General features: G+C 37.5%; 13 protein-coding genes and 3 pseudogenes across 27 annotated transcripts; 10 read left to right on the top strand and 6 right to left on the bottom strand.

The window, feature by feature from the left end:
- The window catches only part of LOC127420713 (tyrosine-protein kinase JAK2-like), a 40,523-nt pseudogene extending 15,136 nt beyond the window's left edge, over nt 1–25,387 (top strand).
- Nucleotides 25,388–28,723: 3,336 nt separating this feature from the next.
- LOC127424139 (monocarboxylate transporter 13-like) lies at nt 28,724–39,984 on the top strand. 2 transcript variants are annotated; one of them, XM_051669080.1, is made up of 6 exons: nt 28,730–28,796; nt 29,708–29,763; nt 30,141–30,370; nt 30,594–30,737; nt 34,257–35,039; nt 37,004–39,984. In XM_051669080.1, the coding sequence occupies exons 3-6, from the start codon at nt 30,169–30,171 to the stop codon at nt 37,198–37,200; spliced, it is 1,326 nt and encodes a 441-aa protein (XP_051525040.1). In that variant the 5' UTR covers nt 28,730–28,796; nt 29,708–29,763; nt 30,141–30,168; the 3' UTR covers nt 37,201–39,984. The 2 variants fall into 2 exon arrangements, with proteins under 2 accessions (XP_051525030.1, XP_051525040.1); XM_051669070.1 differs by lacking the exon at nt 29,708–29,763 and having other exon boundaries at nt 28,724–28,796.
- A 5,796-nt stretch (nt 39,985–45,780) lies between these two features.
- LOC127424104 (glycine dehydrogenase (decarboxylating), mitochondrial-like) lies at nt 45,781–80,734 on the top strand. Its single transcript, XM_051668949.1, has 25 exons — nt 45,781–48,525; nt 48,704–48,782; nt 53,087–53,222; nt 54,773–54,937; nt 55,376–55,453; nt 55,615–55,762; nt 55,962–56,158; nt 56,475–56,571; nt 56,666–56,771; nt 56,878–57,017; nt 68,864–68,944; nt 69,051–69,148; nt 70,458–70,542; nt 70,659–70,700; nt 70,798–70,940; nt 71,396–71,471; nt 75,673–75,798; nt 76,120–76,269; nt 76,420–76,532; nt 76,946–77,087; nt 77,200–77,311; nt 78,424–78,519; nt 78,603–78,775; nt 80,013–80,093; nt 80,188–80,734. Exons 1-25 carry the CDS (start codon nt 48,247–48,249, stop codon nt 80,323–80,325), a joined length of 3,081 nt encoding a protein of 1,026 aa, XP_051524909.1. The 5' UTR covers nt 45,781–48,246; the 3' UTR covers nt 80,326–80,734.
- Nucleotides 80,700–89,904, bottom strand: coq2 (coenzyme Q2 4-hydroxybenzoate polyprenyltransferase). The gene is made up of 8 exons (XM_051668992.1): nt 89,839–89,904; nt 89,071–89,479; nt 86,587–86,753; nt 83,270–83,391; nt 82,906–82,991; nt 82,589–82,722; nt 82,321–82,509; nt 80,700–80,950 (listed from the first exon to the last, which is right to left on the bottom strand). Exons 2-8 carry the CDS (start codon nt 89,357–89,359, stop codon nt 80,789–80,791), a joined length of 1,149 nt encoding a protein of 382 aa, XP_051524952.1. The 5' UTR covers nt 89,360–89,479; nt 89,839–89,904; the 3' UTR covers nt 80,700–80,788.
- Nucleotides 89,905–91,091: 1,187 nt separating this feature from the next.
- mfsd10 (major facilitator superfamily domain containing 10) lies at nt 91,092–98,665 on the top strand. Of its 2 annotated transcripts, none has more exons than XM_051668976.1 (13): nt 91,092–91,200; nt 91,999–92,157; nt 92,867–92,963; nt 93,083–93,186; nt 93,410–93,568; nt 93,699–93,878; nt 95,378–95,486; nt 95,642–95,753; nt 96,399–96,507; nt 96,710–96,800; nt 96,959–97,006; nt 97,638–97,727; nt 98,298–98,665. In XM_051668976.1, exons 2-13 carry the CDS (start codon nt 92,008–92,010, stop codon nt 98,399–98,401), a joined length of 1,353 nt encoding a protein of 450 aa, XP_051524936.1. In that variant the 5' UTR covers nt 91,092–91,200; nt 91,999–92,007; the 3' UTR covers nt 98,402–98,665. The 2 variants fall into 2 exon arrangements, with proteins under 2 accessions (XP_051524936.1, XP_051524925.1); XM_051668965.1 differs by having other exon boundaries at nt 91,094–91,200; nt 91,909–92,157.
- Nucleotides 98,666–99,915: 1,250 nt separating this feature from the next.
- Nucleotides 99,916–112,147, top strand: LOC127424166 (selenocysteine insertion sequence-binding protein 2-like). Of its 5 annotated transcripts, none has more exons than XM_051669137.1 (18): nt 99,916–100,047; nt 100,709–100,802; nt 101,087–101,273; nt 101,373–101,436; nt 102,965–103,182; nt 103,313–103,394; nt 104,378–104,493; nt 104,602–104,745; nt 105,002–105,037; nt 105,167–105,271; nt 105,468–105,588; nt 105,704–105,867; nt 106,178–106,334; nt 106,436–106,607; nt 106,689–106,909; nt 108,799–108,953; nt 109,116–109,269; nt 110,993–112,147. In XM_051669137.1, the coding sequence occupies exons 2-18, from the start codon at nt 100,783–100,785 to the stop codon at nt 111,112–111,114; spliced, it is 2,238 nt and encodes a 745-aa protein (XP_051525097.1). In that variant the 5' UTR covers nt 99,916–100,047; nt 100,709–100,782; the 3' UTR covers nt 111,115–112,147. The 5 variants fall into 5 exon arrangements, with proteins under 5 accessions (XP_051525097.1, XP_051525082.1, XP_051525115.1 ...); XM_051669122.1 differs by having other exon boundaries at nt 105,465–105,588; XM_051669130.1 differs by lacking the exon at nt 99,916–100,047 and adding an exon at nt 100,150–100,627 and having other exon boundaries at nt 105,465–105,588.
- Nucleotides 112,148–112,283: 136 nt separating this feature from the next.
- LOC127424191 (prolactin receptor-like) lies at nt 112,284–134,791 on the bottom strand. Its single transcript, XM_051669166.1, has 9 exons — nt 134,614–134,791; nt 131,314–131,385; nt 130,701–130,833; nt 127,848–128,017; nt 125,260–125,441; nt 122,257–122,398; nt 121,804–121,903; nt 116,142–116,211; nt 112,284–115,928 (listed from the first exon to the last, which is right to left on the bottom strand). The coding sequence occupies exons 2-9, from the start codon at nt 131,378–131,380 to the stop codon at nt 115,218–115,220; spliced, it is 1,575 nt and encodes a 524-aa protein (XP_051525126.1). The 5' UTR covers nt 131,381–131,385; nt 134,614–134,791; the 3' UTR covers nt 112,284–115,217.
- An 8,936-nt stretch (nt 134,792–143,727) lies between these two features.
- Nucleotides 143,728–164,286, top strand: LOC127419984 (mucosa-associated lymphoid tissue lymphoma translocation protein 1-like; annotated as a pseudogene).
- cplx4b (complexin 4b) lies at nt 157,280–161,699 on the bottom strand. Its single transcript, XM_051661912.1, has 3 exons — nt 161,539–161,699; nt 160,823–160,910; nt 157,280–158,805 (listed from the first exon to the last, which is right to left on the bottom strand). The coding sequence occupies exons 1-3, from the start codon at nt 161,601–161,603 to the stop codon at nt 158,578–158,580; spliced, it is 381 nt and encodes a 126-aa protein (XP_051517872.1). The 5' UTR covers nt 161,604–161,699; the 3' UTR covers nt 157,280–158,577.
- A 14,750-nt stretch (nt 164,287–179,036) lies between the features above and the next one.
- mrps30 (mitochondrial ribosomal protein S30) lies at nt 179,037–183,729 on the bottom strand. The gene is made up of 5 exons (XM_051661859.1): nt 183,147–183,729; nt 182,873–183,018; nt 180,818–180,923; nt 180,478–180,654; nt 179,037–179,368 (listed from the first exon to the last, which is right to left on the bottom strand). Exons 1-5 carry the CDS (start codon nt 183,706–183,708, stop codon nt 179,103–179,105), a joined length of 1,257 nt encoding a protein of 418 aa, XP_051517819.1. The 5' UTR covers nt 183,709–183,729; the 3' UTR covers nt 179,037–179,102.
- An 897-nt stretch (nt 183,730–184,626) lies between these two features.
- hint2 (histidine triad nucleotide binding protein 2) lies at nt 184,627–189,939 on the top strand. 3 transcript variants are annotated; one of them, XM_051661882.1, is made up of 5 exons: nt 184,627–184,862; nt 184,995–185,132; nt 186,943–187,047; nt 187,147–187,219; nt 187,382–189,939. In XM_051661882.1, the coding sequence occupies exons 1-5, from the start codon at nt 184,749–184,751 to the stop codon at nt 187,471–187,473; spliced, it is 522 nt and encodes a 173-aa protein (XP_051517842.1). In that variant the 5' UTR covers nt 184,627–184,748; the 3' UTR covers nt 187,474–189,939. The 3 variants fall into 3 exon arrangements, with proteins under 3 accessions (XP_051517842.1, XP_051517851.1, XP_051517860.1); XM_051661891.1 differs by having other exon boundaries at nt 184,630–184,826; XM_051661900.1 differs by having other exon boundaries at nt 184,712–184,882.
- Nucleotides 189,718–212,135, top strand: LOC127419968 (long-chain-fatty-acid--CoA ligase ACSBG2-like). 2 transcript variants are annotated; one of them, XM_051661844.1, is made up of 15 exons: nt 189,718–189,848; nt 191,244–191,321; nt 191,478–191,605; nt 193,700–193,953; nt 194,430–194,518; nt 194,664–194,784; nt 195,924–196,004; nt 196,916–197,065; nt 202,433–202,600; nt 204,513–204,694; nt 204,776–205,009; nt 205,504–205,721; nt 207,517–207,656; nt 209,255–209,498; nt 210,888–212,135. In XM_051661844.1, the coding sequence occupies exons 2-15, from the start codon at nt 191,254–191,256 to the stop codon at nt 210,962–210,964; spliced, it is 2,154 nt and encodes a 717-aa protein (XP_051517804.1). In that variant the 5' UTR covers nt 189,718–189,848; nt 191,244–191,253; the 3' UTR covers nt 210,965–212,135. The 2 variants fall into 2 exon arrangements, with proteins under 2 accessions (XP_051517804.1, XP_051517796.1); XM_051661836.1 differs by lacking the exon at nt 189,718–189,848 and adding an exon at nt 191,067–191,123.
- Nucleotides 212,136–226,009: 13,874 nt separating this feature from the next.
- Nucleotides 226,010–230,244, bottom strand: LOC127428434 (flavin reductase (NADPH)-like). 5 transcript variants are annotated; one of them, XM_051676804.1, is made up of 5 exons: nt 230,142–230,244; nt 229,480–229,644; nt 227,080–227,281; nt 226,799–226,963; nt 226,010–226,609 (listed from the first exon to the last, which is right to left on the bottom strand). In XM_051676804.1, the coding sequence occupies exons 2-5, from the start codon at nt 229,612–229,614 to the stop codon at nt 226,452–226,454; spliced, it is 660 nt and encodes a 219-aa protein (XP_051532764.1). In that variant the 5' UTR covers nt 229,615–229,644; nt 230,142–230,244; the 3' UTR covers nt 226,010–226,451. The 5 variants fall into 5 exon arrangements, with proteins under 5 accessions (XP_051532764.1, XP_051532772.1, XP_051532791.1 ...); XM_051676812.1 differs by having other exon boundaries at nt 229,480–229,641; nt 230,142–230,240; XM_051676831.1 differs by having other exon boundaries at nt 229,480–229,641; nt 230,115–230,225.
- Nucleotides 230,245–232,934: 2,690 nt separating this feature from the next.
- On the top strand, nt 232,935–244,150 carry LOC127431010 (N-acylethanolamine-hydrolyzing acid amidase-like). 2 transcript variants are annotated; one of them, XM_051681190.1, is made up of 11 exons: nt 232,935–233,183; nt 233,301–233,465; nt 233,575–233,698; nt 233,802–233,892; nt 233,962–234,038; nt 234,730–234,902; nt 240,762–240,824; nt 240,933–240,999; nt 241,210–241,238; nt 241,775–241,841; nt 243,870–244,150. In XM_051681190.1, the coding sequence occupies exons 1-11, from the start codon at nt 233,005–233,007 to the stop codon at nt 243,885–243,887; spliced, it is 1,053 nt and encodes a 350-aa protein (XP_051537150.1). In that variant the 5' UTR covers nt 232,935–233,004; the 3' UTR covers nt 243,888–244,150. The 2 variants fall into 2 exon arrangements, with proteins under 2 accessions (XP_051537150.1, XP_051537158.1); XM_051681198.1 differs by lacking the exons at nt 240,762–240,824; nt 240,933–240,999; nt 241,210–241,238; nt 241,775–241,841; nt 243,870–244,150 and adding an exon at nt 235,181–235,987.
- A 3,584-nt stretch (nt 244,151–247,734) lies between these two features.
- Nucleotides 247,735–256,562, top strand: LOC127420707 (serine/threonine-protein phosphatase with EF-hands 2-like; annotated as a pseudogene).
- Nucleotides 256,563–265,587: 9,025 nt separating this feature from the next.
- Nucleotides 265,588–282,983, bottom strand: LOC127430977 (lysosome membrane protein 2-like). Its single transcript, XM_051681122.1, has 13 exons — nt 282,492–282,983; nt 277,927–278,087; nt 277,376–277,523; nt 277,023–277,217; nt 276,159–276,250; nt 275,668–275,787; nt 274,222–274,400; nt 272,841–272,959; nt 271,702–271,775; nt 271,532–271,583; nt 271,263–271,415; nt 269,527–269,574; nt 265,588–269,179 (listed from the first exon to the last, which is right to left on the bottom strand). The coding sequence occupies exons 1-13, from the start codon at nt 282,612–282,614 to the stop codon at nt 269,048–269,050; spliced, it is 1,596 nt and encodes a 531-aa protein (XP_051537082.1). The 5' UTR covers nt 282,615–282,983; the 3' UTR covers nt 265,588–269,047.
- Between the last annotated feature and the right edge of the window lie 5,375 nt (nt 282,984–288,358).

Raw genomic sequence — 288,358 nt, 5'->3', positions numbered from 1 at the left:
GGCGGTACAAACAAATGGATATATTTCAGATTATTTTACTCTGGATAGGGGTACCCGGCAGGGTTGCCCTCTTTCCCCATTATTGTTCTGTCTTGCCCTGGAACCATTAGCAGCCGCAATAAGAAAGGAGGATGATTTTCCAGGGTGGTGGCGAGAGGTATGGCGCATAAACTCTTGCTTTACGCAGATGATATTTTATTATTTGTCTCTGACCCCAGTAGATCTATGCCTTGCCTCCACAGAATTATTAATTCCTTTTCTAAATTTTCAGGATATAGAGTCAATTGGTCTAAATCCGAAGCTTTGGCTCTGACAGCATACTGCCCAGAAACGGCTTTCCAGCTGGGCGCTTTCCAGTGGCCCAAACAGAGCATTAAGTATTTGGGTATTTTATTTCCAGCAAATTTGTGTGATTTCGTTAGAGTTAATTTTGACCCCTTAATAAAACGGTTTTCGAGCGATGTGGGCAGGTGGGCTTCATTACATTTATCTATGATTGGGAAGGTTAATGTTATTAAAATGAATTGTATTCCAAAATTCAATTATTTGCTGCAATTATTTGTCTCTCCCTGTAGATGTCCCCCTTTCTTATTTCAAGCAATTTGATAGCATAGCGAAGTCCTTCATTTGAAATGGTAAGCGTCCCAAATTACATTTCAATAAATTACACTGGATTGTCAGAGTGGATTGGGAGGGGGGTTACTACACTCGGTGACCTATATGAGAATGGAGTGTTGAGATCCTTTCAAAATTTGGTTCAGCTTTTTGGGATTCCTAGATCTCAGTTCTAGAAGTATTTACAGCTGCACCACCTGCTCTGTACTGTTTTTGGGAGTGGTTTACACCCCCCTAAAGTAGCAGATACTCTGGAAGTGGTGATTACTGCTTTTGGAAAAGGTCATGAGGCATCGGTGTATTACTCCCTACTAATTCAGAGTCTGGGGGATGGAACTTCAACTTCTCTTAAGAGATTATGGGAGAAAGATCTAAATTTGGTATTGGAGGAGGGAGAGTGGGCTGGGATTCTAAAAAACGTCAAATCTGCATCTAGAGATGCAAGGGTTCACCTCGTGCAATTTAATATTTTACATAGAGTCTATTGGACCCCCTCTAGATTGCATAGGCTTGGTCTTAAAGACACACCCATCTCCTTGATTTGTTCGAGAGGACCGTAGAGATCTGGGGCTGGCCGTGCGACTAGTGGGTGGCCAGGCTCCTCCCCCTACTGTCCGGGGAAGCCCAGCTCGCGGCCCAGCAGTTGCCAGCGGCTAATCTCCTGGCCTTTGACGACCTCAAAAAATCCATCTCACAGCAGGTGGGTCGTAGCCCGGAACAGTTGGCGATACTGTTCTGGGCTATGATCCACCCGCTGCAAGATGGATTTTTTGAGCTGGGGAAGACCGACCACCCATTTGCCTTTTCCCAGCGGCTCCGAGACGCGTGCTGGAAATGGCTGCTGGCAGGGAATCGTGATGTCGGGGGAGTGATCGACCAGGTGGTACTGGAACAGCTGATTCATCGACTGCCGGCAATCAAACTGATTCACCTGTGCCACCGCCCGGCGTCGCTGGTGGAAGCCGTCCATTTTGCGGAGGACCACTTGGTGGCATACCCGAGGGCAGAAGAGCCCTCCTCTATCTCTCCCTCTCTTCCCCCTCCCCCTGTGTGTACCCCCATCCCTCTCACTCTGCTCTCTCCCCAGAGCCCATTCCTGCCCAGCGGCAGCGGGAAGCTCTGCCACCAAGGCCAGTTCCTCACCTGAGAAGGTGGACACCACAGGCTGTAATCAAACCATGGTCCACCAATGCTTGGTTCAACGTGAGGCATTGGGCACCGCTAAAACGGTGAGGGTGAGGTGTGTGCATGGGGATATTCACAAATACCCTATGGTGACCCTGAAGATTAAATTTCGGGGAACAAAACATAGAGTGGAGGCCGCGGTTAGTTCCCACCTCACCCATCCGCTGATTTTGGGGACTAATTGGCCTAAATTTGGAAACGTATTAAAGAGAATATGTGCGGATGGGTCCTGCACGAAAGTGTGGAGATGTGAAGTGTGCGATGCTCAGAGCCAGGGCTCGACCCCCTGTTAATTGCAGTACGAGAGGTCCCGCAAGCCTCCACTGGCTTTTCCCAGTTCGAGCTGCTGTATGGGCGGTGCCCACGCGGGGTGCTTGACGTCATCCGCGAAGCTTGGGAGGAGGGACCTTCAGATAGCAAGAATGAAATTCAGTACATTCTTGATCTTAGAGCAAAACTCCACACCTTGGGACAACTAACACAGGAGAATTTGCTCCAAGCTCAAGAACGACAGAGCCGACTATATAACAGGGGTGCTCGGCTGCGGGAATTCACACCAGGACATAAGGTACTTGTATTACTACCCACATCGAGCTCCAAATTACTCGCCAAGTGGCAAGGACCCTTTGAGGTCACACGACGAGTGGGGGATCTCAATTATGAGGTAAAACGAACCGATAGAGGGGGCGCACATCAAATATATCACCTCAACCTCCTGAAATTGTGGAGGGAGGCGGTCCCTGTGACATTGGCTACGGTAGTTCTGGAGAGGGCAGAGCTCGGGCCGGAGGTGAATATAAAACCTAATCATAGCACCCCGGTCACTTGCAGAGACCACCTCTCACCGTATCAGCTCGCAGGGGTTGCCAAGTTGCAACAATGTGAAACAGGAGATGTTAAACAGGTGAGGTAATTGTGTCATAGTACAGTTGTGGTCAAAAGTTTGCATACCCTGGCAGAAATTGTGAAATTTTGGCATTGATTTTGAAAATGACTAAAAAACTGTCTTTTATTTAAGGATAGTGATTATATGAAGCCATTTATCGTCACATAGTTGTTTGGCTCCTTTTGAAATCATAATGATAACAGAAATCACCCAAATGGCCCTATTCAAAAGTTTACATACCCTTGAATGTTTGGCATTGTTACAGACACACAAGGTGACACACACAGGTTTAAATGGCAATTAAAGATTAATTTCCCACACCTGTGGCTTTTTAAATTGCAATTAGTGCCTGTGTATAAATAGTCAATGAATTTGTTAGCTCTCACATGGATGCACTGAGCAGGCTAGATACTGAGCCATGGGGAGCAGAAAAGAACTGTCAAAAGACCTGCGTAACAAGGTAATGGAACTTTATAAAGATGGAAAAGGATATAAAAAGATATCCAAAGCCTTGAAAATGCCAGTCAGTACTGTACAATCACTTATTAAGAAGTGGAAAATTCGGGGATCTCTTGATACCAAGCCAAGTTCAGATAGACCAAGAAAGAATTTCAGCCACAACTGCCAGAAGAATTGTTCGAGATACAAAAAAACCCACAGGTAACCTCAGGAGAAATACAGCCTGCTCTGGAAAAAGACAGTGTGGTTGTTTCAAGGAGCACAATACGACGATACTTGAACAAAAATGAACTGCATGGTCGAGTTGCCAGAAAGAAGCCTTTACTGTGCCAATGCCACAAAAAAGCCCGGTAGAAATAACACCTTGACATGCCTCACGGCTTCTGGCACACTGTAATTTGGAGTGACGAGACCAAAATAGAGCTTTATGGTCACAACCATAAGCGCTATGTTTGGAGAGGGGTCAACAAGGCCTATAGTGAAAAGAATACCATCCCCACTGTGAAGCATGTTGGTGGCTCACTGATGTTTTGGGGTGGGTGTGCGCTTTAAAGGCAAGGGGAATCTTGTGAAAATTGATGGCAAGATGAATGCAGCATGTTATCAGAAAATACTGGCAAACAATTTGCATTCTTCTGCACAAAAGCTGCGCATGGGACGCTCTTGGACTTTTCAGCACGACAATGACCCTAAGCACAAGGCCAAGTTGACCCTCCAGTGGTTACAGCAGAAAAAGGTGAAGGTTCTGGAGTGGACATCACAGTCTCCTGACCTTAATATCATCAAGCCACTCTGGGGAGATCTCAAACGTGCGGTTTATGCAAGACGACCAAAGACTTTGCATGACCTGGAGGCATTTTGCCAAGATGAATGTCAGCTATACCACCTGCAAGAATTTGGGGCCTCAAAGACAACTATTACAAAAGACTGCATGCTGTCATTGATGCTAAAGGTGGCAATACACAGTATTAAGAGCTAAGGGTATGCAGACTTTTGAACAGGGGTCATTTCATTTTTTTCATTGTTGCCATGTTTTGTTTTATGATTGTGCCATTCTGTTATAACCTACAGTTGAATATGAATCCCATAAGAAATAAAAGAAATGTGTTTTGCCTGCACACTCATGTTTTCTTTAAAATGGTACATATATTACCAATTCTCCAAGGGAATGCAAACTTTTGAGCACAACTGTATATAAGAAGCCTCCAAAAACAGCCTAGTCCTTCAAGAGCAAGTATCGTTCAAGATTTGTCAATTTGCCAACAAATGCTTCTGCAAATAATCCAGCACTTTGAGAACAATGTTCCCCAAAGACAAATTGGAAGGATTTTGGGCATTTCACCCTCTACAGTGCACAATATAGTTAAAAGATTCAAGGAATCTGGTCAAATCTCAGTGTGTAAGGGGCAAGACGAAAACCATTTCTGAATGCGTGTGATCTCTGATCCCTCAGATGACACTGTCTTAAAAAACATCAATTATCTGTAATGGATATCATGAACATGGGCTTGGGATTACTTGGGTAAACCTTGAAAGTTGAGACTTTACTATGCAAAGCAGAAGCCCTACATCAACACTGCCGACTTCTCTGGTCTCAGTCTCATCTTAGATGGAAAGTAGAACAGTGTAACTGTGTTTTTTGGTCTGGAAAGTCCACATTTCAAAATGTTTTTGAAAAACACAGCCATCATGTTATCCGGGCCAAAGAGTTAAAGGACCATCCAAGCTGTTATTAGCGTCAGGTCCAAAAGCCAGTGTCTGCATGGGCCAGGGGTGTGCCAGTGCCCATGGCATGGGTAACTCGCACATCTGTGAGAACACCATGAATGCAGACTGGTATGTACAAATTTTTGTGCAACATATACTGCCATCCAGAACCGTCTTTTCCAGGGACGTCCCTGCATATTCCAGCAGGTCAACTTCAAACCACATACTGCCCAGATTACAACTGCATGGCTGTGTGAGCAAAAAGTGTGGGTGCTAGATTGGCCTGCCTGCAGTCCTGACCATCTCCAATTGAGAATGTGTGGTGCATTATGAAGCACACCATACGGCAACGAAGATCCCGAACAATTGTGCAGCTGAAGACCTACATAATGGATGAATGGGTCAAAATTCCACATTGTAAACTTAACAAACCTGTGTATTCAGTGCCCAAATGCTTAATAAGTGTTATTAGAAGAAATGGTGATGTTTCACAGTGGAAAACACTCAACTATCCCAACTTTTTTGGAGCATGTTGCAATCATCTGATTTGAAATTTCTGTACATAAAACAAATAAAAATATGAAATTCACAAGGTAAAACATCATATAATGTTTAGTTGTGGTGCTTTCAATATAGCAAAGGGTGATTATAATTTACAAATCACTCATTTTTGTTTTTATTAGCATTTTTCATACTGTACCAACTTTTTCGGAATTGGGGTTGTATAACATCTTATTGCACAAATCTATCAAAGTAAGAAAAGTAAAAAATAAGAAAGGCTCCAAAACCGACTGGAATGTGCATCCTGAACGAAGTGCTTCAATGTAACCAGAGTGCTTCAAGGCGATCATTGCTGCACATTCAAAAGCGCAGAACTGCAAGATTGCAACGAAAAAAAAAAAGAAGCTCTCTGAGAAGTGGTGTCTCTCAATTAATTTGAGAATTGTTTCTCCCGTTAAAACCATCACCACTAAAAATATTAATGTTAGTAGTCGACCCTACTAATTGACTAGTCAGTCGTTGGAGGATTAGTCGATTTGTCGACCACCCTGACACATCCCTAGTCAACAGCTGACATACACTATGTGGCCAAAAGTTTGTGGACACCATATGTGCTTGATGAACATTTCACCCTTTGCTGCAATAACAGCTTCCCCTCTTCTGGGAAAGCTTTCTACTATACTTTATGTAAGAACATGGCTGCAGGGATTTGCTCCCATTCAGACACAAGAGCATTAGTGAGGTCATACACTGATTTTGGGCGATTGGGCCTGGCTCAGCTGGCTCAGCTGGCATTCCAATTCACCCCAAAGATGTTCAGTGGGGTTCAGGTCTGGGCTTTGTACAGGTCAAGTTCTACATTACGCAGTAAAACATTTCTTTATAGACCTTGCTTTGTACACAGGGGCACTGTCATGCTGGAACACAAAAAGGACCCTCCTTTAACTGTTGCCACAAAGTTGCAACCAAACTTGTTAATTAATGAGGTTGTCCTCATACTTTTGGCCATGTTGTGTAAGTTGATGTGTATAATAAAACATTTTCTCAAAATATATTTAATGTACTTTTAATGTGTTTCTTACACAGCTATATTATTGTTTTTCCTCCAAGTCTTTCTTTGAAGCTGCCAGTATGATGAGCCAGCTCACACACAATCACACACATCTGGTGTAGATGTATGGCACCTGTGTGTGTGGAGAAGAGAGTGAGTGTACATCACATCGGTTGCACATGACCAAAATTACATAACTTTCTGATTTACTGATAGGTTATGCTACAAAATACCTGAGCTTGCTATTTATTTTGTATTTATTTATTTTTTATCTTAGACATCATGGTACAGGAATATGTGAAATTTGGATCTTTAGACACATACCTGAAGAAAAACAAGAACCCAATATCTTGTGGAAGCTGGAGGTGGCCAAACAGCTTGCTTGGGCTATGCTCTTCTTGTTAAGAAACCATAACAGTTCAAGAATGACTTGAAAGAACAATGTTTTTGGGGGCGAGGGGTGGGGGGCTGACGTTTTTTTTTTCTTTTCCCCACACACAGGAGGAGAAGACTCTGGCTCATGGGAATGTTCGTGCAAAAAAACATCCTTTTGATAAGGGAGGAGGACAGAACATTAGGAAACCCTCCATTTATCAAACTGAGTGACCCTGGCATCAGCATCATAGTGCTGCCCAGAGAGAGTGAGTAAACGGTGTGAATGCTGTTAGGAGCTTGTGTGAATCTCTGGCTGTTTTATTTTTACTACCATGTAAACTATTTGACCAGTCATGTTCAGATATAAGAACAAGGTTTTGTGATAAATAAAGTGTTTGTTTGTTTGTTTGTTTGTTTGTGTTTTTTAATGAAAAGAATACATAAGGATTCATTATTTTTTTAGTAAAAAATAGTCAAACTATAGAACTTTCAGTTTTATTAATGTCAACTATATTGTTGGATGCCCACAAAATAGTCCTAAGAGGGGAAATGACTGCTATATTGTAAACCTGAGGACAAAATATCTCAATATGCTTTAAATAAAATTTGGAGAAATTTTATTTGGAGAGGAAGCCATATAAAACCACCATAATATGTTTTCAGAGATACTATAAAGTAGAAAGTAAATCTATGGAATTACTAGCTAGAATTATTTTGGCAAATTTTTCTCTAAATTCACCATTTTCACTTGTTGTACCTGTGCACTTGACCAGCAGAGGGCAGTATTTTCCATTAAAACAACTTGGTCGCTATGGTACAAATGTGGTCTCATTTGAGAATTGGATTTTCTAATATTATTAAAATGATGGGTGATTGAATATAAACTTCAAGTAGTACCAGTATGTCTTTTGGCACCAAACCGTAAATGTTCTCCTAGTTCTTGTGGAGCGAATCCCCTGGGTGCCTCCTGAAAGCATCCCAGACCCCCAAAACCTCAGTCTTGCCACAGACTGGTAAAACTTTATGGGAGATATGCAATTCCAAGGTACGACGATACCTAGTATTGTCAATGTACATCTGAATGTACTGATACATTTAAATAAATGTCAACAAAACCTGAAGTTAAAAATTGCATTAATTAATGAAACATAGTGTCACATTATAATGTAAATGAACTAAGTATTTAATCCCATCTATAGTCTTGCAAGTTCATTTTTGTTTTTCATTTGGAAAGACTTAAAATCTACAGTCTTTGCTACTGAACAGCAATTTTTGTGTTCCTCTTTTCAGAAACATTTATTTTATGAAAACCGTCATCAACTTCCAGCTCCCAAGTGGACTGGGCTCACTAACCTGATCAACAGTTGCATGGACTATGAGCCAACATTCAGACCTTCATTCAGAGCTGTTATATGAGACTTTAACAGTCTTTTCTATCCAGGTTATTAACACACACACATAGCAGCCACAGGGGACGTGGGGGACATGTCCCCCGCAATCTGTAAAAAGGTGATTTGGTCCCCCGCACTTTTTCAAGCTAAACCCATACTGAGTATAAATGGTGGATTTGTATACAGTATTCGTTGCATTTTTTTTTACTTTGGGCTGATTGAGCAACCATCCATCCAGTCACAGGTGAGTTTCATGAGCCGAAACATCCCTTATGACGTAATAGGCCATCAGTCAGACAGTCTAATCAATGCGGCTCCGTTCATTTACGTTGCTTTCATTTATCCATGTTTTTTATCGCCACTGATGTTGATCTAAATTAAGAATATAGAGATGAGGAACACACAAATGAAAATTATTTATCGGCATATCATTCTTGATTGGCAGCATTACGTGAAATGTACTGTAGAAAAAAACAAAACAAAGGACAATCCTTTTTTTAAGCACAAATTGTAAGTGTAAGAGTTTATGTCAGTGCCTGTGTCTTCATCAAGTTATTCTTTTTGCCAGTTTAAGCAGATGACTAGATCTGTGTTAAATATGTAAAGCTATTTTTAATATCAGCTCCTGTTTTTTTACCTCTATGTTGGTGTGCAGTCGACAGACTGTCAGAAAAAAGATAGATCTGCTGTATTCTTAGAACACTTATGCATTTTACTGAACTCAATAGATATGCAGACACGCTTTTATATACATTACACACACTTTTAAAATGACTGCTACACCCCTGGTTATACACACTGGCCTTTTGTCCTGTCACACCTTGCTTTACACTTTTTAACTCATTATTGGTTAAATGTGTTGTCAGATTATGAGATTGTAAAGGAGAGTGACATACTGCCCAGCAGAGCAGGAGCATCTGGATTCAGTACTGGAGCATTTGAGAATGAGAAGCCAGTGCAGTTTGAGGAAAGACATCTAATTTCCTGCAGCAGCTAGGCAAGGTAGCCAAGAATAGTTTTTGAATTACTGCCCTGTAGTACGGATGAGCATTTGGTTATTTTGATAAAGCAGCAGTGTCCTTAAAAAGTCTTAAAAAGTCTTAAAGAATTATATTCACTTTTTAATATTGAAGGTCATAAAAAGTCTTAAATATCTTAAATATAAGAAGACTTAAATATTGTTTCCGGAGGTCTTACATTTTAAGGGTGTGAATATAGGAGACGCAGCAAACGTGTTTTGACTGGTTGGTGATAACTATGGTAACTGATGCTGGTACAGGATGTGCTGAGGTGGATTATGAAGTGAAGTAATCAAATACTAAACAATGGGGAAATGTAAGTTTAACAACAAGTGGCTCGAAAATAACGAGTTCTCGGACTCGTTAAAACCAGTTAACATTAGATAATCAGGGCCTGAAATTGGGCACAGGATTGCCGGTATTGTGCACAATTTTAATCACTCCCACATGTTCCACATTTATAATGCAGGTAATTCCTGCACACTTTTATCCATTTAACATGTAGCTGGGAATTGGTAAACCAGTCCATACAGATTAACTAATAAAATCTCTTTCTCTCGTGCAGTAAGGTTTGAACGCTTGAGTTTTGTGTGGGCGCGTGCAGCGAGGAAGCGTGATGTTGTCACTTATTTACTGAACTTAAGAACATTGCCTTTTACATTGTGGCACTCCCTCACAATACAGCACCTTTGACAAGAAAGGCAGAAACATGATTGCATTACATCTTCTAGGGAAACAAGTGACTGAAGACAAAAGGTCATACTTGCACAAATATTTTCTGAATCTGAAATTTGAAAGGAAAAGAAAAACATTTCAGGTAAAAATTTAGAAAAGTAGCCCCCCATGAGATTCAGGTGAGATTGTTGTAACATTTCTGTTATAGTATTAAACATTTTGTTCCCCCCTCTCAAAGTGTTTAAATACCCCCCATAAGATCCAGGTCAGGGGGGAATTCTCCCCCATTTTTAGATTGATAATGCATTCATAATGAATTATTTAGAGTTTTAATGTTAATTTCTTCATATACTAATGCATCTAGACAGTAAAAGTTGTATATGTTAACATGCATGAATTATAACCATTCAGTGCACAAGTAGTTCCAGTTTAATCACCGTTCTATAGTTTATATTAATGTGCCTAGCCACCTATGCCTGTGTTCAAATGATCTCCAGATGCGAATATAGTGTAGAGAGTCTCAGAGCTGGGATTAACCATCACATCACAAAACACAACATCATCAAGTCACGCAATGCAGTCTTTAAATCAACTGTGAAGCACTACAGGAGGGAAAAACAGAAAAGACAGCCATGTTCATCAGCCCTGTATTACTGAGTCTGACCTGGAGATACAGTGCATCCAGAAAGTATTCACAGCGCTTCACTTTTTCCACATTTTGTTATGTTACAGCCTTATTCCAAAATGGATTATATTCATTATTTTCCTCAAAATTCTACAAACAATACCCCACAATGACAATGTGAAAGAAGTTTGTTTGAAATCTTTGCAAATTTATTAAAAATAAAAAAATGAAAAAAATCACATGTACATAAGTATTCACAGCCTTTGCCATGACACTCAAAACTGAGCTCAGGTGCATCCTGTTTCCACTGATCATCCTTGAGATGTTTCTACAACTTGATTGGAGTCCACCTGTGGTAAATTCAATTGATTGGACATGATTTGGAAAGGCACACATCTGTCTATATAAGGTCCCACAGTTAACAGTGCATGTCAGAGCACAAACCAAGCCATGAAGTCCAAGGAATTGTCTGTAGACCTCCGAGACAGGATTGTATCGAGGCACAGATCTGGGGAAGGGTACAGAAAAATGTCTGCAGCATTGAAGGTCCCAATGAGCACAGTGGCCTCCATCATCCGTAAATGGAAGAAGTTTGGAACCACCAGGACTCTTCCTAGAGCTGGCCGCCTGGCCAAACTGAGTGATCGGGGGAGAAGGGTCTTAGTCAGGGAGGTGACCAAGAACCCGATGGTCACTCTGACAGAGCTCCAGCATTTCTCTGTGGAGAGAGGAGAACCTTCCAGAAGAACAGCCATCTCTGCAGCACTCCACCAATCAGGCCTGTATGGTAGAGTGGCCAGACGGAAGCCACTCCTCAGTAAAAGGCACATGACAGCCCGCCTGGAGTTTGCCAAAAGGCACCTGAAGTACTCTCAGACCATGAGAAACAAAGACTGAACTCTTTGGCCTGAATGGCAAGCGTCATGTCTGGAGGAAACCAGGCACCGCTCATCACCTGGCCAATATCATCCCTACAGTGAAGCATGGTGGTGGCAGCATCATGCTGTGGGGATGTTTTTCAGCGGCAGGAACTGGGAGACTAGTCAGGATCGAGGGAAAGATGAATGCAGCAATGTACAGAGACATTCTTGATGAAAACCTGCTCCAGAGCGCTCTGGATCTCAGACTGGGGCGAAGGTTCATCTTCCAACAGGACAACGACCTAAAGCACACAGCCAAGATAACAAAGGAGTGGCTCCGGGACAATTCTGTGAATGTCCTTGAGTGGCCCAGCCAGAGCCCAGACTTGAACCTGATTGAACATCTCTGGAGAGATCTGAAAATGGCTGTGCACCGACGCTCCCCATCCAACCTGATGGAGATTGAGAGGTCCTGCAAAGAAGAATGGGAGAAACTACCCAAAAATAGGTGTGCCAAGCTTGTAGCATCATACTCAAAAAGACTTGAGGCTGTAATTGGTGCCAAAGGTGCTTCAACAAAGTACTGAGCAAAGGCTGTATATACTTATGTACATGTGTTTTTTTTTGTTTTTTTTTTTATAAATTTGCAAAGATTTCAAACTTCTTTCATGTTGTCATTATGGGGTATTGTTTGTAGAATTGAGGAAAATAATTAATTTAATCCATTTTGGAATAAGGCTGTAACATAACAAAATGTGGAAAAAGTGAAGCGCTGTGAATATTTTCCGGATGCACTGTATAAGGGCGTGAGCTATGGTTGTTTTTTTTTTATCATTACACCTTTTATATTTTTAACCTGGTTTTCCACCATGAAAATATTTGTGGAAGTTGGTATGGTCTTGACTCACAAACATGTACTCTGCTCCATGTGTTTACAATGAGAAATGCATTCAGCTATAATTGGCAAATTTTATGTCAACAATAATGGTTCAGTTATACAAGTTAGGATTGTTTGCTTTCATACCAAATAAACCGAAGTCTGACTCTTCTGAATTTCATAGATTTTCCACAATCAGTGCAAACTGCTGCATTTTTTTTTTTTTTTTTCTACAATATTTCTTCAACCAAAAATTGCTCTTTTGGGGCCGGATGCACCTGCTATACTAAACTTAGAACTTATCCTAGTTGTGGGGTAAATGGGCACTAAGTCACAATTTACACACTACTAAATTTGAGCATCGCACCACTAAACTTAAGTAGAATGTAATCCTACGTATAAGCTAAATATTTATGGAAGCCTCCTACCAGGAGTAACAGTTGGAATAAAAAAAGCAGACTGACTTAATGACATCAATGAACTCATGTTTTGAGTGCCAAATTTAAACCCTTTTGACAAACTCAGCAAAAAAATGTTCTCACTTTCAACTGCTTTTATTTTCAGCAAACTTAACATGTAAATATTTGTATGAACATAAAAAGATTCAACAACTAAGACATAAACTGAACAAGTTTCACAGACATGTGACTAACAGAAATGGAATAATGTGTCCCTGAACAAAGGGGGGGGGGGGGTTCAAAATCAAAAGTAACAGTCAGTATCTGGTGTGGCCACCAGCTGCATTAAGTACTGCAGTGCATCTCCTCCTCATGGACTGCACCAGATTTGCCCATTCTTGCTGTGAGATGGTACCCCACCCTTCCACCAAGGCACTTACAAGTTCCCGGACATTTCTGGGGGGAATGGCCCTAGCCCTCACCCTCCGATCCAACAGGTCCCAGACGTGCTCAATGGGATTGAGATCCGGGCTCTTCTCTGGCCATGGCAGAACACTGACATTCCTGTCTTGCAGGAAATTACGCACAGAACGAGCAGTATGGCTGGTGGCATTGTCATGCTGGAGGGTCATGTCAGGATGAGCCTGCAGGAAGGGTACTACATGGAGGAGGATGTCTTCCCTGTAACACACAGCGTAGAGATTGGCTGCAATGACAACAAGCTCAGTCCGATGATGCTGTGACACACTGCCCCAGACCATGACGGACCCTCCATCTTCAAATCGATCACACTCCGGAGTACAGGCCTCGGTGTAATGCTTATTCCTTCGACGATAAATGCTAGTCCGACCATCACCCCTGGTAAGACAAAACTGCGACTTGTCAGTGAAGAGCACTTTTTGCCAGTCCTGTCTGGTCCAGCAACGGTGGGTTTGTGCCATAGGCGACGTTGTTGCCAGTGATGTCTGGTAAGGACCTGCCTTACAACAGGCCTACAAGCCCTCAGTCCAGCCTCTCTCAGCCTATTGTGGACAGTCTGAGCACTGATGGAGGGATTGTGCATTCCTGGTGTAACTCGGGCAGTTGTTGTTGCCATCCTGTACCATCCTGTTGGTGTCTCACAGTACAGACATTGCAATTTATTGCCCTGGCCACATCTGCAGTCCTCATGCCTCCATGCAAGCATGCCTAAAGCACGTTCACGCAGATGAGCAGGGACCCTGGGCATTTCTTTTGGTGTTTTTCAGAGACAGTAGAAAGGTCTCTTTAGTGTCCTAAGTTTTTATAACTGTGACCTTAATTGCCTACTCGTCTGTAAGCTGTTAGTGTCTTAATGACCGTTCCACAGGTGCATGTTCATTAATTGTTTATGGTTCATTGAACAAGCATGGAAAACATTGTTTAAACCCTTTACAATAAAGATCTGTAAAGTTATTTGGATTTTTACAAAATTATCTTTAAAATACAGTGTCCTGAAACAACATTGATTTTGATGCATTATTATTTTTTGTGCAGTGTCAGATTTAAGAAAAAAAACACTCACGACCTTAGAGGACAAAAATGTCCACATCAAAAAACTGCCATAAAAATATTATATATTAATATTATTTTCCACTTTCACTGACTTAGATTTTTTTAACCAGCATCAGTCCTGATCATAACTACCAAATATTCATTCATTTTCAGGATTTTAACCCTTTAAATGCCAGTTCGTTTACATAATGCCACTGTTGTTGTTTTTACACACACATACTTTTTTCAATACACACATACAAAACACACTCTGACATCCATACCAACACACACACACAATTTTAGCTGCATCATTTATTCAATTGGCCTGCAGTGCTCTATAATACAGCAAACACAAAATAGGAAAAAAGCATGTATTTGCTCTATAGGCTAAACATGAGAATAATGGCGCCATCTGGTGGAAAATATTAAAAAGAAATAATACTTTTCGAAGCCGGGGCTCCAGAATGAAAGCATAATACATAGAATTCATGATTTTATGCTATAATGGCACTGGGATCAATTATTGCATTTTTAATGGATTTCAATGGGGACATTTTTGTCCTTAAGGTCCTGAGTGTAACTATTTTGTGTAAACAATGTATTATAGATGTATTATAGGAACTGAGGTTGATATATCAAAATTCCCCCAAAAATACACACCTTTGGCAAAATTTATGCCGTTGGCATTAACACAGCCAAAATGATCGAAAAACAAAAATGAAAAAGACAAAAATGTCCCTAAAGTCGCACAAGGAATAATCTTTTGGCTGGTCAAAAGGGGTGGAATTCTTATGCTTGTATTCTTATTCCCTTAGGAAGGAGAAACCTTTGGCTGATTATGGAGTACCTTCTATACGGCAATCTACGAGACTATCTTAACAAGAACAGAGACAGGATTGACCACATGAAACTTGTGCATTATGCCTCTCAAATATGCAAGGTATGAGGACCATTCCTCTTGTAGAGTAATGTTAGTCTGAGGCAGTCAGCTCTATTAATTTTGACCTGTAAGTCTCTTCTTTCTCTTAACTGTTTCTATTTGATCCAAAAATGCATGCTTTGTCACGTTATCAACATTTCAGTAATCAATACCAGTACCAATTCACGGTTCCAATTGAGAAACCACAGCAAAAACTAAAATGCTAAAAGCACACTTCTTTTATTTAAAAAGTTAAAGGTGATATGCATAATTTTTATGTTAAAATACTTTCTCATAGCTACGTAGGTTGATTTCCTCAAATAATGTAAACACTGTGGCGCAGTCAAAACATCCCGACCAACCCAACACAGCAAGATTTATTTAACCAATATCGTGAGTTTAGGGTGGTGCTGCCTATTTGAGTGTGCAGGTGATCATCAGTCTACAGTTAGGGCTATTGAAAAGCTTAAAGATGTAATTTTTCTGTGGTAGTACTTTACTGTCTTTCTGGTTTTCCTGGAGATCACTGTAATTTTCATAATAGGTGCACACCAATATTTTCGTAGCGGCTGGCTTTATTATAGTAGCAGTACCAAACTGAGTCGGTATTACATTAATATACATATACATTTTTAATTTAGTATTGATTTGGTACCAAACCACTTTATATTACTAATTATCTCTCTAAAATTAAAATCAGATTACACACTTCATTACTTCACTGAAAAAGTAATCACATTAGTAGTAACTTTAATTTTAAGTTACTTTCTAAAACAATGGGCATGGTCAAGCGCCTGTCTGGGGAGAAAGCGGTGAGGACATCCACCTGAGATGAATCGTGACTAATTACCAACAGTATTTCCACCTCATCCATTGACGGTACGCAAGTCATAAACTCCCTTATTATGACTCGTTATGGAGTGCATTCATGTTTTAAAAGTGTTCCAGGGTAACAATATTATTTTAGTACTATGTATTAACCCAAAATTATGTAGATGTAACAACTGAATGTCAGTAACTGTAATCTGATTACAAGTTTAAAGTAATTTGATTACAGTAACTATTTACTTACTCGCATTACACCCAACACTGGTATCAAAGTACCTCTATTAAGTACCTCATTAGATTTCTATGTTATCCTGATATCCGGAAATGTTCTCTTGTGTCTCTACAGGGCATTGGATACCTCGCAACAAAGTGGTACATTCACAGAGACCTGGCCACACGAAACATCCTAGTGGACAATGAGTTCCGGGTGAAGATCGGTGACTTTGGCCTGACTAAGGTCTTGCCTCAGGACAAAGAATACTACAAGGTTAAAGAACCTGGAGAGAGTCCCTGTAATTAATATGCCTATTCCATTTTTAAAGCTCAACGACAAGCGCTCTCCGTTTAAAATTGGGCTCCTCCGTTTATAGTATTTGACTAACATCCTAAAATAGTAGCCTATCACTAAAAATAAATTTGGCCTTTGTACATGTTAATAATGTTTATTTTATTTTATTTTTGTATTTATTTTTATAGAAAACACTTACATGAAAGTAATGTATTTCTCTTTATATTACAGTTTTTAAAAGTGCTGCAGTTTTTCTTCACGGTCCTCATTTTCTCTCTATCTTCTGTCATGAATACGTGTTCACTGGTGTTTTGGAATCACAATGATGGGAATCAATTATAATGCACTCGAATGCAATTTTTTTTTTACTAAATATTTGACGAAATTCTCCTGCTTTTAATGGAAACATGACAGAAGACATGCACAGAATGGCATTGATCTTACTTGATCTTTCCCCCGCAGCCACTTCAGTCATGTAGCTTCTGTGTTACCTTACACAACTCACCAATAGTTTAACCTGATACATGTCTGCAGCTGAATGCATCTCCAACTCATGCTGAAGGTGTCTTTGTTTCATGTCAATTTATGTTCGGGTGCAGTTTGGGTGCAAGTTGTTAAAATATGGGGCAAACCATGTAATTGGTGTTGTCAATTAAAAGTAACTTCTTCTGTAAGTGTGCGTACACATGCGTATGACTCCAGTGGTTAAATCCATGTCTTCAGAAACGATATGATAGATGTGGGTGAGAAACAGATCAATATTTAAGTCCTTTTTTTACTATCAATCTCCACTTTCGCTTACACTTTCACATTCTTCTTTTTTAGTTTTTGCTGAGTCTCATTCTTTGTGTATATCACCACCTACTGGGCAGGGAGGAGAATTTATAGTAAAAAGGACTTAAATATTGATCTGTTTCTCACCCACACCTATAATATCACTTCTGAAGACATATATCAAACCACAAATGTTGCATTTATGTGCTTTTTTTGAGCTTCAATGTTTTGGTCACCATGCACTTGCATTGTATTGACCTACAGAGCTGAAATATTCTTCTAAAAATCTTTTTGTTTTCAGCAGAAGAAAGAAAGTCATACACATCTGGGATGGCATGAGAGTGAGTAAATGATGAGAGAATTGTCATTTTTGGATGAACTATCCTTTTAAGGTGGTATATGAGAAAGTATTTTAACATCGACAAAGTTACACAGTTACACAGTTTTGTTTGGTTTTGGTTTGTAGACAAGTATGACCAGATCAATGTGTATAAAGTACAGCTCAAATTCTTAAACTATAAATTTCTATGCAGATTTCCAGAGAGTAATAGGATTTGTATTCCTGCACAACATTGAGCACGTGTACATGCATGTACTTTCACCAATATGCTTAATAACGCCAACAACGTGTGTCACATTAAACAGCTTTCCTTTATCAGTGTAAGGTCAGAAACAGCATAAGAATAAACCGAATGACACAGGTAGATATTTTGCCCATTAATCAGATTCCGCATTGCATGTAAAAAAGCTTTACCAGCGTTTTTACTGGCTTATCCAATGTGCGCAAGTGTTGTGTGAATTCCTCTTCACTGATTGTTGTCAAAAGCAGACAATAACGCAATTATTTCAAATCTCATGTAAACGTGGTTTTATTACTTGTCAGATTTTTTAAATGAGCTGATTTTGGGGGGGTTATCTGTGAATTATTGTGCAAGTAAACGGGCTCATTGAGTCAATACATAAGAAGTTAGATGAAATAGAGAAATAGATGCGTGACAAGCAGTTGAATTGTTCTACATTTTGACAGGTCCCGTACTAAGAGCAAGTTCTCGGTAGCATCAGACTTCTGGAGTTTTGGAGTGGTTCTGTATGAGTACTTCACATACAGCGACAAGCTCTGTAGCCCACCAACAGTATGTATTACAACTTGCTTCATTGTCATTTCCTTTTTTTCCTGGATGTTTGACTTTCTTGCACCTGTAAACCTGTAAATGTGAACCTGACAACCTTTTACAGTTGCTTTAAGAATGTATTTGAGGGTCACGTGATGCCATGCGAGGAGCGGACGTGTAAACAATGAGCTCTCTGCACTTTGCTAGTTTTTAATTATTTTTGTGTTATAATCCGGTGAGATTTGATACACCCTGCTTCATATTTGTTCTTTGAAGTCAATATGGCAAAGAATTCAACATTTTAAAAAAAATATGCTGATGAAGGTTGTTGCAGACTTGGAGGATCTCGCTGTAATACGACGATCAATTACGGCGATGGAAACAAAATTCTCTTGAGTTGGTTACAAGATTGTCGGACGTCATGAAACGGATCGATTATCTGGAGTCATCGGAGAGGGAATTAGCTGCTAATACGCTAGCGACCAAGGGAGATTTGGAACGTGTTTTTGAAAAATTGGAAGACCTTGAGAACCACAGCCAGAAAAATAATGTCCGAATTGTTGGAATTACTGAGGATGAAGAAGGCCGAGATATGGTGAATTCCTAGGTGAGCTCATCCCGAGTCTACTCAACATAACAGGTCATAAGCTGGAAATCGAGCGAGCTCACAAAGTCCCGGCTCTCAGATCCACTGAGGGAGACAGGCCCCGATCAATTCTGGACATAATTTCTGAGATCATCCGATAATGATCTTGTGTTGCGCGAGGCGAGGATTAAAGGAAGGCTTTCTTGGAAGAATCACAACATTTTGTTGTTCCCAGACTTTGCGAATTCGACAAGAGATATGTGATCGATTCAAAGAATGCAAGAAACTCTTACATCAATGGAAGCTCGCTTTTGCAATGATGTTTCTGGCCAAACTGAGAATAGAGACTAAGGATGGCCACAAAGTATTTACATGTCCCAAGCAAGCACTGTCCTTCATAGAAACATTGGAGTGAGTAAGCCTTTTGGTGTTTTTCATGTGGTCCCAGAGTGATTAACTTGCTGTACTTACTCTTGGCTGTCTGAGGAAGCTGGGCGCTATTTTTGTTTCTTTTTGTGCTGGTTCCGCCTAACGGCTGGAGTTTGTTTTATGGAATAACTCTCCTTCAAGAAATTTTGCATTGACGGAAGATCGCTTTTACACTGAAGTTCCCAGCCAGATTGAGAGTGGATTCTAAGGATTAAATATCTATATGTCCACAACAATCAATGTCTTTTATGAAGTTGAAGGACTGAGGAAGTCACGGTGTGTTTTTTTATGTGGCCTCCAAGTGAATTTGACTCGCTCAATACACTCTTGACCATCCGAGGAACCGAGTCACCTGTTTTGTTTTTGTGCTGGTTCCGCCTAGCAGCTGGAGTTTGTCTTGTGGAATAACACTCCTTCGGGTCAGTTGTGGATGAATCTGCTTGTTCTTTGTGCTTATGCCTCCTATTGGCTGGAGTTTGTTTTGTAGAGTATTTTTGCAGGACATTGGGAGGATTAAGTCATCTGCTGCACTCATGAACAGCTGGCTCACTGAACACTCATTTGACTGTCCGAGGAAACTGAACGGCTTTATATTTAAAAAAATAAAAATAAATAAATAAATATTATATATTTTTATTATTATTATTTTATTTTTATTTTTTTGTGCTGGTACCGCTAGCAGCTGGAATTTTTTTTGTGGATGAACACACCATCGAGACAGTTCTGTGAATGAATCTACATGTTATTTGTGTTTATTCTGCCTATTGGCTGGGGTTTGTTTTACAAAGTATTTTCTGTTATGTCATTTTACCTTACAAAATTTGTGCAGAAGCACCGGACTTGAGCAATCTGATGGCAAAGTTGTCGTGGGGGCTCTCATAGGCATACATGGACCTTTTGAGTTTAGAGGGATTGACGCCGGTTGGCACTGTCGTGCGTGGTGTTAATGCGCACTTTATAATTTTTTATTTTTTATGTTTTTTTGGTTGGGGGGGGTGAATTTTGGGTTTGATTGTTGCACTAATGTTGGAATGTGGTCTTTATAATCTTGTTTTTGACACACAATTTTAATCAATCATATCAAAATGTCAAATGTTAATATGAGTGGGTTATCTTTCTCCATGTGGAATGTGAATGGTTTGGGGCACCCCATAAAAAGAAGGAAGGTTATTTCTTAAGCGTGAGAAATATAAAATAGTTTTTCTTCGAGAAACTCATCTTTCCTTGCAGGAAGCTGAAAAATTTGGAAACGGTTAGGGGGTGGACATGTTTTCTTTAGTGCTGGCCCAAGTAAGAGCAGGAGAGTCATTACATCGATAAGTAAACATCTACAATTCAAATGTTTCAAACAGATTAAAGATAAATTAGGAAGAGTCATTATTGTTTTAGCAGAAATTCAGGGGCAAAGGTTGATTTTGGCTAATATTTACACACCTAACGCTGATGATCAGGGCTTTTTTATAGATCTGGAAGTGATGTTGAAAGCCGCTGGCACCCCTCATGATATAATATTGGGAGGAGACTTTAATCTTTTGATGGACTCAGTCCTTGATCACAGTGAAGCAAAAGTGTGTAAGCCCCCTAGAGCAACATTTCACAGGATGTGTAAAAATCTTGGTCTTGCAGATATTTGGTGACTTTTGAACCCATCTGGTAGGGACTATACATTCTTTTCATCAGTCCATAAGATTTATTCTAGAATATATTTTTTATTAACTTTTTTTATATATCCAAGTCCCTCATTTCATCTGTTGTGGATTGCTCAATTGGAAACATCTTAGTCTCAGATCACACCCTGGTGAGTTTAGAGGTGTTGCCACATACGGAGAAAAAGAAATCATACAGCTGGTGCTTTAATGTATCCCTTTTGCAAAATCCTGATTTCCAACAAATGTTAAAGACTGAAATTAATGTCTGTATCAAGTTGTGACATCTCTTATACATATAGATCAGGTGGGGTTTATTTGGGGCCGCAGCTCATACGATAACATTAGGCGTTTCATCAATATCATGTGGTCAGTGGTGAATGATCAGACTCCGGTTGCTGCCATCTCACTTGACACCGAAAAGGTGCTTGATATGGTAGAATGTGATTATCTTTTTACGATTTTGGAAATGTATGGGCTCGGGAGTACGTTTATTGTTTGGATTAAGTTACTGTATAGACACCCTGTAGCAGTGGTGCAAACAAATGGATTAATTTCAGATTATTTTACTCTGGATAGGGGCACCCGGCAGGGTTGCCCTCTTTCCCCATTATTGTTCTGTCTTGCCCTGGAACCATTAGCAGCCTCGATAAGAAATGAGGATGATTTTCCAGGGGTGATGGCGGGAGGTGTGGCGCATAAGCTTCTGCTTTACGCAGATTATATTTTATTATTCGTCTCTGACCCTACTAGATCTGTGCCTTGCCTCCACAGAATTATTAATTCCTTTTCCAAGTTCTCAGGATACAAAGTCAGTTGTTATAAATCCGAAGCTTTGGCTCTGACCACGTACTGTCCAGTAACGGCCTTCCAGCCGGGTGCCTTCCAGTGGCCCAAACAGGACATCAAGTATTTGGGTATTTTATTCCCAGCAAATGTGTCTGATTTAGTTATAGTTAATTTTGACCCTTTAATAAAAAGGTTTTCGAGCGATGTGGACAGGTGGGCTTCATTACATTTATCTATGATTGGGAAGGTTAATGTTATTAAAATGAACTGTATTCCAAAATTCAGCTACCTGCTACAGTCACTCCCTATAGATGTCCCCCTCTCTTATTTCAAGCAATTTGACAGCATAGTGAAGTCCTTCATTTGGAATGGTAAGCACTCCAGATTACATTTTAGTAAGCTGCATAGGCCAACTGACAAAGGTGGGCTAGGCCTACCCAAGATTTTGTTTTATTATTATGCATTCGGTCTCAGACATTTGGCTCATTGGTCCCTTCCACCTGAAAAAGCCCCTCCCAGGAAGTTCTTGCCCCTATTTTGCCATTGCAAAGCCTTTCTATCAAATTAACCAGAGAAGCTAAATCACACCTCATTATTTCGCATTTGCACTCGGTATGGACAAAAGTGTCCAGATTGTTTAATTCGGACATTTATCTAAATGTTGCCTCGAGCTTATGGCTAAACCCCAAACTATGCATTAAAAAGTCCCCTTTCTGCTGGTCAGAGTGGATTGTAAGGGGGGTTAATACACTCGGTGACCTATATGAGAGCAGTGTATTGAGATCCTTTGAAAATTTAGTGCAACATTTTGGGATTCCCAGATCTCAGTTTTTTAGATATCTACAGCTGCGCCACTTGCTCTGTACTATTTTTGGGAATAGCATACACCCTCCTAAAGCAGCAGATATTATGGGAGTAATGATTACTGCTTTTGGAAAAGGTCATGAGGCATCAGTGTATTACTCCTTGTTAATTCAGAGTCTGGGGGACGGAGCCTCAACCACTTTCAAGAGATTATGGGAGAAAGATTTAAACTTGGAAATGGAGGAGGGAGAGTAGGCTAGGGTTCTAAAAAACATCAAAACTGCATCTAGAGACGCAAGGGTGCGCCTTATACAATTCAAGATTTTACATTGGTTCTACTGGACCCCCTCTAAATTGTATAGGCTTGGTCTTAAAGACACACCCACCTGCTGGCGATGCCAATCAGAGGACAGAGATATAACCCATGTCTTTGGGGGGGGGGGGGTTGAGATACAGAAGTTTTAGTTAAAGGTTCAGAGTCTGGTGTGCAATGTATTAGGCACTTGGGTATCATTTTGGCCCAGACTCTGTATCTTGGGCGATGGGGCAGTCATCGACATTGAAAGTAGACACATAAAGAGTTGGGTCTTAACCAGTGTCATGATCGCCAGGCAGATCATTTTAAGGGGCTGGAGGTCAGCTGGAGTACCCTCTTTTCAGGAGTGATGCTCGGAGATGGGAAGGGTGGCAGCCTTTGAGGAAGGGGCATTTAGAAGAATGGGGAGGTACAACATGTTAATAGTGGGGGTTAAGATTGATTTTGTGTATATATGTTTTGTTTTATGGTGTTCATTTATGTGAATCAATAAAAAAATGTAATCCGAAAAAATAATGTATTTGAATTGCTTTGCTTGTGTAAATCATAAGGCCCACAAAACTTGTCAACGGCACTTCTTAAAATTGCTTCAGTTGCCCTGACACAATCCTTGCTGATGAGTGCATAACATTACCCACCCATTCTTTTGTTCTGCTCAGGTGTTCTTGAGTGTGATGGGAGGTGATAAGCAGGGACAGACGATAGTCTATCATCTCATCGAGCAGTTGAAAAGAGGAAACCATTTACCTCAACCTGTGGGCTGTCTCTCTGAGGTACCAAATATCAGAACACATACAACACAGATCCCCTCAAAGTCATTCAAGAATGAATGTAACCATGAAAGGACTGGCTGTGCAGAGCTGATTAATCTCTAATCTTATTAGTTTCGCTTCTGTACAGAATAATGTTTTGCAAAATTGGTGAGAAAAATGCATGAAAACAATACACTGACATAGAGCAGTACAAGTCAAGGTCTTAGGTAAGCTTTCAACAAAAATTAAGCATACTACAAGCAGTGCAGAAATTCAACTGCCATTTGTCTAAATAATGTGAACGACAGCAATATTCTTGAACTTTTAAAGCTACAATTGGTCAAATATGCCAAAACTAATTATTTATATTTAGTATTAATTTCCACACACACCCTGCCCATAATATTAGGCAAGAGTAGTTTCCGTTTTAACAAAGCTGATTTACTATGGATGCATTGTACCTACTTTTAGATGTTTTTTATGTTTTTGATGTTTTAATATGTTACAATTTTAGACATTTATAATCTCAAATTTCCAATCTGAAACATTGTTTCATATTAGGCAAAAAAAAAACTAAATAATGTATTATTTTTATTTAGTTAGTTTTTTCTTAACACACATAGATTTTGTTAATGATTGCTTGGCATGTTTTGGTGATACAGATACAGATTACTTAATTAATTTTCAGTATGTAGATGACTAAAGACTTAAGACTTAAGACAGCTGAACCAGTATGACCTAAATAATTTACTTAAAGGTCTCCTGGATATTTTAAGTAATGTTAGCCATTATTTTTATACATATTATTTTATTTTATTCACCACTGGCTTTTAAATCAAAGATCGCACTACAAAATTATCATATCATTATATGTCACATTTGACAATGTTGTAAAATTTACAACAAAAACAACATGGTGTATTTTTATCCATCATTTTTGTTTTCATTTCCCTGATAATTTATAAACGCATGTTGTTTCATTTATTCGTGAAGGCTATGTACACTTGATATCTTGATATGATATAGCCAAGATTTACAATTTCAATAATAAAAATCAATGTCTCATAGAAGTAACAAAGCTAGGGGCGTAGCAACCATTTTAACCTGGGGTGGGCGACATGTCCCCCTTCTAGAAATATAAAAATAAAATAAAACATTATATTTTAGGAAATTATACCTTATATTTAGAGTTTTGGCCATCGTGCAAGGAAATAGTTGCTGGCCGCAATAAACGACAGCTTTCAAACCCAGCAGAAATCTTTTCCAACTGGTCGGTTCGACAAGCGGTAAACAGGAATCTACAACAGCCAGAACCCACTGCATTATCAGGACTAAAGTGCGAACAATGTCTGGTTGATGACTCAGATGTTACTTTTAAAACATGATTGCAATGCTGATAATGAAAGTAACTGTTATATCCTAACTTTGTATGGAGAGTAGTGTGTAATTTGCTTTGTTCATTAAAAATTGCTGTTTTCTCACCGTCGCTGCAAAATCTTGCTGTAATTTATTATGCCACAAATACAAGCACTTTGCATTTAATGTAATAAAAGATGGAGTGAAAATGTATTATATACTGATTCAAAAATAATTTCTCATCAATTCCTGACAATTGTGCATCAGAGTTTTAAAAAATAACAACTCTTTTAGATGTGCAAGATCATGCAGGAATGCTGGGACAACGATCCTAGTCTTCGGCCAACCTTCAAGGGGCTTGCCCTCCGTGTGGACTTGATTCGGAATGGCAGCGATTCTGACAGATATACCCAAGTGCCTGCGTTTTAAGAGAGAAGCTTCACTCTGATGTAAGCTGCCACGTGGATAGCCAGCCCTGGTCCCGGGCCCTGTCCTCCATCTTAAAATGTTTCACTGTGCCATTGCGGCAGATCTAACCTTTAAGACTTAAGCACCTCATCTTCTGTCAGAACAATTGAGGCCATTACAGTATATCAAGAATGTTTTGATTTTTTGTTGTTGGCTATGCTAGCAGAGCTGGCGTGCACCCCTCTACCAACAATGGTAAGAAAGTACAGTGCATTTTTACATCCACATGTTAGTATGTATATATATAAAGATGATTTTATCATTTTATAAAAATGAAACATGAATGCACTTCTCGCTATATATTAACTGTTTGAAAGCAGTGCAATATAAATGAAGGCTTGAAAAAATATAATTTTTTTAAGGTTGTTTGTTGTAACGCGGGTGGTGTCTGATTGAAAAGATATAAAAGATCTTGCTATTGTGAGACAAAGTCTTTCTATTTTCTTTTAATATATAATGGAGCCCACTAATGCATTTAAAATTCCTCCCTGAAAGCCCAAAATAAGTAGCCATTTCCCACTGCTATTTTTAAACTTATCCTCTACCAACGGACATACAATTCATGAGCTAACTTACTGCTCTTTAGTGCTGTGTATTCTGTCAGACTGGAATGCATATATTTAGGCCATACATTATGCTTACATGAAACTTCAGGTTATTCTACGGTAGGAATGTTGCATTAAATTTCCTTTGGCCTCAATCAAACATTCTTTGTATTTACTGGATAGAAAGTATTACTGGTTTTGTATTGGGTAAAAAGGGACTTGTATGCTCTGATAAAGCAACATGCCGTGTGTGTATTCTAAAATGTCAACCCCTCTGAGCTGTGGAATGGCAACAGTGGGGTATGTGAAACACAGATGTGACATTATCCTCTTACAACTGGCTGGCAACAGTTTCCACCTCACCAACTGTCCCACTAAACTCTGGCACCATGTTCTTGCACCATATTTAATCATTGAGTTTCCAAAATGAAACTGATCTGGGTATACTATTCAGATTCTCTAGGAAGAATTACTCATTTGACACTTTAATATTGCTAAAGTGCTTAGTCATAAGCCAAACATACAGCTTTGCTTTGTCCCATTGTTTACTGAAATGAAAACAAACGTAGCCTTTTTTTCCACAATGCATCAAAGTGGTGCTGGCTTTTGAGTTGTTTCATTGCTGTTGTTTATGGCAGCATTCACATACCTTTTGTAACAACTTCAAAACAGATGATTGGGTGAATTATGTGTGCATGTATTTGCACCTATTTTAGACGATTAGATTATATTTTTTAAGCAAGCAACTTATTACAGTCTATCAAAAATGAAAAAAAAAAAAAAGAAAAACAAAAAAACAAAAAAAACAATCTGAAACATTTTGGATCTTTGCTTAAAAGCACAAGAGATACCAATTATTTTCCAGACCCTGACCATCCCAACCAAGTTTTGAGCATGGAACCTGTTTTAGCTAAGATTAGGCCATCACTATCTACACACAGTTGTTTATAATTGGACTGCTGACTGTTACTTCCAGGGATGCAAACTTATGAGAGGGGAAAAAGGTGAGAAAGTCATAGCAGGTGTTCCAGATGTATATTTTCAGTTTATTTTTTTGTTGCATTTGAAGATTTTTTAAGCTTAAAAGGATAGTTCACCCTAAAATGAAAATTCTCTCATCATTTACCCAGATGTGTATGACATTCATTATTCTGTAGGACACACAAAAAAGGTTTTTAGAAGAATATTTCAGCTCTGTAGGTCCATACAATGCAAGTGAATGATGACCAGTAATCTGAAGGTCCAAAAAGGAAAAAAAAAAAGAAGAAAAAAGCACTTAAATATTGATCTGTTTCTCACCCACACCTATCATATATCTTCAGAAAACATGGATTTAACCACTGGAGTTTTATGGATGACTTTTATGCTGCCTTTATGTGCTTTATGGATATTTAAAGTTCTGGTCACCATTTAGTTGCATTGTGAAGACCTACAGAGCTGAAATATTCTTCTGAAAATCTTAATTTGTGTTCTGCAGAAGAAAGAAAGTCATACACATCTGGGATGGCATGAGAGTGAGTAAATGATGAGAGAATTTTCACTTTTGGGTGAACTATCCCTTTAAAGGAACCATTTAAAGTGATTTTAACGGAAAAACTTCAAGGAAAAGTTGACAGTCAAATACTTTACAGTTTTGTTTTATCGAACATAAGCAATCTAAGCATCATGTTCCTTAGAGTTCTTGCTCATCCCATTTAGAATAAATGAGCATGAGAATAAATAGTTTAGAACAGTGCATTCGCCTTAATGTACTCAATGTACTGTCATTCGTTTGTTCTTAAACATTGTACATTGCGTGATCCCTTTTTATCGTAGAAAATGTTGATAAGTCAAATTAGCAGATAATTCGCATTGCATGAATGTTCCAGGAAAGAGGTTGACTCACAGTCTGGAGTAACATCTTTTATGTAACTAGCTCAGAAATTGCAGAACAGTTTATTTTAAAGGTATAATTAAGAGTAGCCTAGTAAAATCTAAGAAGTTAAGACCACCATTTTCTGTTATTTTCATAACTACAGATTTCTTTATATAATGAGTCTTATTTTTCCATAAATAATTAGAGAGCATTTTATCAATTATCTCTCATGTAACGTTATTGACCGCAGTGAAAGAGCTGCGTCGTGAGCCTAGAGATGCCCTCTGCCTTTGTCATCAAGTCTCTGAGTAACCGCTGATTGATTTATTTTTGTCTTATTAAAAATTGGCGAAAAATGTATGTAATAGGCTACGTGACGACTTCTTTTACGGGGATACCACAAACTGATGAAAGGTTAAAATGTTTAAGGGCCAATAATTCACATTTATTGATATTTAGGCAAAGTCCTGAGGCTTTAGAGAATGTATGGACGATATTTAATAAGACCCCCAGGAAAAAGGTGGATACGTGAAGGAACGGAAGAAAGCGTTTGCGTGACCCCGATCCATTATCCCGCGTACCAAACGGGATAAATCTGCCTCTGAGGGGCACTTCGGAATGTAAACAATCATGATAGTCAATCATGCTGTAAGATCGCTTCAAAAAGAATTTCCAAGAAAAATGACTTAAAAGGTGAGTTCCGAATAAACTTTATTTCTGAGCTCCACACCTTTCAGCCTTCCAAAGCTCTCACAGTGGGTGTTAAAGTCTTTGAAGTGCATATGGCACAGGGATGATCACTTGTGAATGGAACGCACCCATAGTCTGGTTTTAAGGGGCGTGGCCAGAGCTGTCGCGTGTTTATAAATACAGCTCCGCTCTCATAGCGCAGTGGCAGTGGCAGTGACTGTAACGCGAGGAGGACCTGACCGAGGACAGCAGAGGAGACGAGCATGTTCGTTTCCACACGGTAGATGTAGATCTGTATTTTATTTTCTAAACGCTGAAGGACGTTGTCAGAGGTTGCGCTCACATCCTATATTGTACTTTATGACGGGAAGTTATTTGCAAAACAGCAGCGAAAGTATACATTACGTTGTCCATAATATGCACATAGTATAAACATGCAGACAATTTACAAATTATTATATTTTTTATAATACGTTTCTCTACATGGCGCGATTTGCAAGTTTACCTAATGTCCGGTAATGTAATTTGATCAGATATTTTCTGTGATTTTCGAGCAATTAATTTAATTCGTTTAAAAGTGCATTTACAAAATCTATATTTTACTTGATTTAGCTGAAAAGTAGGCTATCATTTTCTTGCATGCGGATAATTGAAGTTTAATACCTACTTTATTTTTAATAAATAATTATTAAAATAATTATTATAATTTGATTTAAATAATATCAATTTCATTTTAATCATTTTAAAAGTATTCTAATAAATGTGATTATTATTTGATTATATATAATTAAATATCAAAATTTAATTCAAATCATTTTTAAATTATACAAATAAATACGATTTATTATTATTATTATTATTTTATATAAAGGATAACAAATGTAATTTAATTTGAAAAAAAAAAATGTTCCTATGTTGCATCATTCTGTTTCATAAAATTGGAGTTAAATATATAGAAAGAGTTCATTTTGACGGCTCTAATAATAATAGAAATAGCTTTAATAGTACACGGCAGTATAACGTAGTATAACATATTTATAAAATATTATAAAATATACAGGCATCAAAATTACATCCCATAAAGCATGAAACATGGTCACCATATTTTTTACAGTAAATTTCAGGCAACCACAGCTGTACCATAAATGATTTGTTTTTTATTATTATTATAATTTTTTTTTTTTTTTTCAGGAAAAGACTTAAGCAAAATCTCCATTTGGTCTCTGTTTAACGTTATTGCTGTCTAAGTAAATAATATACACACACACACACACACACACACACACACAGGGATGTCTTAATGAAATCTGTTTTGAGATCTTTTTCTCATTTGAGGTAATTCAGATGTTCACTAAATAAAAGTGATCAATTACTTCCAATGCCATTTTATAAAAACTTTGTACATTTTGCACATACAGTAGGTTTTTTTTCAATATGTAAATACACTGTCAGAAATTTTTTTTTGCAGATTTAACGTTTAAGTGTATACTCACTGTACCCTTTACATGTCAATGCCTCAGTGAAAAGCTATACCTCCAAAGACACTTTTTTTTTTTGCACATTTATTCTGACTGTATATAGGCCTAAATACTTTCCAATATCAATTTGTGACATTATTTTTCAGAGGGTGAGAACAGCCTGACGGGTCAAAAATGGAGAATTACTCAACAGACCCACCAGATGGTGGTTACAGCTGGGTCGTGCTCACCTCGGCCTTCTTCATCATGGGCCTCACTGCTGCTGTTCTTAAGAACTTTGGCCTGTTCTTCCTTGAAATCCAAAGATACTACAGTGTCCTTGCCAGTACTACCTCATGGGTGACCTCAACCACTATTGCTGTGTTTCATTTGGGAGGTGAGAGAAACCCATTCAAGTACTGTTTTTAAATCTTAAAGTGATGTTTACCTTATTGTTATCAAGAGGAATTTGATGAATTCTCCCAGTGCCATTGTAACAAGTTGTCTTGAAATTGGCATTTCATGATCAAGACTTCCTGCCTCCTCTAGATTCTAGAGTCAGGATGCCACAGACTTGTTTGGTTCTGCTTGTTAATGGGTTGTTTTGCTTTTCTGTTTAGCTCCTCTTGCCAGTGCTCTCAGTATACACCTGTCACAGCGTGCTGTTATCATGATCGGAGGGCTTCTGGCTGCCTCAGGAATGGTCTTTGCCTCTTTAGGCCTCAGTCTGCCTTGGATGTATCTGTCTATGGGTGTGCTGCAAGGTAAATGCAAAGGCTTCTTTGTTTACTCTGGAAACTAGCATAAAGCTCTTTTTCACTTATTTAAGACCTTTTCAAATGCATGGACAAAAACATGGTTTGGATGTCTTGATTCAAGATACTTGAGCTGTGTTTAAAATAACATGCTGCCATTCTACTTTTTGATGATATTCAATATACAGTTTGTGGATAAAACACACTTTATGATATCCAGATGTCATAGCAAAGTTCAGTAAAGTTTGCTTAACTAGAAAGTTCTGTCATCATTTACTCGCCCTCATGTTGTTCCAAACCCCCTGACTTTATTTTATTTATTGTTTTCTTCCAGTGCAACACAGCCTCAGTCACAATTACCTTTCATTGTACAGAAAAGATGTAATGACAGTGAATGGAGACTGAGGGTGGATTAATTTTAAAATTGGATTAAATTAAGGTTTACCTGATAATTCTTTGTTTAAAAATATCCAATGTTTTTAAACAAAGGTAAAATTTCAAGGTAAATCTAGATTAATTTTAAGCCTGTTAAAATTTACAGTTAGGGATTAACTTTAAACTTGCAGCTGAGTTGGTTTAAAGGGGTCATGACATGTCTTTATATATATATATATATATATATATATATATATATATATATATATATATAATTTTACTTGAGGTTTATGTTATAATCAGGGTTCCCACGCATCCTGGAAAACCTGGAATTTTGCAATGCATTTTTCCAGACATGGAAATTAATTATTTGTCCTGGAAAATATTTATAAAACTGTTTGACTTTGTGGCAAACATGGTTTTTGTTAAATGTAAAAAACATGGTAATGATCGGGGCTCAGGATAGGTGTCAAATACACATATTTGTATAGTTTTGTCACTGCCACTGGATGTACATTGTGAAACGTCAACTACTGACCGTCATGAAGCCCTGCACTGTACATTTTCTCCTCATCTGCTGTCATCCTCTGCTTTGCTCCGATTAAATAGTTTGTTAGGATTGACATAGTGGAAAAATATGATTTTTTTTGTTCTAACATTGCTGTTGTGTTAAGGTCAGACTGCTGCTGACTTTTTTGAAAATGAGTTCACAACATGAGGTGGTAGCGTTGTGTTGCGGCCTTTACACCTTGGGATGTTAATTAATTTTCAATAATAAATGATCGATCCAAGTCCGCTTATTCCACAGTTACCACATCTAGGGCCCTATGATTTTGGTGATGTGGAATCATTAAATCCAGTCATAAAAATGGCATTAGCTGCTTGTAAAAAAAAACACGGAATGTCTCGGAATTGTACATATTTGGGACAAAAAAAAAAGAATGTTTAAATGCACAAATAATAAAATTTAAATTGTGTGGTTTTTAAACTGCAAAAGCTGCGATATAATTAAATATAGAATCTCCATGTGCTGCGTGCTTTAAAATGAAAGTGTGTAATGAATTCAGAAAAAATAACCATAATATACATCATGACCTTTCTTGTGTTCTTGCTTAAACATTACACCCGTTAATAAAAATGTCCTGGAAAATTGTGCCTTGAAAAGAGTGGGAACCCTGATAATGTTAAAGTGTTTTTTATTTATTTATTTATTTATTTTTAGCAAAAAACAGTCATATACTGTATTTGTAAAACATGATCATGTTTCACCCTCATTCTGAACCTCTGTCAGAAACTCTCAGTTTTGGTGCTGCTTCTCCTTTAAGACTTAACAGTACAGACCCACTGTTATGATTGACTCTCTGCTCTTGACTGGCCTGCTCTCTCCACTGGCAGACTAACGAAGTGATTAAAGGTAAAGTAGGCGTTGATGTGTTTGAGGCGGTCAGATAAAAATGTCTTCTACAGTGTGACATCATAATGTGGAGGACGTAGAGAACTAGTCATTTTGGCAGCTTGGTTTCAACAAATGCTCTTTTTGCAGTGAGGAGGAAGTTTTGAAACTTACAGAATGCTTTTATAGTAAAATAACCTCTTATGTCAAAAGATAAATGAAAATTAGATTCTTCATGGCATGACCCACTTAAATAATAAATAAAACAGACCTACAATTTTACATGAATGACTAGGTAAGTGAACAGTTGATCAGCCATCTGAGAGACGTTTATCATATTTATGTTCTTTATGGCCCGAAACCTCTGGCCATCAAATCTGGGGTGCGAGCATGATGGCTTATCTCAGTGACTTCGATTACCCGCTTCCTTGTACATGCAGGGACATGGGACCGAGACGGATCGCTCGAAGCGAGAGGATAGCGTTAATTCGGCATTTAACGAGAGTGGTTACATTTGACAGGTATTTCGTTATTACACCTTTCCTCTCACATGCTCGCTTCAGACGTCAGCTTGGGCTCTTCATTTCTGGCCACATTAGTGGCGTGACGTGAGGGAAGGCGGTTGATCCGGGACCTGTGCCACTAGTGTCTTGCTTCATAAATTTTCTCCACCTGCCCTGTTTACTAACGATCTACAGATAGATTCAGAATCCATCATGGCGAACAAAATTAATCGCAGGTGAAGGTTTTAATAACTGGTTAAAATGTTTATCTCTAAATTGTTAAACAATTTAAAATTAATTAGTGCAACACAACTTTAAAATACAATTTGGAACAACAAAACAGTATTTGATGTATACTAATGTACAGAGTTGGGTAAGTTACTTAAAAATAGTAATCCACTACAAATGGATTATCTAAAATTATAATAAGATTACTTTTATAATAACTTCATTGAAAAGTAATCACATTACTTTCAAGTAACTTTCTAAAACAAATTTCCACTTAAATTGAAAAAATATGTTTCTTGTTTATTGTTACACAAGTCATACGCTCAGCACCTCACATTTCTCCTTCACAATGACTTAAGTGGCCATAATTCATGTATTCTACATAAATAATACATTAGAAATAAGCATAACCCTATAATGTACTTAAAAGTAATTAAATGAAAGTCATTAACTGTAATGATTACAAGAATTAAAAATGTAATGCATTGCACTACTTTTTTATTTAAAAGTAATTAGATTACAGTAACTAATTACTTTGCAGTTGGATTACACCCAACACTGCAAATGTAATAGGCTAGTATGTTATTTCAAACACAGCATCTCTTAACCTCACCAATGGGGGACAACAGTGAGGGTCTGTTTGGAGACCGAAATCTGATATGTGGTCATATATGAACATGCACAGTATATATAAAATTATAGTTCATGTATTTGAGCATATACAGTGTGTGTACACTTTCAAATTCCACTACTATTTGGTAAAATATATGAAAACTGACCTTTTTGTTGGATTTGACTTTTTATATGAATAAAAAACCATAAACAAACATTTTTTACAGATATTGCCATATATCAGATTACTGTACACAAGCTATGATGTATATACTTTACAAATTTAAGCATCTAGGTAAATCATCTTAGCCATAGCCAAGTCTACTGTATTTAGTAGGTTACTACTGTTTTTTTTTTGTTTTTTTTAGTGATAATTTAACATGAAGTTGTGACATGTTCTTCCATGTTGTGATTTAGGGCTTGGAATCTCGTTATCTTGGATTCCAGCAAACAGCATGGTTAACCATTATTTCAAACGCTGGCGTCCAATCGCCTATGCTATCGCCAGCTCAGGAGAGTGTGTCTTTGCCATGGTATTCAGCCCATTTTTTCAGTGGCTTATTGAGAGCTATTCTTGGCAGGGGTCTCTACTCATCATCGGAGGTCTTCAGCTGAATCTGTGTGTATGTGGGGCTTTGATGAGACCACTCCAAGCAAAACCACCTTCACAAACCTCTTTCAAAGGCAAACTGGTGCTGGACTCTAAAGAGCAAAGCAGGACGTCAAGAGTCACTTTCCAATGGTCTCTGATCCAGAGGCCCGAGCTGCTGCTATATATCATGTTTGCCATCTTGGCTGCTGCGGGTTTCTTCATCCCACCTTTATTTCTGGTGCCCTATGCCAACAGCCTGGGCATGGAGCAGTACTGGGCAGCCTCCATTCTGTCAGTGCTGGCACTGGCAGATCTATTGGGCAGACTTGCATGTGGATGGCTTGCTAATCTGCGGCTGGTGAGGAACCTGCAGTTGTTGTCCATGGTGGTCACAGTGTTGGGGGTGGTGCTACTTCTGCTTCCCATTGCACAGAACTACTGGGCCATCCTGGTCTTCACTGTATTCTATGGCTTCCTGTTTGGCTGTGTGGTGGCCATCCATGTGACGAGTATTGTGGATATTGTTGGACTGGAGGGGTTTAATAGCGCTCTGGGGCTCTTCATGCTGTTTCGGAGCTCTGGAGGATTTGTGGGTCCACCTGCTGCAGGTCAGTGTTTGTTTGTTTTTTCTTTAACATTTGAGTGATTGATAGCTCCACTTCATGAGCATACAATACACTCACAGTTTGCAGGCATATGCCCATAGATAGCGCAAGCACTCTCGCCCATGCCCACTTATATCTAAAAAACTGGATAAGACTCAGCACAGAGCCACAGACCATACATCAGTCACAAAAGATCTCATTGAGTTTTATGCACTAAAGTAAAAAGGAAAGTCTCAGCTTTCTAGTGAAATAATTGTTTCTGCTCCAAACCAGTGTCGAGATAATCATTTGAAGGGATATTTCAACCAAAAATGGAAATTCTCTCATAATTTACTCACCCTCATGATATCCCAGATGTGTATGACTTTCTGGCCCCACTTTCACTTACAAGTTTTTGTTTTGTTTTTTGGCAATTTGCATTCTTCATACATATTGCCACCTACTGGGCAGGGAGGAGAATGGTAAAAAAGGACTTAAATATTGATCTGTTTCTCACTCACACCTATCATATTGCTTCTGAAGACATGGATTTAACCACTAGAGTCGTATGGATTACTTTTATGCTGCCTTTATGTCCTTTTTGGAGCTTCAAATTTCTGTCCACCATTCACTTGCATTGTATGGACCTACAGAGCTGAAATATTCTTTTGCAGAACACAAATAAAGAATTTTAGAAGAAAGTCATACACATCTGGGATGGCATGAGGGTGAGTAAATGATGAGAGAATTTTCATTTTTGGGTGAACTATCCCTTTAAATGTTTTCCTTTTTATTTTAGTGCATGAGACTAAAATATTCTTGGTCAAAGTGAATGATGGAGCAGGTCTCATTTCTTAGCCAAAATGCAAGTGTTGTGTTCCACTATGTTAGAGGTTGTCAGTCTAGTAGTTCAGTTTGTGTGTTAGCATATTATTTTTGAAAATAATTAATTGTAACAAAATTATCTATTTAAATGAACTGAACCAAGACTAAATTTCATAAAGCATCATATAATTGAGCAAAGAACTGTAATTTTAGTATGAAAGCAAATATTTACACACCTATTATCTATGTGTTTCAGATTTGTAAAATTACTTTAGTCAAAAATTAACACTTTTAAGATGGAAGTTAAATAATATATTTATATTGTTTATTATTATTATTATTATTATTATGAATTCTTCACATGGCATTATATGCAGATATGTTTTTTTGACATTAAAAAAAAAAGTGTAGTTGAATGCCTTAGTCTATCTGCACATTCCACACAGATTTGCATTTTGAAGAGCTACATAGTATAAATAACTCTAGCAAAGTAGATTGTGCACAAATAAGAATTGTAAATGCTCTGCTAATTTACACAAGCACTGTGCACCCTAATTATATTTAAATGTTGTCCAAAAATTATTCAGAGTTCATCATCAATATACTTATACATTTTTATTGTTTTTAAACTTTTATTTATTTCCCTGAGGTCCACTTATAATGTCAGTACAGCCTTTTAGGTCAGCACCAAAAACAGTCGTAATTTAGTTTGACAATATTGCACCCTCTTTCTGAACCCCCAGAATAAACAAGCAATTTCAACGCTTTGTTCCCAAACACTTTCTGTTATAATTTAACCTCTCTGCATTATATTGTATATTGTTTGCCAAAATGTGCCAGACAAAAACACCACACTTTCCCTGATCCATGCAGAGACACCGCCAGAACAGCACAACATTTGTTGTTGTTAATGCAGCCTAGTTTCAGTACATAGTATTTTTGGTCTGGAGAAGAAGATTTGAGTTCTGAAACTTACAGTACATTTTCATACTTCATTAATTAAGGAAAATATGATTCCTCATTGCAAAGCTGAAGACAGTTGGCATGACAGGGTGTTTGAGTTGGAATGACGCGGTTAACAGCAGGTTTTACAGGCTTTGGTTTTGGTCTCTGTGCCACAGGCTGGCTGTTGTACCTGTCTCTTATGTTTATCTGTGTTACAGGCTGGCTGGTGGACTGGGCCAACAACTTCAGTGCTGGTTTCTACTTGTCTGGTCTCTGCCTTGTCCTATCTAGTGTTTTCGTGGTGCTTGTGGACCAGCTGGTGGAGAAGAAAAAACTCCCTGTCAGACAACCAGATTCCTGTACTGACACCACTACAGATCATCTGATAAATAAAGCCAACCACACAGATGTTTAAAAGTCACCTGTCACTGAAGATAACTTGGCTATGTTTAATAATTATATGAACTTTGGTCTGTTCAGAGCCTTACTATATTCATGTTTTTACTTTGTCCGCGATGCGCTGTTGTTGATTTTTTTCAGTTTCTGTACAGTTTCACTCTCTAACAGCAGCACGGTGGTGTGTGCGTGTGTGTGTCTGCGGTTATTGGCATTTTCTCAAAAATGGCTAAGTATATATTTGTTATTATTATTATTGCAGAACAAAAACATTTACATACAAATACAAACAAAGAGAATTACAATGTGCTCTCACTATTACAACAGTACCAAAGTAAAACAATAAAATAATAATAATAAAAAAAATACATATAAATACATTGTCGGGGGAATAAAAGTTTAAAAGAATTATTTAGAGAAATGGCTTCAAATACTCTATACAATACTTTTGCTTTTAGAGTCTTAATATATTGCAACAACTCAGTTTTATATGGCAGATGTTAGGTTTACTATTTGCCCATTTCTGTTTGTGAATATGGTATTTTCCATATATGATAAATAAATTGATTACAAAATTTAGTTCAAAACTCTTGTTCTTATAATATAAAAAAAATATCTTCACCTGTTAGCCGAATCTTCAATTTTGTTAGTTTAAATATTAAATGTTCTATGTCAATCCAAAATAATTTGGTTTACATACATTCAAAAAATAAATGATTTATGGTCTCTATCTCTATGTTACAGAAAACACATGTGATCTCCATGTCTTTGAAGAATCTTGAGATTAATTGTTTCATTGGGTTAATTAAATGTATAAGTAATTTCTTTAACATTATTGGTGAGACAGTATTTACTAGGTAATCTCCAAACATTCTTCCATTCAATTTTAAAATACTTTGAAATCCAATATGCTTTGCATCTAGGTAACGAAGTATTTCTGCAGGTTGTTCTGATAAAAAATAGTTAAATTTATTTTCTAAAAAGTTGACTCCATTCACTCTTATTTGTGTATCATATGATGAAAGATTCATACCTCCAGAAGACATGTCACCTGATATTAGTTGAATAAGGCCATCTGGAATGGCATCAAATACTATTGCAAATTCATTTGCAGTTATAGGAATCTGATAAGGAATAAGGAATTCATAGTAATTAAAAAGTAGTCCATCTTAAATACAGTTGTGCTCAAAAGTTTGCATACCCTTGGAGAATTGGTAATATTTGTACCATTTTTAAAGAAAACATGAGTGAGCAGGCAAAATACATTTATTTTATTTCTTATGGGATTCATATTCAACTGTAGGTTATGTCTGCATAACTGTGTATTGCCCCCTTTAGCATCAATGACAGCGTGCAGTCTTTTGTAATAGTTGTCTATGAGGCCCCAAATTCTTGCAGGTGGTATAGCTGCCCATTCGACTTGGCAAAATGCCTCCAGGTCATGCAAAATCTTTGGTCGTCTTGCATGAACCGCACATTTGAGATCTCCCCAGAGTGGCTCGATGATATTAAGGTCAGGAGACTGTGATGGCCACTCCAGAACCTTCACCTTTTTCTGCTGTAACCACTGGAGGGTCAACTTGGCCTTGTGCTTAGGGTCATTGTCATGCTGGAAAGTCCAAGAGTGTCCCATGCGCAGCTTTCGTGCAGAAGAATACAAATTGTCTGCCAGTATTTTCTGATAACATGCTGCATTCATCTTGCCATCAATTTTCACGAGATTCCCATGCCTTTAGAGCTCACACACCCCCAAAACATCAGTGAGCCACCACCATGCTTCACACTGGGGATGGTATTCTTTTCACTATAGACCTTTCTGACCCCTCTCCAAACATAGCACTTATGGTTGTGACCATAAAGCTCTATTTTGGTCTCGTCACTCCAAATTACAGTGTGCCAGAAGCTGTGAAGCGTGTCAAAGTGTTGTCGGGCATCTTGTAACCGGCTTTTTTGTGGCATTGGTGCAGTAAAAGCTTCTTTCTGGCAACTCGACCATGCAGCTCATTTTTGTTCAATTATCGTCATATTGTGCTCCTTGAAACAACCACACTGTCTTTTTCCAGAGCAGCCTGTATTTCTCCTGAGGTTACCTGTGGGTTTTTCTTTGTATCCCAAACAATTCTTCTGGCAGTTGTGGCTGAAATCTTTCTTGGTCTACCTGACCTTGGCTTGGTATCAAGAGATCCCAGAATTTTCCACTTCTTAATAAGTGATTGAACAGTACTGACTGGCATTTTCAAGGCTTTGGATATCTTTTTATATCCTTTTCCATCTTTATAAAGTTCCATTACCTTGTTACGCAGGTCTTTTGACAGTTCTTTTCTGCTCCCCATGGCTCAGTATCTAGCCTGCTCAGTGCATTCACATGAGAGCTAACAAACTCATTGACTATTTATACACAGGCACTAATTGCAATTTAAAAGCCACAGGTGTGAGAAATTAACCTTTAATTGCCATTTAAACCTGTGTGTGTCACCTTGTGTGTCTGTAACAAGGCCAAACATTCAAGGGTATGTAAACTTTTGATCAGGGCCATTTGGGTGATTTCTGTTATCATTATGATTTAAAAAGGAGCCAAACAACTATGTGATAATAAATGGCTTCATATGATCACTATCCTTAAATAAAAGACATCAAGACAAGAAATCAATGCCAAAATTTCACAATTTCTGCCAGGGTATGCAAACCTTTGAGCACAACTGTAACTGTCTCACCAGTAAAATACCGTTATCATACCAGTTTCTGAAAAATAAAGACTTGTTCTTAAACTGAATATTCTTTTTATTCCAAATAACAGATTTGTGTGGAGAGAAGTTGTGTTTGTACATGATTATCCAAGTTAATAAAACCTGTTTATGGAAATCAGATAACTTCACAGGAACCATGTTTACACCAAAATTACATCTTAAGAAAAACTCCAAACCACCCATCTTATCAAAAATCTAATTTCCATATTTTGTCTTCTCAAAGAAAATAATTTTTTATCCATTTATTTTTAAAGACAATTCGAAGTATTAAAATCAAGCACGTTTAAACCACCTTCTTCTATTGGATTGCATAAAATATTAGTTTTTAATAAAGTGAGGTCTGTTCTTCCAAATTAAGTTAAATAATAGGATATCTACTTCTTATATAGTGGATTGTGGAACCTCAAATGCAAGTGCTGTATACACCAAGTTTGATAACCCTTCCGTTTTGGACAGCAATTCTCTACCCTTCAATGATAGATCTCTCATTAACAATGCATTAAATTTTCACTTAATTCTTCCTTTAATTGGAGCAAAGTTCAAATTATTCCTCTCCTTTTGGTCTTTACAGATCTTGATTCCTCAATAATCGACCACCACTTCCCGGGGACTTTAAAGGTGCTATATGTAAGATTGGCAATAAGCGTTTGAAATGGGTACTGCAGTCCAAATTCTAAATATTGGAGAGTTGTCTGCTCCGCCCCAGATTCGAAGCTCATGTGGGTTGCTAGAATGTTGACACGCAAATCAGCCAACTCAGCATCCGTTTTGAAGGATTTCTGGGCTTTAAGCTGTCTCCATCTACCAAAAGCAGTTTGTTTGCTGGCTTCCATGGGTGCAGGACGCATGTTTCCTTATTCTCTAATGACATATTATGGTCATTTTATGATTTAGTACAGTAAAAATATTACATATAGCACCTTCGCTAAGTTGAAATACTGGCTTCTCCGATAACAATGCTACTGCCAATATATTCTACTTTGAAGTTTCCATTCCGGGCCGGAATTTCTGTTCATGTTTTGGCCTGTGTGATCCCGCCCACTGCCCACTCCCCACCGACACCGCCGGGTTGCCAGATTTGAACAAGTTTGCAGGTAAACAACACTGCATGCTGCAGCCATGGAAGACAGCAAAAGAACTGGATCAGAGATAACAGATTCCACATGACCTAAAAAGCCTCACCATCCGTCTAAAAACCACCATGACCTTGAGGCGTAGTAAAACAAGGATAAATATTGGAGATGTCTTTGGAAGATGGAGACAGCTTAAAGCCCAAAAATCTTTTGAAACAGATGCTGAGTTGGTTGATTTTGCGTGTCAACATTCTGGCAACCCACATGAGCTTCGAATCTGGGTTTGGGCAGAAAACTCTCCAATATTTTGAATTTGACAAACGATCAAACGCTTGTCAATCTTACATATAGCACCTTTAATGTCTTTTATGTTTGTTTTCATTTAATCTGAATCAGAAAGAGATTTATTGCCAAGTGTGCTCACATACACAAGGAATTTTTTTTTGGTGATACAGGAGGAGAAACAAGCAAGTGAACACAGAACATTACAGTGAGACACAGAATATAAAACAAGGTAAGAGTATAAATAGACATACAAAAAATAGGACATATAACATAGAATTGCGTATGTACATGTGCAAGATTAAAATATGTGCAATGTAGGGGTATGTACAGTTATTGAATTAAATATGAGGGAATTTACATACAGTTGAAGTCAGAAGTTTACATATACTTAGGTTGAAGTCATTAAAACTCTTTTTTTTTTTTTTAACCATTCCACAGATTTAATATTAGCAAACTATAGTTTTGGCAAGTCGTTTAGGACTACTACTTTGTGCATGACACAAGTAATTTTTCCAACAATTGTTTACAGACAGATTGTTTCACTTTTAATTGACTATATCATAATTCCAGTGGGTCAGAAGTTTACATACATTAATGTTAACTGTGCCTTAAAGCAGCTTGGAAAATTCCAGAAAATGATGTAAAGCTTTTAGACAATTAGACAATTAGCTTCTGATAGGAGGTGTACTGAATGGAGGTGTACCTGTGGATGTATTTTAAGGCCTATCTTCAAACTCAGTGCCTCTTTGCTTGACATCATGGGAAAATCAAAAGAAATCAGCAAAGACCTCAGAAAAAAACTGTGGACCTCCACAAGTCTGGTTCATCATTGGGAGCAATTTCCAAATGCCTGAAGGTACCACGTTCATCTGTACAAAAAAAGTACGCAAGGATAAACACCATGGGACCACGCAGCCATCATACCGCTCAGGAAGGAGACGCATTCTGTCTCCTAGAGATGAACATAGTTTGGTGCGAAAAGTGCAAATCAATCCCAGAACAACAGCAAAGGAACTTGTGAAGATGCTGGAGGAAACAGGTAGACAAGTATCTACATCCACAGTAAAACAAGTCCTATATCGATATAACCTGAAAGGCTGCTCAGCAAGGAAGAAGTCACTGCTCCAAAACCGCCATAAAAAAGCCAGAATACAGTTTGCAAGTGCACATGGGGACAAAGATCTTCCTTTTTGGAGAAATGTCCTCTGGTTTAATGAAACAAAAATGTTTGGCCATAATGACCATCATTATGTTTGGAGGAAAAAGGGTGAAAAGGGTGAAAAAGGTTCTTGCAAGCCGAAGAACACCATCCCAACCTTGAAGCATGGGGGTGGCAGCATCATGTTGTGGGAGTGCTTTGCTGCAGGAGGGACTGGTGCACTTCGCAAAATAGATGGGATCATGAGAAAGGAAAATTATCTGGATATATTGAAGCAAGACATCTCAAGACATCAGCCAGAAAGTTAAAGCTCGGTCACAAATGGGTCTTCCAAATGGACAGTGACCCCAAGCATACCTCCAAAGTTGTGGCAAAATGGCTTTAGGACAACAGAGTCAAGGTACTGGAGTGTTATAACAAAGCCCTGACCTCAATCCGATAGAACATTTGTGGGCAGAATTGAAAAAGCGTGTGCGAGCAAGAAGGCCTACAAACTTGACTCAGTTACACCAGTTCTGTCTGGAGGAATGGGCCAAAATTCCAGCAACTTATTGTGAGAAGCTTGTGGAAGGCTACCCAAAACGTTTGACCCAAGTTAAACAATTTAAAGGCAATGCTACCAAATACTAACCAAGTGTATGTAAACTTCTGACCCACTGGGAATGTGATGAAAGAAATAAAAGCTGAAATAAATAATTCTCTTTACTATTATTCTGACATTTCACATTCTTAAAATAAAGTAGTGATCCTAACTGACCTAAGACAGGGAATGTTTTCTATGATTAAATGTGAGGAATTGTGAAAATCTGAGGTTAAATGTATTTGGCTAAGGTGTATGTAAACTTTGGACTTCAACTGTATGTACATGAGATATTTATTTACATTATTTCACTATGGGGAGTCCTGAAGGCAGTTTAATTGTTCATGTGGTAAATGGCCTGAGGGTAAAAACTGTTCTTGTGCCTGATTGTCCTAGCGCTGAGTGCTCTGTAGCACCGGCCAGATGGCAACAGTTCAAAAAGAGAGTGGGCAGGGTGTGTGGGGTCCAGAGTGATTCTACCTGCATGTTTCCTCACTCTTGGAGGGTCTTGGAGGGTGGGCACCAGTAATCCTCTCAGCAGTCCTGACTGTCCGTTGTAGTTTCATTCTGTCTGATTTGGTGGCTGAACCAAACCAGACAGTTATAGATGTACACAGGACAGACTCAATGACGGCTAAGTCAGCAGCTCCAGTGGCAGGTTGAACTTCCTCAGCTGGCTAAGGAAGTACAACCTCTGCTGAGCCTTCTTCACAATGGAGTCTATCTGGGTGTCCCACTTCAGGTCCTGAGAGATGGTAGAGCCCAGGAACCAGAATGACTCCACTGCTGCCACAGTGCTGTTCAGGATGGTGACTGTTTTGAGCATGTTCAGCTCAAGGTTGTTGTGACCGCACCAGACAGCCAGCTGTTCAATCTACCGTCTGTATGCAGACTCGTCGCGGATGAGGCCAATGACCGTGGTGTCATCTGCAAACTTCAGGAGCTTGACAGTGGGGTTCTTTGAAGTGCAGTCATTCGTGTACAGGGAGAAGAGCAGTGGAGAGAGAATGCCTCCCTGAGGAGCACCAGTGCTAATAGTGAGGGTCCCAGATATGATTTTCCCCAGTCTCACTAGCTGCTTCCTATCTGTCAGAAAGCTTTTGATCTACTGACAGATTGTGGTTGGCATGGAGAGCTGGGTCAGTTTGGTTGAGAGAAGATCAGGCATGGTGGTATTGAAGGCTGAACTGGATCCTTGCATAAGTCCCAGGTCTGTCGAGGTGTTGCAGGATATAATGCAGTCCCATGTTGACAGCATCATCCACAGATCTGTTTGATTGGTAAGCAAACTGAAGGGAGTCTAGCAGGGGTCCAGTGATGTCCTTCAGGTGGGCCAAAACCAGTCTCTCAAATGACTTCATGACCAAAGACATGAGAGCGACAGGTCTGTAGTCATTAAGTCCTGTGATTTGGGTTTTTTTGGGGACCGGAATGATGGTGGAGCGTTTGAAGCAGCAGGGAACTTCCCACTGCTCTAGTGATCTATTGAAGCTCTGTGTGAAGATGGGGGCCAGTTGATCAGTGCAGACTTTCAGACAGGCAGGTGAGACACCATCTGGGCTTGAAGCTTTCCTAGTCTTTTGTTTCCGAAAGACCCGGCACACATCCTCGCAGACTGTAAGTGCAGGTTGAGTAGCAGGAGGGGGAGGAGGGGGGTTCCAGGATGTGTTGGTGTGTGTGTGAAGTGAAGATCAGAAGGGAGATGGGTGTGAGACTGGGCTTTTCAAACCTGCAGTAAAACACATTCAGTTCATCAGCCATTTGTTGATTCTCTACATAGCGAGGGGGAGGTGTCTTATACTTGGTGATGCTTTTCAGGCCTTTCCACACAGATGCAGGATCGTTGGCTGAATACAGTTTTTTCAGCTTTTCAGTGCAGCTTCTTTTAGCCACTCTGATTTCTTTAGTCAGTGTGTTTCTGGCCTGGTTGTACAATATTTTATCCCCATTTCTGTAAGCATCCTCTTTGGCATGACGAAGCTGTCTGAGTTTTCCTGTAAACCATGGTTTATTGTTATTGAATGATAAAAATGTCCTAGTAGGGATGCACATATCCTCAAAGAAATTGATATATGATGTCACAGTGACAGTATCTGTGAGCACATCCAGGTCTGTTGCTGCAGCTTCAAAAACACTCCAATCAGTGCAGACAAAGCAGGCTTATAGTTCCAGCTCTGCTTCATTAGTCCATCTCTTTACAGTCCTTACTACAGGCTTAGCTGATTTTAGTTTCTGCTTGTAGGTCGAGAGAAGATGAACCAGACAGTGAGCCCTAAAGCTGCATGTGGGACAGAGCGACATGCATCCTTTACAGTGTCCGGATGTTGTTGCTCCGTGTCTGTGATGTGATCAGCCAGCTGTTGCAATGCTGTACACACTCACCAGGATAAATGAGGAAAACTCCCACAGTGAGTAGAAAGGATTACTGTTGATGAAATTCGCTTCTAAATTAGGACAGCACATCGTCAATACTGTTACATCGGTACACCAACTTTTGTTGATGTAAAAGCACGTTCCACCGCCTCTCGTTTTCCCCGATGATTCCGCAATGCGATCCGCCCTGAACAGCCGAAAGTCTATAGAAGCCCGGCAGATATAGCGCGCTGTCTGGGATGGCTTCATTCAGCCAGGTTTCCGTGAAACAGAGCAGCGGAGTTAGAAAAGTCCTTATTTGTACAATATGTTAAATCTTCACCCCATATAGTGTATGATATCACTGTGGCCCTATTCAGGTTCATGATATATTGAGCAGAAGGAAACTACAACAGACAGCCAGGACTGCTGAGAGGATAACTGGTGCCCACCTTCCAAGACCTGTGTGTCTCCAGAGTGAGGAAACGTGCAGGTAGAGCATTACCATACTATACTGCACTGATAAATGCTACCTATATTTAGTAAACCATTTTCAGTAGGCCTATTTTGGTTTTTCAGTTTTAGAAACAGTTAAAATTCTTGAAAAAATAATGAAACTAAAAGATCTCTCATTAGTTCAAAATGTTGCTCTTTCCTTGAAGTTTCCCAACTTATCTTTTAGCATATTTTTTTAAATCACTTTTCTCATTTGTTCTTTCCATAAATATACAGTATATATGGTGACATGACAAAAAATTTGCAGTTTCCTAAGGACTTCAACAAGGATTTGGCTTACATAATGCAAAAACATAAATAGATTCCAATGATAATCATTTACAAAAATTGTACGACTATAAGCCATTAGCATTAGCTTGTTTTTCTACAGATGTCCAAGTGATGAATGTTAGGGGATGTATTCATCAAGCTATCATCTAACCAGTAGGTGACAGTATAACTCCAGCAAAACGGTATCAGTGTGTAAGACCTTCAAAACGGTATCATAACTTCAGCAGTATAAAATCTTTTAAGATTTTTAAAAGAGTGTGTGTGTGTGTGTGTGTGTGTATATATATATTATTTATTTTTTTTAAGAAAATGTGGCTCTCACTAAAGTGTGCAAAGCGTTTGAAGTGTTAAATAGATAGTATAAATAGATAGTAATTAGAAAAGCTTCATATTGTACAAAATAATTTATCCATAATGTGAAATCTTGACATTGATCTCACCTAAACACACTCATAGGGGCATTTCCCAAATGGCATTTATGTACCGTTGAAGGGCACTTCGGTAAGGTGACGCAACTCGAAAGTAAGAAAGTTAATTATTTCACAATGGGCCTTTCACAAGACTTTTAGTGAAGGCTACATTTAAACTGTGATGCCATGCTCCCTTCAGAGTGCCCACGTCAAGGGGGGTCTCTTTAGATTTTCCATGTAAACCCCCCCCCCACACCAATGCTGAAACATGATCAAGGGGGACAAAGCGAAATAAAAATGATCAAGGAGGAGTCCCAGTCCGACAAAGAGATAAAAACAGTAGTTGCCCATTCTGAAGATCAAAATGCCCCCCCAAAGGTCACATCCAAGTACCGCCCCTGATGACTAGACCTGGTGTGCTTGAAAAGGTGGTTTGGTTTGCTTGAAAAGGTGGTCTGGGGTATGGTTCATTTGAACTCTGGTATGGTTTGTTGCTGATATGGACACAATCGTACCAAATCGTGGAAATGTACCATTTGTGATGATGTATAATTTGCGTCTTTGCAGGCTCGCGATCACAATTATTTTGGTACAATGCATTTCTCATACCTGCTTGTGTCAAATACACCACCTTCAGAGAGCAGCTCACATTCTTCACATCTCAACCAACACATCTGCAGGCTCACGGCAGACAAACGCTAATATTCATCACATCATTGCACATTCAGTGCATCTGCGGGAGACAAACACAAGTGTTGTTCTATGCATGGCAAGTTTTCATAGTAAATCCAAAAAGACAAACTTTAATACTTCACTTAACACAGTGACACCTTCTCGAGTTGTTACCTAGTTACAGTAGTAAACAGCTGCCGCCTGTACTCATGTTAATGATGTATTCGGGCCGTGGTTCGGACACAAATAACGTGATTATGTGAACACAGACCAGCACAGGCAGCAGGAGGGGCAAGGACAAGCATCGAACCAAGTGTGAAAGCACCCTAAATCGTAATTTTTACAGTCGTTTTAGGGTTTGTTGACATTACGTCGCCATAGAAACAAAGTTGTAAAATTGGCTATAACTTTACACAGAAAATGTTATTAACCGATTTTATCACACTAAATCGTGTTAACACACATATTGTTTATTTCTTGTGGCTATAATTTTAAAACTGTGAGTATTTTAATGTTTACCGATTGGCCCCCATTCACTTCCATTGTAAGTGGCTCACTGGAACTGATTTTTGCTCTTTTTTTTTTTTTTTTTTTTAAAGAAAAATAGGGGCAAGTCAAAATTATTTTTTTGTGGTAATCAACATTATGCAACAAATGTTATTGACTGAGCTTAACTTGTACTGAACCTGAAATATTACTTTAAGAACGCCTCTATAAAACATGTAAAGGCAGGATTTAACGAGCAGATACAGAGTGCACGAGTTATTCGCGCTTCCTACAAACAACAGCACATGAGAAAGAGTTCAGGACCTGAGAGAGAGAGAGAGAGACTGGGGCTTGTCCCTGCGTCAGAGAGATTTCCCTTATCGATTGGCTGCTCAACGAGGAGGCGTATAAAATAGACACTTTTAAGAAATTTTAGAGACATTTAGAGGGTTGCACACGGCGTGGAGGGTGGCTGAGAGACTCTTCTATCCAACACATCATTTAAAGAGAAGAACATGCAGAGCTGCGTTAAATCGTGGGGTGCTATAGTCAGCAGGTCGATGAACGCCCGCATGCCGTATTGTAGGCATATTTGCAGCAAAGGTGATGTTTTGAAGAAACTTCAAGGTGTAACTGCAGATTTATCTGCAAATGCTCGCGCTCTGAGCACTTCACAAGTGTTGTGGTCCAGAAAGATTGAAAGAATCCTGCCGAGACACGATGATTTCTCTGAGAGACACATTGGACCGGGTGACAAAGAGAAGCGAGAGATGCTCAATACTATTGGACTTGAGGTAAGACAACTATTTACTAAGATTATACAGTCTAAATTAAGTAATATACCATTTAAACGCTTAATTTCAGCATTCTCCTAGATTAAAATGTTATTAAACTATCGCGTGATCATCAGTTTTCACTCTTCATAAGTGGTTAAATAAAACAATAATGGATCATATTTTCCCTCGATTTCAGTCTGTTTCCCAGCTTATAGAAAACACAATCCCTGCATCCATTCGTCTGGGAAGAAGTTTGAAAATGGACGATCCTGTGTGTAAGTTTCACCTCATACTCTTCACTCGCAGCATACAGACCGAGAGGAAACACGTGTCGTTTGTTGACGTGAATTCATCGTATGTTTGCATTGACCGTCTGTGAGTCAAATCGGTTATCATGAGGTTATATTTAAGTTAAAGAACATTTCAAAAGTGTGTCTGCTTACAGATGCTCTCCTGGGTCGGTTTTTATGGCAGCACAATAATTAATAAAGCCGTAAAGCATTTCCACCATCACATATTTAGTTTGAACTCTCGAAAGCTGAATTAGGAGTTCCTAACAAAGGCGACCATCTCGGGGTTGAATGTAGGTTACACGCTCTTTGTGTGCCAATAGACCTTACAGGAGTGTTTTCCCCCCGTTAAGTCTTCCTTTGAACATATTTGGAGTTGTTTTTGCGGAGCCGGGCGAGCAGCACCAATCTCCTGCCGCCTCAGCCGATGCCAATAGGATGATAATTAGAGTGTAAAGTTCAGCGTCACACGGCCAGTTTGATCTGGTTAGCAGTCACATTACATCACGCCAGCACTGCTCAACACACAACTTTGTGTAATAAATGAACATTTTAATGGCATAAATATGGAACATTGAGTCTTTATTGCAATTCTAACGCATTTGAAGTACCTTTGAGCTAATAAACAGAGAAAAACTTAAACATTGTTTGTGATATCACTGGAGTGTGGTTATTTTAATGTCTGCACAGCCCAGACGACTATTAACACACCAATATAAGCTATTAGTGTTTTAAAATGTATTTAGTATTTATGTAAAAGTGGTATCTCTTAATAATATGGGCGATTCTCACCAAAAAAAAAAAAACCTTTCAAGAAAATGTCCTGGTCATGGATAACTCTATCAATTTAAAAATATATATTTGAAATTAGATTTTGCATAATGAAAATGAAATCTACTGTATATTTAGGGCAATTAAAATAGTTTAGATTGTGACATTATTTTTAAGTAATTTTCATTAGCGTAACTACATTTTGCCTCATTACCATAACAGTAATTTTTTCTACTTTATTACAGTAAAAGATGCTGAATAATTTTTTTTTTAAATTAAGAACGAAAGGCAGAACCAAAGAAGCACTGCTATGATGTATGAATACTAGTGCTGTCAGTCTATTAAAATATTTAATTGCAATTAATTGCGTGTTTTTATTTATTTATTTTTTTTTTTTCTTAGTCGTGATTAATGGCAAATTTTGAAAGTCCTGAAATTTCACTCCATAAATACTACTATTATTGTCAAAATTAATTTCCATTTTAGGAAAGAAAACAAACACACTAATTATTTTTTATTTTCTTTTGTCCCATTTTCTCCCAATTTGGAATGCCCAATTCCCACTACTTAGTAGGTCCTCATGGTGGTGCGGTTACTCGCCTCAATCCGGGTGGCGGAGGACAAGTGTCAGTTGCCTCCGCTTCTGAAACAGTCAGTCCGTGCATCTTATCATGTGGCTTGTTGAACGCATTACCGCAGAGACCTAGCGCACGTGTAGGCTTCACGTTATTCTCCGCGGCATCCGCGCACAACTCACCACAGGCCCCACAGAGAGCGAGAACCACATTATACCAACCACGAGGAGGTTACCCCATGTGACTACCCTCCCTAGCAGCCAGGCCAATTTGGTTGCTTGGGAGACCTGGCTGGAGTCACTCAGCACGCCCTGGATTCGAACTCGCGACTCCATGGGTCGGCATCTTTACTCGCTACCCAGGCCCCCGTCAAAGCAGCTTTACAGAAAAAGCTGTAATATAGTAATAAAAATGTACGTGTTGAACATGATAAATTAATCACATGCATTAACACTGCTCTAATGAATACTTCACAATTTAAATATAGAATTTTTTTCAGGTTGTGGTAAGGAGAATTATTATAAAGGGGGCGTGTACATCAGTGGTTCTCAATCTTTTTTTGATGAACGCCCCCCCAATTATGTGACATAAATTGAAAGCGGAGACTTTGTTCTACCAAAAAATAAAATTAAAAAACATAAAACACTATTTGCTTAATTTGCTCAGTGCAACTTTGATGCATTGCATGATTTTAATTTTTATTTATTTATTTATTTTTATAAATTCAGCAGGCTCATGCATCATGAATGTGAGACCAAACCTTGCATTTCTTAAATTTAAGCAGATGGAGGGCTATATCTGGGGCCTATAAAATGAAAATGTGAAGACAGAAATTAATAATAAAAGTGATATTGTTCATATTTTACATTTTGCCTTTTTGAAAAATTAAATTTCTTCATTAATTATTTGTTTATAGTTTTAACTGTGGTATTTGTAACAAGACCATAGTAAGCACATGGAAGCATAGATCTTCACTATCGTGGTTAGATGTAACATGATTTCTGTAAAACACACTATGGCATTTTTGTAATTATAAACAGTAGACTTACTCTAAACACACGTAAAAACAAAAAATAAACACAAAATATAAATATAAGTTGTAACAAATGTATTCTCTCACTCCCCTAATGTAGCCTATGACAAATTTAATAGAGCTGAAGTAGTGATATAATAATATTTATTATCAATCTATTTCTGCCTAAAGTACAGTTATTGTTACTATAATAAATGTAGAGTTCTGTGCTGAAGTGCCTTGTTTCTCAATAATTCTCGCAAAGCTGTGAGTTTAAGAGCTCAAGCTTTAAGAGCTTTGCGCTCACGCTGCTCTGTCCATTGAGCCGTATCCATCTACAGAGCCATACAGGTGCATTAGCGGAGGTTGTGCCTCCACCTGTGTAAAAACCAGCTGATTTGAAAAAAAATCGACTTGAAAACAACTTTTATAATGTTAGCAATGACATGCTCATTGACCATCTTTACACATTGCGGTAAAATGTGTAAAACTGTCATGGAGATAATGGCACAATGTAAACAATTGTAATGACCCCAAAATACACTTCATTTTCTGTATGCAAAATGCAATTTCATGGTTTCTTTTGATTTTTGGGGAAATTGTACCAGGACATTTTTCTTGAATGGTTTCACGAGAATCACCCATATATGGTCTTTTTTTGAAGTGCTGAAGGTTGCTGAACAACCCTTTCTCATTTGACTGACCAAACTGTTATTTCCCCCAAACAATGGGAAATTGAATGACAAAAAATGGATTTCAAAGCTATATAGTTTTTTTTTTAAATGCTGCTATAGGTACTATTGGGTTTAACATATGGCAAGGGTGAGTCAGCGTTAGCCTCTGCTTGTGTCTGTCTGTAATGAAGCAAGCCATGCTGAAGCTGATGGGTGTGCGAAGAGATACTGGATTCTGCTGGTTCAGCTGAACTGACCTTGGTCTGCAGATCCTGCGAGTAATTCACTACTCATCAGTAATAGGCTGCTTTGTAACTTTCCCTTTTTCCTTTTACATTTTAGTTTTTTATATTTTATATATAATTTTGGTATGTCTTTTAATCATAGTTGTAAAAAAATAAATAAAAAAAAAAACATGGCACTTGGTTATTTCCAAAAATGCAATGTAAATATTGACATGGAATATCCCATAGAGATGTTAGTCTGTCTGTGGTAGCCAGCAATGTGTATTTCTTCCCCCCTCTGTATCTGTATTTACTACAGCATTATCTTTGCCCCGTTCTGTTGCTGTGTCGCTAAGCTGCAGCACAATGCCTCGGGAATTCCTGTTTTGCGGTATGTGCTGGCTCCAGTGGCCTAAAGCAACGGCGATTAAACTACTTGCCTAGCCATCAGGAAATGTCCCATATGTGCCCTTCATTTACTTTTGTTCTAGTAAATTATAAATTACAAACACACTGTAATAATCAATAAACCCAAGCCTTGTATTATTCATCATAGTATTGTAGGTCATTTGTAGGAAAATGTTAAATCAATGAAAACATGCAAAGTGTGTGTTTGGTATTGTATGACTGTGTGTGTTTAGATATTTGTTAAAAACAAGGAATATTTTTCATTACATTTAGATAGAATTGTGTAATACTCCTCAATTATGAGTCTCGTGAGAAACTTCCTAACAAATTTGTGCTACATACAGTGGTAGTAACTTGTTAAATAGAAGAGAAGCTTCTTTCAATTTAAGTCTGCACAACTCCAGTGTTTTGTCCTTGCAAGGAAGTCAAATCTGAAAAAACTAGCCAAACCAGTTTTTATGACTTTGTATTTAAAAAGCATGATAAAAATAAAATTGCTCAGTGACCAAAGCATGCGTGCACAGTCCCATTAAGATACGACAGATAGTGTATTTACACACTGTTTACTTTGATAAATAAACTCAGAAATCCAAATTGTTCTTATTTATGTGCTTAATTACTACAGGTGAGAACGAAATTCTTGAGTCACTCCAAAAGATCGCCTCAAGGAACAAGATATGGAGGTCCTACATCGGAATGGGCTATTATAACTGCTCTGTTCCACAAGTCATACAAAGAAACCTACTAGAGAACTCTGGATGGTATGGGCTTTTTTAGGCATTTATTATATATTACTTTTGGGGGGTGCAAAATTGACCAAAAAACACAAATCAACCCTTTGTTTCAGTCATGAGAATGAAAGTTTGCATCCACAACCTGGAACATATTGTTCAAAACAGTTGTTATATTAAGGATTAGCATGCACAACTTCAGATAAGTCTTCCCATTGCTTACTAGGTCCTCGTAGTTGCGTGGTTACCTCAATCAGGGTGGTGGAGGACAAGTCTCAGTTGCCTCCGCTTCTGAAACAGTCAGTCTGCGCTTCTTATCACGTGGCTCGCTGTGCACAACACCGCAGAGACTCGCAGCATGTGGAGGATCATGCTATTCCACGCACAACTTACCACGTGCCCCATTGAGAGCGAGAACCACTAATCGTGATCACGAAGAGGTTACCCCCATGTGACTCTACCCTCCCTAGCAACCGGGCCAATTTGGTTGCTTAGGAGACCTGGCTGGAGTCACTCAGCACACCCTGGATTCAAACTTGCGATTCCAGGGGTAGTAGTCAGCATCAATACTCGCTGAGCTACCCAGGCCCCCAGACTACATCCACATTAATCCGGATAAATGTGAAAATTTCCAAAAGTTGCTTGTCCACTCTAAAACTCCTGAAAACACTTAAATCCCCTTACTGTGTGTGCAAAAAAAAAAAGAAAACGGAAGTGTGGCCCTGCGTCATTTCCTGTGCGGTATGAAACGCAATTGTCCTCGTGTTCTGACACCGGACATCAGTTCCAAGTAAACTTCCCATCGTCTTTGAAGGAATGCAGTGTGAAGGTTGTAGAAAGTAACATTTATCTTGAACAGTGCTTTCAAAGTAAATGGCAGGCACAACAATGCTTCTACAACATGGGCTACCATCTTGATTGTTTTGGTTTGAATGGATCTGATAACTGCATCACATGACAGCAAATCTTCATAGTTTTCCGTTTTCCCTGTCCACACTAATGCGAAGTCGCTGTTTTCAAATTTATCCACTTGGGAGAGCATTTTCAAAAAGCTCGGTTTTCCTTGGACAACACAGCATTTCAGTGTGGATGGAAGGGCCAAAACATAGCAATTTATGCATTAACAAATGAAAACGTATTGGTGTGGACGTGGCCTAAGCCATTCGCAGTTCGATTTCTCCAAAATGTGTAAATACTGTGGCTCAGTGGCGCTATCAAAACATTATTCTGTTTGAGCATTCGACACAGCAACATTGGCTTAACCAATGGCGTGAGTTTGGGGCGGGACTATCTGTTTGTGCGACCAATGAAAGATGGGAAGAGTGTTTGGGGAAACCTGTCTGAAAATGATCATTGCAATTCCATTTGATGCTAGTAGCTCAGAAATGACACACTTCAGCTTTAAATGTGTTGAGATTGAATGGTAAGTCTGAAATTATAGTAATTATGTTTGTAAATGCACATACACACCTGATTCTGCCACTATCATGTAGTTGTTTTTTTTTATTTTTTATGTTTGGGTTGTTTCTTTTGCATTGAAATTTAAGTCAATGCATAATTTCTGTCTGTATTCTTTATAGGTTGACACAGTACACACCCTACCAGCCTGAGGTTTCTCAGGGGCGTCTAGAGAGCTTGCTCAATTATCAGACGATGGTCTGTGACATCACTGGAATGGAAGTAGCCAATGCGTCGTTGCTTGATGAAGGCACTGCAGCAGCAGAGGCCATGCAACTCTGCCACAGGTTAGTGGACTAACTACTAGGGGGATAAAAGTGGCAGGACTTTATTTCATTTATCCTAGGGGTGTGCAGTAAAGGTCTTGGAGCTCTGCAGTGCTTGATCCTGCTCTTACACCTGAACCAGGCCTCATTCTGGTCTTTTGCATGCAGCTTGGCATATCTCTTGGGGTGGGAGTGAGCACTTATGATTTAGCATGACAATTAATGTCAATATGAAGAGGCAATCTCAAGCAATTTTTTTTCGTATGTAATCTGATGTATTTTACATACTGTAATAAGACGTTATCAGTATTTTGTCCCACCTTTGACTCGATCAGCTTTTCTTAGGTTCATTGTCTTAGTGATTAATTAATTAGATGAGTGATCTCCAATAGTAAGTTTTTTTTTTTGTTTTGTTTTTTTTTTACATTGACTTTAATGCTCATCTGTTCCTTTTTAAAGGCAAAACAAAAGAAGAACTTTCTACATTGACCCACGCTGTCATCCACAGACTATTGCAGTTGTGCAAACCAGAGCCAAGTAAGGAATTTGAATTTATTTATTTATTTTTTCTTGTCTAGTTCCCTAATTTATGCTGCAAACAATGTTTTGTGCTTTTTCAGCGACATAAGAGACAAGCTACTTGTATACACACAGGGGAGAAATATTAACCTACTCGTTTAAAAAAAATTGTTTTTTAGTTACATTGGTGTGAAGACCATTCTCAAGCTTTCTCATGAGATGGACTTCAGTGGAAAGGATGTTAGCGGTGTCCTCTTCCAGTACCCCGATACTGAGGGCAGGGTGGAAGATTTCACGGCACTTGTTGATCGGGCTCACAAGGGTGGAGTATGTACATCCTACCTTCCAATGTCATTATTAAAGCTAGATTTAATAATTTTTGGCAAATGCTGGGTTAAAGAGAGGTTTCTTTTTCCAAATTAATTGTGAATTGTTGTGCACAACAAATAACATGGGTTTTAATGTATGCAAACCAAAGGACCAGATTGTGATCCTGTCCCATTATTATAATTATTTTGTTTTTAAGGCACTAGCTTGCTGTGCCACAGATTTGCTGGCACTCTGCGTGTTGCGTCCTCCAAGTGAGTTTGGAGTAGACATCGCTTTGGGCAGCTCTCAGCGCTTTGGAGTGCCTGTCTTTTATGGTGGACCTCATGCAGCATTCTTTGCAGTCAAAGACAGTCTGGTCAGAATGATGCCAGGAAGGATGGTTGGAGTGACCAGGTCTGTTTACCTCTGATACCTTGTCTGGAATCTTTATAATGCCCTTATGTAATAGTAGCCTGTGCCTCTTCAAGACTTTGCTGTTCTCAATTGGGAAAAAAAAATATTCATAAATGAAGCAAATAATTTAATTGTTTTTTATTCCAAAATTGCAAATCTTTTTCTATAAGAGGTAGGGTTTGGGTTAACCTGTAATAATTATAATTTGCTTTATATTAAAACAATAGAATTCAATGAGTGACCTCATTTAAATGGCTAAGTAAATGTTTATGTCTAGGTGTATACAGACAATCTAAAGTTTCTTGCATCTTTACAGAGATGCAGCTGGGAAAGAGGTTTATCGTCTGGCGCTCCAAACCAGAGAACAGCACATCCGCAGAGACAAAGCCACTAGCAATATCTGCACAGCCCAGGTTGAGCTTCACAATAAAAATAAATAATAAAAAAAAAAGACTGATTGTGGAGTTTAATGTTATCTGTGCTAAATTTTATAGTCTTCAATTTCAGGCTCTTCTTGCAAACATGGCTGCCATGTTTGCGTTGTACCATGGACCTCAAGGTTTGAGGCACATTGCAGAGAGAACCCACAATGCAACCTTGATTTTAGCTGAAGGCATGTAGTTCAGCTGAGTCTTATGTTTACTTTTGTGCCTATAGAGCTATTTTTCTTTTTCTTTTTTTTTTGGCTATCCTGATTTTCTTCCATTATGTTCTAAAAGGGCTGAAAAGAGCTGGACACAAACTCCAGCATGAGAACTTCTTTGATACACTCAAGATTAACTGTGGTGTGGCTGTCAAGGACATCTTAGAAAAAGCCATGCAGCGGGAGATCAACCTGCGGGTCTACAGTGATGGAGTGGTGAGTCCTGTAGAAATGTTTGAACTTAAAGGGATAGTTAAAGATGCCAATTCTGTTATTATTTGCTGTCTTTCTGTGGAACACAAAAAGAGATGTTAAGCAGAATCTTGGCCTCAGCCACCATTCACTTTCATTGCGTGTTTTTTTTTTTTCATACAATGAATCTGAATGGTGACTGAGGCTAACATTCTGCCTAACATCTCCTTTTGTGTTCCACCAAAGAAAGCAAGTCATATGGGTTTGAATCAACATGAGGTTGAGTGAATAGAGTACAACAGAAGCTGGTTTCCATCCATATATTTTTATGCGCATTTTGGGATATCACAGAAAAACTGCTTGAAGGAAACATCAAGATGTGAATAAAATCTCCAAAATGCACATCAAAAACGTATACGCTTGCGTGAGATGGATACATTTTTAATTCAATAATAAGAAATGCGCATAAACTGTGATGGAAACACATTTACCGACTAAACTCCTATTGAATTTATTAGGAATATAAGATGCGCATGAAAAAATTCATGAGACTGAATATTTAATTTATAACTGGACTAACATCACACCAATCCTCGCATCTGAAATGTTGCTCTGGTCATTCTTAAATACAGGTGTCCTGAAGATCCAAAGCCTGTATAGAGTTTGCAGACAAAAAAATAAGTCTAATACAAGCTTGAACTGTGCCTGCAGAGCAGGTTTATTGACACTTTTGAAAAAAATAATATTGAGCCACATGGTAAAGTCATAAGGACAGAGAAACGCACACACACTGCACTACCAAAACTGACGTGCTGTTACTCCCAGACATGAGACAAAGTTCTTTATAGTGTTTTGTCTGCGTGTTATAAAACGTATTTTATAAAAATAAAAAAAAAAGTACAATTTTCCTGGATGTGACTGTTTTGTTCTTTTGAATACATGGGATGGAAACGCGGCGTTATTCATACTTTGTTCTTGCGATATTCTGATATTTCGCAACTTGGATGGAAACATAGCTAGTCTGGTTCCAGAAGTAAAAATCCCATTCATTTTCTCCATAAACAAATTGATTTTAAATGACAACTTATAAACCTTAAAGGGTCATGAAACACTAAACTTAATTTTCTTAGATGTTACCAGATATGTTTGTGTTACACATGATAGAAGACAAAGTATCCAGTATTTTTAAATGAAAGTAGTTAATTTAGGGATTTTTATTTTTTGTGCTATTTTCGTCTTCCAGGTTTAAAATCAACATAGTCGTCACACGATGTGACGTGTCCCTGTACTATAGTGCATCATCGCATCATCAGTGTCTCATAAATATTAATGAGACTGCGTGGCCTTACCCTATGAGAATGGGCTGTCTCATGATTATTCATTAAACCAGGTGACCAGCTCTTCAAACTCTCAAGAGCCTCTGTGTCAGTTGACAGAGTTGATTGTTCCGACGCAACAATAACTGTTATTCTGTGTACTGTATTGTGAGCTTACAAAACAATATACTTTGTGCATTCTGTTATGAGCAATTGTGAGAATCTTTGATGCTGTTAACTGCATTAGTGAAATAATGCTGAGTGACTAGATCAGACAGTTGTTCCTCCTCCCCTCACTCTGATGGCTGTATCCTTTGAAAATGTCTAACTCAACTGTGCTGAAACAGGTGGTGTTGTGATACTTAAAGGGAAAAAACGGACGGCGTCCAACATATTTAGTTAGACTTTAACTTTGCCAGCTATACAAATCTTACAATTTGTCATACTTTTATCCTGATATTCAGATTAACTATTTTGATTCACATATGAACACCGTAAAACAAAACATATTCACAGAATCAATCTTAACCCCCAATATAACCCCTTCTCCCCTGACCCCAACAACATCACAGTGGTCTCAAATGATATAGACGCACACACGCACAAAATAAATAAATAAATTTAAAAAATATAGTAGTAATCACATATCCATAAATTACAAATACCCACCCCATTTCTCCACGAACATGTTGTACCTCCCCATTCTTCTAAATGCCCCTTCCTCAAAGGCCGCCACCCTTCCCATCTCCGAGCACCACACCTGAAAAGAGGGTGCTCCAGCCAACCTCCAGCCCCTTAAAATGATCTGCCTGGCGACCATGACACTGGTTAAGACCCAACTCTTTGTGTCTAGTTTCAGTGCTGATGATCGCACAAGATACAGACTCTGAACCTTTAACCAAAACTTCTGTATCTCAACACACCCCCAAAAGACATGGGTTATATCTCCGTCCTCTGATTGGCATCGCCAGCAGGTGGGTGTGTCTTAAGACCAAGCCTATACAATTTATAGGGGGTCCAATAGAACCGATGTAAAATCTTGAATTGTATAAGGCGCACCCTTGCATCTCTAGATGTTTTTTAGAATCCTAGCCCATTCTTCCTCCTCCAATTCCAAGCTTAAATCTTTCTCCCATAATCTCTTGAGAGTGGTTGAGGCTCTGTCCCCCAGACTCTGAATTAGCAAGGAGTAATACACTGATGCCTCATGACCTTTTCCAAAAGCAGTAATCACCTCTCCTAGAGTATCTGCTGCTTTAGGGGGGTGTATGCTATTCCCAAATATAGTACGGAGCAAGTGGCACAGCTGTAGATGCCTAAAAAACTGAGATCTGGGGATCCCAAAATGTTGAACCAAATTTTCAAAGAATCTCAACACACTACTCTCATATGTCACCGAGTGTATTAACCCCCCTCGCAATCCACTCTGACCAACAGAAAAGGGATTTATGCATTGTTTGGGGTTTAGCCATAAGCTCGAGGCAACATTTAGATAAATATCTGAATTAAATACTCTGGACGCTTTTGTCCATACCGAGTGCAAATGTGAAATAACGGGGTGAGATTAAACTTCTCTGGTTAGATTGATAGGCTTTGCAATGGCAAAATAGGAGCAAGAACTTCCTGTTCAATACAGAACCTGGGTTTGTTCTTTTAGGTGGAAACGACCAATGAACCAAATGTCTGAGACTGAATGCATAATAATAAAACAAAATCATGGGTAGGCCTAGCCCACTTTTGTCAATCGGCCTATGCAGCTTACTAAAATGTAATCTGGGGTGCTTACCATTCTAAATGAAGGACGTCGCTATGCTCTCAAATTGCTTGAAATAAGAGAGGGGGACATCTACCGGGAGAGACTGTAGCAGGTAGTTAAATTTTGGAATGCAGTTCATTTTAATAACATTAACCTTCCCAACCATTGATAAATGTAATCGATAAAAAATCACTCAAACCTTTTTATTAAAGGGTCAAAATTAACTAACTAAATCAGACAGATTTGTTGGGAATAAAATACCCAAATACTTAATGCCCTGTTTGGGCCACTGGAAGGCGCCTGGCTGAAAAGCCGTTATTGGGCAGTATGCTGTCAGAGCCAAAGCTTCAGATATAGACCAGTTGACTTTGTAACCTGAGAACTTGGAAAAGGAATTAATCATTCTGTGGAGGCAAGACATAGATCTAGTAGTGTCAGAGATGAATAATAAAATATCATCTGCATAAAGCAGAAGCTTATGCGGCACACCTCCCACAACCACCCCTGGAAAATCATCCTCCTTTGTTATCGTGGCTACTAATGGTTCCAGGGCAAGACCGAACAATAATGGGGAAAGAGGGCAACCCTGCCGGTTGCCCTTATCCAGAGTAAAATAATCTGAAATTAATCCATTTGTTTGTACCGCTGCTACAGAGTGTCTATAAAGTAACTTGATCCAACCAATAAACCTATTCCCAAAACCCATACATTTCCAAAATCTTAAAGATAATCCCATTCTACCATATCAAATGCCTTTTCGGCGTCAAGTGAGATGGCAGCGATCGGAGTCTGATCATTCGCCACTGACCACATGATATTGATGAAACGCCAAATGTTATCGGAAGAGCTATGACCCCGAATAAACCCCAGTTGAGCTATATGACACCTCTTATACATAACTTAAATTCCTTATTTAAAGCAAAAATAAATTTGACAATTTTTACGTCTAGCTGGATCAGGGAAATTGGATGGAAACTTTTACACTCACTTGGATCTTTGTCCTGTTTAAGAATCCGACTGATCCGGGCTTGTGTCAATTCTAACAAAAGTGGAGCCAGTTCTGTAGCATAAGATCTAAAAAATTCAGTGGCAAAACCATCTGGCCCTGGAGCCTTGCCTATAGGTAAGACCTTAATTACCTCATCAAGTTCCTCCAAGGTTATCTCAGAATCAAGAGGATTTTTATGCTCTGTCGTCAATTTAGGGAGTTCTAATGGTTCCTCAAATTTTCTAATATCTTTATCAGTAGACGAAGACGTGGAACTATAAAGATCAAGATAGAACTCTTTAAAAGGTATTATTTATATCAATGGCTGAGGTAAAAATTTCACCACCAGAAGATTTCACTGAGGGAATGGTAGGAAAAAGACTCTCTCTGCTTTATATATCTTGCCAAAATCTTCCCTGCTTTGTCCCCTGTCTCAAAGTATGACTGTCTTGCCCTGAATAACCAAAACTCCACTTTCCATGACAAAATAGTATTATATCTGTATTTCAATTGGGTCAGTTCTCTGAGGCCATCAGACGACATTTAGTGCTTCAGCTCTGCCTCGGCACTTTTAATATTCCCTTCCAACTCCACGAGTTCTCGTGCTTTAGATTTTTTGGTAAATGAGGCATACTGTATGATCCAACCCCTAAGAACCGCCTTTAGTGCCTCCCAAGCCACGCCCACAGATACTGAGGACCAGTTGGTCTCCATATAAACATTGACTTCAGTCTTTAACATTTGTTGGAAATCAGGATTTTGCAAAAGGGATACATTAAAGCGCCAACTATATAATTTATTTTTATCCGTATGTGGCAACACCTCTAAACTCAGCAGGGCGTGATCTGAGACTAAGATGTTTCCAATTGAGCAATCCACAACAGATGAAATGAGGGACTTGGAGATATATAAAAAAAAATCTATTTTAGAATAAATCTTATGGACTGATGAAAAAAAGAAAATGTGTAGTCCCTACCAGATGGGTTCAAAAGTCTCCAAATATCTGTAAGACCAAGATTTTTACACATCCTGTGAAGCGTCAATGTTTCTCTAGGGGGCTTACACACTTTTGCTTCACTTTGATCAAGGACTGAGTCCATCAAAAGATTAAAGTCTCCTCCCAATATTATATCATGAGGGGTGCCAGCAGCTTGCAACATCTCTTCAAGATCTATAAAAAAGCCCTGATCATCAGCGTTAGGTACGTAAATATTAGCCAAAATCAACCTTTGCCCCTGAATTTCTGATAAAACAATAAAGATTCTCCCTAAATTAGCTTTTAATCTGTTTGAGAGATTTGAATTGTAGATGTTTATCAATATAATGACTCCCCTGCTCTTACTTGAGCCAGCACTAAAGAAAACATGCCCACCCCATATCTTCCCAAATTGTTCAGCTTCCTGCGGTGAAAGATGTGTTTCTTGAAGAAACACTATCACATTTCTTACGCTTAAGAAAATAAATAACCTTCCTTCTTTTTTTGGGGTGCCCCAACCCATTCACATTCCACGTGGAGAAAGATAACACACTCATTAACATTTTACATTTTGATATAATAGAAAAAACTAATTGTGTGTCAAAAACAAGATTATACAGACCACATTCCAACATTAATGTAACAATCAAACCCCCCCCCCCCCCCCAAACAAACAGGAAAAAAAAAACGTGCGCATTAACCGCGTGCACGACAGCACCAACTGGCGTCAATCCCTCTAAACTCAAAAGGTCCATGTACGCCTACGAGAGCCCCCGCGACAACTTTGCCATCGGATTGCTCAAGTCCGGTGTTTCTGCACAAATATTGTGAGGTAAAATAACATAACAGAAAATACTTTGTAAAACAAACCCAGCCAATAGGCAGAATAAACACAAAGAACATGCAGATTCATTCACAGAACTGTCTCGATGGTGTGTTCCTCCACAAAACAAATTCCAGCCGATATAAAGCTGTTCAGTTTCCTCGGACAGACAAACAAGTGTTCAGTGAGCTGGCTGTTTATGAGTGCAGCAGATGACATAATCATTCTAATGTCCTGCAGAAATACTCCACAAAACAAACTCCAGCCAACAGGAGGCATAAGCCCAAAGAACAAACAGATTCATCCACAACTGTCCCGAAGCAGTGTTATTCCACAAAATAAACTCCAGCCGCTAGGCGGAGCCAGCACAAAAAGAAACAAAACAGTCATCCCGGTTCCTCGGATGGTCCAGAGTGTATTGAGTGAGTCAAATTCACTCGGAGGCTGCATAAAAAAAAATACACTGTGACTTAGTCAACTTTATAAGACATCCTTTGTGTAGGCATGTAGATATTTTGCTGCCATCCTTAGAATCCATTCTCAATCTGGCCGGGAACTTCAGTGTAAATGTGATCTTCAGTCCATGCAAAGGTTTCTTGGAGTGTTATTCCACAAAACAAACTCTAGACGCTAGGCGGAACCAACACATACGGAAACAAAAATGGCGCCCAGCTTCCTCAGACAGCCAGAGTAAGTACAGCGAGTTAATCCACTCTGGAGCCACATGAGAATCACCAAATGGCTTACTCACCTATTGTTTCTATGAAGGACAGTGCTTTCTTGGGACATGTAAATACTTTGCGGCCATCTGTAGTACCTATTCTCAGTTTGGCCGGAAACATCAGTGCAAAAGCGATCTTCCATTGATGCAAGTGTTTCTTACATTCCTTGAATCGATCGCGTTTCTCTCTTGTCGAGTTTTCAAATTCCGGGAACAAGAAAATATTGTGATTCTTCCAAGAAAGCTTTCCTTTGTTCCTCGCCTTACGCAACACAAGATCTTTATCGGATGCTCTCAGAAATTTGGCCAGAATTGATCGGGATCTGTCCCCCTCAGCAGATCTGTGAGCCGGGACTCTGTGTGCTTGCTCGATTTCCAGCTTATGGCCTGTTATGTCAAGCAGACTCGGGAAGAGCTCGTCTAGAAATTTCACCATATCTCTGCCTTCATGGTCAGGAATTCCAACAATCCATACGTTATTTTGTTTGCTCCAATTTCCAAATCTTCCAGTTTTTCCAAAATGACTTCCACGTCCATTTTGGTCGCGATCGGATTAGTGGATAATTCCCTTTCCGATGACTCCACATAATCTATCTGTTTCTCAACATCTGCCACTCTTGTAACCAACTCAGAGAATTTTGTTTCCATCGCTGTAATCAGTTGACGTATTACAGCGAGATCTTCCAAGTTGGCAACAACCTTCGTCAGCATCACGGACATGTTGGACAGTTGACGCTGGATTTCTCCCGCTGCACCGTTCAAATTGAGTCCCTGGTCCGCAGGCCCATCTGAGGTTTCAGCTCGAGCACGTAAGTGTCTTTTAATGTCTCCAGAGCCCGAGGATTTTGACTTCTTTGCCATGTTTACCTCAAAAAACAAATATGTAGCTGGGTGTATCGAATCTCACCGGATTATAACATGAAAATAATTAAACTAGCAAAGTGTGCAGAGCTTGCCGTTTACACGTCTGCTCCTCGCATGTCGTCACGTAACCCCCCACTTTATCCTGATATTTAGTAAGAGCCAGCATGGGCAACTGAGATGACAGATTGCTCCCCTCTCTCTCCCCTGCCCCACCCCACCCACTAGGGGAGGGAGGAGCCCTTGTTCTCACAGCTGTCCACGCCCAGTTGAGTTGCATTATTCAAAACAGATGTGAGGTGGACTTGAGCTGAAAGAGGGCTGTTTCATGACCCTTTAAGAGAGACCTACCATGAGCTCTGAAGTTGTTTATCGATGGTATGTGCTCTGTTAAAGCCATCCATCTGACTTTGTTTAAAAAAACATGTTTAATAGTGGAATTCATGGTGAATAACTACATTACCCATGGTACAGCAGAGAAAGATCCACCAATCGGAGAACCGCGCCGAACAAAGCCCGCAAAACGAGCCTAGGAGTGACCACACACTCCCATGACGCACTTTGAATGGCGTAACAGAGTCGGTCTCCCTTCACCCTAAAGCTACTTTTATATTTGTGTGTGTGTGTGTGTGTGTATATGATTTTTTTATATATACACTATATTGCCAAAAGTATTCGCTCATCTGCCTTTAGACGCATATGAACTTAAGTGACATCCCATTCTTAATCCATAGGGTTTAATATGACGTCGGCCCACCCTTTGCAGCTATAACAGCTTCAACTCTTCTGGGAAGGCTTTCCACAAGGTTTAGGAGTGTGTTTATGGGAATTTTTGACCATTCTTCCAGAAGCGCATTTGTGAGGTCAGATACTGATGTTGGACGAGAAGGCCTGGCTCGCAGTCTTCGCTCTAATTCATCCCAAAGGTGCTCTATCGGGTTGAGGTCAGGATTCTGTGCAGGCCAGTCAAGTTCTTCCACACCAAACTCACTCATCCATGTCTTTATGGACCTTGCTTTGTGCACTGGTGCACAGTCATATTGGAACAGGAAGGGGCCATCCCCAAACTGTTCCCACAAAGTTGGGAGCATGGAATTGTCCAAAATCTCTTGGTATGCTGAAGCATTCAGAGTTCCTTTCACTGGAACTAAGGGGCCAAGCCCAGCTCCTGAAAAACAACCCCACACCATAATCCCCCTTCCACCAAACTTCACAGTTGGCACAATGCAGTCAGACAAGTAACGTTCTCCTGGCAACCGCCAAACCCAGACTCATCCATCAGATTGCCAGATGGAGAAGCGTGATTCGTCACTCCAGAGAACGCATCTCCACTGCTCTAGAGTCCAGTGGCGGCGTGCTTTACACCACTGCATCCGACGCTTTGCATTGCACTTGGTGATGTATGGCTTGGATGCAGCTGCTCAGCCATGGAAACCCATTCCATGAAGCTCTCTACGCACTGTTCTTGAGCTAATCTGAAGGCCACATGAACTTTGGAGGTCTGTAGCGATTGACTCTGCAGAAAGTTGGCGACCTCTGCGCACTATGCGCCTCAGCATCCGCTGACCCCGCTCTGTCATTTTACGTGGCCTACCACTTCGTGGCTGAGTTGCTGTCATTCCCAATCGCTTCCACTTTGTTATAATACCACTGACAGTTGACTGTGGAATATTTAGTAGCGAGGAAATTTCACGACTGGACTTGTTGCACAGGTGGCATCCTATCACAGTACCACGCTGGAATTCACTGAGCTCCTGAGAGCGGCCCATTCTTTCACAAATGTTTGTAGAAGCAGTCTGTGCCTAGGTGCTTCATTTTATACACCTGTGGCCATGGAAGTGATTGGAACACCTGAATTCAATTATTTGGATGGGTGAGCGAATACTTTTGGCACTATAGTGTGTGTGTGTGTGTGTGTATATATATAGGGATATTTTACAATAAACCTAAAATGTTTTGTTTCTATATGTATAATCAACAAACTAAAATTAATAGTTTTATATATTTCTATGGTTTTTTTTATTTGATTGTAGAGGTCGACCGACATAACGTTTTTGCCGATTTAATCTGCACCTATAACAGATTTCTGGAACTATCTTTATCGGCAAAAATCCACATAGTATCCACATAGTTTTTCCCCGTTGTGTCCGGTGTTAGAGCAGCTGGGAAGTGTCCACTGTCGTTATACAGTATGAGAGCGGTACTTCACTAATGCCTTGTGGTGTTTGTTTTCACGCGTGAGACTACACTCTGCATGGAGCGGAACACTTCAGATTTGGATTTAAAACATCAACAACGAAATTGTATACAGTACACTACACATTGTCATATCATTATAAAGTAATTAATTTGTTGACTAGATGCTGCATTAGTAGAGAACAGCATTATGTTTGCTGACAAGGCTGAGAGGATGCTAACATTAAAGCTAACCTCCAAGCGGTTAGAACTATGTGACAAAAATACACGCAAGTCCTACCCAAATGTTTAAATGTCACGATTGTTACCATCTATTTGCATTATTTATATCTAGCTGGTCATGTTTATGCATGAGTTAGACAGCTAATATTTAAAGCTAGTGGCATGAGAAAGCATATTAATATCTTCATGCAGCCAAGAGAAACGTATAAACAAATCAGAAATGCATCTGATTTCAACTGGATTTTTTTATCCTCATTGTAATACTATAATGTGCCGAGCAGGGTAGGGCTGAGCGGTATCTGGGCAGAGAGAGGCCGGGAAATTAAGTGGTGAATGAGTTCCACCTGTGTGCCACACCGGGCTCACATTCCAGTGAGGGGCGGTGGGAGTATTTAAGGAGAGGAGACAGCGGCAGACGAGAGAGAGAGAGAGAGAGAGAGAGAGAGAGAGAGAGAGACGCTGGAAGCTATGTGTGTGTTAAATGTTCGGCTGAAATGCCTATTGTGTTTCAGTGTATTTATGTAGATGCTGAAAAGCATAATGTGGCACACAGCAGGAGGAACTTATTTGCCACTTATCTTCCCGGTCTCGCTCTGCCCAGACGCTGCTCGGCCCTGCCCTGCTCGCCACTGATGACTTCAGATCGATCACATTCTTGTGCTAAAAAATGCTAGACACAGCACAACAAATACAGTTTAACAAAGCAGGTCTCAATATGCTTTTAAAGTTCTTTTTAACATGACGCATCATCTAAAAAACAGCGCTCCTGCACGAGATGCTGAATAAATAAAAACGAAGGAAAACGAAGACGTTCGTCTAGCTTGCGTTTACATAGAAAAACTATTGGATGGTTGCAAAAGCATTTGGTGTGAACAGCCCCTTACAGTTGGTGGAGGTCTTTGGCCATTGCGTCTTGCTCTCTTTAAGCGTTTCTCACATTAAGCAATGAGTTGTTTAAATGCTTTGTCAGAAAAGATGTTCAAAATGTGTCTCGAGATCCTCTCGTTCGGTTCCAGTCTGTTGTGTTCCATCTGTTTGAAAAGCCCCTGGCCTGGGTTCATAGTCTGAGCCGCTTCACCACAGAGTTCAGCCAAATGCCACAGCTATCTGTGAATATTGCTACTCTACATACAACTGTACTAAATAAAAAACAATGTGGTATTTCGCTGTTATTATGAAGCTTGAGTCTGGAGAAGTAGGAATTGGTGTAAGTGTAACACCATGTGAACTGTCTACTGAAGCGTTTCCCCCCCCCCCATTTTACTTAACATTTGAGAATATGGACCGAATAAAACATTTATTTTATGCACATTAGTTGAAAATGAATTTTTTTTTATTTTTTTTTTTTATTTATTTATTCATTTTTTTAACAGCCAGGATAGGAATGTTCTATGCAATAATGTAACAGTGCTGAATGGTTTATTTATTGCGCCCTCTTGTGGACTAAGGAAACAACGTCAATTTAAAAATCAGCTGACATTAAAATTAGAATATTAGTTCATATATATTAATATTTATATATTTATTTCATTTAAAAAAGTACAATACATTTTCATGGTTCAGTCACTACTGTTAATTTTTGTAATAAAGTTCAGCACTATTTTACTTGAGTTATTTTTTCATTCAGTATAAATTAAAAACTATCGGTTGATTAATCGGTTATCGCCAGGTACTGCCCAATGTAGTTATCGGTAAAATCCACTATTGGTCGACCTCTAATTTGATTGCGTCATTCACAGTGCTTCATGGGATTGTAGCTCGTGCCCTTGTATAAAACGGTAAATAAACGGTCTTGTACCTTTTTGTCCAATTTTCAAATACTTTTTTGCCTCAAATCAAAGTTCGTAGTTGTATGATTCACCTTGAAGCTGGTTGGTTTGGATTTTATGAAAGCCTATGGGAAAAAATGTCTATGACCGCATTTTCATTTCTGGTGAACTATCCCTTTAAGAATAAGACCATTTCAGTGCATGATAATGATGTTTGTTTTTTTGTTTTTTTTGTTTTTTAGCTTGGAGTGTCTCTGGATGAAACTGTTACTGAGAGAGACTTGGATGATCTGCTTTGGATCTTTGGATGTGAATCCTCAGCTGTAAGTTCTTGCCAAGGCACTAAATCAAGACTATTTCAGGAAAAGCTATTGGTAAATTCCCTGTCTCTGTGTGCCAACAATTGATGGTCTTTTGGTCATTTATCAGGAGCTTATTGCTGAGAAAATGAGTGCGAGAACTAAAGGACTGTTGGCAAGTCCTCTCAAGAGAACCAGCAATTTCCTCACCCATCCCGTGTTTAACAGGTTTGTTTTGCTCCACTAGTTCCAATGTTTATTACAGTTTTACTGCATGATATGCAATGACAAAACTGTTTAAATGGCATGTTTCTGATCCTTTTATAACATTTATGCATGAAGCTCAGGGGTCGGGAACCTTTTTCCTATCAGGGGCCATTTGAGTATCTATAAAATTATTCGTGGGCCAAACAGTTGCTTGCAGTTTCTTATTATGGGTTTAAAAACAGTGGTGTGAAAAAGTGTTTGCCCCCTTCCTGATTTCTTATTTTTTTGCATGTTTGTCACACTTAATGTTTCAGATCATCAAACAAGTTTAAATATTAATCAAAGATAACACAAGTAAACACAAAATGCAGTTTTTAAATGAAGGTTGTTATTATTAAGGGAAAACAAAATCCAATCTTATCTTTGACTAATATTTAAATTTGTTTGATCTGAAACATTTAAGTGTGACAAACATGCAAAAAAATAAGAAATCAGGAAGGGGGCAAACACTTTCACACCACTGTAAATGCACCTGTACCTTAAACATTTACAGGGGACCTTTGCATTGTACAGTATTTTGCATTATTATTTAAAATATTTTTATTTTAATTGTGTATAATAAATTTTTTTTTGTTGTTTTTTTAACAGTTAACTGAATCAAGGCCATTTTTATACTTATTAATTTAATTCTCGAATGGCCTCGCAGGCCAGTTAAAATTGCCTTCCCTGAGGCTGGACATTCCCTATCTCTGGTATAGCCTCTATGACCTCATAATAATTTATAGGCTGCATGAGGTTCATTTGTCACACTGCAGCAGTATCTTCAATGAGCTAGTGAAGGTAAAAAGTTAATAAATGCTGCCCAGTTGGAGGACCTAGGACACTATCCCTTGTACAGTACTGTGCAAAAGTTTTAGGCAGTTGTGAAATACTGTATAGTGAATTTTTTTCAAAAATAATGCCATGAATGATTTTTATTTATCAATTAACTTCATACAAAGTGCAGTAAACATAACAAAACTAAATAAATACTTGGTGTGCCTAGTACCCTGTGCCTTTTAAGACCGCACCAATTCTCCTGGGTACACTTGCGCTCTGGTTTTCAAGGTTCTTAACAGAAAGGATGTTCCAAGCATCTTGGAGAACTTAAAAGTTCTTCTCTTTATTTAGGCTGTCTCAGTTCCTTCTGTCTCTTAATGTAATCCAATGACTCGATGATGTTGAGATCCACCTAGCCTAATAAAGATGTGTCAGATGCGTAGACATGTCATGTCATCTTTATTGTCATTGTCTTAAAGAATAATTGCTTGAATATTGCTTTCAATTGCAGTTATCATTCAGAGACCAATATTGTACGCTACATGAAGCGCCTGGAAAACAAGGACATTTCCCTTGTACACAGTATGATTCCATTAGTAAGTAAAGAATCTGAGAGATTGCATTAGACTTTATCCTTTGTGACAGTGTTAGATGGCAACTTTTTCATAATTTTATTGAAAGCCTCATTGTAATACCCAGCTTTTGAATGCAGGGCTCTTGCACAATGAAGCTGAACAGTTCAGCAGAGCTTATGGTGAGTCAGTGTAATATCTGTCATAATACCCATTTCATCTGTTGCGTTGGAATAAAAACGAATCTGAGCTTTTCACTATTTCATAACTTCACTACAGCCGATCACCTGGAGAGAATTTGCAAACATCCACCCCTTCGTACCACTGGAGCAGGCTGAAGGTTATCAGCAGCTGTTCAGACAGCTTGAGAGAGACCTATGTGAGATTACAGGATATGATAAGATCTCCTTTCAACCAAATAGGTGAGTCTTCTGCTATTAAGAAACGTAATGGTGTGAAATGAATTCACACGGACTAAAATATTATATCCTGTTCTGATTTTTCCACTACTGTCAGTATTTGAATACAGCCATGAAAGGTTTACTAGGTGTGCATTCCTTGACTGTAAACACAATCCTTATGAATTTATAGCTTGAATATCAAGGACATGGTACGTTATGGTAATTTTAAGTAACGTTGCTGTTGTTGACTAAGCAAATATCAACATGACACTGCGGTTTTCAGTCAGATTCTGTTTGCTAAGGCTTATAAGTTTGGGGGTGTGTACCCATCAATACATACTGCTTGGCTGACATTTTAACAACACAATTAGCATATGGTACTCTTGCACTAAAGCCCTTTTGAAGCAATCTTTGAACTCTGGTTTGCTGAGACAGAACTGTTACATGATGGAATGATTGATTTCTGTGTCCTGTAGTGGTGCACAGGGGGAATACGCGGGCTTGGCTGCAATCAAAGCCTATCTGAACTCCAAAGGAGAATCTCACCGAACGGTGAGTGTCATCCTGCAGACCAAAGCAAAAGTTCTCTCTCATTTACCTTTTTAAAGAATAATTTACCCCAGGGGCCTGGGTAGCTCAGCCAGTAAAGACGCTGACTACCACACCTGGAGTCACAAGTTCGAATCCAGGGCGTGCTGAGTGACTCCAGTCAGGCTTCCTAAGCAACCAATTTGCCCAGTTGCTAGGGGTGCGTAGAGTCACGTTGGGTTAATCTCCTCATGGTCGCTGTAATGTGGTTCTCGCTTTCAGTGGGGTGCATAGTGAGTTGTGCATGGATGCCGTGGAGAATGGTGTGAAGCCTCCACACGCGCTATGTCTCCACAGTAACGTGCTTAACAAGCCACGTGATAAGATGTGAGGGTTGACCCTCAGACCTGGAGGCAACTCCAAATCAAATCACTTTTATTGTCATACAACCATATACACAAGTGCAATAGTGGGTGAAAGTCTTGGGTGCAGTTCCGAGCAACATAAGTCATGACAGTGATGAGACATATATACCAATTTACAATAAACATCAGATTTACACAACACAATTTACATATCTAAATATACACATAATAACACAACGCAATAATATACAATGTATAGTAAACAATACACACAATATAGAATACACATACAATAAAAATAGTATATAAAGTGTATATATAAAATATACAGTAGGTTGTATTGTACTGTATTGACATTCAGGCTGTCAGTTGATAGTCAGTTGCCAGTGTGTTGTTAAGAGAGAATATAATTTATGACAGTCCAGTGTGAGAAGATTAATAAAGTGCAGTGCTGATGTATTTTGATCATGAGAGATCAAGAGTTCAAAAGTCTGATTGCTTGGGGGAAGAAGCTGTCATGGAGTCGGCTGGTGCGGGTCCTGATGCTGCGATACCGCCTGCCTGATGGTAGCAGTGAGAACAGCCCATGGCTCGGGTGGCTGGAGTCTCTGATGATCCTCCAAACTTTTTTCACACATCGCCTGGTATATATGTCCTGGAGGGAGGGAAGCTCACCTCTGATGTGTCTGGCAGTTCGCACCACCCTTTGCAGGGCTTTGCGGTTGTGGGCTGTGCTATTGCCGTACCAGGCGGAGATGCAGCCAGTCAGGATGCTCTCTACAGTGCTGGTGTAGAACCGTGTGAGGATGTGGCGGTTCATTCCAAACTTCCTCAGCCGTCACAGGAAGAAGAGGCGCTGGTGAGCCTTCTACACAACGGCCTCGGTGTGGACGGACCTTGTGAGTTCCTCCTGTGATGTGGACACCGAGGAACTTGAAGCTGCTGACTCTCTCCACTGGTGCTCCATTGATGGTGAGCATCTCCTACTGGGATTCGTCCTCCACCACCCGGATTGAGGCGAGTCACTACGCCACCACGAGGACTTGGAGCGCATTGGGAATCGGGCATTCCAAATTTGGGCAAAAAAAAAAAAAAAGAATGGTTTACTCCAAAATAAAAATTCCTCACCTCCATGTCATCCTAATAACCAAAGCCCCTTTGAGGACAGAGCAGACTTTTTCTGAAATAGTTTTGCATTTCTTTGCAATAAATTTACCATGGTTTACTATAGTGACCAAATATTAACCTTGATATTAGCAGTAAAACCATAGTAATAATATAGGAAAACTATTTTAATAAAAAACATAAAACCACAGTAACCACAAGATTAACCATGGTTAATCTTTAGTAAAACCATGGATACAGTGTAGAGTATATTACTATATGGATACAGTATACTTTATTAAAAACCATGGCTTCTGCCAAAAACTATGGTTACTACAGTCTACAATTTTACTATAGTAAAAGCATGGTTACTAACCAAAAAAAACAGTTACTACAATCACTGTTACTTCAGTATTGCTATTGTGAAACCATGTTTCTGCCAAAAAAAAACAAAAAAAAAACATGGAACTGTCATGGTTAAATATAGTAAAGGCATGGTTTTACTACAGTAACTATAATTAACCTATGGTATTTGTAGTAAAACCAAAATAAACAAGATTTTTATTTACATTTTTAATGTTCCTGTATTATTATGGTTTTACAATGAATATGTTAAAAATATGGTTACTGTAGTAAAACCATGGTAAATTTATTGCAAGGGAATGCAATACTATTTCAGAAAAGAAATTCCCACTCTGTCTTCTAAGGTACTCTGTATCCCAAAGTCGTATGCTTTAGGATACATTTTTCATATAAGGTCAGCTCCTTTTTTCTAAACTCAGCAAAAAAAAGAAACGTCCTCTCACTTTCAACTGCTTTTATTTTCAGCGTGTAAATATTTGTATGAACATAAAAAGATTCAACATCGAAGACATAAACTGAACAAGTTTCACAGACGTGTGACTATCAATGCTGGAGGGTCATGTCAGGATGAGCCTGCAGGAAGGGTACCACATGAGAGAGGAGGATGTCTTCCCTGTAACACAAAGCGTAGAGTTTGCCTGCAATGACAACAAGCTCAGTCCGATGATGCTGTGACGCACCGTCCAGAGTACAGGCCTCGGTGTAACGCTCATTCCTTCGACGATAAACGTGAGTCTGACCATCACCCCTGGTGAGACAAAACCGTGACTCGTCAGTGAAGAGCACTTTTTGACAGTCCTGTCTGGTCCAGTGAAGGTGGGTTTGTGCCATAGGGACGTTGTTGCCAGTGATGTCTGGTAAGGACCTGCCTTACAACAGGCCTACAAGCCCTCAGTCTAGCCTCTCTCAGCCTATTGCAGACAGTCTGAGCACTGATGGAGGGATTGTGCATTCCTGGTGTAACTCGGGCATTTGTTATTGCCATCCTGTACCTCTCCCTCAGGTGTGATATTCGGATGTACCGATCCTGTGCAGCTGTTGTTACACATGGTCTGCCACTGCGAAATTCAGAAGATTTTCGCCTCTGTGAAAAAAGAATGGTCAAAATGGTGAAAAGCCACTTTTTCTGTATGATTGAAACTAAAGTTAGACTTAACTGGCAGTGAATTGGGAAGATTGAGCTAAAAAGTGCTGAAAAGTGGCTAATTGTTTGAGGGGGCCAGTAGAAAGATCAGTGACAAGACTGCCTTGTCAAGTCATTGCAGTGTTTTGTAATCTGGCCTTTGTTTTATCAACTCCCTTATAAGTAGATCTTCAATAGCAGATGCAGCTCTTAAAACAGCAAAGGTTCAAACTGCCATGGTTGAATAAATATCCACAGAAAACTACCAGCCCGTTACAGGATTCAACTTCAATGGGAGAGTCCATATTTGGTGATTAAGACTATGAAAGCTTGTAGTCCTTGGATGAGTTTATTCATGGTGCCCCACTGAAAATTACACAAGTGTTTGGGCCACTGTGTCCCTATGTCAGAATCTCTGACATAGTGTCTGTTATGACCTGACTCATTTTAACTAAATGGTGTATTGAGAATTAGAAGACACTCAGTTAAACTTAAATGCATTCATAACTGTTTAAAGGAATAGTTTTTCTGCAGAACACAAAGATGTTTAGAAGAATATCTCAGATCTGTAGGTCTATACAACACAAGTGAATGGTGGCTAAAACTTTGAAGCTCCAAAAAGCACACAAAGGCAGCATAAAAGGAATCCATCAGACTCCAGTGGTTTAATCCATGTCTTCTGAAGCGATCCAATCAGTTTTGGGTGAGAACAGACTAAAATGTAACTTAATTTTCACTGTTAATCTTGACATCTGCTGTCTCCTTGGCGATCATGATTGATTTCAAGCTCTATTACACTTCCTAGCGCCATCCAGAGCTCTGCACATGCGTCAAGCACTAGGAAGTGTAATCAAGCTTGAAATCATGATCGTGCCTAGAGATTGCAATTGCAAGATGTACAGTGAAAAAGGGTTATATTTTGGTCTGTTCTCACCCAAACCGATTGGATCGCTTTAAAATACATGGATTTAACCACTAAAGTTGTATGGATCCCTTTTATGCTGCCTTTGTGCTTTTTAGAGCTTCAAAAATCTGGTCACAATTCACTTGCATTGTTTGGTCCTCCAGAGCTGAACTATTCTTCTTAAAATCTTTTGTGTTCAGCAGAAGAAAGTCATGCACATCTTGAATGGCAAAAGGGAATACAGAAGACAACAATAAATTAAGTTCTGTGTAGGACAATGCATCCAGTAGCATGTTAAAACCACAAAGAACTTTTTAGTATTTTATTTCTAGTCTCCCATATTGTAACTGTTCTGCATCTGTTCAGGTTTGCCTGATTCCCAAATCAGCTCATGGAACGAACCCTGCCAGTGCTCAGATGGCAGGCATGAAAGTACAGGTTGTGGAGGTTGACAAAGATGGCAACATCGATGTGGTTCATCTTAAGGCCATGGTATGTACAATTCTTATGTCTAATTCTGTAATATGCAGTTTGAACTTAAAATTGCAGTAATGGATAACTGGATTTATTATTATTTTATTTTTTTCCACCATAACTACCAAATGGTTACATTTTAATTTGGGACCAAAAAAAAAAGTCCTAAATTCTCTGAACAGGAAAACTATTATCTTCTGTAGGCCAATTTACACTGATACACTCTGATGACATAATCGTGTGGATGATTAAGATTCTCTGTACTACGTTTATGTAATTCTTTGTCTAGTGACAAGTTTGTGAAGTCTAACTAGTCACATGATTTACTTGTTCTCACAGGTGGACAAACATAAGGCAAACTTGGCTGCCATAATGATCACATACCCCTCCACTAATGGTGTGTTTGAGGAGAACGTCAGTGACGTGTGTGAGCTCATTCATCAGAACGGTGGACAAGTCTACCTAGATGGCGCCAACATGAATGCACAGGTAATGAAAGAAAGAACCCATAATGTATGCTGCAAAATTTTTTTGAATATTTATCTTTTGCCGTTTTCATACAGCGGTATCATGGCTGAGCGATTTACAGTGAGCTTGCATGTTGTAATGGGTCATTATTATGCCTGACTTTTCATTCAGGTGGGTTTATGCCGACCTGGAGACTATGGCTCAGATGTTTCTCACTTGAATCTCCACAAAACCTTCTGCATCCCTCATGGTGGTGGTGGCCCTGGGATGGGACCTATAGGAGTGTAAGTGTGTTTAATTTCAGAGGTTAAGGTGAATGATTATTAGTGCTACTGGCAAAGATAAGCATCACCATTACTAGTGTGTTAAAATTCAACACCAACTTGCGATTTTCACCAAGCGGACAATAAAACCCATAGACTTTTATTGAGGGAGAGATTTGAGTCATAACTAGGGACGAGAACATTAAAGAAACTTGGGGATGGGCTCTTTTGATTTTTGGCCTTCTAGCAACCACCCAGAACACCCTAGCAGCTGCAGTGTTCTTCAATAACAACACCACCACTCAAAACACCCTGGCATCTTGAGATAAAATCTAGTTTTGGAAGAAAGTAGCTTATTGGATGGCGATATGCCACCTACCGGGAAATTTAATTTGTTCAGTGCAACATTGTAATCAGATGACCTGCTCCTATAGGAAACAGCATCTGGCTCCCTTCCTACCCAATCATCCAGTCGTGAACATACAGTCCAGCAATGCTGTGTGTTCTCTGGGCACCATCAGTGCTGCTCCCTGGGGCTCAAGTGCCATCCTGCCTATCTCATGGGCTTATATTAAGGTCAGCACGTTTGCTGCATGTCTTAACTGAATAATGGATTTCTCAATCATGCACTGTGTGTATGTGTATATACACAGTATGTATATAATAAAAATTGTTTTGCATTTAACAGATGATGGGTTCAAAGGGTCTTGCGCATGCTACAGAGGTGGCCATCCTTAATGCCAATTACATGGCTAAAAGGCTGGAAAACAACTACAAAATTCTTTTCAGGGGTACTAAAGGTAAGTTGTAGCAGTGTTGTATACAAATATGCCAGATGTTGTCTTGTATGATTTGATCTTGACAAATACTTAAAGCTTGTGTGTAATTGTTAAAATACTTTCTCCTATCCCAGCTTATAAAGGGTTCGTTCACCCAAAAATGAAAGTTCTCTCATCATTTACTCGCACTCATGCCATCCCAGATGTGTATGACTTTCTTTCTTCTGCAGAACACAAATGAAGATTTTTAGAAGAATATCGCTGCTCTGTAGGTCCATACAATGTAAGTGAATGGTGACCAAAACTTTAAAGCTAAAAAAGCACAAATGCAGCATAGAAGTAATCCATAAGACTATAGTAATTAAATCAATGTCTTCTGAAGCGATATGATAGGTGAGGGTGAGAAACGGATCAATATTTAAGTATTTTTACTATTAAAAACTCCTCCCTGCCCTGTAGGTGGCGATATGCACAACAAAATGTGAATCCGCAAAATCAAAAGGAGAACTCATAGGAGAGAAGAGCGCTTCGGACTTAAAAATATCAGTTTCTCACCCACATCTATCATAACACTTCTGAAGACATGGATTTAACCACTGATGCCAAGTATGAATTACTTTTATGCTGCCTTTGTGTGCTTTTGAGCTTCAAAGTTCTGGACCCCGTTGACTTGCATTGAATGACCTACAGAGCTGAGATATTCTTCTAAATATATTTGTTTGTGTTCAGCAGAAGAAAGAAAGTCATACACATCTGGGATGGCATGAGGGTAAATGAGAGAATTTAAATTTTTGGGTGAACTATCCATTTTAATATGCTGCGATACTAATGGCTTATAGTTAGGTAAACTTTTCTTTATCCAAAATTGATCTATTTGTTTAAGCACCTGGCCAGCTTGACACAGCAGCATTGGATCAACAAATGGTTTGAGTTTGGGGTGGACTATCTGTATTTATTTTTTTTCCTCAACCAATGGCAGACATGGGGTGTATTTTGGCAAATCAGTTTGAAAACATTTTACTTTTGTAATTCCATTTGGTGAAACTAGTGTCATAGAAATGATGCTTACTAATTAATTGGGGAAAAAAAAGTAAAAGTACCTAATGAATATAATTTTTATTTTGTAATTTCAGGCTTTGTTGCTCATGAATTTATTGTGGATGTGCGTCCTTTTAAAAAGTCAGCAAACATTGAGGCTGTTGACGTGGCAAAAAGACTGCAAGATTACGGTATGTGAAGGACGGTCATACAGGTGTAGATGGTTTTACAGGTGTATGGCACTTAACTGATGCTCCAAAACCTTTTATAACAGGTTTTCATGCACCTACCATGTCCTGGCCTGTGGCTGGAACTCTAATGATTGAGCCCACAGAGTCAGAGGACAAGGCTGAGCTGGACCGATTCTGTGACTCACTGCTGGCTATTCGACAGGAAATTGCAGAGATTGAGGAGGGCAGGATGGATTCAAGGGTTAATCCTCTTAAGGTGACTGTCCTTTAAGGAATGTCCTGGGTTCAATACAAGTTAAACTGCATCAGTGGAGCTTCAGTCATTTGTATCATGATCTTATAATGGTAGTCTAAGGGGCAAGGCATTGCGCTGGAATAAACGTTAAAATGCACACTGTTTAGAAAAGTGTAGCCACACGAATCACTTGTCTGTGCAAAAGTTATGTCTAGTCTTTCAATTCCCGTAATGACCAGTAACTTTATGCCATATGCAGCAGGATACCATAAACATGGGACTGACATTACTGTCTGTGATTTACTTGTTGTTACATTAAGCAAAAATGCATTGTTTCCATAATGCGTAAACGGAAGTTTCACCTAGAATTTACTATATTTATGCTTTTGGCAGACAGTTAAGAAATTTATAAAGATGACCAACAAGTGTGCATCAGCAATATATTTATGTTAGCAGTTTATGCTTTCTCTGGGAATCAAACCTATGACCTTGGTGTTGATGGTGCTATACTCTTAAAGAGACAGTTCACTCAAAAATAATTCTTCCATCATTTACTCGCCCTCATGCCATGTGTATGATTTCATTTCTTCTGCAGAACACCAAGATTTTAAGAAGAATATTTCAACTCTGTAGGTCCATACAATGCAAATGAATTATGACCAAAACTTTGAAGCTCTAAAAATCTCAAATGCAGCATAAAAGTAATCCATACGACTCCAGAAGCGATATTATAGGTGTAGGTGAGAAACAGACCAATAATAAATTTTTGACTATAAATTCTTCTCTCTGCCCAGTAGGTGGCAACATGCACAAATAATGTGAATTGGCAAAAACAAAAGAATGTGAAAATGGAGATTTATAATAAAAAAGGACGACTTAACTGTTCAATGGATGTTTTTGCACAGGTTAACTAATATAGGTAGTTTAATAAAATGATGAACTCAGCATTTCTACTTTAAACCCTTCAGAATGCCTTGCCCCATAGACTTCTGTTGTCAGTGCAATACAGTAAACATGATTTTTACTAGCCAAAAGAACTAGTCCAAATTGTTTTGTTAATCGACAACATGCCTCCGAGGCTGTTGATGGAGCAAAACTTGTATTGAACCTGGAATGTTACTTTAATGGCCCTTTTGTATGAAGCATTATTGGGAACCTTACAAATACCTACAGCTTTGATATTATAAAAGTAAAATAGGAACAAAGCAAATTAATCTGCTGCTAACCAAGTTTTGTCTTGCATCTTTGTCATTCAAAGATGGCTCCTCATTCTCTGGCCTGTATTACCTCCACCACATGGGACAGGCCTTACTCTAGGGAGTACGCTGCTTTTCCCATGGTGCGTACAGCTTGTTGTAAAGCTACACATACCATATGTACTTCACTGGAAGACTATTTTAAATATTAATACATTTTAAATGATCCTATTTTAGCCTTTTGTGAGACCTGAGACCAAGTTCTGGCCCACAATTTCAAGGATCGATGACATCTATGGAGACCAACATCTCGTCTGCACCTGCCCACCCATGGACATCTATGAGTCTCCATATGAAGAAAGGGCTTCCTCATGACCTCATCACACACATCATTATCCAAGTGAACCATTCCCATCAAATATATGATTCATCTCTTCCCTGTAATTAGTTTTTTTTTGGTATGTTTTTTTTTTTTTTTTTTGGTGCCTCATTATCTTTTTGCATACAATGCACAATAATAGCTGGCCTTGCCCCACTCCTTTTGTTACTTTACTAAAACTATCCAAATCTGATTCCGATGCTGTAATCTCCCTGTATAGGGGTTCATTTTTTTTTTTATATTTTTATTTACTATATGAAAATGTTTGGGTGTTTTGGGTCTGTTTTGTAGGCTTAACTTACTGGCATTGTTGACATTGATTTTTATAGATGTAATGTTTTCTAATTATTTAAGAAATTGTATTACAGTCTGTTTGTAGCAATTTAATAAATATTTTAAAAGGAACATTACATGATATGCCTCTTCTGTGGTGGTTAAATCATACTACCAGCCCACATCCTAATTTGAAACAGAGTTCAGATGCACTTCATATTGTTCATCACTTCTCTTTTTCCATAGATTGCCAGCCACTATTCCTAAGAATAAAAGTAGTCCAAGGTTTCGGTTCGAAGCAAATTTTTTCCAGCAGTCCTCGGGTCTGTTGATGTCCAAGCAGTAGATCTGCGAAATATATAGGGATGAAATGAAGACACACTTTGTCAGCAATGTGACTATAAATCTGATATTTTGTCCTTTTAAAGGTGAAGTGATCGTTTTTAACATAATAAATTCATTCTCCTATCCCAGCTAAACGGAATATTCTGGGTTCAATACAAGTTAAGCTCAATCATCAGCATTTGTGGCATAATGTTGATAACCACAATTTTCAACTAATTTATTTTTTGCTTAAAAAAAAAAAATTGTATTTACAGTGAGGCACTTACAATAGAAGTTAAAGGGGACGATTTTCGGAGGGTTTAAAGGCAGAAATGTGAAGCTCGTTTTATAAAAACACTTACATTAATTCTTCTGTTAAAACTCCTGTATTATTTGAGCAGTAAAGCTGTTTAAATCTCCGTTTTTACGGCATTGCATCGTCATGGCAACAAAGTTGTAAAATTGGATATGACTTTACACAGAAAAGAGTATCAAGCAATTTTATCATGTTAAAACAATGTTTACATTTTATGGATATAATTTTGAAATTTTTTTTTTTTTTTATCCACTTTTCTCCCAATTTGGAATGCCCAATTCCCACTACTTAGTAGGTCCTCCTGATGGCACGGTTACTTGCCTCAATCCAGGTGGCGGAGGACAAATCTCAGTTGCCTCCGCTTCTGAGAGAGTCAATCCGCGCATCTTATCACGTGGCTCGTTGTGCATGACACTGCGGAGACTCACAGCATGTGGAGACTCATGCTACTCTCCAACCTACGCACAACTTACCGCGTGAACCACTGCTCGCAACCATGAGGAGGTTACCCCATGTGACTCTACCCTCCCTAGCAACCGGGCCAATTTGGTTGCTTAGGAGACCTGGCTGGAGTCACTCAGCACACCCTGGATTTGAACTCACGACTCCAGGGGTGGTAGTCAGCATCAATACTCGCTGAGCTACCCAGGCCCTGAAATGGTGAGTATTTTAAAGTTTACGGATTGGCCCTATTCACTTTCATTTTAAGTGCCTCACTGTAACCTCAATTTGTTTTAGTTTTTTTAGAAAAGGAGGAACAAGTTGAAATTTATTTTTTGTGGTAATCAACATTATGCCACAAATGCTGATGATTGAGCTCAACTTGCACTGAACCCGGAATATTCCATTAATATGCAGAGACAACCCCATTCTTAAGTGTAAAATAATGGTGTTTTTCAAAACATTGCTCCATTTGAGCATCCTGACATAGCAACATTGGCTCAAGTGATGGTGTGAGTTTGAGGCGGGGCTATCTGTGTGCCGAACCAGTGGAAGGCAGGGAGTGTTCAGAAAACATTTCGTTACACCACAGCAATGCTTGTCAAGAACATTCACTCTGCACAACAAAGCTCCTCACCTGGTGTGCTAGATGAATACCCACAGCAGATAGTGTACAATAGTAAGGCAAAGTCTGGTCTGCATTCGCTCCTGCCAGAACAAGCCCTGACAACATTGCCACAGTAAATCCACTGAGCCACGGTTTAGTGTGCTCCTGGAACCTTAGTGCTGTAGACTTCACTCCCACTTTTACATCATCCTCTTTGTCCTACTCGAAAGAAAAGACTGATAACACTTCCACTACACGCAATTGTGTGATGAGACGCATAACTAATGAGATAACGTACCTGATGGGCATAGATTGTGTCATAAATCAATGTCCACATTACACCAGAGACATAAAGAGGTAAACACACCGACCAGTCACATGATCCCATCACAGCAGACCAGCCCAATAGAGCACCCCAATTAAATGTAAGACCTAAGAAAAAAATATAGAATGTTCAATCAGAAATACTTTAATAGAAATACTCTAAATATTTTTTCATAATAACAGTTCTGCATAATTTTTTTTTTTACAATTATGTTTAATAGAAATGAATGAAACACAATGTCTTCAAAGTCAACCTGCTGCCGAATGAGGTATAGCATTTATGGTACGCACCTAAAACAAACTGCGGCCAATATGTGATTCTTTTCATGAGAGGGTAGGTGACCACCAGTGACAAAGAGGCCGCTCCAAGAGCTATGCTAGATAGAGAGATGAAAAGCCACACAGTTCGTAAATCTGAAAATTACAAGTTTATAATAATAATGATATCGTAATACAAGGACATCGTCTTCTGGACGGTTACACCATTTAGAGCTTTTTTTACTTTAAGCCCCAGAAAAAATATCAAAATGTAACTCAGAATTGAAAAATTAGAGGTGTATTCAAGTAATTGTTTTGTGTAAACAATTGTTTTTTTTAAGTATGTTAAATTACTCATCCCAAATGTAAAATATTCTTTTAAAAAACTATTAAGCACCTGTAGTAATTAAGGCAGAGCAGGACCCCGAGTGCTAAGCTCAGCTGGCCTCCGAGGAAAACCAGAGCCCGAAACGGTGTGATCTCCCCTGATGCAATGGGCCGAGTGGCAGTCCTTGACACCTACAAGAAATGTGACAAGTCTGAACATTGCATTCCTGCAGCTGCCAAGATTAAATCAAGACAATCCACTTTCGACACTGCAATTAACAGCCAGCACCCTGCAACCCACAAGCCTAGCTGCTGTAATCATTAATCACACTCCTTTTCAAGTTTCAGCTTGATTCAACTTGATTCAAACATAAAAGCCCACAACCCAAGCCTTGAATGAATTAGTTCTTTCTAAAAATGAATACAACAGTCACCTAGGTGAAATGTAGTGTTGTGTTTTGAGTTTCATTTTATTGACTTTTTTCGTCTAGCTACCTCTAGAAGCAATAACAAACATAGATAGTTTATTTACTTTTTCACTTTGGTAAAATTCCTAGAAGCATATACAATATAGAAAAAAATTTATTTAACAAGATTGGTGTTGGCTTGACAAAGCCTTGTCTGAAAGCAGTGGTGGCTCAGTGGTTAAGGCTCTGGGTTACTGATCAGAAGGTCAGGGGTTCAAGCCCCAGCACTGCCAAGATGCCACTGTTGGGCCCTTGAGCAAGGCCCTTGACCCTATCTGCTCCAGGGGCGCCGTATCATGGCTGACCCTGCACTCTGACCCCAGCTTAGCTGGGATATGGGGAAAAAAAGAATTTCACTGTATATGTGCAAATGTGTGATAAATAAATATAATTTAAAAAAAATTAAATTAAAAAAAAAGGTTAACCCTTTTAAGATCTGACAGTGTTTTTATAGTTTTCCTTTTTTGGTGGCATACCCAAAAATAAAGGCTTATAACTTAAAAAAAAAAAAAAAAAAGTGCTTGGTATCATTTTAAAGAAAACTTTTCAAATGTTTTAAATGATAAAGATTATGATGAATTCTGAGACTCAAAGCCTAAGAAACTGCTGAAAAATCACAAAGCATGTCAAAATTCAATTATAATTGGGTTTTTTTTTTTTAATCTGATTTTACATTATACCTCCGGGTGTAAATAAGATGGCTCCGGGAAAAAAAATACTTTTGTTTCGTTCCCAATCATGTCACCTGTAACAGAGTACAATTTTTTGTTGATACGACAAAGCAATAAAAAGTTAAAGCATTACAAAAATAATTGATCCTAGTGTCCAAAAGCCTCTCCAAAGAAATAAAACATAATAATTAATTATACATGCAAACACAACAATGACTAAATGTTTGCATACCATGCAGACATGATTTAAGTAATGAGATTTCACAGAATGAGTTTCATTCTGTGCCATTTGTGTCATCATGGAGTCTGTGTCTTGTTTTTGGCACCATCTCCTGGTGGACATATGTAATTAGAGTGATTGATCACATGACTCTCTGCCCAAATATGGAGGACTATCACCACTGGTTGGAGCAATCTGAACCCAATCAGATTAGTTTAGCACTCCATGATGCTACAGCATTTACGATGATGTCATCTGATCCAGGAAAGCTAACGTGTTTGTAGCCAGATAGCAAGATGCCAGATGCTGTGTGCACATTGTGCTTCGTGGGTTATCTAATGATCTAATCCAATTACTTTGTGTGTGGGTCTGATTTAAATATAATCGCCTCTAAGTAATGGTATGTGATATTTTATGTTCTGTTTATTTTTCGTAAAGATATAAGCAAAAATGCGGCATATAAGCAACACCGTGTACATGAAACATAAATGTCAAAGACATACAATTAACTATTACTCAATATATTTTTGTCTGTAAGTAAAACAAATAGGCTGGTTGTATTCTACTCTTTGAGAGATTTCCAACAACATATGACGCATGGCTATTTGATGAGTTTGATGTTTTTACCGATTACAATAATATTTACAGTACAACATTTTTTATAAATTATCAAAACGAAACACTTCTGATTTGTCTGCAAATTTCAAAGCACGTTTTGGTCATAATGCCTACATGCATTATAAAGTAGAGTTTCTAAGCTTTAAATGATACCTATTTTGTGTTACCTTTATTTTTGTGATACCTATATTTTTTTATTTCTTTTCTTGTAGGCCTGCTGCCCTTCCGAGCTTAAAGGGTTAAACTAATTTTAAAAGTTTGATGGTAATGCAGACATTATAGTAAGAAACCGCCAGCTAGCTACATAGTCAGAGAGACTGTCACAAAGTGGATGATGGATTGATAGAGAGCAGCTAAAAGCAGATTAAATCCCTTTTGTGTTTGTTTACATTTGAATTTTTTTGTATCATTTTACATTTTTTAAGCATTTAAAAAAAATAAATTGACAGTTGGAGTTTAAATTACTGAGATTTCCGTGGACTCTTTAAACATTCCGTCAATGTACGTCTATGGATCACCACCCCCCCCACCAACCACCAATATTTTATCCTCCGCTGTGCGGAAACCGTAACTCCAGTCAGTTCAAAAATACATAACATACTATTCCAGAACAGCCTGTGCCAAGTTTGGTGAATGTAGCTTGTCAGCTCCAGGTCTAGGAGGAGTTAGAAATTTGTCAAGCAAGCATAATTAGAAGGATGAAACGCCAATGACCTTTGACTGGGTCTGCACGGAAATCTGCGCCCACAGAATTCAGCAGAACGTCCATCTACAGATTTTCACAAAATCCCTTGTGTGCTCCTTCATCTAATATTTTGGCATTTTGATAACGCATTCAGCTCCCAATAAGAGTGTAGTATTCCTAGATCAGTTACCATATATTACCATATATTGAAATCCATCTTGGAGAACTGCAGATTTTCCTCCACAATCAGTTACAGAAATGTAAACAAAGATTCTGTGTGGGCCTACCCATGGTATGACCTACAATGATCCCGTGAAGTATTTGGACACTTATGTCACATTGGAAATGTCTAAATGTCATTGCATTAGATGACAAAATATCATTCCATGTGTCATCTGTAAACAAAACTGGACCTCTTCTCAGAACTAACTTCACTTTTCTGAGCCATTTAAGCAAATTATTTTTAACCAACTGGTCTCAAAATGACTTTAGTGGATGTATAAAGTCAGTTCCTCACAGGTGACCTAGCAGAGTAGGCATGTATAGATACTTCCACTTTTTAAATTTTGTTTTTAATGCAATGATATACATTCATTTTTAAGTTGCCTTAAGTGTCAAATCACTTTTTGGAACTTTTTTCTGCACTTTGGTGTTTCAGTGAAAGATAAACAGTAGTTTTTGAGACTAAAGGGAAATTATTTCACTGCTTTCATGCAGTAAACATACCCTCTTGTCAAAGTCTTTATCCCACATGTCATTGATTGTGCAGCCGGCTCCTCTCATAAGCAAAGCTCCTACACCGAACAGTGCAAGCATTTGCAGATCAGGGAGGCATCCAGGGTCTGCCGCCAGCCCAATACTCCATGTACAAGGCAGATAGAGCAACCATGTTCCTACAACAACAACAAAAAATTAATTTGTGGACATTTTTATATATTTAGAATATAATTTACACTCTTTTAGACCAATGAATTTCCACCTTTCCTGAAATTAAAAAGACACAGATCATAAAAATAATTCTGATTCAGACCAATTTGCAAATGAATCATTTCAACTGAGATGTTAATTGATTTGTGAACCATTTCAACTAATTCATTAAAAAGAACTGACTCAAAAAAATTATTCATCACTATGCATCACTAGGCTTGCGAGCAGGCTTTACTCTACACAAGAGCAATATCTAGATCTTGAAATATTTAGATATTCATTATAGACATATCCATGACTTTTGAGATATTATTCATTTCCATGAGTTTTCCAGGCCTGGAAAACACCATTTAAAAATTCTCTGATATGTCCAGGTTTCATGACCATGGGAACCCAGTATATTGTGAGAATAAAGTTACAGGAATATTTTGTGCTTTGTTGAGTTCAGAACGAAAAGTGACCTGCTCCATCATTTTGAGTCACTTTGACCCAGAAACACATTTTGAGTTTTATGCACTGTAGTAATATGGAAAGTCTTGTAAAGTAAAAAGGTAAGCCTACATTTAAATTATTATATCTCTGCAACAATTTAGAGTAGAGACATACAAATTATATCATTAAAAGCCAAGAGTTTTCTTTTACTTTAGTCTGTACTCTCAAAATGTGTTTCTGGGTAAAAATGACTCAAAATTAGAGGTAGACCGATATATCGGTTTTCCCGATTAATCGGTGCCGATAGTTGCATTTTGGAACTATTGGTTATCTGCAAAAATCTATGCTGATAGTTTCCGATAGTTTTTTTATTTTTATTATTCCTCCGTGTTTGTGGCCAGCGTTGGAGGATTCTACATTCTACATCAATTCTCCACCATCTTATTTTGTGTATAATAATAAACCTTAATCCTCTTTAAACCTCATCTGGTGAAATATGTACAAAATTCTTCATTTGGTGAATATATAGGCTATAAAAAGCTTAATTTGGTAAATACTTATATATAGAGCAATGCAACAGGGCCAAGTCCACATCATTTTAAAATAAGTTTCCCCGGTGTCTTTCAGGCTTTATAGTTAAAAGCCCTCAAAATCTTAATTTTTTTTCTTGTTATGGCTGGGATTTTATTCATTTGGGACTCTGTGTCTGTGCCCGTTACAGTATAGAAAGACTAAGAAAATTGTTAACATTACATAAGTTAGGGCTGGGTATAAATACAGATTTCCAGATTCGTTGCGATTCCGATTCACCAGCTCTCAATTCTATTCGATATTGATTCATATGGTTAAATTTCAGTTATAATGTCCCTTTTCCTTACATATGAAAGATATTCCCTCCCAGCTAACGCTGTTAATTATACAGAGTGCCTTCTAACTAGGTACATTACAAAAATATTAATTTTACTAATTATATTTTATTAGTTTTTCATCATTTGGTCACATTTTGGTTTTTTAAAAATGAACAAATCCATGTAATCAATTAATAAATAAGATATTATATTTAATATATTATTTTGGTTACATTCTTATTGTATAATTGCATAATTTGTACTATTTACATTGATTTGTTGAACACATGCTAAAACAGGTACTGTCTCTATAAGAAAACCAGCATTTCTGTAAACAGCATCTGTTGAGAGAGGACTCGAATGGCTTTATCTCATCCATGCTATGCATGATTATATTATTTTGTTTTTGTTTTTGATCAACAACTGACTGTAGAGAACAGAAAGGGTATTAAAAGAGACATTATTCAATGACAAATGGGTCGCGTGGATCTTGTCTTTGGACACTCATTACACAGAACAACTTTTACTCTCAACACGCAAAAGGATCTGCTGAATACTCCTCCACTATACTACACAATTACTGGTAAGTGAAATCTAAACATTTACCTGCCAGTTGCCAAATATATACATTTTAGTTGCATAGCGCAAAATTTGGTTGCACATTCCAGTGATTTGCTCACATTGTTGTAAAGGGTTGCTCATAGCGTAAAAGATCGATCTTGGGATTTAAGAATCGATATTGAGATTGTTCAAATGAAAGCTGTGATGCATAGGAAAATCTATATTTTTACCGACACCTACTATTAAACGATTTTAAAAACTATCGGACGATTAATTGGTTATGTGTCTTTTCCATCACATTAATTATTGGTATCGGCAAAATCCAGAATCCGTCGACCTCTACTCAAAATGGAGCATGTCACAAAATGAAACAGAGCTTGTAATCGCGTCCTGGACATAACAGATCTTGTACTCTGCTCGGAGGCATCGCATATCAGCTCACCTATGGGTTTGTCCAGTCTCATTAATCTGAGGTAGGGTTGAATGGATGCTGGCGCTGAATTCACAATCCCAGCAGGTGTAAGGCTGAAAAACCTCTTGCCATAGTTGTGACCCGCCAGTGAGGGTGACCATATTCCTTGTTTGTGAGCATCCCTTTTGTTGAAGCAGGATCCAGACTGACAGAGGGCTATGGCGACGTTTCCATGGTGTCTTCTGTGATTTGAGAAGTAGGCATTGATCTGTGGTAGACTCTTCTTTACTGGATGTGTCAGTAGTCTGGTGGACATCATTCTGTCTGTTGTGCTGTCATGACCAACTTAGTAAGCAATGTCACGACTGCAAAGTAACGAAGCACTGCATTGTGCTCTTACATTCATATGCAAATGAGGGACCTCTTTAGGAACAAAAACCTGAAAATGGAGACAGCAGATGAAAACAATACAGTGTTCAGAATGGATTTACTGACGAGTCATGGAAATGCCTAGATGAGTTATTATGGCTATTTTCTTTTAATACGGTCTGGCAAAATTATGTCAAAGCAAGTTCAATACAAACTTAAACACTGATATTTGAGCTGTTTGTAAAGCTTACTACTATATTAGAAATTACTATTACAATGCCTTGAATGGGTTAACCAAAAATGTCACAACAGGCGTGTCTAAAGCGTTGGATACGAAAAATAAACATAAATTAGATAACAGTTATGTGTGAATGCTCTTTAATAATGCTGTTATGTCTATGATTGACTATTTGTCGATTTTGAACTTACAGCACTCGGTGACAGATGATTTGAAGTCCTTTCAGTGCGCCGATGCTGTGTTCCCCCGGAAACGCCTGTTATGCGTATGGTTCCGCCGTATAATTTAAACCAATTATAATAACATATTGTATATATATATATATATATATATATATATATATATATATATATATATATATATATATATATATATATATATATACCGATTTTATCTAGTAAACAAAATAAAATAAAAACCAAATATTTTAAGTTTTATTCATTTAATTTAGTTAAAAATTAAATTTGATGGAATTTTGTTATGAAATTGAAATGCGTAAATCTTAAAATAATTTTTTGACTGTAAATATTTTATGTGCATTTGTTCAGGTTTGACTACGATATTGCCTTATAAGTCAACTGGAATTTCTTCAATTACTCATGAATAGGCATATAATAATACCGTATATATATTGTATAAATATATTAGCCTATATAGTAGCCTATTTTTAAGATTTACACATTTCAATTTCATAAAAAAAATTCCATCAAATTTAATTTTTAACTAAATTAAATGAATAAAACTTAAAATATTTTAACAAAATTAATTGAATAAAAATATTTTGTTTTTTTATTTTGTTTATAAAATAAAATATATATTTTATAACATATAATATTTATAACATATAATATATACAATTGACATTAATATATATATATATATATATGCATACAAACATAAATACAAAATTACAGTTGATCTTAAAACCTTTCAGTGATAAGTGGTGTTCTTTTAGCTTTTTTGTTGGAGTACATTTTCAGAAGGGAAGATAAGAAAATCTGTGAGACCATTGCAAAACATTTTGGATTGGGTCTTTTGGTCACTGAAAAACATTACAATGGGACTTGTCCAAACCACTGTAAACCTGAACGTGAAAATAAACAAAAAAATGCAAACATTTTGTTGATAAGAATGGAAGAATGATAGATTTTTTGTTTCATATAATTTTTTTAATGTTTGTGGATTTTATGGGAACCCTATAATTATCAGTTCTCTTCATGGATAATACAGAATGAACCACTTGTATAATATGGACCTGTGCATGCTTTAACATTATTAAGGGTCTTCCCTCAACGTAAATGCAAACGTTTTTAATGCAGTTCACATAAATCTTGTGGTGCCATGTTTACCTGCAACCCTTCAGTATGTGGCATTTTTAAATATCTGCGCCCCATACACTCACTAGTAGACAGAAATCACGGTCTTCCTTGTGTCGTAGCTGGTGAAATGAGACACCGCGCTTCCTGGTGTGTTCACGAGCGATGGGAGAGTTTGTGAAAGTCGCGCATCATCTTCTGTGAACTCTGATTGCGCACTGTGTCTGTGGTATTGAGGTAAGATATCAAACTGACTGTATTAATCTTCAGCATAACTGAGTTTACAACGGTCAAGTCTTTTTAAAATTAGTTACAGTTAAGTTGTGAGCAGCCTTGCCATGAGGCTATTAAGCAAACTGGATTCAAATACTGTATTTGTGTACGCGTTTCAATGTGTTTATTTTGTAAAGCGCCTTATGGGAGTTAGCTTGGAGTTGTTTTTAAATCAGTAATCAATTAACTGTAAAATTAAATATTCAGTAGGTGACATTTTACTTTACAGGCATAATATATTATATAGAAACATTTGTATGAAAAACTTTTAAGGCTAAATTAGTTATATTGTACTACTACACAAACTTTACCACAGAGTATGTAACTCGAGAGGAGCACTTGTATTAAAATGAGTTTGAGAAATTGGAACGCCCAATATGGTGGATGTAGAAAAGAAAGTCCCGCCTTACAGGTTAAAGAACCAATCACCTTGTAGACGCACACTTCTCCTGTCAATCAACGCGAGAACGCACATGCCCATTAGCTAAATCAGATTTAGATGTCGGTCTTTACCCATTCAAGTAGATAGCTGCTGTACTTTTATGCGCTTGTTTATTTAGAAAATAGCTGCCCAGCCTGCCTGGGAGCGTTCCAAAGATGGCCACAGAGTGAACAGACTTGCCTTGAAAAATGCTTTACTGTTTTTCAATTTGATGTTTTGTTTTTCTCCAGTGACTCCTCTTAGAGCTCACAATTCAGTTCATTGACCACTGAAGATGCTTTAAGAGTTCTCAGCCATTTAAACTATTTTGGGATCAACAGACTGGAGAAATGGCAAGTGACAAAACTTCATCTGGTGAGGATGCCCGCTCTTCCAGAGTCATCAGGGTGGTTTTCTTGGCACTGCTGCTTGACTTGCTGGGTTTTACATTAATACTACCCCTGCTCCCCTCCATCCTAGACCACTACAGTCAAACTGGGGTGAGGTTCTGGTTCATGCTGCTGTATAGCTTATAACCTAGATCAGTGGTTCCCAACCCTGCTCCTGGAGGCCACATTTTGTATATCTCCCTTATCTGACACCCCCAGTTCAGATTTTGGAGTCTCCACTAACGAGCTGATGAGTTGAATCAGGTGTGTTTGATTAGGGAGATTTCCAAAATGTGTAGTGTTGGGGAGCCTCCAGGAACAGGGTTGGGAACCCTCCAGGAACAGGGTTGGGAACCACTGACCTAGATTACTTGTGCATTTAACCATAGCTATAGATTGTTTGACTTTACATGATGCAGTAGTTGTATGTCATTCTCTAATCCTGACACGTTACCCCTATTATGTCCCACTTATGTTTGTCTAAAACATAGAATTAACATTTCCTGCTCTAACGACAATGACCTAAGCATTTACACACTTTAGTGAATTAATTTATAATATTTCAGCTTAGTTTGTTCAAGAGACAGGTCTGTGGAAAGCCAACAAGCTTGGAGTAGTTCTTTCTCATTAAATAAAACTGACAATGGATTCATTTACTTTCTGAATTGACATGTGAGCCCATTCAAGCTGCCAGAAATACTTGGTTGTGCATACAGTTTTTTTCCCCTCTCTATTGTTAAGAATGGCACCCAATTAATGTCTATCAAAAATAGCTTTGATTTATGATTGTAATGTCTACTTCACTTTTTGCATTTCACAGGACAGTGTGTACCAGTCATTACAGAGCATAGTGGACTGGTTCAGAGGCGCAGTTGGAGTTCCTCTGGAAACTAAATATAACAGTGTTCTTTTTGGAGGTAACCTTTTACTCCAGCTGATCTTGGGGTTTTGTTTCAATTCAGCACATACTGTAATTTGAATTGACCTTTTGTATTGAGCATATTTAAATTGATTATCTTTATCTCTGGTGTCTTAGGTCTGATAGGCTCTCTCTACTCTTTTCTACAATTTCTGTCATCACCCATTATTGGGGCTCTTTCAGATGACTATGGAAGAAAACCACTGCTGCTTTTAACAACTGTAGGTATAGACTATACCACAATATGCCAAATAAAATAATCAGTTGGACCCAGACAGTTATAGATTTTATTTGTGTAATTTTTTTAATGCATGTGCCTTAGCTGTAGGCATTATATAAGCAATAAGTCAATAATGCATTGTTAAATTGAAGTGCTAACATTGTACCTTCAATGCCATCCAGGCCCCCTAATTTGCGATTGGAATATTTTCCTTGTGTTTTTAGGTGGGTCTCATAGGCTCCTACATTCTGTGGGCTTTTTCACGTAGTTTTAGCGTTTTCCTCCTGTCTCGGGTGGTGGGAGGACTTTGTAAGGGTAATGTCAGCCTGTGCACGGCTATTGTGGCTGACCTACCTTGCCCTAAAGCAAGAAACAAGGGAATGGTGAGTAAAATCATATAATTGGTGAATATTTACTAGATAAATATTACATTTTTAAAACGAAACAAAAATTGCTTCAAGCAATAGCTTTATTTGTAATTTTGTTGGTTAATCTGTTTTTTTATATTGTCAGGCAATGATTGGTGTTGCATTCTCTTTGGGATTCACACTGGGGCCATTAATGGGAGCATACTTTGCTCTGAAGCTCAAAGATGCTGAAGTGTTTTATCAAGGCCCTGCCATGTTGGCTGTCCTTTTTTCCTTAGGAGACCTGATCTTCATTTTCCTCATGCTGCCAGAGACTTTACAAAAGGTCAGCAAGGTGACCATATGCAATTCAGTGAGGCCAAACAGCAAACATTTAATAATCAGTTATTGAATCAGTTTACTGACTAAATTCTAAATAAATAAATTGACTAATGCTTGCTTGGGATATGTTATATGTATTTAATATAATAATATACATCGATCAGCCACCACAATAAATCCACCTTCCTAATATTGTGTAGGTCCCCCTCGTGCTGCCAAAACAGCACCAACCCGCATCTCAGAATACCATTCTGAGATGATATTCTTCTCACCACAATTATACAGAGCAGTTATCTGAGTTACCGTAGATTTTGTCAATTCGAACCAGTCTGGCCATTCTCCATTGGCCTCTCTCATCAACAAAACGTTTCCGTCCGCAGAACTGCCGCTCACTGGATGTTTTTTGTTTTTGGCACCATTCTGAGTAAATTCTAGAGACTTGTGCATGAAAATCCCAGGAGATCAGCAGTTACAGAAGTACTCAAACCAGCCTGTCTGGCACCAACAATCATGCCATGGTCGAAATCACTGAGATCAAATTTTTTCACCATTCTGATGGTTAATGTGAACATTAACTGAAGCTCCTGAAAGAAGCCTTTACTGCGCCAATGCCACAAAAAAGCCCGGTTACAATATGCCTGACAACACCTTGACACACCTCACAGCTTCTGGCACACTGTAATTTGGAGTGACGAGACCAAAATAGAGCTTTATGGTCACAACCATAAGCGCTATGTTTGGAGAGGGGTCAATAAGGCCTATAGTGAAAAGAATACCATCCCCACTGTGAAGCATGTTGGAGGCTCACTGATGTTTTGGGGGTGTGTGAGCTCTAAAGGCATGGGAATCTCGTGAAAATTGATGGCAAGATGAATGCAGCATGTTATCAGAAAATACTGGCAGACAATTTGCATTCTTCTGCACGAAAGCTGTGCATGGGACGCTCTTAGACTTTCCAGCACGACAATGACCCTAAGCACAAGGCCAAGTTGACCCTCCAGTGGTTACAGCAGAAAAAGGTGAAGGTTCTGGAGTGGCCATCACAGTCTTCTGACCTTAATATCATCGAGCCACTCTGGGGAGATCTCAAATGTGTGGTTCATGCAAGATGACCAAAGACTTTGCATGACCTGGAGGCATTTTGCCAAGACGAATGGGCAGCTATACCACCTGCAAGAATTTGGGGCCTCATAGACAACTATTACAAAAGATTGCACGCTGTCATTGATGCTAAAGGTGGCAATACACAGTATTAAGAACTAAGGGTGTGCAGACGTTTGAACAGGGGTCATTTCATTTTTTTCTTTGTTGCCATGTTTTGTTTTATGATTGTGCCATTCTGTTATAACCTACAGTTGAATATGAATCCCATAAGAAATAAAAGAAATGTGTTTTGCCTGCTCATGTTTTCTTTAAAAATTGTACATATACTACCAAGGGTATGCAAACTTTTGAGCACAACTGTATATTTTATGTAAGTGAGGAATGTTTTCCATTACACAGGAATCATCAGAATCATCAGGTGTTCAACAGTCTGGAGATTTTCTTAATCCTGTAGCACTTTTCAATTTCACTGCTGTCACAAGAACAGAGAATCCACCATCTGAACAAAGTGAGTTGATGAAGTTTCACAAAATCTAGATGTCCAAAATATAAATCGTTTGAATAGTTTGCAGTATCACCCGATACTATAAACGTGCTCCTTAAAGTCTCACAGTATTTTGTTCTAATAATTTTCTTTTACATATGTATTTATTTTCACAATAGAAATGAAAAATCTGAAGATGCTTGGCTTGGTCTACTTCACATATCTATTTCTCTTCTCTGGGTTGGAATTCACTTTGAGTTTTCTAACACATCAGCGCTTTCAGTTTACAAGGTAAGGCTTAAAGTTATGGCTAACATAACAACACTGATGCATTGATGCCACTGAAACCTACAGAATATTTTAAAGAAGAAAATCCATACAGGCTGCGTTTGCTGCAATACTGTTGTGGCAATAGCACCAGTTGCAGCAGAACTGAAAATTTCAACAGCATTCAAATAACTGTTAAGTGCAACATTATAAATTATTCCATTGTGTTAAACAGACACACTGCACTCCGCGGATGATAATCGATTTTGAGGCCAGGGCACAACTTAAACCATGAGGTATTGTGACTCATCATGAAGCAGTGAAAAACAGCATGTAGGTGCATTTGTTTGTGGCCATCATGAACCAGGAAGTTAAAACAGCAAGAGTTTAGAACCAGAAAGTTTTCAACAATTTATTATCTATCATAAACAACAGGAATGGGGTAAAGGAAACAAAGGTTGCAGTAGAGTGAAGCTGCCACTAGGAAAAAACATGACTTCAACACTACTAATGCACCCCTCTCATCTTCTCAGCAAGACTTGTCTGAGACATGTTTTGCTTAATCAAACCATGACTTATTGATATCAGTGTGTTGTGATAACATGATGAGCTGCTGACCCCTTTGGTTTTGCCTGAGGTTTTAAAAAACACTATTTTCTTCTGTTGTAGCATGCAGCAGGGGAAGATGTTCTTTTTCATTGGCATCACCATGGCGTTAATCCAGGGCGGATATGCCCGCAGGATCAAACCAGGTCATCAGATCCAGACCGTTAGCGTGGTAAACTCTGTCATCCATTACTGAATCACGAGCCAATTTAAAAAAGCATAATTTTCACTATTTTCTTTTTATTTAAAATGTGACTTAATTTAATTATTAATTATCGATTAATTATTGATTTAATTATTAACAACTTAAAGGAGGCACTCAAAGGCCTGTAGCTTATATCATAACTAAATATTTGTTTTCATATATATTTCAGGCAATTATAGCCCTTATACCAGCCTTCTTGCTCATTGGAATAGCATGGAATTTGACACTCCTCTATTCTGGCTTATTTTTGTTCTCCTTTGGTAAGCAAGTATGCATGTATTAATTCTCATTATCCAAATGCATGCATTGTAACAGAGAGAACAATTAAATTGTAATGATTTTTGTAATAATGTCTATTTTTCTTTCAATTATTCATCCTTGCATTTATTTATTTATTTTATTTTTAATTTTTTGCCAGCTGCTGCTATTGTTGTTCCATGCCTTTCAACGCAAGTGTCTGGACATGGTGAGTTTTTTTTGTGGTGTTGGGTGTAATTGGATTACAAAGTTGGTAATTAGTTACTGTAATCTAATTGTTTTAGGCACAAAAAGTAGTGTAAAACATTACATTTTAAATTCATGTAATCAGATTACAGTTACTGACTTTCAATGATAGTAATTACTTTTAAGCTCATTACTTGAGTTACAAATATTTCTAAAAAAAAAATATTTGTGTAATACAATTAAAATGTGAATTCATATGTTCATATGCACATCTGTTTGTGTTTCTGTGACAGCTGAAGTGTGTGCGACAATGAACAAGGAGAAAATAGACATTATTTTGAATTTGAGCGGAAAAACAATTATTTTTTTATTTTTTTTAGAAAGTAACTTAAAAGTAATTAGTAATGTGATTACTTTTTCAATGAAGTAATAAGTAATCTTATTATAATTTTTGAAAGTAGTTAGTAATTTGTAGTGGATTACTTTTTGTAACTTACCCAACACTGTTTTTTTGTCTTGTGCCATAAGATTTTCATAAATTCATCAAGAGCTACAAGAAACCATAGAATTTAATCGATTTTTTGAGAGACACATTTTCTAGCCTGAACACTGCATGATGATATTATTAATGATGTGTTATACTGATGTGTTAGGCTCAGCCAATCAGAAGGGAACAGTAATGGGAATCCTTCGGAGTCTTGGAGCTTTAGCTCGAGCACTGGGCCCTATTGTGGCTTCTTCAGGTAAGCAAGAAGCAGTTCTATTGAGATGAATAACCTGATCCAGTCAATCTAACAAGTTTAAACACCATTGTTCACAACCCATTTTACTTTCGTAAACTTTTTCTAGTGAAGCAGGATTCAATGAGAAAAAACGTAGGGTTAGACTTGATTTTATACATCAGGAATTGACTGGATGGTGAAAAGTGGACATTACATACCAGAATGGTCCTAAGTGGTTGGAGGGGAGGGGCTGAAAAGTAAAAGGGATTAATGATGCCAGCTGAGAATGAAAGTCATTTCAGAGGCAGAGCAAGTTATTACATTTTGATAAAAGATTATGAAGACCAACTTAAAAAAAAAAAAATGGAAGTAAATAGGGCCAGTTTTGAATTCATGTTGACTTTAAATGTCTCTTGGTTTACTAGATATGTTAATGTACACAATGCTATTATAAACAAATAACATAATTACATGGAAATGTCTCGCCTATAATACCAATATCATTTACTCACAAATAAATATTTACTTCTGTGTGTAATTTTGTTGCACCTCACAACCCCAAAACATAATATTTATTTGATTTTTTTCTAGTGTACTGGTTGGCTGGAGCCGAATTATGCTTTATAACCAGTTCAGCGTTCTTTATAATCCCTCTGATTTTACTGAGCAGACTGAAAAGACAGAAAGAGGAGTAACATTGAGAGTTTTAAGGAATCACTGTTGCGTCATTAAGGTCAAACCTCTTCTCCATTGTTGCCTTAGTGTCACTTAAGAGAGTTTCCATTTAAATGTTTACAGTGTACAACACAATATACCAACACTTACAGTATGAACAAACTTTGTTTTTAATGGATTTTTATTTTCCCATTTGTATATGTTTATTCCTCTTTAAATTTAATTATTGTTTATCAGTACAAACACTATAAGACTTGCTGTATGTTTGTGTATGTATATGTGTGTGTGTGTATATATATATATATATATATATATATATATATATATATATATATATATATATATATATTATATACTTTTTAATCAGATTTTTTAAAATAAAGATTATCATTGTCAACCTGAGTTTTTCTTTTTTTTTTAATATCTATTTATTTGCATGTCAATGGCTTCGGATGCACAGCAGTAGAAAAAAAACTGTTTTCTTGGGGTTCTTCGATCGAGAGGTAAAATCTCAGAACCTGAAGTTAGGACATGTTGAAATTTCAGTGAAACAGCCAATAATATAAAATGCACTTATCACTTATCCTCATTAAAGGTGCACTTAGTAAATGTTTGTTTATGTTACGCTGGTCAGTATAGCAGTTGTATTGGACTTACTGTGATACCTTGCAGCACAGATGCAGCATCATTCAAGCACAATAGTTTTCAGTAACGGATGCCATTGTACAAATTCACAATTCACAGTCAGCCATTATATATTTAATTTATGAGTGAAAGTGTCCAATAACAGGGTGGTTACTGAGATTAATGCTGTCTTCATGTGCTATCGGAATTATCCTACTTCCCACTTCGGAAGTGGTAATTATGAGTACATCGCAGTCAAGTGCTTTGTTGTAGGAAAGAACAGGAAACATGGATGACCCCAAGTTCACATACATATTTCTTAAGGAACTTTTATTTTGACACCATAATCCATATTTATCAGTTAACTTGCTGACGATAAAGCAATTTTGGTCAAATACAAGATATTTTCAGGGTGTACAAATTTACAACATGCATCAAATGGTTGCTGATATACATAAATGAATATGACTGAAATGGCGAGTGCTAACAATTAGCTGTATTTAGAAAAAATTATAAAAACCGTCATTCACTACAGAAACTATACCTCCGCCATGTTTAAAGTTTACAACTCCTTCCATCTCGGAAACTCCCAGTTGTAGTTATGACTTGAGGGGTCGTTATGTGCAACTTCGGAGCGGGAAACTCGTATTTACGATAATTCCAATAGCACGTGAAGGCAGCACAAGTGAGTAGTATTCGACTGGTCATGTGATTCAAACATGGCTGCCCCCATGAGGGGACCCGCTACATGTACAATAAAACAGCCTTTATAAGGTTACATAAACTGGAGTCTTCATCTTATGTGAGTGCTCATGATTTTATACACGTTTCAAAATTACTATTCAATTCTTTAAGAGCAAAACTTTTAAATGAGGAAAAATCCCACACGATTTCTCAGTCCACATTTCAAAATAAGAGTCCCCGCACCGACAGAGCTGGTTGTCAACTTTGAGCATAATCTCGAATTATTTGGCCTGCTAGTTTCCCACCAGAGCCAAACGTAGTACGGGGTTTTAAAATGGAGGATGTTAAAGATGGAAAGGTATGAACTATCATGATATCAATCAATATTTGCATGTATGTAGCGCGCAGTAGTATCCGTTCATCAACACGTTTGTTTACAAGGGCTCAGATGATGTCTATCTGAAGAGCCATCGAGAAATCCCATAAGGCTCAGCTGGTTAACCTGACACAGAAGAGCTGCTGCAAGCTGTCGAGAGCTAAACAAGCTACTAAATATACTATTTGACATGTAGGGTTTGAAGTCGAAGCGTTGAAGTGTGAAATAAAGAAGTTTGCGTGATGTTTACTGTCTAGCTGACGGCTAACAGATCCGATCTACTCTGTATTACGACATCAATCTTCCAGAACCTTTACACGCTTATTCGTCGCTTGTTAAATTGTTAAAACACCACTTATTAACGGTCATCAGTGTATTAAAGATTGTAAACCAGGTTTGGAAACGGTCTGGCCCTGAAAGCGACTTGATTGAGTGCCTTATGACATAAGATTGTTTACTGGCTGTTAAACGGTGTGATCTTTAATCTTTTACTGAGACCTCATTGGACATGGACATGAATTCTGCGTCGTTCATATAAACACTGGTTTGGGGACCATACACGGTGATTGACTTTTTAAAAAAAAGTGCATTACATGTTGTTTAATGGCCAGTGTGTTCTTTGAACCTGTTTCTGTGCTCACAGATATTGAATGCTGCTGGAGTTTTGAATCCACTGAAGTTGTTTGATGCATAGCCTTCTGATAAAGCAAGACAAAAATGGAGGATAATTTAAAAAGGTAAATATAACTATGTAGTGTCTTACTTAAATACACCAGGCAGAGCCAGCCACCACAAAGCAATATGATTAATATGTATGAATCAAGAAATATGACAAGAATATTAAATTGTATAAGAGTCAAGGTTTCAACTAGGGGTTCAGAATTTATACATGTGGTACTAAGTTAATAATGAAAGTTTTTGAAAACTATTTCCAAGAATTTCTGTAAAAAAAAAATTAAATATCTGGGATCACCCCGAAACTTAACTTCAGGTTACACCTTATTTTATTTCTGTACTTTAGATCTTCACCGAAGGATCAGACAGGCCAGTCCTCATGTGAAGACTGGTTTAAGAGAAGGCAAAGATCAGTAGACCATCAGTATGACACGACACCAAGAAAGCACAGCTACAACAACAGCTCTCATGTCACCTCCAAGAGTGCTTCTCTCAAAACTCATCGTAGTGGACTAAATGATGGCTCAAACAAGGTGAAACCAGGCTGGACATTGTGACAGCTTAATTTTAAATGATTTCCCTGTGTATTTTGTTGCAGATTTGAAAACAGTAAAGCTTTTGCAATCTTGCAGGACAGTAGAGCTGAGCCTTCCCCCCAGGATAAAAGAATCAGCAGAAGATCAACAGACAGAAGAGGTAAGCATTTCTTTTAAGACTCATATTAAAACGCATAATTTTAAAGGGATAGTTAACCCAAAATGAAAATTCTCTCATTTACTCACCCTCATGTTGTTCAAAACTTTTGTGTGGAATACAAAAAGACACGTTGGACAAAATGCTAGGCACTGAAAGTTTCAGTCACCATTCACTTTCTTTGCATCTTTTTTGTTTCCATACATTGAAAGTAAATGTTGATCACTGAGGTTGCCATTAAGGGGATAATTTTGTAATCCTCTTTTGTAAGTTGCTTTGGATAAAAGCGTCTGCCAAATGAATAAATGTAAATGTAAATAATTCACCCAAAAATTAAAATTCTCATCATTTACTCACCCTCATGCCATCCCAGATGTGTATGACTTTTTCTTCTGCTGAACAAAAATGAAATTTTTTTTTTTTTTTTTTTTTTAGAAGACTGTCTCAGCTCTGTAGGTCCATACAATGCAAGTGAATGGTGACCGGAACTTTGGAGCTCCAAAAAGCACATAAAGGCAGCATAAAAGTAATCCATATGACTCCAGTGGTTTAATCCATATCTTCAGAAGCTGTATGATAGGTGTGGGTGAGAAACAGATCAATATTTAAGTCCTTTTTATTTACTATAAATCTCAAAAAAAGTATTGAAGTATTGATCTGTTTCACACCCAAAGTGATTGGATTGCTTCAGAAGACATGGATTAAACCACTGGAGTTGTATGGATTTCTTTTATGCTCATTTGTTATTTTTGGAGATTCAAAGTTCAAGACCATTGAAAGAGATTCAAGACCTACAGAGCTGAAATATTCTTCTAAAAATCTTTGTGTTCAGCAGAAGAAAGAAAGTCATACATATCTGGGATGACATGAGAGTGAGTAACTTAAGAGAGGATTTTCATTTTTGGGTGAGCTCAACAGGCCACGTGATAAGATGCACGAATTGAAGGTCTCAGACGTGGAGGCAACTGAGATTCGTGCTCCGCCACCCAGATTGAGGCGAGTCACTACGCCACCATGAGGACTTAGAGCGCATTGGGAATTGGGCATTCCAAATTGGGGAGAAAATGGGAGAAAAAAAAAAGTATTTCATATTTCACTATACAAATTCTATGTATTTCAATTGTTATTAATTTGCACAGTTTTAAAATTCCCTGATATTTCCAGGTTTTCCTTGACCGTGGGAACCCTAAATCAGTGAACTAATCCTGATATTACAACACTGAAATAGCATCATCTCCCTACATTCAGTTTCAAAGAAAAGAGGAGCAATCAACTAGATGACTAACTATTTTACTATTTTATCTTTTACTGCTAAGTTTCCCCATAATAAAGCATTTTATTTCAGTAGTGGCCACGCAATGAGTTGACAGCTGTATCAAATAGTTTGAGCGTGCTTGACATGAATTGGAATGATTAGTTATTGATGAATTGAGAAAACAAGTGAATTGTTACACCCCTAGCAAATGGTGAAAGAATTTTCATTTTTTGGGTTAACTGTCCCTTTAAATTAATGATTTACTTCTGTATCCAGGTTACAGAGGGACCACACTTACTCCAAACCCTGCTGACAGAGCTAAATCTGCAGTTACATGTAGTAGCACATTTGAAATGAAACTGACAGACTTCCCTGAATTGGGTGACATCACACTCCGCAACCCCTCAGCAAACTCTTGGCACCAGGAACCATCAACAGGTGTTGGCACAGTCATGCCAGCAGAGCGACCGAGTTCACCAGCAGTCATCTGGAAGGTAACTTTCATGCATGGTGGTTTGGGCCAAAGAACACATCGTTCTGTTCAAGCACACACTGTTTACTAACACCTCCTGGCTTCGCTGGCTCACTAAACTTGGCAGTTGTTGTTTTTTTAATCAATATTAGAGTGTATCAAAGCGAAGAACCAAGTCTGCTCAGCAAGTCCCATCAAGTGGAAAGAGTGACACTTTGTCAGCTGTCACAGCAGGTAAAGATTCAGCGCACAAATTAAAAACACATTATGTCCTATTGTGATATAAAACTGCAAAGGCTGCGATATAATGAGATAAATATATAGTTTGCGTGTGTTGTGCGCTTCAAAATAAATAGATCTTGTTTTAACTGGCTACCAAGGAGCTCTGAAACAACATCATGAGGATTGCGTTCTCTCTTTGTAGCAGATGACAGTGAGCAGAGCACTAATACACTTAGTAGTGCAAGGCACATACAGACTATAGATTTATTTAATTAATAGCAACCTTTTGCAGTTTAATAATCATATTGGGTAACGTAGCGACCTGCTTTTCCAGAAGAAGCTACCTTAAACACACAGAAACAGAGAGGGCTTCACTCCAAATTAAGAGCTTCCACCAAAATAAAAGCTCCATTTAGATGGAAAAAAGTATGATTGAAATATATCATTATTGAATATAGTTATGTAATATTCACTGTAATACTACTACTACTACTACTACTAATAATAATAATAATACTAATTATAATCTTATATTTAAGCAATATCTGTGATGCTCTGTAATGCAGCACTTTAACAAAAATAACACTAATGTATTTTGGATTGCGCTGTGAGGTCCTGTATAAAAGCTCTTAATTTGATCAAAATAATACAATATTATGTTGAAAATAAAGTCTTCTAGTTATTTTTGATTACAGTTTTAATTCATTCACTTGTTTAGACCCCATTGTGATGATAAAATGGAAATAAACTGTTGATAATGGAATTCAGAAAAAATACAAAAAAACATATCGTATCGGCGAGTACCGAAAAGGAAACAGCAGTACTCGTACTCCTTCTCCAAAAAATGGAATTGGGACATCCCTACTTATAAATGTGTAACTTGGCTATATCTGTATAAGCAAGCATCAACTCTTTCTAAATTAGATTTCCATCTTAGAAAGTCAATGTGAAATAAATGAAATGCATCATTATGTTTGAAATCCAATCTTATTTAGATCCGGATAGTGCATTATCCAATCCCATTGGATCTCCTGCACCATCCTGGGCAAATATTGCCTCTCAGCCTCCCAAAGTAATCCAGACAATTCCCAAAGCCAGTGCATCCTCTCAGGTACACTCCTGCATTGCCCATCAGCATGTTGTGTCTATACTGTACTACATAGAAGCAATATATTATACAACTAAATGTTAAAGTTACAACATGTTTTACTGTATCAAGGAGGATTTATCGGCACAACCAACAGAACAGAAAGCAGAGAAGAAGAGAAGAAAGAAAAAGAAGAAATCCAAAACAGCCTCTGAAGACATAAAGGAGCAGACACCAGAGGAACATTTCATACAGCAGGAACCACCAAAGTTTGAGGTGAAATCTCTATGTATATCATGTGTGACGTTATCTAAAATGAGATCCAAGTTTCAAGTTGAATTTGTTTTTTGGAAATACTTTTTTTTTTTTTGGAAAGACTGATTTGTTACACAAATGTATTCACAGTTTTGGGATTGACTTTTTTAAATGTATTTGTTTGACATATGTTTCCTTCTTTCCTCACTTTCTGGCATTCTCTAGTTAACTTAAATTGGCAAAAGTGTAATGTTGAATGACTAAGTTATGTTTCTAGGATGAAGAGGAATTTCCAGACCTGTCACTTGCATTTGTGAGTTCATTCATTGGGCAAAAGCACATTCTGATACCAGCAGTTCATATAAAACCACTGAATACAGACAACTGTAATGTGCAACTGTTCATTTACTGCATTGCACCATTTGTAATTGTATTGATTCAGGAACTCAAAAGACATTCTGGAGCACAGAAAGAAGGATTGTCTCTAAATCCGGAGATAAAATTCAAATCCACTAATTCTGCCTCTAGAGACACTAAGAAAACACAGGTTTGTGTTTTGTTTGTGCCATGCTTAAACCCCAACAAACCATTTCATACATCATGTACTTGTAAGAATAAATCTGACTGAACTTGAAGAGACCATGCAATGTAAAATGGGCCATTAGTTTAAAAGAGTTAAACTTGCTTTTCTGAATAAAGCGAGACAGACATTCATTGATTCTTATCCCGTCTTATCACAGCAGACTAGTCAGAAGAAGTCAAAAGTTCCTGTACAGCTTGACCTTGGAAACATGCTGACATTTCTTGAACAGAAGCAACAGTCTCAGAAATCAAAACAAGACCAGCGGCCAGTAATGCTATCAGGTATTTGGCTTTCAGATTTGCATTCAAGTAGAGTGATTGTTTTGTACTTTAAGGATTGCTCAAAAGCATTTAAAGTCTTTGTAAGATACAATTTAATAGTAATTTGGTTTCTTAGTTGGTGGAGCTCTACCTGTAGTACACAAAGAACCTTTAGTTCAGAAGAAGCCATGGCAGCAAGAAAAGACACCACACAACCCACTGGACTCCACCTGTCCTTTAGTGAAAAAGGGAAAGCAACGAGAAGTTCCCAAGGCAAAGAAACCAACACCACTGAAAAGAGTGAGTTTAGTGCTTTATATAATGTAGGTCACTTAAACCACTAGCATCACCAAACAGAATTGCAATCTGCTTGTTTGACTGGGTCATTCAAATAACTTTGGCTCAACCAGTGGTGTGAGTTTGGGGCAGGACTATCTGTTTGGCAATGGCAGACATATGGAAACCTGTTTGAAAACAGAGATTATTTTTGCAGTTCTGCTGGGTGCTGCTAGTTGCATAGAAATGACACACTTTACCTTCAAACTTTAGTGGACAGACAAATCTCTATTTTTGACCAGTATTTTACAACATGTGCAATTTTATAATTAAGGTCATTCTGCGGGAAAGAGAGGAGAGAAAACAGAACCGCTTGCTAGTGGAGAGAGACCCAGCCAGTGTGGCCGCCGAACCTTGTGAAAAGGAAACTAGTAATAGCGAAAACCCTTCTGAAACAAGTCTGACTGACCAGGACCAACATGTTCTAACAGGTATGAAACACAACATTGCTCAGAATCTGAGATGCTCTTGTGTTAACCTTCATGTATTTGTAATGTTTGAATTGAAAATGGTCACAATGATTTGTCATTAGATACAGATGACAACCCTGAAGTTGTTGGTACTGAAGAGTCGGAGAGTGACCAGCCTGCTTCACCATCTAATGACACGTTGGAAAACGGTGTGGTAGAAAATGCAACACTACAAACCTGCAATCCCAGTTCTAAACCCAATCTTCCCAAAATCCACAGCAGGAAGTTTAGAGAGTAAGAAAATCAGATTGCTCTTGTCATGAATGAATGACTGATTTTCAGTGAAATTCTTATTTACTGTATTTAATTCTACAGCTACTGCAACCAGGTACTTAGCAAAGATGTAGATGAATGTGTGAGTGGCTTATTGAAGGAGCTGGTGAGGTTTCAGGATCGTCTGTATCAGAAAGATCCCATGAAAGCCAGGATGAAGCGGCGTCTGGTCATGGGCCTCAGAGAAGTGCTGAAGCACCTCAAACTTAAGAAGGTCAAGTGCGTTATCATCTCGCCCAACTGTGAACGGATTCAGTCCAAAGGTAAATTAATAATTTAGATTTGCTTAATTCAGTTGCAATGGTATTTGGGGCTTTTCTGTAAAATCTCTGAAACTAAACATTTATTGACATTTAAAGGGGCATGAGGAATCTGATTTTCTCATTTGAGAGAAAAGAGTTCAATGAACTGTGAAAACATTCTGTAACTTTTAAACTCCGAAATGACTTCACTGTCCATAAAGACAATGTATTGAAACCGAGTTGCAAAAATGGCTTGGATTTCCAACATTATCATATGACTGCAGTATTTACACATCATCAGCACCTATTGAGAGATCAGCTACTTGGCCAAACCAGTCACGTTGAGGTAATAAAGGATAAAGTAGGATAGATATTATTCCTAAACACCTTAACAACTTCCGAGAGTAGAAAGTGTAGAAAGTACACCAAACCTTGTGCTGTTCCTGGCTGTGTGTAGCACCTGCAGCTCTGCATATACATCCAAAGGATCATAAAGTTAGGAAACAGGTCAGTTCTGGTCACTGATAATTTCAGTGTAGTCATAACAATTTGAGGTGCACATATCAGCACGGATTGTTTTGTTAACCTGTCACAATGTAATAGAAGCTAGAGGTCTGCGCGGGCCTTAAAATAAAACCTGACCCATACTTGAGACCATGTGGACCGGCCCAAACGGTACCATCAGATTTGAAGCCTGAACCCTACCTGAAATCGCATGCTCTTTATAATTATTTCTTCTAGAGCAGAAGGGAAAAACATTGCCTTAGTGTTTATCAAGCGCTCAAACTTTGTTTGGTGCAGAACAATCTGGAATAATGTTAAACAATGTAACAGTCCCTTTCTTCTATGTAGCTTGAACTTGTTCAGAACGTTGAATATTTCTGTCTCATCATGCGTTTTTGAAAATTGAAGTTCTTTTTAACTTGACACTGTTTAAAAAATGTGCCATCCTGCTCGAGACGCAGTGTGATAGTCAAAGACGTTCATACAGCATGTGTTTACATAGGGAAACGATGGAAAAACAGAACAGATGCAGGCAAAAAACATCAGTGTGAACGGCTCCTAACTCATCATAGCGCATGTCTGAGAGTGAGAAACTAGGTAGGCCTTTTTATTTTTTCATAAAGTACAAACCCGAACCTAACCCAAATTCATACTTGGGAAAAACTGACCCTAACATGGCCCAAAACCTGGCAGGTTCTCTGGTCCCGTTGGGACTGGGTTGGGTTGAAGACCTCTAATACAGGCTTTACAAAGAGGATGTTACTAAAGGATGGGGCAGTTTAAATTTTTTTTTTAACCCGACAGAAACCCATGCAGTATTTCACATGAAAAGAGAACTTGAGTAGACTCTTTAATGAGCAAAACCAGCCTTTTTTATTATACAAATCTAATATAAATTGTATCCCCATGTCCACTTGTGTTAGGAACATTTTTATGCCCAAAAATGTTCCTAACACAAGTGGACATGGGGAGAAAATAAAAAAAAAAGTGGGTAAAGCTTTACAATAAGGTTTTACTTGTAAAAGTTAGTAAATGCAGTTTATACAATTGTTCTTTGTTAGTTCATGTTAGTTCATGATGCATTAACTAACTAATATTGGCATATGCAACTTTTAATTTTTAAAATGTGTTTGTATATGTTGACATTCACATTAACCAAGATTAATAAATGCTGAAAAAGTATTGTTCATTGTTAGTATATGTGAACTAATGTTAACAAATGGAACCTTATTGTAAAGTGGTACCAAAAATGTATAATATGACTTCTTTAGCATTTAATTGAATGGAAACATTACACTTTTTTTTTTCCCCAAGTTTATTTTTAGTCTGGAGAAATATGAGAAGGCCTTAGCACCTACAAAAACTGTGTATTATAGAGCTGATCTATGGCCTATTGTGTTATGCAGGTGGTCTAGATGAGGCTCTTCACACTATTATTGAAACGTGCCGTGATCAAGGCGTTCCATTCGTGTTCGCCTTGTCGAGAAAGGCACTGGGCCGCTGTGTTAATAAAGCCGTCCCTGTCAGCTTGGTGGGCATCTTTAACTATGACGGTGCTCAGGTAGGTCCCAGCTTGGAGTCACTGAAGAGAAAGAAAGAAAAGTTAACTCAGATGCATATAAGAAACCATAGTCCTTTCAAACATGATACATTAGTTTAAATTGCCTTCCAGCACATTTTGCTGATAGTTATATTTGTGCATTCGATTATTTCATGGCCACAGGACCACTATCATAAAATGATTGAGTTATCGGCTGAGGCGAGAAAGGCCTATGAAGTGATGATTGCAAATCTCGAGGCAGCATCACAGGAGCAGGAGGAAGTGCAGGACGTGGAGCCACCGGTGGAACCTTCTGAACCTGATGAGCCAGAGTACAGTACGTCTTCACTCACTCAGTCTTTACTAATTGAAGACATCACAATTTTAGTTATTTCCAGCAATGCTGCATTTACAGTACTGTGCAAAATTTTAGGCACTTGTGAAAAATGTTGTATAGTGAAAATATTTTCAAAGTAATGCCATAAATAGATTTGATTGATCAATTAACATCGTACAAAGTGCAGTAAACCTAAAACAAAGCTAAATTCATATTTTGTGTGACCACCCTTGTCATCAAAACAGCACCAATTCTCCTAGGTACACCTGGACACCAAAGCTTCTTGGAGAATTCTTCTATCTATTTAGGCTGTCTCAATTGCTTCTGTCTCTTTATGTAATCTCAGACTGACACGATGTTTAGTGGGGGGGGCTCTGTGGGGGCCATGACATCTGTTGCAGGGCTCCCTGTTCTTCTATTCTAATCTTTTCTATTTGCAAAAGGAATGTTTGGGAGTCTAACATTTATATTTTCTATTCACACTAAAGCAGAAGATAAAAATAACCATGTAAAGACAAATGTTTTTTGTGAAAAATCTTATGTTCCTAAGAACTTTGCACAGTACTGTATATTATCCTCTTATTTAACTAATCCATTAAACTAGTCTGTTAATGGGTAAATATGTAAAAATGTAAAATATTTCCTTTGCTTGCTGGCAAGCCTACAAGGTATGTATGAATATATAAGACACAAGAAAATTATTTAGTTTAGTTATATTAGTGGGTGGCGATATGGGTAGCAACTCGTGACTTGAGTCACGAGTCCAATTTTAATGAATTATTTACCATGATATTTTGCATGGTAATCCAAAGATACCTTTTATACTTTTTTTTGTTACTGAAGATAAAACTGAATTTTTTCATTTAAAAAATCTTGTATCCCATCTTAATACGAGTCAACTATAAGTAGGCCCGTCCAGCCCAACATACAAAATTGTTGTGACCAATGGTCTGAGTTTGGGGCAGGGCTATCTGTTTGTACAACCAATGGAATCTGTTTGAAATCAGTGATGCTAGTGGCACAGAAATTAAACATTTCAGCTTTAATTTGCATAGTGGGCATGATGATCAGACAATGGACAAATATTAACCGCTTAATAGGCCTGACTGCTTTATATTTACCTATTACTAAATTACTGTATGTCATAAACCTAGTTTCCATCCACTTTTCGCATTTTGTTTTATTTTTATTGACAAAGTGAAAATGTATAAATGTAAGAAATTTTCCGTCTTCTGCCTGTTTCCATTCAAATGGCCTTTTATCGCTAAAAATGGTGTGCGTGATGTCGTCATACTTTAAAAAAAAACAAAAACAAAAAAAAAAAAAACACTTTGTCGCATAAGGTTTGGTTTATTGCAAAAGAAATCTGCCCTTAAGCTGTTTCCATACAGAAATGTGTGTATATCGCTAATTGTGTACCTTTCGCCTCCCAGATGTGAGTAAATTATCAACAAATTTTCATTTTTGGGTGAACTATTCCTTTAAATGGAAAAATATTATGTCAACACTTTTAACAATAATTTGTGTTTCCATCAGCTATAATGGTACATTTTTTGATGCGCTGAACTTTTTGTTGCAAAAAAACCTTGGATGGAAACATAGTTATAGTCATCTTCTTAGGGTGACATTTAGAGCAGGAATATTTTCATAGCATTCTCACTTCAAGTATTTTAAAATACCAAGCTAACCACTCATGTATTGTACCTGTTTGTACCTGTCTCAGTAAAAATCTGGAAGAAAATGCTGGAGAAAGATTACAACCACCCCTTCCTGAACTTTGAGGAGCAGTTTTCATCTGTCTCCATCCATTCAGATCAGCTGCTGAATGACCACGAAGGAAGTTGATGGAGGTACACAAATGAGTGAGACAAAATGTTAGTTTTGCTGGGTGAGGCTTTAGGACATGGATCATGTGCGATAATGAAAAAGTCCATTGAAGAGGAATCGCTTGAAGTACCAAATGTGCCTATGATTAAGTCTAGAGGATTATATTGAAATTAAAAATGTAAACTTATTCCTGTGGCCTGGAATGCTGTAATAAACCAAGAAGCAATACAGCTGAAAATGGAGAACAGCCCTTGACTAACAATATTTTCTTAGAGGTATCACATAGTTTGTTTCGCAGTCTGAATGGTGAATATTTTTGCAAATATCTATAATCACTCTATTTCTATTAAAATAAGTGTTAATAGTTTAATATTGATCCTTGAAACAATCTAGCCCCTATGATTATGTACATGTTTACATTTGAAAAACAAATGTATTTTCTTTCCAGAATTGAATGCACAACTTTACTAATCATGACCAACAAATGTTTGTAATGACCATGAACTGTTTGTGGGAATACCGCCCTCTCTTAGAACTTAATTCATAGTCCTCACTTTTAATGTGTAAGCCACCTTTGGCTGATCTTCATTTTTGAATTCCTCAGCGCTAGCTAATCCATTTATACTGAATCTCTGTAGTTTCCAGAGTCCTTGTAGGAGGTTCTCTTTTGTAACATTTACCCAGGTTTATGTCTTGATGCTGTTGACTGCAGTTAATAGAAAATGTGTATGTTATGCAATTGTGTAGTACTCAGCTGATCAGTGGTACGTATACATGTAGCATAGAGCTGACAATTTACAACTTCACTTTGCAGTACTAGGTAACTAAAGGAATCATTTCACATATACATTTTCTGCTTTGCTGCTATGTACTCTGACATGTAAGGAATGTTGACTTTGGGACCAGAAACATCTTTGTGTTTGTGAAGAATTCAATGCAAGCACAAGAGTTTTCTCCATTATTTACAATAGATTCTTTGCAATAAACTAGTTTGTCTTTTATGTGTAATTTACCCATCCTTGGAACACTGTTATAAAGTAAGTGAAAATTATTCTGGTGTGCTTAAATTTAATTCCCACCATACAGATTTGACTTAAAGGGATAGTTCACACAAAAATGTGTTTCTTTCTTCTGCTGAACACAAAGATTTTTAGAAGAATATTTCAGTTCTGTAGGTCCATACAAGTGAATGGTGGCCAGAACTTTGAATCTCCAAAAAGCACATAAAGGAAGCATAAAATTAATCCATCTTACTTCAGTGGTTAAATCCATGTCTTCAGAAGGGATATGATAAGTGTGGGTGAGAAACGGGTCAATATTTAAGTCCTTTTTTACTATAAATTATCCTCCATGCCCAGTAGGTGGCGATATGCACAAAGAATGTGAATCACCAAAAACAAAAGTAGAAGAATGTGAATGTGTAAGTGGAGATTAATAGTCTAATCTATAAACATATAATAAAAAGTATAATTGCATTTTTATTTCTGAAGATATGGTTTTAACCACTGGAGATGTATAGATTACTTTTATGCTGCCTTTATGCTACTTTTAAAGGGATAGTTCACCCAAAAATGAAAATTCTATCATCATTTACTCACCCTTATGTCATTCCAAACCCATATGACTTTATTGCATGGAATACAAAGGGAGCTATTTGGCCCAATGTCCATTCTGCTTTTATTTTTCATACAATTAAAGTGAATGGGGACTAGAGACAGCAGTGCGGGTTCTCAAAGTAAGAACTTTTTCAACTAAGAAAGAAAACTATTTAAAAAACATGTTTTTCTTGAAGCTTGACTATAAATTACAGCAAAACTGGTATTTATTGAAATGTTATGCTTAAGAATAAAACCGTCGTCTCTGGACTTTGACCAACAGTGGATCACGACTTCAATATACAGAACATTCCACCATCTGTGCAAGAACGTAAGTTATAAACCCATGCTCTCTGTACTCAAACTTATTACGCAACTCAATATTAACTCAATATTAGCATTTCTTAAGCAGTCACATCACAAACAAAAAGAACAGGTATTCACCACAACAACAACAAAATTGGTTGCTTGAATTCTAATTTCAAGCTGCACAAAAAGCTCAATTTAAAGGGCTAAAAATTCAAACTACAGTACTTCCATTTTTTTTCAGTATGGAAGAAAATGTTTGTCCCTGTGTAATGTTCAGTCAATGTTTGACTTAAAGTAACTCTTTACTGTTGAACTGCAGACTGTAAATGTTCCGTGATGGGACCTCCTGACCTTTCTGCATCTACTGCTGTAACTAGTTTGTCTGGGGCTTTCAGTAATGATGAAAAACGACATCAAAGGGCCGCCAGACCGTTCTGCTCCTTGACTGACTGCTCTTGTGTTTGGTTAAGCTCTGACAGTAGTTAGGCTTTGAGAACCCTCTTGTGCTGGCATGTTGCGTAGATTAGTAGTCTTGATTCTAGTTAGTGTCTTTAAGATGAACAAATTGCATAAAGTAGAAGAACTAGTAGTGAATCAGAATGATATATTCATTGAGACTTGCTGACTGAATATTGATGTTAACATTGAATCAAAGGACTTGAATAAACAGAAAAATAATTGGTTAAAAAAATCTCACAGTTTGGTATGCATAATCACTGTGAATAAATATAGAAAAACTGTTTCATTTTTTAAACTATGTATGAATACAACAGTTTCAGAGAAACTATAAAAACCACAATCAACTTCAAAAGATAATGAGCAGCAAGCATTGAGAAAAACTCTCTTGCAGAATCACGGCAACTCCTTGAGTTCAGTTTGTCTGCTGTGGTGAGGAAGTTGAAAAAAGGTTTAACAATTAATATAATGATCTTTAGTGGGGTATTTTTTAACAACCGTTGGTCGATGTGTGATGGCTTGGAATAAGAACGCTGACCATGAAACTGCAGCATAACTGCCTCTTTATCTCTTTTTCGACCTCTACGCCAGCTTCCTGTTTTTGAACCCATAATGAGCAAGCCAACAGACTAGAGAAACACCTATACTACTAGTCAAAAGTTTGGACACAGTCATTCTTTATCAGTACTGTTTTCAAAATTTTTCATTTATCATAAAGTCATCAAAACTATGAAGAACTGCACTGAAATTTTGTTGTTGTTGGTTCAACTTAATTGTGGACATGGATTCAAATGCAACTGGATTAAGTGAACATAGATTAATTGTACACAATGAAATTAAGTTGAGACCAAATGCAAAAGAATAGTGTTGCATTAGCTCATTTTAAATAAGTTTAGCAAGCAGTGAAAATCACTTCAAGTCTGAATCCATTTAACATTTCATATCATTTAATGTGATCTTATCACTGTTTGATGACTGTGTTGAATATCACTAGGAGTTTACGCAATATAATTATGTTCTCATCTCAGATGTACTGATTTTAGTATTTTCAAAAGCGTGACCAAAAACAAATAAAAAATGATAGGGTCATTCTGTGTCAACTGGTGAAAGATATACATAAATGATTATGAAAGATAAAATATTAAATGCCACGGATCAATATTTACTGAGTGAACCATTATTTTGTAGAGGGGGGTCAAAATGACAGTTTTTGCCTATACAATTTTGAAGCAAATCTACAAGTCAGAAAATAACTAGAAAGGTGGCAGCATCATCATTTTATTTTTACACAGAGATATAGGTCTATTGCCAAAATCAAACCTGCTAGCATTAAATGCCAATTGTGAGTGCATAAAGTGTATCTTCATTTGTAAGACCCTATATGGTTAAATCCCAGAGATATAGGTTTCTCAGTGTGGCTCCAAACAAATAATAATTAAAATTTCAGTTTTGTAAAGAAATTCATATTTAGACGCAATGTGTATGCAAAACTAAAGCTTTTCAAGCATGAGCCTTTGGATCAAAAGGTTTTTAAGATCATGAGAAACAAAGTGTGTCCAAACCTTTGACTTTGTGTATATCAATTAGTATGAATTACTTACTTGAAGAATTACCTCTTTTTTCACACAACAAAGACACACGTTGTTCCAACTGATAGATTAAACATAAAATATGCTTTTAAACATTTTAGCAAAAGTGCTTTGACAGTTTCCACAGAACAATATGAATATCAATAATAATCCCAGACCTTTTACATTGAGGTCACAAATTAGTCAAGATCATCACAGTTTCCAAATATCCTAGAGGTTCAGTGACACCTTCTTTCTCCTCAGCTTCAGAAGCTTTGTCCTCTTTGTGTCCCTGTTCAGGGGAGCTGTCTTTTTGCAATACAAGGATATTATCCCTCATAACGCCACTGACCATACTGTAGTCCTCCCCTACCAGCGCTTTCTCTTCATCCACCTCAACGTACCCCGTAAGACTGGCAGGGGTAATGCTGACTTTTCTCTGGTCATTGTCACATTTACTGCAGGAGCTCAAACGAGTGTCGGCTGCATTGTGGTCATGTGCTTTTAGTTGTAAGCAATTACAGTCGACGTTGAGTAGTTGTTGAGTTACTCCCAGGATGCTGAGATGGTCTATGCTGGGGGCACTTAGTTGACTGAATGTAGTCCCAGGGTGGGTTGTTTTTAATATAGGTATGCAGTCCTCAGAATCATGTCCAGGGGCAGGACTGCTTATCTGCTCACTCTGTGTGTTGTGTAGTTTCTGTATGGTATTTTGGGGGATCTCTTGAGGATGATCTGTTGGACAGTTCTCCTTCTGGTCCTCAAGATGAGCTTTACCATCAAACTCCATTTCCTCATAATTGTCAGAGACCACAAGATACTCCACTTGATGCTCAGAGCCATGGGCTATTTGAGGATAACCCTGGAAAATCAAAGCGCTGAAGATTTCCTCAGATTTCCCACTCTGTGAAATTGACCAAATGAGGAATATCAGTGACTTCTATTGTATAATAACACTGCTGTTGGAAATATTATTCCTCTTTAAGAATGAAACATCAACAACTAAATTGCATTAATGAATTCTAGCAACAGGTTGATAAAAATAAGATGTCCAAGAATCCATATCACTTAATAAGCTAGAAATGCAAGATGGTAGTGGGTACTCTGTGCAGTATACCTTAAGGAGCTGAGTGTCTAAGCCACTGATTTTCGGTTCTGGAACTGGTGGCAGTAAAACATGCTTCACACTAGAGGAGGAGATTAAGAACAGTATGCAAAATGAAAATACATTGAGACTTGCCGCAGGGCGGGGGGGACGACCCCTTAATAATAATCAAATTCTTATAGAAAACTGGTAACATATTTATATTATATAGTTTATTATATTTATATTATATATTAGTAACAATTTAATGTTCTTTTTTTTAATAACACAAAATGTATTGCAAAAGTTTATCTGTTTATCTGCAGAAGTATACCCAGTCAACTTGAACTTTATATTACTGTAATATAATACTGAATAATAATTATTATTATTATTACGACATTAAAAAATTACAAAAATATATTACAACTGTATTATAATAACTAATAATAACTATATTAATATTATTATTATTCAAGTAATACTTGAATACATAGACTATCATTTAATTGCCAACAAAAGCCTTCATCAGCCAACTAACAAAGGACAATGCATCATTGTGAACTTCTTCAGTTAATCCAGGATGAACTTCAAAGACATTAGTCATTAATCTTAAAGTTCATTAAAAAATCTGTTTAAACACTGGACCTTAACGCTTGCTTAATTAAAAGATTTTAAACCATGACCTGCACTGCACACAAATACTGTAACTAATATTGGCATTATATTCATGATGTTAGCCAGAGGGGAACTGGCCCCCACAGTGAGTCTGGTTTCTCTCGAGGTTATTTTTCTCCATTAATCAACATCTTATGGAGTTTTGTGTTCCATGCCACAGTTGCCTTCAGTTTGCTCACAGGGGTTCCAAATACAATTATTATTTAATTTCTATACACAGTTTACAATCATATTTAATCAAACTACACAATGATGACTCTAAGACTTTATAGATATTACAGTTTCATTTTCTGTTAATGCATGATTTCCTGTAAAGCTGCTTTGAAATGATGTGTGTTGTGAAAAGCGCTATTCAAATAAACATGACTTCTCAAATAATTTATTAACTTGTACGCAGCATTGCTATGGGGCCTGGTTAAACCCTCAAACCTTTATTTTGGTAGAAAACTGCAGAACTTTCTGTCTAACGTCACATTAACAATAGCCTTTGAGAGGTCACTTGACGCCATGCAAGGGGCAGACTTGTGAGCGATGAGCTCTGCGCACTTTGCTAAATTTGTAATTATTTTCATGTTATAATCTGGTGAATTTTGATACACCCAGTTACACTTTTGCTCTTTGATGCAAAACATGGCAAAGAAGTCAAAATCCTCGGGCTCTGGAGACATTAAAAGACACATGTGTTCAGGATGAAAGCCCCGACAGGCCTACAGACCGGGGACTCGATTTGGATGGCGCGGCGTGTCTGTGATGTTGACGAAGATTCTTGCTGACTTGGAGGATCTCGCTGTAATACGTCGATCGATTACGGCGATGGAAACAAAATTCTCTGAGCTAGTTACAAGAGTGACTGATGTTGAGAGACAAATCGATTTTTTGGAATCTTCGGAGAGGGAATTAACCGCTAATACGCCCGCAATCAAAGTTGATTTGGAACATCTCCTTGAAAAGCTTGAAGATCTTGAGAATAGAAGCCGCAGGAATAACGTTCGAATTGTTGGAATTGCTGAGCATGTGGAGGGCAGAGATATGGTGAAATTCCTAGACGAGCTTTTCCCGGACATTGGAATGATTACGTCATCTGCTGAACTCATAACAACTGGCTCACTGAACACCTGTTTGTCTGTCCAAGGAATCTGAATGGTTTTATATCAGCTAGAATTTATTTTGTGGAAGATCACACCTTTTGAGACAGTTCTGTGAATGAATCTACACATTCTTTGTGTTCATTCTTCCTATTTGCTGGGTTTATTTTACAAAGTATTTTCTGTTTTGTAATTTTGCCTTACAAATTTGTGAGGCAAAATTGTGCAATCCGATGGCAAAGTTGTCATGGGGACTCGTGGGCGTTCATGGACCTTTTGAGTTTAGAGGAATTGTCGCTGGTTGGCGCTGTCGTGCGCGGGGTTAATGTGCACGTTTTTCTTTTTTCTGTTTGTTTTGTTCGGGGGGAAGTTCAGGGTTTTATTGTAGCACTAATGGGGAATGTGGTCTGTATAATTTTGTTTTTGACACAATTTATTTTTTCTATTATATCAAAATGTCAAATGTTAATATGAGTGTACTATCTCTCTCCACATGGAATGGGTTGGGGCACCCCATAAAAAGGAAGGAAGGATATTACTTTTCTTAAACGTAAGAAATATGATATAGTGTTTCTTCAAGAAACACATCTTTCCCCGCAGGAAGCTGAAAAATTTGGGAAGATATGGGGTGGACATGTTTTCTTTAGTGCTGGCTCAAATAAGAGCAAGGGAGTCATTATATTGATTAATAAACATCTACAATTCAAATCTCTCAAACAGATTAAAGGAGAGTCATTATTGTTTTAGCTGAAATTCAAGGGCAAAGGTTGATTTTGGCTAATATTTACGCACCTAACGCTGATGATTAAGGCTTTTTTATAGATCTTGAAGGGATGTTGCAAACCGCTGGCACCCCTCACCATATTGGGAGGAGACTTCAATCTTTTGATGCGTAAGCCCCCTAGAGCAACATTGACGCTTCACAGGATGTGTTAAAATCTACGGATTATGGATATTTGGAGACTTTTGAACCCATCTGGTAGGGACTATACATTTTTTTCATCAGTCCATAAGATTTATTCTAGAATAGATTTTTTTTTTATTTTTTATATCCAAATCCCTCATTTAATCTGTTGTTGATTGCTCAATTGGAAACATTTTAGTCTCAGATCACGCCCTAGTGAGTTCAGAGGTGATGCCACATATAGTGAAAAAGAAATCATATAGTTGGCGCCTTAATGTATCCCTTTTGCAAAATCCTGATTTCCAACAAATGTTAAAGACTGAAGTCAATGTTTATATGAAGACCAACTGGTCCTCAGTATCCTCTGTGGGCATGGCTTGGGAGGCACTTAAAGCAGTTCTTAGGGGTTGGATCATACAGTATGCTTCATTCATCAAAAAATCCAAAGCACGAGAACTTGTGGAGTTGGAAGGAAATATTAAAAGTGCCGAGGCAGAGCTGAAGCGCCGTATGTCAGCTGATGGCCTCAGAGAATTGACTCGATTGAAATACAGATATAACACTATTTTGTTGCAGAAAGTGGAGTTTTGGTTATTCAGGGCAAGACAGTCATACTTTGAGTCAGGTGACAAAGCAGGGAAGCTTTTGGCTAGATATATAAAGCAGAGAGAGTCTTTTTCTACCATTCCCTCAGTGAAATCTGCTGGTGGTGAAATTTTTACTTGAGCAATTGATATTAATAATACCTTTTAAAGAGTTCTATATTGATCTTTATAGTTCCACATCTTCATCTACTGATAAAGATATTAGAAACTTTTAGAACCATTAGAACTCCCTAAACTGACGACTGAGCATAAAAATCCTCTTGATTCTGAGATAACCTTGGAGGAGCTTGACAAGGTAATTAAGTCCCTACCTACTGGCAAGTCTCCGGGGCCAGTTGGTTTTGCTGCAGAATTTTTTAGATCCTATGCTACAGAACTGGCTCCACTTTTGTTAGAAGTTTATTCTGAATCATTAAAGAATGGAAAGCTTCCTCCAACCATGACACAAGCCTGGATCAGTCTAATTCTTAAAAAGAACAAAGATCCAAGTGAGTGTAAAAGTTACCATCCAATCTCCCTGATCCAACTAGATGTAAAAATATTGTCAAACATTTTGGCTAACCGATTAAGTAAGGTTATGACATCTCTTATACATATAGATCAGGTGGGGTTTATTCGGGGCCGCAGCTCTTCTGATAACATCAGGCGTCTCCTCAATATTATGTGGTCAGTAGTGAATGATTAGTCTCCGGTCGCTGCCATCTCACTTGATGCCGAAAAGGCGTTTGATATGGTAGAATTTTTTTGTTTAGATTTTAGAACTGTATGGGTTCGGGAGTACATTTATTGGTTGGATTAAGTTACTTTATAGACACCCTGTAGCAGCAGTACAAACAAATGGATTAATTTCAGATTATTTTACTTTAAATAGGGGCACTCGGCAGAGCTGCCCTCTTTCCCCATTATTGTTCTGCCCTGCCCTGGAACCATTAGCAGCCGCGATAAGAAAGGAGGATGATTTTCCAGGGGTGGTTGTGGGAGGTGTGGCGCATAAGCTTCTGCTTTACGCAGATGATATTTTATTATATTTCTCTGAACCTACTAGGTCGAAGTTTCAGAATTTTGTGTGCGACGTGGTGGGCACTCAGGTTTCGTTTTGCCCCAGACATTGTGTTCTGGGAGATGGGGCGGTCATCGATGTGGGGGATGGCCATATAGAGAACTGGGTTCTGACATGTGTGATGATCACCAGGCAGGTTATTTTGAGGGGTTGGAGGTCAGCTGGTGTGCCCCCATATCCGGAATGGTGCATGGAGGTGGGGAGTGTGGCAGCTTATGAGGAGGTGTCATCGGGAAGATGGGGTGGCTTGGATAAGTTTATTCGGAAATGGGGCAGGTATTTGGAGTTTTTGGAGGGCTCTCGGGTGGGGTGTGGAGAGAGTAGTGTTAGTATGATTATTATGTGTGTGTGTGTGTGTGTGTGTATGTATGTATGTATATGTATGTGTGTGTATTATATATTTTAAATATAATTTTTTATATGTACATATGTGTGTCGGTTTGATTTTTATTTCTATATATTTTCTTATGTTTGACCACAGGGTTGTTTTTTGTGGGGGCGGGGTCGGGGAGGTGGGGTTGTGGGGTTTAAATGTTGATTTTTTTATATATATGTTTACATTTCATTGCTAGTGTATGATTTAATAAAAAAAAATTAATTACAAAAAAACAATAGCCTTTGAATGAGCACCTCATTCCAAATATGGTGAAATGCTCATCTTCTCTTCTGGCAAAAAAAACAAAAAAAACCCTGGTGTCAAAGGGTTGTTTTAGATTTGTATAGTTACTTGTAGTGGTCAATTAAAGTTAATTTGGAGCCCTGTAAACATAACAAGTGCATGTTATCAAACCGAATTGAACGCAACACATCTGTTATTCTGTGAACGAGATGAAATTATTTAACACGCGGTTAAATATTCACAAAAGGTTTCTTTCGATAGATCATTCAGCCCTACACAATGCAATAAAATGATGTGTTGTTTTTGCGGTATTTCACATTACGTGCTCTTTTTTTTCTCTCATCACATTCAATTCAGACTGCACACTCACAACCCGGGTATCACTCTTTTGTTGTGGTGCTGGAGATTCAGTAGCAGTGGAGTTTCATGATGTTACACAATGTCAGTTGATCATTTAAAGTGTAATATGTATAATACAGCAGCATAAATTGATTGTTCCAGTCCTGGATTGCTGATTGGTCAATACAGTGTTCTACACATGCTAAAGTACACAATATAGTAACAGCTATGATCCGAAACACCTGTTCATCTAGCTATGGTGTATCTCTGTGCAGCGTCCAACTATTAATGAACCTCATCAGTAGGTAGGCTTATATCAGAAACTATATCTTATAGCAGAAGGGTGGTTCTTGTTTGAGGAAAACTATAGTATCTTTCATGTGTAATCATAGAAATCATGCTTACTCTTTCTTCTTGACCACCAGCACTCCTGCAGTCAGGAGAAAAATGAAGCCTATTAGAGTGACAGCAAAAAGCAGAACCACACTCTGTGTGTCCGAGGTTTCTACAGTAGAAGAAACACAAAAGGGTTAAGACCTAATTAAAATTTAATGTTTAATACCTTCAATTGTAATCGTTTTTTTGTTCACCACCTTTTAATGCAGTATATTTAGCTACAATGAAACAGGAGACAGAATTAAGTTTAGGACTCTTCTGTGTGGTTTATTTTATTTTTTATTTTTTTTCGTCTTAAAATAATTTCCAAAAAAAGAGATACTTACATTTATAGGCAAAAATATTTTTTTATTTTGAATGAATTTTAGCTGAGTCACTGTTATGTAAGGGAAAATGCTGAGTAATGTAAGACAATAGGTGGAGGTGTGAAAGATTGTATTTCTGTTGCTGGTATAATCTTACTGTCTGGAATCTGGATAAAAGCGGAGGGGCTCCATTCACTCCACAGTCCTTGGTCTAGTTTGCAGCGCACCTGTGCAATGTAGTTTGCTCCTGGCTGAGGACTGTAAATCCTCAAATCCAACTGTTTTCCAGCACTGTATGACTACAGACAAAATAATGAAAATTGAAAGGAATATTCCGGGTTCAATACAAGTGAAGCTTAATCGACAGCTTTATGGCATAATGTTGATTACCACAAAAATTCATCTCGACTCGTCCCTGAATTACAGTGAAGCACTTACAATGGAAGTGAAGGAAAACATTAAAATACTAAATTTTTTCTAAAGTATAGCCACAAGGTGTAAACTATATGTTTAATAACATGATTTTAGTGTAATAAAATCATTTACTAACCTTTTCTTTGTAAAGTTATATCCAATTTTCCTTTGTTGCCCTGATGACCTAATACCGTAAGCCCTAAAACGACTGTAAAAACGATGATTTAAACAACTTTACAGCTTAAATAATACACAAGTTTTAAAAGAAGCTTTAATAAAATTAATCATAAAACTTAATTGTGTCTGACTGTATCCTCTATTTTTGATCTTTTTAAAGAAAAAGAGGGATGAATTTATTTTTTGTGTTAATCAACAAATGCTGTGGATTGATCTGAACTTGTATAGAACTCGGAATATTCCTTTAAGGTCTGTTCCAATCCTAAACATTAGATATATTTTACTGGTAGCACTGTACTAAAAGGTTGTAATAGTTAAAAATGAACAGTGAATCATACATTTACATTTATTAATATTTGGTCATGTTAATTTATACTATATTCTGTATATACTAAATACATTTTTAACTTTTGCAGTTTTGAGTTTAGTGTTACATTTCCAATAAGTTTTGATGCAGTTTTAGAATGCAGAAAATTATGCAATTTATCACGATTAACCCTTAAATGCATTAAACGCATGCAGGACATCATTCTCTTCTGAATAGTGTAACGATAATAAAAAATTTAAAAAAAAGGCAAAATTGATGACAAAAAATAAATAAATAAATAAAAATCTAAGTGTATAGGTGGTAAAGTGTTATTAGTGATCCGAAATATGTAACGGTGTTGCAATTTATATTTGCACTTCCATATATCCTATTTTTTATAGTTCTTTAATATCTATATACTGTACGTTTATTATAAGTTTACTATATAATATATTTATTGCTTTATTACATAACATATTAGTATATATTCAAAAAAAATTGTACTATAGCATGTGGATTTCCTGCACAACAATGGTGAATTAACAGTATCCTATTTGCATTTTAATTGATTGAAAGCCCTAATTTTTAACATTAAAAGTTGTATATGTTAACATTTGTTAATGCATTATAAAATAACAATGAGCAACAGCATATTTATAAATTCACATTAACCAATATTAACCCTTAAATTCATAGTTATTTTCCCAAACACTCTTACATTTTTGGGTCTTTAGAGACCCGGCACTATGGATGAATGTATAAAATACCCAGATAGTGTAAAATGTAAAAAAATATTTTCAAGAAAATGTAAAAACAATAAAATATATTTTGATGTTTTATTTTTCATAAATCAAAGAGAGAATGCAACAAATCAGGACAAATCTAGAACAGGATTAATTATTTTCACACTGAAGTTTCATGAGATGCAACTGGCTGTCAAACACATTGAGCTACACATAATCTACACATGTGTAATGTATGTGTTACTTATGTGAAGCTTATGTGTATTTTCTCAGGCACTTGTTGAGTCTAAATAGATGCACAACTTAAATGATTTCAGAAGTACACCCAAATGACAATAGTTATATCATACTTGTCATGTGTTGTACTTGCAAAGTTTACTTTGATGTTGTTTCTTTGTCAACTAGCAATGTCAAATGTAAATCAAATCAATCACTGAAACATCATCGCCACCTTGAGTAAGAAATAACGTGTATTATGTATGTGTATATGCATATGGGATACTGATAATTCACCTTTGATGCACAGAAAATCAACATGATATAGTATTTATATGTATGAATATAGAATATAGATGGGGGGTGGCTCCCGAACTGTGGTCAGCAGCCTCCCTAAAACAGAGGAAAGCAATGGTAGTTACAGAAGTAACTAGAATGGAAGAGGAAGGGTATGAGGTTAGGGCAGTCAGCCAGTAGCAGCAAGGGCGCTGGACCATATGGGAGGGGACATTTGATCGAGTGTTAGGATGGGCTGACTTGTGGAAGGAACCCCAGGCCAGGCTAAGTTTTATAATAAGATCCACCTACAATACCCTACCAAGCCCTGGGAATTTGTCTCTGTGTTATGGCAAAGAGGACAGTTGCCCCCTCTGTGAGGCTCCAAGAGCAAACTTGCAGCACATATTGGTTGGGTGCAAGACTGCCCTGGCACAAGGACGGTACAGGTGGCAGCATGATCAGGTCCTGCGAAAGCTGGCAGAGATCCTAGAGGTGCATAGAGTAAAGGCAAACAAAGGCAACCATGCTCCTCAGAGGCAGGGTGTTGATTTTGTTAAAAAGGGAGGTGCTGCACAAGGCACAGCACGGAGGGAAGCCAGATCAATCTTGGCAACTGGAAGTGATTGGTCATTTCCAACCAAGGTTGCCATTACCTCCTTGAGGCCAGATGTAGTGTTGTGGTCAACTTCAGTTTGGAAAATAGTAATGATTAAGCTTATTGTTCCACGGGAAGAGGGTCTGGGGTCCTTTTAAAGACCCAAGGTGTGCGTTCAAGGGTTAATAAATGCTGTAAAAAAGTATGTTCATTATACCCAATTTATTAATGTTTACATAGAACCTTATTGTGATGTTTCAATTTTTATTGTTCAGCAATTGTAATTTTACAAGGTATCAAAACTTTTAAATGCTACAATAAGTTTCTTGAAATAGTGTCAAATAAATCCATAGACAATTTAAAATCATAAGAGCATTTTTCAAAGGTTCAACTTTATTTTTTTTAACCTTGAAGCTATTAGGATCTCACCTCCCACTCACTGTCCTCCTTGTCTCTGCTGTTCTCTATTTTTATGCGAACTTCATATTTAATTGTGACCCAGCCTGAACGTGTGTCTGCATCCTGGGGGGGCTGCCACTGCACCAGGAAGTAAGGACTGTTCTCGCTTTGCATCAAAGTCACATTCATATTCTTTGGGGGGTGAGGCTGCACTGTGTGGAAAAAGGTGCATCATGTTAAATTCCATCAAATTGAACAGACATTAGAATCAGTGTGCAGCAGCTGAATAGTGATTGCAACACATTTACTAAAAGGAAATAAACAGAACAGGGTCTGCATCTGCATTTAGACTAATTGGTTATTTTCCCAAACATAACTTTAAACCAGGTTAATCCTTCAGGAAATATCAGTATAATATAGCTACTGGTAAATCCTTCTTAAGTACTGTAACAGAGGCTTTTGTCAGGATTAGGGACAAACAGAGATGGGTTGTGTTATAGAGATAGTTTACCCAAAAATGAAAATTTTGTTATCATTTACTCATCCTTATGTCCATTGAAACCTGAATGACTTACCATGGAACACAAATTATTTTCTGGTTATTTAAAGCAGAATGTCCAAGCTGCTCTTTTTTCAATACAGTGAAAGTGAATGGTGACTACTGTCAAGCAAGATTTTCTGTGAATAATTACTTATTGAATCTATTAATGAATAATGAATCTATTCCTTACATAAAGCTATCATATGGCTTCAGAAGACTTGTAACATAGCGCAGAAGTCATTTGTACTTCTTTTATGATGCTTTTTTGTCCTTTTTGGAGTTTGTCAACTAGTGTCAGAAATTTACTTTTGCACCTGGATTTGATTTTCAAATAATTTTTATCCAACCATTTAAAACATAAACTGTGTCTCATCTGTTTATATCAAATAATTCAATTTAATTTATTCATTAAGAAAAATTATCAAAGAATTAACATTTCATATTAATATTTTATTCCATAATATGTACAACTAGGACTATAATGGAATATTATGAACTTTATCAGATGTCAAAAATACAAATCAAAAGAATTCTTCATGATTGCATTTTTTGCCCCCATATTTTTAATTTCAGGAGCATTTTTGTTATTTTAAAATTACTTGACAATGGCAACATTTCTGTAAACCAAAATTACATGCTTCATTACATGTTTGGCTGCAGTTTCCCAGTGAAATGTCCAGCGAGGGGTGCCAAAAGCAAGTGAAATGATGTTGTAATAAGATGAGGTTTTTAAGGGGAATAATAGATGGATATTTTAATGAATAAAATATACCTCCCTAACCTAAAACTTTAGCCTAAACCTAACCAATAGTGTCCTAAATGATCAATGACAGGTGAACAAAACAGACATCCTTATCCTAAACCCACACCTAAACCTAACCGATAGTGTTTTAAAAGCAAATTTGACATTAAAAGCATATTTACTGAAGCAACCACGTCCTTTCACTTTCGTTTCAAGCGTGCTTGGCTGGGATCAAGTCCAATACACTATCAGGTGAGCTACCGTGGAAGTTAATCATGTTGGAATAAGTGTGTAAATGTAGGTGGGTCTGTAAAACAAGCATTTATCATTATTAAAATGATGCGTTCGAGTAGAAAGTGGCAAAGAAAACTCAGTTTGCAAAAATGTGGTTATAGTAACGTTCATTTTAAGAGACTAGGTTGTAAGTTTCTGATGCTGTTGACAACCTATGGTTCCCATTTACTTTCACTGAATGGAAGAGAGCCATGTTAATATTCTTAAAAACCTTCTCATTTTGTGTTCCAAAAAAGAAAGAAACTCATATGGGTTTGGAACAACATGATGACAGAATTATTATTTTTGCTTAAACTATTACTTTAATTGATAAAACACAAAATAAAACTCTTCATGCTTATATTTATGTACCTACTGTATTTAAAATCACCCACATGCCTTAAAGTATCACCTATAGTGCGGATGCGCTGTTTGTTTGCTGGATACTCTACCATACGCCCTACACAAGCACATTTAAGCAGCCACATAGGGATATTTGATACATGACTTAAGTTTTGCAGTATGCAAGAGACAAACATGTTCATCCTCATTGTATTCAGCTATTCTCAGCCAAAGCTGCATCTAGTGCCACTCAGTATTTTTCCATTCTATTCAGATGCTATAAAAGTCATCACCGTTTAACTCACAGTTACAGGCGCAAGATCACAGGGGGCAAACATTTCTAGCAGTGACAGAATTACAATTTCACTAAAGTGTTATCTGCCTTGAGTTCTAAGGGTGACTTAACTGAAAGACTAGACTGTTAAAAGGTTTCACCATGAGGAAATTGAGCTGATTTTGCTCTGTGCACCCTTATGTAGCAGTAGGCACATTTTTTATACACTATATTTAGCAAGCAGCTCATTGCACTGTTGCTCCCATCTTAAGTGTTGTCAAAACAACCCTGAAATTTGCCTCTGTGGTAAAATATCATTAACCGCTCAGGCATGGCCAGTATACACTAAGGGTAAAAGGGCATACTGCAAGTACATACAAGTAAATGCAGTTTTCTTATTCATGTTTATTAGTATGTAAAGTTGTAAACACAATAAATGAACTAACCAATATCCATAACATCTACTTCCATAGATTCTGAGTAGGCTTGTCCCAGTGCATTGGAGGCCACCACTGTGATGTTGTAGATGATCCAAATAGATGTGTGTCGTTTATCAAAATAGCAGGAATTGTTCCCTGCTTTATGATAATCTGGACATTCAAAGACTTCCACGGAGCTGAAAAAGCAATACGTTTGTTAAAAGGTTTAAATGTATATCTTTTGGACAGCAGATTAACTAAAATAGGAGATTTCTTTTATAATATATAAATACAAATTCACATTCTATGTAGAGTGTGTTTATACACTGGCGGCCAAAAGTTTGGAATAATGTACAGATTTTGCTGTTCCGGAAGGAAATTGGTACTTGAATTCACCAAAGTGGCATTCAGCTGATCACAAATTATAGTCAGGACATTACTGATGTAAAAAACAGCACCATCTATTTTTGAAAAAAGTCATTTTTGATCAAATCTAGACAGGCCCTGTTTCCAGCAGCCATCAATCCAACACCTTATCCTTGAGTAATCATGCTAAATTGTTAATTTGGTACTAGAAAATCACTTGCCATTATATCAAACACAGTTGAAAGCTATTTGGTTCATTAAATGAAGCTTAACATTGTCTTTGTGTTTGTTTTTGAGTTGTCACAGTATGCAATAGACTGGCTTAAGGTCAATATTAGGTCAAAAATGGCAAAAAAGAAACAGCTTTCTCTAGAAACTCATCAGTCAATCATGTTTTGAGGAATGAAGTCTATACTATGCTTGAAATTGCAAAAACAACTCAAGATCTCATACAAATGTGTACACTACAGTCTTCAAAGACAAAGGACAACTGGCTCGAACAAGGACAGAAAGAGATGTGGAAGGCCAGATGTACAACTAAACAAGAGGATAAGTACATCAGAGTCTCTAGTTTGAGAAATAGACGCCTCACATGTCCTCAGCTGACAGCTTCATTGAATTCTACCCGCTCAACACCAGTTTCATGTACAACAGTAAAGAGAAGACTCAGGGGTGCAGGCCTTATGGGAAGAATTGCAAAGAAAAAGCCACTTTTGAAACAGAAAAACAAAAATAAAAGGTTAGAGTGGGCAAAGAAACACAGACATTGGACAACAGATAATTGGAAAAGAGTGTTATGGATCTTAACCCCATTGAGCTTTTGTGGGATCAGCTAGACTGTAAGGTGTGTGAGAAGTGCCCGACAAGACAGCCACATCTATGGCAAGTGCTACAGGAAGCGTGGGGTGAAATGTCACCTGAGTATCTGGACAAACTGACAGCTAGAATGTCAAGGATCTGCAAAGCTGACATTGCTGCACATGGAGGATTTTTTGATGAGTTTTGATTAGTTTAAGAAGTTCTGAAATTTTATTTTATTTTATTTTATTTTTTCAAATTTTAATAGTAATTTTTCACATTATTAATGTCCTGACTAAACATTGTGATCAGTTGAATGTCACTTTAGTGAATAAAAGTACCAATTTCTTTCCATAAGAGCAAAATCTGTACATTATTCCAAACTGTGTGTCTAAATAAGTACACACACTCTGAAAAAACAAATTTACAGTAGAACGAAACATGAACATCCAGTATAAAAGCTAACAGTAACAGTGCATGTTGCACATACAAATCAGATATTTTATTAATAAGTGAAATAAAGCCACTATTGACCTGTTTCATGTGAATTCACTGTATGGCTGCGCCGCCATGTTTGTGACCAAAATTCCATATACTTTCAATGTGCTGCACTGTGGGATGCAACAAAAGTCTGCAAAATTATTGTTTCTATTTATAAATCTTGATAAAGTGATACTGATGTTTACTTGCCCGAGCCAAAATGTTATTTTTCTTTAAATAAAGTTTTATCTTTTAAGTGATACGGCTTCATTTCTCCAAAGTTAAGGAGCAATGAAGGGAGAGAGCACGGATAAAAACACTTGTGGGTCTTTGCTCATTTATTCAGACATATCAGTTATCTGTACACATGCCAAATATATTTATAAATCATCGAGTCGGATACAATTAAACTGGAAATGCGCATAGGACGATGTTATTCATAACACCCATACTGTAACACATTGTAATAAGTAAAAAAGCACTATAAATGTCAATATACAGTCATACATATTTAATGTGTATATACTAAAGTTAGTCAATAAACAACACATCATAAGATTATGAAGCACAGACTTCACAGACTACAATGTAAACATAAGTCATATACACTAAAATGCCTCAGTTGCTTTCTGTGTATTCTTCAAGAGTTAAAAGCAGCTCTTACATTCATACAGACGGGATCATCACAGACGTTTTGTAATATTGTGTCCAAACCAGAGCAGAAAACAACACGAAAATGTGTAACTTCTGAATGAGAGACGTTTACAGTGATGTACAGAGAGGTGTGTGCACTCGCTGGTCACTCAACAGTATATTATAATGTCTGCGAAAGTCAAATTTGGCAGTATTTGCACTGACTTGAGACCTGTATACACCTTTCCTGTGACTTGGCATGGATCAGAACTATTTTTGATGTTTTTCTTGATATTGCTTTACAGGTGTTTTTCCATTGACCGCCATTACTTTCTCCCGCTGATGGTCACAAATACCATTTGCGGGGAAAAAGTGACATCACTGAAACAGGTCAGTAGTAAAATGTGTCATTAAGTTCACATTGTGGCAAATATCTGTGTTTTAAAAAATCAAACCGTTTCCATCAAAAACAACGGTCAATATCTCGGGTTTAGGCAAAAATAAATAAAAAAGTATATTTTTTTAAGTATATCAGCTGTATAAGAAAGCAGCAAGCTAAGAGGTGTAATAATGAATTGTGTGAGTTAACTCAGTTGAACTCACCTCTCTTTTCTGTAATATAGGTGGTAGCTGGTGGGTAATCCGCCTTTTGATCCAGGCTCCCACCAGCAAGTAAAGGTCTCTTTCTCAGGTGACCGACATCTTGTAATTCTGGGCCTCCCTGGTGGAGAATTACCTGTGGAGATATGGTATTTGAAGAGTGCGACTGATGTTATTACACGGCTGTCTGGAATACTTAATTCTGATTGGTCAGTCACAGCATTCTACAGTCAAATATAAATGACTAAACTGTATAAATGACAGTTGTCCCAGGCAGACAATTTCCTACTGTAGCTGTGTTCCATGTCTCTCATGTCACTCCGTGGTCTTTTTCTTCTTACATAATGAAATAATTTAATAACTCAAATCAATATTTCATGTCTACTTATTTACTTTTGTGGTATATAGCCATGCAAGACCAGGGCGATCTGTTCACCTTGACGGGGTTTATTTTGCCATAATGACCAGCTGACTGTACATTTCCCTTTTGAGATGATCAGTCAACAAATGTGTTCCAGATCATTAAATAATAGATTGTTTAAAAAAAATAATAATAACCCACCATTTAGTTTCCTAAAAAGACATTAGCATCTGTCTGAATAGATTCCTCACTTACACATGCTGTGTGGGACCCAAGAGAGGAGCCACATCAGAGTCAGTGCCTGTTCTGCATCTCTCCACATTTTTCCTGCATGAGAAGATGTTCACAAAGTTAATAAGATGTCTACACCAAACACGTTAAGTTCCACCTGTAGAGTTTGTGTGTACTTTAAACATGAATCTAGACATGCTAAACAACCACTTAGCATGTGTAAACAGTAAACACCTCCTGAACACAACAACTGAATGCAGTATGTTAAAAGGTCGTTATGTGAAATTTTACTCCACTCTGGGGCAATTTTGGGCTGCCGCCTGCAATTTTTCAATTTTACATGAAGTTACACCAGCAAAAGTCATTTTCAAGAGTCAGATCAGGTAGAAATAGCTTCTTTAGCTAACAAATGCACGTATACACTTTTAAGAGTGAAGTTAGCTGTTGAAACCGCCTCAAATGAAAATGTGTACACATTCTGATCGCAGAAGAGATGTTTAACACAGAACTGAATGTATTTCTGAAAGGATGTATTTCTGTAAGGTTACAAACACATTAGAGTTGGGCATGGCAAATGCAGGTACAGAAAGGTGACTTAATGAAAAAGTTACAGCCTTGGAGAAGGATGTCTTCCAGAAAGGAACAATTTGGTCTGTTACAAGCACAGTGAGTTTGCTCTGTTTTTGGATCATTTTTTATAACACACATTGTTGCTGAATAGACTATCTTGTAGTGTGCGAATTTCGTCCATATTAAACATTTCTATATTTGCATATTTCAGTTTCCTTGCATTGGTATGTCTTTATTTAGCCCCAAACAAACAAGCCATTAAAATGCCAAGGACTAGGTAAAAAATTAACTCAGAGGTTAACTCAATGAACTCACAAGTATAAATCTGACATCAATCTATTGTCTGCAGTACAGTCCTTTTATCTTCAATGACCCACATTATATGCACTTATTGAGAGAAAAGTGCAAAAAAAAATTATTTTGTTCCTTTTTGAATTTAGATTTTTGAACTAATGTAACACAATTCTTTAATTTTTGTCACAACCCAATTTAAATTTTAATTTGTAAAATGGAAGTTCACTTAATCCATTTGCATTGGGACAACTTAAATAATTTTCATTGACCATAACCAGATGTGTGATGTCAAACTCAGTTTCCCAGCATGCAACTGAGCATGAGCATGGGTAAAAACTTAAAATTGATGTCTTAATATTTGCTTTTTGTTGAAAAACCATGATTGTTGAGTGCCACCGTTATTGGGGTTTTTGTATGGATATTAGGACCATGATTGCCTGGTTGGAAAGCTTGAAATTAAAACTCATCGGCAAGATCTCTCTTTCACTTACAATAACAAATGTTTGACAAAAAAAAAAAAAACAGAAAACGGAAGTGGTATAAATTAAATCGCCTTAACGTAATTAAAATGATAATTTTTATTTAGTAGATGTGACTAAATGAATTTAAGTATGCTCAAATTCATTCAAATAAATTAGTTTTTGATGACAAAATTTAATTTAGTTGCTTGAAAAAGTTTCCTTGCTTTTATTAAAGGAATATTACGGGTTCAATACAAGTTGAGCTCAGTCAACAGCATTTGTGACATAATATTGATTACAACAAAAATGTATTTCAACTCGTCCCTCCTTTTCCCAAAAAACAAAAAAAAAAGCAAATATTTGGATTACAGTGACTCATTTACAATGGAAGTCAATGGGGGACAATTCATAAACATTAAAATACTCACTGTTTTACAAGTATAGCTACAAGACATAAACAATATGCGTGTTAACATGATATTAGTGTGATAAAATCGCTTATTAACCTTTTCTGTGTAAAGTCATAGCCGCTTTTGCAACTTTGTTGCCATTACGATGTAATGTCAACAAAACCTAAAATGACTGTAAAAATTACAATTTAAACAACTTTACAGCTCAAATAATACATGAGTTTAACAGAAGAATGAAAGTGCTTTTATACAATTATAAGCTTCACATTTCTGCCTTCAAAACCCTCCAAAAATTGTCCACATTCACTTTCATTGTAAGTGCCTCACTGTAACCTCGATTTTTGCTTTTTTATAAAAAAGGAGGGACGAATCAAAATAAATTTTTGTTGTAATGAACATTATGCCACAAATGCTGTCGACTGAGCTGAACTTGTATTGAACCCAGAATATTCCTTAAAGTTTATTGAATGTATTTATTCTCTGAGTGTGAGTTAAAGTCCAGCTTTAAATGACTTCTTCACTTTGAAATTAACTTGCTATTTTAAATTCAGACGGCTATAAAATAGTTATTTTCAGCTTGACATTATATACAGTATGAAAAAGCAAGAGTCCAATATTTTAAATAATATTACATTTCTAAAAGATATAAAGCTATAATTGTGAAATACAGTAAAACTAATGAAAAGTGTTCAAGATGTAGCATAAAAGTAGACAAAAGAATTTGCTCATAGCAACAGTTTCCCCTTTCCGCCAAACCCCCAAAACAAACACACAAAATGAATAAATAGGTAAACATTCATCATTAAAAGACTGAGATAACAAGGTCTCAATGAATAGGTATTTTTCAGCAGCCTTCAAAAAGCTTTACATAAAACATCTATTCTATTAAATTCTATTAAAAAGAGTCTGAAGAAGGTCCAGTGTCCTTGGGTCTCTCCTCAAGACACTCATTTTGCCAAAGCATCTTCAGCTATAACATTGTGATAGCCAAAAACAAACACATACTCTATTGCTTTTGTAAGCCAAGACAGGTCAGACACAACCCATGATCCCAGGTGAACTCAGCAGAACCATAATGTACTGATTATTTAGGGGAGAGAGATTATGTCATAGCCTATGGATCTATATCTTCTTTAAACTGCACTGTGAAAAATATTTTTTCAGGTCATCTAAAACTGTGCTTCATGCGGTATAGCATCTAAATGAACTGGTTTTATTGAAGTAAAAAATAAGAGTTTACACCAATGTCATGTAATTATGATCACAAACAATATAAAATAAGAACAAATGACATTTAACATAACATATATATATATATATATATATATATATATATATATATATATATATATATATATATATATATATATATTTAAGTATTTACCTAAATTTAAAAGTTAACATTTCAAGCATGCTATACAGCTTTTTACTTTCGTTTGGTTAAACAGGATATACATGTTCATCTGTTTGTGGTCTGACAGAAAGTCGCAAATAACGTTTTGTGCGCAATTATAGATCATAAATTCGCATCAAGTTTTCGCTGCATTATAAACATCGTATCGAGTCGTAGCTCTTTGAAGGAGACTCACCTGGATCTGCCAAACCCTCGGGATTAAAATGACATACACAGCTTCACCTGGGATTTTCCCATCTTCTACATCCGTGCTACATTTTGAACTGATCCGCTGTGAAACCCGTTTTTGCGAACCGATGTCAAGAGGCAGTGCAGTATGGCAAACACACAGTCAACTTGTTGATATTGCAGTCCTGCTGAATCTCCCTTTACAAATACACACACAGCCCTAAAGCCGCAGGGAGAGTCCTTGAGGAGTGGCATAGTGACGTAATACAGATACACGTTACCTGACAATGACACACTGTGTGTGAGAACTGAATGTAAATATTAGTTACAGTGCAGTAGGTTAATACATGGTGAATCACTGAGAAATTAAAAGTAACACCATTACAGCTTGTCACTGTTGCTGATCTGGCAAATTAAGGTCCGTTTACGCCGTATATGATGTCGGTCTGCGCTGTTTTTAAATGGTTTTTCTGCGTTTTGCTGTTTTTTTCCGCGTCTCGCGCTTTTTAGACGGTGTGTCCGGTAAAAAGAAAAGAGTTCTGCTTTTTTTTTTAGCGCAAGAAAGCCCAATAATCGACTAAATTAAGTTTTGTGCGACCAGTTTAATCGCTTGAGAAGCAATTGGTCAAGACTTTCTCGGAAAAATGTCTCTGACAGGGACTACAACGGTTCAAGGAACAGTTTTTTGGGAACAAAGTGATTTTTAATGGTTCCAGAGTGAAAATGTATTTTTAAATGCCGGTAACCGGTTATAACAGTTTTTTCTTTGTCTAATTGCCCATTGTGGATGTAGCCTATTTAGCAGCTATAAATAATTACCACATATAGCCTACATATGTATATATATATGAACGGCTAATCCAGATACAAAGAAAACAACATTAGAGGTAAAAATGACATTTCTCAGTTGTTTCCAAGTCTTCACTGAATTATTGTTAGATATGATGCATTAATACAGATATGATGCTGCCGGGTTTTGACTGAGAAGTAGATCTGTAAATTAAACTATACATAACTGTTAATGAACTGTTTGTTAGGATTTCTATGATAAATCCAACACACCTGAATAACATTTATTGCTTATTTTAGCTTATTTTGTTGAGGCAAGTGACTTATTTTGGGCTTGTTTTTCCAGACCAGGTTGCTTGTTTCTGTTGCAAGATTTGGCAACACTGCAATTGGTATTTCACCCAACCCTTAGTGCAGAGTACTGTCATAAAAAAAAAAACCTCATTTTTATTTATTTATTTATTTATTTTTGTTTGTCCCCTTTTCTCCCAATTTGGAATGCCCAATTCCCACTACTTAGTAGGTCCTCTTGGTGGCGTGGTTACTCACCTCAATCTGGGTGGTGGAGGACAAGTCTCAGTTGCCTCCACTTCTGAGACCGTCAATCCACGCATCTTATCATGTGGCTCACTGTGCATGATACCGCGGAGACTCACAGCATGTGGAGGCTCATGCTACTCTCTGCGATCCACGCACAACTTACCACATGCCCCATTGAGAGTGAGAACCACTAATTGCGACCATGAGGAAGTTACCCCATGTGACTCTACCCTCCCTAGCAACGGGACAATTTGGTTGCTTAAGAGACCTGGCTGGAGTCACTCAGCACACCCTGGATTCGAACTTGTGACTCCAGGGGTGGTAGTCAGCATCAATACTCGCTGAGCTACCCAGGCCCCCCCTTAAAAAGAATCTGTTTCTGTTGCGAGATCTGGCAACACTGCAACTGGTATTTCACCCACCCCTTAGAGCAGAGTACTTTCATTTTAAAAAGAACGTTATTAATCGTTCTTTTATTTTGTTCTGAGTTACCACTTGGAAGGGAGGCTGCGGAATGAAAAAATACTGTTTTTGCCCAGAATGATCCGAAATGAAAAAAATTAGTTTTTGTTCCCTGGTCTCTGATTTAATTGTAGCCTATATTAGGGGTTGTTAAGACCGAACACGTTCTTGTGCTAAAATAAAGATGCTTGACTTAGTGCAATGCACACAACAAAACGCAGGTGTCTCGAAACCAGCAGTTGACGTTCTGCACCTTGTCTACACCGGACGTGAGCATCGTGTTGCGTCAAAAACAAATAGAACACCCCAGTTAACAATTGTTGGTTCCCAGAACGCTCTGGGAACGTTCGTTTTTGGCTCCCAGAATGGACATTCTAACGTTCTTAATGCAAGTAAGTTTTTTCCCCCAGAAATACAAAGTTCCCTGCAGGTTTGGAGAACGTTTCCCTAAAATGTCTAGCTAACGTTCTCCTTACGTTCCCCTAATGTTCCACTAATGTTCTCATATATCATTCTGCAACCTTGCTGTCTGTCAATAAATCAACAATCCATGTCTTTTTCTAATCCATTGTTTAATTAATTAATTAATCATTAAAATAAGTTAAACACATCATCACACATAATATGGAGTGATGGCTAAATGAATATTTTTTATTATTAACAGTTTTGTTGATTCCATATAACATATATTAAAATAATAATAATAAAAAATAACAAAATATTTAGAATCACATTATATTATTTACAACACTTCCTCCCGAACATTAACCCCCCCACCCAACACAAACAGATACCCCAGTGGTCAAACGTAATTGACAAAGACACACAAAAAGACAATAAAACAGTATAAAATATTTAGAAATACATTATGGAAAGTATACATTCAAAAACAAAAAGGCTATAACACACACATTTAAAACAACACTTCTCCCTCCACTGCCCCTCCCCCAGAGCCCTCCAAAAAGGCCAAATAGCTGCCCCACCTCCTGATGAACATATCCATGTTGCCTAGCCTTCTATATGACAACTCTTTCAAAGCCGCTACCCTGCCCATCTCCTCGTACCACTCACGAAATGAGGGGGCTCCAGCTGACTTCCATCCTCTAAGGATAACCTGTCTGCCTATCATAACACCAGCCAGGATCCAATTCTTCATGTACTTATCCTCTACATTAATGACCGTCCCTTCACCTAAAATACAGAGTCTGGGGCAAAATGAAATTTGAGTACCTAATACATCGCCCATTAAACTCTGGACCCTCAACCAAAATTCTTGAATTTTAACACATCCCCAAAAGACATGGGTTGTGTCTCCATCTTCTGATTGATATCGCCAGCAGGTGGGTGTGTCTTTACAACCAAGCCTATGCAATCTAGAGGGGGTCCAATAGACTCTATGTAAAATCTTAAATTGCATAAGGCGAACCCTTACATCTCTAGATGCAGATTTTACGTTTTTTAGAATCCTAGCCCACACTCCCTCCTCCAATGCCAAGTTTGGATCTTTCTTCCATAATCTCTTAAGAGAAGTTGAAGTTCCGTCCCCCAGACTCTGAATTAACAGGGAGTAATACACTGATGCCTCATGACCTTTTCCAAAAGCAGTAATCACCACTCCCAGAGTATCTGCTGCTTTAGGGGGTGTAAACCACGCCCAAAAACAGTACAGAGCAGGTGGCACAGCTGTAAATACTTATAGAACTGAGATCTAGGAATCCCAAAAAGTTTAACCAAATTTTGAAAGGATCTCAACACTCCATTCTCATATAGGTCACCAAGTATAGTAACCCCCCTCCCAATCCACTCTGACCAGCAAAAAGGGGACTTGTTGATGCATAATTTGGGGTTCAGCCATATGCTCGAGGCAACATTTAAAAAAGTGTCCGAATTAAACAGTCTGAACACTTTTGTCCATACCGAGTTCAAGTGCGAGATAACGGGATGTAACTTAGCTTCTCAGGCTCTGCTATGGCGAAATAGGGGCAAGAACTTCCTGTTCTATACAGATCCAGGGATGGGCTCTCTCAGGTGGAAGCAACCAATGAGCCAAATGTCTGAGACTGAAATAAAATCTTGGGTAGGCCTAGCCCAGCTTTGTCAATCAGCCTATGTAACTTATTGAAATGTAATTTGGAACACTTACCATTCCAAATGAAGGACTTCACTATGCTGTCAAATTGCTTGAAACAAGAGAGGGGTACATCTACAGGGAGAGACTGCAGCAAGTAATTGAATTTTGGAATACAATTCATTTTAATAATATTAACTTTCCCAATCATAGATAAATGTAATGAAGCCCACTTGTCCACATCGCTCGAAAACCATTTTATTAAGGGGTCAAAATTAACTCTCAACAATTTTGCTGGGAATAAAATGACCAAATACTTGATGCCTTGTTTGGGCCAATGGAAAGCGCCCAGCTGGAAAGCCGTTACTGGGCAGTATGCTGTCAGAGCCAAAGCTTCGGATTTAGACCAATTGACTCTATATCCTGAAAACTTAGAAAAGGAATTAATAATTCTGTGGAGGCAAGGCATAGATCTAGTGGGGTCAGAGATGAATAATAAAATATCATCTGCGTAAAGCAAAAGTTTATGCACCGTACCTCCCGCCACCACCCCTGGAAAATCATCCTCCTTTCTTATCGCGGCTGCTAATGGTTCCAGGGCAAGACAGAACAATAATGGAGAAAGAGGGCAACCTTGCCGAGTGCCCCTATTTAAAGTGAAATAATCTGAAATTAGTCCGTTTGTTTGTACCGCCGCTACCAGGTGTCTATAAAGTAACTTATTCCATCCAATAAAAGTATTCCCGAACCCATACATTTCCAAAATCTTAAAAAGATAATCCCATTCTACCATATCAAAGGCCTTTTCGGCATCAAGTGAGATGGCAGCGACCGGAGTCTGATCATTCGCCACTGACCACATGATATTGATGAAACGCCTAATGTTATCAGAAGAGCTACAGCCCCGAATAAACCCCACCTGATCTATATGTATAAGAGATGTCATAAATTTACTTAAACAATTAGCCAAATTTTTGATAAAATTTTTACATCTAGCTGGATCAGGGAAATTGGATGGTAACTCTTACACTCACTTGGATCTTTGTCCTTTTTAAGAATCAGACTGATCCTGGCTTGCGTCATGGTTGAGGGAAGCTTTTCATTCTTTAGTGATTCCGTATAAACTTGTAACAAAATTTGAGCCAGTTCTGTAGCATAAGATCAAAAAAAATTCAGCGGCAAAACCGTCTGGCCTCAGAGCTTTGCCTGTAGGCAAGGCCTTAATTACCTTGTCAAGCTCCTCCAAGGTTATCTCAGAATCAAGATAATTTTTTTGCTCCGTCATCAGTTTAGGGAGTTTTAATGGTTCCACAAAGTCTCTAATATCCTCATCAGTAGACGAAGACGTGGAACTATAGAGATCAAGATAGAATTCTTTAAAAGCATTATTAATATCAATGGCTGAGGTAAATATTACACCACCAGCAGATTTCACTGAGGGAATGGTAGAAAAAGACTCTCTCTGCTTTATATATCTAGCCAAAAGCTTCCCTGCTTTGTCCTCCGACTCAAAATATGACTGTCTTGCCCTGAATAACCAAAACTCCACTTTCCGCGACAAAATAGCATTATATCTATATTTCAATCAAGTCAATTCTCTGAGGCCGTTAGACGACAATCGGCGCTTCAGCTCTGCCTCAGCACTTTTAATATTCCCTTCCAACTCCACAAGTTCTCGTGCTTTGGATTTTTTGGTGAAAGAGGCATACTGTATGATCTGACCCCTAAGAACCGTCTTAAGTGCCTCCCAGGCCACGCCCACAGAGGATACTGAGGACCAGTTTGTCTCCATATAAACATTGATTTCGGTCTTTGTTGGAAATCAGGATTTTGCAAAAGGGATACATTAAAGCGCCAGCTGTATGATTTCTTTTTCTCTGTATGTGGTAACATCTCTAAACTCACCAGGGCATGATCTGAGACTAAAATGTTTCCAATTGAACAATCAACAACAGATGAAATGAGAGATTTAGATAAAACAAAAATCTATTCTAGAATAAATCTGAAATCTGACATTTGAATTGTAGATGTTTATTTATCAGTATAATGACTCCCCTGCTCTTACTTGAGCCAGCACTAAAGAAAACATGTCCAAAGATGTGTGTGGCAGGGCGGAGGGCGGGGCCAGGTCGTGATTCCGCACACCTGGACCCTAATTAGGCTGATTAAGTCTGAGAGGGTTAAGGCCGACCGGAGACGGCAGTGCGACAGAGAGTGAGTTAAGGACAGCTGTCCGACACCTGCGTGTGTTTGTCTTTTTGGTTTAAGTTAATTATTAAAATATTATTTATATTGTTAAGCCGGTTCTCACCTCCTCCTTTCAATTGTGTGTGATACACTGGTGTCGAAATCCAGGGAGGAAGGATGCGCCGTAGTATAGTCCTCGCCACTACCATCCACCCCAACAGAGCAGCCACGGCCATCCACCGGGGGATGGAGGAGCCTGGCCGCCTGAGAGCGGAGGAACGGCCTCCGACTGCGAGGGGAGGAGGGGCTCCTAACCGACTGCCTGGAGCAGTTAGGGCCGCTGCCAGGGGCGGAGGAGACCCCTGCCAGCCGCTGAAACGCGGCGGGGTCTGAGACCGCCGACCGCGAGCGGGGATGGGCTCCTGGCCGACCGCCTGGAGCAGGAGGACCACTGCCAGGGGCGGGGTAGACCCCTACCATCCACCGAAAATGCGGCGGGGCGTTCCATCCGCCAGGGGCCGGAGGACTGCCTCCGATCCGCCCGGGGAGGCGCGGCTGTCATCCACTAGAGGGTGGAGGAGTGGCTGAGGACCAGGCTACGGCGTATTGGAGAACCGGCGAGTATGTTTTTTTTTTTCCTCTCTCTCTCCTCTCTCTCCCTGGCCTTTCCCTCTCTTTTTAAATATTAGTGTTAATTTGGTACCATCGCCGTTATGGCGTACAAGTACCGTATTTATTTATTTTTTGTTTCCCTCCCCTTGTCCCCTCCCAGATCCAGGAAGGCGGGGATGACCTGCCAGCAGACGGGGCGGAAGGCACGCCCCCCCAGGGAAAGGGGGGGGGATGTACGTCATGCCGGGGGCTCCCCGGCCTGAAAGAACGAGGGAGGAATGTGGCAGGGCGGAGGGCGGTCCGGGTCGTGATTCCGCACACCCTAATTAGGCTGATTAAGCCTGAGAGGGAAAAGGCCGACCGGAGACGGCAGTGCGACAGAGAGAGAGTTACGGACAGCTGTCCGACACCTGTGTGTGTGTTTGTATTTTTGGTTTAAGTTCATTATTAAAATATTATTTATATTGTTAAGCCAGTTCTCACCTCCTCCTTTCCATTGAGTGTGTTACAATGTGTTTCTTGAAGAAACACTATATCATTTTCTTACGCTTAAGAAAAGAAATAACCTTTCTTCTTTTTATGGGGTGCCCTAACCCATTCACATTCCACGTGGAGAGAGACAATCCACTCATATTAACATTTGACATATTGATATAATAAAAAATTAAATTGTGTGTCAAAAACAAAATTACACAGACCATGTCCCCCATAAGTGCAACAATCAAACCCCAAACTTCCCCCCGAAACAAAACAAACAGAAAAAAGAAAAATGTGCGCATTAACCCTGCATGACAGCGCCAACCGGCGTCAATCCCTCTAAACTCAAAAAGGTCCATGTACGCATACGAGAGTCCCTGCAACAACTTTGCCATCGGATTGCTCAAGTCCAGTGCTACTGCACAAATTTTGTGAGGCAAAATTACATAACAGAAATACTTTGTAAAACAAACCCCAGCCAACAGGCAGAATAAACACAAAGAACGTGTAGATTCATTCACAGAACTGTCTCGATGGTGTGTTCCTCCACAAAACAAATTCCAGCTTATATAAAGCCATTCAGTTTCCTCGGACAGACAAACAGGTGTTCAGTGAGCCGGCTGTTATGAGTGCAGCAGATGACGTAATCATTCCAGTTTCCTGCAAAAATACGCCACAAAACAAACTCCAGCCAACAGGAGGCATAAGCACAAAGAACAAACAGATTCATCCACAACAGTCCGAAGGAGTGTTATTCAACAAAACAAACTCCAGCCACTAGGTGGAACCAACACAAAAAAAAAAAAAAAAAAAGGCGTCCTGGTTTCTCGAATGGTCAATTGTGTATTAATCACTCAGAGGCCGCATAAACAAAATACACCATGACTTACTCAGTCCGTCAACTTTATAAAAGACATAATTTGTGTAGGCATGTAGATATTTTGTATTCATTCTTAGTATCTATTCTCAATCTGGCCGGGAACTTCAGTGTAAAAGCAATCTTTCGTCCATGCAAAAGTTTCTTGAAGGAGTGTTATTCCACAAAGCAAACTCCAGCAGCTAGGCGGAACCAACACAAACAGAAACAAAAATGGCGCCCAGCTTCCTCGGACAGCCAGAGTAAGTATAGCGAGTTAATCCACTCTGGAGCTACATGAAAAACCCAAAATGGCTTACTCACCCATTGTTTCTATGAAGGACAGTGCTTGCTTTGGACACGTAAATACCCTGTTTCTATTCTCAGTTTGGCTGGAAACGTCGATTTTGACTTCTTTGCCATGTTTACCTCAAAGAGCAAATTTGTAACTGGGTGTATCGAATCTCACTGGATTAAACATAAAAATAATTAAAAACTAGTAAAGTGTGCAGAGCCAGTCACACATAGAGCTTCTTGCATGGCGTCACGTGACCCTTGGCTAAATGAATATACATTTTTATACAAACTTATCCTATAGCCTATATATATGATGCACTTTCTTTTTTTGTACCCGCTTGTCCGTCACGTCGCATCAAAAGCAATCAAAACTTATTGTAATCAATGACGCTACACTGAATGCGTCATAGCAAATGTTCTAAAAATATTTCGTGAGACTCATCCAGTGTAGACTGCATTATTTATTATAATTTTATAGTTTTATATACAATTATATAGTTTTATTTGCATTTAACGCGACGCTCACGTCCGGTGTTGACAGAATGTGACCTGAAACTGCGTGAGACGCTGAAAAAACTTTTGGTGTGAACGGCCCTTAAAGGTGCAATATGTAACAATTTTCATGTAATATTCACCTATTTTTTTGCCAATGTGTAAATGGCTTGTAACGCAACTTAAAAAATGAGCCATTCCCAGACTTCCTAGGTTGCCTATTAAAGCCTGTAGACTTTTTATTTTCATGCGAAGGGAACGGGTCACTTCTGCCGGGAAAAACCAAAGGATGTGATGTTTATGCGCGCTCCCGAGAGCCTTGCCTCAGACAGTAGCGTCTCTTCCGCTATTCAACAGCGTCAACAAACTGCAACACTAGGTAATGTTATCTTAGAGATGGAATCCAGCAAATGTCCGACTCCCAGCACAACTCCGACTCCTACACAAACTCTGAGTAAGCCAAAAAAAAAAAAAAAAAAACTTTTATCTACTGAATCCCATCTGGCTAAGCGGAAACGTGATTGTCGTCGAACGAAAACTAGAGTGAACATCGGCAGGGTATTTGATTCCTGGAGGGACCTTTGTTCGGTTTTGGGGATCAGAACAGACCCTGAATTGGCATTCTTCTTATTGGACAGGTAAGCTTACATAACTGCAAAGCATGTGAAATATAGTGCCATAAGGATTGATCTGTGTAATTTTAGCTAAACTACAATAATACATGAAAGGAATGCTAGACAATGTTCAAGATAATGCAAAAAGCTCCATTCATTACTGTAACGTAACTTGTTTATACAGCAAATATATAAATCATTTATTATTATAAAACAATAGCGCATCGATATATCAAAACGACAGTTGTGATGGAATCACATCAATACTGAATTGTGTCAACATATTTATAATGTACAGTCTATTTTATAAACAGCTACTGTCATCATCCACCAAATTTAGCTAACAGCTATTGATAAAGCTGGCTAGCTAGCTAACGCCGACATAGGCTATCGTATAAATGTAGTCAATGTATCATGCAAAGAAAAGTGATTACTTCAAACTACAGTCTCGCATAGTCAGACCTATATCCACACTTTGTTTTAGCCCTGTTCCAGCACTGGAGAGCCAAATATAATATACAGTCTCAAAGTTTGTAGTACCTGGAATTAAATATACACATCTTACAATTTTGGCTATATATAAATTTTATATTGTGTTCATTAGATGCATGTCCATATACTGTATGATAAAGAGGAATTTGTTTAAATAGCACCAGTGTCCATGGCCTTTTTAGGAGTGAAATCGGGCCATTTTTAATCGCTATCCTCTTTTACATCTTGAATTGTTGTTGTGGAATGGTTGTAGAGTCCTTGAGCCATGAGCTGAAGAGCAAGGCCGTTCTTATAACCAGTGGCCTTTTTGATTTTGGCCCTCTTATTTTGGAACCAGATTTTTATTTGCGACTTGTTGAGGTTGAGTTCCTGGGCCAGCGACTGTCTCCACTGCTCCTTAATGTACCGATTCGCCTGAAACTCAGCTTTAAGTCTCTGCAGCTGTTCAGCCGTGAAAGTGGTTCTCAGTCTCTTGTCTTCCTTCTCGCTTTTCTTCTTTTTCAATTTTTGTGTCCTTGGGCCTAGTGTAGAAACAACAATAAAACGAAGACATAAATATCATGAAGCATATGAATGCCTCTTATCCACAGCTGATAGCATTCTGTGGAAAACAAGAGGAGAAAAATACATGAAAGTAAGTGGTGAATGAGTCTATCAGTCCCTAACATACTGCCTAACATCTAGTTTTGTGTTCCACAGAAGAAAGCAAGTCATACAGGTAGTGATGGGCGTGTTCAAAACACAACTTCACGAAGCTTCGAAACCTTAACAAATATTTTTTTTTTTCGAACAAGTGCTTCGGAGCATGTATCAAACTGGCCAAGCCACGTGACTTCAGCAAATGAGGCTTTGTAATGTCATACTGTTTTGAAACAGTAGCTAGGGGCACTTGATCCCACACTGAACCCCTGAATCTGTGTCAAATGTATGGTTGTAACTGATCTCGAGTCAGTTTAGCAATTACTAGGTTCATAAAATCAGACTGATTCAAACAGGATTTGCTGACTGGAAGTCAGTGATTTTCAATTGCCTGCTGATCACTTTAAGTTATGTTCCCACCATAACATACAATCATTAAAACAAAATGTTGTTTTTATGAGAAAGAGACAAATGAGAGAGACGTATGTAATTTGGGATATTTTGTATGATTTATTAAGATGGATCTATAACTTAACATTTACTTGTACTGTAACTTAATCTATACTTTCCTTAATTAAAAAAAAAAAAACATAAGCACTTTTAGATCGTATGTTTACACGAAAGCTGTGCAATTCTAGTGGTTAATGAATTTACGTTTAATTATGTACTTTAGTTCGAGTCTTGCTCTGCTGACTTTGTGCAAGGTATCACCGTAACCTTTCTGTTTACACGTTTGTATTGCACAAACTGTATAAGATAAAGAAACATAAAAAGATTTTTATGATTTAGTATGAAGACAAACTTACATTAAAATCAATTTAAAAAGTGATATTCATAAAAAGGCCAACTTATACTGTATATGGTCTACATATTCTGCAAAGATTCAAATATATATTTTCCAGTATATTGTAGATTTTCCTCAAATGGAAAATATATGTAAGTTAATCATTTTCAAAGCATTGTGTCATTGTAGCTGCTTTTGAGTCTTCCCATTGCATTTTTGTGACCAGCAGATGTCCTCCGCCTGCTGTTACGAGCGCTTCGAAACAGTGAATCATTTTGCGAAGCTTGATTCAAAGTTTTGAAAAGCTTTGTTTTTCCCATCACTAAATACAGATTTGGAACAACATGAGGGAGAGTACATGATGACAGAATCTTTATGATAAAAAAAAAAAAAAAAAAAAAAAAAAAACATCTTTGCAGGACTGCATTGCACAGTGAGAGAGATTTAACTTTTTTTCTTTTTGGTTTAAATTAGGTTGATTATTTGTTGCCCAAGCAAGGGGAAGATATCGCTGTAAGATCTCATGCAACAAAGAGCGAACATGGAGTAATGAAGTTGAAGTTATTATCGGTATGGACTCTTTTGTTTAACATTTATTAATTCAGTACTAGCTTTCTGACAAAATTAGTTGCGTGAACAGTAGTGAAGTTGTGAAGTCAATCTAATATGCATTTCTACAGGAAGATATAGATGAGTTGCACATGGCCTTTGAAATGTTAAAGTCAGCATAATTACTGTGAGTGTATAGAGAATGACTTGGTGGTGCTATTGCAACATATATGGTATTGTAATTCAGCCTAGTGGATTGCCTGGTTGCCAACAGCATCTGTAATGTTGTTGGTAAACTACTCAGAGTTCCATTAAAGAAGTTTAAGCTGCACTCTTGCAAAGTTACAGTTCTTTTGAACTTTATTTAAACATTTTTGTGGACACCCCAAACCCTTTTTCCCCCATCAAGTAAATCCTTGCCATCCTGAAATGAAAGAGACACAGATATCGCCTCAAGTTTCAGGGGCGATGGAATGCTCTGAAGGTATCATCTAAAGATTCATTGGCACCTTTCTTGTATCTGGGGACTTTTGGCATCAATCCCTTTTTCTTTTTTTTTTTTTTTTTTTTGTGGGGGAGATTTTAAAGGAGTTTAACAGGTTCAAAACAATTTAAAGGGATAGTTCACCCAAAAATGAAAATTCTCACATCATTTACTCATCCTCGTGCCATCCCAGATGTGTATGACTTTATTTCCTCTGCCGACTACAAATTAAGATTTTTTTAGAAGAATCTTTCAGCTCTGTAGGTCAAGTTAATGGTGACCAGACATTTGAAGCTCTGAAAATCACATAAATGCAGCATAAAAGTAATCCATACAGCTCCAGTGGAGAAGCAGATCAATATTTAAGTCCTTATATACTATAAGTCTCCACTTTCACTTTCACATTCTGAAAGTGAAAGTGGAGATTTATAGTAAAAAGGATTTAAATATTGATCTGTTTCTCACCCACACTTATCATATCACTTCTGAAGACATACATTAAACCACTGGAGTCGTATGGATTACTTTTATGCTGCCTTTATGTGATTTTTGGAGCTTCAAATTTCTGTGGTGTGAACTAGTTCACATTTGTAGGTGAACAATCTCTTTTAGCTCTATTTACAAAATGTATGTTTAGTTTAATTTATTAATAATGGAAGTCTCTTCGGGCAAGGCATTTTGAAGGGTTTATAAGCAGCTCATATTCTTAAAGTGCTTAAATTAGTTTTTTCACATAAAATGTCTGTTATTTTAGCTGTAAATTGTCTAAATCATCCTTTCAGTGGTGGGACTTCTGTTTAGGCAGATGAAGTTCAGGTTATTATGTTTTACCAGTGTAATTCCTGTTGGTGGATTTGTTTTTTGTTTTTTTGTATGTAAAAATTATTTTTCTGGTATCCTTGTGCTTATAATTTTTTACTGGATTTAGATGGTCATGACAGGAGTTGAAATTTGTTTATATAAAGCATAGTGTTTACAGTGTGTATTTGAACATTTATCCTAGTGCAATGTCTTGCCTCATAGACTTCCATTGTAAGTGCATTACTGTAAAGTCGATTTTTGCTTGTTTTTTTTTTTCTCTGGCAATCAACAGCATGCCACAGATGATGTCGACAGAGCTGAGCTTGGTTTGAATGCGGAACATTCTTTTAAATGTATTTCATTTTCTCTCTTGGCTAGTCTTGCTGATGGAGTTGGTGGAGGTCACAGCATTGATAGATTTGCATGCTACATGAGTATATAATATAACATTATTCTTAAAATTATCCTCAACTATCTCAGTGATTATAAGGGTTCTTTGTGGCAGGATGGGGTTAGGTAAAACTAAGTCAAATCTCACTGGTCTCTAAATAAAGATTCCCTTTGTGGTCTTTAAGCTGCCTTTTCTTTTCACTACTGTCATTGTGATGTGCTTTCAGAAAAGAATCATCTAAATATCAGCATGTCAAATTATTTCTCTTTGATTTTCAGATGACTTTTTGACCAATGAACAGGGTAAGTTCTTTTGTTTCCATCACATCCAGTTTTGAAGATTTCTTGCTTATACTGATAAAAACAAACACACAAACAAACTGTAAATCACTGACTGATTATAATTTACTTTTTCAGATTACAGTCTTGAGAAACCTTATGGTGAGTAGTCACTTCACAGTTCTTTTTCACAATGAATATGTGGGTCTCCCTACAGCTACAGACAAAGTGGCTCTTCTGATTGCTAACCTCACTTATCGAAATCACCCACAGCTGCAAGCGCCCATGGTTGATGTGTACGACCTCACCAATCTGTTGCTGCAACTGAACTTTAAAGTGGTGTCTCTGCTGGATCTAACAGAGTCAGAGATGCGCAACGCAGTGGAGGAGTTCTTGTCGCTGCTTCATAAGGGAGTTTATGGTATGGTTGTTTCCGCTATATGGGAGTGTCAGCTAATATACAGTAGTCTCTTATTAACGTGAATTATAACAATTTTAGTTGCCTTTAAAGACATACAGTATATAAAATGTATAAGTGAAGATGACTACTAGGTAGTTGCATGTCGGCTGGCTGAATACTGACATCAGAGATAATTATCAAAAATATTTTACCCGGGGTAAAATGTACATTTGATTGTATTTTCTCTTAAAACACTAAATAGCAACAAAAACTACCACAGTACTTTCCTTGAGAGTCCCTGAAATTATCACATTTATTTTGAGCTAAAATAATTATTTATCATTTTTAATTTTGTTCAGGGTGATTAAAACAAATGTTTTTTAATAACTGTCCAATAAGTGAAAATATAGAATTTGGGGTAAAATGCCCCCATGTTGCAGGGGCTAAAGGCTACGGAGCCTCTTAGAGGACAGGGTGTGATTTTTTTTTTTTTTTTTTTTTTTTTTTTTTCCTGAAATAGTATTGCATTCCCTCACAATAAATTTACCATGGTTTTACTATAGTTATTATACTTTTACCTTGATATTTGTAGTAAAACCATAGTAATCATCATGCTTTTGTGGCAAAAAAACATTGTTACTTACTTTACATAGTTACTATAATATAACTATAGTAAAATCATAGTATTTGTATAGTAAAACCATTATAACCACAACATTTTGATTTTTATTACCATAGTTTTCATTTCCTGTATTATCACTATTGTTTCACTACGAATATCACGGTTAAAATACTGTATGATTACTGTAGTAAAACCATGGTAAATTTATTGTGAGGGCACGCAAAACTATTTCAGAAAAAAAATCCTACCCTGTCCTCTAAGGGGCTCTGTAAAAGGCCCCCATAAAACACATTGTTGAATAAATTTGTTATGAAAATTTTTCAAAGTGGGCTCACATTGACTGATCCAATCACAAGGGAGATTAATTTGTTTAAAGAATACTTGAGATGTTATAAAATGGCAAATGTGATTAAAATTAACATACATTTTTTAACCCTTTTCTGAAGTGGCTATTTTGAATAAGTATTATCTTTATTTGTTTCTCAAAAAAGCATCTAACTGTCTCAAAAGTATTTGCAAATTTGAAAAATTTTGCCCTATTATTATTTATTTTCAAAGAAAATTGTTACTCCATCATTAATTAATAAAAATACATTTTTCAATCGTGATACACTTTGTGACAAAAAAAAAAAAAAAAAGAAGCAAATGTTCCTTAAGGTGTGCCTTTAGCCTCATTGTACCCTACACATTTACTCACCCTAATGTCGTTCCAAATGTCTATGACTGTCTTCTTCAATGGAAGGTGAAATAGATGTTTTGAAGAATGTTCACGCTGCTCTTTTCCATACAGCGAAAGTATATAGTGACCACGTGCTCTCAAGCTCCTAAAAGGTCAAAAAAGCACTATAAAAGTACTCTCTCATTCGCTTTTAAAAATAATCAAACTGGTGCATCAATATTGGTTACAAGACATGCGAGAACTAATGGTGTTTGACATCATATAGTGCAAAAGTCGACTACATTATGGTACTTTTTTGTCCTTTATGGAGCTTTACAATGTCAATTTCATATGCTGCATGGGAAATAGCAGCTCAGACATTCTTCAAAATACCTGCTTTTTTGTTCCATAGAAGAAAGAAAGTACAAATGGAACAACATGAATGTGAGTGTATGATGACAGAATATACATTTTTGGGTGAACTAACTCTCTGACTTTATTCTCTCATCTCTCTATAGGTTTGTTGTATTATGCTGGCCATGGTTATGAGAATTTTGGAAACTTCATTGCACTTCATGGTGCCAGTGGACACCCCAAATCCATACCGTTCAGGCAACAGTCTCTGTGTGCAGAGCATTCTGAAACTGATGCAGGAGAAGGAAACTGGACTCAATGTCTTCCTACTGGATATGTGCAGAAAAATGTGGGACCTTTGTGGTGTTAAAATGCAGTATAATAAACCAAATTCATATCGGTAACTCCCAATAATGCTGTATCTTATGGCATATGAAATGTGACAAATGTGGTTAATGGTAAAACAATAATTGATAATGGTAAATCTTTGAATACTGATTATAAATTAATCAAACGTATAACCATTAGCCTGAAGTTTTTCCCTTTAGAATCATTCACTCACATTTAACCATCAAGCTGTTGTCTCATGTCTATTATCATCAACCACTGAATTATCACTTGTTGTATTATCACCTTGTTGCTATGCAAATTAAATGGGTGTACTCTGGTGCGGCACATTCAAATTCATTGGTTTGCGGGCTGATTCATGTTACATCATACAAGCAGTAAACATGATTGTGAATGTGAACATGATGTGAGCAAACACTGAATGAACAACTGAGAAATCGAATAATACATTAATGCATTTCTACACACCCGTTTGTTCCAGCTCGTTTGCAGCAGCTGCACTATTCTGCTGGAAGCCATGTCCTTTCTCCAGGTGCATTGAATTCAAATACTTGGGAGGGATTCGCACTCTCACATGTTTTCAAGACTGACAAGACCAGGCAACATCGACATCTGTTGTCTTTGCAAAATAATGCTATTTCCAGACAAATCTAAGTAAGTGTTCATCTTATTCAAATAGCAACCAGTGAAACTGAATGTGCCACACCGAAGTATCTAATTTGCATAGCCACAAGGTGAAAATACAACGAGTGATAATTCAGTGTTTGAAGATAATAGGCACGAGACAACAGCTTGATGGTTAAATGTGAGTGAATGATTCTAAAGGGAAGACCTTGAAGCTAATGGTTATGATTTGGATATTTGATATTTGATGATACATATTTTTTTTTTTTGTAATTACAATTTTTTATTGATTCAAAAATACACAACAGAGAAAAACACAACACACACAACGAATCAACATTTAACATTTAAAAAAATATCCCTCCCCAATCACCAACCCCACCCTAACCCCCAGCGAAAACCCCTGTGGTCACATATAATAACACACTCACACACACACACACACACACACAATTTTTTTTTGTAAAATATATAATAAACATATATAATTAAATGTAGAGGGAGTCCCCCAAAAACGCTAAATAATTACCCCATTTTCTGACAAACACATCCCCAAACCCCTGCCTTCTATTTGCCACCTGCTTGAAAGCTGCCACCCTCCCCATCTCTGCACACCACTCCGGAAATGATGGTGCTCCGTTATCCACCCCCTTAAAATAATATGTCTGCCAATCACGATACTGGTCAGAATTTTTTATATGTTTATCCTCCAAATTTATGACCGCCCTTCGCCCAAAATTCAAAGTCTGGGGCAAAGTAAAATTTGAGTGCCCAAAACGTTACACAAACAACTCTGAACCTTCAACCAAAAATCTTGGATTTTAACACCCCCGCAAAAGACATGGGTTGTGTCTCCAACTTCTGATTGGCATCTCCAGCAGATGGGTGTGTCTTTAAGACCAAGCCTATATAATCTAGAAGGGGTCCAATAGAATCTATGTAAAATCTTAAATTGCATAAGGCGCCCCTTTGCATCTCTAGATGTAGACTTGACATTTTTTAGAATCCTAGCCCACACTCTCTCCTCCAATGCCAAGTTTGGATCTTTCGTCCATAATCTCTTGAGAGAAGTTGAAGTTCCGTCCCCCAGACTCTGAATTAACAGGGAGTAATACACTGATGCCTCATGACCTTTTCCAAAAGCAGTAATCACCATTTCCAAAGTATCTGCCGCTTTAGCGGGGTGTACACCACTCCCAAAAACAATGCAGAGCAGGTGGTGCAGCTGTAAATACCTAAAGATCTGAGATCTTGGAATCTAAAAATGTTGAACCAAATTCTCAAAAAACACTCCACTCTCATATAGGTCACCGAGCGTATTAACCTCCCTCACAGTCCACTCTTACCAGCAGAAAGGGGATTTATTAATACATAATTTAGGGTTCAGCCATATGCTCAAGGCAACATTTAAATAAATGTCCAAATTAAACCTTCTGGACACTTTTGTCCATATCGAGTGCAAATGCGAGAAAACGGGGTGTAACTTAACTTCTCCGGTTAGTTTGATAGAAAGACTTTGCAATGGCAAAATAGGGGCAAGAACTTCCTTTTCATTACGAAACCAGGGAGGGGCTCTCTCAAATGTCTGAGACCGAACGCATAATAATAAAACAAAATCTTGGGTAGGACTAGCCCACCTTTGTCAATCAGCCTATGCAGCTTACTGAAATGTAATCTGGGGCGCTTAACATTCCGAATGAAGGACTTCGCTATGCTATCAAATTGCTTGAAATAAGAGAGGGGGACATCTATAGGGAGAGATTGTAGCAGATAGTTACATTTTGGAATACAATTAATTTTAATAACATTAACCTTCCCAATCATAGATAAATGTAATGAAGCCCACTTGTCCACATCGCTCGAAAACCTTTTTATTAAAGGGACAAAATTAACTCTGACTAAATCACACAAATTTGCTGGGAATAAAATCCCCAAATACTTAATGCCCTGTTTGGGCCACTGGAAGGCACCCAGCTGGAAAGCCGTTACTGGACAGTAAGCTGTCAGAGACAAAGCTTCGGCTTTAAAACGATTGACTCTGTATCTCGAATTAATAATCTTGTGGAGACAAGGCATAGATCTAGTGGGGTCAGAGACGAATAATAAAATATAATCTGTGTAAAGCAGAAGCTTATGCACCACACCTCCCGCCACCACCCCTGGAAAATCATCCTCCTTTCTTATCATGGCTGCTAATGGTTCCAGGGCAAGACTGAACAATAATGGGGAAAGAGGGCAACCCTGCCGGGTGCCCCTATCCAGAGTAAATTATTATTTGATGATTAACAGAGGTACATTTGATTAATTGATAATCATTATTCAGTGATTTACTTTTATCAATTATTGTATTACCATTAACCACATTTGTCGCATTTTGTTTGCCATAGTATCTTAAAACACACATCAAAGAATGTTTAGTTAAAAAATATTTTTACATAATCTCATCTTAATCATCAATCTAACACTTTGATATTGTTTCAGAAATGTACATGATGATGTCATGCCCAATGTCATGCTCAAAGTTACAGCCAATAATGTCTTTGGATATGCAACGTGAGTAACTGTGATGTGTGATTTTTTTTTTGTTTTTTTTTTTTTTTTCAAAAGTTGTTTTCTTTTTTTCTTTTTCTTTTTTTTTATTTTTATTTTTTCAAAAGTTGTTTTCTTTTTTCTTTTTCTTTTTCTTTTTTTTTAATTTTTTTTTTTTTTGTAAAAAGATAATATAATAGAGTCCTTTTTTGTTCTCTATCTGATATGGTATGCTGTAATATATTATTTTGTCATGAAGTTGCCAAGACGCTGAGGCTTTTGAATTAAGTTCAAGTGGAATCACCAATGGAGTCTTCATCAAATTCCTGAAGGGGCGCCTTCTTGAGGATGAAAAGATAACTGTTCTGCTAGACAGATTGGTTGAAGGTGATGGAACCTTGAGGTGTTGAAGTAGAGTTAAATTAACCATTAATGCAGCTTTTTTAGTTATAAATACAGGTACATTTAGCTAAAATTAAAGGTTAACTGTAATGTAAAAAAATGTTGTATGAATAATAATAATAATAATAATACATGTAATTATAATGACTATTCCTATTTTACATGAATTTAAAAGAATTTGATGTACTATTACTAATGATAATAATTTAAAAGTTTAGTTAATGAAAAAAAAAAAGAAATATATTCAAGTCATGCATGCAATCGGCAATATATGTATATTCCATCCACTTGTGCTTGGTTGTGTGTGTCACGTTAATGTGTTTTGTTCATGGTTTAATTCATGTTCTTTTGTTCATGTCTTTTATTTTGAAGTTTAGCTTTCACTTTCTTGTTCCTTGTTCCTGTTCATGTCATGTGATTTCCTGTTCCCCTCATATGATCCTGTCTTGTCTAGTCATGTGACCCTCGTTTCATGTGTTTTGTTTTCATTAGTTTATAGTCATTGTCTCGTTATTATGTTCATTATTCATGTCTTGTCATTGGTTCTCGTTTGATTCGTCTTGTTATCTTGTAAGCCCCTGTCTCTGTATTTAAGCCCTCATGTTTGCCATTGTCCTTTGTTAAGTATTGTATATGTAATGTTGTAGCCAGTCTAATTCTTAGTCTAATCATAGTTTAGTCAAGTCATAGTTTATTCCAGTCAAGTCTGTATGGGTCAAGTTTCTGTTCACGTTTGTGTGCCACTTTGTTTTGACACTTTCACGTTAGGATTTCACATTGTAAATAAAACTGCACTTGGGTTCTTCATCGTCTTTGATTGTTCCCGTACCTGTCCTGCCTTGCCTGCCCTCCGACGTTACAGTGTGCAGTGTTGGGTGTAATTGGATTACAAATTAATTAGTTACTGTAATCTAATTACTTTTAGGCACAAGTTTTAAATTCTTGTAATCAGATTACAGTTACTGACTTTCATTGAAAGTAATTACTTTTAAGTACATTACTTGGGTTACAAATATTTCTAAAAAAATATATTATGTGTAATACAATAAAAATCTGCATTCATATGTTCATATTCACATCTGTTTGTTTGTGACAGCTGAAGGGTCTGCGACAATGAACAAGGAGGAAATAGACATTATTTTGAAATTGTTAAGTGGAAAAATAAAATAATGTTTTAGTGTTTTAGAAAGTAACTTAAAAGTAATTAGTAATGTGATTACTTTTTCAATGAAGTAATCATTAAAGTAATCTGATTATAATTTTAGAGAATTGGTTAGTCATTTCTAGTGATTACTTTTTTTTGTAACTTACCCAATACTGGTTGTGTGTCACTGTACAATTAAATGACTGTACTGATTGTTTATAGATATGGGTCAGTTTGACCCCACAAAGGGAAAGCAGGCTCTGGAGATCTGCAGCAGTTTGTCAGAGAAGCATTCCCTCACTGATCCCATCCACACACAACCTGCTCTGGTCTAAAGTACATGGTACTATCAGCCACTGAAAATATTGTACAGGCATTTTTAATAACGTATAAAAAGAGTTTCACCTTAAGTCAAGGTGAGATGTAAGATTATAGCTCAGGACTGAATGAGAAATATAGTGCTAGAAATCAAACTAATATAGCATTTATCAACCCTTTGCATTTGTGTTTGAACCCAGAACTGCCAGAGAGTAGAATTATGGACTTCGAGTGTGGCGTTCAGATAAAAATGGACTTTGCCTCAGAGTTCTCCAACGTGCTGGTCATCTACACGAGCATTGTGAAAAAGCCAGAGGAGATGCTGTCGTGTCAGGCACACATCACTAACCTCTCTCTGGTTAGAGGTCTTTTTTTTTTTGTATTTGGAGACAGGAACTGAAAAGTTTCATTTATTCATACACCGAAATAAAAGAAAAACTAATCTGGCCTGTCTTGATTGCATTTTTGACTTTAACAATACCATTTGTATATTCCATAATACCTTAGTTAAAGCTCTCAGATACAGTAAAACATGACTGGAACGTGTACAAATTAATTTTCATTTATCCTTATTATCTTGACTCTGAAGGACCTGGATGTAGATCCTAAGCTGATGAATAAGGAGACTCTTGAGGAAACTGGAAGCTTCTTACTCTCAGGCAGTCTTCCTCAGCACTGCCTCTACACCAGGCTTAGTTAATACAGAAACTCAAGGTACAACTCAAGTCTTCACATCTTTACACACCCTAATCTAGAAACTTATGCTGCTGCATTTTTTTTGTATTTTTATTTTTTTTGGTAGATCTGATTTACTACAAGTATCAAAGAGATAGTTCACTCAAAAGTTCAAATTCTCTCATCATTTACTCACCCTCATGCCATCCTAGATGTGTGTGACTTTCTTCTGCTGAGAACAAATGAAGATTTGTAGAAGAATATTTCAGCTCTGTCGGTCCATACAATGCAAGTGAATGGTGGCTAGAACTTTGAAGCTCCAAAAAGCACAAAGGCAGCATAAAAGTAATCTATATGACTCCAGAGGTTTAATCCATGTCTTCTGAAGTGATATGATAGGTGTGGGTGAGAAGCAGATCAATATTTAAGTCCTTTTTTTACTATAAATTCTCCTCCCGGCCCATTTGGTGGTGATATGCATGACGAATGCGAATCGCCAAAAACAAAAGAAGAAGAATTCGGAAGTGAAAGTGGAGATTTATAGTATAAAAGGACTTAAATATTGATCTGTTTCTTACCCACACATATCGCTTCTGAAGTATGGATTTAACCACTGGAGTCATATGGATTACTTTTATGCTGCCTTTATAGGCTTTTTCAACCTTCAAAGTTCTGGCACCATTCACTTGCGTTATTTACTCACCTTCATGTTGTTTCAAGCTCATATGACTTTCTTCTGCAGAACACAAAAGGAGATATTTTAAAGGATGTTTCATTTGCTTATTTCCATTTAACAGCAGTCAATAATGACTTTAAAATGCACCCAAAAGTGTCATAAATGTAGTCTATGTGACTCGTGCGTCATATTCCAAGTCTTCTAAAAGCATACAATCACTTTGCGACACATCAGTAACATCAAACCTCATGGGATTGATGTTATTGATGTGTCCCTATATTTGATTTGTGCTGTGTTTAGAGGAGTTGATCGATGATTTGATTTGATTTGAGAGTGAATAACGAGTTTGGTCAGCCTGTCAGGCACCAAGTGGGGCACCTTACCTATATCATCCTTAACAGAATGATTAAGGATAGTAGGTTCAGTGGGTTTATTATTTTAAGTCATAACTACCAACAGTTTTCAATCCTCGCCTTCATGTGACTAACGTATTACTGCAACTTATACTGTCACATAGTCACTGTAAGTATGTTAATTTTGTTAAATTATCTTTAATGTTAAATATATCATTATCACCTCATTACATAAAATGTCTTGTTCATGTACTGTAGATTTAAACAGACATTTAGACAAAATAACTTTTATTTTTAAATAAATAGTGCATAAATCATGTCATGGTTATTATTTAGAGTGTGGATATTGATCACAACTCTGACTTCATCATTTAAAGGTGAAGTGTGTAATTTCTGTGCCACTAGAGTCCCCAAATGGAATTGATGTATAAAATATTTATTTGCTAAGTTTGGAATAAAATATTACCATACTATTCTTACTATTTCTGCAGTATATAGATACAGCAGCAATAGTATGGTATGATCTTCCAAACATAGGCATTAAAAATGTGTCCCGAGCATTACCTGCCCCAAACACATGCCACTGGTTGAGCCAATGTTACTGCGTCAGGCTGTTTGGGGATGCTCAGAAAAAAAGTGTTGAAAGTGCCACAGTGTTTACACTTTTCGGAGTATCAGCCCACAAATTGCTTCGCTATGGTTGTCTCTGCATATTAATCTTGGAAAGGAAAAAGTATTTTAGCATACAAAAGTTACACTCTTCTTTACGCAATAAGCAACCAAATCAAAATTTGATAAAAAAAATTTAAAAAAAAAAAAAAAGGAAAATATGAAATGAAATAAAAAAGAAAGACTTCATTTAAAAAAACAAAAAACAAAAAAAAAGATCAAACATACAGAGGAACCAAATGAAAAAACTCACAAATTGAAACAATTGACAAAATAATAGTTTTAGACTTATAAATGTGTGTCATCAAGATTAGACAAGACATTAGAATTTGAGAAATAATTTAATAAATGACCTATGACACACTTTTAATGGCCTCTTCTCACACATTACATAATAGTGCACTTTTCTTCAGCCTTGGATTTCATCTCCACAATTGTGGCCTGAGCTTTTTCTTTCAGCTGCCCCATGTCCATGTTTTGAAGATTCTGCATCTGATCCATTATAGAGCCCTTTTCCTCTTCCTGTGGGGCCTCTCCATCTACCATCTTTATCAGTTCCTCTGGAACATCAACATCATCTCCAGCCTGCTGGAGCATGATCTCATCCTGTTCACTCTGTCAATCAATCAAATATTGTTTGTTAAAATCCATTTGCAGATCTTTGCTCTTATACAGTATAGACCCAATATTTGGACACTTAAGCCACACTTAAAACCTGAATGTCTGTGCTTTAACAATGTGTATAACAAAATATCAAACCATGTGACTATTTTAAAGAAAGATGGTTAATAAATTAAAAGTAATTGCAAAATTGCCAAGAAAAATGATGCCACTTGCAGATGCCACTTGGATTGATATTTAGGATCTAATGCAATGACATTCAGACATTTTAAGTGAGAATTAAAGGGATAGTTCACCCAAAAATGAAAATTCTCTCATCATTTACTCACTTTTATTCCATGCCAGATGAGTATGACTTTCTTTCTTTTGCAGAACACAAAAGGAGATTTTTAGAAGAATATTTGCCAGAATGGTGACCAGAACTTTGAAGATCTAAAAATCACATAAAAGCAGCATTAAAAACAATCCATAAGACACAATAAGTTAAATTCATGTCTTCAGAAGCGATATGATAGTTGTGAGTGAGAAACAGATTCATATTTAAGTCCTTTTTTACCATAAGAATGCAAATTGCCAAAAACAAAAAAATGAAGAATAAAAAAGTGAATGTGGAGATTTATAGTAAAAAAGGGACTCAAAAATGTATCTCTGTCGCACACAAAGTGATTGCATCGCTTCTGAAGACATGGATTTAACCACTGGAGTTGTATGGATTACTTTTATGCTGCCTTAATGTGCTTTTTGAACCTTCAAAGATCACCTACATTGAATGCATCTACAGAGCCGAGATATTCTTCTAAAAATGTTTGTTTGTGTTCTGCAGAAGAACGAAAGTCATACAAATAATTTATGGGTGAACTATCCCTTTAACTGTCCAAAAGAGCTCAGATACTTTTTGGGGTCACTGTATGTAATGATTATAGTATATTCAGAACTACAGCCATGGTTTGAGGGAAAACCTCAAGCATGATTTGAAAACACTGACCTTCATAAATACCTTTGGCAGTAGGTGATCTTGCTCTATTTAGCTTAATTCCATTGGCCTTTAAGATAATGAGAATGAGCAGCATGCACTTTTAAAACCCAAGGATGTAACCACACATTCAGGATTGGGGAGGGACCAAATGTAATAATTTAATAATTAACCATGGAAAAAACCCATATCAGTAGACCACTATTAGGAATAAAAGTGGTTACGGCCCTGTTAAAGCCTATTTGTTTTTCAAAATAAAGGCTCGTTTAAGACTCAGAAATGTTTAAGGAAGATTGTGTTTATTATAATAATGTACACATATTATAATGATATAGTAAAAATACCATTATATACTTTTATTAAAAAGTGTATATTAAATGTAATGATTATCGGTTAGTGTGTAGATATTGGCCATACCTCTGCCAACATACGCTGAGTTTACTAAGTTTAGAAAACTAAAACATTAGGAAACAAGTAAAATAAGAAATTGAATAAAACAAGGGACAATATTACAAGACAGCATTGCTTAAAAAGAAAAAAGCTAGCAATGCCTGGAAATAATACACATTTCATTACATTTCCATTTCACTATCACTTAAAAGATTTAGAAATCATTCATCATAGTTATACTAGGTAGCCATCTCTCTTAAGGTAATTTCTATCCTTTTACATTTGATTTATTGCTATTCTAACTTTCCATGTCAATGAATCTTACTGAAACAGATGTTTAATCATCATGAAATCATTATAGAATCACACTAATTTAAAATTACACATCAGTGCTTTTGAAAGCTCAGTTTCAAGTCCGACAGATTCAGCAGAACTGTGGGAGGTTAAGCCACTGTGCTATGACTTAATCTCTTGCTACAATCTCTCCAGCACTCCAGGTGCTGACCGCACACACTGGCAGGTTTTGCATGTATCTTTACGAACTGATGCTATTTATGTGCTGCTTAAACACCATCAGTCAGGGACAGAAATAACTAACTTAAGCATCAAAGTGCTAACTAACAGGAATTCCCTTGAAAGAACTCTCACCTTTGGAAGTCGATATTTGTCTCTTAAACACGTCCTCAAACAAGCCCTCTCTGCCTTTCTTCCAGCAAATTCTGCATCTCTCTCCATCCTTTTTTTTTCAAACAAGCAGGTGATATACAAAAGATGAGAAAAGCAGATGGATTTAGAACAGAAAATTTACTGGCTTATAAAACCATCAGCAATCAAGAATTATAACAAAAAAATGTATAAAAACAAATAAAAAAAAAAAAAAACACCATAATATCAGTGCATGTAACATAATAGGGGATATAATTTCCTTTTTATCTCCACTTATATTATTTATAGAAACCTTTATCTGTCTTTATCTGGGTATATATGAAGTAAACATTTAACACAACATATTTAAAAGTTTAAAAGGGTGTTTGGTGGGGAAACCTTAGCTATATGTTTTAAAATGGCTGGCTGCGGAATTTCAGTGCATTCTATTGTAGAGTGAATCATTGATTCTTAAAAATACCTGAAGCAAATAAGAGTTTTATTTCTATCCGCACAATTTAAAAAGCATTGCTCATTATATAGCAGTGTATTATCACTCACAAACTAACATATTGCATTGAACACTGAGACAAGAAATGTACTTTATTAGAGAACTTTATTATACTGTATATTTCAATTTCACATATTAAATTATACTGTATATTTTATTTTCACTGGTATTTTAATAGTTAATTTGAATGTATGAGATTTAAGCTTACTTCTCTTCCACCATCTGCTTCTGGTATTCCTCATATTCCTCTCTAGACATTCCATCATGAGCCATTTTGCAACTTGTTCCTGCTTCTTCAATTGGCTAATCACAATGAATGCGAAGCGATGATCTTTTCAGCAGAAAGCAATAATACTCTTTTTCTTTTTTTTTTTTTTTTTTGAATCTTCTTTCTAGCTACAGGATTGGTCTATCAGAGTAAATCCAATGAGAGGCTTTAGAGCATGACAGCCCTGCAGACAAGTTGCATCACCAAGAACATCCTGACAATGACCCAGGCCAAAAAAGGGTGACTATTTTCTGCCAAATTTCATGAGCTTGTCTGAGCCCTCCATTCTCATTATCACAGGATATGTTAGTTGAACATTTTGTCAGAGATGATCAAAGTACTTTATGGGAGATTTTCAGGAAATGATGCCATTTGTGCCAGAACATTTCAGGATTTTTTTTTATCATTATTAAAATTATTTTTATTATATCATTTAATTTGAAAAGGTAGGGGGTATACATCCCATCCCCTTCAGACTAGTAGTTAACCATTGGTTTTTAAACAGATGATTCTTGCCGTCCTAAATATGTGATTACAACTATGACAAGTAGCAATTTCTCAAGTGCTATTAAGTGCTTCATTATTTCAGTCCTGTCAAAGTAAGTTAGGAGTTTACATACAGTGGCAAGAAAAAGTGTGTGAACCCTTTGGAATTATCTGGTTTTCTGGATTAAAGGAATAGTTCACCCAAAAATGTATATTCTCTCATCATTTACTCATCCTCATGCCATCCCAGATGTGTGTGAGTTTCTTTCTTCAGAAGAACACAAATGAAGATTTTTAGAAGAATATTTCAGCTCTGTAGGTCCATACAATGCAAGTGAATGGTGACCAGAACTCCAAAAAATTAGATAAAGTCAGCATAAAAGTAAACTATAAGATTCCAGTGGTTAAATCAATGTCTTCTGAAGTGATCCAGTTGTAATCCTTTTTTCACTGCACATCTTGACAGCAGTCTTCTTGGCGATCACAATTTCAAGCTCAATTACACTACCTACAGCACTCTGCATAAGCGTCAAGCACTAGGAAGTGTAATCAAGCTTAAAATTATGATTGTGCCCAGAGACTGCAATGACAAGATTTAAAGAGAAAAAGGAGTTACATCAGGCATATGCCATGGGCTTTGACACTGAGCAAGCATCAAAGATTTTTAATATGGGGCCTGGGTAGCTCAGCAAGTAAAGACGCTGACTACCACCCCTGGAGTCACGAGCTTGAATCCAGAGCATGCTGAGTGAGTCCAGCCAGGTCTCCTAAGCAACCAAATTGGCCCAGTTGCTAGGGAGGGTAGAGTCACATGGGGTAACCTCCTCGTGGTCGCTATACTGTACAGTAATATTGCTCATATCACACAAATTAAGAACTGTCATATATAGAGCCGAGCATGTTTATGTCCATTAAATCATACAATGAACAATAGTGCCAGAAGAGCTTGTTTTGACATGCAACAAAAAGAAAAAGAAAATATTGCCAGTTACTAGCAGGCTATATTTTTCAACATAAGGCCTCACATGTTACTCTTCCCACAGTTCAGAACCACTGGAATGGACAGCGGCAATTAACTAGTCTGACCAACAAAGACAACAATCTTAACCTGAATGCACAAGGTAAATGTAAACACGGCAGTCTACATCCCTTAATATTTTTTTTTTTTTTTTTATGGACACTGCGCCCTAATGCTAGAAATGTAAGCGCAGCGTAGTTCTAGCGGGAAGACTAGCAGCTGTACATCATCGCACCATTAGCTAGGTAACTCCTAGCCAATCACATGTAAGCCATTGCTTTATAAGTCTGCTCACATTATCACTTTGCTGTTTCAGCTGTGCTAACACGGCAACCTCCACCACCCCACCACCACAGGTCGAGTCCCATCCTGCACGGGGGTAGGCTACTCGCCACTGCCTCCTATCTCCGGCAGGATATGACGGTTCCGAGTACAACTTCTTCGGACCGCCAGATGGGGCTTACGCCAAAGAGAGACATACAATTTTCTGTTTTATATTCATCAAATAAATGTCATCTTTTCACTCAAGTCTGCAAGTCTTCCTGATAGAACTATAAAACAGACATAACACAAGAAGGACATGATTGCTTCATTGCCTCAGACTAACCAGAAACAATTACCTAGTATCTATGACCTAGTATCAATAACACAGATTTTTAATAAATATATTAACTTACATTTACTTGAACACAAAATCCATGCATCTCTCCTTGCAGATGAATATCTCCATCACTTTGTTGTAAAAGTCGCCCACTTGTAAGTTTTGATAGCCTTTCTCGATTCCACTGAAATCAACTTTGCGAAATCCGTGTAGGTCGTCGATGCTACACTATGTCCATTTTAGAGCTTAATAACCCATTAGTTATGTGAACTTGAGCGTGTTGACCCAAAACAAAAATCTAGCCTATCAGATATTGTGACAGAAGGAAGGAGCATTCTGATTGACTTACTCATTATGGTAAGCATGCTTACCTTGACCATTTGTTGTAGGGTGTGATTCAATTTAAAGTACAGTGTTGAATGAGAGGGCAGTAAACAATGCTTTGAATCAGAGAAAGCATAACAAAGTGCTTATACCTGAGGGTGGCACCAAGTGAATAAATGAATAACTGTCTGTGCTGCTCAACTGAGATGAAAAATTACGAAATTTAACGAAAACAGTAGTTTATATTAACAGTTATATTTAAATATTTTATAGTGTCATTATTCTTTTCACCCTTCTGTTAAGTAAGCACTGCTTACCTTGCTGTGACGAGGAGGAGGGTGGGGCCGGACCGTGAGAACACATGCCCGGCCCTGAATCAGGCTATCGGCCGGGAGGGGGTTTAAAGCTGAGCCGGAGCACCAGTTTGAGAGAGAGAGCCACATGCGGCTGCTGCGTGTGTGTGTCTATGTTTCTGTGTTTAAGTTGATATAAGTTAATTTATGTTATTAAAAGTTAAGTTTACTGTTCAGCCGGTTCCCACCTTAACCCGTTACATTGACTGTGTTACACTGGTGCCGAAACCCAGGAAGCAATCAAGGATACGTCGTCATGGAATCTTCATTGCTGGGTGAAGTGATCAAAACCCTCGCCGGCATCCAGCAGAACCAGCACCAAGCCCTCGTCGAGCTGCGGCTGGAGCAGGAACAGCATTTCCAACTCCTGCTCCAAGCCCAAGTGGAGGACCGACAGGCGTTCCGGAGCCTGATCACCCACGAGGGGGTTGCTGCTGCGACCCCGGAGCACACCTCGACTGTCCCACCGGTCACCCTAGTCAAATTGGGGCTGGCCGAAAATCCCGAAGCCTAACTCGACCTCTTCGAGAAGATGGCTGAGGTGTTGGGATGGCCGCTTGACCAGAGGGCGGCCCGACTATTGTCACTACTCAGGGCTCTGAGATAGTTACAAACAATAGGTAAGCCATGCTTCCTTTGCCAAACACATCTCTCTTCTTCTACCACTCACCTGGTTATATACCAAATAATAGAGTGCTTTGATTCCCCCTAGTGGTGGGTGGTAGAATTACATTTGGAGTAGCCTAGTAACAGGTTGTGACTGTTACATTATGTATTTAAAAGCATGTCTATTTTAAGTTTTTGTTCTATTTTTAAGTCGTAAAGTAGCTGAAAGCTCCGTTACACACTGTTTTGATATAAATATTCAAGCATGTGGGGCAGAGAGTCTGCTGCCCACCTGAACTTCACAGCGCCGCTCAGGTTTTCCAGTGGAAATCTGTGGTCAAATATGGTATTGCAACAAGCCCTCATTGAGGCCCATGGGGCAGAAATTAATTTGCCAATAAACGTAGTGCCAAACCAAAGGTAACTTTAGTATTTGTTCCAATGATGCCTTCAAGTCTTTAGCTGTCACTCTAGGGTTCTTTTTTTTTACCTCATTGATCATTCTGTGCTGTGCCCTTTGAGTCATCTTGGCTGGACGGCCACTTTTAGCCCTTATGTTCTGTTGAGATTTGCTTCACTTCCTCATTGTTTGGGGTCACTGTTACCCCAATGATTAAAGTGTGAAAATGATAATTATAATTATGAAATAAACCTTTTTTTTTTTTCCTGCTTAAATGTTCCTTTCCATTTATCCTGAGCTTATTGAACTGATAAAAGAATAGAAATAAATGTATCATTAACTCTTACATTTACTGAAGTAGGAATGTGCATTTCAGAAAAGCAACTAAATACAGAAATAACCATATCATTTCTTAATTTACAAAAAAATAATGAAAAAATGTAGCTGTATATGTTCTATATATGTTATTGAACAAATATAAATATCCCTTTTGTTTGAAAAAAAAAAAAAATCACAGAAAAAAATTGTTTTCCAAAATAGTAACATTACTTATGTTTGGGGTCAATCTGACCCCGGTCAGATATCATTGTTTTTAAAAAAAGAAAAATTAAGTAAATGCAAAAGTGCTTTTTTTACTATATACTCACTAACCAGGCAAACTAACTATGTGCAAATTTACAGTATATACACATCGTCTGGGTAACAGGACAGCCAAATGTAAATTTCAGGCAAATTTTAAGGGCATGTTTCAGAAAATAATTAATGAAATCTAAAAATAACCATATAACTTTTGATTACACAAAATAATAATTTAAAAAAATGGTATATAGAAAGATTTTTTATTTCCACACACTCACCAACTAGGCAGACTAACTATGTGCAAATTTACAGTATCCTCCAGGCAACAGGGCAGCTAGACGCAGCCTCTGTTCCCTAGTGCTAGTGAAAAAATAACAGGCACATATTACTGTTACTTAAGACAAACACAGAACTTTTTTCAAACAGAACATTTCCAAAGCTAGATAACTGACGTGCTCTTTGTAATAGATTTTGCCAATACCAATATGTCTTGAACTGCTGATATTCAAAGAGTTTTTCTTTTATTCCCTCTATATACATATATAACATATAATACACAAAAAGGATGGCCAAACACCTTTCTCCTAAAACCCTGTCACACCACAAAATTCCTGATTCTGTATTATACTAATGGTGAAAACCAAAAGAGATTAACTTCAGATGCAAGAGGAACAGATCATTTGTGCATGTGCTGTACACAAATACTTGTGACATTTCAGACATATTTTGTTAGTCTTTGAATAATTTTTTTCTGGAGCAGACCTGGCATCATCCATGTTTTCCAGCAGCTGCTGTAAAAGTGATTGCTTCAGGCTGACTTTGAATCTCCCTCACAGTGAATGCAGCAAAAAGTGACCTAGGAAGGTGCTCTCTCCTGTCAATGTGAGGCCTCACCAAGGCATATCCTAGCTGCTCCAAGAACATTCTCCTCCGGTTCATTTTGCCACCACACCACTCATTGTTGATGGCACACCATATCACAAAGCATTGTATGCACTTATATCCAGGATGTTGAAGAATATTACCTGGGGCCAATGAGCGGTCTTGTGTAAGTGGTCCAGCTGTATGTGGCAACCACTTTGCCAGGTTGTCTACCCCTCCTTTTGTGTTATTGTAATCTAACACCATGTCTGGTTTTTTGTCATCTCTGGTGCTCAAAGATGTATCTCTGTGCAATGTGCTCATCAGGAGGACATTTTTATTTTTTGGGGGGGCAGTAGAAGACAAGTGTAGTAGTGTCAGTGAATGCAAAGATGGACGATGTTGTCTCCCTTCCTTTAGTCTGAACAAGCTCGTTTGGAAGCTCTGGCTTGTTTTTTATTATTGTGCCCAACATTGTAAGCTTTCTTTTCAGCAGTTCTTCTCCTAATGCATATGAAGTAAAAAAGTTGTCACATGTCACATTATGGCCAGAGAGGCCCATCAGTGACATCCAACACAACTCTCATAGCCTGGTTTTTTTCTCATGCACTTCCAGGAGGTTTTCCTGTGTAGACTTGTAATTTCTAAGCATAGCTATTATTGGCATCACAAGCTGCCCATATCTTTATACCATATCTTGCAGGCTTGCTTGGCATGTACTGCCGAAAGGGACATTTTCCTCTGAACGGAACAAGACATTCATCGATAGTCACACAGGGACATGGGTTATAGAAGAGGGGCAGTTGCTGAACCCATCTATCCCAAACATCCCTTATGGCTGCCAGTTTGTCATGTTCCCTCCTGTGAACTCTTGTCTCCCTGTTGTCAAATCATATGACTCGTGCCAGGACATGAAAAGTTTCAAGAGACATGGTAGATGGGAAAATAGCTCTACCAGTCTTTGCATTCCAAAGGCTACTTGTAGCCTCACCTTTTGATCTGTATACTCCAACAAGGAGCAGTAGCCCAATATAGCTTGGAAGGAGGATCACATCTACATCTTTCTGCTTGTCACCATAAACCTGCCTCCCCTCTAAATTTGTCATCTCAAGAATAATTCTTTCAATTGGAGGTGAGATGTAAAGCTCGAAAGCCGACTTTATGTCTATGACATGGCTTACTGCATACCTGGTAGGACCCGGGACCATTTTGATTGTATTTGTATTGCTAAATCTACCCCTTTGCTCAGGTGGTGAGAGAGACCATGACAATTTTCCATTTTTGGAAACAAATGTGCCTGGTCTGGGTAGCTGAGCAACAGGGGCCCCTTGTGGTTGTGAGGATTCAGAGGGGCCATCCTCTGGAGCATTGCTCTCTCAGAGGAGGATCCAACATAATCTGGGTCCTCCACAACATCATCGATTTCAGAAGCATTGTCTGACTCTGACACATCCTCCTCAAATTCACTGTCAGTGAGGCACGTTCGGTGTTTTTCCCGTGCCTCAAAAACACTGAATCTAGCTCTTTTATTCATTTACAAAACCAAAACATAGCCACGAGAGAAACCTAGCAGTGTAGAAGTTTTAGAATGATTCAGATTATCCTGTCTTTCCCTTTTTATTTGCTTGCTCCACCCCATACCAGACAAGGTAGAAACTCTACATTTTTCCCTGGGATTTACAGGTGTATACCACAGATTCTCGCAGATGCACCCTTCCCCCCTCTGTGGAAACATTGCAAAATGTAATTTTGTGTGTGTGTGTATGATAGAGAAAGAGAGAGAAAGTGTGTGTTTGTGAGTGAGAGAGCATGTATATGTGTGTCTGCACATGTGAGAGTGAGAGCATGTATGTTTGTCTGACTGTGTGAGAGAGAGAGAGAGAGAGAGAGAGAGAGTTGTGTGTGTATGTGTGAGTGAGAGAGAGAGAGAGAGAGAGTGAGTGTGGCCTATGCCAGACAAATTAGAGACAAAGTAGTTTTCCCAGGGATTTACAGGTGTATACCACAGATTCTTGCAGACGCACCCTTCCCCCCTCCGTGGGAACATTGCAAAAAGTAATTTTGTGTGTGTGTGTATGATAGAGAACGAGAGAGAGAAAGAGAGTGTGTGTGTGTGTGTGAGAGAGAGAGAGAAAGAGAGAGAGAGAGAGTGTTTTGTATTGAGATATTGCACCTTAGGTACAAAAAAGATTCAAAGCATGTGAAAATACTTTGCTCTCAATAACATTTATTACAAGAGTCAATATGACCCCAAACATCACATGTGTGTAGTCGTGTCATAGCGGACATCAGAAACATTACCATTAAGTAAAAAACAAATTTCTGAAAAGATCTTATGTAATTTGGAAAATTCATGAAATATCATGATAAAAAAAATAACGATGCATATGTTTTTTTACTATTTGAAGAGGGTCTGGGGTCATATAGACCCCTAACAGAACATAAGGGTTAGGGAGAGTAGCTACAGTACTAAATCGTCTCCATTTATAGACAATTTGTCTAACTGTGGACAGAAGAATATCTAAGCTCTTCAAGATAACTTTGTAACATTTTCCAGCATTATGCAAAGCAATAATTCTTGATCATAGGTCTTCTGAGATCACTTTTTTGGTGAGGGATGGTCCACATCAGCAGATGATTCTTGTGAATAGCAAACTCAAAATGTTTGAGTGCTTTTTATAAGTCAAAGTAGCTCTAACCCACACCTCCAATCTCGATTCATTAATTGGATGCCAGGTTTGTTAACTCCTGACTCTAATTAGCTTTTGTTGATGTCATTAGCCTAGGGGTTCACATACATTTGATGTATTCAATATGTACAAGAACAATACAATAATTTGTGTGTTATTAGTTAAAACAGATTATTTTTTGTTAATTTTTGTAATTTAGATTAAGATCAAACCAGATTTTAAGATTTTTTTTTTTTTTTTTAAATAAATGCAGGTAATTCCAAAGAGTTCACATACTTTTTCTTGTGTGGAGATGGGGGCGTGGCCGAGCAATGTCTGTGGAGAGCAAGGCTGGGAGAGGAAGAGCAGTAAGGATTGACACCTGTGGGAAATTATCTCATACAGCTGTTTTATGTTGCAGTGAGAGCTGGAGAGGGATATAAAGACAGTCCAGACCGCCAGAGGAGAGAGAGAGATGCACAAAGCCGACTCTGTGTGTGTTCACTTTTGTAGTGCTGAAAAGTAACAAAAGGTTTACCTGCACTGTTCACCTGGCCCCTGCTTCCTCCTTCACAACTGAGCAAGGGATTTATCACATCTTGCCACTGTATTTATTATTGTTAAAGATAACTGAGACAATTCAAGGAGTACCATTCAGCTTCAGCACTTTGTAATAAAAAAATAAAATAAAATAAAAATACAATTAAATGTTTTGTGCCAACCCTGTTACATTCACAATGTTTTGTGGTTGAACGTTATGGGGTTGAAGTAAATATCATTGCATGACACCACATTATTTAAAATCAGTCTTGTTATTTATGCCAAGAACAATTTATTTCTAAAAAACAATGAAAAAATAAATAAAGTGAGTAAAATCAGTGTTAAATATACATTAAAACGTTAACAATTTCAGTAATAAATCATGGGGACACACATAGCACACAAATGGCGCAATTTTTTGAGAACAGTGTTGATAAGATTTCTTCTGAAATGTTATCTGGTACCAATTAACTAAAATTGTAACAAGTAACATAATCATTTAGATTACATTTTAGGTATATCTAATCTGATTAGAGAATCACAATAAAGCACCGCAATATTCTGTGTACTGACTCACAGTCATATTACAATCTAATATTTAACAGCTAAAAGAAAGGTGTTCTAGTATTGAATAATTTCACAACATGGTTTAAGAACCTGATAAGCACATAAAGTAAGCAAAATTCACTTTTATAATAACAGGCACTTCATTGAATACAGAGTGTCTCTTTGGTGTGAATTGTAAATTTGAGATGTGCCAAAAGTTGTCCCAGTGCCTGATCAATCTCAGTATGAAGGGATATTACAGTACAAGAATTGTCATCATTTGATCAGGAAGGGCTGTTGCCACGTCCTGACACTCATGATAAATTTAAAGCAGGAAGCTGCAAGCGTACACCAGTTCTGTAAAGTCACCATGGCTGCAGCCATGGCTCATGTAACGCATCTCATCTTGCTGCTTCTCTACTGGGATGGGGTTAATACAGGTATGTACCTGGGTGGTTGTATTGTATATAGTGCAGATTTATTGTGCAGTGTAACATTCATGACATGTTTGAATTTGCTTTGACTGTTATGATTCTTTGCAGTGTTTCAGAGAAATGTCAAAGTAATTGCAATTTACATTTACATTGTAGAAAGAACAGAAGATGCTCATTGACTTTTTTCAGCCATAAATTTTACATGATGGTCAACTTATGACGAAACTGATCCCTTTTCTAAAGGCTTCATTAAATACAAATAAAAATGTAAATATGTTCAAATATATTTTTGTGATCAGTTGTTTGTTCAGTAAAACAGCTGTGTAAACTATTTCATTTTTAAAAAAATGCCTACATTGAAATTCTATTTTGGGCACCCAAATAAAACAATAACAAACCTGAATGAAATATGTCACTCATCATACATACAATGTAACGGTTTCATGGTATACCTCGGTTTTCATACCGTTGACATCTCATTCACAGTACTGCATGAATATAAAGTCAGGTTTTTCTCTGAATTTTTCTAAAAATCTAAATTAGTTCAATTATGACAGAATCAGCTACCAGCATTACATTTTACATCGGCTACACTATACTACATTTATACAGCATCATATCAACTTGAAGTGAAAAAATACATAAATGGCCTCCTTTTACATTCAGCCGTCACACAGCAATTCTGCTTTTACACCCGCCAAGCACCCTTTTCAGGAAGACACCTTAAAAATTTAACGATTGTGTTAGAGGTGCAGGATTTTAAGATGCTGATATAAAGGGGGGCCTGGGTAGATCAGCGAGTATTGACGCTGACTACCACACCTGGAGTTGTGAGTTCAAATCCAGGGCTGAGTGACTCCAGCCAGGTCTCCTAAGCAACCAAACTGGCCCGGTTGCTAGGGAGGGTAGAGTCACATGGGGTAACCTCCTTGTGGTCGCTATAATGTGTGGTTCTCGCTCTCGGTGGGTCACGTGGTGAGTTGTGCATGGATGCCGCTGTGAACAGCGTGGGCCTCCTCACGCGCTACATCTCCGCGGTAATGCGCTAAACAGCCACGTGATAAGAAGTGCAGATTGACAGTCTCAGATGCAGAAGCAAATGAGATTTCTCCTCCGCCAACCGGATTGAGGCGAGTCACTACGCCACCATGAGGACTTAGAGCACATTGGGAATGAGGCATTCCAATAAAAAGATGCTGGTATAACAGGGGGAGGAGCAGCAAGAGGGAGAGAGTGAGCGAGAGAGAGAGATCTGGACTGCTGCTCACTGGCTTCTGGGTAGGCCGCCATATGGGCTTCGGCCAGCTGGATGGCATCATCCACCGACGTGGGGCGATGGCACTGGACCCATTCCGTGGTTCCTCGGGGTAGGTGAATGGTCAACTGCTCCAGCACCATCAGATCGATGTCGTCCTCCACGTCGCGGTCTTCCACAGCTAGCACCCACTTCCGGCATCACGGAGCTGCTGGGCAAACGTGAACAGTCAGCCGGCTTCGCTCAGGGTTAGGGAGCGGAACCGCTGGCGGTGTTGTTCTGGTGTACAGCCAACCCGTTGCATAATATATCTTTACCCTTTATCAGTACCCTATTACCACTTACTCTACAATTCAGTACAATTTGCAATCACTAAGACATTTTTATGTTTTTGAAAGAGATTAATAATTCTGTTTGCTGAAGCAGCATTTAATTGTTCTGCAACACAGTGAATAATGTTATTTAATGTTAAAATTATTACTGTTTGAAATAACTGTCTTTACCTGCGAAGGCACAGGCGATTTTTTAGAAGACATTTCTCCTTTCTGCTAAGAAAACACTGTTACCCCATCCTTAAGAAATCATTCTGATGTGCTAATTTGGTGTTAGAGAAATGTTTCTTATTATCTTAGCATACTTGAAAACAGTTGTGCTACTTAATGAAGTGTGGAAATTACAAAAAATATCTTTGGGTTACTGAGGTATTAAGCACAAAAGTCGAATTTTGGTTTCAAAAATGCCCAAAAGACACACCTTTATCTAGAAACTCAGTCTATTGTTATTTTGAGTGATGAAGGATATTCTGTGTGTGAGTGAAGAAAACTGGACCCAACCAATTCAATCTTTCAAAAACATAAACAACTTTTGAATGGTAATGTAGACTAAAAGTTTAGGGAGATTTGTTTGATTTTTTATTTCAGAAAATAAAATAAAAAAGTAAAAAAATTTTATTGTTTCTATGAAAAAAGTATGCAATAAATAACAAATTAGTTGCTCCCATTATATTTCTTTCTTTATTATATCATTACAGTTAAACGTGTGCTTTCTCAGAAAGGCTAAATCTTTTAACTTGTGACATTAATCTCTTCTGTTTATGGTGTCAGTTGAATCAGGCTGTAAAAAAAGCCCTGCACCAGAGGCAGACCCTGCACTATGACTGGCCCCGTCTGGCCCCTGTCACTCTCAGCAATTCTGGTGACTGGCTAATCTGTTTCACTCATAACACTATTAGTCCAACAGCCTGACAGCTTAAAAAACATAGTATGGCTATCATAATATTTACTCAAAATAGCAAGATTGTATATATGTATATATATGTTTTATTAAATAGAAAAAGAATGAATACATACAAAATATTAATTAGTCATTAATTTTGTCATAGCTCAGCGGAAACACTTGCTTTTGATCACATTTTTTTAAAGATCAATTAATTATTTTTTTTTTACTTTTTAGATGTTGAAATTTTTTTCTCATTTCTTAACTTAATATGCAGAGACTACTATTAACTATAAGCCATTTGTTGGTTGATTTACTCGAAAAGTGTAAACAATGTGGCTCTGTATGTTTGAGCATCCCGACCAGCCCAACAAAACTGGCTCAATCCATGGCTTTCCAAATCCATAGTTTGGTACTATCAATTTGGCTTACCAATCACAGATGGGGGTTTTAAAAGATACAGGTCGAGTGAAATAATGTGTTGTTTCCAATCGGCACAATGATTTGACCATATGTTTGTGTAGAGTAAATAATCATATTTCATAAATTATGGAAAATGGAAAACTTCTAATTTGTCCGCAAATTAAAAAGCACCTGGTAAGAGTTGGTTATATTGCCTGTATGCATGTAAAGTCTTTAAAACGACACCAATTTTGTGTTATTGAGGCACGTAGCTATTAATTATTTAGATGATTTATTTTTCATGTTTATGTAGGCCTATTATTATATAGGCGACTCAAGAGCAAGTGTACAGTAATTTCCCCCTTTATTTTCTGTCTGCAATGCAGGCAACATGAATAATAAATAATATGTAACTAAACATGTTTACATACTTTGAACTCATTTTTGATGCTACAATAATTTAATAAATACTTTTGAATCCAGAAATGACATTGCTTTTGTTTAGTTATGGCTGTGTACTCACAGAACGATAAATGCAAACCAACACAGGTCAGATAAAATGCCCACTAGACTGTGTCTCGTTTGGGAGGATGCGTCCTCCGGTGGTCGCATTTCTCGGCCGCATACGTCATTGAGGCTGTCTCGTTTCATAAAAGCGAGCAGGACACTTTGAATGTGAATCTTTCACGGGAATTCAGAGGATGCATGAGGTGTATCCTTCGTGGACTATCACAACCCACAATTCTTTGCTTCAACGGAAATGTCTAAAAAAAAAAGACGCCAATTTGCCCGTAAATATGATGTTCAAACGCAAGTAATGTTAATTCCCAAGTTGAAGTACCTCAGTAGATGGGTGCAGATTATATAATATGTATAATTATATTAATATATAATTAAAATAAAGTATTAGACTAAAAGTACACCTGTAAAATCTATTTTATTTTCTCTTTACATCATAACTCTCCTAAAATGTACCTCATACATTCCCTTCTAAAGGGACTTTGTTCCCTTCTCACTCAAAGCGCTCGAGCTTGTTAAAGAGTGGCGTGCTGTCATAGCAACCATGTTACGTTCCATTTCCGTTTGTCCTTCGAAGGCCGTCTCGTTTAAACGAGGACACTCGGTATACTGCAGCATTCACGCGTCCTACCTAACACGCAGCCTTCCAAACGAGACATAGTATTGTGTTGTAAATTCATCAACAGATTAATACTCGATTGCTACCGCATTTCCGACATCACATGGCACACCTGCGGTGTAGACACATTATTAATTATAATGGGAGCGGTCGCGTCGTATTCAGTGATAGAAATGTAATAGGTCTTTTATAGAATACTGCCATTAACTGAAGAGATGAGAGAAGTGAAAAGAGTGATAACACAAGAAAAATATTACAGCCCTATAACAACCACAACAACAAAAGACACTGTGCTATTACCAGGGTAATGCCATGGCACTGAATGATTTTACTCATGTTTCATGACACTGTCATAGTACTCCAAGATGCTTAAAAAATACCATGGTTTTACTATGACACATGTCAAAAACATGGGATTATCATGTCTGGAAATATGGTGCTTTTTGTAAGGAACATAACAGAATAGGCTATTTCAAAAAGAAAATAATGGGAAAAATTATGTTTATAATACAAGAAAAATGCTTAAATATCAAAAAGCAAAGAATAAGTTAAGTATACATAGGTGCTACTCTTTAAAATAAATAATAACAGTAAAGATCAGTGCCCTTTTTTATCCTTTCTCCTCTGTCCCTGCTGAGGTCTGTGCAGGCCACTGCATATAAGCAATATGAATAAAGATTATATGGGGGTGAGCGGAGCTGGAAAGCAGAAAATCGGGGAAAATGTCAATGTTCTAATGTTCCATTCTCCCCATTATTGTTCATCTTGTGATGTCATTTTGCACATGTAAATGTCTAATTTATCCTACCTTTTGTTTAGATTTCCTTTTTATTATGCTGGATAATACATTTTACAGAATGTCACTTTATGTCCCTTGGATATTATTTTCTCGAGTTAAATAACATTTGATTTAACCTTATGTTTTATCGCATCCCATATCGCTGCAAATTATCCAAGTTTCTTTTGCATATCACATATTTCCTCCTAACCGTGCAGTGGTCAGTTCTTAATTTGTTTATTCTTCAGAAATTCTTAAAACAAAAGGCTAATATTTCATATGGATTGGCAGAGAAACAGTGTAAGAAATTCTACTTGGTATATGAGGTAATAATGTTATTTTGCCTATATTACCAGACAGATATTACCAGTATTTTCTTAATACCAACATTTTCAATATGATCCTTGCTATATGTCCCTACCAACTTTCAAACCAAACCTACGCCCTTGCATGAAACACTTTAATCCTGAAGCGCTATCTCTGCGAGCATTCTCCCACAAAATTTACAGAGATAAATTTAATGAAAATGCAGTATATATGATAAAAAATTACAGACACCTTTTCATAAAAAACACCATATACAATACAGTTTCACATGATTTTAATGACTCATTAGACTACGTTAACAGCAAACTGTACAGCAATGAATGGATGACAATGTCCTACATTTTATTTGTAAAGTAGCCTACTAAATAAGGTTTACGAAGTGCGTGTGATGAGAAGTTGCCGAAGGGTGGGGGGAGGGGTGTCCCCTTCAGCATATCAGGGCAGCATTTTGCCCCCCCCCAGCTTATCCTGGTCCCCTTCATCATTTTGCAGCCCACTTTGGCATATTGTGCCCCCATTTTGCAGCCGGCCCATTGGGAAAATTCCCAGTTCTCCCGATGGCCAGTCCGCTTCTGAATGGTGGCCTTTTTTACTATAAATCTCCACTGTCGCATTCAGAATGTGAAAGTGAAGATTTATAGTAAAAAAGGACTTAAATATTGATCTGTTTCTCACCCACACCTATCATATCGCTTCTGAAGACATGGATTTAACCACTTGAGTGGTATGGATTACTTTTATGCTGCCTTTATGTGCTTTTTGGAGTTTCAAAGTTCTGGTCACCATTCACTTGCATTGTATGGACCTACAGAGCTGAAAAATTCTTCTAAAAATCTTTGTTTGTGTTCAGCAGAAGAAAGAGAGTAAAAAATATGCTAAAACAAGGTGTGACGAGCAGGAGGGCGTGGCCGGGCCGTGAGGGTGCACGCCGATGCAGAATCAGCTGTTCAGCGGGAGAGAGAGATAAAGGGGAGCGGAGATGCCAGTTTGGGAGAGAGAGAGATCCGAGCGGCCGCGTTGTATGTGTGTCTGTGTCCTTATGTTTTATGTTGTTTTAAGTTCATTTATATCATTACATTTTACATTGACTGTTCAGCCGGTTCCCCCCTCCTCCTTGCCCATCCTAATGCTGTTACACAAGACTTCATTTAAAACACCAATGCAATGTTCTGAATTTTACTCTTAACTGTTGTGGTTGCCTGGTTTCTCTGTCATACACTTTTAATGTGAATGGTAAGTTAGTAGAATTTTAATAAATGTCATTAAGTTCCTTTTTATTTTTACAGAGACAACCCCCTCCCCAGTGTTTAATCCTGCAATTACAACATGGAGAGCTGTGTCCAAAGGTAGGCCAACATATAACCCTTATTAGCCAGTACCAGCATGCATTTGACATCAACAGCATAATAAAAGAGTGCAAATTTGGTCACAAATTTGTGATAAAGTAATAAGAATTGCTGAATTTACTAGAAATAAAAATACAAATCGTAGCTTACTAAATGAAAAAGTTTATTTAGCTGATCAGGCTACAATTTCTCAGCATACAGGTCAAAATCGTGCCATTATTGAAGAACTTGCAATCCTGACACCCCAATATATAGAACTTAACTGATTTACCAGATAACCTCCCCTTCATTACTGGCTATGTGACAAAAGATGGACAAGAAATTGAAAACTTTGAAGAAACTGTATATAAAAACAATGAGCAGATTGTCCTTAAAGAGATGTAAGTATGTGAAGTATGTTTATTATAGAAAGTAATTACATGTTTAATTTATACAGTAACTATAAAATATCATAATACAGCGGCATGCAAAAGTTCAATAGTAAAAATGCTATTTTCTACTCTTTTATAATTCAGTACAGATACTTTCATAACATTTACAAATTATCGATTTCTTGGAAATTTTATTTAGTGACCAAATATGTTAAATTTATGTCACTGACCATGTTAACTCAGATTTATTTTCTATCCTTAAAGCACCCAACTTGCTCTTTGGAACATTTTCAAATCATGCTGAATAACATGGATCATCAGGTTTTGCACAAACTTTTGAAGTTCATGTCAGTTTGAGTGCATGCTGCCATTAAATCAAACGGGGGACATACTAAGACATTTTGAAATTCATGTACATTTCTTAGCCTTTTACTTGTATTGTTATGTTGATATAATATACAGTATTTTTTGTATTACATTATAAGAGTGCAAAATAGAAGCATTTTCATTTTCAAACCCCACTGAATGTACTGAACAACATTAAAATAATACAAAACACGAAGTAAACCAACCAATTCACATTACAAAAATGACTTTACATTGTTTAACTTTATTCATAATTTCAGTATACATTCCAGAGACCTTGGACATTATTCATGCATCTTCAGAGAAAAGGAGGCCCAAGTAACATTTATTTTAGATGGTATGTTTACATAAAATATACTGTTTACATGCTTACCAATAAGAATTAATTTTTATGCACAGCTTGTGTTTTAGAAGTTATCACATTTACCCATGTGGTGTAATCCTATTTTCACCAAATGACCCAAAACATTAACACAATTACTTGTATGTACTTGTAAAAAAGGGTGTACACACTTTTTATACTGAAATATTTTACCCCATCCCACTTTATTGTGCAGAAATAACTAAGACATTCGAAGATTGATCTGTTCAAGCAGTTCTACACTGACTTAACCAATAGAGTTTGGGGCAGGGCAAACTTTAACAAACTGTTCAGTGGGGAATTGATTAGTTTGTCTGAATAATGGTATAGGTCCAAAAGCAGAAAAGGGATAGTAGCGTTTGGGGAAACCTGTATTTTGCAATTCTGTTTTGTGCTCCTAATGGTGCAGAAAAGACACTTTAACTTTAAATAAAATGTGAATAAAGTCAACAAGACACATCGGCATGTATTATGTTTATTGACACTCATAACATACAAGCTCATCATACATTTCTATGCTCCTGCATTTCAAACTTTTGGCGCATTCAATAAAAACTGAACAAGCAGCCTCATAACGGCATCATTCCAGCCCACCACGTCTCCGTCTGTGATTCTCTCATATAATCGCATGCTTTCTGTGCCCCAGCACAAGTTCTTCCTGGCATTGTTGCTGTCGGTCCTTGGGGTCAAAGCCAGAGTATTGAGCTGGTAGCAGAAAAATGAGAAGTGCTGTCCATCTGTGATAACAGCCTGGGACACAAACGGCCTGCTCACATCCTCTTCACTCCAAAATCCTTTGCAGAACACAAAGTATTTATGGACAGTGATTAGGAAAGAATGAATTTAAGTATATCGGTAAGCTCACTAAATCGTCCCATTCAATCTGAATGAAGTGCATTGTACATCTTAAAGGGATAGTTCACCAAAAAATGAAAATTCAGTCATTGTTTACTCAACCCCTGTGTTGTTATAACCCCATATGAATTTTTCTTAACACAAAGGGGGTAATTGTGAAAAAATGTTGTCCTCATACAATGGCAGTTTATGGTGACCACCTCTTCAAGCTTCAAATGAACAAAGTATAATTCAGAAGTCTAATAAACTATTCCATGAGACTCCTGATTGTTATGAAAGCATTCGATAAGGTTTGGTGCGAAACAAACCGAAACCTAGTGTATTATTTAGTAAAATTGTTCACTGACCGTTGATGTCCTGTGTGCGTTCATGCGTCTGCACGCGAGAGCTCTTTGCACGAGAGCAACAATAGTTGCAGCACCCGCGAGATGGGGCGTTCGAGCGAAAAACTAATTTGGCTCCGCTTCAACAGGACAACCAACAATATTAACAACAGAAAACACAACATAGCTGCACACAAACCAGAGAACAGAATTTACAAACGTGTCTGAAGAGTTTGTAGTGGGAGATTAGATGCATTTCAATGTCCAGCCTTATTTGTTGGAACCAGAGGCTGGACATTGAAATGCATCTAATCTCCCACTACAAACTCTTCAGACACGTTTGTAAGTTCTGTTCTCTGGTTTGTGTGCAGCTGTTGTGTTTTCTGTATATACAGTTATAACAACACAGGGGTGAGTAAACAATGACTACATTTTCATTTTTGGGTGAACTATCCCTTTAACTTGAGCCAGGACGACTTCTGCTCTTTTACTTCACACATCGTTTCAAAGCAGCTTTACAGAAGGTCATGCCTTTATGTCTTCAGTAAACAGCTTTACAGAAAAAATCGTGCTGCTCTCAATTATAGCGGTCTCAACTTGACAACTTGTTTCTAATTCAATGGCTAAGTCTTGAGGAAGTTCCAGAATGACTAACACTGCTTACAGAAACTTTGAAAAAACTCCTTATAGCAACAATGTGATCTAAAACGTATAGAAACACTAACCTTGGTACATAGCCTGTGCCCCTGTCCATGCATACAGGCTGGCAATACCATTGGCTCTAAGTGACACCTCAATCTGATCAGAGAGGCCTTCCTTTCTCCTTTTGTCCCTGCGGAACCTATCAGGGATCATGTGAAACTGTGTGTGGCCATAGCAGCAGGGATCTTCCAGTTTGGCACCTGTGCGGTAACAAAGGAGGGAAAAACAACACGCACATACCTTTAACATACCGTTTTGGACAATTATTTAAAACTGATGGTTTAATCTCTGATGCTCCATTTTGTAAGAAGTCAAAAACAATACATGAAGAATCACTAGAAAATGTATTGGAGACAAACAAACCTATGAAGATGTTGTTGTCATACTGTCTCCTGAACAAAGGTAGCAGGTCAGGTGCAGAATGGATTACAGGAAATTCAGCAGAGATATCTGCCTCCAGAGGAACAAACTGTAAGAAATGAAATCATGTTCACTACTGATCACATATCAATTATTAATGATACTTCTTTTCATCTTACAAAATGGGAAGACAGCAAAAATTAAAAGACTGTTAAACAATGTTTAATTTTAAAACATGTCTTTAGTCATGATTTAAATTTGCATAAGGGACAATGACATGTTGAATACAAGTTCATCTCAATCGACAGTATTTGTGGCATTATTTCGATTCGTCCCTCCTTTTCTTTATAAAAAAAAAAAAAAAGCAAAAATCTTGGTAACAGTGAGTAACTTACAATGGAAGTGAATGGAGCAATTTTTGGAGGGTTTAAAGATGGAAATGTGAAGCTTATAACTGTAAAAAGCACTTTCATTCTTCTGTTACACTCATGTATTATTTGAGGTGTAAAGTTGTTTAAATCGTAATTTTTACAGTCATTTTAGTGTTTGTTGACATTACATCTCATAGCAACTAAGTTGTAAAATTGACTAAACTTCACACAGAAAATGTGATTTTTTTCTCACTAAAATCATGTTAACACACATAATGTTTATATCTTGTGGCTATACTTTTGAAACAGTGAGTACTTTAATGTTTACAGATTGACCCCCATTCACTTCCATTGTAAGTGCCTCACTGTAACAGATTTTTGCTTTTTTAAAGAAAAGGAGGGGCAAGACAAAATAATTTTTTGTGGTAATCAATATTATGCCACAAATACTGTCGATTGAGCTTAACTTGTATTAAAAACCCGGAATATTCCTTTAAGTTATTAAAAAAATACATTAAAAAATGCAATTCACAAAAAACAATTACTTAAATACGCCTCCACTATGATGAACATGTTTTCAAGTTGTGAGTTAAAAGTAATTAATATTTTTTATTTCTGTGGGTTAAAGTTAAGTGGTATAATTGTCCAGAGACAGAAAACAATAAAATAATAATAATAATAATAATAATAATATATCAATGCAATTCATTCCATTAAGAAAACAGTTTCACAATGAATAAGGCACTCTTTGCCTATGGACATTACGTCATACATTATGTCGCAACTAACTAATAATACCAACTGACATTTTAAAAACACGTCCACGCTCGAAAGCCAGAACTTGAAACGGCATTTAATACTCAAGCAAGCCTAATTTTAACTGCAGCATGACTGTTTTGTGAAATGAACGTCTCCCGAACTGACATTCAAAAATCATAATTTTTCAATATGAATCTACCAAGGAGGTCTATAAATTTTGTTTCGTAAGGGGATTCTGGTTACTTTTCAAAACTTGATCCGACACTGAATGCTCAAGCAGTCTAATTTACACTTAGAAAACTCCTGATGTTGCTATAACAATGCAAAAAGCACATACCAATTTACTTGAAGTGAAAATCAGTCCTCCTTTCCTGTTTAATAAATTAAGAAATCACATAGTCATGCAGAACATCTCGTGTTTTTAAATCCATAAGGATCTCTTTCTCAATAGCGATAACGGTAATGATGACGATCTCGCGCTCTTCGCTTTCAAATGACGTACATCACTTAAAGCGTGATTGCGTCACTCATGGCCAGCTAAAAGGCCTCGACCGGGACATATACTAAAGACCACACCCACCAAGAACAAATAAATCAATCTGATTGGATGATGAATCTGACAATCTGACTTTAGTTGCTCATTCATTTGCACTGTTGAGGGATTCTGAAGGCCTGAAGCTCAAACTCACGCGCTGCTTTGGGCATACGATTTGTGGAACAGTTGTCACGCTTCGCTTGTAAGCATCAAGGAATAAATTCTGACTGGATAAACTTTTCGTTTTCTCTGTTTGTTTGTAGATTAATTAAGAGTGGAAAGCGACCTTAGGCAAAAAGGTGATTGATACGTATATGTTTAAACTAGATTTTTAAAAGATTTCTCATTTTAACATCCCATAAATAAAGCCTCATATAAAGTGAGGTAATCTACCTCAGGAAGTTGTTGTGGGACTCTTATCTGGCTGTGTGGTTTATCATCAATCTGGAATCTCATTGGCTCGACCCGTCCACTCCGGTGTCCTCTTGGAATTGTCCTTTCTCCCCTCAACCAGTAAAAGTTCACTTGGGGGTCAAAATCTACAAAATAAAAACCGATAGGATTGCATTCACATCTCATACATTCTTATGCAACATGAATCCTTTAAACTAGACAGGATGATTTCTTCATGATACATTATAGAAGTGATGGTGTAGGGCAGACTTACCTAAACTAGACAGGCCGAGCACTGGATTTTCTTTGGCCAGAACATTTCTCAGGCCACACACTATGTTCCTTACAAAAGGAGTGGCAAAATGCTCTTGCTCTTTATGGGTGAAAGTTCTCCCTTTCTTCATGTACCAGTGTTCTTGTAAGATGGAGTTGCAGACCAGGGATTGAAACTCAGATATCGATTCATCTATTGAACTGTCCCCGGCGGATGCGGTGTATTTCTCGGGCAGACCGCTGATATATGCAGTTTTGGTGTAGTGTTGATACCATTTGTCCGCATTGAGAGCGAATGTCTGCGGATAAATCACGTACTTTTTGCGCTGTACGCGCGTGAGCGCTCTGATTTTCTCGTGTGCCGTGCACGAGCGCAGCTGCTCGAAGAATTCAGACACTACACGTCTCTTGGCTGACTTACTTTTCGCGGTCCGAGATGGCAGAATAGGCGGATATAAACTCTTCGCTGTTGAAGCTTGAACCTGGACATTTCGATTACAGGCGAGGTGTGCTGATTTACTGCAGATAAACGGTTGCAAGGGCAATCTGCGGCAAGACGCCATGTTTTCTCCACGTGACTTCTTCTTCTGTCATTCAGTGTCAGTGTGCGTGTTTTCTACTGCCATCTGCTGGAGTGAATGAGACGAAAATAAGAAAACCACTCTCTGAATATATTATTACAAAGTGAAAAGATAAATGTAAAGCTATATTCTAAATCTATTGATACTTTTAGCGAAGTATTACATCCACTAAATTAGAAAAGACCTTTAATACTTATTTTGAAACTCTTTCAATCATGTAAACGGTGAACTCTAAACATGTTAAAAATGTAAAAAATAATATATATATATATATATATATATATATATATGTAAACGCCCTTTTTATTTATTTTATCTTTATTTAACAGTGTCATATTTACCCCCAAAACGAAAAGACAAAAAAAAAAAAAAAATCGCCAATTAAGATTTTTTTGCTTGGTGACAATATTTTCATAACAATTACATTTTCTACTATATATTATAAACTGCTGCTTTAGAGAACAACTAAAGTAACAAGCTGGGGATAAAATACGAAGAATGACCCCATGAGAACAGCCAAGGAGTTCAATGGACTTTTATTTTGAAAGCTTCAATGCTTGAGCACCGGATGTAAACAAGTTGGTCCACTCGGCGGCCATCTTTGGAACGCTCAAGGGCATCTATTTTCTATGTAAACATGATAGAAAAGTGCAGCTCCTATCTAGTTGAACGGGGAAAAGACCGAAATCTCAAAAGCTGTTGATAAAATTTACGATCAAAGAACATTTTTCAAATCAGCAGTTAAATCTGACTACAACTGTATCATAAATTGTGCGTCTTTAGCTCAGTTCACGATTAATAAATTGTATTTTTCAGGCTGGTATAGTTAATGGGAATGCGCGTTTTGGAGTTGATTGACAGGCGATGTCTGTATCTAAAAGGTGATTGGCTCTTTTACCTGTAAGGCGGGACTTCCTTTTCTACATCCGTCATATTGGGCAAGTGCTCCTTCTCTGCTGAACTGTGTCTGGAGTTGGTCATCAGGGTTTATTCTAAAGTGTTGGACGTTGTTTGTCCTTTCAATGACAGCCCGCAGTATTTTACTAACCCGACGGGTTTTGCCTTTTGGATATAATTTACAGCGAGCCATACCTGTGAAGGTGTTTATTTTTATGTTATGCACACTCTGTCGGAGTGTAAGTGCAGCCTGTGTATGGTTGGTTTATATTCGGAATTGCGCCGATAGGAAGACTTTGTATTTCTATTATTGTAAGATTTAGATGTTTAAGAGACTTAATTATGTTTGTTTGTTTGTTTGTTTGTATTAGAGCTTCTGCTCTTCAAAGCGCGATGAGGTTCGCCTGGCAGAAGAGGCCAGCAAGAAATATGGAAAACCTGAGCCCACTATATTTTCAAAAATAATTGATAAAACTATTCCTGCAAACATAATCTATGAGGATGACAAGGTGAGTCAAAGAGCTCAAGAGTTTCTCACAAACATATTTGCTTAGATTATTATACTGGATTGTGATAAATGGGCAATAGGGTAAATTGAGTAGTTAAAACACTGTGAATATTTCCCTTGTAATGCAAGTTTGAACTTTCATTTTCAGTGCGCATTCACATTAGCGTCTTTTCTCTGTGTGGGTAATCTGAAGAACAGTCCACATTAATTAGACATTATTAGAGAACATCAGTTTTGGGGGTACATTATTCATTTTCTTACTCTTTCATTGCGAAAAAAAATAAATTTTTTTGTAAAAATAAGTTTTGGGGATCAGAACAGACCCTGAATTGGCATTCTTCTTATTGGACAGGTAAGCTTACATAACTGCAAAGCATGTGAAATATAGTGCCATAAGGATTGATCTGTGTAATTTTAGCTAAACTGCAATAACACATGAAATTAATGCTAGACAATGTCCAAGATAATATAAAAAGCTCCATTCATTAGTGTAAGGTAACTTGATTATACAGAAAATATATACAATCTATTATTATAAAACAATAGCGCATTGATATATCAAAATGACAGTTGTGATTGTATCACATCAATACTGAATTGTGTCAACATATTTATAATGTACAGTCTATTTTATAAACAGCTACTGTCATCATCCACCAAATTTAGCTAACAGCTATTGATAAAGCTGGCTAGCTAGCTAACACCGACATAGGCTATCGTATCAATGCAGTCAATGTATCATGCAAAGAAAAGTGATTACTTCAAACTACAGTCTCGCATAGCCAGACCTATATCCACACTTTGTTTTAGCCCTGTTCCAGCACTGGAGAGACAAATATAATATTCAGTCCCAAAGTTTGTAGTAAAACATTCATAACTGTGTAATTTTAATTATGCTACCTCATCTGTCAGCATGATGCCGGTGAATCATGTTCAGCCTCTTTGTTTTTGTCATGCTCGCTCGCGTCTCTATACAGTGTGTGCACGAGCGCGATCACGAGCAACAGGCTGCAGTTCACTTAATGGCCACAGGTGTCATTAATAACAAGGGTTTCTGAATCTTACATACTGCACCTTTAATGAATTAAAATAGATGTGTATATATATAGAGAGAGTTATATATATATAGATAGATAGTTATAAATATGCAGTGTAAATAATTTTGTAAAGTATATTTAGTCTAAAAATGTGATTGTAAATGAATATTTTGGTTGCTTGTGTCATATGATGCCTCGTATCAAGGTGAGGAAAACTAAGAGAGGATTTCTGGCTGATTTGTTAGAAAAGATACATATGCAAGCATTAAAAATATTTGAAAACAGTCACAGAGTATTAAATGAGTCAGTATATTTAACTTAAGTTAGGCATAATGCCTTATTTAGCACATTGCAACTGTCCAGGGGTAGTGTTAGAACTGTACCTGGTATGGGGAACAAAAGCGCTCCTTGTCTTCACACACTAATTGTAGAAAATAGGAACAATGTATGCAGGTTTTTGGCATGTATTTTGTTAGTAGACAGATAAAGGTATCTCGCATGAAAAAAATGGGATGTTTATTCTGCTCTGTACTTGTTTAGTACAGCAAAACTTGTTACAACTGTACTCCGTCTACCCCTACGGTATTATATAGGCATCATATGTGGCAATCAGGTTTTTTTTTTTTTTTTTGTGTACATCTTTTTAATAAACCATGTGTATAATAGTTTTGTAACATGTTTCTATCAGTCCTGTTATGTCAACTTTTTTATGTTCTAATCCAAAGTATTGAAACGTGTGCTTATCATTTATTTTATTAAACATTTTTGTTGCAGTGTCTAGCTTTCAGAGATGTAAGCCCACAGGCTCCTGTACATTTCCTGGTTATTCCAAGGATTCCTATTCCAAGGATCAGTGAAGCACACGATGATGATGCCCCGGTTTGTCTCTCTCTCTCGCTCTCTCTCTCTCTGTGTATGTGTGTGTGTTTGTCATTATTGATGATGATAGCTGTAAGACCATGTACTTTTTTCATTTAGCTTCTTGGGCATCTGTTGATGGTGGCCAAAAATGTAGCAAAGAAAGAAGGGCTGGATGAAGGATACAGAGTTGGTGAGTGACTTGAGTGTGAAATATCCTTTGTTTGAACTGGGTTTGTTTTGTTTTTCTGCTATCTCCACTAGATAAAGGACTAAGTATGGCACGTTTACATTGTAATATGTTGTTATTTAAGCATGTATTCTGTTTTTCATCAGTTGTTATTATAATTTACAGTGATTAATGATGGGAAAAATGGGGCGCAGTCTGTCTACCACCTCCACGTCCATGTTCTCGGAGGACGGCAAATGAGATGGCCTCCAGGATAGATGAACCCTCTGTCAGTGAATCAAAATGAATGCTTCACATTTTTGGAGCAGAGGAGTGTACAAAAAAATGGAAATAAGTCAAAGATCATCAAATAATTCTGAACAAGAGAGGCTGAAAAAAAGTAATAATTTTTTTTTACATTAAAACATATTTTTATTGATGTTTGTTGAGTTTAATTTACAATAGATGATTTGCTTTGGTTTGGTTACACAGTTGATAATTAAACGTTTTGGTTAGTTTTACAAGTTTCATAGAGTGATACTAGCATTTTGCAGACTGGACATATTAAATATTCACATTTAACTATTTCATGTTGGGCTTTCTAAAGTATATTAGACACATTACAACATCCCACCAACTGTTAAATTTTAAGAACAGAATAGCTAAATTATTGGGCAATGATAATACAGTGGAAAGAATAAGTGTGTGAATCCTTTGGAATTAGCAGGTTTTCTGCATTATTTAGTCATAAAATGTGATTTCATCTTCATCAAGTATAGACAAACACAGTGTGCTTAAGCTAACAACACACAAACAATTATAATCTTTCATGTCTTTATTGAACACATCCCATTAAACATTAACAGTGCTGTGGAAAAAGTAAGTGAACCCTTGAATTTAATAACTGGCCTATCCTCCTTTGGCAGCAATAACCTCAACCAAGCAATTCTGGTAGCTGCGGATTAGATCTGCACAATGTTCAGAAGGAAAATTTCATCTTTGCTGGATGGCCACTTTTAGGGAGAGTAGCCACAGTACTAAATCGTCTCCATTTATAGACCATTTGTCTTACTGGACAGATGAATATCTAAACTATTGCAACCTTTCTAGAATATCTAAACTTTGTAACCTTTTCCAACTTTGTGCAAAGCATCAATTCTTGGTCGTTCTGGTGAATCGCAAACTCAAAATGTTGAGTGCTTTTTATATATCAAAGAAGCTCTAACCCACACCTCCACATCCTAGTTTCATTATGCCTCAAAGTTTGCTGGACAAAGCCTCAACTTGCACCTTGGCACATTTTTAGGAATGTCAAAGATTTCTTAAATTGATATGCCCTTTGCAAACTGAAAAATTGACCACACACCTAATATATACCCAAAATTCTGAACACAACACTTAGTGTTGAATCTGAAATCTCGGACGTGGTTTGACCTCAACTGAAGTCATTCGGTAGAGATGTTTTACTGCGACTGGTGGCGTGATCAACCCAGTATAAGAGGTTTCTGTGTGTCACACTTGAATGTGTTTATAGGAAATGGACATTCACCTTGTTTGCTAAAATGTCAGGTTTGTCAGTGCAGGCATCAACTCATGTCTTTGTTGAACTGGGGATTATACTGTAACGATTCTCTGAAATTAAACCTTGTTAATTATATCACAATGTTACAAAATGGGACTTGAGATTTGAGGAGTTCAATCATGATTATTCATATCAAACATGTTCAGCCATGGTAGTAAAATATTGAATGTTGGTTATCTTATCATTTCTGTTACTTTCTGGAATGATAGTCTCTCACCTCTTTCATGCTATCTGTTGGTTACAAGTGTACTATAGCTTTAGGAATTGTATAAAACCTCAAAAAAGAAAATGTACATGAACAATGTGCAAATGAGTAAACAGCTGAATTGACTTGTCACCCTTATAAAAAGCATACAATACCAAAAGCAGACCCAAAGACATCAATGCTCTAACATTAAAAGATGATCTGTTGTATTACTGCAAGAGGGACAATGCCTTGAAATGCAGCTTGAAGAGGAAGTTATTTTAGATTGCAAATACTAGTGAAGTATCAGTCCTGATAATATTTGCATGATATGCATCAAATATGATGTATCCAAATGTATCATTTCATTCATGTACTGTATTGAAGTCTGTGGCGCAGGTATGCAAGTTTATATAAGAATGTTTATTAGATCATTTATAAGACTGTATAGACTGTGTAATGTTTTATTACAGGCTAATAACAAATTGGTGAAACGTTTCCTCCATTTAGTGTAGTGTACCAAATTAAATTTACATGTATTTTCTTGGCATACTATTGCTGGACTTTTTGAAAGTTAGGGTTTCATTGATTGTAAATGCATTCGTCCGGGCATATAAATAAAAATTTGTGTGCAGATCCCACCAGCATGATAAAACACTTGTTTTATCACTTGCTCAACAAGTCAAGTCACCTGACATGATAATGTTCAGGCTGTGGGTCCATAGGTTTCCTCTGTAGTGCAGTTCCTCTTATAAGTATTCACAGCACGTGGAGAAACATCCATATTTATTGTACGTACTGTAAGGCAAAATTGTGTTGCATTCAGCTTTTTCTCTGAAACATCAGGCTACAAATCTCCAACAAAACACAAACTCCAGTGTAAACATGTAAGTAGTCCTTACGTCATTCTTTGGTTAAAATTATATTGTTCAATGAAATTTAGATAAATAATGTGAATAAATTATGTGTAAAATTGAATATGTTTGTGTGCTCCTAAAATGTAAGAATATTAAACTAGAAGGGGGGGAAATGCTCATGTGGAACAAATTTGTATTCAGTTATGCATACTTTGCAACAAAGTCCCATTTGAAAACATATGCTTAGAAACGTTTTTAATGTATTAATTTATGTTTTGGTTGTTACAAAAACATTTAGCTTCACTCTTCACCTGCATTGGCATCACTGCCATTCTTTAAGCAAGAAGTGCAGAAAATAATAATGTAATATGAATGAACTCTCGTGTAAAAAGCTTGATTCAGTAAAACAATATCACAGGTAGCATTTCAAGAAAAAACAAAAACAAACTGACCATGTGAATGAATGACTTTTCAACCTGTCATCTTCTGACTCTCTTTATCCATTACATTTTATGTCAATCACGTTCCCTGTGAGCATCAAATTAGATCACCTATTCCTTAGCAATATATAGGCTACTCTAGGCCTATTTTTTCCCCCTCTAGACTGTAATGAATCGACACTTAAGGGCAGTTAAATGTCTAAATCTGTGTACAAGTTCACTTGGACATAGATCAAAATGTGGCCATACATGTGTTGTAATGATCATGAACTTTGTCATTTTGCAATCTAGAGTACAGTCAAGTCATGAACTTTTTTTTTACACTACTACTTTTTATTTAATTAAACTGAAGGCTGTTTCATAGTATTTAAAGGCCATACAAGAGCATGGCAAAAGTGTAACATACTTTTGTAGCTCAATACCACTCAAACTAAATAGCAAATGTATTGACAATTACATCAAAAATACTTTAGATGGCATTATTGTGTAAACTTCACAAATGCACACAATTATTTTACCCAACCTTTGCAAATCAGAAAAATAATGACACTGTAGCCTATATGATATAGTTCACAAATATAGTATTAGGCCTCTAATTCTAAATTTGAAGATATGCATGTTTATACTGTTCAAATTAATACTTAAATTGCATTATGCAATGTGGGTTAAAGGTTAGTCTATCTTGTCTTTATAGTTTTCTCTGTTCATTATGGCTTTCGTCATCTGGCGTTCCATCCCTTGGCACATTTTACTTAATATTTTGCAAGAGCTGGGGTACATATAAAGGATAAATCACATTTTTAAACCACTGGCTTTGGATCGGAGAGGCTTTGTCAGATTTGACTGAGTATAAGAGATCTTATATGTAATTGTATATTTTAATTTATGTTATAGTATTTATTCACCGTATTTGCTCCTATGTTTGTGAGCCCAGATTTTTGGTGTTTTGTATATACACTATATTTTATTTTGCTGTTGTTTTTAGACTCCAGACAATGTCTGCCAATGGTTCAATACCCAGTGATTCCAAGGACATTCCTGTGCTTGGAACTGGTACTGAAGGGTATGTAGACTTTATCAAAATATTTCTTTATATTAGTAACTTGTAATTTACTGTTACTATTTACTATAAACATACTGTTGTTGTCACCTCTTTGTTGTTGATTGTTGGCATAACAAACAAATAGGACTTTACATTCTCCTTTTTCTTTCTTGTTAGTTCTAAGAATGTCTCCCCTTTAAAAGCTGCTCTTAACTACACTGAAGAATATCACACTGTACCACTCCATGACTCGAAAGTTCAACCAAATGGAAATTGCTCAGCCTCTGTAATGCAGAGTAACACAGGTAGAGTCTTCACATGCAGTTGTGTTCCAGTTTAGCATTCTCAAAAATTGTTTGCACATTAAGAATCCAACTGTTTTGCATAAATTCAGAGTTATTTTCCATGTCAAGTCAAGGTTTATTTATGAAATGTACAACAATACTGCATGCAGACCTAATGGCCAACGACTGTGATGTGTGTGCAACATTTCATGAAATTTCTCTCAAAAACACCCAAATATAGGAAGAAATGAATAATAACAATTAATGTGTTGCCATGGCAACACTATTTAAGATATTACATATCCCTTGACAATTTTACATCAGCAGTGTCTTGACATTATTCTGAAGAATTTTGAAGCAACTAATGTAAACATAAGAGGGCTATTTCAAAGTCTGTTAAAAGTGCCATACTTCCTGCTTGCAGTTGGTGGCGCTATGACCGTGCCCCATAATAGATGCATCCATGTCATCAGCCCCCATTACCAAACATACAACTGACTTTTCATCAAAATCAGTCACATGAATCCCCTTGGAGGCATATTTAAAAGTTCAGAGTCTGCGATTTTCAGAAAATCCAAAATGGCCAACTTCTTGTTGGGCGGAGCTAATGACTACGAGTATGAAAGTTGTTCACTTGATGAGAACTATATATGTACCAATTTTGGTGACTGCAGGTGAAAATGTGGGCCCTAATAATAATCTTTAGAAGAACAATAGGTCCTCCGCACTTTCAGTGCTTGGGCCCTAATAAACAGTATAATGCACAAACAGTGAGATGCAAAAGAGTGCAAAATGTCACAGCTCATTCAAGCTACACTGAAAAAGAGTGGGGTTTATTTAAAAAACAGAAACAACAACAACAACAAAAAAACCTAGGAAACAATTTCCATGCAGAACATATTTTTAAATAAAGGCTATTTCTGCTAAAACAAAGTACAGTTTACCTTGCAATACTCTGTTTCAAGTAAACTTAACTCTCACTTTGTTTGTACATTTTACTTATGCAGTGTAACACTGAATTATGCCAAGGTTTTAAAAGCGAACTAGCACTTCAATGCATTTTTAACATACTTAGTCGTGTACCACATGACACACACAAGCCTTTCACAAGGAAGCTTTATGCATGGTATGTAGTCTATTAGACAACATCACCTTGCTTTAATGGTGAAAGAACAAGATACAGAGCTGCGCATGCAGACCTCAACACTTGGTGCACAGAACACCATGACGGTAACAACCAACAGATCATTTTGAGTAGAATATGAACTTCAAACTTCACAAGACGTTACCAAACTAAACAACAAAATCAACAATAAAAACGGTCAACTTGCAAACACTGAAACCATGTAAACTCATTAATTATTCAAGCCCGGTTCATGTTGAGAACACCATCTTCGAAAAGTTAAGCAAAACGTACTTATTTTATTTACCTGTGAAATATACTCAAATTAGAAATTAAACATGACAAGGGTTTCTACTTTAGGACTAGTACATGATGATGCATTTTAAAGATAACAAACAATCATAACTAATTTTATTTATAAGCTAGAGCATACATTTTTACTTGTTTGAATTGAGTATAAGTGTAGAATGTACTTAATATTTTCAAGTTCATGCTTAAACTAACTTATTCAATGTATAAAGTAATTATTTTTAACATAATTTCATTTTTCAACCTTTGATAAGATCTAGGTCAGTGTATTGTAGAAATTATATAGCAATGTGTTTTTTGCCTGTCATATTACTTATAAATGCATGTAAAATTCAAACTGGTACCATTTTGCTGCACACAGCATGTAAACTTAAAAAAACAAAACAAAAAAAAAACCTGACACATGTCAAACCTGATTGGTGGCAAAGGAAATATCCTGTCAGTAACCTGACCTAACCACGCTCTCCTATTAAGCAGCTCTTTTTTTCACGAGTGTGTGACAGGGCAAGACAAAGCAAGGGCAGTTATTCCGATGGAGTGATCTGTTCCTCCATAGACCGCATGCAGAAGCTTCAACAATACATTTGGACACTCTTGAAAGCACCTTTATTACACAATCATGTCTCCTGTGTGTTGTCCTTGCTGTCCTGACCATAAAGCAGATGAACTGTCTATTCCGTTAGAGGTTGGAGATGTGCATCTTGGTCCAGCCCAAGAGCTGTGGAGCACAACCAGAGACAAGGCTGTCAAACTCAGGATGGAAGCTTCGGAACTGGGTTCAAAACCTCCCATGACAGTCCATCAGATGTTCTGGGCTACGGTGGAGAAGTTCGGAGACTTGCCTGCCCTTCGGACCAAGAAAGATGGCATGTGGGTCACCCTTACCTACAAGGAATACTATCAGCATTCCAGAGCTGCAGCAAAAAGCTTTCTGAAGGTATGAATTGTCATCTAACCAAAATGTTGGTTAGACACTCCTTAACACCTGAATAAAAGGCATAGTAATTTGATACTTAGAAGTTGATTCGTTCATGCTCAGAATACGCTTTGGCGTAAATAATGTTTGTTGTTTTCAAAATAAACATATTCTAAATGTTTGTTTGTTTTGTTTTTTGCAAATTCACCTTCCATGCACCTATATCCATGACATTTATTTTGCATATGCATAAATGTATAAATATTGGCATTCCCTTTGAATAATCTCTTAAAAACGTTCTCCATCCCTATATTATTTATTTGTGATACTGAAATAATCAAAGTATTGGATCAAAGTTTTAAGGATTCAAAGCTTTTACAACACTAGTTTCATTGTTATGTCAAAGCTCTTCATCAGTCAGTCTCCAAGAGACATTTAAGAAAAGAATTGTCTTGTACATTCATTAATTTTGCGTTTATTCTCTGTGTTTACTTTAGCTTGGCCTGGAGCGATTCCATGGCGTTGGAATTCTGGGCTTCAATTCTCCTGAATGGTTTATTGCAGATGTTGGATGTATCCTGGCAGGGTATTGACTGATTTTGAATCGATCTGTTTGAATCTGTTAAAACTTTGTCCTAAAGTTAAAGAATGAGGAAAAAGCCTCAGTAACTTATTATGGAATGCAAGATCTGATTTTGAAGTTATTTAACAGATCTCTTGTTTTATCGCAGGGGACTTGCAACTGGAATCTACACAACCAACTCTCCAGAAGCCTGCCAGTATGTTGCTGATAACTGTCAAGCTAATGTTCTGGTGGTGGAAAGCCACAAACAACTGATCAAAATTCTCCAGGTAGTTTAAAAATGATCAGTGTTTTATTTACATTCACATTCACATTAGTTAACAACATTAGTTAACATGAACTAACAAGGAACAATACTTATTAAACATTTATTAATCTTGGTTCATATTAATTTCAACATATACTAATACATTTTTAAAATCAAAAGTTGTATATTCTATCTAGAGTTTAAAAAACAGTGGGGTTAAAGAAGATAATAGTTTGTCCATTGCACCACTACAACAACTAAAAACAACAAAAAACAATTTTACTCTAGTCCTCTGAGATAATTGTTTTACTTTAACTGTTTTCCCGGTAAGATAATTCACAGTTCTAACTGTAGGAGATTGTGGTTGCCAAGCAACCTAACAATTTGGTGCATTAATATAGAACATGCAGCCACAGGTGTCGTTTTACAGTCATTTTATGACTTTGAACACGGCTCATCCAGTCAGAACTATCTGTTTAATAAAACTATTTTTAGTGGTTTAAAAAATTTTTTTTATTGAATGGCAAACACAAAAAGTCCTTATTACCTAGGGTTTTCACCCATCCTATAAAATACAGGATCGCCCCATATTTAAAGATTAAATTATGCGTCCCGTATCGAATCTGGACTGTGGTATTTCTAGTCCTCTGAGAAAATGGTTTTATTCTGCTGACACCCTTGAAAAGGGTTTTAATAAAGTCAGTCCAGAATCAGTTTTAGGGTTTATATTAAAAATGGATCTTAAACATTTTATGGTTTTTAGTTGTTTTATTTTTTTATCAAATAAATTTTAACTTGGATTTTGCCATGAAAGTGGCATTAAAAAAACTAAAACATCAAATGATTTTATTTTGATTGTACAGCATTTTGTTCAACATTTGTTGTTTTTAAATGTGCTACAGGAATAAATGTGACCTTATTTGATTTGACGTGACTAAAAAAAAAATTAATCGCAATGGGATCTTTAAGATTTGATCGCTATTCTGAAAATTCTTATCTGCGTAAACAGCAAATGTAACATACCACAGCTTTCCTGCACAACGGCACACAATAACCAGAAATGATCTTAAAATATAACTAGATGTTTTCAAATAAAGTCTGAAAGTTACTTATACATTTATCTTCTAATAAAATAATAATTAACTTTCACTGTCCACACAGGTCAGAGATAAACTACCACATTTGAAGGCTATTGTTCAATACAAGGGTGAACTGGAGCAGAAGTTACCAAATGTATATACGGTAAGCTTGTACAAAATAATCCAGTTTAGGGTGCCTCTTGAGTGCCAAATATAGGGCTGTTTCTAGGTATAAGAGGCTGCTTGGGCCCCCCTTAAAGGTGCACTCAGTAATTTTTTAATTTGTTGTCATTGACTTCAGGGGCGTAGATCTGGGGGGGATGGGGAGGATGAAACCCCCTAATAATCAATACTAGCAAATTCAAACCAAATCTACACCCTTGTTTGACTTACACTGACACCTATTGGTTTGGATGCAGCATCACTCAAACACAATAGTTTTTAATTACCAATGCTGTTGTAGAAATTCACTATTCACAGTCAGCCATTATCACTTTAATCCATAAATCAAAGAGTACAAAAAAACAGGACGTTTACTGATTAAGCGAGTAGTATTCGGCTGGTCATGTGATTCTGACATGGCAGCCCCCATGAGGGAACCCTCTCCATGTAGAATAAAACAGCTTTTATAAGGTTACTGATATGACTGAAGTCTTCATCTCATGTAAATGGTCATGATTTTATACATATGTTTCAAAATTATAATTAATTTAATTATGAGTAATACTTTTTAAATTGGGGTGGGGGGGCGGGGGGGATTACTCAGTGCACCTTTAAGGCTAGAAATGTCACTGGCCACACCTGTTAAACAAAATATAGAAAAAACAAAGATGATTGCACTTTCCTCCTGGACCAAGTATAATTGCAGACAAATAATGATTTTTCCCACACAAGGAAGTATCAGAGTTTACAGACTGTACATGTAGTACTAGGTGTGTTTTGTTTTGTTTACTAAAAGTCAGTCAAGGAAAATGAATACAAACATGGAACACATTTCCAGCATATGTTTACTGATCAAATAATCAAACAGTACCTTGATTTGAATAAAATGTCCATGCTTCTGTATTCTCTCAGTGGGCAGAATTCATGAAGCTTGGAGAGGAGGTCCCTGATGCCGAACTGGACGCAGTGATCAACAGTCAAAATGCCAATGAGTGCTGCACACTCATCTACACATCAGGGACCACAGGAAATCCCAAAGGGGTCATGCTCAGCCATGATAATGTAAGTAACACTTGTAGTATTATGCAAGGCAAGGCAAGTTTATTTATATAGCACATTTCTTACACAATGGCAATTCAAAGAGCTTTACATAAAAATTATAAAAAAATAAAAAATAATATACAGCTGTGCTCAAAAGTTTGCATACCCTGACAGAAATTGTGAAATTTTGGCATTAATTTTGAAAATATGACTGATCATGCAAAAAACAACAACAACAACAAAAAAAAAAAAACTGTCTTTTATTTAAGGATAGCGATCATATGAAGCCATTTATTATCAGATAGTTGTTTGGGTCCTTTTTAAATCATAATGATAACAGAAATCACCCAAATGGTCCTGATCAAAAGTTTACATACCCTTGAATGTTTGGCCTTGTTACAGACACACAAGGTGACACACACAGGTTTAAATGGCAATTAAAGGTTAATTTCCCACACCTGTGGCTTTTTAAATTGCAGTTAGTGTCTGTGTATAAATAGTCAATGAGTTTGTTAGCTCTCACGTGGATGCACTGAGCAGGCTAGATACTGAGCCATGGGGAGCAGATAAGAACTGTCAAAAGACCTGCGTAACAAGGTAATGGAACTTTATAAAGATGGAAAAGGATATAAAAAAGATATCCAAAGCCTTGAAAATGCCAGTCAGTACTGTTCAATCACTTATTAAGAAGTGGAAAATTCGGGGATCTCTTGATGCCAAGCCAAGGTCAGGTAGACCAAGAAAGATTTCAGCCACAACTGCCAGAAGAATTGTTCAGGATACAAAGAAAAACCCACAGGTAACCTCATGAGAAATACAGGCTGCTCTGGAAAAAGATGGTGTGGTTATGCAAACTTTTGAGCACAACTGTACATACATTTTTTTTAAAAAATCAATTAAGAACAAGAAATTAGAGTAAAAAGTAATAAGATATATGTAAAAAAGTAAAAATTATTTAAATAAATAAAAAAAGAAAAAGAATACAGAAATAATGATGCAGAAGAAGAATCCTTTATTTTGTCACACATTATACATATACAGTGAAAGTCTTTTTTTTTTTTTTTTTTGCATATCCCAGCTAAGCTGGGTTCAGAGCGCAGGGTGAGCCATGATATGGTGCCCCTGGAGCAGATTGGTTCAAGGGCCATGCTCAAGCGCCCAACAGTGGCATCTTGGTGGTGCTGGGGCTTGAACCCCTGACCTTCTGGTCAGTAACCTTTAACTGCTGAGCCACCACTGCCCTAAGTAATCAGTAAGTGCAGCACAGTGCTCAGTGAATAAATGCACAGCTAACCAGATATGTTTTCGGTCTGGATTTGAATGTGGCTTCTGTTGGAGCACACCTGACCTCTTCTGGAATCTGGTTCCAGCTGCGGTGGCATAATAGATAAACACTGTCTCACCTTGTTTTGAGTGAACCCTTGGTATTTCTAACTGACTTGATCCTAATGATCTGAGAGGTCTGTTAGATCTACAGTATATTCAACAAGCATATCTGCAATGTATTTAAGTCCTAGACCATTGAGTGATTTATAACAAATAATAGTACTTTAAAATCAATTCTAAATGTTACTGGAAGCCAATATAAAGACATAAGGACTGGAGTAATATGCTCTGATTTTTTTTGTTTTTGTTTTTGGGTAAGAATCCTGTCAGCAGCATTTTGAATGAGCTGCAGGTATCTAATGTCTAAACATCGAATTTTCACGATATTTTTTAGATTATAGTTGGCTGATTTTGTTATTGATTTGACATGACTACTGAAACTTAGATCTGACTCCAAATTGACGCCAAAATTCCTTACTTAACAAAGTGACTAGTTCACCACTGATTGCATTGGCAAATATAATACTATGATTATAATAGGTAATTAAATTGCTAAATTAAAGCGATAAGCTACGAGAGAACACGCATTACAGTGATTTTACCCTGGTTTAGGGGTGTTCTTTGACACACAAGTTGCGTCCCAAACTGCACACTTCTGCACTATTCTACAACATTTTGTAGTGTAAGTATTGTGTTTACACTAAAAATGCAACAAAAAGAAGTGTACTATGAGTCCCCGGATGATACACTTCTTCAACCATTAAAACAGAGTGTGGAATATTGGACACTTCATGCATTCAGTGCTCACGGCTTGCCGTACATAGTGGAAGTGCTGGAGTTACTTGGCTGTGATGCTGGTCTGACAAAACAGTTGTAAATAATGGAGAATGTAGCTGTAGCGCAGAGGAGGGCGGGGCCAGGCCGGAATGACAAACATAAACGCATACAGGGCAGCTGCCTGTAATTCTCTCTCTCTCTGGAACTGTCGTCTCCAGTCATCTGGGGGTCAGAGGTTTGACTCCAGTCCGCTCGGGGAGGAGCGTCTGTCGTCCGCCTGAAAGGGTGGAGGAGTGATCGAGGACCACGCAACGGCGCATCAGAGAACCGGTGAGCGAGTTTCTTTTTCTCTCTCTCCTCTCTCTCTCTCGCTGTCGCTCCGTGTTGGCCTTTCCCTCGCCTGTTTTTTTGTTTTGTTTTCCCCTCCTGTCTCCTCCCATGTCGAAGAAGGCGGGGATGACCCTCCTCTCCATGCCAACACAGAGTGACAGCGAGAGAGAGAGAAGAGAGAGAGAAAAAAAACTCACTCAACGGTTCTCTGATGCGCCGTCGCGTGGTCCTCAATCACTCCTCCAACCTCTCAGGCAGAGTCAAACCTCCGACCCCCAGTGGACAGAACACCCCTCTGCATTTATGGTGGCCCTTGGGGACACTCCTCCGCCCCTGGCAGCGGCCCTACCGCTCCAGGCAATCGGGGAATCGATTCCCTCCTCCCCTCACGGACAGCGGTCTTCCCTCGACCCGTCCACATTTCTGGCGGCCGGCAGGGCACTCCTCCGCCCCTGGCAGTGGCTCGGTCGGGCTACTCCGTGCCCCGGAGGATGGCAGCGGCACTCCACTGGGTAAATGGCAGTGTCGAGGACTCTACGACGGGCATTTCTCCTCCCTCCTGGGTGTCGGCACCAGTGTAAAGAGGTTAGAGGGAAAGGAGGAGGCGAGAGCCGGCTTGACAATATAAATAATAGTTTAATAATAAACTTAAACAAAAACACACAAACATAAACACATACAGGGCAGCTGCCTGTATTTCTCTCTCTCTCTGGAACTGCCGTCTCCGGTCACCTTTATCCCTTGCTCGCCTCATCAGGCTGATTGGGGTCCGGGCGTGCGTCATTTCGGCCCAGCCCCGCCCTCCTCCGTGCTACAGTAGCAACTTAGAGAAACTTCAGTGAAAACAGCACCTTAGAAATGTGAGTTTAATGCTTTACCATCACCCCACGCTGTGTGAATATGTACATTATTTTAGATATTAGTGTTAAACAGAGAGGCAACACATCAAGTGCGCTTGAAGCGTCACTTCCGTCAGCTTTTAAATGGTGAATGCTTCTGTGTAGTAAAAAACTGTTAAGTGTTCCATTTGTGACGATAATACACTTTGAAAATGCATACACTACATGGCTGAGTGCATAGTGTATATTGTAAGTGCATAGTGTATAGTGCGTCATTTGGGACACAGCAGTCACGGCATCCTCCACCATATTCTCGACGTTCTTGGGAAGGCACGCTTGAAAACTCGTTCAACAGGAGATGCTGATGTAAACACAGAGAAGGTGCGCAATGGTTAAATCCGTCCATGTAGCGCATTATGGTGATTGAGTGCGAACACATTTTTTGGTTAAGACTTTATTCCGAAAAAATTTAAAATGCTCCATAAAGGTTTAAATGCACCATAGAGTATTCATCTATTAGGAACATTCCTACTCATGTAAAACGAATAAACTGAAACATGCTTTTCTTCTTCTTCTTCTTCTTCTTCTTTAAACTGTGCTAAATTTGAAAATGTTAAGTGTTCTTGAGCTCTAGAAAGGTGCTTAAAAATTGTACATTATTATTATTAATTTTTTTACTAAATAGGCCACTAATGGTGTCCTATCATAAAAATTCCTGTGTGTGTCACCTTGTGTGTATGTATCAAGGACTTTCACCTGTTTGTAGGCTATATCAATTTATTTTAATTGCTTTTAATGTTTGAATTTGTATTTAATATTCACTGCAAAATGTGTGCTTGACATAACACATTTTGCTTGACACCTCCTGCCTCCAGAGTAATATTATACATGCATAGACATAAACGAAAATACTGTTTCAGCAGATATTAATATCAGAAATACCAGGAGAAACCACAGTTAACAACATGTTCCATAGTTACTGTAGCCTACAAGTTCAGCTTCATCTGGTAAGAAAAAAAGTATAAAAATAATAATTTAACTAAACAATATTTGTAGCCTACAATAATAATAATAATTATTATTATTATTAGGCTATTATTATGAAAAGGCATTTACAAGGCATGTTTATGAATGTAAGAGTAACATAATGGGTGTTTCATTTAGTTTTGACACATTTATATTTTAAGTCCAGACCACATCCAGTTTTATCCAAATACAGAGACAGATACAGATAATTTTGTCATATGAACAGATACAGATACAGGTAATGACTTCGCTGTACACCTCTAGTACACTCACTGAGCACTTTATTAGGAACACCTATTTACCTACTTATTCATGCAATTATCTAATCAGTCAATCATGTGGCAGCATTGCAATGCATATAATCATGCAGATATGGGTCAGAATGGTGCCAAAAACAAAAAACATCCATTGAGCGGCAGTTCTGCGGACAGAAACCCCTTGTTGATGAGAGAGGTCAACAGAGAATGGCCAGATTGGTTCGAACTAACAGAAAGGCTACAGTAACTCAGATAACCACTCTGTGCAATTGTGGTGAGAATAGCATCTCAGAATGCACAACACATCAAACCTTGAGGCAGATGGCCTACAACAGCAGAAGCCCACATCAGGCACTTTATTAGAACCATAGTGTTCCTAATTAAATACTCAGTGAGTGTAGTTTACTGTCCTAACTCTATGATTTTGTGGTTTGCTAAGCAACGTAGCAATTTGACATATTAATATAGACTGTGTGGCCACAGGTGTGGGTTTAGAGTCTTTTTACAATGGCTTTGAACACAGTGCGTCCAGTTAGAATTTAGACTCATAATGAACAGTTTTATAAAGCATTTTTTTTATTTTTATGGAATGGCATGCATAAAATTCCCTATTATCTGAAATATTTCAATAAAACAGGTGTCCTTAAATATCACACCTGTCTCTGTGACAGCTCGAGTCTTTGTAAATGTGACACAAAGGTATTTAGAAAGCGGGGCTTTGGAAAGCGGCGGCTGATATTGCTCACAACACTTTTAAAAAAGGTTAAAACCAGTGCTATCCCTGAATTTCCACAAAGTCTTTATGAACTGGATTTCAACCCTCCTCTTTCTAGATCACATGGACAGCCAATGCAGCAGGCAGCATGACCAGACTGAAGATGGGTGACGAGGAACTGGTGAGCTATTTGCCCCTGAGTCACGTGGCAGCCCAGGTCAACGACATGTGGATCTGCATGAGGTTTGCCGGCACAACCAGTTTTGCAGAACCTGATGCCTTGAAGGTTAAAATCCTTTCTTGTACTGTTTTGTTTCCTCTCATCTAAAATGCTAGATATACGTATCGTATATCAAATAGGCTTTGATTTTGTAATTTGTTTACTTAAGATGCGTTCTAATTTATATGCATTGCAAAACTATTTCAGACACCACAACGGACAGGATATGATGTCACACTCAGGGGGCTTCTGGTTTTAATAAATATTTAATCACAAATAACTAGGGATGTCCCAATACCAATACTGGTATCGGAATCGGGTCAGATACCACACTCATGTACTTGTAAAAAATTATCTGATACCAAAAACCGATACCATCTGACTTACAAATGTCCTGACATAAACATTCAGTGCACAAATTAAAATCATGTAATGTCCTAGTGAGATTATTTTACAGCAAAAGCTGTGATTTAATTATATAAATATGTAGTTTGCATGAACGGCACGCTACAAATGTGACCACTTGTGAATGTGTGGAGAAAGTGTTGTACTGACACCAGCTGCACGTACTTTTTAAAGCTCCACTTTGGCTCATACAGGGAACACTGTCTTAAGCATCAAGCGCTCTGTTTGTGGCAGATGACAGTGAACAGAGTGCAAATTCACTTTGTAGTGCGAGGCGCTTACAGAGTACATATTTATTTATTTAAATAGCAGCCTTTTATGGTTTAATAATCACTTTGACACAGAACAACACAGAAACACTTCAAAGTAAAAGACTCAGACTTTGTATTGGCAAGTACCAAAACAAAAAGTATCGGTATTCATATTTGGTCTAAAAAAAAATGGTAATAACAAATAATATTATATTAAAATGTTAAAATATAGTCTACGTACAGTACATTCCTGCGAGCCAAGTGGTCAGTGTGTGACATTTAGATCTTCTATTAGTCATACATCATCTCGTCATTCGAATTTTGAGGTCAGAGTTCACCAAACTTAAAATTTCTTTGCATGAGCTTGTGTTTCCAGTCTCTCACGTTTGGATATGTTTCAATGGAAGTGAATGGAGTGTGAAGTGTAGTGTGTCCACAGCTTTTGCAGTGTCTACGTGTCACGCTATTATGCAATGCAATTATCATGCAATTACACCAGGGAAAAGTTTTGACACTTTTAACTAAATTTGTTTCTCATGATGGTTAAATGCTAAATATAAATGACACCTAAATATTAAATTCTTTTTTTAACAACTCACAAAGTTAATTAAGAGAATGCCCAAACTGCGTCGAGCTGAAAACTAGGCAAAGGGTTGCTTTTTTTTCTCTCATACTTCTATTTGTGTTATTTCATAATTTTGATGAATTTATTATTATTCCAATTGTGCAAAGTAGTTTTTATAAAGAATGAGTAGGTGATTCCAAACCTTTTATTAGTGTATTGTACACTATTTAAAATTTAAAGGAATAATTATATCACTTTTTCTAGATTAACATTTATTTGTGTAGCAAAGCGATTTTAATCCGATTACAAAGTAGTTCCTCTAATCTAATTACTTTTTAGTCAAAAAAGTAGTACAATGCATTACATTTTATATTCTTGTAATCAAATTACAGTTACTGATTTTATGTAATTACTTTTAAGTACATTATAGGGTTAATGTGCATTAAGTACATTATATGACTTGTGTGTAACAATAAACAAGAAATATAGACATTATTTTGAATTTGTTGAGCAGAAAAGTGCTTTAGAAAGTAACTTAAAAGTTAAGTAATGTGATAAATTTTTCTTTCAAGTAATTAGTAAAGTAATCTGATTACAATTTTAGAGAAATTCTTATTTTTTTATTTGTAGTGGATTACTATTTTTAAGTAACTTACCCAACACTGCAAATGAGGAATGTTACGACTCAAATGATTCATCCTATACAAAACGGATCTTAGATTGCTTTTATTAACGAGGAGTGTCTTGGTTACTGAAGGGCTCTCTGGCCAACACTCTGAGAGAGGTACGTCCCACAAGCTTCTTGGGAGTTCCCCGAGTATGGGAAAAAATGCAAGAAGCGATGAAAGCCGTTGGTGCAAAATCATCCATCATCAAGAAGAGGATTGGCGATTGGGCCAAGGGAATAGGACTTCAAGCAAGCTATAATGCCATGGAGGGGTATGTTTTAAAGGAATAATAGATTTAATTCTAGATTCAATCCGTTGAGATGGACACAAAGCTCACTTTTTCTTTCTACAGTGATTCCTCAGTGCCTTGGGGCTTCATGGTGGCAAATAACCTGGTTTTCAAGAATGTGCGAAAAGCTCTGGGTCTTGACCGCTGTAAGGCCTGCTACACTGGTGCAGCTCCCATCACCAAAGACACACTGGAGTATTTCATGAGCCTTTATATACCCATCTTTGAGCTGTATGGTATGAGTGAGAGCACTGGACCCCACGCTATCTCCTGGGCCGAGGACTACCGTATTATGAGGTCAGAGACATGATGTGATATATCTGTTTATATTTAAATATTATATTAAATATATGACCTGTTAATATTTAAATATGAGGGGGCAAAAAAAAAAAAAAAAAAAAAGACCCTGTAGAGAGAATTCATCTAACATATAGACCGGACAATTATTTAAAATGTATTCTAGTGTAGTGTTTGTGTTATGATAAATTGTACATTATTTACAGTTCTTTTGCATTTGTTGATTTCATTTAATCGGTGACAGCCTTAATTGTGTTAAACTGTGTGTTTTTATATAGTTAGAAAGTACATTTCCCCATAAAAGTAAAAATGCCCTGAAAAAAAAAAACAAAAAAAAAAAAAACATTCCAGTGGGCTAATATTGCCATTTAATAAAAAAGTTCAATTCTGACACTGCAATGCATTGAATGTAGCATCCATTGTAGAGGTCTTTTACAGTATATACATTTCTTATGCCTACTATTTTATGACATTTATGTTTTGGTCTCCTCCAGCTGTGGAAAGGTCATGACAGGCTGCAAAACCAAGCTAGACAAGGAGGATAATGATGGGAATGGTGAGGTCTGTTTCTGGGGACGGCATGTGTTCATGGGATACCTAGACATGCCAGACAAAACTGAAGAGGCACTGGATGCAGATGGGTGGCTGCACTCAGGAGACCTGGGGAAACTCGACAACAATGACTTTCTGTATATCACTGGCAGGATAAAAGGTAAAAATGCACACAAATTTGGATTTGGACAATTCCAAAATTGTACAGTGAGGGTAAAGACTGCTATAATTACTAACTACTGTACGTACAGAGGCCTCCAAAAGAATTTGGACACTTAATTTTTTTTGGATGTCATTACATTTATTAAAAAAATATCAAACCAAGTGGCATCTGCAAACAAATTATGCTAGAACTTTTTTCAGAACTAAATAATTTTTTGTAATTAAGCTGATCAAAAAGGTGATTTCAGTAGATGCATGAAATCAGTTCCCCTCAAATTCACACAGGTGTCCTGCTATGGCAAGCCGAATTGACTTTCATTAATTCACAGGATATGAATTGTTGATTTCATCAATTCAGTTTTCACTAGTTAAAATGCTAATTCTTGATATCAGGAATATAAGTGATAACGCTAATTTTTTTATATCAGTAATCTCATTTGAACTAGTAAAGACGTTGATTCTTGATATAAAAATGACGTCATCATTTGCAGAAATACACATTCTTGATATCAAAAATGGAATTTCATCAAGTAAAAACTGTAATTCTTGAAAATTCTAGAATTTCACAATGATCTCACATCCACTACCATTCAAAACGCAATTACAAAAACTAATTTCTTACTAGTTGAAATTCCAATTTCACATATCAGCAATATGCTTCTTACTAGTAAAAATGATCATTTTGATACCAATAATTACATTGTAATTAGTGCAAATATCTATTCCTGATATCAACAATTTAATAGCAAATGGTAAAATTGTTGATTTTTGGTATCTGTAAATATATTTTAGTATGTTAGATTTGGTATTTTAGAAATCTAGAAATGAATTTTGGATATCATTAAATTGAAGGGTAATTAAAGATATCTAAAAAGGGTTTCTTACTTGTTACAATCACATTTAAGATATCAGAAATTAACATTCACACTAGTAAAAACAAATGACTGATATCAAAAATGAGCATTTTTACTAGTTGTAATTATATTTTTGTAACAATTTAATTATTGGTATAAAAAAATTATCATTTTTACTTGTAAGAAGTGCATTGCTGATATGTGAGATTTAAATTTCAACTAGTAGGAAATTAATTTCAGATTTCTGTAAATGTGTTTTGAATAGAAGTGAATGACAGATCGTTGTGAAGTTTTACTAGTAAAAATACAATTACAGATATCAAGAATTAGTTTTACTAGTTTAAATTCAATTTTATATATCAAGAATCTGTATTTTTGCTAGTAAAATGTTTTTACTAGTGCAAATGTAATTACAAATATTAAGAATTGTCATTTTCACTAGAAGTAATTACATTCCTGATATCAAGACTTAGCATTCTAACTAGTAGAAATCGAATTGATGATATCAACAATTCATACGCTGCGAATGATTAAAAGTCAATTTGGCTTGCCATAGTCCTAGTAGAGTAACCACAGGTGTACTTAATCACATTATCTATGTTTCACTAAGTTTGATAAAGTGTCCAAATATATCCAAATATAAAACAGTATTTCTTAATTTTATTTTAAAATACCAATAAATGTAATACATTTTATAAATTTCGCAAAAATTGTTTGTACTTTATTTTTTACAATTTCTGTTTTCTAATATAATGCAAAGCCATTCAAACAACTTTTAAAAATGTGGCATAGTATCCATAGTATGGGTATTATAATTGGCTTTGGATTACACCAATTTATCTTGAAATGCGAGCAGGAAATTTCCTTAGGTGAAAGTATATGGCATGAAAAACTGTAAATGATTATGTGCATATGTACCTAATTAGTTTGTTTTTGCAGAGTTAATCATTACTGCTGGTGGAGAAAATGTACCACCAGTCCCCATTGAGGATGCAGTAAAGGAGGAGGTGTCAATAATCAGTAATGCAATGTTGGTTGGAGACAAAAAGAAGTTTCTCTCCATGCTACTCACACTCAAAGTAAGCCTACACTTACTTATTGATACCATTAAAAGTGAATGCATTATGAAGTGTTTTAGCTGCCAAAAATGTACACTGTAAAAAACTGCTGTAAATTTACGGCCAAATTCCTACAGCACTGTGATTCTTAAATACAGTAGTTTGCTGTTAAAAATGTTGCATTCTGGGAGATCAAGAGCAGGCTCACTGTGAAGTGACTAGTTTTACGGTAAATAGCTGTTCTATGCAAGGCATTAGGGGAAAATGAACATTTAAAATCATGATATCATCTTGGTAAAAGCTATAATGACATTTTGAAATGTATATTTTAACCCCCACCACCATGAAAATTGTAGTTTGTGGCAAATGGTTAGTGTTCATGATGTTACTGACCAACTCCTCTGTTCTTTATCATCTCACATCAGCCTTCACTTGTCTGTCTAATGAGAAGTCAAATAAAATAAAAAATCAACCTTTGAAGCAATGTACATATTAAATGTACAATTTTGCCAGGATTGAACAGTGTATTTTGTATGAAAAAACAAAAACAAAACAAAACAAAAAAAAAAAACAACAACAACCTGTACACAGTAAACAGGTTAACAGTATAGCTCTGCATTGTGGGTTATAATGGTGAAATACCCATAAGCCTTTGCGCTTGAATAAGTATGTATGCTTTGGCAATGCATTGCCATAAATTGTAAAAAAACAAAACAAAAAAACATGTACAAATGTTTTTATTCAGACTTAATAGAGGTCTTAGTTTAATTAGTGTTGTTGTTTTGTTATCAGTAGTTGTGTTTTGACTGAAGTCACCATTATGGTGATTAGTGTTCTCTTGAGCTGGCACCTTGGACCTTCTTTATTATTATATTATGTTCTTCCAGCCAGTCAATTTATGATTAAGTAAAACGCAAGTTATTGCATTGTGCTACTTGGAAGACAAAACCTAAGGTCAGACTGAATATCTGATCCTACCTTGCAAATGGCACTATATGTGGCAATAGTGATGCATTACATATAAAAGCAATAACAGTAAAGGATATTTCAGCTAATTTATATCAGCAAACTTTGATGTGTTTGATGAACTTACAGCATAACTCAAGTTGTTATCAAGACACACAGATATCAACTCTTGGCATACAAAACGCAACACTGATGACAATTAACAAACATACTTTTATGTAAATAAGTAAGAGCTGAACATTAAAATACAAGTAGCTTAGACTACAACAAAAACAACGTCAAAATAAACCAGTAAATAGTAAAAAATCTAAGTAAATTCTTCATGCCGCAGTGCATGCTGGGAACATAGCTATTAATTTCAACAACAGTAGATAGTATGTAATTTGATGGCTATATACTGCTAAATTACAGTTGTATACTGTAGCTGTAAAAACAGGATCTAGCTGTTAATTTCAGCAACAGCAAGACACCGTTAATTTTACAGTAACATGCTGGCAACCCTGCTGCCAGTTCTTTACTGTTTTTTGACGAGAAAATCTTTAACAGTGTATACTATCACACTCAGTCTTTGCAATAGGCACAATGTTACAAAAAATATTGGCAATTTATTTTGTTTTCAAATTAAACAATCTTTTTTTCTTTTTTTTTGTCAGTGTAATGTTGATGAGAATGGAGAGCCCATAGATGAACTGACCCCACTCGCGGTGGAGTTCTGCCGACAGCATGGTGTGATTGCCAGCAAAGTCTCTGAGATCATTAACAAAAAAGAGCCAGCCATTTACAAAGCAATCCAGGAGGGAATGGAGCGTGTCAATGCCAAAGCAACATCCAATGCCCAGAGAGTCCAGAAGTGGACCATCCTGCCACGGGACTTCTCCATATCTGGTGGAGAACTTGGTGAGTTTTATTTTTTAATATATAAACGGATATAAAAGAGAGAAAGTGAGCCTATTTGAGAGCTGCATGGTCCATCTGATAGTGTGGTGCTCAACTGGTTTTACAACTGTTTAGGACATTTACATTGGCCATCAAGGAACATTTCCTTAAAATGTCCTTAAAATCAAACATTTAAGTCTATTAATATTACCATGAACTGCATATAGGCCCAACAGTATGCAAAATTATGAACATGACAGTAATGTAATTTACCAGCTTAAAAGGATAGTTCACCCAAAAATGAAAATTCTCTCATCATTTACTCACCCTCATGCCATCCCAGATGTGTATGACTTTCTTTCATCTGCAGAACACAAACAAAGATTTTTATAAGAACACTTCAGATTTGTAGGTCCATACAATGCAAGTGAATGGTGACCAGAACTTTTAAGGTCCAAAAAGCACATAAATACTGCATAACATTAATCAATATGACTCCAGTGGTTAAATCCATTTCTTCTAAAGTGATATGATAGGTGTTTGTGAGAAACAGATCAATATTTATATCCTTTTTTACAGTTTCACTTACACATTCTTCTTCTTTTGTTTTTGGTGATTCACATTCTTTGTGCATATCACCACCTACTGGCCAGGAGGAGAATTTATAGGAAAAATTTATCTGAAAGAATTGATCTGTTTCTCACCCAAAATCGATTAGATCGCTTCTGAAGATATGGTTTAAACCACTGGAGTCATATGGATTACTTTTATGCTGCCTTTATATGCTTTTTGGAGCTCCAAAGTTCTGGTCACCATTCACTTGAATTGTATGGACCTACAGAGCTGAAATATTCTTCTAAAAATCTTTGTTTGTGTTCTGCAGAAGAAAGAAAGTCATACACATCTGGGATGGCATGAGGGTGAGTAAATGAGAGAATTTTCATTTTTTTGTGAAATATCCCTTTAACACATTAAACAAACACTGGTCCAACTATTTTGCCATTTTATCAAGTGACAGATGATTTTGCATCGAAGGGAGTTTGATTAGATGCACAGCCTTTGACAACAACAAAAGACATGAAAAGCATTTTCTTTTCCCTTATAAAAGTTGATAAGCATATTTATTTTTCTATCAAAACAATGCACGATTTCATGTGAATAAACGGCAGAGGTACTTTTATCTCTCCGCTTGAGACAAAATATCAGAAGCATTTGAGTCAGTGTGTCAAATACTTACCATATCTTGTACTGTCTAACTGCATTCCTAGTTACATAACAGCATGCCATGCACGTAGTCAGGTAAACTGACTTATCGATCTGTGATTGGACTGTATCCATTTCCTTCATTGTACATATCTCAACTTTTTAAGCTTTTATGACTGAGGTTAAAACTCCCTTTTTTTCTGTCAGGTCCAACCATGAAGCTCAAGAGGCCTGTTGTCACTAAAATGTACCAAGAAGAAATCAACCAATTTTATGGGGAATGAAAGACGTCCCCATAAGAAACTTTAGCACTTTTTTCTTAAACTTGTTTGCAGCGACAGTGAGTGACAGCAATTTGATCTCATTCTTTTGCCATTGCTCAGTAATATATCTGGTTTTCACTCATTTTGAAGCTTCTAACAGACTGCTAGACTGTAAGCTTCACTACTCAAAGCCATGTGTCCTCAATCAAGATTTCACAACACCATTTCTGATGACACTATATGTAGCTAAACAGATTGAATCATAGCAAAAGTGATTTCTCTCATGTTGTCAGTTATAAAATGTTTGGTAATTGATTATATACACCAATATATACCATTATTTTTTAATTCAGTACCAGTTTGCTGATCCATTACCCCCTCGAGGTGGCTGCTCGATCAGTTTTTCCATTATTGCAACTGGTCTTTTGTTCTGTATATTCTGTAGAATATATGAAATGTTAATGAAATTACTGTGCATATTACTGTTATTGTGAGATCTGTTCAATCTCTTGAAGGAAGCAGATGTGTAAAGAAGTTTCATCTGTCTTTTCGAATTTCACCCGGAACCTTGGATATTTATAAGAGTGCAGATCGTCAGCATATGTTAGAAAATGTAAATGAAATAAATGATATATAAGAACACCACAAATAAAGAATGTATTTGGATGTCTTTCAGAAATGTGTTTTAATGTTTTTAACAATGTCTGCTGTTCATACATTGGGAGGATAAATCCAGCCAGGAGGAGGGTATTGGGCGGGTAACCTCCTGATATCTACCAGTGTGCTTGTGTTTTGAAACAACAAAGGGTGGTGTGCAACTCTCAGATGAAATACCACACTAAAAGCACATTGTAGTTTGACCCCAACTCCCCTGTTATTGTATCAATTGCATTGCTGAACCGGTTTTGTAGTGAACCAGAAACACAAACGGGTTTTGTCAAGAAACATTACGCCTCCATAAAAGCATGTTCTCTTGTTCTCTTTTCAGACAGTTCTATTTAGAGTCGATTGTTTTGCATTTTTGCTAGATTATATCACAATAAATGGAGCTTTTCTGGGTTTACATGAAACTGTAGAAGCCAATGAGCAGTAATTATAGAATTATTGAGAGTATTTCTGACACATATGGTATGTTAAGAATGTAAAGTAGCTTTAATTGTAGACCTTGAGATATATACAATAAAATATAATGAACATTTACAGCCTATTCATGGTTATTATTCTGCATATAATTCAGACTAGTCATTTAGAGTGCAAGATGACACACTGCGCAAGCTCAAGAAATTGCTACTTTAAATAAATGTGACATGAAAGGCACACTGCATTCAATTTTCAGAAACATTTGAGTAGTAATCATTTTAATATACTCCTAAACCTAACCCTAACCTTACAGTAACATTACTGAGACCACAACCGTGTTCTTTTAGTAGCTGGGATGTGACGTCAAAGGCATGAAAGGACCTTAAGATCAAAGGCACATCCTCCTTAGGCTGACCTGATGAAATAATTACTCAAAAAACGGTACTGACCATAAATGTCTAAAAGGGGGAAAAAAGAGTTATATTCAGTATCTCAAGTAGAGTTAGGGAGTCCATAATCTATTTTCCCTTCTGATGAACGGCAAAGGCTCGGGCCTGATGCAGTTGAATATTTAGCACAAGTTTACTCTGTGGGCTGGTGGCATCTGAAGAGGTCGAGATGGTATGCTAGCATGACAAAATGAGGGTGTGAGAATCAATGTGTTTGGTTCAAAACATACAACAAGCATTGAGGTTGTAGCTAGGCCTGGCAGATCGCAGGAAGCTCTAATGGCTTGAGTTTAGGTATGGCTGGGCTGTTGTGCTTTTTGTTATCAGGCCCTCCAGAGCATGTTTCTTCTGAGGAAAGTAAGGGGCGATGGATAAATAATAATAATAAAAATAACTTTATATTTATATATTTTTTTAGCAATTTAGCTCAAAGTGCTTCACAAAACATAAAATCAGATCATACTCAGTAAAACACAAGGTAAAACAAAATTCACATAGTGGTAAAAGCAAGTCTATACAAATTAGTTTTTAAATGAGACTTTAAAAAAGACACGGATTCAGCAGATCTAATATCCCAGGGCAGGCTGTTCCATTATCGTGGGGCCTTCACTACAAAACACTCTATCACCTTTTGTTTTGTATCTGGATCTTGGAACAGCCAACAGTTCACGACAAAAAGATCTAAGAGGTCTAACTGTTTCGTAAGGTCTTAAAAGTTCTGCTAAATAATCTGGCACCAAACCATGTAATGCTTTATATTAAGTTAATAAAAATCTTAAAATCAACCCTAAAATTAACTGGTAACCAAATGCAAAGAAAGTAGAAATGGAGTAATATGACTGAAAGACCTAGTTTGTGTCAAAAGTCTAGTTGCTGCATTTTGCATTGATTGTAACCATGCTAAAGTGTGTTGATTTAAAGTTGAAAACAGGGCATTATAGGTGAGACTAAATAAAAGCATGAATAAGTTTCTTTGTACCCCTAAAACTCCAAACATATCTCACCTTGGAAATGTTCCTTAACTGATAAAAACAAGACTGAACTAACTTCCTGACGAGATATAATTTTGTAAAATTTGTGTCAAAATAAATGCCCAAATTTTTCACCACCTGCTTAATATTTGGGAGTACCTGATTAAGTGCTAACTCAATCTGACTTATTTTTTTTTTAAACCATGACCGATTATAACAACCTGTGTCTTATCAGTATTTAATTGCAGAAAAATACATGCCATGCAATTTTTTTATATCTGCTACACACGCTTGAAGAACATTTAAATTAGTGAGATCATTGGGATTTAATGACAAATACAACTGTAGGTCATCTGCATAGCAATGAAAATTTATGTTGTATTTTCAAATCACAGAATCAAGCGGTAACCTACTGTATAGAGAAAACAAAATTGGCCGTAACAGGGATCGTTGCGGAACACCACAATTTATTGTTGAAGAGGAGGAAATCTCATCTTCAAAAGACATTACAAATGTCCTATTTGATAAGTAGGAAGCAAACAATATAAAGCCACCCCAGATATTCCCACCCATCTCTTCAATATATCAATTAAAACTGAATGATCAACTGTATCAAATGCCACAGTTAAATCAAGCAACACTAAAATCCTCCGCTATCAATAAGTCATTGGTAACCCTAAGAAGGGCAGTTTTTTACTGTGGTTTTCTCTAAAAACCTGACTGAAATTCCTCAAAAATATTGTTTTCCTTCACATTATGTCGGCTTATTAGACATTATTAGCATGTGAAATAGGTATTAAGGACTCGCAGTGCAACAGGTGTTGAATTTGTTAAGAATAGAAAGACCAACTGTAATTTCTTTCAAACCATTATTTAGAGATATCATCATTATAGTAACACACACAAAGCAGCACCATGATAATCCTAATTGCCGCTGGACTGTTTTCTAATTATCGTCTCCATAAGAATCTACCAAAACGAGCATTCCAGATGGAGAACAACAACCATTTTAAGTGTTAGTTGGAGTAAAGATTAGTTCAGGCTCAACTTAGGTTCAGTAGCTTCATGTCATGCACCCACTTCTTAAATGAGGCACTGTCAAAAAACTACTCTCTTAAATATCAGCACTATGGAGCCACATGCTTTTTTTTTTTTTTTGGACAATATTTATTACAAATGTAATATGCTAATCATTACATTATTCACCAAGAGTATATGTTGATGCATATGAAAACACTGAAGACCGTTAAAAGAAAACAAGCATCCATTATGAATCGTGTAAAACTTCCACGTTCAGGAAAAGGTTTATTATAAAAAAATCTATTCCAGTGCCAGTATCACCACTTATAATAACTCTCGATCAAGAACTTGAGATGTTCTTCTGCATTTGACACTTACCTGATGAAAGCTATTTCAAAAATTGGTGGGGACAAAATTGGCAAAGGCAAAAAGTGGTGGGGACATTGCGGCTTGATTTTCTCTTTAATGGCAGTATCCTGACACTCATGTTATTTTGTTTTGTTTTTTTTTGTTTTTTTTGCTATGTTGTCTATCGTGTTCTCTGCCCTGCTTGTTCTGTTCTTGTCCTTTGTTTTCCTCGTTATCTGTTTACTTGCCTGTTCTCCGTTCTCGTCTCTACAGATCTGCCATGTTTCCTTGTTGGTTAGGTTTGGTCTTTGTTTATTTTGCCAGTTTGTCTAATTTTTTGTTTTTTTGCCTATTCTCATGGGTAGTTTTGTTTTCTATGCTTTTGTCTGAGCTTTTTTATGTTTCACGCCCAGTTTTGGTTTCATTTTTTTTTTTTATTAAAGATTTTCTTTTGAACTGTAGACCGTCTGCATTTGGTTTTTTCTGCAGTTGGGTTCTTCTGCCAAAACCTAACATGTCCCACCCATAAATGGCGCCTATGAATGTGACACATTTCTTTCAAGTCTTGATGACCTAAAATGTTAAGAATGTTTTGAGACAAATTTCAAACGTAAGTTCAGGAGGAGCTTGTTCATCTAGGACTGCCAATCATATCCCAAGCATATACAGTTGAAGTCAGAAGTTTACATACACTTAGGTTGAAGTCATTAAAACTAATTTTTTAACCACTCCACAGATTTCATTTTAGCAAACCATAGTTTTGGCAAGTCGTTTAGGACATATACTTTGTGCATGACACGAGACATTTATCCAACAATTGTTTACAGACAGATTGTTTCACTTTTAATTGACTATATCACAATTCCAGTGGGTCAGAAGTTTACCTACACTAAGTTAACGGTCCCTTTAAACAGCTTGGAAAATTCCAGAAAATTATGTCAAGCCTTTAGGCAATTAACCAATAAGCTTCTGATAGGCTAATTGTCTAATTGGAGTCAATTGGAGGTGTACCTGTGGATGTATTTTAAGGCCTACCTTCAAACTCAGTGCCTCTTTGCTTGACATCATGGGAAAATCAAAAGAAATCAGCCAAGACCTCAGAAAAAGAAATTGTGGACCTCCACAAGTCTGGTTCATCCTTGGGAGCAATTTCCAAACACCTGAAGGTACCACGTTCATCCGTTCAAACAATTGTATCCAAGTATAAACACCATGGGACCATGCAGCCATCATACCGCTCAGGAAGGAGACGCATTCTGTCTCCTAGAGATAAACGTAGTTTGGTGCGAAAAGTGCAAATCAATCCCAGAACAACAGCAAAGGACCTTGTGAAGATGCTGGAGGAAACAGGTAGACAAGTATCTATATCCACAGTAAAACAAGTCCTATATCGACATAACCTGAAAGGCTGCTCAGCAAGGAGGAAGCCACTGCTCCAAAACCACCATAAAAAAGCCAGACTACAGTTTGCAAGTGCACATGGGGACAAAGATCTTACTTCTTGGAGAAATTTCCTCTGGTCTAATGAAACAAATATTGAACTGTTTGGCCATAATGACCATCGTTATGTTTGGAGAAAAAAGGGTGAGGCTTGCAAGCCGAAGAACACCATCCCAACCGTGAAGCATGGGGGTGGCAGCATCATGTTGTGGGGGTGCTTTGCTGCAGGAGGGACTGGTGCACTTCACAAAATAGATGCCATCATGAGGAAGGAAAATTATGTGGATATATTGAAGCAACATCTCAAGACATCAGCCAGGAAGTTAAAGCTCAGTTGCAAATGGGTCTTCCAAATGGACACTGACCCCAAGCATACCTCCAAAGCTGTGGCAAAATGGCTTAAGGACAACAAAGTCAAGGTACTGGAGTGGCCAACATAAAGCCCTGACCTCAATCTGATAGAAAATTTGTGGGCTGAACTTAAAAAGCGTGTGAGAGCAAGGAGGCCTACAAACCTGACTCAGTTACACCAGTTCTGTCTGGAGGAATGGGCCAAAATTCCAGCAACTTATTATGAGAAGCTTGTGGAAGGCTACCCAATAAACAATTTAAAGGCAATGCTACCAAATACTATCAATGTATTTGTAAACTTCTGACCCACTGGGAATGTGATGAAAGAAATAAAAGCTGAAATAAATCATTCTCTCTACTATTATTCTGACATTTCACATTCTTAAAATAAAGTAGTGATCCTAACTGACCTAAGACAGGGAATATTTTCTACAATTAAATGTCAGGAATTGTGAAAAACTGAGTTTAAATGTATTTGACTAAGGTGTATGTAAACTTCTGACTTCAACTGTATGAGCGGCTGCTTTCCTCACAAAATTCCTAAACAAATACCAAAATTATTAAACATTACTCCAACAGCTTTCAAGCTACAGCCACCAAACTTGCTACAGACCTTTAGTCTGTTTTGTCTTAGGCCACGTACACACTGCAGCTACGTTTGTCAGTTCACCTATGAGTGCTTAATAGTGTTCTTTACACACACAGTTCTGAAATTTACGGGAGTTACAACCGCATTCTATAATCGAATTAACTCAAGAAAAATTCAGGTAGCGGCAACCACATATTCATAAATTCCATGTAGTGTGTACAAAACTAAACTGAAAAAATATTCAACCCAGTCTCATAAACTTTTTCACATATTTTACGAGTTGGCCATTTCATACAAGTTCGTTTGTATAAATTTGTAAGATTTTATCATGTGCAAATGCCCGGATGTCTAATGCGGAAGTAAGTGTGAGTTTCGTGCATGTAATATAGGCCCTTACCCAAACCATTTATCTAAACCAAACCGATCAGTAGAGTGTGTAAACATGATAGGAAGCTGTTGTGTGTGACAGAAGCAAGTAACTGTCGCGTATTAGATGGAAACGATGAGTGCAGTCGTACAATATCATACGATTTAGCCAAATGTATAAAAGTCATATGAATCCTTACGACTTCGCCGTGAGAGTGTGTAGAACTATTTGTAATGACATGATCAATAGTGCTTGTGAGATGTGTCTGTCTAGGTACATGCCTTAATTTATACTTTCCAGTCTGTCTCTCTCACCTGTAGTTTCTCTCATCAGCCCTGCAGTCTCGGAATAACCCATACATACGCAGTGTTGGGAGGGTTACTTTTGAAATGTATTCCACTACAGATTACAGAATACATGCTGTAAAATGTAATTTGTAACGTATTCTGTTAGATTACTCAAGGTCAGTAACGTATTCTAAATACTTTGGATTACTTCTTCAGCACTGGTAGATTTTTTCACTTGTTTTGACTATAAAAACTCTATCAGTAAAGTAAGACAAAATACACATGTTAAAAATACATTCTCTGAAAAACCTAAATATCTTATGCAGTGTTGTTTCTAAAACAAGATGAATAATTGTTTTAAGGATTTGTAGATATTTTTACAGGAAAACAAAACAAAAACTATTATCAAGAATACGATTTTTGCCCTAATATCAAAGGTCTTACTAGAAAAAAAGAAATTATGATCCAACGTGAATTTTCTTGATAAAACAATAAGATCGTGCCTGGTAACATGTGCATGTAAAATGGCTAGAAATAGCATTTTAGCTTTGTGTAAAGCTGACAATTTACACAAGGTTTATTTCTATTTCTTCTGCTCCAAACTTACTTCAAACGTACTTCTCTGTCTGCTTGTTTGAATGTAACACATCATAAGAAAGTGTTTCACCGCTGTTCAAATGCACTTTGGATCGCATCATTTATATGTATAAATGTTTTCCATCTGAAAGGACTAAATATCAAATGAAACAAATGACAATAAAATGCAAAGTAATCTCTTCAGTAATCAAAATACTTTTTGAATGTAACTCTATTCTAATTACCAAATGATTTAAATTGTAACTGTAGTGGAATACAGTTACTTATATTTTGTATTTTAAATATGTAATCCCATTATATGTATTCTGTTACTCCCCAACCCTGTACATACAGTACAGAGTGAGCATGCGAGTGTTTAACAGCCCATGAATAACTACCAAAAATGAAACACTTAGATTCTGTAGATAACGGTTAACTAAACAGCCCGATGATAATATGTCTCTACTGGATAATCTCTTTGCTCAAAAATAGCGAACACAAAATGGGTTAAACTGGTGGCATTCATCATTCTTGTACACAGGTGTGAGACGCTGCAGCGTTGCTATCACATGTCAATCATCGCAACTGCAGGAGTAACTCGTATTCTGTACATACATGGAATAAACATTTAGGTGATTCACTCCTGCATTTAAATGCAGTTGTCACTCCCAAAAGTTTGTAAGTTGCCTTAGTGTGCTTTGTCTTTTGATCTGAGTTCAAAAGACTGAGTTTGAACTTATTGGAGTTACGGTTCTCCCAAATAGTGCAATTAAATAAATCCAAAAAATCCCATAGATTTACACTGAGTGCTTAAATGCACATCCCTAAATTAACGTTCTTACACGATTATGCTTAATAAGCCGATGTAAGGGGGTGCAGTGGAAAGGAGGCGGCGAGAACCGGCTTAAGAATATAAATAATAATTTAATAAACAACTTAAACAAAAACACACAACCAAAAAACCACACAGTACAGCTGCCTGCAATTCTCTCTCTCTCAAACTGTCGACCCCGGCCGCCTTTATCCCTCGCGCACCCCATCAGGCTGATTGGGGACCGGGCGTGCATCATTCCAGCCCGGCCCCGCCCTCCTCGGCTCTACAGCCGACAACATGTTTGGTCATGTGAATGCATTAAACAGAGTTTATTTACCAGTCTAAGGTCATAAACGGCTTAAGAATAAACCGATCGATAGGGGCAGATTTTTGCTCAGTACGCCAATTTCGCCTTTGCATGTAAACACTTTAACCAGTGCATTTACCGGCTTATCCAATGTATGCACGCATTGTGTGCATGCCTATTCACAGTTTTATGTAAAAGCCTAGAATAACACGATTTCAAATGTCATGTAAACACGGATTACTTGCTTTATCGGGGGGGTTAATAAGCTGATTTTTGGAAGTGGTCAGCGTATTGGTGTACATGTAAACGTGCTCATTGATGAAATTTGTTCAGGCGGATCATTCAAAGTCCAACTGTCAAAAAATTATAATGTAAACGAACACACACAGTCTGCTTTTATCCATCCATCCAAACAAACAAAAATCAAAGATGGCGCTAATGTGTGAATAAGGTCTGATCAGAAAATATCTGTGATTTAAATTTATCTTTAACAATCAATAATGTACAATTCAGTTTTGTCCCAAAGTTTAGAATATGATTCAGCCTTTTCCCAGTGGTTTCTCTCTTAAGCTCTGAAGTATTTAGAAAACCATGACTGATGCTCATATGGCAATACAAAGCTTCCAGAAACGGGTGGGAAACTCTGATTTGACTTCATAAAACCTCTTTCGTAACACCAACAGTGTGGTTATTGCTCTTCTGACTACGAAACAATCTCTGTCCGTGAAAGACACAAAGTCCTCAGGATCATAATCTAGTTACAGTTCATTTTCAATCAAAGAAGGCCATTAATTAATTAAATTGCATAACCTTCCCTCAAACTGTGAAAAATCAACCAAATAATCTTCGTTCACTATATCTCTGTGTATCTCTGATACATTGTAAATCAGACTTTGCCTGCCTTTAAGCAAATTAAAACAATGTTTTAAGCCAAAGCTTGCACATTTCATCTGTCTGTGCAGAGCAGTTTCAGTAACTGTGCCAGGAGCTTTCCCTCAGGAAAGTCAGCTGATTTTTTTTTTTTTTTTTTTAACTCATGCAACATTGACTGACTGGTTTAAAAACCTTGACCCTAAAAATTACTATCCTTGGACATTTGACCCATTCATTTAGACCCAATTACCACATACATATTTGGGTGAATTCTAAAAGCCTACTTCACACAAATGTAAAAATTTCTGTCATAATTTACTCACCCTCAATGATGATGATCCAAACCTGTATGTTTTATTTTTCTTCTGTGAAACACAAAAGGAGATCTACAGCAGAGTGTCCAGGCTGCTCTGTTTCATACAATAAAAATGGACAGTGGTTTTTACTATCAAGCTGCAAAAGTCTGTATGGCATGTGCTCTGATATAATGGCTTGGTTTGAGGAACAGGCACAAACTTAAGTCGTTATTCACTGAAAAACTCCCCCTCTGTTGACCCCTCAGTCTTAAGACTAACTCACTCCTACAATAGAAAGCTATTATTTTATTGGGCAACTGTCAGATTATCAGATGATGACACTTAATGTAGGATATGTCTTACAGATTAGGGACTCAGACACAGCAGCCCTTCAATAGCACAACGTTTTTTTGAGAACAGTGCAATGCTGCGCTCATGTGGTCATACAATATTCAGTTCACAACTGTTGTATAACAAAGGTATTTTACTCTTCCCAAAGGACAGCTTAAATCACACACTTTAAGAACAAGCAACCAGCACTGAACAGCTCATATTCACCACATATCTGGTGACATAAAATGGATGCAATGATAACCACAGCCCCTATTAAGTTCATATTAATGTGAGCAGAAAGGAAACATAGAAATCCTTTTTTTCTATGACAAAGGATTTTCAACAAGCACAATGCTGAATATTTCTATTAAATATCTGTGACTATTTACGGTTGTGCCTCACCTTGTTGTGATAGCAGCTCCTTTTCTGAGCCAGTCATTGGTGTTGAGATGTAACTGTATAAATCGAGCCACATCTCCTCTTGCTATAGCATGGTGCTCAATAGGTCCTCCATTAGTGGCTGGAACAAAGAAGCCCTTGTAGGAAAGGATCTTTTTAGCTGGGGAGCAAAAGATATATATATAAACAATCTTAATGAGGCAATTGAGCAAAGATAATAATTTAGCAGTAATTGAACAGAACATTTAAAGAATAAAAACTAAAAGCTATGGATTGTTTGTCAATACAATTATTATTATTTTTTTGCCCACTTTATTCAAAATACAGGTTCATCTACAGTTGTGCTCAAAAGTTTGCATACCCTGGCAGAAATTGTGAAATTTTGGCATTGATTTTGAAAATATGACTGATCATGCAAATAAACTGTCTTTTATTTAAGGATAGTGATCATATGAAGCCATTTATTATCACATAGTTGTTGTTTTTAAATCATAATGGTAAAAGAAATCACAGCTGATCGTCCTTGCAGTGGCAGACCACGTGTAACAACACCTGCACAGGATCGGTACATCTGAATATCACACCTGCGGGACAGGTACAGGATGGCAACAACAACTGCCCGAGTTACACCAGGAATGCACAATCCCTCCATCAGTGCTCAGACTGTCTGCAATAGGCTGAGAGAGGCTGGACTGAGGGCTTGTAGGCCTGTTGTAAGGCAGGTCCTTACCAGACATCACCAGCAACAACGTCGCCTATGAGCACAAACCCACCTTCGCTGGACCAGACAGGACTGGCAAAAAGTGCTCTTCGCTGATGAGTCGTGGTTTTGCCTCACCAGGGGTGATGGTCAGACTCGCGAAGGAATAAGCGTTACACCGAGTCCTGTCCTCTGGAGTGTGATCGATTTGGAGGTGGAGGGTCCGTCATGGTCTGGGGCGGTGTGTCACAGCATCATCGGACATCAACATCCTCCTCCCTCATGTGGTACCCGTCCTGCAGGCTCATCCTGACATGACCCTCCAGCATGACAATGCCACCAGCCATACTGCTCGTGATTTCCTGCAAGACAGGAATGTCAGTGTTCTGCCATGGCCAGTGAAAAGCCCGGGTCTCAATCCCATTGAGCACGTCTGGGACCTGTTGGATCAGAGGGTGAGGGCTAGGGCCATTCCCCCCAGAAATGTCCGGGAACTTGCAAGTGCCTTGGTGGATGAGTGGGGTAACATCTCACAGCAAGAACTGGAGCAGTCCATGAAGAGGAGATGCACTGCAGTACTTAATGCAGCTGGTGGCCACACCAGATACTGAGTGTTATTTTGATTTTGACCCCCCCTTTGTTCAGGGACACATTATTCCATTTCTATTAGTCACATTTCTGTGAAACTTGTTCAGTTTATGTCTTAGTTGTTGAATCTTTTTATAATTATAATAATAAATTTATAATGATACTTATTTAATCACACATTTGCATATACAGTGAAAATCTTTTTTTCACATATCTCAGCCAAGCTGGGGTCAGAGTGCAGGGATACAGCACCCCTGGAGCAGATAGGATCAAGGGCCCAACAGTTTGCATCTGGGTGTGCTGGGGCTTGAACCCCCAACCTTCTGAGCAGTAACCCAGAGCCTTAACCGCTGAGCCACCACTATGTTCATACAAATATTTACACGTTAAGTTTGCTGAAAATAAAAGCAGTTGAAAGTGAGAGGCCATTTCTTTTTTTGCTGAGTTTATTTCTAAAAGTGAACTCTGCATTAGACATACAGGTGCATCTCAATAAATTAGAATGTCATGGAAAAGTTCATTTATTTCAGTAATTCAACTCAAATTGTGAAACTCATGTATTAAATAAATTCAATGCACACAGACTGAAGTAGTTTAAGTCTTTGGTTCTTTTAATTGTGATGATTTTAGCTCACATTTAACAAAAACCCACCAATTCACTATCTCAAAAAATTAGAATATGGTGACATGCCAATCAGCTAATCAACTCAAAACACCTGCAAAGGTTTCCTGAGCCTTCAAAATGGTCTCTCAGTTTGGTTCACTAGGCTACACAATCATGGGGAAGACTGCTGATCTGACAGTTGTCCAGAAGCCAATCATTGACACCCTTCACAAGGAGGGTAAGCCACAAACATTCATTGCCAAAGAAGCTGGCTGTTCACAGAGTGCTGTATCCAAGCATGTTAACAGAAAGTTGAGTGGAAGGAAAAAGTGTGGAAGAAAAAGATGCACAACCAACCGAGAGAACTGCAGCCTTATGATTGTCAAGCAAAATCGATTCAAGAATTTGGGTGAACTTCACAAGGAATGGACTGAGGCTGGGGTCAAGGCATCAAGAGCCACCACACACAGACATGTCAAGGAATTTGGCTACAGTTGTCGTATTCCTCTTGTTAAGCCACTCCTGATCCACAGACAACGTCAAAGGCGTCTTACCTGGGCTAAGGAGAAGAAGAACTGGACTGTTGCCCAGTGGTCCAAAGTCCTCTTTTCAGATGAGAGCAAGTTTTGTATTTCATTTGGAAACCAAGGTCCTAGAGTCTGGAGGAAGGGTGGAGAAGCTCATAGCCCAAGTTGCTTGAAGTCCAGTGTTAAGTTTCCACAGTCTGTGATGATTTGGGGTGCAATGTCATCTGCTGGTGTTGGTCCATTGTGTTTTTTGAAAACCAAAGTCACTGCACCCGTTTACCAAGAAATTTTGGAGCACTTCATGCTTCCTTCTGCTGACCAGCTTTTTAAAGATGCTGATTTCATTTTCCAGCAGGATTTGGCACCTGCCCACACTGCCAAAAGCACCAAAAGTTGGTTAAATGACCATGGTGTTGGTGTGCTTGACTGGCCAGTAAACTCACCAGACCTGAACCCCATAGAGAATCTATGGGGTATTGTCAAGAGGAAAATGAGAAACAAGAGACCAAAAAATGCAGATGAGCTGAAGGCCACTGTCAAAGAAACCTGGGCTTCCATACCACCTCAGCAGTGCCACAAACTGATCACCTCCATGCCACGCCGAATTGAGGCAGTAATTAAAGCAAAAGGAGCCCCTACCAAGTATTGAGTACATATACAGTAAATGAACATACTTTCCAGAAGGCCAACAATTCACTAAAAATGTTTTTTTTATTGGTCTTATGATGTATTCTAATTTTTTGAGATAGTGAATTGGTGGGTTTTTGTTAAATGTGAGCCAAAATCATCACAATTAAAAGAACCAAAGACTTAAACTACTTCAGTCTGTGTGCATTGAATTTATTTAATACACGAGTTTCACAATTTGAGTTGAATTACTGAAATAAATGAACTTTTCCACGATATTCTAATTTATTGAGATGCACCTGTATAGTTTTGACAGTCTTATCTAGTTTTGATTAAAACAGTGTAGAACATTCTGAGAATGTATTTTTTTTTTTTCGTTCACAGAGTTATAGGGCAAGGTTAATTAAAAGAAGTGCAATAACAGAAAATAATAGGCAATAATTATAGGCAATAACACAGGGCTAATAATGTTTATTTATTTATTTATTTATTTTTTGGTAATTTGATTTAATTTAATGTTTTGTTTTTGTTTTAGTAATTTATATATATATATATTTAATGTTTTTGTTTTTTTTTTTCATCTAGAAATGTATTTAATTGATCAAACCCAGAGAATGCTGCCTATATGTTTCAAAAGTAAGCTATAAAATTATTTAATTTAGTCTTGGGCTACTGTTAGTGTTCTAATAAAGCACATTGTAGCTTTTCTTCTAGTATAGTGAATTTATTTATTTCATTTAATACACCTTCTGCATGGAAGGTTGTGATATTAAAAAGCATACTGAAATAACTTTACAGTGGAGAGGTAGTTAGGCGCTAATTTAACCATGGAGTGAACACGGAGCGGGGTTTCTCTAATCCAGGAGCGCGGAGCGGGAAATTGACAACCCGGAGTGGAGTTGGAGCGATTAAAGAATGCTTTGAACGCGGAGGGGAAATTGTTTCCGCTCCACTCCTCACATACTCTGTTCAGGACCGTAAATAGGTCGCAAAGTGCCCTTAGAACAGTTCCAGTCCTTTTTGGAATCCATATATGCGTTTAAAATAAACTAAATTTTGGACATGTGATATGGAAGTATGATATTCTGTGGGATACTGTGAAATTACTATGGCACATGAATATTAAAGTAATTCAGTATACAATGCTAAATATCAAAGTACAATGGTATTACCATCTGATCCCACTGTATAATGGTTCTCCTACAGTATTTCTTTTTCAGGTTAGTGGAATAATGCACTACTTTAACCAAAAGAAAATCCTCCCATTCATTAAGTCAGAACATCTCATCACGGTTCCACCTACAGTAGATGTATAAGTGGGAATGGAATACATCCTGGTGTTATTGCAACTACACTGAAAAATATTGAAGGGATAGTTCACCAAAAATTTAAATACAGATGTCCTCCTCAATAGATTTATTGCCATTAGTTATTTTGTCAGAATTACACTTCTTGAAATTTTTTCAACCTCTCTTGGATATGAATATATAACAAAATCATTAAAATCCCATTCAAAAATGTAAATATTCTGTAGACACTTTATTTGGCCTGTAATTTTGTAGAATTTCACATTTTTCACATCAACAGTGTAAACTTGTGTGTAGACAAGAGCAAAATGTTCTATTTTCTGTGTACAGGCTCCATTCACTTTTATTTATCTGATTAGCTATATGTGATCATTATAAAATACAGCAGAATACTTATTCCTGTTTGTTAAATGCATGGTATATTCGTATGTACACTTCATTCTGCAATTAAGTGATAAAAAAGACAAATTTTTATTATCTAGGAAAAACAAAGAGTATATTATTAGCTAGTCTTAAACTCTTTGACTTTTAGCAGTTATTTGTGACACAAAGACAGAGCAGCTGAACAAGTATAAAATGCACAGGTTTTACCCATTAAACAAATGGGAGCTCTTTGGGAAGTGTTATAAATGTAATAATATAGTGTAGTGCAAATTCATTTGGTGATGATAGCGACAGCTTTCTTCATCCAAGCATTGTTGTTTAGAAGAGAGAGCATGAAACGAGCCACATCTCCTCTTGACACAGACTGGCCAATTGGAAGACCATTTTCATCCGGGACATAATAACCTTCGTGAGTTAGGAACTCATTGGCTTTGACGACAAAGAGAAATAATTCCACAAATTTAGGTACAAAAATACAAAATTACCTTGTAAATGTCATACAAGTTGTGAAAATTATGAAAATGTAATGACTTTGCTCCATTAAAGAAAGTGCACAAATGTAGTAAATCGAGATTATGCTTCATACATCACAAAATCTGTTTTAGTCATGAAGCCCACCTGTTGTTTGTGTATTCTTGAGACCAGGGGGCCTGACAACAGTCCAGTTGATGTCCTCAGTCTGCTTAAGAACATTTTCCATTTCATACATGTTGTTTAGAACACTTCTGATCATCGGAAGCAACATGAAGCGGATAAAAACGGAAGAATTGGTGCCTGAATTAGCTGTAAAAGTGCCATAGCAATCCGATTACTATATCAGACAAATGACAACACCAATTATACCTTCAGGTTAAAAACCTTCAGTTTTATGCCCCTATAAAACCAAAAATTGCACTTACGGTCAGTGTACCATGATGTCATGGTGATGATTCGATTAACTTTGACATCACGCATTGCATTTATTGCTGCCGTCATAGACTGGGTATAGCCAGTGACTCCATAAAAAAATGAGATCGGAAAGCCAAGACAGGACATCACAGCATCCTGACCTTTGAAGTGCGGTTTCAGGCTATCTTCTGAGAAAATGTCTCCTTCAACCACCTATCACATGAATGTATACAGTTACACAATAAATGATGATGAGGTTGCTTGCTGGTCACAATTGTCCAGAAAAAAGAAATAAAATAAATCATGTGATGATATCAACCCATTAAGGAGACACAATCTAATTTTATGCCATCCTTGTGACTGTTATGCTAAATTTCCAGCTGTCTGTCCTGTTCAGTGGATACAAGCTCAACTAGAAACATGATCCATTTTGGTTTAATGCTGTTCTTCTACCAAATAAAATGAAGACTGTACATGCATACAATATATGCATTAAAAAGTTGACCTTTTCACCTATAGATCTTAATGAACTTTTTATTCCTTCTCTACACTAAATAGTTTTCTCAACATATTTCCAGAGTGTAGATTTCAGTCAACAAGTAAACTGAAATCTGCACATTTTTATTTGTATTGTGGTTTTCACATCGCAAATTGTTTAAAGTCTTTAAGCCTCCAGTGAGCAAGCCAAAAGTGACTGTGGCAAGTAAAAAGTTCCATAAGGAAAAAAAGCCATGAGAAGCTGGGGGAGCCATCCCCCATGAATTTACGATAAATGTGCATATGCCAGTCTTATTTATCTATAATGTATGTGTAACACAAGTCATGTATTAACTGAATAGCTTAAATAATAACATTTTTCAATACTATAGAAAAATGATTTAATATTTGATTTAAGCATAGGATAGAACACATTACTTTCTTTTCTGTATAACCTTAAATACCTTTGAACCCTCTAGACTCTATAACAGCAAATAAACAGGTCAAACTATTCTACTCAAACTTAAAAGTATGTGAACCCTTTGATATTACCTGCATTTCTGTATAATTTTGTCTTAAAATCTGTTTTGATTTTCATCTAAGTTACAATAATAAATAAACACAATCTGTTTTAACTAATAACATACAAATTATTGTATTGTTCTTTAACATACTGAATACATAATTCAAACATTCACAGTGTAGGCTGGAAAAAGTATTTGAACCCCTAGCCCAATGATGTCAACAAAAGATAATTAGAGTCAGGAGTTGCCAAACCTGGCATCCAGTTAATGAGACGAGATTGGAGGTGTGGATTAGAGCTATTTTGACTTATAAAAAGCACTCAAACATTTTGAGTTTGCTATTCACAAGAATCATCTGCTGATGTGGACCATCCCACAAAAAATATCTCAAAAGATCTACGATCAAGAATTGTTGCTTTGCACAAAGCTAGAAAGGGTTAAAAAAAATATCTGAAAAATCTTAGATATTCATCTGTCCACAGTTAGACTAATTTTCTATAAATAGAGATGATTTAGTACTGTGGCTACTCTCCCTAGAAGTGGCCGTCCAGCCAAGTTGACTCAAAGGGCACACAGCAGAATGCCCAATGAGGTTAAAAAAAGAACCCTAGAGTGACAGCTAAAGACTTGAAGGAATCATTGGAACTTGTTAACATCTATGTTCGCGAGTCTACTATACAGAAAACATTAAACAGACATGGTGTCAATGGCAGGACACCACGTAGGAAGCCGCTGCTTTCCAACAAAAACATCTGCGCCAGCTGAATCTCAGTAGAAGTTGGGTGATGCAGCAGGACAATGACCCTAAACATCGAAGTAATTCCACTACAGAATCGCTTCCACCTTGGAGTGGCCCAGTCAGAACCCAGACCTTAACCCAATAGAGATGCTGTGGAATGACCTCAAGAGAGCTGTTCACATCAAACATCCTAAGAATATGTCTGAGCTGAAGCAGTTCTGTAAGGAAGAATGGTCCAAATTCATTCTGAACGTTGTGCAGATCTAATCCTTAGCTACCGGAAACACTTGATTGAGGTTATTAAATCTAAGTGTTTACTTACAGCACTTTAAATGTTTAATGGGATGTGTTCCATAAAGACATGAAAGATTATAGATGTGTGTGTGTTGTTAGCTTGAGCACATTGTGTTATATACTTGACTATACTTGTGAATTTGATGAAGACTGTGTATGCCACTGTATATGTAACACTCTATAAGACAAGAAAGGTTCGGTTTAGTGAAGGTTCTGACATGGCAAATTAAATGGGTATCATTGTGGCTCTTCTGTTCACTCCCAACTACACCTATGAATTCTTGAACAATATTAACACAATTTGTCATTTTATTGTGCTGTTAAATTGGAATAACAGTAAGAAAGTTTTGAAATTAATTTGTCATACCAATATTTACCTTGAGGCACTCATGTGTTACAGTGAGTTTTGCAGGGTTCCTGACAATAGCTGTGACAGTGTGTCCTTGCTGAAGAGCTTGATTTACCAGCTGCTGCCCAGTTTGACCCGTCGCGCCAAGCACAGCAATCTTCATGTTTAAACAGGACAAAACGTCTTATTCCTGCTGAAAAGATAAGAAGAGCAAAATACTTACAGTCGCTACACACACCCGCTTAAACACTCTCTGGTGTCTTAAGAAGTCCAAAACTAAAACTAACTTTGTTTGAACTACGCTGTTCGTTATATAAGCTACTTACCAGGAAATAAATGGTATAAGATTAAAATATACAATTACGCAACAACATATGGCTCTACGGACAGACACTGGAAACGTGTTTAATAGCCTATATAATATTTTTTGTGTTTAAGAATTTGGAACATTACCAAATGCAACACTACTTGAAGTATTAAACTGTTCTACCTATCGTCAATGCTCAAAGCAACAAACGCCACTGACATAACTCTTATTGTCATCCGATTGCACTCAATAAACGCGCTGATCTGCACAGTTCTTGGTGTGCAAGCAGTGTCCGTAACGATAACTGGTGTTAGTGCATCTAGTATCGTAAAACATATCATCAATAATTACATTACCAACAACAACACCGACTTCACACTCACTCCAAAATCGCTCCTGATAATGCAATGACAACGCAACTGTAAACACACATGTGAGGCGCTCCCTGCTGTCAAGGCTGTTGTTGGTTACTTGTGTAATTTTTTTTCTTCTCTCGAGTGCGCATGCGCCATGGGAGTATTCTAAGCAGAGTCCTGTCCTGTTTTAGATGCAGGTGCGGAATTACTCAAAACATTTAAAAAGTAGTCTTGGGTTTGGGTATTGCAATAAAAATTCCATTCGTCTATTATCCTACCTTTTTATTTTATATATATATATATATATATATATATATATATATATATATATATATATATATATAATATGATTTATAATAACCGTATACTGTGCACTGATTTCTATGGTGATATCTAAGACGCCATAATTTTTTTCCATACAAAGCAAAAGACAAAATTGGGTCATTTAAAAAAATAGAAATTCCAGCTTAAAAAATTTTGAAATTTTCAATTCAGTTCAGTTTCACCTGTAAAAGCTGAAGATAAAAAAATGTTAACATCACATTATTTTTAATCATAAAGGACAGCTTGACTGTTGTTCTTTATTTTATTTTATTTTTTATTTAATTTTGTTTCATGACTGAAGCAAGTGTTGTAACATCAATGATGATAACACCAGTGACAAATTCTCTTAAAAGAGGAATATTCTTAGATGGTGTCAAAGCATCATAAAACACACACCACTGATCAGACTTAAATCAATAAATCACCCCATTATATCATTTTTTTTTTTTTTTTGTTACTTATTTGTTATTTTTTTACATTAAACAATGTAACACCAATGACATTTAAATGAACCATGTGAAAACAAATTACAGTTAAGATGTAAATTAATAACTTATTCAACATGAGAGAATAACTATATGCACATATAAGCAGCCTCTTCCTCCTCTGAACTTTGACCTTGGAAGTTCTTTTCCACAACTTTTTGTTATTTTAAAATTAAAGTTTTAACATTGATAACACAAATGACTTGAAATCAAGGGACAAACATTGTTTTAAAATTATTAAAAGTATTACTTATTTTGCTTCAAATATTGCACACTTATAAGGCCTAGCACTAATGCTTGACCCAAGAAATCAAAAAGAGAGAAAAAAAAAAATAATGCATAAAAAACTGTAAACGTCATAGAAGTGGTGTAGCAGATGAAGGGGACAAGGTTTGGCAATTAACAAATTCAGTGTATACTTATATACAGTACATATGGTATATACGGGTCAGAAGCTTCAGTTAATGTTCACATTTATATTATAATGTACAGTAATTGTCCACTACATTTTGTACACTGAATAAAATGTCCAAACAATACATTTAAGTTTTATTAAAAAATCCATTGTTGTACTGGTTTATACAAAAATAAATTAATATATATATATATATATATATATATATATATATATATATATATATATATATATTAGTATATATATATATATATATATATATATATATATATATATATATATATATACACACACACACACACACACACACACACACACACATTTTAATGTGTATTTAATATTTTTGTTTTTGAATTATTAATAATTTTTTATAAATAAAATGTAGGATAATAAAAAGTAAATATATGCAAAAGGTTTTAAACACTGTAAAATGTCGAGAACGAGTATAGAAGCGTTAGATTCTCGCTTTAATAAGTGCAGCACATTTATCATTTAAACTTTAACATACAGATTTATTGATGTGAACTCGGAAGCTGACTCAGCTCTGCCATCTTGTTGTAGACTTGTGTTGTAACATCGGGGAAGTTATTACTGTGTGCCAATTTACTGTCACAAATTTGGCATGTTACTTTATTATTAGTTTAATCCAAAGTAAAATACCGGCCGACTATCCAGATCTGGAAAGCAGATGTGTTGAAAGGCTTGTGTGATTACTTCATATCAACAAACGGAGCGGATTTGACTCGGAGTCAGATTGATGATCGTTAAGATCCAGTCATTTTATAATCATATTGTAAATTATATTAGTGCTGTTAGGCTTCTAAAATCTGTAGTATTTCAGTGGTCGAGGAAATAAACACAGTCCGAAAATATCAACCGGTTTCACCGGAAGGAATCGTCTCCAGCTTTGGAGTCGATTCCAACGTTTCGAATCGATTCTCGATTCCCAACGCCTCAGAATCGAGGAATCGATTCTTTTTGGAATCGATTCCAGCCTTAAATGATTTTACTTAATAAATGGTTAAGTTGTAAAATTATTCATTTTAATTAATTTATTTATTTATTACTATTTGAAATCTTTTTCATGACTGAAAAGTCACGCGACATGTTTGATTAATGAAAATGTCTTATAGTTTTTATTGTGCGATAACTAATCGCACATTGAGGCAATTATTTGTCACAAAATGAATGTTAGAAATTAAGTCTATTTCTCTCGCTAGGCTAATGTTTGTTTGTTTTTTAAACAGAGGTTGGTTTTCAGGTTGGTTGGATTGATTTCACAACCGCGAACTGTATTGCAGTTCTCTAAAAGCGATTGCCAGATATTCTTTTCTCTTTAGGGCCCATTAGGGGAGTATCAGAAACATTAATCGGACCGGACGATCCAAGCTTTATAGTAAACAGACCTCTCGTCCACCCCAAACAAACTTGAAAGCGCCCTTATAGTTTAATTTGATATGTTCATCATCAAGGCAAAAAGCATGCTAAAGTTTGCGTGAACACTTCCCCTCTTTGGTTAATGTGTTGTCACAATACTCCCTCCAATCCCCTTGTTTTGAGAAGTTGTGTGAAGGGCGACGTTTGGTTTCACTTCCTGCAATGCTGCATTCAATTACAACAGGCAATGTGTCAGTAACACAAGGAGAGCTCGTGTCAAATCTTCAACATGCAGTTTAATATTTTTCCGATGTTTCTCGGCGTGACATATTTTGGCGTATCGACAGCTGATTTATCTCCTCCAGTGGTAAACATCAGTCTGGATGTGCCTGCAAATCAGCGCTGGGCTCCACTGAAGAATTTGTTTGACATTAATTTCTTGAGAAAAGCAGCATCTGAAGTGATCGAGTAAGTATCAGTCATTTTCGTTTCGAGCCTGTTAAAACCTTTCACCTTTGGCACATGAACAGTAATAGATTCAAAACCCATAACATCTAATACATTTATAACATTATTTCGTTGCAGCACGACTGTTCCTAAATGGGTCCATGATGCCATTAAACCTGTAGTGAGAGCGCTGGAGGAGTACATCCCTCAGCCATATGCTGGAGAAATAAAGGGCATGGCTTCAATCTATGGATCTGACATTTCAGATATTGTACTTTTAAACTTTGCATATGAAGTGTCTGCGTAAGTATTGTTAATTTATAGTGCATGATTTGTGGTATATTACCTCTTTTGAAGTGTTTTGGTTAGACTGCTGTTGTTGTCAATGCCATTGTGGATGCTTTTAATGCAGGTTCTGCACCAGTATTGTAACTCAGGACACAAAGGGAAATATATACCACGGCAGAAACCTAGATTACCCCCATGATGTACTCAGAAATCTAACTCTTGACATTCTTTTCATAAAAAATGGAAAGGTATCAGTGACTATTAGAGTGAAAATAAAAATAATCAGATGTTTTTTTTTTTTTTACATTCTCAAGAATGTCATATAAAAATTGTTTATCTTGTCTTGTCCAGGTAGCATACAGGGGAACTACTTTTGCTGGTTATGTTGGGTTGTGGACAGGACAAAGCCCCAACAAGTTTACAGTGTCTGGCAATGAACGCAGTAGGTACACCTTTTAAAGAAATCTGGTGAATATTTGCATGGATTTTATTTATGCATGGATTTCCACAGATAAGGGACATTGGTGGGAGAATGTAATCTCAGCCATTTTGTTAAAAAGTTCTCCAGTTAGCTGGCTAGTGCGAGAGGTGAGTGAACACAAATGTACAGTATATAATGTTTAAATACAAAGCAATATTTCCAGATACCTTTTCCATTGAAAACACAACTATGATTTACTTACTGTTACCGTAATGTTTTGTCTGTTTATGTTTATGTAAAACTTTGTGGGTTTATCTAGTTTACCATTTTGAACTATTTAGATCTTGTCTTTTATTTTGAAGTTTAATTCACTGTGACTTTCTTGTCATGTGACCCCCTTGTTTCATGTGTTCTGTTCTCATTGGTTTATTGTCTTATTAACTTGTTATCAGTGCTGTTTTGTCATTGGTTCATGTTTTAGTAGTCTTGTTATCTTGTTACTAGTTTAGATTTGTCAAAACTTAGCCCTTGTTTTCTCTTGTTCCTTGTTGAGTATTGTTTTGCTGTTATGTCTTTTTGCTTGTGGATGACTGTGTTCCTGTTTGATGCTTGGTTTGTAACATCTTATTTGAAATCTGTGTCAGTCTAGTTTAGTTCTTGTTATGTTCCGGTTCCTTGTTTTGATTTGTAGTTATTTTTTTGCATTTACTCTAATAAAACTGCACTTGGGTTCCTATCTACATGATCGTCTCCTGTTCTGCCTATGACCGATGAGTTTGGCTTGACTTAAAAGACTTGTAAGGAGACCATTCCATTGGATAAATCTGGATTGCTCAAACTAATTGTTTTTTTCTTTAGACTCTTGAAAATGCTGTGGATTTCCAGGATGCAGCAATGAGGCTGGCCAAAGTGCCAATCATTACAGATGTTTATTACGTTGTGGGTGGCACTCATCCTGGCGAAGGTGTGGTTATCACCAGAGACAGGCTAAGATCAGCTGATATCTGGTCCCTGGATCCACTCAATGGAAAGTAAGCAGACACTTTATCAACCATTAGAATGAAAAACAATGACATCTGATAACTGAATGGAAAATTACACTCCATTTGAACCAAAGATCATCAGAATGTTGCAATAGAGGGCATCAGTCTGGTTATGGAAGTAAAAATCCCATTCATTGTCTCCATAAGTGAAATGATTTGGAATGATTACTTAACTTTTAAAGACAGACCTACCCTGTTGGTATATGCCTTTGTTGAAGTCATCAGTCTGTGCTATATCAACTTTGTTTAAAAATCGTGTTTAATAGCGGTATTCCTGGTGGAAACACTACACAATCCATGATACAGCAGAGTAAGATCCACCAATCAGAGAACTGCGGGCAACAAAGCACCAAATAAATCTTCGTTGACCGCCCATGATGCGCTGGGAGTGACGCAATCTAGTCGGTCTCCCCTACGCTCTCAAACTACTTCTATATTTGAATATATTGCAGTAAAATTAAAATATTGTTTCTGTACTTATCAACAACTTTAGTTTTATATTTTCCATCATTTAATTCAATTACATCATTAGCAGTGCTTCATGGAACTGTAGTTCATTCCCTCATTAAAAGTCTTCTACCTTCGTCTTTCTGTCTAATTGTCAAATGCTTTAAATCAAGGTTTGTAATGTTGTGATTCACTTTGGAGCTGGTTTGTTTGGTTGATGGCTTTGCACTCTTTTATAAAGGATTTTATGAACTCTCTATAATAGAAATGAATGGGAAAAATACTTCTGGAACCAAGATGGCTGAAATTAATCTGACGTCACACAGGCAGTTGAGCTTCCGGGTTCTTTCTGCTACAAATTTCAATGGTGGATATGAGCAGTGCTGCAGTTTTAATAATCTTTTAAGCATTATGTAATGTATTAACGTTTGTAGATGTTGTTAAAAAGGGATATCTATGGTTTACAGAGAAGAAATTGAGGTTCTTTCTGAATAATCTGAAAAACCAGTTTTAACTTGATTCAATTTGCCTGTTTGAAACAGGTTTATGAATACACATCATTACACGCTTAACACACTTCTAAAACCTAAGAAATATGGCATATACAAATAAAAACTATGCATCTATTATGCCTCTTTACTGCTTAAATTATTTAACCATATACAGTGGCAAGAAAAATTATGTGAATCCTTTGGAATTAGCTGGGTTTTCTGCATTAATTGGTCATAAAATGTAATATCATCAATGTCACAAGTATAGACAAACAACATTAAGCTAACAACTCACAATTAATTCTTCATTGAATAAATCCTATTAAACATTCACAGTGCTGGGTAAAAAGTGAAATCTTGGATTTAATAACTGGTCGATTCTAAGTTTCATAAGGAATTTTGGACCATTCTTCCTTACAGAACTGCTTCAGTTCAGCCATATTATTAGGATGTCTGGTATGAATGACTCCCTTAATGTCATTCCATAGCATCTCTATTGGGTTAAGGTGGATTTTCTCTCTTTGAAGCCATTCTGTAGTAGATTTACTTCGATGTTTAGAGTCATTGTCCTGCTGCATCACTCAACTTCTACTAAACTTCAGCTGGCGCACAGAAACCCTGACATTATCCTATAGGATATCTTGATAAACTTGGGAATTAATTTTTCCCTCTGATGATGGCAAGCGGTCCAGGCCCCGAAGCAGCAGCAAAGCAGCCCCAAATCACAATGATCCCTCCACTGACTTCACCGTTGGAATGATGTTGGTGTGCGGTGCCTTTTTTACCCATACGTAGTGCTTTGTGTTCTTCCCAGAAAATTCAACCTTAGTTTCATCAGTCCACGAAACATTTTTCCAGTAGCATTGTTGAGTGTCAAGGTGGACTTTGGCAAACTTCAGGCACGCAGCAATGTTTTTGTTGGAAAGCAGTTGCTTCATTCGTGGTTTATATGATTCCTTCAAGTCTTCAGCTGTCACTCTAGGGTTTTTTACCTCACTGAGCATTTTGTGGTGTGCTTTTTGAGTCATCTTGGCTGGACGGCCACTTCTAGGGAGAGTAGCCACAGTACAAAATCACCTCCATTTATAGACAGTTTGTCTAACTGGTGACAGATGAATATCTAAGCTCTTCAAGATAGTTTTGTAACCCTTTCCAGCTTTATGCAAAGCAACAATTCTTGATCGTAGGTCTTTCTCTTTTTTTTTTATTTTATTTTTTTTTTTTTTGCTAGGCATGGTTCACGTCAGCAGATGCTTCTTGTGAATAGCAAACTCAATATCTTTGAGTGCATTTTATAAGGCAAAGTAGCTCTAACCCACACATCCAATCTTGTTTCATTAATTGGATGCCAGGGTTGCGAACTCCTGACTCTAATTAGCTTTTGTTGATGTCATTAGCCAAGGGGTTTACATACTTTTTCCAACCTACACCGTGAATGTTTGAATGATGTATTCAATATGTTCAAGAACAATACAATAGTTTGTGTGTTATTTAAAAGTGATTGTGTTTGTTCATTATTGTAACTTCAACGAAGTTCAAACCAGATTAAGACAAATTTATACATAAATACAGGTAATTCCAAAGGGTTCAAACTTTTTCTTGCACTGTAATGTTTGACATCAATATCATCATATTCCATGTTCAAACTTAAGAGCTGTTTTCAATTTAAAAATTGTTACTTACTGTATTCACAATCACTGCAAATACATAATTTTAGCAGTATGACACACTGTAGCCTATGCCCTGCAATGGTGGAAATGGGTCCCATTCATCCCGTTAGACCTATGGTTTTTGTTCATATAAGATCATCGGTAGATCATATTTAGCCTCATATCTGTCACAGCTGTTGCACTTTGGAAATTAAAAACAGCCGTTTGCAATTGGTGTTTGTGCAATTTCATAGTGAAAAGTTCAAGTCTACCAACAGCAGCTGTGGTGAAAGTGGGTCTCAGAGCAGACGTGTTCAATTAGAGTGATCTGTGAAAAATCAGTTGAGTTTATCCTGATCCAACAATCCTGATGGAAATTCAAAGAAGCACAAATCTTCAATAATCTTTCAGAAACACGCTGTTTCAACCACACAACGGCCAAAAAGTATTGTTTTTCAGCTCAATTTGAGAGAAGCACCCTGTGGTGAAGAGAGCGAGGCAGAGAGATTGAGTATGGTGAGGATTGACACCTGTGGGAAATCACCTCTAACAGCTATTTTGTGTTTGCAGTGTGAGCGGACAGGGATTTAAAAGGGCAATCCAGACAGCCGGGCACGTAGTTTTGCGGAGGCACTCTTCGGAATAATCTCCCGAGTGGGGATTCCGAAAGAAATCCTCACTGATCAAGGCATGATGTTTATGTCACGCACACTACGCAAACTGTATGAATGATTGGGGATTAAATCGATTTGGACCAACATTTATCACCCTCAAACGGACGACTTGCTCAAGCGATTTCATCAGACACTAAAAAACATGATTTGTAAGTTCGTGCATGAAGACGCTTGAAAGTGGCTTGAGCCCCTATCATTTGCAGTTAGAGAGGTCCCGCAAGCCTCCACGGTGTTCTCCCCATTTGAATTACTGTAAGGGCATCGACCACGTGGCATGCTCTATGTCCCATGGGAAAATTGGATGGAGGGACCTTCAAACATCAAAAATGAAATTCAATACGTTCATGACCTGAGAGCAAAACTCCTCACACTGGGGCAATTAACACTGGAGAATTTGCTCCAAGCTCAAGAACGTCAAAGCGGGCTGTATAATAGGGGATACGGGAATTTGCACTGGGAGATAAAGTTCTCGTATTACTCCAACATCGAGCTTTAAATTATTCGCCAAGTGGCAAGGGCCCTTTGAGGTCACACGCAGAGTCGGGGAAATCAATTATGAGGTTAAGCGAATGGATAGAGGTGGAGCATGTCAAATTAATCACCTCAACCTCCTAAAACCGTGGAGAGAGGCGGTCTCCGTGACTTTAGAGACCGTAGTTCTGGAGAGGGAGGAGCTTGGGCCGAAGGTGAACTTAAAAGCCACGATCGTGTCACCCTGATCATCACCACCTCTCACTGTCACAAGTCAGGGAGGTTGCAAGGAGAATTCTCCGTGTTCTCGCCTATTCCCGGTCATACGAATCTCATAGAGCACCATATCTAAATGACCCCAGGGGTAGTGGTCCCTACCGGTTACCTGAGCACAAAAAAAAAAAAAAAAGTCGTTTGGGAAGAATTACAGGCCATGCTAGATATGGGGGTAATAGAAGAATCCCTCAGTGACTGGGCCAACCCGGGGGTGTTGGTTTTGAAGAGTGACTGCTCAGTCCAGTTCTGTGTGGATTATAGAAAAGTCAATGTGGTGTCTAAATTTGATGTGTACCCGATGCCTCAGATTGATGAACTGCTCAATCGGTTTATTTGACACTGGATTTAACCAGTTTTAAAAATGGCATTTTCCACACCGTTTGGCTTACACCAATTTATCACCCTTCCTTTCGGTTTGTTTGGGGCCCGGCTGCATTTCAGCGGCTCATGGACAGAATCCTCAGACTGCACGCTGCTTACGCCGCTGCCTATCTGGATGACATCATCATTTTCAGTAATGATTGGTAGCGGCGCCTGCAGGTATCTGAGGGCTGTCCTGAAGTCGTTGAGCTGGGCGGGATTCACGGCAAACCCTAAAAAGTGTGCAATTGGACGGGTGGAATTATGGTATCTGGGCTTCCACTTGGGTCATGGACTGGTGCAGCCCCAAATTGATAAGACCACAGTGATTGCAACCTGCCCGAGACCTAAGACCATTAAGGAGGTGAGACAGTTCCTGGGGCTGGCTGGCTATATTGCAGGTTTGTGCCTAATTATTCGACCGTCACAAGCCCGCTGACATATGTAACTAAAAAGGGGGCACCAGATCTGGTCCAGTTGACGGAGCTATGTCAGCAGGCGTTCACGCGGGTGAAAGCTGCACTATGCGGCGGGCCATTATTGCACTCTCCTGACTTCAGTTCACTCTCCCCTTTATCTTGCAGATGGATGCATCGGACAGGGGGGTGGGAGCGGTACTGTCTCAGATGGTGGAGGGGGAGGAGCGCCCCATGCTGTACATTAGTCATAAGCTCTCGCTGAGAGAGACAATGTACAGCACAGTGGAGGAGGAGTGTTTGGCCATCAAGTGGGCGGTCTTCACCCTCTGGTACTATTTGTTGGGGTGTGCTTTCACCCTCTGTTTGGACCACGCCCTGCTCCAGTGGCTCCATCGCATGAAGGTTACCAATGCGCGCATCACCCATTGGTATCTAGCTCTCCAGCTGTTGAAGTTTGAGGTGGTCCACAGGCCGGGGGCGCAGATGGCAGTGGCAGAGGTCCTCTCTGGAAATTTGGAGTGGGGGGGGGGAGTGGGTCACAGGCCCCTGGCCTGAGTCAGGCGATGGGGGGTATGTGGTGGTGGGGGCGTGGCCGAGCAACGTCTGTGGAGAGCGAGGCAGAGAGAGTGAGTACGGTAAGGATTGACACCTGCGGGAAATCGCCTCTTAACAGCTGTTTTGTGTTTGCAGTGAGAGCGGAGAGGGATTTAAAAGGGCAATCCAGACTACCGGGGTAGGGAGAGAGAGCTGAGCTTCCAACAGTGTGTATGTGTGCGTGTGAGGGCGTTATGCTGAAAAGCGAAGATTGTTTTGTTTGTAATAAAGACTGTAGTTTGAACGAACTACGCCGTCTCCCGCTTCCTCCTTACCTCTTCAAATACAAACCTGTCACACACCCATTGACAGCAGTTCTTTTCTTCACTTCCAAAAGAACCCGGAAGTGCCAGAGCGAAGTGTTTGTGAACAGTATGATTCTGTTATAATTTAACATATTTAGTATGATTTCAGCATTTACCTGAATGTGTTTACTACATTTGATTTTAATTGTTGCTTATTTTAGTTGGTACAGAGTTGAAACAAATTATGACCACTGGCTACCCACCCCTAAACAAGACAATCGACGGCAAGTAGACGTATTTTTTTTAATCCTTCTCTTGAGATCATAAATGAGTATTTATTTGCGCAAATTTCCTTTGAGGACTTCTTTCTTACATTTCATTGTCTTTTTCAGAGAGGTGGCTATGAAAGCATTGAATGTCACTGGTCAAGATAATATTAGTATGGACTCTCTGTATCAGGTATGTGAACAAATCCTTTTTTGGCCATTTATTATTGTCATAGGTTATGACATTTATCTCTGTGCCAATCTGGTAGAGGAATATACTATAGCTATAGATCTACAGTATATGCTTTCCTATGATATAATAGCATGTACTCCTATGATATAATATTCTGTCAACATTTACGCATATGTTGAGTCAGTGACCATGTTGTTTTTATTGTTACAGGTTTTATCTGTGTTTCCAGTATGTAACCGGTAAGGACTTTGTCATTTGCTGACAGCAGTCATTTGGCATACTGCTGACTCTTTGTCAGATGATATATGTTATGGTTGTGTTCATCCATAAATAGAGTGCTCATTTCTCTTATGTGGTGACCAGTGGTACATTTTTATACAGAATACAGAGTTCAGTACTTCCTCATAAACATTGTAATGTTATAAAGAATTATCTAACTACACGATGCATTGCTGACTGCAGGCAAATGAGCTGAAACCAGTCATGTGAAAGCGTCTGCCTATTCACTTACATTTTCACAGACACTCATTGTATTAGGCACTCAGCTGAAATTCAAAAGAGTCAAAGTATTTATCTTTGTTGAACTCTCAGCCGCCTTTATTCTAAGGCTTAGACTCTATGTTGTTTCTAAATTCAGTCAATTTGATCTAACTTTATTTTTGGATCTTTCAGTTATGTTGTCTATATTGCCTTGTCTCACTGGTGGGTTCTTTGTAAACTTATGCTGATGTCCATGTGAAGTAATGCTTTAATTTGAGTGTGATCTGCTCTCCAGGATCACAGTTTATACAACAGTTATGAGTGCAGCCATACCTGACCACTACACAACAGTCATCAGAAATGTAAGAACAAACCACAACACCACCTGATTCCACTTTTAGAAAATTCGGTGTATTTGCAGGTGCATCTCAATAAATTAGAATGTCGTGGAAAAGTTCATTTATTTCAGTAATTCAACTCAAATTGTGAAACTCGTGTATTAAATAAATTCAATGCACACAGACTGAAGTAGTTTAAGTCTTTGGCTCTTTTAATTGTGATGATTTTGGCTCACATTTAACAAAAACCCACCAATTCACTATCTCAAAAAATTAGAATACATCATAAGACCAATAAAAAAAACATTTTTAGTGAATTGTTGGCCTTCTGGAAAGTATGTTCATTTACTATATATGTACTCAATACTTGGTAGGGGCTCCTTTTGCTTTAATTACTGCCTCAATTCGGCGTGGCATGGAGGTGATCAGTTTGTGGCACTGCTGAGGTGGTATGGAAGCCCAGGTTTCTTTGACAGTAGCCTTCAGCTCATCTGCATTTTTTGGTCTCTTGTTTCTCATTTTCCTCTTGACAATACCCCATAGATTCTCTATGGGGTTCAGGTCTGGTGAGTTTGCTGGCCAGTCAAGCACACCAACACCATGGTCATTTAACCAACTTTTGGTGCTTTTGGCAGTGTGGGCAGGTGCCAAATCCTGCTGGAAAATGAAATCAGCATCTTTAAAAAGCTGGTCAGCAGAAGGAAGCATGAAGTGCTCCAAAATTTCTTGGTAAACGGGTGCAGTGACTTTGGTTTTCAAAAAACACAATGGACCAACACCAGCAGATGACACTGCACCCCAAATCATCACAGACTGTGGAAACTTAACACTGGACTTCAAGCAACTTGGGCTATGAGCTTCTCCACCCTTCCTCCAGACTCTAGGACCTTGGTTTCCAAATGAAATACAAAACTTGCTCTCATCTGAAAAGAGGACTTTGGACCACTGGGCAACAGTCCAGTTCTTCTTCTCCTTAGCCCAGGTAAGACGCCTTTGACGTTGTCTGTGGTTCAGAAGTGGCTTAAGAAGAGGAATATGACAACTGTAGCCAAATTCCTTGACATGTCTGTGTGTGGTGGCTCTTGATGCCTTGACCCCAGCCTCAGTCCATTCCTTGTGAAGTTCACCCAAATTCTTGAATCGATTTTGCTGGACAATCATAAGGCTGCGGTTCTCTCGGTTGGTTGTGCATCTTTTTCTTCCACACTTTTTCCTTCCACTCAACTTTCTGTTAACACGCTTGGATACAGCACTCTGTGAACAGCCAGCTTCTTTGGCAATGAATGTTTGTGGCTTACCCTCCTTGTGAAGGGTGTCAATGATTGGCTTCTGGACAACTGTCAGATCAGCAGTCTTCCCCATGATTGTGTAGCCTAGTGAACCAAACTGAGAGACCATTTTGAAGGCTCAGGAAACCTTTGCAGGTGATTTGAGTTGATTAGCTGATTGGCATGTCACCATATTCTAATTTTTTGAGATAGTGAATTGGTGGGTTTTTGTTAAATGTGAGCCAAAATCATCACAATTAAAAGAACCAAAGACTTAAACTACTTCAGTCTGTGTGCATTGAATTTATTTAATACACGAGTTTCACAATTTGAGTTGAATTACTGAAATAAATGAACTTTTCCACGACATTCTAATTTATTGAGATGCACCTGTAGATCTTCAGATTCACAGTACACATTCCAATGTTACTGCCATAATTTCTTTATAGTGGAGAAGTCATTCAAGTTTTAATTGCTTGTTGTCTGGGTTGGGAACGTAAGTGGGTTTGTTGGGAGAAACAGCTTTTGTGTCATAATTTAAGAGGTGATTTCTGCGTCTCTCAAATGACATCAGCTTATTATTGTCAACTAGCATGTAGCATCACAAGTATCAGGGTGAATAACTGGATTGCATGTGCTTTTGTAAGATCAGTGTCAGCTGAGACTTTCACTCTTGTCATGTGTTATCAGTGAGGAAAGTTAACTTTGACCTGTCTGTTTTGCTGACACCATCAGTTTTGTTTTATTACAGATTTTCTTGATGGTTATTTCTTTCTGTTCACAGATGTGTATGATGGAATAAGGCATTCTCCTGACCATCTCTTTTTCCCCTGCTTAATTTGAATATCTAATGAGGAGAACGAAATACTTTTAAACATCACTTTAACAGTATTGATCACAATTTTCCCTCTTAAACCTAACACTGAATGGATTTTTAGGGAAGTTTTACTAACAAGATTTTAGATTTTTAATACATTGTACAAAACTATTGTTCAAAGTATTTCACCTGATCAGAAGTAATTCTATAAATTATCAAAGATTCTATAAATAAATTGATGACAGCTATTGTTTTTACTTATTAATTTTTGAAAATTACCAAAGAACACAGTTTATCAGATTTTTAATGTTGTTGAATTTCCAATTCATACAGCCGTCTTAATTATTTGAGTAAAGATTAACCATAAACTTTTTGGTAAGCTGTGTCAGTGGCTAAACTAATGGTTATAGTTTGCATCCAAATGCAGGAAATACTATTACAAATACTAATGTTGTCTTATTTTTAATAAAATTATCTTATTTTAAAATTTAAAATAATGCAATTTGAATTATATAATTTATGATGTAGTGTTATTGTTTTTATTTTTAATGTAAATTGTTTACATATTACCCAATGATTACTTAAGCTCACCCCTAACATTTAAGTCTTATTTCTATGGCCCTATGTTATAGACACCCTCTTGTTATTTCAGTTGATAGTAGACATCCTTAAATATAAAGTAAAATGTCCCCTTGTCTAGTATAGAAATGCATTGCCATTTTGCATTAAACATTTCAAATTGAATTACGCAAGCCACATGGTTCCATATCCTAGAGAAAAGTGGCACAGCTTACCCTTTTCCCCTTATTCTGTAATCATTTATTCTCGCAAGCAATACTCAAAGTTGATAAAGCCAGATTTCCTTAAGCACACATCTGGTAAATTCTCACTGTTGTATATGAGATACTCAATTTAAATTGAAGAACCATTTGATCTTCAAAACTGATCTAATATATGCTTCCCAGGCCTCCTAAATATCACAATGGATTTACGTTAAGTTCATTACAATTATTATAAAATGTGGTAAGGCAAGAAAGGCTTTTACATCAGTTCTATTTTTTTTGTAACATATTTCACAACCTTGGATTTATGCTATACTTGATATGCCAACATCCTCCAGACATCTCCATCTGCTGCCAAAGGCTGCCCTTTAAGAGAGTGCCATTTCCTATACAAAGTCCAGTCAAGTCGCATTTAGCTAATCCCTTTGGGGATGGTTCACTTAATTAAGTCAACTACACAGCAGAAGACTGTTAAGAAGCCACAACCACTCCACACACTGAAAGCCTTAGATGCTGTTTACGCTGTCCTATATTATTTTTGATGGAAAATATTGGATTTTTGGTCCGGACATTGAAAGGTCCATCTGGGGATATGGGGACACTTGTGGATATGGGGTTATGGGGACAATTGTGACCATCCTTTTTTCTTCATGAGTTTGTTTATTTGTATTTCTGCTCTTTGCATTGACTTACTCTTGCACCAGTGGAGTATGATAGATGGGCACATGTGGGTGACATGCTGAGGAAATAGCACCCACCAGGTGAGTTTTACCATTCCTGCAGCTCTGTACATGTTATGGCTTGTTGTTTATGAAAATAAAAATAAACTGTGCAACATTGAGCTGTGCAGTCTTTCATAATAGGTCTTCTGTGAAAATAAAAACTAAATAAAGGTACTAAATACAGTATCAAATCTAATTTAAAGGTGATCTATAAAAGCAAGAAATCTTAAAACAATTTTGATATATAGGCAAGGCCCAGATGATTTCAGAAAGGTTGTTTTAAAGTTGTTTACAATTTATACATTGTCTATATAGAACCAAAAACCAAATTTTATTTGAGATTTATAGAATAGTTTTCATTAGCAAAATAGACTTCTTTTCAAACTATTCGATTAGTTTCATAGATTATGTTCTCTGCTTTCACTCGCTATTGTCAAAGGAACATGATCAGTACTCCATATCATATGTGCTTTTGCCAACAGCTCACTTAAGTGGTTTAACCTCAAAGCTACAGTACATACCCCTTTTTCTACACTAAATTACTGTGATGTCTGGGGAGCTAATGAATCACTTCATTCACTTACAAACAATCCAATGAGTCCATAATCCCTGGATAACAATTTAGTTAGCTTAAATATGTGATGCATGTTAATGATGCCATGATTTAAAAAATGGGAAAATAGTTACCCCATATATCTTTTGTATTATAAAAAGTATTTTAAATGGTATAAAACTATTTTAAGAATGAAATAATAAATAGAACTGAAAGCTTGTTTGCAGTGAAGCAGAGCCACTACTGACAGACTGAAGCTTCAGGGCTTTCATAGAAGAACAGGTGTGTATTGATGTCGTCTGGCATGTAAAGAGGAGGATTTAGGCTAGTCAGAGTAGTCAGTGCAAGAGAGGAAAGAACCAAGATTAACTCACTCTCTGGATCTCCTTGACATTTGCTGTAGCCTGAATTAATGTCAGCTGTTTTGCAATATTTTCATTATTATCACACAAGAATTACTTTAGTAAAAATATAGTTTAATAGTTGACTAGGTCTTGATCAATTTGCAGTTTATGGTTAAGGATTAACAAGAGAAACTATAACTAACACACTGTGGTGGAGTAAACATAGCAGAAAAGATTAAGTACTTTCTACATTTAATAAGTTTGTCTAGGCGTGAACTTGAAAATATTAAGTAAATTCTACATTTGTACTCCAATCAAACGTAAAAATGTATGCTCTAGCTTATAAGTAAATATTATTTATGATTGTTATCTTTACAATGCATCATCATGTATCAATTCTAAAGTAGAAAACCTTGTCATATTTATTAGCTAATTTGAGTACATTTCACAGGTATATAATTAAATTTTACTAAACTTTTCAAAGCCGGTGTTCCCAGCATGCGTCAGGCTTGAATAATTAATGAGCAAGCATGTTTTCACTGTTTGCAAATTTATTTACACCATTTTATTGTTGATTTTGTTACGTTTGGTAACTTATTGTTTTGTGAAATATAAAGTTAATTTTCTACTCAAAATTACCCGTTCATGATCCAAACAATTATCTGTTGATTGTGACCTTCATTGTGTTTTGTGCATCAAGTTATGTAGTACATGAATAAACTTGAGTTTATAAGGAAAGTTAAAAGTATGAAATGTTCTATCAATATTATGTCATGAAATAAAGTAGATTTTACTTATTTTTATATCATTAAAATGTACTTTTAAACTCTGTGTGAAAAAAAAAAAAATGTTAGTGCCTGTTCTAATGCTTTATAGATTTCTATAGATCAGCAGTTACAGAAATACACAAACCAGCCCATCTGGCACCAACAATCATGCCATGGTCCAAATCACTGAGATCACATTTTTCCCCATTCTGATGGTTGATGTGAACATCAACTGAAGCTCCTGACCCGTATCTGCCTGATTTTATGCACTTCTGCCACACGATTGGCTGATCAGATAATCGCATGGATGATTGTTGGTGCCAGATGGGCTGGTTTGAGTATTTCTGTAACTGCTGGTCTCCTGGGATTTTCACACACAACAGTCTCTAGAATTTACTCCGAATGATGCCAAAAACAAAAAACATCCAGTGAGCGGCAGTTCTGCGGATGGAAAAGCCTTGTTGTTGAGAGAGGTCAATGAAGAATGGCCAGACTGGTTCAAACTGACAAAGTCTACGGTAACTCAGATAACCGCTCTGAACAACTGTGGTCACAAGAGTATCATCTCAGAATGATATTCTGAGATGCGGGTTGGTGCTATTTTGGCAGCATGAGGGGGACCTACACAATATTAGGCAGGTGGTTTTAATGTTGCGGCTGATCGATGTATAACAGGACAGTAAATAGTAAGTGAAGATAACATACTATGTATTATTTATGTGTGATCCATATTTCTATACAGGTGTTGAAATGATGAGATGATAATTAAACAAATCTGCTTTTTTTGCAAAGAAATACTGACTTTCACATACTGTACTTTCAGGAGAAGCCATGGGGTGTGGAGTCACAGAAACAAGTGAATTCAATAAAAGATGTGATAGAGGTCAAATGTTTGCATTTAATATGAATGGTAAACCCCTTAAATTCAAAACTGATATAACTTGAATGTTAACTTTTATGTCACAATAAGTGACCTTTATCATAAAACAGAATATATCATCCCAGGTAAAACTTTACCAGTTCAAAAATTTAATTTGTCTTATTTGAAGAAATGCCATCCCCTTATTTCTCTCTGATATTTAACTATTTATGATATTATTTTTACTGCACAAAGCCAACAAACATACAGTAAATAGGCTTACCACATGTTCTTTTCTTCAACACATTTTATTTGTAACATTCTTCTCTTTTTCAAGCACATCTCTGAAGCGGCCATAAGCAGAATTCTTATTCAAGAACCATTATTTTAACTGAGCGGTACACACTATAAACAAACACTTTGTGTTGGTGTAATAAAAGGCGAACCTGAAGATGATCATATTTCAAACAAAAACTGTACCTTTCATTGCCTTAAATCTGTAGTATGTAATTTCTGCACCACTAGCGCTACCGAATGGAATTGCAAAAATAAACATTGTTTTCAAAACAGCTATGTCTGAATATGCACCCGATCTGCTGTTGATCAAACAAACAGACTGTCCCGCCCCAAACTCAGGCCATTGGTTGAGTCAGTGTTGCTGTGTCAGGCTGGACTGGCCGCTCAAAACAAACAGGGAAATTATCATTGCGCCACAGAGACACTGTTTGCAGTTTTCTAGAAAATTAACATTTTAAAGGCTTACCTATAGTTGTCTCTGCATGTTAAGCTATGATAGGAGAAAGTTTTAAACACCAAAAAAGTTGCACACTTCAACTTAAATTTTTGATTTTTTGATTGACTGTCTCAGAAGCAAAGGCCATTGAAACTTGTCCTCCGCCACCCGGATTGAGGTGAGTAACCGCGCCACCACGAAGACCTACTAAGTAGTGGGAATTGGGCATTCCAAATTGGGAGAAAAGGGGATAAAATAAAATAAAAAATAAAAAAAGGCTTCACTTCACATTGTAAGTGCCTCACTGTAACCTCATTTTTGCTTTTTTAAAGAAAAGGGACGAGTCAAAATAATGTTTTATGGTGATCAACATTATGCCACAAATGCTGTTGATTGAACTTGGAACAGTATGTAGCCCGCATGGAGATGAAACGAAGATATACCTGGAAAATCTTCCAGTCCATGGAGTATTCCGACCTACAAGACCAGATCAAAGTAAGAATTCCCCAATAATCTGCATCCAGGAGAACAAAACTGCAATGTTTAGAGAGATGGATGGATGGATGGACTATGTAATGCATCTTTATGATTACAGAGAACAACTGCAATGATATGCTGATTACTTTCTTTTTCATACAGTTATATAATTTTCTTGGTTACCTGGTAGATAACTTCACTCCTTCAAGCAGTGAACGTAAGTAATCTGTTGCATGCAATCAATCTATACAGCTCCCCTCGGAAACCTATCAATGCTAAAAGTATCACAGATTTTCTTCATTGTAGGAAACTTGATCTCACATATCTTCAGAGAAAATGAAGTATGCCGAGATATAGAGTGGGAGAGATATTTCAGCTACACCAATATCGATGTGCTAGACATCTATTCTGGCCCACGGCTAACCTTTCCACTAGATATGGATCAAGCTGCTGATCTTGTAGAGGCCTTCAAAAATAAACAAGTAGGTGCTCCAAGATGATGCTCTAAATATGTGTTTCAGGTATGACTAACAATCCCTGTTGATCAGATAGGTATTAGCTTTTTTAACTTTGGATGAAGTAAAATCACCTATCAAAGTCTTTAACCGTGTGTACTTCTGGTTTCTCCAACCAGCAGCTTCACTCTCGTTACGTTCTTCAGCTTCTTCTGGAAACATGGAAGTTGCTCAGAGTGTTGCCAAATGTCAACCGAGTCTCTACATGCCATAGCAAAGAAATCACAATTTGTGGTGAGAGTATCTGACACATTCTTTTAACTTTTCTATTGTAACACTACATCTGTTACAAGAAAACAGATACTGCCCATACTAAATATACTACAGACTTTATTACAGGTGATTTACATGGACAATTAGAGGACTTGCTACTAATATTTTACAAGGTACATATTGATACTGTAATGTGTTAGTCTGAAAATATACTAAATGTCTTTAAATAAAACTAAGCCAGATGTATGCACTATTTATTCTTCCACTGAATTCTTCCAGAACGGAATGCCATCACTGGAGAAACCCTACATTTTCAATTGAGACTATGTGGACAGAGGCAAAGATTCTATAGAGATTCTCCTCATATTGTTTGCTTTCCTACTTGTGCATCCTGGAGATGTTTATCTTAATCAAGAAAACCATGAAGATCACATAATTAATCTGAGGTAATGGAAATGTGATGAACACATGCACGTTTCAAAATAAAGATATTCTTAAAATGTAAAATAATAATAATAATAAATATTTTACCACTGTTACCAGTGTTAAGCTTTTAAAGGGATAGTTCACCCCAAATTTTAATTTCTCATTTACTCACCCTCATGCCATCCCAGATGTATATGACTTTCTTTCTTCTGCAGAACACAAAACAAATATTTTTAGAAGAATATTTCAGCTCTGTAGGTTCATACAATGCAAGTGAATGGTGATCAGAACTCCAAAAGCTCCAAAAAGTGCATAAAGGCAGCATAAAAGTAATTCATAAGACCCCAGTGAATCCATGTCTTCTAAAGTGATGTGATAGGTGTGGGTGATAAACAGATCAATATTTAAATCCTTTTTAACTATAAATCTCCACTTTCACATTCTTAAAGTGTAAGTGAATATTTATAGTAAATAATTACTTAAATATTGTTTCTCACCCACACCTACTGAAGACATAGATTTCACCACTGGAGTCATATGGATTAATTTTATGCTGCCTTTGTGCTTTTTGGAGCTTCACCATTCACTTGCATTGTATGGATCAACAGAGCTGAAATATTCTTCTAAAAATCTTTGTTTGTGTTCAGCAGAGGAAAGAACGTCATAAATATCTTGGATGACATGAGGGTGAGTAAAGGCAACTCATTGTACTATATTAAGAACTAGGTGCTTATTCCTATTCAAAGTTATGGCTTCACCAAAGAAATGCTGAGGAAATACAAGGTTGGTCATTAATTACATTAACCTTTGCATTAATTACATTAACCTCACTCTGACAGAGCTCCAGCGTTTCTCTGTGGAGAGAGGAGAACCTTCCAGAAGAACAACCATCTCTGCAGCACTCCACCAATCAGGCCTGTATGGTAGAGTGGCCAGACGGAAGACACTCCTCAGTAAAAGGCACATGACAGCCCGCCTGGAGGACTCTCAGACCATGAGAAACAAAATTCTCTGGTCTGATGAAACAAAAATTGAACTCTTTGGCCTGAATGGCAAGCGTCATGTCTGGAGGAAACCAGGCACCATCCCTACAGTGAAGCATGGTGGTGGCAGCATCATGCTGTGGGGATGTTTTTCAGTGGCAGGAACTGGGAGACTAGTCAGGATCGAGGGAAAGATGAATGCAGCAATGTACAGAGACATCCTTGATGAAAACCTGCTCCAGAGCGCTCTGGACCTCAGACTGGGGCGAAGGTTCAACTTCCAACAGGACAACGACCCTAAGCACACAGCCAAGATAACAAAGGAGTGGCTACGGGACGTCCTTGAGTGGCCCAGCCAGAGCCCAGACTTGAACCCGATTGAACATCTCTGGAGAGATCTGAAAATGGCTGTGCACCGATGCTCCCCATCCAACCTGATGGAGCTTGAGAGGTCCTGCAAAGAAGAATGGGAGAAACTGCCCAAAAATAGGTGTGCCAAGCTTGTAGCATCATACTCAAAAAGACTTGAGGCTGTAATTGGTGCCAAAGGTGCTTCAACAAAGTATTGAGCAAAGGCTGTGAATACTTATGTACATGTGATTTTTTTATTTTTAATAAATTTGCAAAGATTTCAAACAAACTTCTTTCACATTGTCATTATGGGGTATTGTTTGTAGAATTTTGAGGAAAATAATGAATTTAATCCATTTTGGAATAAGGCTGTAACATAACAAAATGTGGAAAAAGTGAAGCGCTGTGAATACTTTCCGGATGCATTGTATATATACAACATTTCTTTTTTGTTTTTTGACTGTGAAGAACAGGATATTTAAAGAGACATGATCAAAGATAAATGGATTTTATGGATTTCATCTTTTTGCAATGAATCGGAAAATCTATGTTTTTACGCTGCCGTAATCCCTACTATTTTTATTTTAAGACGTATAGGTTAAACAAAGAAAAATCATGTCTGCTTACATTCCCCGGTTGGGAATCACTGTCAAGGACCCCCAAATATAATATCCTTGCGAGGGACCCCCTTCCTAAAATATAAAAGCAGCTTTATATTTTCATGTATAAAGCCCAATTTTACTGTGTGAGAAAAACAGTGTGATATTATAAAGATAGCATGTTGGTGAAATTAAATAATTGGCTTTAATATTGTCATTGTACTAAAGCCAGAATATACGAATAAAATATTATCTGTAAAATATTATCTCCTAAAGTCTATATTTTTTCTTATCTTATTTTCACTATTAATGTTTGTATGTAAACAAATTCAAATGTATTTAGCGCTTTCACAATAAATATTGTTCCAAAGCAGCTTTATTGAGAATACAAAATAGATAGGTTAGATAGGTTTTTCACAACCTATCTAAAAACCTATAAAAACTATAGCAGTCAAAAGAATAAAATAATCATGACTAATCTATTGATTTTCAACTAAGATATATAATTCGGGTAAAGCATAAGATCAGCTAATCAACTACTGTAGTATTCCCCCGGCACATCTTTAATTAAAAGGTGATCGTGCGTTCTCCATTTCTGGTCCGATGTTATGGAATAGTTTACCCTTTGACATTAGAGCTTCTTCATCTATGAGTGTTTTTAAAGGTTGTTTGAAGACTTTTTTGTTCTCTATGGCCTTCTGATTTTTATGGTGTTGTTTTGTTGCATATTTTATGATTTGTATTGTTGATGTTAAGCAGTTTGGGTCTACTGTGTAATTTAAAAGTGCTTTATAAATAAATAAATGAAATGAATTCTGAAGAAAGCAGAATGAAAGAGTAGTAATGTCAAATTCATCAATGTCCAACGTTTGTTTTATTTTTGCACTTATTTATTTATTTTCCCTGGACCCCTTAGAACCCCCTTGAGGCCCCCTGGGGGTACCCGGACACCAGTTTGAAAACCCCTGTCTTAGAGGACACTGCAGGTGAAGCAGATGGCTTTAGGGTGATCTTGACTGGTCAAGTATTGTTTCTTTTTGGCAAAGACAACCTTCAGGACATTGGTTTTTAAAGTCATGAAAGTGGTCAGAAAGCACTAACCAGACAGACAGATTGGAGGCGACCTATTGAGCTTATTGGCAGATTTAGGTTAAGAAACACATGGCTAAACATTTTTTGCAGGCACAAAAAAGAGATCCATTTATGAAATAAAGTCAACTGGTGACTTAACTCATTAGTTGTTTGGAATTTTTATCTTCTAAGCTTGACCTTATGAGGAAAATCTATTTGATATGGAATTTCCCACATTGCATGGTCTCTTTGTTCAGATATAAGTTTGTTCAGTTCCTTTAAGATGCATGGAAGTGTATCCTCAAGTTGCTTCAAAAGATCTTCAGCTGGCTGCCCTTAGTGAATGTAATTGATCACCGGGTGCTTGTTGTCCATGGAGGGATTTCAGATACCACAGATCTGGCTCTGATAGCCCATGTGGACAGACACAGAGTGAGTCAAATGACTGTTCAGAATGTTATTGAGGCCTAAACCTATGTGATGTGATAACCCTATCAGCCAACTTCTCTTTAACTAATGAATGTGATTGCTTTCACTCTGTAGTATGTGTCTGCCCTGAGGCCTCCAAAAAAGAATAATGCATCACGCAGTAATTTATATACAGATGCAGAAATTGATGAGATGATCATCTGTAAGAACAGATGGGGCTCCCTTACTTTTCCAAAATAGTTTGGCTCTCGGGACAGTTTCCAGAGACGCTCACTTCAAAACTCGTCGTGAACGGTCGTGGCGGAGTTAGAGGTATGCCGTAGACGAGCAGATTTTAGCCTGTTCAGCTTCAGCAAGTCTCACGCAATCTGAACTCACTTTCCTCTGAGTCAGTTCCTGAGTCTTCAGAAAACACAGACACCAGCAATGAGGAGTGGAAACAGGTTAGTCATTTGTTTGTAGTGTTTTTTGTTTTGTTTTTTCTCCCCTTTTCTCCCCAATTTGGAATGCCCAATTCCCATTGCGCTCTAAGTCCTCGTGGTGGCGTAGTGACTCGCCTCAATCCGGGTGGCGGAGGACGAATCTCAATTACCTCCACGTCTGAGACCATCAATCCGTGCATCTTATCACGTGGCTTGAGCGCGTTACCACGGAGACATAGTGCATGTTGAGGCTTCACGCTATTCTCCGCGGCATCCACGCACAACTCACCACGCACCCCACCGAGAGCAAGAACCACATTATAGCAACCATGAGGAGGTTACCCCATGTGACTCTACCCTCCCTAGCAACCGGGCCAATTTGGTTGCTTAGGAGACCTGGCTGGAGTCACTCAGCACGCCCTGGATTCGAACTCACGACTCCAGGGGTGGTAGTCAGCGTCAATACTCGTTGAGCTACCCAGGCCCCCCATTTGTTTGTAGTTGATGTTCTTCTGCACATATGGTACACTTATGTGGTTTGATGCAAAATACTTCACCATTGCACCTTTATATATGGGTTGTTATCATGTGGTTGGACCCTTTATTAAAGGAATGTTCCAGGTTCAGTACCCAGGTACCTTGTTCAAAGTTCGATTGACAGAAAAATTGGCATGCTATCAATTACGACAGAAAATAATTTCACCATGACCATCATATTGCAAAAACAAACAAACACAAACGCATTTACAATAATGCATTTCCGATTACACCGGAATAAACGTTAAAATACACAATGGAAGTCTATGGATTACACCGGATAAAATACACAATGGAAGTCTATGGATTACACCGGAATAACATTAAAATACACAATGGAAGTCTATGGATTACACCGGAATAAACATTAAAGTCTATGTCCTTACGATACTCCAGAGCACTCATAAATCTACAAGCATTTTCAAGTACACTGAAGTTACAATGCTTTTTGGAAACGGGCCATGAAACTAAGATGAATCATAAATTGGATTCTACAATCTACTTAGGCTTACGATGATTTTGGGAAACTAGGCCCTGGACAGGTGGCCAGTCCATCACAGGGCTAACATACACAGACACTTTCACACCTACAGGCAATTTATAGTATCACTTAAACTGCATGTTTTTGGACTTTGGGGGGAAACTGGAGTGACCGGAGGAAACCCACATGAACACGGGGAGAACATGCAAACTCTACATAGAAAGGCCCTGGGTCAGCCAGGACTCATACCAGGGACCTTCTTGCTGTGAGGCAACAGTGCTATCCACTGAGCCACCCGTCTCAAATTCATTTTAGTTTTGGTTTTTGATATACTAGGGTGAATATGGGCAAAGTGGGACACTTTTGGAAATTTTCAACTTCTTGACACTTTTAATTATGATCCAGACACGCATAACCTAACATTATACCTTTGGACTATAGTATAAGACATCCTAAGCTTTCTTCAAAGCAAAACTGAAGACATGCTTACTACCAGGAAGTGGAACCTTTGAAGACCCTCTTTTTACCAAATCCCAGATTTTTTAAGCAGTAAAGTAGGACAGAGGAAAAATTATTCTCTAGAAAATATTTACAAAGTATTTGGAATTAATATTTATATTTTCTTATACACTTTTACATCATAAATCATAATGTTTCATTTACACGCATTACACCACAAAATTTGTTGTCATTTGCTTTACCATTGCTTTTCCCACTGCTGGTCATGAAATGAGCTCTGTACACATCCCAATTTAAAACCTCAAAAAGTTAGAGATAGTTCACCCAAAAAATGTATATTCTCTCATTTCTGGCCACCATTCACTTGCATTTTATGGACCTACAGACCTGAAATATTCTTCTAAAAATCTTCATTTGTGTTCTGCAGAAGAAAGAAAGTCATACACATCCGGGATGGTATGAGGGTGAGTAAATGATGAGAGCATTTTCATTTTTGGGTGAATTATCCCTTTAATTGTTTACTTCCCAAAGATTAGTTTAGTAATTATTTATAATGATTTGAGGAAATTCATATGGATACAGCGGGGATCAAATTTAAATGTCCTTTGTCAATTTACCCATATTCACCCTGTATTATAACATTTGCAACATTTACAATCCAAATTAAACATGATAATACAACTAGATAGAGGTAACACAAGACTGCCCTGAGAAATGAAATGTTAGACTTTTTAAATGATACCAGTAAACTTTCAGCTTTGGCAGCCATAAATACAAAAACTAAAATAAATAGTAAATAGTATCTGTTCTGTGCTATCAGATTTTAGACCTGCTGTGGAGTGACCCCATGTCCCAGGATGGCTGCTTTCCTAATGAGATCGGTGGTGGAGGCTGTTATTGGAGCCCTGATGTCACAGAGGACTTTCTGATTTCATAACGTTACAGGACTAGTGTAGTCTGCCATCTAGGGATGTGATGATATCACTACCATTACATTACGGAACTAAATTGGTAAAGTTTGATGTTGGCTTGACAAAGCCTTGTCTGAAAGTTTAACACTTATTAAAATAATAATAATAATAATTTACATATAGATAGATTGCAAGAAAGAGAGAGAGAGAGAGAGAGAGAGAGAGATAAAGCAGATTAAAGGCCTTGTTTACATTTGATTTTTTGGAAGTTGGAGTTTGAATAGTCTTGGACTGTTTGAACATTCCATTCATGGGATATTTTATTGCAAGCTGTGCGAAAATCGTAATTCTGTTCAGTTAGAAAAGTAATAGCAACCCGAGTCAGAACAGCCTGAAGGTCTGTGCCAAGTTTGGTGATTCTAGCTTGAAAGCTCCAAGAGGGGTAACAGTCAGAAATGTTGGTCTTGGTTTAGGGATCAAGCCAACATAATAACTAAAGGATATAAATTGAGACTATTTTGCCGAGGCAGGCCACTTCTTCTAAAATTAATGGGAGAAATTGGAACGCCCAGTGGTCAACAGTTGTAGAAAGGAAATCCCGCCTTACAGGTAAAAGAGCATTAGCTATACACGCTGGGAATATTTAGTTCCCTATCTGTTACTCACTCAACGTTGTGTCGATTTAGTGACACTAGGGGCCACTCTTGGGAGCCTGAAACACCTCTGGTCTTTGATAAAAGGCCAATGAAAATTGGCGAGTGGTATTTGCATACCACTCCCCTTGACATACCGGTATAAAAGGAGCTGGTATGTAACCACTCATTCAGATTTTCTCTTCGGAGCCTAACGGTCGATGCTCACTGAGCTGAATTCCAACGGCTGTTCATTCACCTCTGCTGGATCTGATGACGCATTTCAGCGGCTTCTCCCCCCTCTGCACTGGTGCACTGCAGAGAACGCCCCTGGGCGCTTCGGCAGAAATAAAAGAGTATATTTCTCTAAAAGAGTATATTTCTCTAAAAGAGCGGCACACACAGAACGTCTCGACACCGTCGAGGATTTTGCCCAGCAATTCTCAGCGGTGAAGCAGCAGACTGAGGCTATCCGGCACATCCTGCCCCGGCGCGGCTCAAGATCCCGCACCCCGTCTGCTCGTCGCCAAGGGCGTCCCCCTGCGGTGACTGCACCGGCTCTGCCGCAGCCCACCCCTGCGGCCCGGCCCCAGCATGGAGCCCACCGAAGGAAGCAAACGCCACTCGTCTCACGGTCGGCCGCCAAGAACCCGCGAAAGGCTTCGAAGCGCCCCTGAGACTGGTGACCCAGGGACGACGAAACCCGCTGCTCTGGAGCTGGTAAGCAGACCACTCCATCCCCCGGTGGAGGGCCGGGAGGAGAATCTTTTGTTACCTTTGCATTTAATTGCACCGCATGCCCAAGTGGTTGCGGTACCCAAGAGTTCAGCAAGAGCGGTTTCCTTGTTCCCTGCATCACATACCCGGTGTGCACGACCGTCATCACGACCACCGTCCACCATTCCATTTTTGCAGGTTTGGCGCTCCAGCGGCGGTCTCCCCGCCCTTGCGCGCCCAGCTGTGGCACAAATCCGCCCCTGATGTGACAGTCTCCACGGTTCACAAGGACAGGCCTCTTCCTCCCCCATCCCAGGCTGTTCCGGGGGTGGTAACAAGGAGCCAGGTAAGTGCTTCGATGTCCCTGAACTCAGCACGGCCACGACACGGCATGGCACCTCAGGATCTGCCCCGCCACGAGGCCCCACCCGCCGGTACGTCCGACGAGATTGTCCCCTTGGTCCCCCTCGCCCAGAACTTGCACACGTGGCTTGTGCTTTCCAACCCATCGCAATGACTGATCCGGACCGTCCGACTCAGCTAAGCGATTCAGTTCACCAGGCATCCGCCCAGGTTCAGCGGCGTCCACTTCACCTCGGTGAAGGGCGAAAACACCAATACCTTGCGAGCGGACATCACTACCCTCCTACGGAAGGATGCAATAGAGCCTGTCCTTCCGGCCGAGATGAAGAGGGGGTTTTACAGCCCCTACTTCATTGTGCCGAAGAAAGGCGGTGGGCCAATCTTGGACCTGCGAGTACTGAACCAGGCTTTACACAGACTCCCGTTCAAGATGCTGACAAAAAAGCGCATTGTAGCAAGTGTCAGGCATCAAGATTAGTTCACAGCGTTAGACCTGAAGGACGCGTACTTCCACGTCTCGATTCTACCTCGACACAGACCCTTCCTGTGGTTTGCATTCGAGGGTCGGGCGTATCAGCACAAGGTCCGCCCTTTCAGCCTGTCCTTGTCCCCTCGCGTCTTCACGAAGGTTGCAGTGGCAGCCCTTGCCCCGCTAAGGGAAGTGGGCATTCAGACTATCTCGACGATTGGCTAATCCTAGCTCACTCTTGGGATGTGTTGTGTGCACACAGGGACCTGGTGCTCTCACACCTCAGCCGGCTAGGGCTTTGGGTCAACTGGGAAAAGAGCAAGCTCCTCCCAGTTCAGAGCATCTCTTTTCTCAGCTTGGAGTTGGACTCAGTCTCGTTGACGGCACGCCTCACGAACGAGCACGCACAGTCGGTGCTGACCTGTTTGAAGGCGTTCAGACAGAAGACAACGGTTCCACTGAAATTGTTTCAGAGGCTCCTGGGGCATATGGCATCCTCAGTAGTGGCCACTCCGCTCGGGTTGATGCATATGAGACCGCTTCAGCACTGGCTTCAGGCTCGAGTCCCGAGATGGGCATGGCGCCACGGGACACATCGCGTGGCCATCATGCCGATCTGTCACCGCCTCTTCAGCCCTTGGACCAACCTCACATTTCTACGGGCAGGCGTTCCCCTAGAGCAGGTCTCCAGGCGCGTCGTGGTTACGACAGATGCCTCCAAAATGGGCTGGGGCGCTGTATGCAACAGGCACGCAGCCGCTGGTTCATGGATGGGCCCGCGGCTACGTTGGCACATCAACTGCCCCAAGTTGCTGGCAATTCTGCTCGCCCTGCGGAGGTTTTCAGCCATTGATCCAGGGCAAGCATGTGTTAGTTCAGACAGACAACTCTGCAACGGTAGCATATGTCAACCGTCAAGGCGGTCTGTGCTCACTTCCATCAAGAGGGTAGGAGACCTGTAAGCATTCTCTGTCAGTGAAACGTGCCTGGAGTTCGGTCTGGGCTACTCTTACGTGATCCTGGCACCCCGACCGGGCTATGTGCCCAAGGTTCCCACGACCCCTTTTAGGGACCAGGTGGTGAACCTGCAAGCGCTGCCCCAGGAGGAGGCATACCCAGCCCTGACGTTGCTGTGACCGGTGCGTGCTTTACGCATCTATTTGGATCGCACGCAGAGCTTTAGAATCTCTGAGCAGCTCTTTGTCTGCTTTGGTGGACAGCGGAAAGGAAGCGCTGTCTCCAAGCAGAGGATCGTCCACTGGCTCATTGACACCATAACAATAGCATATCACGCCTAGGACGTGCCGCCCCCAGCAGGGCTATGAGCCCATTCTACCAGGGTTGTAGCGGCCTCCTGGGCCTTGACCAGTGGCACCTCTCTAACAGATATTTGCAGAGCAGCGGGCTGGGCAACACCCAACACCTTTGCGAGGTTCTACGATCTCCGGGTGGAACCGGTTTCGTCCCGTGTAGTGGCATGCACAAGCAGGTAAGTCCAGGACAGCTAGCCGGGTGTATTGCTTGAGCATAGCGCCTTCACCTCCCCTGAGCTGAAGACGTGCGCTGTTGACTCCCAGTATTGTTCACAAACTGTGTTCTCTGGATGATTTCCTCCGAGCCCTGTATCAGACGAGTTCGCGGAGAAACTCGCTGCCGGCTCAGTACATGTGCTAACTAAGCCCTGCACTGGGGTAGGTGCTCAGCATGTGGTGGTTCCCCATAGGTAACCCCATGCAACGTATATCTTCCGCTAATTCGTTTCCGTAGGGTGGGACCTACCATGGGACTTCTCCACTTGACATACTTCCGACAAAGTTCGGCAAGACCAGGTTCGACAAGACCATGTGACGTATTTCCACTCAAAATACCCCCCCCCCCTTCTGGGCAGGGTGTGGTCTCCACGGTGTCTTCTGTTCGACACTCATAACAGCGTTGGGGGTGGTTACGTGTCAGCCTGGCGCACTGGCTACAAGGCACACTGTGGTCTGCCCATCACACACCGCCAGTTCATGTAACACAGTTCAACCAGTTGCGGCGTTTCGTATAGGGACCCCTAGTGTCACTACATCGACGCAACGTCGAGTGAGTGACAGATAGGGAACGTCCTGGTTACTTGCGTAACCTCCGTTCCCTGTTGGAGGGAACGAGACGTTGTGTCCCTCCTGCCACAACGCTGAACTACCCGCTGAAATGGCCGGGACCTTGTCTCAGCTCCTCAGCACAAAACCTGTATGAGTGGTTGCAAACCAACTCCTTTTATACCTGTCTGTCCAGGGGAGTGGTATGCAGATACCACTCGCCAATTTTCATTGACCTTTTATCAAAGACCAGAGGTGTTTCGGGCTACCAAGAGTGACAAATAGTGTCACTACATCGACACAACGTCTCGTTCCCTCCATCAGGGAACAGAGATTACGCAAGTAACCAGGATGTTTTTTAGCGTAATCTGAGGTAAAGAAGCACAATTTATGGGATCAGTTTTGTCAGATTTTACTGCTGATTTGAAATATGTTCTTTGATCGTAATCTTGACCAACCATTTTGGAGATTTCAGTCTTTCCCCATTCAAGCAAATGTTCTTAGCTATGAAGCAATGGTTAGGGGAATTGGGCCAAAAGAATCAGCTCCCTTTCGATTCAGTTCACTCGACATTATGATACCGCTTATAGGGAATACTTTCCTCATTGACCTAGTTGAAACCCTTTCCAATAACTCCAATCATCTGATTGGCAATGGTGTTTGAGCCCCACCCCTTCAGGTGTGCAGTTTTTGTATATAAGCAGGCGCTATTTGGGACGATACTACACTTTAAAAATTCATACACTACAGTATGAGTGCATATATTGTAAGTGCATAGTGTATAGTGTGTCATTTGGGACACAGAAAAACATTTCTCTATAAACACTATTTCTCTATTAACATAACTATAAACACAATTCACCTATTTTCACGTTCCAGTTTGTTTAAGAATTTCTGCCAAACTCTTCACATTTATGACTTCTTTTTGCACAGGTTTAACCATTTTCTTATTCAATAAGCACAAGCATTCAAAATAATTTACTCAAGGCATCAAAGCCTGAACTCAGTTAACACACACTCCTCCATCTGTAAACACCAAGTTGCAACATTTTTCACACACCAGTCAGAATTTCAGGATAAATAAAAATGGTCACAGGTGATTATATGCTGTGGAAAATGGATTCTAACCACGTTTGAAGAGCTGGAAGGCAATGGACCGCAGACAGAGACAGTGGGGAAGAGGAAGATGAAGAGGCAGAAGAAGAGATGTCCTTGATTATATCTGCTCTACATTAGGCTATTCTGATTGACTCTTCTTGTGCATGGTACAACAATGCTGGGATACAAGTCCAGCTAAATCTGAGTTGTTTTACAGTTACAATTCAAACCTGTAGACAAGAAAACAGGTAGCTACAGTAACTGAAGTCACTGAAACTTACTCTAGACAAGTAGGTAACGACAGGGCTTCTATAGGCTACTACATTACTGCAGTTTACCATTTACTGTACTGTGTAGTGCATGTACTGTATCACATGTCCATGACACTTGAACTGATCATTTGTGACAATGGGTGTCTACTTTGTCTAATCCGGAAGTATTAGACAAAGTAGACAGTGTTCTACTGTAATGTACTGTAATGTATTTCTGCAGAACTGAGGAGCATCTTACAATGCAGAGTAGTATGATTTCTTTAATTTATGCATTTTATTTTCAGTAGCTACTTTGAAACTATTTGTTAGTGTAAAGTCACCGAATTTTCTTTTTGACAGTGATTTTCACCCAACATCACTGTACTGTACTGTAATGTACTGCAGGTTTACTCTCAAATTAAAATTTTGAATACTTCCATATTTTTTATATATTATTATGCTTTAACCGCAAAACATACAGAGGCTGACCTACAATTCTACCTGGCTGATAGAGTTTTTTTTAGCTTCCCACTGATGTGTTGTGAGCAGTGCAATAGTATGTGTATTTGCTGGGTTTGTGTGTCATTTGAAGAAAATAAATTTTTTAGTGAAATAGACCTATTAGATTTTGACCTGGAAGTTTGAGGTTTGCACAAATTGGTGTGTAGTTGAGAATGTGTGTATAGTTGTGAGAAAATGGTGAATTGTTTCATGACGTGTCATAGCAATCAAGGAAATATTGTAAGCAAAACTGTCCTAAAAACAGACTTCCTTTCTACACACAGTGTTGAGGGAGAATCATATTGAATTACAGCTTTACAGTAAGTTTTGTTATTAAAAACAACACAATTGAGCATCATTTATGTTAGGCAAAGGTTTTCACATAAGTATGTATATTGCTTGCCAATTTGAATGTGACTTTCAGGAAGTATTATGCTACCATAAATGGCTAATTTGCAAGGGGGCGTCTTTTTGTGAAGTCATAATGCTTCGAGGAAACATTTTCTTATCAGGTAAGCATTTTTTAAGCATACGTTTGTCATATCTTGTAACGAATCAGCCCATGCTTGATGTTGTTTTCATCCACCCATAGATTTTTATTTTTATTTTTTTATTTTTTTTTTTTTACAAAGAACTGAACAACGATTTATTTTCTTTCTTATTTCTTTCTTTTTTTTTTTTTTTCTTCTCATTCATGCTAACTGTGATGCACCACGAGGGGGCATAATATCATAATTCTTGTTTATTGACTTTTATGAGCCTCATTTCTGACTTTAGCTGCTCAGCTTCGTTTCACTGTGTCTTTTGTGTGTGGGTGGCGAAAGGTATAAACAAGTTTAGGGCTAAATCAAAGCGCACCAGTCTTCACATGTCTGCTGCTGAGTCATATTTCCCAGTCAATACTTCATTTTTCACATAAGAGGTCTTCACTATACTAGTGGTTCCAACACTCCTGTAGTCGTTGAGAAATTGTTATTTTAACGTTTTGAGAATAACATTCTACAAGTAGGCATTTAATACTGAAGATCATTAGTCCTTCAACTAGGCCTAGGTTTCTGTAAAATCTCACCAGTCTTACAGTGAGACATATGAGAACAAATAAAACAGCACACAACATTGTGTCCAGAAGTGCCATACTGTTGCATTAGCTTACTGTACATCATTAAATATTTTATGACATGTCGAGCAGTGTCCTGCCAGAAACTATTATCCCGAGACGGAGCACTTGTATTAATTAATGTGAGAAATTAAGACGCCCAATATGGCGGATGTAGAAAATGAAGAGCCAATCACCTTTTATATACAGACATCACCTGTCTGTCAACTCGATAACACGCATGCGCATTAGCTGAACCAGCTTGAAAAATAGCGTTTTTTAAATAGTGATCAGAGCTAAAGAAGCACAATTTATGATACCATCGTTGTCTAATTTAACTGCTGATTTTAAATATGTTCTTTAATCGAAATCTTGACCAACCGGTTTGGAGATTTCGTTTTTGAAGTAGATAGGAATAGCTACCTGGAAGCATGACCAAAATATGAAAAGATAAATAGTTTGTCTGATTACAGAATCTTTTTACTTCATTTACATCATAAAATTAGCTTTTTACACATCATCTTGCTGTCAATACAGAATACAGAGAGTTTATTTGCACACTGTGGCAACACTTGATAAGTTATGCTGTAATAAACATTATAAACTCACATAGTGTGCTCTAGAAGATATTTTTGTGACTTAAATAGGAGCTGTACTTGTATGCCGCTCGTATCCTTAAAAAATAGCTGCCTGGGAGCGTTCCCAAGATGTGTGCTGAGAGGACTGACTTGCCTTGAAAGCACTTTGATATTGCCGAGTGGTGAAAAGGGAAATTCATAGCAGGTGTTCCAGGTGTATAATTTCTGTTGATTTGTTTGTTGTATTTGAAGCTTTTTTTAAGTGTTTTTTTTTTTTTTTTTTTTTAAGTAACCTTTTCAAGTGATTATATAAGGAAAATGCAGAAAATCTGCACTTGAAACACATCAAATTAGAGGACCTGATATGTTGTAATTGTTTTAAAACCATATTAGCCTAAATATCTAGTAGGCCAACATTTATTTTATAATTTTATAAATAGTTTTTATGACCTCATTAAAGGAATATTCTGGGTTCAGGACAAGTTAAGCTCAGTCGACAGCATTTGTGGCATAATGTTGATTACCAAAAAAAACAAAAAAACAAAAACTGACTCCTTCATTTTCTTGAGAAAAAAAAAAATCAAGGTTAAAGTGAGTAACTTACAATGCAAGTGAATGGAGGGTTTTTAATTTTTGGAGGGTTTAAAGTCAGAAATGTGAAGCTAATAATTTTTCTCTTACATTAATTCTTATTTTGTGGTAATCAACATTATGCCATGAAAGCTGTCGATTGAGCTTAACTAGAATATTCCTTTAATTGACTACATATAATATATTTACTTTTATAAATTAATTTGACACACTGCAGGACTAAATATAAAGTTTTAAAACAAGCAAAAAACTAAAAGGTTTTTAAAATGAAAAATGTATTTATAAAGTAAGTGTGCATTTGAAATAAGAAAAATCCAAAAATCCAGTTCCAAAACATTTCCTACAATCTAATTATTAAACTGTGACAAAGATCCTGATTTAAGCAATTTGGCCACATGTGTTCCCAAACTGAGTTTATGTGACACAAAATCAGAAGGCAGACAACAAAAGGATTTGCAAGAAATTCAACATTTTTTTTTTTTTTTTTTATTATTATTTTTTGCAAATAACACTAAAAATGTTTACAAAAGCATTGTAGAAAGATTTGTGCAGAGTAACTTATCAAAACTAAAAATTAATATTAAATTGAAATTATTTTGCACCTAACATGACATAAGGATTGTCATTCTCAGCAGCAAGAACGCAATGTATTTCAGGAGGAAAAGATGAAATGTTCAGTGTTTTTTTAAGACCACCCTCAAAGATGTTGTGAGTAAATTACAAGCCCTGAAACGAAGGCAGAGGAAAGAAAGAAAAACTATTTGCTACATTTTTTAACATGTCACTACTAAAGCAATTGAAATAAACAAGGATGGTGTGGCACTAAAAGCTCATCCCTGAAGGAGGGCATCATTCATCTATGAAAAAAAAAAGGTTAGATTGCAAATGGAAACTTCCCTTGTACCCAACATGGCACTATGGCAATCTTCCTAAATGGAACTCAGAGACACTCAGCCTTCCCTTTGTTATTCCAGCTGGACAAAAACAGTATGTTGACAGCTTGAGGAAGTTGTATAACAGGAGATCATTACACATGATAGGCTCACACCCCACTGATACAACACAAGCCTTTCTCAATCAAAGTTATAGTTTTTAGTTACGACCACATACACTGTTCCATCTTGGATTTAGGACAATATTCACTTGGTACTACTTCAGAAATCTGTGGAGGAACTAAAATTAAAACTTGAAATATTACAAAATAATTACAAAATATAGAAATGAAAAAGGACCAAAGAAAATACCTTACAAAGTCAGATAATGTACATACCATTGAATTTATGAATACATAAATATTGTTTGTCTGATTACAAAACCTTTTTACTTCATAATAAAATTAGCTTTTTACATGTCATATTGCTGTGTCAATACATAATACTGAGTTTATTTGCACACTGTGGCAATACTTTACATTTTAAGTTCTTTGCTGTATTAAACACATTATAAACTCATACTTTGCTCTGGAAAATATTTTTCTGACTTTTAAATATTTTTTTTCTTCCATTTGCCCTTGTAGACAAAGAGGTTCTTATGCTCTTCTAAATGGGAAAATCGATGGCACTGTGGAAAGTAAACAAACCAGTTATCTACAAAAACCAATGTTATCTTTGGTCAAGCATATAGGGAACAAGTGAACAAGAGGCAATATGTTTCAAAAGTCACCATAAGGAAGCTGGAAACCGTATAGAAATGGCTCAGGTTGTAGATCTCACAAACTCAAGTCACATCTTACGTCCCACCACTTGAGATACAATGGTCCAGCAGGGCCTTTGACAGAGGCCATTTTTTGTACATTTATATACTGTGTGCTGATAACTACACAAGAGCCACTGCAATTGACTAGTGGTCAATTACACTAAAGCTTCAATTGCTTTCTCTCTGTTTTCAGTCAGGTACAGCTGCATAAGACACTGTAAGTTCACAACGCTTCCAGTTTAAACCTTGCACTAAATCTTTAAAAGATAAGCTAAATCCATGGCATGAGCAAATTTGCCACAATGTGCACTGCAATCCACAGAAACCATGGTTGCAACAGGTAACAGATGGTTTTAAAGGAATAGTTCACCCAAAAATGAAAACTCTCTCATAATTTACTCACTCTCATGCCATCCCAGATGTGTATGTCTTTCTTTCTTCTGCTGAAGTAATCTGGATTAATTTTATGCTAAATTGTGTCATTTTTGGACCTTCAAAATGCTGGCACCCATTCACTTGCATTGTATGGACCAAAAGAGCTGAGATATTCTTCTTAAAATCTTCGTTTGTGTTCAGCAGAAGAAATACATTTATACACATCTGGGATGGCATGAGGGTGAGTAAATTATGAGAGAATTTTCATTTTTGGGTGAACAATCCCTTTAAGTCAAGTAAAGTAACATTAACAAGCGTCAATCATCCCAGTAAGTGTTTGGCATTAGATTTGTTCCCAATGTTTCCAAAATGGGAATGATTTTACACATACATAATACATCTTCAATGGACAATTTTCAAACACAAAACAACATGGGTTATGGCAATTTCCAACAAACACCTAAAACAATTCATTTGGACAAAACAATAAAATGCATGTCTGGACTTGAGTGTGTATATATATATATATATATATATATATATATATATATATATATATATATATATATATATAAAACTTTAAAGATATTCTTGAAAGTGTGCAGCTATCATATCCTTTTCAAATTGATTTATATATGGCCTTAATTCGTTTTTAAGAGGCAATAGCGAAGGTTTGAACATCATTGACAAAAAAAAGCAACACAAACATAAAACTCAAGATGGACACTAGCAGTGATTCAAGTCTCTTTTGCCTCACAGAGGGTTAACGTGCACAGAAAAACATGCACACGTCACTGATAACCCTAAACCTGCTGATCTGTTACCCTTTCTGCTGTCAAAGACTGATTAGACTGCAAGAAAGCATGTTTGTGCTCTTGTGATTATAGAACAGACGCCTTTTGCGGTGAAATGTTTGATTTGCGGATGTTTCCAGACTGGATTTGGTCAGAGGTAGTCTGATGTTTCTTCTGCCCAATGCCAAAAGAGTTCCATCTTATGCCTACCATTACCATGCAGCAAAATCTAATTTTTGCATTTAAAGTATTTGTAAGGCAGCCAAAAAATCATAGAAGTCTCACTTATGAGTCTTCTATGCCTGTTGTTTTTTCATTATGAAAAGAATAAAAAGCTAGCATGACTTGTAATGCATGGTGACTATTTCTAAGGACCTACTTTAAGTAGACGTTATCATTTCTGGCATCGGTTGAGTGAATGAATTTGGCCATGAGTCAGACAGCGTGAAATGGAGAGGACCGCTGAAGTCGCTAGTGTCCACTTTTTGTCACACTGCATTGTGCAAATGGTCAACAGCGAGCCACCAGAGCATTTCACCACAGTGTGACAAACACATGCAAGCATGAACATGCCTGCAGACATACAAACACATACAGTCACACACATACTGGTTTGAACAATCATACACACAAAGTACTGGATTAGACCCAGTTTTTTCTTAGCATATCAGACCTTATAGCCCTCTAAAACATTTTAGAGGTAATTTAATAGTTTGTATTTATCTGCTCATTATCAGGTATGACAAATAGAGCTTTGTTAGTTCAAGGCCCACTTGTGCAGACCTGTATACAGTAGTGTGGGAAGAAATTTGAAAAGAAACACTTGAAAAGCAAAGGCTTTCCAAGACATGAGTGAGTGTGGATGGTTTTCAGTAGTTCCTTCTTACGTTCACTCATGCTAACAGGGTTTAAGACCCCTTCAGGAACTATGGATTCTGTGAACATGCAATTCATATACTTTTTTAAAGGCAAGAGAGTGTTTATCAGGCCTCTCATGACTAGGCAACAGAAGCCTCTGGGAACTCAGAGACAGCTTTTTGTTTACATATTTTTTGTGAGATATGGCAGTTTGACAAGGCCATGCTCAAAAAGGTAAGAATAAGTAATGAGTCAACCTTAAAACAAGTGACCCTCGGGAAATGTTGGTGTTGTTTGTGTGTGTGAGGACTGACCCCCGAAGACAAATTGCACAGTGGAAAAAGTAAAACATAAAAAAGGGTGAGGATGCATTTCTGGATGTGATGTCCAGGTGTGACTCCACCAATCATCTTCATCAACACTTTTGTGCCTCTACTGGTGACATTGCAATATAAGAGCCGTTCCTCAAAGGCTGGTTAGTGCGGTTCTCCGGCGAATTTTCTGCATGGTTGCTAACTTGGGTATAAGCCGTTTCGTCTTTCGTCGTCTATAAGAACGAAAAGGAACGTTAGATTCCATGTCTACGATGTTAAAATCAAAGTTGAAGAAACAGATTTCAACTTAAAATCATGTAATACTAGGACACTACACCAACACACTATTTAATGAACATCTAATGTAATACTTTGAAACACTGCAGAACTACATCACAAAACGTTAAGCGTGCAGGAAAGCAATGAACATGTTTTGCAGAAATAAAAGCATGTTATTTTTCCAAAAATTAAAAACAAACTTTTGCCCAAAATTATAACAATAGTCCACTAAATGACATAACAGGCAAATCTGAACAAAATGAAAGGAAAATGTGTGTATAAGGAAAAAATGAAGACTTACAGCAAAAGAATGAAAAGCTTCAGTAAAATCAATACGTTTTACTTCATTCTGAATTGGAAAACAAAAAAAGGGGAGGAAAATGTTACTGGAAATGAAAACATAACAGAATTATGCATCAATTGGCAAAATTCATGTCAAAAAATTAACAAAACTAAAAAACTTTTTAGGCTCATTATTAGTAGGGCTGGGTATTGATATAGTTTTCCCAAATCATTCTGATTCGATTCCGATCTCAATATGTTATTGATTCATATGGGTACATTTCTGTTACAATGTCCATTTTGCTTACATATAAAAGAAATTCTCTCTCAGCTAATGCTCTTAATTATAAAGGAACCTTCTAGGCAACCCTTCTAGGGACAATTCGAAAATATTAATTTTACAAATTATATTTTTTCATTAGTTTTTCATCAAATTGGTCACATTTTAGCTTTTGAAAAATGTTATAATTCAGTCTATTCCATCAATTAATGTCTTAAAATTGCATATATTATGTTGTATTTTTGTTATATATAAATATATATATATACACTACTCTGCAAAAGTCTTTTGCACATTTGTCTTAAGATGGTTATTTATATCTGCTACTTTAGTGTGTCAATAGGAAATATACATTTTATACTCCCAAACATTACTTTTGCAAATAGAATAGAATAGAAGAACAGGGAGCCCTGCAACACATGGCATGGCCCTCACAGAGCCCCCTACTGAACATCGGGTGAGTCTGGGATTACACAAAGTAATTGAGACTGTAAACTGTAAACTGAGAACTGTAGTGAATTCTCCAAGAAGCTTGGAACATCCTATCTGCCAACAACCAAGAAAAACTGTGTCCAGGTGTACCTAGGAGAATTGGTGCTGTTTTGAACGCAAAGGTGGCCACACCAAATATTGATTTAGCTCTTTTTCTGTTTACTGGACTTTGTATGACATTAATTGATTAATGAAAACAAATTTTGTCATAATTTTTTTAAGAAATCCTTACTTTGAAAGTTTTTCACAAGTGCCTAAAATTTTTGCACAGTACTGTGTAATATATATATATATATATATATATATATATTTAGTTTTATTGTTTACTTGCATTATTTGTACTATTTACAAGTATTTACATTGATATGTAGAACAAGTGCTTAATCGGTACTGTCTCTTTAAGACTAGCGGCATCAGCCAGTAAGCGCATAAAACGAGTTAAGTCCCGATCTTGGGACTTAAGAATCGATATCGAGATCATAAAATCTATATTTATATCTAACCATAAGCCCAAATTATTAGTGTATATAAAATAGTAAAATAAATGTTTTTAACTAACAAAATGTTTTTGAGCATTCGATCATGAGTAAGATTAGTTTGATGACCAATCCAATTAAATTGAAAATTGCTGCACATTCTAAAAAATAGTATCATAAAATAACACATTTTAAGTCATTCATGCACTGAAGGTAAAGCACATGCGCTCCCTCATGCAGGTGCATGCTTGGGAATTATAACTAAGGTTAATGCCTTCAAGGCTAGTGACACATGTAATTGGCTTTGACGCCAAGGGTGTGTAAGGTTTCTGGTATTTTAAAGACTTTGTGAATGGAGTAAAAGTTAATATTCTCCCGAAATGCTAGGACATCAAGGACGTTTTCAAAAGGACCAGAGTTCAATGAAAAATGTGTTTTTGACCTACGAACAACATATCTTTAACATTAACATTAACATTAACAGCAATATAGAAGAAACTTTTTTACCTTTCTCTGGCGATGCCTGCAGACAAGGAAGATCAGGACCACGAGTAAAATGACCCCCAGCCCCACAATGATGACAGGGAAATTGGACACCACTGTTACAATCATCAGAAGTGTTCTCATCTGGGCAGCTGACTCATCGTCAATAGTTGCCGTCTAAAAATATAAAGCATTTCCAGAGCACTGAATGAAATGCAGTGGGGTGTGAAAACAAATAAAGTATGCAAACAGAAAAACTGGTATGAAAGTAATTGGAATAAATTGAAACTCACCTCGTTGACATACATGATAGGAAAAATTGTCCCATTCAGGAATTTAGTTTTGCTAAAAAAATAAAAAAAAATGAAAGAAAGAAAGAAAGAAAGAAAAAACCTTCATTAGCATTTTTTCCATTCTAAATACGCATGATTTTGTTTGGGGATTTCTAAGATGTTTTACTCACGGGAAGCCACTGACTCTCTTAAGGATGACATTGAGTTGAGCTCTCTTGCAGGCACGAATGGGGACCCCTGTGGTCTGAAGAGAACAAGCAAGGGACAAAAGTCAAACATCACATATAGACTTTATCTTTTCCATTTAGAATACAGTGTTAAAGGTGCACTCAGTCATTTTTTTTTTAATGGTTTTCAGTTATTGTCCTGATGCCATTGCAGAAGTGCGCTAATCATAGTCACCAAAGTCACAATCGCTTTGTAGGTCCATACAATTCAAGTGAATGGTGACCAGACCTTTCAAGCTCCAAAAAACATATAAAGGCAGCACACAAGTAATCCAGAAGACAGTGTTTAAATCCATGTCTTCAGAAGCGATATGATAGGTGTGGGTGAGAAACAAATCAATATATAAGTCCTTTTTAACTATAATTCTCCACTTTTACTTTCACTTTTACATTCTTTTTTTGTTTTTGGCAATTTGTATTATTTGTGCATATCGTCACCTACTGGGCAGGGAGGATAATTTATAGTAAAAATAACTGATCCGTTTCTCACCCACACCTATCGTATCGCTTCTGAAGACATAGATTTCACCACTGGAGTCGTATGAATTACTTTTATGCTGCCTTTATGTTCTTTTGGACCTTCAAAGTTCTGGTCACAATTCAGTTGCATTGTATGGACCTTCAGATCTGAAATATTCTTCTAAAAATCTTCATTTGTGTTCAGCAGAAGAAAGAAATTCATACACATCTGGGATGGCATGAGGGTGAGTAAATGATGATTTTCTTTTTTTTTTTTTATATCATTTTTATTAATTTTTTTATATTTTTTATTTAAAAATAAAACTGTGAATTTGTATTTCTGAGTGAACTATCCCTTCAGTATCTTAGAATAAGATCATACAACAACATAAGGGACTCAAACTTAATGGGTGAATTTTCCATCATTAAATGCAATGATAATCCAATAATCACAGGCTTTCTAGGGAAATTCAGGTGTGGTTTCACATTCAATTGTGTTTACCAAAGTTTGCTCTGCTGGGGTAAGGAGGGGTGCATTCTATTTACATATGACTACAAAAACCACAAGGACTAAAAGGTCATGCTGTAAAACATAGGAACTATAAAGCATCTGCGCTGCTTACTGGGTTGATGTCGAGGTATGTTTCGTGTTCCTCCTCATTTGGATTCATGCCTTCAATGGCATTAATGTAGCTATGATCGGCTTGGTAGAAATGAGGGAATGACACAACAATGGGTGCACCTATAAATCAAAGGAGAAATTGGAGCGCAAAGCATTAGTTGTTGTTCCTTTAAACAGATTAGTTGACAGTTATTTATAGAGCACCTGTTTAGTTACGTTTAGGAAATGAAAAGGTCTATGTGAATATGCAAAAATAGTAACGTCTTTGTCTAATAACCTGTCATAAAGATAATAAAAAGATGTCGAACATCGTGTGAAAATGTGCATCTTTTAGATCTTCCATCTCTCTTGTTTTGATATTTTCCATTACATGGTACATTCAGGTAGTTTTCGTGTCTTTAAGCAAACTAGCTGAAAATGAAATGTCCTCTTTCTGCAGCAAGAAATGAGTGACACATACTTGGCCATATAGTGGCCTGATCACCTACCAATTGCACAAAATACTACATTTGTGTGGTGTTGAGATCATAAGCTAAACATAGTTCCTCAGTATCTCTCATATATAGTATGTTACTATCCCATTTCAATAACACCCTAAATATAACTATTAAATGACCGGTCATGATGCCCTTGAGGAAAGATGACTAATCAAAGCATGTGCAAATACAAACAGCTGTGCTGTACTCACATGACAAAAGCAAGAGTTTACGACTGTTCGATAATAATATTAGCTTAATAGTTTATGGAGGAAGCAATAGAGGCTGTGAAAGAGCAATTTGTTGGAGGACACCTATAGCAGGTCAAGTGATTGATAAATACAATAAAATTGTACTAAAAGTTACTCATTAATTGCTGAACCCTGGTGCCTCTTTCATGATCCAGGAGTGAGCAAACAACCCCAGACAGATCTAACATGAACTCCAGTTTGAAGGGCCACAGATCGGTAATGAGAAATCCAGGAATTCAATACTATTTACATATGGTTTAGATTAGTTTGGTTACACGTCATTCTAGACCAGCTATTTAGAGTACTGCAATTTTATGCACTCCTATTTTACATTCACACAGCATGGGTTTACTGCAAATGTGTTTAAGTGCTACAAATTTATGGGCATCAGTTCAGTTATAGAATGCAGTCGTCTCTCTCATTAATAACCGAACTGTGTGTGAACAGAACCATAATTATTATCACTCGAAAAATAGGACTGATAACCGTATTTCTGAAAGTACAAGCATCTACAGAGAGCCTAAACAAATACCGTATTTAAAAAATGACCATATTTTCCATGCAGTTCTAGGAAACGCTTTTGTTTCTGTGCCTTTCAAAACTAAACCCACTACTTTTAACAGCAAAAAAACCTGCTCCAACAAACACGGCGTACCTTGCCGACAGACGCTGACTTTAAGGACTCCCTTTCCGAGGCAATCTCCAGCAGGCACGCAGAAGCCAGCATTGCTTGGGTTCTCATCAGGGGGAGCCAGTACGTCTGAAGGAGGGGCGAAGCGGAAGGCAGGGATACCCTTCACCTCTGTGTCGCTCACGTAACTTAAATGAATAGAACTGCACACAAAAAAAAAACAACAACAAAAAAAACATGAGTACGAGTACAAATAATCATCAAATGATCTAAAAGGTTGTTTTTTTTTAAGTCATGAAAAGGTTGCAATAACGCTTTTATCCTACATAATACAACAGATACAACAGGGTTTTAAGGCAATAAAAACATTTTCACAAAATTGCAGAAATGTTGTTAGTACGTCCCCTTGCAACCTACCATGTCCAACCATTTACAACATATGCAGTTGTCAAAATGTTTTTACCAAGTACATCTTTCAAAGTAAACTGTTACCAAAAATATTAGTGAGCAAAAGAAAGAAGGATAAAGATCAAATATGAGACTACAACCACATTAATTCGGCTAAATTTAAAAATAGCGTTTTCGTTTTTGAAACATTCTCTGTCCACAATGCTGTTTTCAAACGTTTTCCAAAAGTTGTTCCTCCACACTGAAACGTCTGAAAATGCTTAAATCCCCTTACAGCGTATGAGGAAAAAATGTGTCCCTGTGTCATTTCCATGTACGGTCTGAAACGCAAATGTCCTCGTATTTCGACGTCGAACAGCAATTCTGAGTAAACCTCCCGTCGCATTTGAAGGAATGCAATTTGAAGGTTATACAAAGTAATATTTAACTTCAACAACGATATCAAATATGGATAGCAGGCACAACAACGGCGCTACAACATGTGTCGCCATCTTGATTGTTTTGGGTTGAATGGATCACATGACTGCGTCACATGACAACAAATACTTCATCGTTTTCGAATATCTCCATTTCCTTGGACCACACTAAAACGGGAAGACTGTGTTTTCAAATGTATCCACTTAGGAGAGCGTTTTCAAAAAGCTCAGGTTTTGCTGGACAAAAGTGTCATCTCAGTGTGGACGGAAGGCCAATACTTTGTGAAATTAGTGCATTTTCAAACAAAAACGTATTAGTGTGGACGTGGCCTGAGACTCCTAATTTGCTGTTCTGAATTTGTCATGGCTACTGTATATGTTTCAGGTAAATTTAAATAGCCAGCACATTTTCTGCACTCTAGTCATATTTCTTGGTCATTTTTGGCAAGTCAAATGCGTAAACTGTACGTCATGTATTGGTTACATCATTATATTTTATTATAGGTGTGGTTTCTGGATCATTTTTGAAAATGTGTGACGTTACCTAACCGCTATTCCAAAGCGACATTGTGAAATGTTTTTCAAATGTTTTATGCTTGCTGGGAAGTAACCAAGTAGCTTGTAAGTCTTTAAACACATTGCTTACCGGCATAGATCAGCAGCAAAGATGTAGAGGAGCTCTTTCCTGGACAGGAAGGTGTGGAACACACTGCCATCAGTACCATTGATCATGTTGCTCTGGTTAGACGACCACCAATTCATCTGACTGCAAGAAAATTAGAAAAAAAATAAATGGTGGTTTTTCAACAGAAAGATGTATTTCTCTCTCTCTCTCTCTCTCTCTCTCTCACTTTATTTATTTATTTTACTGAAATTTTAATACAACTCCACATCTACAAATTATGCTTTTTGTGATATTTAAAGAATTTGGGGCAGTGAAATGGGGATATGGGGTTATTGAATAGTGCATTGGTTCTTGTCCTGGACTTTATACTTTGGTACTGACGTGTCTACCATCTAATACAAGCATGCTGTGTATGTGTAACCCAATTTCCAAAAGTAAAGGGAGCAGAAGCCAAGTGAGTGTGCAAATATTCTCACTATGTTAGTAAGGCAATGCAGGTTATATTGAAGTACCTTATTCCATTCCATGTGTCAATCTTGCCATAGTCCATGTAGTTCTTCTCTCCGGTATGGAAGACAAATTCACCTTCATGTGTTCCATTTTTCTGTAGTCAAAAAAAAGTTATAGGCTAATTAATAAAATGTTAAAACCATTAAACAAAATACATCTGAATCAATGGTCAGGGAAGAGTGAAGATGAGTAGGAAAATGGGTTATTTAACTGCTCTGACATGAAAGCAGAAAGGGAAAGCCTAAATGTTTTATTAGTGTACAGTGATTTACTGGTTCAAATGCCCTGAAATCATTCCTACAAATCTCACAAACTGCGGATATTCAATATCTTTTTCTAAATATATTTCACATATAATCCCCAAAGAGAGTCTAAAACCAATTACAGTGAACCAGGCCACTGTGTCAAAACTAGTGAACATCTGCAGTCTATGACGGACAGTATCATAATGACGTCACAAGATTATCCAGTCTGATACGCATATATGGCAAAAAACATGCAAAGAAATTGAATGGTGACTGTCATTTTAGACATTTTGCCTGACATCTTTTGTATTCTACAGACAATAGAAAGTCATATGGGTTTGGTACAACATGACGGTGAGTAAATATTAACAGAATTTTCATTTTTTTGGGGTGGAATATCCCTTTAAGTACAGTGCAGAAGAAAAAAAATATCCTAAAACTATCAAAAACAGGGGGGTAAAATTAATCAAAGTTGACACTCTTTTTCTTTTTCTTTTTTTTGACAATATTGTCCATGAATGTCATTTATAGCAACCGACAGAAATGTACTTGAACTTTTCTCTTCATTTTGGCCAACCCCTTATGAATAGGAATATTATGATATTACTCTCAGATTCTTACATTATACATGAGGCCAAAATGCTCATCCACTTCAGGTCTCAAGGCATGGAGTTTAGACAGCAGTGGATCTTTGAAGCCCCACAAAATCTCATGGACTGTGCGATTCATAAAGACATCAATCCCCATGGATCCCATCCACATAGACACAGCAGTCCTCAAAAAGAAGGAGTAGGAATTCAACTCATTCATTACAGCCTGAAAAACAAGAAAGAGAATTTAGAGCAAATTCTTTGTATTTGGATCAGTGATAATCAGTTTAACAAATGACAAAATAAAAATGCTATGGATCTAAATGTCTAAATGTAAAATTATTTGTTGCCAATTTAAAAGCAAGCAAACAAAAGCCATCTTACAATGAACGGAATGTTAACTGTTGTCACACGATCAACCTCAGGATCTCCCACTGACATGTTGCGAAGAAACACAAAGCTCTTGGGGTTTGTGGCAAAGATTTTTGTCCCATTTTCAAGGAAAGTGACATTTTCTCTGGGACGGTATTCCCTGTTAACAGAGAGTTACATTTTATTTAATGTTAATATCAAAATTAGCTTTTTTGGTTGATTGTTTTTTGTTTTTTTTATCTACATTTTGTTAACTCATTGGGGGAAAATAAAAATAAAAAATACACTGTTTCTATTTTTTCCAGTGCATCATTAATATTTGACATTTAGTTTGAAATGGGTAGGCAAATATTTCCTGTTTCCTATCTTCTAAAATGTATGAGTCACTTCCTGACTGGGGTGCTCAGGTTGTCACTGACAACAGACTGTATCATTCAGTAAACAAATAATTTAAAATAGCCCTTAATGCTGAAGTTGTCTTGCACAAAAACAATGTATCTGAACATTACAACATTCAACCAAACAATTAAATATCTCAACTTCATTACTATTAGAGACTTCACCTGTAAGTGTATGGCCCCATTTGAGTGACTTTTGGCTTTGCCTTGCCAGCCAAGATCTCATCTGGATTGGTAACATTGAAGAAGAAATACTGCATGTAAACAGGAGGCGGTGGATTTATCCAACCCTTCAATACTCTGCTGTTCTCTCCCAGTGTGATCTCCTGTAAATCAAACAAATTCAAGTCAAGAGAGAGTGACAACAGGCAATGTCTGTAACCTATAAGATTGGAGATTTCTATATGATGTTATAAACTTTTATAAGTTTGGTCTCTTTAAAGTGATCGTTCACCCAAAAATGAAAACTCTAATGCCATTCCAGATGTGTATGACTTTCTTTCTTCTGCTGAACACAAACAAAGATTTTAAGAAGAATATCTCAGCTCTGTAGGTCCATACAATGCAAGTGAATGGTGGCCAGAACTTTGAAGGTACAACAAACACATAAAGGCAGCATAGAAGTAATCCATGGAAAGAAAGAAAGAAAGTGAATGGTGACTGAGGTTGTCAGTCTCTAACATTGTGCCGAACATCTCCTTTTGTGTTCCATGGAAGAAAGAAAGTCATAGAGGTTTTGTACAACATGAGGGTGGATAAATAACAAGAGAACTTTAATTTTTGGGTGAACTAACCATTTAATGAGTTGTTGTAAAACCTCAGTGCTCTTTGCATGTTTAAGCTGAGTTTCGCCATAATTTAGGGAAGAAAGAACACAAAGGCTTTGTGCGTGCCTGTTGAAAGCTGACTTTACATAAAGGTTCCAGGTGAAATGTCAATGCCCTGAGATTTCAGAAATACAGCAGACATACAGAAAAGAGAGTGCTGGGATGATGGAAAAACAGGAAAGACCTCAGCAGACAGACAGACTGATTCAGAGTTAAAGTAGAAGAGGAAGAAAAACATCAACAATCAGCAATCTGTTCAAGACAAGAGTAGCACAAACAAACATGTTTCTGACTGAATTTAACATCAGAAAGTACATTCAGCAGTTAAACTTCTCACTTCTAGAGTGTCTTCTTCTGAACATGGAAAGGAGGAACAAATGTTCATTTTAAAACAAAGAACTAACAACTACTACTACAGTTCTGAACAAAGTGACTAAAACACTGTTGTATAGTTCAGTAAGTACTAAACAAGGCTTCACTGGGTGACTCATGACAAACTCATAACAAACAGTTTCAATGTTTGCCTTGAAAAGCTGATAACACTATCTGAAAACAGAAGCCATGACTTCTGCACTGTAGCAGAGCACCCGCTCCACTAAAACAACAATAAAATAATCCTTAGTTTCTAGTTTTAAAGTTTCGGTCTTTTGATTCCGAAAAATTATTTGCTGGCATCACTGGTCAGCTGGTTGGAGGGAGTTTTTTTGTGTTTCAATCAGTTTTCCTACACCTAATCTGTCTCAGTCACATAATTAGAAATGTGCAATAGTAGATTGAAATGTATTTCATAACCAATTAGCAATTCACTCGTGACTAAATTGTGCATTATTATCACAGCAAAAACCAAAGACAAAAACAACAAGGAGCTTTATCTTTGTTCAAACAATTCAGACCACTTATTCAAAGGAACATATTTCACATGGAAGCCCTAATGGGCTCGCTATTATTAGGAGTTACCCAGTACCTTCTCTCTACCATGAGTAAATCATGGAGTACTGAGGAAAATCTGTAGCTATTCAAGTTGCTCAACCCTGTTAGTAAAATGAGACCATAGCTTTTCTTTAACGTAAGATTACGTTGTGTCACACTCATTGATTCTTTTTCTTAATCTTTTAGGTTTTCATTGAATGTCTGTTTTGGTATTTTTTGCTTTAAACCAAACTGACATCAGATCTTAATTAGGCTTGGGCTAAAAGTTATTCTGATTCTAAATGAATAAATCCGTTTTAGCTCATAGATAGCTATTAAAGGGATAGTTCACCCAAAACTAAGATTTTTAGAATATCTCAACTCTGTAGGTCCATACAATTCAAGTTTATAATTAATTAATTAATTATAATTTTCTTTATTTATCACACATTATACATTTGCACATATACGGTGAAATTCTTCTTTTTCACATATCCCAGCTAGGCTGGGGTCAGAGTGCAGGGTCAGCCATGATACGGCACCCCTGGAGCAGATAGGGTTAAGGGCCTTGCTCAAGGGCCCAACAGTGGCATCTTGGCGGTGCTGGGGCTTGAACCCCCGACCTTCTGATCAGTAACCCAGAGCCTTAACCGCTGAGCTGCCACTGCCACCAAGTGAATGGTGACCAAAATTTTGAAGGTCCAAAAAGCACATAAAGGTAGCATAAAAGTAATCCATGTGACTCCAGTGGTTTAATCTACGTCTTCTGAAGTTTTGGGTGAGAACAGACCAAAATGTACCTCATTTTTAACAATAAATCTTGACATCAGCAGTGTCCTTGGTGATCATGATTTCAAGCTCGATTACACTTCCTATAGCACCATCTAGCGCTCTGTGCATACGTCAAGTGCAACTGAGCTTGAAATCATCATTGTGCCTAGAGAGTGCAGATGTCAAGATTTATTGTGAAAACTGAGTTTCAGTTTGGTCTGGTCTCACCCAAAACCGATTGTGTCCCTTCAGAAGATATGGATTAAACCACCGAAGTCTTATGGATTCGTTTTGTGCTGCGTTTATGTGCTTTTTGGAGCTTCAAAGTTTTGGTCACCATTCACTTGCATTGTATGGACCTACAGAGCTGAAATATTCTTCTTAAAATCTTTGTTTGTGTTCAGCAGAAGAAAGTCATACATATCTAGGATGACATGAGGGTGAGTAAATGATGAGAGAATTTTCATTTTTGGATGAACCAGGCTATTCCTTTAAAGTGAAATTGAGTAAAAACCACCAAACCACACATCAAGTAAATATTATTTGTAATTTTACTATGATTACATTCTCCACAGCTTATTATCCTTTAATAATGTCACTATTCTGAGCCTAAACATGGTCCGCTGGGAAAATATGTAGCCTTTAATAATGATTTGATCATATAATGATATAAATTAAGAGAAGGCCTAATCAAACAAGTTAAAGAAAATATATTTCAGAAAACAAAACTGCTGTGCTCAACAACCTTGTGAAGAGGTCTTTGAAGGTCCTTAATGGACATCAAACTGTGTTAGACCATTTTCAGAACCTTGATCGAACATTTTCAGAACCTTGATCGAACAACTACAGCCAAGGTAATAATAACATTAAATGTTATTATATTTATAGTGAGGTCATTTGTCCTTTTCATGAAAGTACTTAACATTAAAAAATTGCCACAACTACCCAAGACAAGCAGCAGTTACCCAAGGCGGTCCCTAAGTCAAGTGGTGGTACCAGCCACTGGAAATTTTTTTTTTTTTTTTTTTTACAAATTACACAATACACACTATGATATTCCAAAGCCATTCCACTGGCAGGAGCTCCACTGAATGACATTTAAGATTACTTCACAGCAAGGAATGAACACATTCACTAGCCAATGTATTCAACTTCAAAAAGGGGCAGTAAGATAAACAGAGCATTGAAGAACAACTGCCTCAGAGCTACACACTGTCGCATATACTAACTCCTTTAACATACCACCAACTCCACACCCTACTCAAAAGACACATGACCAGAGGGCTTGAAAAGTAGTTGTTTTGTCAAGAAAACTTAAGTCTAACGGACTGCAATGAGAAGATGTTTGTGGTCTGTATGGGATAAAAACATGCCAGAGCTACAGAAACAGTATATCATGAAGGTCAATTTCTTTAAGACCCTATAATACCTCTATATCATCTCATCTGTCCATAAATGACACATGCATATAATTTCCAGCAAAGCTGACTTGACTCACAGATTAAAACTTTCGCCAACATGAACACCCACACGTTTAAGAAATCGCATTAAACAGTGACTGCACTTGGTTAAAAATACTATTTTTCCAAGGAGAACAGGCTGAGACCCTCCCCCAATATCCACTCATATAGCACACCTCCCCCTTACCATGTATATGCTGAATGAGCACGTAACCTTTTATATAACATTAAAGAGGGATATATTATCTATAATAACCAGCTAGGGACAACATTTCATTCACAGACAGACAGACAGCACACTACTGCTGGGGTGGATGTGAGAGCGAGACGGGGGCTTAGTGGTCACAGTCTGGGTTACAGCCCACTTTGATCACTCAGAATTAATAACAAAACCACATTTACACATCATGGTACTTTGATATCATGTTCTGACCACCTAAATGTTACAGAAGAAAATCAAATGACCGGTGTAAATACAGGACATGCAATGTGTAGCCTTGTTCATCTCTGACTTTAAGAATATGAACCTTTCCCACACATAGCAGTGTATCACCATCTGACTGAAGCTACTGATGAGGCAATTCTAGAATTTAGAATTGTTTATTGGAATTGGTGATGTCACAATACCATGATGCTCTTCTCTCAATCTCTCAATATAAAGAGTATTCGTTCGTTTAGGACTTTAAAAAGCTGGTTATATGTCATAAGATGAGCTTTTATGAGGAATTATGTTAGTATAACAATTTTTCCATGCAAGTCTCACCTTTTTGATCCGTTCTTGAATCATTGTTTGGAAGACTTGAGCCACCAGAAGGGCGATCCCCAAAATGATTAGATGAGCGCACACGATCCCGGTGGCGTAAATGATACAAGATCTTCTCGTCATCGTTGATGGTTTCAAATTGTTAGATTTGTATATATACAAAACCTATACTCTCTTAAACAACTATTAGAGCCTTTTAGCACCTGGTCTATCTTTTTGTCTTCCTCAACACTGAAAGGAAGCTCGCTAAAAGCTACTTGGTCTGAACTTCAATCACTACTTGAGAACCTCTTGAAGACGTGCCTCCGTTTCTCTAACAGTCCCAAAGCCAGAGTCTCTCAACCCCGCTATCATTAGGAAATGACCATACACGATCCCAATGATGTGCGATTAGCGGGAGTGTTGCTCGGATGCGGAGATGGAGACTATCGGCTCTAATGTAGAGAAACGAAAGGTCTTCTCCTCCACCCTTACCAGATTTAAATGAGCCAGTCATGCATGAGAAACACACTTTTAGGAGCGAGGGGCGTGTTGAACCTCCCTCAGAGATTAGGTCACAATTTAAGTTCTTTTTTAAGACGGGTTTACACATGCAAATGTCATATCGTCAAAATAAATATATACTCTTTACTGAAGAGTCAATTTATTGACAAAACTCTGACAAAGAACAAGACAACTGAGTGGATGAAACCTGCAAAATAAGCTTTATTTATTTATTTATTTATTTATTTTTCAATGTAAAATGCTAGATTAGCCCAACTTTATATTAATTGTATTCAGCTTCCAGTTTAGTTCGGGATGCCAAATGCATTGGCTTGCACACCAAATGCATTAACGTGTTAGATGTAGTTTATCAGTTGGATATGACTGCAGTTGCAACAGCGTAACTTGTCAAAACACATTAAAATCGGGCTGATAAACGCACTGGAACAGACGTTACAGCACAGCACAAAAGACATGAGCAGCAAGTCCGTTAAGTCCCGCTATCTGCTATCGTTGTCCCCTTTAAAAAACAATTGAACAGACATGAATAATGGGAGGCTCACACGGTAAACCGTGGTTGCCGCAAGCCTTTTGTTCTAGGAACTCGCGATTCTATTGGATGACGTCTTCCCGGACCACCGTTCTAAGACCGCCCCCGGACAAACGTGATTGGTCGAGGCCTCAAGAGTGCGATGCTAAATTTGATCGACTGATTTCGGGGCGGGGCATATTTAAAGGTATATCGTAGCACGTTGAAAAACTCATGGTGGTCTGTCTCAAAGCAGAGTTTGACTACGATAAAGGTTGTATTGTATTTTCGTTCATGTTTGTGAAGCAGTTTTACTTTATTTATGAAAACTAGCGTACATTAAATTTGTATGTGTAACTCTTTAAAGACTAGGACAAGTTTGGACTTTATTTGATATTTGATATCTATATTTACACATTTTTCTCCCACTGCTATGGTGTTACAAAGGCAAACATAACCATTCAGATACTCCTTAAAATAGACGTTGCCTATTGCTTATTGCCACTTTTTGAGTCATCAAGATAACTCATTCAGTAGGAAAGGGGTGTGTAGTTTACCAAATATTCAAAACGTTTTCCTTATAGGATAAGATGAATGGATACAATTATTTCGGATACATGCAACATTAGTGCAATAGTGTATACCATATAAGAACAATACTGACCTTTCTAACCCATGAAACTCTATGTGCAACAATAGTATTACACAAACGCATTTTTATTTTTGCATTGGTTAAACAAACCACTATTTCTGCATGTGACAAAATGCCCATCTTTGACTACATCCCTGCAGTGTACATTTGAGCTTTTCTAAATGATTACTTTTATCATGTTAAAGGAATATCACGGGTTTAATACAAGTTAAGCTCAATCGACAGCATTTGTGGCATAATGTAGATTACCACCAAAAATAATTTCGACTTCTTTAAAAAAAAAAGCAAAAATCGAGGTTACAGTGAGGCACTTACAATGGAAGAGAATGGGGCCAATTTTTGGAAGGTATAAAGACAGAAATGTGAAGTATAACTCTTCTGTTATAACTCATGTATTATTTGAGCTGTCAAGTTGTTTAAATCGTTGTTTTGACAGTTATTACAGGGTTTTACAACATTACGTCATCATGGCAACAAAGTTGTAAAATTCCATCTTACTTTACACAGAAAAGGTTAGTAAGTGATTCTATCACAATAAAATTGTGTTAACACACACAGAGTGAGTATTTTAACATTTACAGATTGGCCCCATGCACTTCCATTATAAGAACATCACTGTAACCCAGATTTTTGCTTTTTATTTATTTAATTTTTTTTCTCCCCAGTTTGGAATGCCCAATTCCCAATGCACTCTAAGTCCTCATGGTAGCATAGTGACAAATCTCAGTTGCCTCCGCATCTGAGACAGTCAATCTGTGCATCTTATCACGTGGCTTGTTGAACGTGTTACCGCAGAGACCTAACACATGTGGAGGCTTCACGCTATTCTCCGTGGCATCCACGCACAACTCACTACGCGCCCCACCGAGAACGAGAACCACATTATAGCGACCACAAGGAGGTTAACCCAACGTGACTCTACCCACCCTAGCAACCGAGCCAAGTGGTTGCTTAGGAAGCCTGACTGGAGTCACTCAGCATGCCCTGGATTTGAACTTGTGACTTCAGGTGTGGTAGTCAGCGTTTTTACTTGCTGAGCTACCTAGGCCCCCTTGCTTTTTATTTTTAAAGAAAAGGAGGGACGAGTCAAAATTAATTTGTGTGATAATCAACATTATGCCACAAATGCTGTTGATTGAGCTTAACTTGTATTGAACCTGAAATATTCCTTTAAAGGGAAACAGTTAAAAGTTGACTTTGATTTGTCCTGTTCTCAACTATATTTTACAGTTTGTTTGTAAGTTGACTGGTCAATGCGTACAATTTTCAAAAAGAATAAGTTCTTGTAGGGCCTATATGTTTTGACAGATACAGCCATTTGATACAGCCTATGCAGTAAATAGCAGTGGGTGCGCAATATAGTAAAATCATAAAGCTTTATGATTTTGCTTTAATTGTACTTGCTGTTGTTAATGTACTGAACGTAGTAAGGAACAAGTAAAAGCAAAAGACAGCAGTTATTGAACTTGATCTGCCAATATGATGCAAGGGCAAACTGAATATACTCCAAGCGGGTTAATGCGACTTTTATCAAAGCTCTCTTGGGGGTTAGGGATGCTCAGGCCAGAGAGCACCTGTGTAAATAAGAGAGGTGAAAACAAACCATTATATGCACCAGGAGGTAGAGGAGATACAGTCCACTAACACCACTTGTCTTATCAAAAACTGTCTTGTTTCTTTTATGATCATAACTCTTTTATGAATGTACCATATTCAATCTATTCTTATCAATGTCCTCAATGTGCATCCATTCAGTTTGTTATATTCATATGGCAATTCAAATTCTGAACATTTATCATAATTAGTTTTAGCATTATTTATTTAATGGTTTGTCACAAAGCAAACATTACTGGCAAAGGAATAGTATGACTTGGTCAACACAATAAAGGAACAAACTGTTTAAAGAAAAAAGGTGAAATGACATGACTATCTGGTTACTGCTGTGCATAATGTGTGTGTTGATGACGCAAACTGCTTTCAGTTGCATCCTGTTGAGTGCAGGAAAAGGAAAAACTCTCTCAAGTGTTTGAAAGGATTATGTAAACATTTCCTATTTAAACATTTTCAACATTATTTATGTAATTGTTTATTTTTTATTCACTTCACATTACATAAATGTATGATTGTTGTTAAAAGTAGACTAAGAGAAGAAACAAATATCACAAAAGCACTATTCTTAAATACTGTAAACTGCCATGCTTGCTTTATTCCTTGCATATTTACCATATTTTTTTTTTTAAAGTTTTCCTCCTTTTAACCACACCCTGCCCCAAGATCTAAAATACAGTACATCCTCCTCCTGAGAACTAGCACACAAAGTCAGTTTGTCATAACTGTTTAACTGAAATGGATAAATCACTCTCTAATTACCTGCAGTGTTCCATTATGATGTCAAAAACAGAACAGTGTATCCAGGAACATCATGTTTCTTTATATTCTTAGTGGCAAAGTCTCTTCTTTGATGTGTATTCTGCCACTTCACTTTCTGAACTGCTACATGTTGTACTATGCTTGACTTTCAATGCAATAAAGTAACCTACAGTATATATTTTTTTATGCCACTTCACCTATTTTTGTGCTGCTTTTTTCCTTAATGCACTTTTGCAATACAATAACTAACTCACCACAACAATGCTCTACCTCAATGCTAATTGTGAATATGTCTGTATTGCCATCGTCTCAATATGATGATATGTGTCTCATAAAGACCTGTTATATGTTCTGCACAGTGGTCACTGGAGATACTGTATTTTGTATTTTGCCCTACAACTATGCTGCCAGAACATCATTTTCTAACATACATTTAATTTGAAGAAGATATAGAATTTGCAACTGTTGCTCTGTTGATATGACCTCTGGAACAACAGTGAACCAGTTTTCCAGAGAGTCATATTTCTCTGACTGCCCCTCCCTTCACAAGTATGTATTTATATATTTCTCTGGGTGCTCACTTCTGATCATGTTGGAGAGAGGCAGGACAAATTCAATGAATTGGGAATGCACAGCTGTGATTGTTTAATGCCTTGTGAACTAAATTTAAAACAGGTGTTCAATTCTGCTCCTGGAGATTTACCTTTTTGCAGAGTTTATTGTAACCTGCATGTAATTTTAGGTGAACCTAAAGACCTTGATTAGTAAAGTGTATTTGATTAGGGTTGGAACTAAATGTTCAATTGACTTCATTAATATGAACTAAAGCAGCTCAATTCTAGAACATCTGAATTTGATTTCATTGCATTCTATCCATTTAAATTTGTAAAATGGAAGTTTACTTAATCCATTTGAGTTGGGACTACATTAATACTTTTTGTGCTGTTAATGTAGCATTGATGAAACTTGGCGGGGGATTTACATTTCCCAGCATGCTTAGCATGGGACTTGATAAGAGAGTAAATATTAAAATTAAGTGTATTTTATGTTTTTGTGCAAGATTAATATAAAGTAAAGAATATTAGTGTTTAATGTTTTGTTATGTTGAGATTTAGAAGAGTTTCTGTTATGTTGGAGTTGTGTTGGAGTACCTGACCTTGGCTTGGTATCAAGAGATCCCCGAATTTTCCACTTCTTAATAAGTGATTGAACAGTACTGACTGGCATTTTCAAAGCTTTGGATATCTTTTTATATCCTTTTCCATCTTTATAAAGTTCCATTTCCTTGTTACGCAGGTCTTTTGACAGTTTCTTTCTGCTCCCCATGGCTCAGTATCTAGCCTGCTCAGTGCATCCACATGAGAGCTAACAAACTCATTGACTCTTTATACACAGACACTAACTGCAATTTAAAAAGCCACAGGTGTGGGAAATTAACCTTTAATTGCCATTTAAACCTGTGTGTGTCACCTTGTGTGTCTGTAACAAGGCCAAACATTCAAGGGTATGTAAACTTTTGATCAGGGCCATTAAGGTGATTTCTGTTATCATTATGATTTAAAAAGGAGCCAAACAACTATGTGATAATAAATGGTTTCATATGATCACTATCCTTAAATAAAAGACGTTTTTTTGCATGATCAGTCATATTTTCAAAATCAATGCCAAAATTTCACAATTTCTGCCAGGGTATGCAAACTTTTGAGCACAACTGTATATAGCTCAACAAGCATCACCAAAAACAACATGCTGTTCAACAATGTTGGGCAAGCTACTCAAAAAACTTAGCTAGCTAAGCTATCAACTACTCAACAGAAAAATTAGTTAAGCTAA

This window comes from Myxocyprinus asiaticus, chromosome 3 (genome assembly GCF_019703515.2).
Source record: "Myxocyprinus asiaticus isolate MX2 ecotype Aquarium Trade chromosome 3, UBuf_Myxa_2, whole genome shotgun sequence".
Lineage (NCBI taxonomy): Eukaryota > Metazoa > Chordata > Actinopteri > Cypriniformes > Catostomidae > Myxocyprinus > Myxocyprinus asiaticus.
This window is presented reverse-complemented; position numbering and strand designations above follow the sequence as displayed.

Coding starts and splice junctions, on each gene's coding strand:
- LOC127424139 (XM_051669070.1), top strand. CDS start 30,169: ATGGAGAATTACTCAACAGACCCACCAGATGGTGGTTACAGCTGGGTC. Junction 30,738..34,256: donor GTCTATGGGTGTGCTGCAAG/GTAAATGCAAAG, acceptor GTTGTGATTTAG/GGCTTGGAATCTCGTTATCT. Junction 35,040..37,003: donor TGTGGGTCCACCTGCTGCAG/GTCAGTGTTTGT, acceptor TCTGTGTTACAG/GCTGGCTGGTGGACTGGGCC.
- LOC127424191 (XM_051669166.1), bottom strand. CDS start 131,380: ATGTGGAGAGATGCAGAACAGGCACTGACTCTGATGTGGCTCCTCTCT. Junction 128,018..130,700: donor CTATATTACAGAAAAGAGAG/GTGAGTTCAACT, acceptor TTGCTTTTTCAG/CTCCGTGGAAGTCTTTGAAT. Junction 125,442..127,847: donor AGTAGATGTTATGGATATTG/GTTAGTTCATTT, acceptor TTTTCCACACAG/TGCAGCCTCACCCCCCAAAG.
- LOC127431010 (XM_051681190.1), top strand. CDS start 233,005: ATGCAGTTTAATATTTTTCCGATGTTTCTCGGCGTGACATATTTTGGC. Junction 233,184..233,300: donor GCAGCATCTGAAGTGATCGA/GTAAGTATCAGT, acceptor ATTTCGTTGCAG/CACGACTGTTCCTAAATGGG. Junction 240,825..240,932: donor CCTAAACAAGACAATCGACG/GCAAGTAGACGT, acceptor TGTCTTTTTCAG/AGAGGTGGCTATGAAAGCAT.
- hint2 (XM_051661882.1), top strand. CDS start 184,749: ATGACAGCCCGCAGTATTTTACTAACCCGACGGGTTTTGCCTTTTGGA. Junction 184,863..184,994: donor TATGCACACTCTGTCGGAGT/GTAAGTGCAGCC, acceptor TGTTTGTATTAG/AGCTTCTGCTCTTCAAAGCG. Junction 185,133..186,942: donor TAATCTATGAGGATGACAAG/GTGAGTCAAAGA, acceptor TTTTTGTTGCAG/TGTCTAGCTTTCAGAGATGT.
- cplx4b (XM_051661912.1), bottom strand. CDS start 161,603: ATGGCTCATGATGGAATGTCTAGAGAGGAATATGAGGAATACCAGAAG. Junction 160,911..161,538: donor AAGCAGATGGTGGAAGAGAA/GTAAGCTTAAAT, acceptor TGAAAAAAAAAG/GATGGAGAGAGATGCAGAAT. Junction 158,806..160,822: donor ACAAATATCGACTTCCAAAG/GTGAGAGTTCTT, acceptor ATTGATTGACAG/AGTGAACAGGATGAGATCAT.
- LOC127424104 (XM_051668949.1), top strand. CDS start 48,247: ATGCAGAGCTGCGTTAAATCGTGGGGTGCTATAGTCAGCAGGTCGATG. Junction 54,938..55,375: donor GCCATGCAACTCTGCCACAG/GTTAGTGGACTA, acceptor TCCTTTTTAAAG/GCAAAACAAAAGAAGAACTT. Junction 71,472..75,672: donor AAGGAGAATCTCACCGAACG/GTGAGTGTCATC, acceptor GCATCTGTTCAG/GTTTGCCTGATTCCCAAATC.
- coq2 (XM_051668992.1), bottom strand. CDS start 89,359: ATGATGTCCACCAGACTACTGACACATCCAGTAAAGAAGAGTCTACCA. Junction 83,392..86,586: donor ATAAAGACTTTGACAAGAGG/GTATGTTTACTG, acceptor CATTTCTTGTAG/GTGTCAAGGACTGCCACTCG. Junction 82,723..82,905: donor TTGGCCGCAGTTTGTTTTAG/GTGCGTACCATA, acceptor TTTTTTTCTTAG/GTCTTACATTTAATTGGGGT.
- mfsd10 (XM_051668976.1), top strand. CDS start 92,008: ATGGCAAGTGACAAAACTTCATCTGGTGAGGATGCCCGCTCTTCCAGA. Junction 92,158..92,866: donor ACCACTACAGTCAAACTGGG/GTGAGGTTCTGG, acceptor TGCATTTCACAG/GACAGTGTGTACCAGTCATT. Junction 97,007..97,637: donor AACGCAAGTGTCTGGACATG/GTGAGTTTTTTT, acceptor CTGATGTGTTAG/GCTCAGCCAATCAGAAGGGA.
- LOC127424166 (XM_051669122.1), top strand. CDS start 100,783: ATGGAGGATAATTTAAAAAG. Junction 104,746..105,001: donor AGGAACCACCAAAGTTTGAG/GTGAAATCTCTA, acceptor TTATGTTTCTAG/GATGAAGAGGAATTTCCAGA. Junction 105,868..106,177: donor AACCAACACCACTGAAAAGA/GTGAGTTTAGTG, acceptor TTTATAATTAAG/GTCATTCTGCGGGAAAGAGA.
- LOC127430977 (XM_051681122.1), bottom strand. CDS start 282,614: ATGACGAGAAGATCTTGTATCATTTACGCCACCGGGATCGTGTGCGCT. Junction 277,218..277,375: donor CAGTTAACATTCCGTTCATT/GTAAGATGGCTT, acceptor CTTGTTTTTCAG/GCTGTAATGAATGAGTTGAA. Junction 275,788..276,158: donor GACACATGGAATGGAATAAG/GTACTTCAATAT, acceptor ATTTTCTTGCAG/TCAGATGAATTGGTGGTCGT.
- mrps30 (XM_051661859.1), bottom strand. CDS start 183,708: ATGGCGTCTTGCCGCAGATTGCCCTTGCAACCGTTTATCTGCAGTAAA. Junction 180,924..182,872: donor TCCCACAACAACTTCCTGAG/GTAGATTACCTC, acceptor CATTTCTTACAG/TTTGTTCCTCTGGAGGCAGA. Junction 179,369..180,477: donor GGCACAGGCTATGTACCAAG/GTTAGTGTTTCT, acceptor TGTTCTGCAAAG/GATTTTGGAGTGAAGAGGAT.
- LOC127428434 (XM_051676804.1), bottom strand. CDS start 229,614: ATGAAGATTGCTGTGCTTGGCGCGACGGGTCAAACTGGGCAGCAGCTG. Junction 227,282..229,479: donor TAACACATGAGTGCCTCAAG/GTAAATATTGGT, acceptor TTCATGTGATAG/GTGGTTGAAGGAGACATTTT. Junction 226,610..226,798: donor CAAGAATACACAAACAACAG/GTGGGCTTCATG, acceptor TTGTCGTCAAAG/CCAATGAGTTCCTAACTCAC.
- LOC127419968 (XM_051661844.1), top strand. CDS start 191,254: ATGTCTGCCAATGGTTCAATACCCAGTGATTCCAAGGACATTCCTGTG. Junction 202,601..204,512: donor CAGAACCTGATGCCTTGAAG/GTTAAAATCCTT, acceptor TGGTTACTGAAG/GGCTCTCTGGCCAACACTCT. Junction 205,722..207,516: donor TATCACTGGCAGGATAAAAG/GTAAAAATGCAC, acceptor TTGTTTTTGCAG/AGTTAATCATTACTGCTGGT.